Genomic DNA, 288,358 nt, shown 5'->3' with positions numbered 1-288,358 from the left:
CACAGGAGACAGTCCTCCACCAACTTCTCCAACATGAGTCCTTCCCAGGGGCTGCAGTTCTTCACCAACTGCTCCAGCATTGGTGCCTTGCACAGGGTCACAAGTCCTGCCAGCAAACCTGCTCCAGCATGGGCTCCTCTCTTCAGAGCCACAGGTCACAGTCTCATTTGGGCATCCACCTGCTCCAGCATGGGGTCCTACACAGGCTGCAGGTGGAATCTCTGCTCCACCATCATCCTCCATGGGCTGCAGGGGGACAGCCTGCCTCACCATGGTCTTCTCCATGGGTTGCAGGGAAATCTCTGCTCCAGAGCCTGGAGCACCTCCTCCTCCTCCTTCTTCACTGACCTTGGTGTCTGCAGAGTTGTTCTCTCACATATTCTCACTCCTCTCTCTGGCTGCTGTTGCTCCTAGTGTGTTCCATCCTGTTTCCCTCCCCGCCCCAATCTTAACTACATTATCCCAGAGGTGCTACCACCATCACTGATGGGCTTGGCCTTGGCCAGCGATGGGTCTGTCTTGGAGCCGGCTGTCATTGGCTTTATCGGACATGGGGGAAGCTTCTAGCAGCTTCTCACAGAAGCCACCCCTGCAGCCTCCCTGCTACCAAAACCTTCCCATGCAAACCCAATACAATAAGCAAACCTACAACTGTTAATAGTGCAGAAATACTGGTCCTCCTTTTCTATAGTTACATAAATTACAAATGACTCAATTTCTGATACATATCACGGCTGCCTTCCTTTAAGGATTAATTTAGTCAGCAGTTATATGGGCATTGGCTAGTTTTAGCTCAGATAGAGTATTCTGCCGTATTAAAGTCACATGGGTAATGAGCAAAGTGCTTGCCGTATAACACGTTCTGTGAAAATAAAATTAGTTGGCTTCAGTGAGGTGAAATTAAAACATTGGGATAGGGCATAGAGGTACTTGAACTTCAGCTTGCTTTATTAGCCAACTGTTCCTGCTATTTGGAGCTCAACACCTTAGACATTTCTATGGGGAAAATTATTCCAAATTGTTTTATCTCTTTTGGAACTGATAAATTGTACAAAGTGATTCTCCTCTAAGAGAAAAATAAATCACATAATTCTGTTAGGTGGACAATGTTTCATAGTTTTCATACAATAAGGTCTTCCTAAAATTAAAACGCATTTTAAATAAATGACAGGATGTGGACGAGTGAGTGGCATGTGTATATAAGTACCTAGCATACAAAAGACAGCATTAATCAGCAGGCATATGAAATTGAACACTGTGTTTAAGTGGCAAACATGCATTGTGATCCAAATAATGCTGAGAGCATAATGAGGGAAGAACTTTCAGCTCATTTGCCAGACTATGATTATTTTTATTTCTTATACAGTGTTTTCTGGCAGGGGAGGGGAAGTAAGCGATATTTAATTGCATCAGTAATTTCAAATGAATAATGGAAAGTAACAATGCCAGTTTACTCTTCGTGCCATATCTGCTGTTAAGCCAATTTATTCCTCTTCATAAATCAATTTATTTTTCAGTGTAGGTGGAATCATTACAGCATGGTCATCTTCATAGTATTTGTATTCACTGGCCATTAAGTTCACAGTCATACATTGCTGATTCACAGGGAGAGCTATTTGTCCGTAAGCAGAGACTGACATGAGAAGGTTGACTTTTATTAGATCTGAGTGAATAATCTGAAACTGATTATTGAATGCATATTTTGGGGGTTGTTTTCCTAATTGCTTAATCCAGTACTGCTGTAATCAGGGAGGGGGCTGGGGGGGACGAGACACAGACACGATATGGGATGGACAACATCTGCTGAAGGCCTTCAGCAATGACAAGATCATGACATTCTGCTGTCTTCAACATTTGAAAATTACCTGGGAGTTTCTTCACTGAACAATTCTCAGGCTGGAAACTATTCATGCACAAATTCATAGGAAAAAGTGCTTTTGTTATGTCTAGAGAGATTTACATCTCCATTATGGCTACTTTTTTCATTTTGCAGTTGCTTATGTTATTGCTGGTAACACAGTGGTAAAAATAAATTTTTCCTTTAAAATTTGGTCATGACAAATTTTTAAAAGTGAAAGCTGATTTCCCCCCTTCCCACAATGAAATGCACGCTAGAATCCATACAAATTGCAGCAGAATTAATATTCTGTGTTCTTCACTCCTACCCCCTCCCTTATTATCCACAGGTTAATTATGCTAGCTACCATGGTGCTTTGGGACCCACCAGCACCTGGGTGCAAAGCAAACACTGAGTTCCTGATTGTTCCCAGTCCCATGGAAAATTAAGTCTTTTCTCTCTGGTACCAGTTTGATAACTACCAGAAGTGGGCCCTTTCTGAACATCTCTGTGATCTTTGTCTCTGAGGTTTTGTCTCTTTACGTCAGTCTTTTATGAACGAAAGCACCTAAATAATAGGAGCTGAATACAGATCAGCAACATTGCTAACTACATAATCCATCCTGTAGCAACATCAAACCCAAAATTATTTAGAGCACTTCTAGGAAGGACTTCAATCACTAATTAAATGGAAGTTGCTGAATTGCACGGCTTCTTGCATGAAAGATGCATGCACGCATAAATAATAATCACTAACATTACATGTGGACTTATCTTAAAACAAATGCAGTCTGACTTTCCTGATATCAAGAAAATTATAACAGAGGCATTTATCTAAGACTATTTCACTTATTAAAAGACAGGGCAATATAACTTCTCCTTCATTAATTTTCTACAATAGAAAGTTTCTTTTTAGTGACCAGCCTTATACAGCTCCTTGCCAATTAATGAACTCCTAAGCTTAGCCCCTAAAATTAAAGCCAACTAATCTCTCAATAGAGACTTCAGTTGGCACCAAAACTAGAAGTTATGTTTCTACAAGGGCTGTAATTTTTTTTGTGCAGCAGATACCATGTGGATTCCAGCTCAGTCCATTATAGATATTCCATATGCGCATCACCCCTTAGATAACTCTGTAAGAATGAGAGAAACTGTACACAATCTAATAAATGCTATCACATGGAATATGGGTCTAACGTCTAAAGAAATCTCCTCTGATTCAGGCATCTATCAAGGAAAGCCATACTGCGAATCCACATGCCTATTCTTTGGGACAGAGACTGTAGGTTGATCTGCATATCAGCCAGTTCTAGTAAAGTTATATGTTTCCCTCAGAGGCTCTTAAACAGTTCAAATGGTTACTCTAAGCTCAGAAGGTGATCTCACACAAGGGCCATTTAGGTACTGTGAAACCTATGAAAACACCTACACATGCTATTTTGAAAGCAGCCATTCTAACTAGTCAAAAACATTCCAACGTTTGTCATTTACTGAGACCAATGTGCTTTATAATAAGGTTTAAGAATCAGAAGAAAAGAAAGGCTTGCCTAGCCTGCAGGTTAAAGGACTGGTCTGGCCTGCAAGAGACTCAAGATCCAGTGTCTATGAATAATTCAGAGGAACCTATATCAAACCCACTATTTTGGCTCAGTCAAGCAGGACTCAGATCTTTACTTTCTACATCCCAGGCCAGTGTCCTAATTATCTCTGAACATGTAGGAACTTGGGTTTTGATTCAAAACATCATGTATCAACTCCATGTCGACAAAATGATCTTGTTTTTTGTTAAAAACATTAACTCAAAACAAGATTGTCATTAAATGGAATTGACCGCTGTTAAACTCATATACTGATGGTTACTGATTTTCTCAAGTTAAAGAGCATCTGAACATCTATAGTAGAAAATTATTATAACTGTAATATAAGAAATAAAACTTACTTTGTGTCCTTTTTCATCTGGCTCATTGATGCGAGCCAAATTTCACGTTAATCAGCCCCAGCAGTTAGCATGCTATATGGAAATGTAAAATGTCTGCCGATTGAAGCTAAAAGAGGAGGAAAAAAAAAAGCCAACAAAAACCCAAAAAAACCCACCACCCACACCAACTATCTGTAGTAATTACTTAAGATACAAATATTGCACCAAAACATGCACTTCATACAAATTTTAGTGATGTCAAAAGAGATCACTATTTGTGACACTGAGAACTATTTCCCAGTAAATTTTTTGTAAAATTCACTAGAGACCCACAGCTGTTTTTTTCTGCTCTGACTCCTAGCTTTAGTCACTAAACGTTATACATGCAATAAAAATACACAAAATGCTAAGGAAAAAGAAAAATTTTAAAATGCTAAGGTAAACAAAGAAAAACATGTAAAGGACACAAACCCAATAAAACTCCAGGTGATAACAGAATTAATCAGAGGCTATCTGAAAAGTTCCACATGCCCGCTTGAGAAGCAATTTGCAAAATCCTCATTCTAGATACATTTTTCTTAAGTGTTTAGAGATAATCTTAGTAAAATATGATTAATATATGTGCATATAAAAATTGTCCTTAACTTCACTAGCAATACATATGTGTGTGTGTCTGCATGTATGCACCCACCCCACCCCTTATAAGAAATTACAGCACAATTTTGTTTTGTATGTGAAAAGGGAGAGAGGCATGTTTCTCTCTAGTTTTGCAGCATTTTCCTTTACAGAATTTGTTGCTTTTGTCAACTGTGTTTAAAGGAGCCCTGTTATCAAGTTAACACTTCGATGAACTCTGAATTAATAGGATCACTATTTGCATTGTGGTAAACTCTCCAGGCTAGGATACTGCTACAATTAGTCAGAGGAGCTGGGAATAGAGCTCAACAAAACTTTGCAGCCACTCCCAAGTTATGTGCATAATTAGACAATATTAACTAAATTCCTATAATCCTCCAGTGTCTTCTCCTTACTCCTATCACCTGACATTTAAGATGAGAGAAGTTATCTAAATCAGTCACTATCACTCCATTTCCTAACTTAAGTCACTCCAAATTGAAGAAGTCTGATTTATTGGTACTATTGAGGCTGTTCTAAAGTTCAAGCAGGAAGGTGAACAGCTGCAACACTAACAAGTATGTTACAGGCAAATAGAGTAATATTTGTATATGGTCTACATTATAACCTTTGCCTTTATTAGGGGAAGAAACTACAAAAAGAATCCTGGCAACATACATTTTAGAGGCACAGATCAGCAAACCAATTATCAATCCATCAATTGATCAGAGCTAGTCTTGGGAGTAGTTTGCTCTTGGAAATGAAGGCCTATGCAGATGGTATGCATGTTCATGACTTGCAGAGCACCTGCCCAGAATAGATAATTAGATAAGTAGAAGACAAGAACACTAACTAGGACGAAAACTAGAATAGATAAATGCATACAGAAATTAAATTATTTACTGTTTTACTGCTATATGAACTGAAATATTAAATGATGTATAGTCTGCATTTGTTTTACCTACATTTTGAGAAGATTGGGGGGGTAGAAACCATTGCATGACTCCATTCATCAAATAGACTCAACACTTAGAACAATTTTAAATTAGAACTGTAAATGAAGCACTGTATATTGAAGCTGATTTAAATAGCCATCAGCTGGGTTTGGCTCTGAATAGAAGATATCTCTTAAATTTACTAAAGAACAATGACACAATTGTTCAAGTCTTTTTCATGGGAAAAGCTCTATGAAATTCAAAACTTGGATAATACTAGAAGAAAATGCAAGTTAAGGTATAAAAATAGATAGCTGAGATGCTGAGCCACCTTTTCTTTATAGCAACTGCATTGTGGTGGGTTGACCCTGGCTGAGGGCCAGGTGCCCACCAGAGCCGCTCTATCACTCCCCTCTTTCATTAGACAGGGGAGAAAAGGTAAAACTTACGGGTCGAGATAAGGACAGGGAGAGATCATTCTCTAATTATCATCACGAGCAAACCAGACCGAACTTAGAGAGGGAATTCATCTTATTTATTACTAAGCAAAACAGAGCAGAGGAATGAGAAATAAAACCAAAATCTTAAAACACCTCCCCCCACCCCTCCCATCTTCCCGGGCTCAACTTCACTCCCGGCTTCAACCTCCGCCCCCCCCAGCGGCACAGGGGGACGGGGAGTGGGGGTTACGGTCAGTTCATCACGCGGTGTTTCTGCCGCTTCTTCATCCTCAGGGGGAGGACTCATTGTTCCCCCGCTCCAGCGTGGGGTCCCTCTCACGGGAGACAGTCCTTCACGGCCTTCTCCAACGTGAGTCTCCTCCACGGGGTGCAGACCTTCGGGAGCAAACTGCTCCAGCGTGGGTCCCCCACGGGGTCACAAGTCCTGCCAGCAAACCTGCTCTGGCGTGGGCTCCTCTCTCCACGGATCCACAGGTCCTGCCAGGAGCTTGCTCCAGCGCGGGCTTCCCACGGGGCCACAGCCTCCTTCAGGTGTCTCCACCTGCTCCGGCGTGGGGTCCTCCACGGGCTGCAGGTGGAATCGCTACACCCCCTCATCCTCCCTCCATGGGCTGCAGGGGGACAGCCTGCTTCACCATGGTCTTCACCACGGGCTGCAGGGGAATCTTGCTCCGGCGCCTGGAGCACCTCCTCCCCCTCCTTCTGCACTGACCTTGGTGTCTGCAGATGTTCTTACATCTTCTCACTCCTCTCTCTGGCTGCAAAAGCGCTCTCTAACTGTTTTTGTCTTTCTTAAATATGTTATCACAGAGGCGCTGATTGGCTTGGCCTTGGCCAGCGGCGGGTCCGTCTTGCAGCCGGCTGGCATTGGCTCTATCAGACACAGGGGTAGCTTCTAGCAGCTTCTCACAGAAGCCACCCCTGTAGCCCCCCCGCTACCAAAACCTTGCCACGCAAAACCAACACATTCCACCCCTCGCCTCTGTGAATCACATATTTAAGAATTACCATTAAAATATACATTCAACACAAAACTTCACAAACACTAATCACATCAACAAAGAAAAAGAAAAAAAAAGAATTCCCCACACCAAAATCAAAACAACACTATCACAACACCAGAGTGGACAATCTACACACAAAATCTACCTCTAGTCCCTTCACCACTATATCACTCTCAAGTTACGTTCAGTCAATGTTTTGCCCGTTACCTCTTCCAATTACTATCCTTATCTCGATTTTCTCGTGCCCCACGTTGGGCGCCACAAAAAAGACTGTGGTGGGTTGACCCTGGCTGAGGGCCAGGTGCCCACCAGAGCCGCTCTATCACTCCCCTCTTTCATTAGACAGGGGAGAAAAGGTAAAACTTACGGGTCGAGATAAGGACAGGGAGAGATCATTCTCTAATTATCATCACGAGCAAACCAGACCGAACTTAGAGAGGGAATTCATCTTATTTATTACTAAGCAAAACAGAGCAGAGGAATGAGAAATAAAACCAAAATCTTAAAACACCTCCCCCCACCCCTCCCATCTTCCCGGGCTCAACTTCACTCCCGGCTTCAACCTCCGCCCCCCCCCCAGCGGCACAGGGGGACGGGGAGTGGGGGTTACGGTCAGTTCATCACGCGGTGTTTCTGCCGCTTCTTCATCCTCAGGGGGAGGACTCATTGTTCCCCCGCTCCAGCGTGGGGTCCCTCTCACGGGAGACAGTCCTTCACGGCCTTCTCCAACGTGAGTCTCCTCCACGGGGTGCAGACCTTCGGGAGCAAACTGCTCCAGCGTGGGTCCCCCACGGGGTCACAAGTCCTGTCAGAAAACCTGCTCTGGCATGGGCTCCTCTCTCCACGGATCCACAGGTCCTGCCAGGAGCTTGCTCCAGCGCGGGCTTCCCACGGGGCCACAGCCTCCTTCAGGTGTCTCCACCTGCTCCGGCGTGGGGTCCTCCACGGGCTGCAGGTGGAATCGCTACACCCCCTCATCCTCCCTCCATGGGCTACAGGGGGACAGCCTGCTTCACCATGGTCTTCACCACGGGCTGCAGGGGAATCTTCCTCCGGCGCCTGAAGCACCTCCTCCCCCTCCTTCTGCACTGACCTTGGTGTCTGCAGATGTTCTTACATCTTCTCACTCCTCTCTCTGGCTGCAAAAGCTCTCTCTCTAACTGTTTTTGTCTTTCTTAAATATGTTATCACAGAGGCGCTGATGGGCTTGGCCTTGGCCAGCGGCGGGTCCGTCTTGCAGCCGGCTGGCATTGGCTCTATCAGACACAGGGGTAGCTTCTAGCAGCTTCTCACAGAAGCCACCCCTGTAGCCCCCCCGCTACCAAAACCTTGCCACGCAAAACCAACACATGCATGCTAGAAACAAACACAGCCTAGTGGTTTGAATGTTTATCAGCCTGCAATAGATTAATTTATATTTAAAATAATTTCTTCTTTTTTTTTTTTTTCCATATTGCCACAGTATCCTCTCTTCTACATATAAGAAATGTTCGAATGTTCCTAAAAAGTTACTTTATATTTCAGTTTAGTTGTAAGGATTGTCTGTGGCATAACTGTAACATCCTTGGTATTTAAATGCTAAAAATAACCCAATTTAAGCAGTTTTGGTCTTGCCATTTAATTAGCTGAGTAAAAGTTAAAAACATCTATGAACACTAAATAGGGCTCTCCCAGAAGGTGGTATTTCCAGACAGATGGTTTTGTTCTTGAGCAGGGTCAAGACGCTGCCCTCCCGGACTGGAAGGGAGACAACCTCATCCTTTGGTTTGGCAGCTTCACACAATGCTGAGCACACACGTAGAGCACTGACATTTCTGGCAGGGAACCCTCGTCCTGCTCCGTGGTGCAGGGAAGACTCGTCCTAGAGCAGGGAGAGCCCAGTGGTGGAGCCATGCCGTGCCACACCACCAGGACTGCCCACACAGCTGGTTCAGACCTCATCAGGCTGGACACCATCGCATCAGATGGAAAGAGCTTCCACCATCCAGGTGCATACACAAAGTCACCGTGTTTAAGGATCTCTATGCAGCCTGTCAGCAGTGCAGAAGACTCACTGGCTGACTCCTCCTCACCGTGCTAAACTGGGACAGTCCTCATCTGCCAACAGGTACCAACAAGTTAAGCAGGACCAGTGTTATTTTGATCTGCCCTTTGATTTGGAATATGCTTAAACGATAAGACATGATTTGTTTTGGGAGGGGTTTTTTTTTGGGGGGGGGGGTTGATTTTTTGGTTAGGTGTTTTGTTGTTAGTTTGTTTTTTCCTCTTTGAGTGGAGAGAGGAATATAGGACAAGAAAGCCTTCAGGAAGAGACTTGAAGATCCTGCCCACTTGCTCCCATAGCTAGCAGGACCATGACAGAAATGTTTTTCCCGTCCTTACTGCAAAGAAAGCACGCATCCATACACAGCGTAGGAAAGGACAGGCGGTGCAGTCTGCTGCTACAGGTCGCAGGCACAACGTTACATACTGTCTGCCTATAGACCCACTGCCACCGTTACGGCTGGTGCATATAAATTGTATGCGTAAATACAAACATGGCAGAGTAATAGCCATCACTTGAGTTATCCCTGAGGTCTCAAAGGCCCCACTTTGGAAAAAACAGAGGTATTGTTTTGACACTTCCCATAGCCTATATAAATCTTCCACAATTAATTACAATTGCTAATAAATTATCTTGATTAGCTATTAATAATTTCCATTGTAGTCTATTCACGATATTTTAATTTGAACCGCATAGGAAGTACAAAGTGTCTGTTAATCCATTAGGAAAATCATAGAGGACTGAGGAGAAACCGACACACATGCTAGATTTCTTTAAAGATTATAGTTTTAAATTAATTTCTACACAGACTAATTAACAGATTTACTTACAAATTGCCATAAAATTCATCATGCATTCAGTGTAAGTTTTGCAAGTACTTTATGACATTTTTCGTACACAAGTGTTCTATGCAAATATGCCTACAATTTATGAGCAATGGGTCCCTCCTTGATTTAAAACTCTAAAAACACTCTAAAAAAGCCCATTCACTAGCTAATTTCTTCCTAGATTCATATTTTCTTTTGTAATATGATATTGAAAGTGTTTTCTGATATATATACAACATTAAAAACAAGCTAATTAAGTCTGCAGCCATTCCCTAATCATGACTGTAATTTATTTTCTGCTAAATTTACCCCTTCTGGTATAGCAATTTGAAAAGACACTTAACTCTCTTGGACATTACTGCCATTTTTATGACTTCCTTACGCCCAGTTTCTAACAAAGATTATTACGCATGCTTGCTTACTTTTGAGCACTTCATTAGACAACTAAAGGGCCATTGGGACCCTCATTTTGCTAAAATTAAGCACATTCATAGGTCTTTTAAGGATCAGGGCCTAAATATTTAGAGGACAATGCAATTTTTTTTTTTTTTTTTTTAACATACCAGCCATAGATCATACATGCAGCTAAAGCAGAGACAAGATTAGGCAGACTAATTTATTCAGGACTCGATTTTAGTGATAGAATTTTAACACAAAATCTGCTGAATTGTGTCAGTTTTTACACCAATTGGTCAGACTAGATGATATAGCAGGCATTTTGTTTTTAGTAAAAGCCTGAAATTCTATTCAATTTGAACTCTAAGCAAGCTACTTGTACTGTGGTTCACTGTAGATTATCAGATAAGGATTGTACACAAATGTATACATTTCTCAAGATTTCAATGCAAAGATTTCTTTGCAGTTTTTTATGTTCAATAGCTTATTTTGAAGGCATATTATCTTACCCTCTTTAAGGGAGTAGTAAACACTTGAAAATTAAGTGTGCAGAAATAAAGCTGACCACTGACAACATTCCTATAATGCATTATTTACACATATCTTCCACCTCAGATGTAACTATAAATGCCATAATTTTTCCCATGCCTTGATTACACAAAACACTCCATGTCTATGTACAATAGATATTTAATATAATTTCAATATTTACCTTCTACCCACAGCTTGAGAAAGAAATAAACACACATTTGCCCTGTTAAGAACATCCAAATCATCGATATTTACTTATCAATGCAAGAAAGTATCATTGGTGGATTGAAGACACTGTAACATACACTAAGCATGACAATGAAAACATGCTCACATATCAAAAAAACTTCATAAATTATTTCTTTCCTTCTTGGGGAAAGGATGAAATCAAAGAGTCAGTACCATTCACTAGACACAATCTGAAAAGCCCAAGGTCAAGATGATAAAAAAATGGAACTGAATGTCAGAAGAGAAATCTTGTGATAGTTCCAGCTGCAAAGTGCTTCAGAGTTCAAGAATACTTTGTGCTTTATCAGTTCAACCTTACTAATAAAACTAGGCTCAGGTCATCCACTCCTGAACTCACACTAACTTCTGGGAAAACAAAACATTTTATAAACACGCTTACTTTTAGACGTAGTTTAGGGTATTATACTGAGTTAGAAAGAGGGAAAAAAAATGGATGATACTGTAATTTACAAATTATGTTATTCTTTATACATAGCCATCAATGGAATAAATTATGCCTGCTTATGCAATTTCAATGCTGATGTTTACAAAGTCCAAGATTTAATAGATCAGTGTAGCTTTGATAGGTAATTTAATATCTGTGCTCCCTTAAAAATACAGTTTTGATGTATCTTGTATTCTAGTGCACCTAAGCAAACATGTCTGAAATTGTCAATTTTCCTTGAAGCGGAAAGCATACTCATCCAGAGCCTATTTAAAAGGAAGTTTGAGAAACAGAAGTTAGCCTTTCCTTCATACTAGAAGTCCTTCTTCACACTTCATCAGCCGTTAAGTTAAATTCAAAGCTTGATGTTAACTGATTGTATATTCCAGGGCTACACTGGGATTATATTTTTTTAAGCAGACAAATGGTATTCTTTTCTTATGTATGAATTTCAGGCATCGTACAGACTGTTTGCTCCTATTTGTGTGTCTTTTCTACACCATGTTCTTGCCTTTCACAGTGGACCGAAGTCTAATGAACAGAACGCTAGAAACTCTCCCACAAAGAATTATGAAAGTGAACAAAATAGGTTTCACCAGATAAATTCTACAAAAAGACAAAAAGTAAAAAGTAACTTTGGGATATGCCAAAAGCACTGCTTGGTTCACAATGAGTTTTCTTAGCTTGTTTTGATTATGATGATTTACCAGCTTTAATAACTGTTTAAATAGTAGCAGATTTTTTTTTTTAAGTATTAACAGCAGACATAACATTTCTAGAAACCCCATGCTGAAGACAATGCATACCCTTTCTATTTGTTTTCTCCTTCCTCCTTCTCCTCTCACATCTCTCCCATGATTCAGCCTGAAAAAACATGTTTGTAGACAAGAGTGACCCACCAATTCCATTTGTGATCCTACTGCAGAAACTGTCGTAACTGTGAGCATATATTGGCAAAGTATACAACTCCAATTTAGTGAAAGAAAATATGAGTACACTTAGTGAACAACATTATTGCCTCAAACACTTTTTTTTTTTTTTAGCTTAACCCTCTTTGTTCAGTTCCACTAATTTACTAATTGTGCAGAGGATATCATTAATAAAACTATTCCAAAACCTGGGCACCCAAACAAGTTATGCTCATCCCTTGCCCTCTAGAGACTCTCTGTTAATAGTTTCACTCAAGAGAGATTTAGACTTTTTTAAAACAACGCAGGTCTTCCCTCTTCTTCCAGTGGAGGATGTGAAATTTTTCACAGTCTTATAAATAATGTGTTTTCCCTTTAATCCCACTAAGGCTTCTCAAAGATCAGTAGTGTATGTATATCAGATCAATGTATGAGCCATTTCCCAGTAAAATTATCAAATATATTTCTTTTACAGCAATTCATGCCTTTTCCAGGAAATGGGCTGTACATATCGCTAAAGCATATATTTCTTAATTAAGCATTCAAGAGTGGATACACAAATTACAAAGATCCTCCTTTGACACCAGAGCTATTACTAGAGCCAAATGATCAGTACCAAAAGAGAAAAAAACCCCATTACTTTTTTCTTCAATTTCTTAATGCACTTGTAGCTCAGCTGAGCTACATTTCAACCACATTTGAGTTTGCATGACTGAGTTTTACTGGTTTTCACCTGCGTTTATCGGTCAATTTGAACACTGCAGAAGCAGTTACAGTTTGACCAGGAGATTACATGCATCAATATTACTTGTGTGTTTGTTTAATCAGAGAACAGAAACAGCACGATATATTACAATGTATCCAACTCACTTTAAGTGGATAATTCTTAAGCCAAATATTTAGGAAGCAATTATCAACCAATGAGATTTTTTAAATTTTATGAAAAGCAGAAGAAATCATGCTACAACTGAACAACCTTGAAGACTACAATGATTACAAGGGTCACTGGGAATATGCTATATCAAAGGACAGAAGTCAACCTGTTAAATTACCAGTTCTGGGACTAAAAGAATTAGTCCCGCTGAAATGATTAAACTACCTAGACTAAAAATGAGATGTTTTTAAGTCACCTCCCTCCTACGGGCACAACCCCAGTACTATCTGCGACTGAAGTGAAGCATTTTAAATCACTGAAGTTTTTTCCTTATCAACCAGTATATGTTATTGGGTACAAGGCTTGCTGCTGAAACCAACAATGGCAGTGATTTCAGACAAGAACAAGACAGCTATCCCACAGTACAGTATTTTCTCATTACAGCATTACACTTTTATGCATACAAGTTGACTACTTTAATTAGGTAAGTACATGGAAATAATGGTGTGCAATTAAATAGAATGGCTAATTGCAGCTCTATAACTAATAACTGTGATTCTGAATAAATATGATGTTTGGCATAAATACATAGAAAGCATGAGATAAACAAAGTTCAGTCACTCGTCTTGCATATGGATTGAGCCTATAGTCATGTACTTCATTTTCAGAAGAATCTGACTATTAAACTTAGTTATTTGAAATACTTTTACATGTATAGCACTATACCATGTATATATACAGAGGCTCTACTGTTGAAAGTAGCATTTCCTAGGTAGTGAGCTTGATCTGATCAAGAATTTACCAAACCAGAAAAATACTACCTCTGTCCCTTTTCTGTCACAGAAAACATCCAATGCTGAGCTATTTTGTTCCCTTGTGCAGCAATTAGCACAATAGCATTTCTTTAAAAGTAGGGTGCAATCATGATCTTATCATGCTGGAATAAATTTTAGCTCGGCCCTTTGTTGCCAACTACTTTCTTGACCATTTTCAATTTGAGTTTACAGACTATTCAGTCCTAGAAAATAATTCTTAATTATCACCATTATAAAAACAGATTTAAAAAGGAATGGTGATTACACACCATCTGGAAATGTACTCAAGCTGTCAAAAGAATGTGTGGATAGCTCCAGTATACAGTGTTCAAATTTCAGCAGGAAATCAGACTTGGTCAAGGGGGAAGAATTCATTCAGATTCATGCATTTTTTAAAATGTGTTTGGCATGTCAAATGAAGTTCAAAGAAAAAGTGAAACAATTTCACTTTAAGGGATTTTAATAGGATGCATGTTAATTTGATACACTGCATACATTAACACACAAAAGAAATAAATGAATCCATCCTAAAATAGTATTCATAAACCACCAGAACAGTGACAAGTGCATCACAGATATGAAAGAATAAGGGAGAAAGGAGGGAAAAGGAACTTAAAAAAATTATAAAATTAAATAAAATTAAAAGCCACCCTTCTCCTTATCTCCTAAGGCATGGATGAAAAAGGAAGCACAGAGTATCACCAACTTCTCTGAGCAATTAAAGATCCAGAGAGTTCCCCTGCAAACATCCAGACCCTGCCAGAGCCCATTGAGGTACCCTGGGCTCAGCGTATCCAGGCAACGAGGTCTTCGGAGACCCCTGGTGGGGACAAAACTGGTATTAAGCAGCCTTCCATGTCTAACAACCTGGCATAGCTTCTATTAGCTCAGATAATTAAGCACATTCACTTGCCCACTAATGTACAGCAAGGAACGAGAAAATGAGGTTCATCCTTGCTGCTCGTATTTGGTGTCCGCAAGCTGTAAATAATGGGCAATCACATAATCACTGTCCTGGAGAGGGGGAAAAATAAAAAAAGGAAAAAAGTTCTACTCATGTGCATAATAAGAAGAGCAGATTGTGTACAAAAGTGTTTTAGTAACGGTAGGATTACACTGCCGTGAGACAGAACAACCAGCAAAATTTATGTTGGTCCTTCATTCTGAATGCAATTGAGTCTAGAGAAGCAGATATCTAAGACATTGTGCATTATGTCTTGTTTCAATAAAATTATATTTTTAAGGAAAGAAACCGATGAATAGTAGATGGACAGTCATAAAATATCACCAGCTTCCTCAAACACAGAGAGAAGTATAACTGTTACATGTTGCTACACTTATGTATTCATCTGAGCTTAATAAGCCATCCTAAAGAAACCCAGACAGGGATTTGTTATAGCTTTGCAGCACGTTCATAAAGTTGGATGAAAGTTGAAAAAAGTTACAGCAGAAGATATTCTGAATCTTCATACAATTGCCACACTGAGGTCTCTTATTGCAATGACGTGAACAAAGTACAGTAAAGTTTGTTTCATTAATACCTTGCATCTTTCCTTCCCCTTTCTCTCCTTCTCACAGACTTTTTTTTTTTTTTCATTGTCACCCTTCCCCATTTCTCCTGTCTACCTACCCTCAGGATATTCACTATATTTTTCTTCCCCAGTAAGACTTTTTCTTTTTGAACAAGATTTCCCAAGGCCTATCTAATTAAACAGACATCCAGAAAACCCACAGACTCATCAAGCTTTAAAAGTAAACCCCTCTGCAAGTAACAAAAACTGAGCCTCAGAGTATTTAAGGACAGCTCAGAAAGCATACACAGAAACCCCACTTCATACTGTCTCAGGAGGCCCCAACAGGAAATTGGAACAGATGGTTAAAAATATATATTTATTCTGCTTAGATTCTGTAAGGCGACTTGGAGAAGAGCGTGCTGTTGTAAATTCGGAGTACAGCTGTAGCCCACAAATGACTCTGTTGCTCAGCAGGGGGTTTAGTGGTGAAGCACCTGCAGGGTTCACACTGTGCTGTCTGCTCCAGCTTGGCTGGTACAATGCTGCAGACAAACCACTCCATGGAGTGCACACCATGCATCAGCTGAGAGGTGGCAAAAGACAAAGTCTGGCTCAAATAATTTTTACTGCTTAGGTTGAAAATATTCCTATAGTAAAAAAAAAAAAAAAAAAAAAAAAGCATTAGGAATTAAAATACAGTGCAAGTTATCAGCTCCCAGTATCCATTAAAATGCATGAGTTCAATGGACTTGGGATCCACTCTTGAAAGGTAATCAAGATTTTTTTTGTTTTCTGTTAACTGCAAGGCTTATTATAATTGAAGAAAATAGATACTCACATGTTAAGGCCAATACTACTACAAAAAAAAGTGGGTGGAGAATGAGAATTTTATTTAATCAATTAAACTTATCTCAAGATATTTCTTATGACATAGATTAGAGTCTTTCCATGGGCTGTCATCACAGTAGCAAATTCCTTCCCTCTCCCTCCAGAAAGGTTTCAGGCTGTACTTATGTTAGTATTAAATTTTCTCAGCTGCAGGTATTCTATTAAGTTATCTGCCACTTCATAATAGATTTCATCACTTATCAAAAAAATTTCAAAGAGAATGAGACTAGAAGATCTGAGAAAGAATGCATGTTCCATAATTAACAAACTAACACTTGTACAGATTCATCCAAGTATCCAAGCTTGGATATGAAGCTGTCTGTTCAGGTCTAGAGACAGTAGACATCAACCATGTCTCATCATACTCCCAAATAAAATAAATATTAGAGGTTTCATTATTTTGCCTGACACTGGAACCTGACCAGAAAATGTGAGTATAATCTTAAAAACAAAAAGTTAATAATAACCAGAATAAAGGGGTTTATTCAGTTTCCCACTATCCAGTTTTTGACCAGACAGGAAACAGTGTATAGTCACCCAAAGACAGTGACTTAGTCCTAAATATTTAAAGGTGTTCATGTAGGTGATTTACACTTTTTAAAAGTACTCATATTTCTGTGTGTTAGAAAAATATGGATTTAACATGAATGTTATTTACAAAATTCCACTATAATGCAAACATCCTTTTCTACAGTATGTCCGCCACAATTCTTAACGTGGCTCAGGTCGAAAAGCAAGCAATTTAACTCCAAAAGAAAAAGTCATTAACCTCACTAATGGACAGTTATCACATCCTTTCTGGTAGACAATACTTATAGTCAGTTCTCCTGACGTTTGTCTGCTCAGCCCAGGAACAACAACCTTGTGTCGATCTTTGAGGTGGGGTGTGTGTTTGCTGGGTTTTTTGTTTGTTTGTTTTGGGGTTTTTGTTGTTGTTTTTGTCTGATTTTGAAATTCTTTATCAATGTAACCAAAAGCAACATGAAATGCCAGAACAATACTCTTTCAGACCTCAGCATCCACAGTGCCAGATTTACCAATGACCAGTTAAATACTTGTTCATTTACCTATATACCTATTAAAACATTTTGCAAAATAAGTTGCCCAGCATGCATGAAATAAAAAAATGTTTATTATTTATAATGCCTAGAAAATTTGATTTCAGATAACTACAGCAAATCAAAAGTTTATGATAGTCTCCTCTGAATAAATACATGCTGTAAAATAATGCAAACCTATTAGCTTTATAAGCATTGCTTCTCGTTTTAGAGGTGAAACAAGCTAGCTCTTTTCATAGTAAAAGCTTTCCAAATCTAATTATTTATAATGGAATTTGCACTGAAATTTTAAAACTAAGTAGACATGGACAAATATACACTTCTTAGAGAAACTCATGAAAAAATCTGCCAAGAGCTATCACAGCCATAACTCCATCTCTAAATTCATGTCTAACCACCTCTACAGAATTGCTGGAATCGGGGAGGGTGTGCTGGGAGACCATCACTCTCTACCTTCCTTGGTCTTATATTCACTTGGCAGATGCCGGTGTACAGTCAGAAAAAGGACAGAGGACAACATGTGCCTGTGGTGTGACCATATAATATGGCAGTTGTTATGGATTTCATTTGTTCTTGGTTTATCACCATTACTTCATAAGGAGGAAGCAAATGTTTTCTCAGGGGCATCTTTTCTTGTAGTAGGTACTTTCAGCACAAAATTTTTCCCTGCATTAGTAACGCACTCTTTGCAGACACTTAAAATCAATTCAGATTTGTCAAAGCCACAAAGACACTACAGAACACTTTACAGCTGGGCAGTTATGCTATGACAGCCTTTGTCTTTAGCAGGCACGTAACTGGACATAAGCAAGAACTAGTTTCACAGCTATCTTTAACAGAAGCATCTTTTCTTATGGGGCCATAGGCAGGAAGTCTGCCTTATCATTTCTCCTTGTTATTGCTGTACGTGAGGAAGCTATGAGTTTCTGGAATGCAATGTGATAAATGCAGAAGGAAAAAAAAAAAATAGAGGCAGAGTCCAGGGTGGAAAGAAAGGACACTAGAGGCTAAGGTGGCACATGAGAAGAACAGAGAAGAGAAAAGCTATGAAGTGAGGAGCTAGACGTCTTTGGAGACAACCCTCCCCTGATACCCACCAAACACCTCTGAGGCCACTTACAAATGAGTTCTGGCAGTTGATGCCCACAGTCATAAAACCTTGTGTACTCTACTATGTCAGATGGTACAAATTGTGCTGTCGATCTAGAGAAATAAGTCTTACTGATTACCTGAATAAGGAAGTGGTTAATAGGTATTCATATGTTAAAACCAAGGAAATTTTACTTTAAGTTGATTACAGAAAGTATGGTTCAACAGAAGTGTTCAGAAATTAGGAAATATCAACATCTGGGGAAGGTCATGCTGTTGAAATTCAACCCCTTTATAAATACATATCATAACACAGCCTTTAATTACCTAATTACATCCTAATTTTAGCACAGACTCTGTTTCATTTGAAGCTCAAGATGGATGGTGTTCAGAGAGTGCTATGTAGCACAACACACCTTTTCTCTCCGGTGCCTGTCTTATTCATTATAGAAATAAGGAAAGGTATGAAATGATACCTTAAAAAGGAAATTACAGGCACCTCAAATTACAACACAAAATAACAGCTGTCTTATTTGGGCCATAACCTCTCCGTGCCTAAGCTCACTTTTGCAAGGTGAAGGCAAAGTGGTTACTTTACCTAAAAAAAATTGTTAAGCTAATTTCGTAAAATATTGTGAATCTTTCACATTGTGGTGATAAATGCCAAAGAAAGCCCATAAGGGAAACTAATAATTCTGTATAAAGTGCAGCATTTTGATGGTGTGTAAAAAGTACAGCAAATAGCCACTACTTAATGATGAACATAATGAAGAATCATCTAGCAGTTCCCCATTTAGCAAATGCTTTCTTCCCTGTGCGGTGATGAATGCTAAGGTTTCATAGAAAGGTTTACAGTAAGTGATTATGTAATTAATGACCACAGCAATGCATACACAAAAAAAGACACCACAAGAAAATTGAATGGCTACTTTAATTGTGACCTTTTTCTAACTTTAGTGTTTGACTTTGAAACTTGAAGGTTCTTGTTCTAGGACTTTACATGTAAATGCTATATCAATTATTTGAAGTATTTCGCCTAGCACTAAGAACAAGCCCAGACAGCATATACATATTTTGGATTAATATACATATTTGTAGCATACTTGTACTGTATTCTGTGTTACACAGCAGAGAGAAAATTGCTTAGAACTCAACTGATCCTAAGAGGAAAAATTATGCATTAAGGATTGTACTTACCATCACACACTTTTCAGTCAGTAAATGACCTTTAAGTGGTTTTTTTTCCTTGAGAGACAAATTTAAGCTGGCATAATCGTGTCTTGAATAAAAACATTTAATAGCTGTATTTTCTTCTTCTTGTAGGTATCCCCACTGGGCCCAGAAATAAAGTTTGTATAAAGATCATACACCAGTCCTTCTACTGTAATTTATGGACTATAAATGGGTTTCAGTTTGATGGGAAAACCCACTGGTGAAAACAAACTAAGGGCATGGGCTTTTACCACATAAGAGTGCAGACGGACTGTGAGAAAACCCTTATATTTCCAAACCATTCTATGATTCTATATTTGAGGTATATGCAATCAGAAACCTAGGTGAGTACCTACTACTTTTGTGTGCCATAAAATACACAATTTTTAGGATCACAGGTTTTTTGTTTGATTGGGTTTGGTTGTTTTTCCCCCCCATAATAAAACTCCCTGTCCATGTGTGGATCAGAAAAGTAGATGGTCCATAAATTGTACTGACTGAGTTACTGCTTTTTACAATGCTACCATAAGCTTTATTTCAGGGTCCTGTGGGAACATACACATAAGAAATGCAGTTATCAAAAGGTTTCCACTGAGAGCACGTCAGTGTGTCTTATATACAAAACCACAACACTTAGAGGTCACTTTCTGAATGAAATGTCTATGATAATGAGTTATATACATTAATATAAAATTCATTGTTTTACATTAATTCCCACTTTGGTCATTGTCCTTTGGTTTAACAGCAAAGACAAGGAAAACGAGTTAAAAATTAAACTTCATTTCATGCTTTTTCCTACTTAAATTGAATTTTGACAAGTTTTTCCTCTCATTCTCTTATTTTTCTTTCCAATTTATAGAACTACCTCATAAAATTGAAGTTTTTTTCCTTTTTCAGGGTTTATTTTTCAATGCTGAAATTCCTCTTAAAATCCAGAATTTCCAGTTCATTACACAGAGTGTAGTGAATAGACCGACAATTTCCCAAACGTTTTAAGAAATAATAAGCTGCTTTACTTCTATCCCACTATTTCTTTGTATAAGAAAACTGCCCCCAACCCCCAAAAAGCAATGTAATTTGGGAATCAGATTTCTTAATCCCCCTTTTCTGTCTCTTATTTATCGTAGAACAAGTTGGAAGGGACCCAGAAAGATCATCTGTTCCAACCCTTTGCGAGAAAGGTAACGTAGATGAGATTATCTAGCACCCTGTCCATCTGCAGCTTGAAAACCTCCAGCAGTGGGGACTCTACTACATCCCCAAGGAGGTTGTTCCAGTGAATGCCTGTTCTTACTGTAAAAAAAAAAATCTTTATTATTTTAAGATAAAACCTCTCCTAGTGCAACTTGTACCCATTGTCCCTTGTCTTCTCCACATAACTCCTTATGAAGGGAGAACCTCAATCATCCTTGATTCTGCCTTGTAAGTACTGGAAAACTGTTATGAGGTCCTCCCAAGCCTTCTCCTCTCCAGGGACAAAAAACCCCAACTCCTTCAGTCTTTCCTCATCGCACAGGTTCATTCATTTCTATGTTTTTATATTTCAAAATTTAAATACCTAGTTTGCTTTGAGTCATCTGACTTGATACATTTATCTGAAAACTTAAACTACGTGTTGCTATGAAAGAATAATAGCCATAGGCTACTTGTTCCCATGTTATATAAGGACACAGTTTCCTTTCCCATCGTAGACTACATATCCCTGCTAGCTGAGCTGCTGTTAGCATCATGAGAAACCATAACTTCACTCAGTATTTATGGAGGATATAAGACAATAAAACACCAATAAATTATGAAATGCAAGTTTTGAGTGTCCACTGAGACAAAACAAAAAAAAAAACTAGCAAGAGAAAAACCTATTTCTTATTAAAAAAGTCTTTCATCAAGTAACAGTCTCAAATGCAAAATCTTAAGCTCGCACTTGTCACTAATGAAGTGTCTATCAAGAACATCATTCTTTAACCCCATTAAAAGATACACTGTCTTCATTAAGCAGATGAATTCATCCTATTTCACTTACTTTTTCCCATCAAATAATACATTTGCTCTAAAATGGATAATTTTCCCAAAAGATAGCATTACTAATCAGTTTAGAGTAGATCACAAACCTTTTTTTTTTTGAGTAGTTGTAAATTTTATTGAACTGAAAATATAGGAAAGGGGAGTACATCAATGTGGTGAATTGGAATCAGCTGTATAGATTCAGTTGTAACAAATTCTTAAACACTGACAGTTACATATGTTGGCACAAACTGACCTGAGGTTAGCAACAATTCAGATCAGACAGATCAGTGATAGACCACCCAAACCATGAGTGAAAACTGGAAAAAAAGAAGTCCAGGACCAGTGGCAACAGTGGAGATAAATATCAAAGCAAGGCCTTCCTTCTCCAGATATATCTGCTAATAGAAGAACCATACAGAAGACAACTGAATGAAGATGATTGACCAAGAACTCTGCAGGAAATTATAACTCTTTATGGCATGTATACTAACCTAAAGTACCACACAGAATGACAAAAAGTAGGTTTTAGACACATAAGACTAATTTTACTCCTAAAATAGTGATGTGATCTTTCAGGTTATTCTTTTTGAGATTATTCAAACTGTTGGAGAAGTGAACACTACTTTCATACAGCTATGGGTATGGGCATTCAAGAAGTTCGTGCTTTGTGTTTATCAAGTGGGGTTCTCCCTCATCTGTTTTTCTGAACCCTCCAAGAGAAGCAAAATTTTCAGGACTGTTTCATGTAATCAGTGCTTAGCTTATGGAGTTCTTCCATTATAAGCCAGCCAAACACTTAAATACTATAATTCACTTTCAAGTTCCAATGGTCCTCAGATTTTCTATTTTGCTATACTCACATACCCCAGAAAAAGGTTTGTGATGCAGAGGAGTTTTGTCTATCTTGCCTCAACTACATATTTTCCCCCCCATGAAACAATATCTAATTTTTCCCCATGAATTAGCACCCACAGTACTGACCTGTCACTATGGAGACACTTGATTAATGCTTAACAACTTTAAGCTGCTCTGGTTTGGCTGAGTTTTCTGGGTCTAAATTTAGCATTCAAATCCCTTGCCAATTTTTAACATCCCTGCAGAGTGCTAAATACTGCATGCTGTTACATACCTGTACTGAATATCAGGTGCACTGACCTGTGTGTTGTGCACACAAATGTCACTCTCTTAAAAACCTTTGATTAACAGGCTTCAATTTTTTTATTTTTTTTTAAATTAATTTTAGTAAGAGTTTTATTTTGTATCAGCACTAAGAACTTCATTTTTAACATTGGAAAGGTGAATTAAATGCAAGCATAGAAGATAAAATAAAACATATATAAAGAACAGAAAGAAACACCTAAGGATAGTATTTCTTTTGGAATAACAACTTTAATGTGAATTAATATTCTTATCATGTATATTTCATGACACATATTAGGAAAAATTTTGGCATTTTAATACTGTGGTGATGAAGCACTTAGAAATACCTTAAATGGATACATTTAGTGTGGAGAAGCAGGAAATACTATACAGAGCTTACCCATTCTTATTAATAACAGTGGATTTTTTTTTTAATTTTTTATTTTGTGATGCACAATCCCCTTAGAATTTGTTCCTAATAAGATTTCACATGTCTGCAACATGTAATATTAATTCATATGTTTATACATACATATTAAAAGTCCATTAAAACATTCCATTTAAGAAAAAAAAAATCCAGCATTAAGGAGTCACTAGGGCTTACAAACTTAAACTAGGAAAGATTTATTGTCAGGATTTATTGAGATATTTACTGTCCTTTACAAGCAAGGCTGTGATATGTTTTAAGGATGAAAATATGAATCAAAACACTAGACAAAGTACTCCAGCAGAAGAATGCAAAATTCTGTCTTGGATGCCTATGTACCTAAAAATTACTCAGATTTGGATGCTGCTGTAAGAATAAATAAATAAATAAATAAATCAAACCACACATCCCCAACTCCAAACAAATCATCAGATTAAGCTTTATTAAGAAATGTTCTTATTAAAGTCACTTTCTTGACAATATCTTCCCTGGTTTGTGGTAATATAGAAGGGAGAGGAGAAGAGAGGAATCCTAGTGGTTTTTTTAACTCACATATGAGTTGCTAAGAAAACTGCTTTAGGTTAAGTGCACCTTGCATAACACCATCCCTGTTTGCCCACCCCTCTTCCACTTGGTGGAATATATCAAAATTAATAGCATATAGCTTCAAAGGTGTCCAGTGTGTGCTCTACCAATATTTGCCACCTTCTGCTTCCCTTCTGTATTTAATATTAAAACTGTTTTGAAATCATCATGCCATTTTTTCCAGATTCTGAGTGCATTTCTATTTTCCAGACCATTAAAAAAAAATAATTAAATTACACTTTGATTTAAGTTTTTCTACTTTATTTTCTACCAAGAAAAATATACTTTTTTGTTTTAAATAATCCTTGTCTTCAGTAAAATAAATCTTATTAAGAATCATGGAATGGGTTGGATTGGAAGAGACCTTTAAAGGTCATCTAATCCAACCCCTCTACAACATCTTCAAATAGATTAGGTTGCTCAGAGCCTAGAGGTATTACTTAGGACAGAAATTTCACGCTAGACCCTGAACACATTCAGAATGTATGTCAATGACCTGACTTTCCATGAAAAAAATAATCAAAAAGAGATGGAGGAAAAATATTGAACTATGTTGGTAAATCTTAGCTTCTCATGGGGCAGGGACCTTGACAGGCTGGAGAAATGGGCTGACAGGAACCTCAGGAACTGCAATAAGCAGAAATGCCAAGTCCTGCATCTGGGGAGGAACAACCCCACACACCAGTATGTACTGGGAGCCGCTCAACTGGAAAGCGGCTTGGCAGAAAACGACCTGCAGGTCCTGGTGGAAACGAGGTTGAATGTGAGCCAGCAATGTGCTCTTGGTGCAAAGAAGGCCAATGGCATCCTGGGCTGCACTAGGAGAAGTGTTGCAGCAGGTGGAGGGAGGTCATCCTTCTCCTCTGCTCAGCACTGGTGAGACACACCTGGAGTGCTGAGTCCACTGGGCTCTTTGGTACAAGAGAGATGGACATGCTACAGAGAGTCCAGTGAAATAAGATGACTGGAGCATCCCTCCTATGAGGAAAGGCTGAGATAGCTGGGACTGCTAAGCCTAGAGAAGAGAAGGTGCAAAGAGGATCTTATTAATGTATATAAATACCTGAAAGGAGGCTACAAAGAAGAAAGAGCCAGGCTCTTTTCAGGGGTGCCCAGTGACAGGACAAGAGGCAATGGGCACAAACTGAAATAAAGGGTGCTCCTTCTGAACATCAGGAAACACAGTTTTACTGTGAAGGTCACTGAGCACTGGAATAGGTTGCCCAGAGAGATTGGACATCGTCCTGGGCAACACCTGCTCTAGGAGACTCTCCTTGAGCAGGGAGAGTTGGACAAGATGCCCTCTCCAGAGGTCACCTCCAACCACAACCATTCTTTGAAAGAGGTCACACGTGTGGGTTGCATGTCTAAATGGGTATGTATTTTATCAACTTCAACAGACAAAAAAGGATTTATATTCAATTACTGGTTTACTGAATAGAACATAGAATGAGGAAGCTGGTAGTTTTTTGTTTGTTTGGGGTTTTTGGGGGGTTTTTTTGTTTGGGTTTTTTTTTTTTTTTTTTCTAACTGATGGTAAACAAATATCTGGGCTGATTCTGAAATGAATATCTGGGCTCAACTCAGAATGGACTAGGCAAGCGCCTCACCTATTTAAAATTTCATTTTTCACTAAAACTGCTGTGAGAAATCTGAAGGAACAATTGTTTGAGCACAAAGACAAATTCTCTCACATTACAAGGTGAGAGAAGAAAAACTCATTAGTGTAGGCAAAATAGGTGCTTTTTATGTGGAGCCATTAAGCATTGACAAAACTTGACACTTCCCAGAAAGGGAAAGAAAAACTGAAAATAAACCCATCCCCTTCTAGCCAAACATACCTATTCCTGAACTAGCCTTGGCTGGAGCCATGAACAGCTGAGCGTGTTTATTAATACAATCTTTATATTGCAAATAAGGTCAACTGCTTATGCTATCGAAATACCTTACATTAGCTAAAGTGGTAAGGACATGCAATAAGCAGATACAAGCATTTGTCTCCAGGTGTTTAAGATTTTTATACCTTTCCTGGTTAGTGGCTAGCATTTGTGTTCACCTCACAGAGCTCATGAGATGACATTTATAAAATATCCTGAATTTCCATATGAAACCTACTAAATTGTACAGCAGTTTATTATTGCTACAGCTGAAATAATTGCTGTAGATATCTGCCTCACCTCTTTTGTGCTGCACAGTGGTTGCTCTACAGCAACTGAAACTGTAGTGCCCCATTATCAAACTGCTAACACGTGGGGTTTTTTAAGATTTTTTTTAAAAAGCAACATCAATCCGATGATCTGCAGCAAGCATCTATGTAGGTCTTACAATATTCATACTGTGAAAAATATTCACACAACAAAAGGTAGATGGACGAGAAGATAAGTAATTGGTTACATGCTTGGAACTGCCCACAGGGTTTGGTTTGGTTTTGTTTAAAAAGAAAAGCCTCTTTTTCTAGTCCCTTGAATATCATTACTGGCAGTCATGGTTTTAAATTGCAGTTTGCTCTTTCAATCCCCCTCTTGGAGAAAGGGCATACAGATATCAAGATCTGAAAACTTCTTTAACAGATTACTGATGTGTAACTAACTCCGAAGCAGCTCTCTTCTCCACAGAAGTAATGGCAGTGGAACTGGCATGGTACATTGACATTATGATAAAGGTTTTGTATGAACACTTTTGTTGCAATGTCTAATCAGATCACATAAAAGTTTCTGCTTGGTGGGCAATTAGCAAAAAAGCAAAAGGAAATTAAGAGGAGCCCCACTGGCTCAGGCTATAGGACCACATAGGCTACTAACTCACCTCCAACAGAGACTGGTGGCAGATGATTAGGAAACTTATAAAAACAAAAGGCATATTTAGAGATCCTTTCAACCAATCAAGAACATATTCACCTCAGTTTCGCAGTGAGCAATTAAAAGAAACAAAATTGAAAATAAACAGAAATTAAGTAAAATGCAAGGATGATGATGGAGTTTCTCTGCTTACGTGGCTGAGCTGACCCGTTTTGACCAGTAATCTTCACATCACTGACACAAGATGATTTGCAGTTTTGGCAAAGAGCAAAACCACAAAGAACCCCAAATCCCAAACTTTTCCTTTGCAGAGAAGAAAATAAGTCAGTTAAGAGATATTTGCATGCAGGTATTTTGGTAGCAGGTTCTCATCAGTAACAAGTAGTGGATTCAATGCTCTGAGGGATCCCCTTAGAAATGATCTCTCTGGGTAGGGTTACACTCAAAGCTCCTTCCCACTCCCACCCCAAGGAATGAACACTGTATTAATTTGGAAAGCTCAAAATCAACTCAAATATTTGTGTTATGAATAATTGGAATAGTTTGCTTTTCCTTTCCTCACCTTTCTAACATCTTCAGCCTCGCCCTCAAAAAAAAAAAAAAAAATCAATCCCCCTAGCTATCTCAAACAGATAATTTTTTATTATTATTATTACTGTTCATATGACTACCTAAGTGGACCTCAGTTGCCCTGAGATGATGTCCTCAGTAACTGGGCAGGTTCTACAGTTCCACAGCTGGTTTCTCAATGTACTCTACCATTTGACCCAAGAGACCATTCAGAGTACTAAAATCACAGGTTTTTCCCTTTTATTGTCTTGCTTCTCGATCCCCAGCTCCACTGCAAGCATACACTGTAGTTACCGGACTCATCTGATACACACAAAGTCCAGTTCTGATGTTCTCTGGCAACACTATAAGGATGACTATTCAGTGACATTGGTCCAACTTTGACCAGAATGATTCTCTTTGCACTTTGGTAAATCTATGCAAAACAAAGCCTTTCCAAGCTGCTGTTGCTCACTGATGAGCTTGAAGCAGCAGTAGAGACATACACCACCTCATGAAAAAATTCACTAATGAAAACTGCAGTGGTATTCCAAACATCATTTAGGAAGAATAGTCCAGACATATCTGTATCACAAATCTGTATTCAAGAACAAATCCTTCGAACAAGCTAGGTAAAGTGAAACTCAAGACCTTCCATTTTTTAAACACTGAGGAACAGATCTGCTGGTTGGAATAAATCCAACAGAAAGTGAGACCATCAGAACTAGATTATTTAAGAGGCAGAACCTCACTCTACCATTTATAACCACCATTCCCACTAGGAATATGCTTTCAGGTACACATGTATTGCACACAGCACCTTTTAAAGATTATACTGTGCTTAAAGCTTTGTTACCACAAAACACAGCAAGTTTGTATCCCTGGAAAATGCATACTGTTTCACTGTGTCCATTCTAATTATCCTGCTTCTCAAGTCCAGATATCTCACCCCTCAGCCACATGCTGCACTGTTCATGTAGTGATAAACTTGGACAAGGAAATTCCGGTCTATTCTGAGTCAATAGCAAAGCTGACACTGATTTCAATTGTTAAATCAATGTTCCTGTTTCTCAAGAAAAAATATTTTAAAATATGTCTGAAAACCAGAAGCATTATTGCAGGCAAATTAATAAATATCAATTACAAATAATCAGAACCTCACATGTAACATTTGTTTTCCTCTTCTTTTGGGGTTCTTCAAATGTAAAGTGATGTCATTAATCCATATCTTTCATTTATATGTATAATACACCAGCTTTTTATGGATGCTTGACACTTTTTCTTTTTAACTGATAGGCTCATCTACCTTCTAAATTAATAAGGAAAACAGGAAATATACTCTAAATTGTACAGACATTCTTTTTAAAAAGGGTTTGTGTTTTTGGGTTTTAGTTGTTGGGATTTTTTTAGTTGAAATTGTTTTTCAATAGGAAAAGAAAATTAGGAAAAAATACTCAATTCAGAACTAACTCATTTCTTCAAGGTAGACAACATCTTTACACAGGCTATCATGTGCACCCCATTATGTTTTGGGCTAGTTCCCTACCCTCCTCCTTCCCCCCCCCCCCTTTTTTTTTTCTTTTTTTAGCACACAGGCCTACAAGAAAGAAATCACTTTCATCTCCTCCATACATATGAAGTTCAGAAAGCATGCTCTTTCATCTCAGAGCTCAAAGTAGATTTCTCCAAAGTTATCACTCCCTTCAAGGCCGAAGAATTTTATTCTTCCTTTGCCCACATAACTAAATCCCAGGTATCATCAGCCCTTCATAATACCCAAGATGGCAAGAAGAGGTAAAGAATGGAAAACCGCACTGAAATTTTGAATTTATATCAGAACAATGCATTGACCAAAAGATGTTCCATTTCATTTTCTGTGGTGTGATTCATTTCTCCTCTTTTGGAGAAAAAACAAACAAACAAACAAAAATAAACCACCAAACTAACAACAACAAAAAAAAAACACAGAAGAAAAAAAAAGGCAAAACCCTCCTCGTTGATATCAATTCATTCAAATCAAGAAATAGAATTATAGCAACCTCTTTGCCAATTTAAAACACAGTTTTTAAAATATATGTAGACTTAAATCTATATAACCATTTAACAGCTTTGAATCTCTTTTGGGAGTCTTTCGGGAGTTTTTGTTTCATAGAACTGGAAGCTGGTGGTGTCTTCAAAGTGAAGCTGGTTTTTCCTTTAACATAAGCAAATACTATTTAGATAAGCTAATTATAAAGTCTGACCTTTGTACTTTTAATTTCCTGCAGTATTCGCTATATAACACTATCTGTACATAAAAGTGGAGCAGAAGATACAGCAACATTATACATGTCCTTGCTAATGCATAACTACTTAGGAATACTGAGAGAGGCTGGAAATTTTACCAGAGTTAAACAGAGCTAAGGGAAAGGGTATAATTCTTTTAGGCAATCTTGCATTATCAGTCTAATTCCTTATTGGCTTGAAAAGTAGTACTATACATTTATTGCAAAACTGCAAATAAAAACCCCAGTAGTTCTGGTACAACAGTCTGACCAACATGGGCATCAATAATGCACAACCCTTCCAGAGTCCACGGGGCTTTGGATGAGCAGAGGGCTTGACTGAACCCCTTGCAGAGGAAGGCTGTATGTGTATGTTATACACCCAGTTTGAGGTTAAGGATGTCTTGCCTTCTAATGCTCCCTTCCTAACGAGTCTGTAATATATACAATAGCTGACATGCCCTGTAGCACAGTAAAGCTAACTCAGTGGCAAAAGCAGGACAGAACATTACAACATGACTTAGTGTACTTTAGTATTAGCTACTTTTTTTTTTTTAATGGTGTAATTTATTATGATAAAATAAAATATTGAAACACAGTATTAAAGAACCACAGAGAAAACAAAACAAAAAACCAAAACAAACCCCACACCACTAAACCCTTTCTTATAAGAACTTGATCAAAACTCGGAAGCGAATACTATCCCTAAAGCTTCTCTACCTGCCCTTTCCCTGTCCTGCTGACTGATAGTGCTCCAGCAGCACATTAGCATAACATGGAGTTAATCAATGCTGCTTCAGAAGGAAAATGCCACCTAATGAATCCCTGGTGGCACTTTGCTTTGCACCAGGTACTTTTGCTGCGGGTGTGCCAGCCTGGAACAGATCACAACTACCTGTTTAAGTTGTGTAGTCCGACATGCCCCAAGCTGTGTAACGTTGGGAATGATGAATTCAGATGCAGCAATGATCCATGTACTCTCCTTCTTTGAAGACTCTCTGATGCCAAGTTAGACTCTAAGACTAGTAGTGTGTGAACGACACTGCAAGTAGTTTCACTTTTAAATATGTTCCTAAAGAAATCAAATAAACTTGAGCAGCTACTTTTATGATAATTATTATGCTTATAAAACTCTAATTAACACAGATCTGCCTCCTTGTGTAGGATTATGGTATGGACATTCACGTAGCTGGCAGACTTATTTCTGAACCGGTATTCTTGCCTGATTTTATGGAGCAAGATTTACAAGTATAACTCAGTTAAAACACAACAGATTTGTAGAAGAGATCAGTTTCAATTACAGCAGGAAAAAAAAAAAAAACCCAAACCTTGTAAATCTCTAAGGAACTTCATATTTTTTTCTTGTATTTTTGCTGACTTTAATGTCAATCTTTGTCTAAACTTTTAAGCCTTCCTCAAATCCAGGCACTTAAAGTTATCATTATGTCTCTTGCTAGAACAATAGCTACAAATAGCTAATAGAACATATGGTTACTTATGTGTGATGCTGGGCACACCTGGAGGATGGAGCAAGCTGCGTTATACACCAACAATGGCACACGACTTGCATCTTCAATGGTGCTGACCAAATTCTTCACTGATGCAAAGTGAATTAGCTGAAGTCTGCAGCAAATTTATGTCACTGATTAGAATTTTTTTTTTTTTTTAATAAATACATTTAAAGTCAGTGTAGCAGGAGCTGCTTGTAGGTTGCAATTTCCAAGCGATGTCTGTATCTCCCTCATATTTCATTGCAAGGTGAAGAGCAAACTGCTGAGCTCCTTTACCCCATAAAGGGAGAGTTGCAATTAAAAGGAAGGAGCCTTCAGAAAGGGTCCTTTAATTGACTTTTTTTAGAAGTGGAAAATGATCATTTCTAGGAATTTCTTTCTCTCTCCGCCTAGAGATAGCAGCACTGTAAAAAAGGGTAGGCTGCCTGCTCTGAACCTGAGCCATCCTGGGAAAGCGCTGCACAGCAACAAAGGTGTACTTTACATTCACTTCATGGGCACCTTCATCAGCCAATAAAGATATCACCTTGTCAAAACAGCCGCCTTAATTTCTAAAATCTCTCTCGCATCCACCTTGTACTATGGTACTTTAGACCTATGCTTACTTGCTAAGAGCACAGAGTACACAAGGAGGGAAAATGGAAGAGTCTCTATGCATTTACACCATAAAAATGATTAAGTTATTTCCAGCCACAAACAAAAAAGCATGACTGACTGATATTTTGAAGACTTAATCTGTCTTATGACTTCTTTGGAGAGATGACAGTTTATAATAGATGAAGATCTGCACCTTAACCTTTTAGGTTTTTATTTAAAAGGCTTAGTTTATGGCTTTGAAAGCTTAAAACATAATCTTTTAAAACAAAAATGTTAAGGTCAGAAGCAGCTGTTTTTCACAATATTAAACTACAGGATCAGCACTACTTCACTAAAACTTGGGAGGAACAGAGTGACAAGACATATTTTAGCATTCTTTTAACAAGCAATTCTCTTCTACTTTCACTGACACTCAAACATAGCATCTCTAGTGAATTAGGAGGCAGAACAACATCTCTATAGCAGTACAGTTATAACTAATACATGATAATATTATAACACTAACTTGTGTTATTGCTTATCTCAAGCAGTTTAAGGAACAAATCCATTATTAAACTACCTTTATTGTGATCATTATGTTTCCTCAGCATAAATAAGTTCTGCTTAAAATTCAAGGTAACATTTCAATTCCCTATTTGGGAGGCTTCAGAAATCTATTTTAAATGTCATTGAGACAATCATACTGTTTGTAGGTTCTTAGTATTTTGTTCCTTTTAGCCTTTCTCATTTTCTATTCCTTCTGTAGGAGGCTACATACTGATTTGTTTCTTTTACCTTATTGTGAAGCTTTCCCTCTTCCCTTCTGGGATCTCTCTCAATAGAGAAACCTGCATGTTTTAGAACTTTCTGCTGAAGTTTCTTCCCTTCTCATTTTCAATTTAACATAATAAAGCATTGTTTTGGCAGAAAACAAGTAACTGAGCCCCGAAATTAAGAGTTAGTACTGCAATAGTTCATGAATCAAATACATCTATTGTTACAAATGAAATATATTTTGGTACTTGAGAGAGGACTTTCTCTCTGAAGTAAATGTTACTATGGCCTGAATCAAACTGGAAAAACAATTTTCACAAAAACCATCTTAATACTAGTCAGCAAATATGTAAGAAAACCTTATGAAGGAGTTTGAGGCACCTCACATTCTTCTGAATGAGAGAAGGCTAGACTGGGTAAAATACAAAGAAAAAAAAAGCTATAAAGATAGATGATGTCAGGAGGAAAGCTGATATTAGGTATATTAGAAAATTTTTACTTAAATCAGGAGAGCTTAATGATACCAATAGCAAAAAGAACACCACAGCGAGTTACAGGAAGGAAACAGTAGAACCATTTGAATGAAATTTAGATTTTAATTACTATTCCTGTCTCACATGGGTAAAAAAAAAAGTACAAAACAGTTACCATGACTAACTAGGGAAAAGTTAAGTTCAAGAAATTTCAAATCCCTGGACCCAGCCAACAAAAAACAAGCTACTGTTCAATTAGTGCTTTAATGGTAAGCAGGGTGATTCAGATAACTGGAAAACTTGACAGCCTGACATAAACCACAGACAAATTCAACACAGGATGAATACAGGTATAAAAAAATAACAAATTATTAAAGAGTGATGTTATAATTAATGCCAATCAGCATGAATAAGCAGAATACAGGTCTTAGGAAAATGTGATAATTTTTGATGAGATTACAAGATTTTGTTGTTGTTGTTGTTGTTTATGGAAAATTGATGCAATGCAGTTAGACTCCAAGGCATTTAACTTGTCATTTCATATCTTAAATGGTACAACAGGATACTGGAACTCTATTTCACAAGTTAAGTAGATGAAAAGCAGGCAAACATACAGGTTTCATACATAATTAAGAAAGAGGGCGTTTATTAATCTAGTCATGTTTCTAGAGAGGTTGCTGCATGGATTTGTTCTAGCCCTTCTCTAAACATTTTTGCAAATAACTTGAGGGGGATGTCTACGCCAAAACACATCTCAATTGACTGAGACAGAGGGATCAAGGGAGTTATACTGCAATTACTGAAAACTAGCATTCTTACGTCCTTATAAGGCCCTTCAAGCTCTGAAACCAGATCATTGCCACCTTAAAAGAGAGGTTTATTTAACAGGACATGCACCAGCTGTGAGCGCCTAAATAGCCAATACATCAGTTTCCCTCAATGAGATGGCTCCTCTGTCTCTGGGTTAACTGAAGAGATGGGGGAGCTTCTTGCAGTTCAAGCAATTCAAGAGTGTGTAGCTTGTGTATCTATTCATAATTTTTATTACATGCATGGATTTCTTCTGACCTCCTTTAGGTGTTACTAATTTTGCTGAAGCAAAAATCATACATTTTAAAAGATATGTTGTACTAGATCTGGCTGGCAAAAAGGTATGAAGTTAACTTTATTCATAGCAGCCGGTATAGTGCTGTGCTTTGCATTTGTGGCTAAAACAGCATCCCTCTCATGCCTGCAGTCCTTCAGGAAACACCTTTTCCACCATGGTCCTCTCCAGGTGCTGCAGGGGAACCCCTGCTCAGGTGCCTGGAGCACCTCCTCCTGCTCTCACCTCAGGGCTCGCAGGGCTGTTTCTCACACTTTTTGCCCTCATTCCTCTCTCTGACTGTCCAGCGCTTTGCCCTTTCTTACCCAGGCTTTCCCCGAGGCGTCGCCATGGTGGCTGTGGGGCCCAGCCGTGCCCTGCGGTAGGTGGGTTGGAGCCGGCTGGAACCAGCTGTGCCCGGCACCGGGCAGCCCCAGCCACTCCTCACAGAGGCCCCTGCAGCCCCCCACTACCACAGACAACCAATACATCTATAAAAATCATATATAGTCAAAAATTGTAACAGCACGAGCTGTGTAAACCAGCAACAGAAGAAAAAATTGTTATCTTATTTCACACTAACAAGTACGAACATCATTTAGGCCATACACATTTCAGTAGCTGACACAAACTTTCGCACCATTGAGAGCAAGTTTTGGCCCTACGAATTCACAACCAGCTAAAAATCAAGAAACTACACCTAGAGGTGTTTCTTTTTTGAAGTGCTTCCTTTCAGTTGGATTTAATTATAGCTAAATTTTTAATCTGAATACAGTGAACAATTGTACCCACTTTGTGTTCTCCGTATCAGTTACAATTTTAAACATTGCTATATTTGCTTTCAGGTCTCCCAGCTAAAGAGTCCTTGTGTATTTAATCATACCTCAAGTGTATGTCATCCCTTCTATTTCTTTGGTCATCCTTCCTGCCTTGTCTGAATTTTAATTCTACCGCAACCTTTTTTATTTGTTAAAGTTTCTACACAGGCATAGAAGTTAGCTTTCATAGAGATGCCTGAGAAATGTACAAAACCAATTTGTTAGAAGTCAAAATTAAAAAAAAAAAAAAGAGAGAGAAAAAAAATAATTCTCATATATATTAACATCAACTAAAAAAATAATGGTTGTTTATTATAGAGATTTTAAAAAGTGGAATGTAGGTTTCTTTTAAATATGCACATTACTTCCCAAGTTCTCAATTAGACATATGCACTGGAACACCTCTGCTGTTTCTTATACGAGTGACCATATGAAAACCTCAAAGATTGAGTTCTTGAAAAGCAAATAAGATGGGAAAAAAAAAAAAAAAAAGAAGGCATTTATTATGAAGGAAGTGGAAAGGGGAGAGAAGAGAGCTATTCAAGATTCAGAGTTGCGACGGGCTGACTGCTAGGATGGGGAGCAGCTCTGCAGAAAAGTACATTGGGGGCTTCACAGGTAGCAAGCTGAGCTTGTGGCCTGCCCTGACAGCAAAGACAACCAACTACATCCCTGGCTGCATGAACAGGAGCACAACAGGTAGACTCAGAGGATTATTTCCCCCATATTCACACTCTTTAGACCACATCTAGACATGGCATCCAATTTTGTGTCCCCTGGTACGAGACAGACATCAAACCGAAGCAAGATCAAGGGAGACCCACCAGGACAGTTGAGGCTAGAGGACTTGCTCTGTGAGGGGAGGCTGAGGGACCAGGGCTTGTTCAGTCAGGAAAGAGGCGGCTACAGGGGACCTAACAGCAACCTCCCAGTGCCTGTGGGGTAGTTATTGGTGCATGGCGGGACCGTGAGACACAAGGGGCAGATGCTGGAACAAGAGAGGTTCCAACTAGGTAAGGAGAAACTTTTTCCCCCATAAGGACAGGTGGGCAGTGGCACAGGTTGGTCAGAGGGGCTGTGTAAACTCAGTCCTAGGAGGTTTAAGACTCAGCAAGAAAAAAAAGTCCCAAACGACCTTGTTTGATCTCATAGCTGTCCCTGTTTTGAGCGAGTTTCATCTAAAGACCTCCCAGGGTGCCTTCCAACCTGAGAACAGTAACTATGTAACAGTACAGTAACAGTGAGTCAACATATATATGGTAAGCAACTTAGAAACAAGCCCCTGATGCTCTGTATGTGAGTTTTCACTAAAAAGTGAAAATACCATCAGAAAGAATGTGCATTTTTACATTTAGCCACTGGTGAAAATGATCAAGTTAGTGAGCAGAATGTTTAGCTTGCATAATCTAGCAGACTTAAAATTGCCACAGTTCAGCGATAATCAAGAAATGGATTTTTAGTTCTGCGGGAACAGACGAACATTGAGAACAGTCTGTTTCAAAAGCAGCGCAACAAAACAGCCCTTCCCCTGACATTCCAAAGTGAATTTTAAAGAAAAGAGAGAATACCAGATGATCAAAAAATGTTATTCACATAAACTTTTCATTTTGACATACATGCATATTTAATATAATACAGAAATCTGACTGTGATGCTTGATTTTTAAAATGTCATTGAAGCTGACATGAGGCTTATTTTGTCCTCTTTTCCACAGAGAAATTCTTGATATGATGAAAAGATTCTCACTGAACAAATGTGGACCATGCCCCAGAGAGCTTTGCAAGCTCTGCAGCAGCTGCAGTGGGAGGTAGGCACTCAAAGGTAGGTGCCCCATGTAAGCAAGTGGAGCAGAAAACAGCACACACTCAGCAACCCAGTATCAGAAAGAGTAAAGAAACAGTAATGAAAAACACAATTCCCTTTTCCCTCAAGTTTCAGTGGAGCGTCTGAGATGAACATTAGTGTAAATAGTGGGCTAGAAGACTATGTGATTTCAAGCCCCTTTATGTTACTGATACAACCTATAATACACACAATATTCATGCTGTTCCAAGTATGACAACAGTGATGAGCCGAAGGGCTACACAGCCATCAGTACATAAGGGATATGTCACTGCTATTTATAGATAGATGTCCGAATACAACTTGTATCACTGGGATGACAATAGTGTAACATATTGATTTAACACAGACTCCTCTAGAATTGAGAGGCTTGAACATTGTTGTTTTTCTAGGCTTTTCTTTTTTTTAGTAGTATTTTAGTTCCTGTTCTAAGGCCCACCTCCGTTGTTCTGAGAACTTTGAAATTCTATCCCTGACCCTACTTCCATTCAAATTAAATTCAGTGCCGATATATTCCTAAATTGTTCCAGTAAGCCATTTATAAACGACAATTTAGATGGAATTTTTCTCTACCTTGACACTCTATTACCATCTTTCCTTCCTATCTTACCTACATATATGCCAAAGGAGATTCTCTTAAGGAAACTAATATCAGCATAAGGGTGATTATTTGCTTTTAAAGTTGTGAAGAGGAAAAGATAAGTTACTAAGTTGGTATTTATCAGCAAGAAAAACAACCAATTTATCACCGGTCCAAGTAACCCATACTCTGACAATCTAACAGTGGAACAAATGGAGCAACCAGATAAGTAAACTGGAATCCTGGTGCTAGTACCTTGCAGGAACTAAAAACAAAACTTAAAATGAGGACTGTCTAGACAATAATTTCGAAAGTAACAAATAAGAGCTGCTAAGCAGAATTATGTCCCAAGTGAGGACAAGAAGAGACCCTGTTATAAACTTCATTGTCACGCATTGTCCAATCCAGTGTCTTTCTAGGTTTTGTATGCCTAAAAAATACCAAATCGAAGAAACATCTCTTTAAAAAAAGTTTCCTCCATTTTCAGATCAATGGCAGAAATTTATGAATATGTATAATTCTCAAAGTTCCTATTTTCAACCAGAAAGTGTTCTCAATTCAATCAAAATAAAATGAAATGAATAAAACAACAATAAAAAAAGACCAGACTCTGCTAGAAACTATAACAGTTTTAAAAATCAGTTTTGAATTGCTCTAGGTATAAAGATTATCTTATAACAATCTAAGCATGGAATAAAAGACTTTAACTTGCAGCAAGAAACAGAAAACACACAACCTAGAAGTCATCAATTGTCTGATTCCACCTTTAAACTCATAGTTTCTTTATCACTTAAGATCAGATTGCTTTTATCACCTTAATTTTTATCACTAACCTGAGTGGAAGCAGAAGTTCAAACACCACTTTTGAAAGTCTTGTTCTTAGTTGAAGAAAACTTGGGATACAAAATTTGCCAAAGTTTCCACTGCAAGGAGATTTCAATAATAACAGAATAAGGTTTTACTAATAATGGACAAAAATGTCAGATTGTTGGAAACCTAATAAGCTTACTTTTTTTCAGGTGGGTTTTAGGGATTTTGAGGGGTTTTTGCTTGTTTTCTTTTGTTTGGTGGGTTGGGGTTTTTTGTTTGTTTTTGTTAAGCCTAAAGGTAGAAGTCACTCATCAAGAAGACTTATCAAGGAGAATGTTTCAGCCACAAGTGAAATTAATTAAGCAGCACTGCTGGTAGAGCAAGGCTGCATTTAAAGTAATTATCACCCCAATTAGAAATCAAAGAGAATTAATATCAGGACATTATTTGCAAGGTAAAGTTTGTAAAGCTGTCCAGATCCTGTTAAAAGCTTTAGTTTATAAGGCAACATTTTAGCCCGTTTGTACAACATTTACGTGTCAGGAAAAAAACACCCAAACAACAAAACTCAAATCCAACCAGCATCCTTATTTACCTTGAACTGCCAGATATTGCTTAAACTCATGTTGTTACTTAAAATTTCTCTGTCTACAATAAAGTTTTTTTCAGAGAGAGAGAGAGCAGGGAACTCAGGTAAGGGATGGGCCTTTAATTGGTAAGATTAGTTGTTTATAAAACCACACAATCTGCTTTCAAACTATCTCCTTCCAGTATTTATGATAGAAAGAATAATGGAGTAGAAGATAATGCCTCTCAGTGTTAACAGAGGTAATTGTTAGCCGCTTTTTGGTTGTCTGCCTGAGTTTTTTCAGTTCCGCTCAAAGATGCGAAGGGATATTTGCTGCTGTTCATTTGATGAAGTTGCTTCCTCGGTAATGCTTTTGTAATTATGTTTTGTTCTTTTCTCACATTATTTTTCCAGAAATAAGTATTAGACATTCTCTCTCCAAAACCCTGTTTTAATCTGGCTCAGTCCACAGTCCAAATCAAAATGTTTTTGTAATGCTATAGTCAGAATAAACAATTCTGGTTTAACATTGCCCATCTCCATATATCTAATGGCATGCCAATGTAAATATAAAAGATAGATCCATTAAGTATGGCTACAATTAAATTTTAGCTAGCCCTTCTCACCCTAGTTTTAAGCTGTTTATAATTTTGCCAAAGAAACTACCTAAAAATAAAATTATAGTTTGATGGATGCATTAGCATTTCCTTTACTGGAGAAGTTAAATATGGAGGTTAAATATACAAATCTGTTCCCTCCCATATCCTTCACAATTTTCAGTTTGGCGTTGTAACCAATTTGGAATAAGAACTTTACTTCTTTCCCAATCACAACAAAAATAAGTTAATCAGAATTTGTACATGTTGAAGAGGGTTTCTTTATGCTTCTACAAGGATTAACTCAACTTCAAGACCTTCAAATAGCAAGCATAACATATAGCAGTAACATACAGTACTAGGAAAACCTCATTTTAAAATGAAATTAATATGAAAAGTGCTGTGTTTTATAATATTTTTCAATTAAATTGCTTCAACTGACAGTTGCTCCAATACAGTTTAAGCATTGTTGCCATCAAAGTTGCATTTAGAATTATTTTTACTACTCATGAATTATTTCTATCAGGTAACTTGTGTATTTCAACATGTATTGCACTTTAACATCCTCAAAGTAACTCCACTGACAGTATCCATTCCATGTGAAAGAAATCTAAGAGGTGATCTAGAAGAGGAAGTGAAACTATTCCAGGTACTACAAGGATCTCAAAAGTGAAAGAAAAAAAAGCAACTAAAACGTGCTGTAGAGGGGAGATATGTTAGAACCTCAGTATCTTCAGCAGATACTTCAAAGGATACTGTCTCAGAGCGTTACAGAGCTGATTTTCTCATGATGCAGGAATAGAGAAAGAATTTATTCTGAAAATTTGATGTCTTTTTTTCAGTCTGAGGAACAAGAGTAAGAAGACCCTGACATTTCTATTTTAACATTTTTAAACAAATCTTATTCATACTTAATATTGTATTCACCAATTTGTACAACAATTTGGCATTGTTTTAAATAACATGCCCTCTTCCTTGTCTTGAATCTGTTGTCTGTATCCTTCACAGATTTTTCTTACTCCAATACAATATGTTTATTTCCTCTTCAGGAACAAATATATTAGAAAACATGATGTAAAAATTACACTGAATGGCAGCAGGCTGTAAAAATATTCAACATTTACAATCACATAAAGTTCCTTTAAGATAGGGATGGGGTGTTTTGGTTTGGATTTTTTTGTTGTTTTTGTTTTCATTTTTTTAAGAAACAGAGCTATTTTTCACAGATGAAAAACACTACGTGTATTTGTTTTGAGAAGGATTCTTAAATTGGAAAAGAAAAGCTATAATTTCACATGGACAACACAATTTCAATATTGTATTGAATGACTCTTTTCACAGTATCTTTCAAAAAGAATGGAACATGTTGCATTACCCTTTGCCCCACTTATTGTTTTCCATAGTTAGTAAGCAACCAACCTATAGTAAATTTTAGCGCTATATATGGTGCTAAAGACTGACAGAATAATGCCTTATACTAAAAAGCTCACAGAAAAGACAGCCTTAGAATTGTATTAAGAGGAGGATTATAGTAAAGCCGCGTTCATAAATGTAAAACTCCAGGTCGTATTCTAGGTCTTCTAATAATTATCTAGAATATTGAAAGTGACTGCCCTGGTTTCAGCTGAGATAGAGTTAATTTTTCTTTCTAGTAGCCAGTATAGCGCTGTGTTTTGGATTTAGTATGAGAATAATGTTGATAACACAATGATGTTTTCAGTTGTTGCTGGGTAGTTGTAGTGCCTACACTTAGTCAAGGACTTTTCAGCTTCTCACCATGCCCTGCCAGGTGCACCAGAAGCTGGGAGAGCACAGCCAGGACGGCTGGCCCAGGCTGGCCAGAGGGACACTCCCTGCCATGGAATGGCATGCTCCGGGTGTAACTGGGGAAGCGAGACAGGAGGTGGAATCACTGCTCAGAAACAGACTGGGCATTGGGTTTTTTTCCTTTTCCATGTGGCGAGCGATTGCATTTGTGCATCACATTAATAATGTTGTTGTTATTACTATTCTTCTTCTCTTCCTTTGTTATGCTATTAAACTGTCTTCATCTCAACCCATGAGGTGTTTTTCCATTCTCTTCCCCATCCCCTTGTGTGTGGGTGGAGGGGGGTGAGCGAGTGGCTGCGTGGTGCTCAGTTGCTGGCTGGGGTTAAACCACGACAGTGACTGTGCTCATTTTCCTTGTCATCACACTAATGTCAATCATATATCCTGGAATATAAAATGCCATTCTGCTGAACATGTTCATAATCTATATAAACAGTATAAAATTGTAATAATTGGAATATGAAATTAAAATTATTTATTAGAATTCTGTTTGAAATTCAAGTTACTTTACTGCTGTGCTCTGGGATAGCTGCCACTACCTTAAAGCTGATAACCCTAACCACCATTTTTTCAGATTATAGGAAATACAAGGAAACGTTTAAATTTCAGTATGAACTTGATTAAAATATCAGAATTCCTTGCTTCCTGTCACTTTTCAGAGATACTTTCTGCATCAGACCTCGATGATACAGTTCATACTTAATTCCCTGAGTGTTGGAGGGGTGCCAGAATGGTCAGGAGCCATTGTGAATGTTTTGTTCAGGGGTTTAGGTTTTGGGTTTTTAGATTTTAGAACATATAGCAGGATCCAGAAATGAAAGCTAATAGTCCAGTTAACCCAGCAGTATGGCCTCAGGAGTGGCAAGACAAACACCCCAATGCCAGTGGTAGCACAAACTTTCTCCTTTTGGCTACAAAAGGACTGTCCTGAGACAGGAAATAAGTGACAATCATTTGAAAAACAACTCAAACTCCGCAAAAGCCCATGATATGCAAAGGTAAACCAGGGTTCAAAGTGACTGGCTATTATTATATACTGCAGTGGAAAATCACCTAGTAACCTGACGTGGTTTAGGCCCAGCCGGCAGCTGAGCGCCACGCGGCCGCTCGCTCACCCCTCCCCCAGCACGATGGGGAGGAGAAGTTAACAGAACGCTCGGGTCGAGATAAGGACAGGGAAAGCTAATTATCATCACGAGCAAAACAAACTTAACTTAGAAAAAGGGATTCATCTAATTTATTACTAAACAGAATAGAGCAATGAAAAAAAAAATAACATCAAGCCTTAAAACACCTGCCCCCACCCCTCCCCCCTTCCCGGGCTCAACTTCACTCCCGGCTTCAACCTCCGCCCCCCTCAGCGGCACGGGGGGGGGGGGGGGAGGGGCATGGGGGTTATGGTCAGTGCAGCGCACGTTGTTTCTGCCGCTTCATTGCCCTCGGGGGGAGGACTCCTCTCATCGCCCCCTGCTCCCAAATGGAGTCTCTCCCACGGGCTACAGTCCTTCCCGAACTGCTCCGGTGTGGTCTCTTCCATGGGGTGCAGACCTTTAGGAGAAAACTGTTCCAGCGTGGGTCCCCCACGGGGTCACAAGTCCTGCCAGCAAAACCTGCCCTGGCGTGGGCTCCCCTCTCCACGGGTCTACCGGTCCGGCCAGGGACTTGCTTCAGCCCGGGCTTCCCACAGGCCACAGCCTCCCTCGGGTGCCTCCACCTGCTCCAGAATGGGGTCCTCCACGGGCTGCAGGTGGAATCTCTACACCCCCTCATCCTTCCTCCATGGGCTGCAGGGGGACAGCCTGCTTCACCATGGTCTTCACCACGGGCTGCAAGGGGATCTCTCCTCCGGTGTCTGGAGCACCTCCTCCTCCTCCTCCTCCCCCCCCCCCCCCCCACTAACTTTGATGTTACATCTCCGCACTTCCCCCACCAGCCCAAAAAAAAAACTTCCCCCCTTCTTAAATATGTTATCACAGAGGCGCTGATTGGCTTGGCCTTGGCCAGGGGCGGGCCCATCTTGTAGCTGGCTGGCATTGGCTCTATCAGACACTGTGGAAGCTTCTAGAAGCTCCTCACAGGAGCCACCCCTATAGCCCATGCCCCCACCCGCTACCAAAACCTTGCCACACAAACCCAACATATAACCTTTAGCCATCCTTTAAAAATGTGTTCTGCTCAGCTTTACTGCATTTACATTTTTCCCTATCATTGTACTTAAGTTTCCCCTTTATTATTTGCTTTTTTTTGATATCAGCTTCTCAGGTGTTCCAGAGCTTTATTTATTCTGCTAGTAAGATAGAAGACAAATAAGTCTTAGTTCCTTCCAGACCATTTTATTTTGGCAAAATTCAGAGAGAGCGCCCTTTCAATAACTTTGAGGGTTATCAGAGAGTAATATAGGTGATGTGCTCAATTGCTCTAAATACTGATCTATGACTCCATTCTTTTAAACTGGTTTTAATACTGATGCTCTGCAGCTTTATGGTTGTGATGCTTCAACTTGTTCAGTTTGCTTTTTGAGCAACCTAGCACTTTCTAGATATGAAAAAAGATACATTCTTGAGGCAAATATTTAAATACCCTACTACCAAAAAATTTTAAAAAAATCCATTCCTGTCTAAAACAGAACTGTTGGCACTCTTACAGAAGAAGTAGACATTGAACAGAAGATAGGAGTGAATTGGGTCTCTTAACTTTCCAGACTTAGTAGTTATCTGTTAAGTCGTTACTTGCGTGCATTGTCATTTTCTACCATATGTGCCAGAAAACATGATGTTCAGGTGGGGGGGTAAATTAAATACATGTTTTCTGCTTTTTTATTGGAAAAACATTTTGGATCAGTTTTGAGGAGTGGTTTGGGGTTTTTTGTGGTGTTTTTTTCCCCAATGTTCATCAACTCAATCAGGAAAATAAATTATTTACACAGCCCTAGAAAGATACACCAAATCAGTTACACACACACAAAAAAAAAATATATAAAATGTCAGTGTTAGAAGGTTTAAATTAAAATAAACCCTTAAACCAAGACATGTGTACTCTTCAGGAATAGTATAGGTGAGCACACCTGTGTCCCACAGCTTCTCAGTACTCACCATAGGGTCACACTGAAATATCTAGGAAGATTAGAAATAGGAAACTGCTTTTAAGAGTGTAAGATTTAACATGGAAATACATATTTAAAACCTGATATTTTAGAATTTTGAAATAAGTCTCAGCTACTCTTGTTTATGTCAATTGACAATTTAGATAATTATACCCATGAGAGTCTGAGAAGGTAGATTTGATATTTCTGGGAGTACTACATCTAGCCATATCAAATAAGAAAATAAGAGCATGAAAAGCATATGATAAACTAATTCCATTTGAAGTTAATTTGCACTTTAAGAGATCTCACTTTATAGATGCATAGCAAGATGCTGAAACATTCTGGAAAAGATGTTATGTGTTTAAGTCCTAGCTTCTCTATGCATTTTCAGCACCTAATTGGAGATAAGTGATGTTTGGGAGCAGTCACTAGGAATCAGCAAGATGCTGCTTTTATGGAGTTATTTCAGGTTTTCAAAGATGTAGCAGTAGATATTGAGCGCTAAGAAATTTTCTTGATTTAAATGAATGGATGTCTAGACATACTGATAGAAACTACTTTTTTTTTTTTTTTTTTAGCAGGTTTGTGGAGTGAAACAGCTGGTGCTAACACTCACAGTATACAAGTTTTAGGGGGGCTTATTTCAAACTACCTCTTGCCTGGTCCCATTGCCTGAACACTCATCAGTATTTAGAGCTGCATTAGGTGGATGCTTGGAGCTCATCACCTGCTGCACTTTAATCTGAAAGGAGTCACATCAAAAGAAGTTAGAATAAGGAAGTGATTTGCTTTAAAAGCGCGTGGCTGATCTGTATGAACAGACACACTAGAGAGAAGTGGATAAGATATGCAGTGACTTACATACAAGGACTGACTCCCTAGGTCTAGGAGGCCTCTACTGAAATTAGTAGTTGCAGGTTCAAGAAAAAAGTAAACAGTAGTAGTACTTCACGTCAAAGTGCGTTTAGGCTCTAGAACTCTTTACTGCAGATACCACAAATCCTGTAAATTTATGTGTATTCAAGGAGAGACTGGACAAGTTCATGAGAAATCCACCATATTTCTAAATCCAGAGAAACGTTCAGATCAAGAAGTACTCTGTGAGCTAGAAACAGCAGGGCTGGAGAGACAGAACAGACCAATCTTTGTCTGGACCCAGTAAGGCCACTCATATTCAGTGTTCCCTTTTTCATTATAGATTCTTTCCAGTGAATAAGGATGAATCAGGCTAAAAATATAGCAATAACGATAGAAAAAATTATTGCAACAAGTCTAATGAAAGTGGTTTGTGCAGCCAATATGGATTAATACTTTCAGACATGAACATGCTTAACAGATGCTTCTGAAACAAGTGTGTGATATAGACTACAACAGAAAATACCAGAAGTGGATGAGAGTCTGGTGCTTTTCCTAAAGCAAACAGTCCTCTTTCTTCAATTTGGATGGAAAGAAGTAGATGTCTCTGTTTTCCTTAACAAGAACAAACACTGATTCTATTTCATTTCGTACTCCGGCAAACCTGTTTGACTTTCTCTCATTTCTACGGTGTGACCGCCCAAGAGGTCTGCACAGCAGAACAGGTAACTAATCTCAGTCTACTCTGGTAGTCAACAAGAAGCAAGTTCAGAAGTGAAAGAGTTATAGCTGTGAAGGTCTACATATATAAAACAGATAAGATTTTTTAATGAGGCTGATCAATAGATATGGAAGAAAACAGGCGAGCTTTCCGATATGGGAGCCCTTTTTTGGGGTAAAAGGAAATCTCTTTACCTGAAGACAGTCTTGGGTACTGACAAGTACAGTGTTTTTGCAACTCAAACATATTAGTCTAATAAGTAGTACTGGAGTTCGGCTTTTTTCCCCCAAAGATGTATGTGTTGGTCTAACAGTGGCATTTCTGACAAACTCTCTTTCTCTACAGTTATATTTGGATAAATGTAGGCAATTTAAAATTAAACTTGTCAAATATTGGATAAGTAAGAAAATAATTTATGTTAGTTATGGTTACAAGTAAGGATGTGCCAGTTTTATGTCAGGTATGAAAGACTAGATAGAGAAGTCTGCAGATATTTAATAACTAAACAGCAACCCCCAAGCACTGGAAGTAATAGAAAAGTGACACTGAGTACAGACTCATTGCAAACATTGAAGACAGACTTCACCACTCCAACTTACCAAATTCAGTGCTGCAAGTCATTAGTGCTCCAAGTCACAATCAAGTTTTAAAGTAAAACTAGCTATTTAAAATTTCACTCGGTATACAAATTATTTTCCCATATGGCAATTAGCATGAAAATAGCAAGTATTTTTTCTTGTTACTTTCTAGTTAAGCCACCAAGAAAAAAATCATGTACAACTACTAGAAAAGTAGTTTTCTGAGTGATAAGGTCAACCCCCCCCCCAAAAAACCACAATAACCACCAAAAAAGAGTAAAGTACTAAATGGTTTTGTTCCAACAAGCTTGGCTTAGAAAGGAGACCTAAATCACATAATTATTCAGGGTTTAAAATTCAGTATATCAGCAGCTTCCTTTTTAATCCAGGCAAAATGGCAATTCTGTAGACCTATTCACATGACCAGTCTCAAAATATTCACTGATACTACTTACCCAGCTAAGGTTTTGACCCTGTGGGGGTTAAGTAGCAGAATATCATTAAGGGGAGATAGTAAAACAGTTACCTAGAAGTAGCACAAAGACATCTATAATAGGAAGGACTTGACTTGTTTACCACAAAGATAAAAATTACCAAGATTAATGAAGGAAGGAGCAAGGATCAGTCATAGGAGACACTGAAAGAGGGACATATCACTGAGACTGAAACACAACAGCTAAAACTTTTCTTTACACAACAACGTTACCTGCTTTTGGTACAAGAAGCTTAAAAGTAGTAGTGATTCATCTAAAAGAAATACACGTATAGCAAATCTCTACTTGTATATCCATAAAAATAATACAAGGTATATAACTAAACTGCTTTCCTCAAATATGATTACAGTGATGATTTCACCCTTACATGGGACTCATTCTCATTATATTTCCTTAGTATCATCTTTTCTTGGCCATTCATTCTGTATTTGTTCCAGAAGGTAGTTTAATTTCAGTCATTCCATATTTAACAACATACAGCTGTGAGTTTAGTTATAATGTCACTAGTTATTTCTGCTTTGAAGCATTTTTTTGTCTAGATTACTCCTTTTTTTACGCAGATAATTTGCAGGACAGAATAATAGCAGAAATTAAATAGCACCTCATATTGTTTGCGACACTCCTCATGGGCCATATTTTTTATTAGAACAAATTGGTATTTCCTTGAATTTTAATATCAGTGTACAGGAAGACCTGGTGCATATTCCATTTAGGTGTTTACATAGACTTCTTCTGACATAAGTGTTCCTACAACTACCTGAAGGTGAAAAACTCTGTAAATTTCTGCATAAATAATTGCAGGTGCAAAAAGAAGTCCTGTTTAAGCACAGGTGTTAAATAAAACTGTAAATTACTGATATTAAAGAGCTAAGAAGAAGGATTAATCATGTGTTTAGGAGCACCATCAAAATTAAAATCAAATCTTTCCTTTGAACTCTTGATTTTACCTTAAGGTGATTGCAGCAAGGTTGGATCTGACTAATTCAAGCTTATTTTATGTATAAAAATCTACATATTGTCTCTACTCCTTGATAAACACATAACAGCAAGCAATTTTTTATCCCTTATTCATAAAGCTTAAATATACTTGTAGCTGTACAGAGAAACACAAAAGATTAAAAGTGGGATTTTTAAAATACATGGAATTTAGCAGTAGAAATCTGCTGGAATTTTTTGATTTTTTAAAATTTTGATTTGGAATGAATATTCCCTCCAAAATTCAAAGGCCTCAGAAAAGGAACACAGGCCTGATTATGGGGCAATATACTCAAGAAGACTTTGTGTCCAAAGCTAGAAATACAGAAAGTTCAGCCATACTCTTACATTCTGAAGCACTTTCTAAAACCCTCCCTTCAGCATATATGGAAAAAATGAACTACTAAATCAAAGTGACTTTATTACACATACTATGATACACAGGACTTTGCCCTGCACTCCCCTTTCTGTGGCTTTCTAGGTCTTCAGTAACATATATAACATCAGGATTCCTGGTCACTATCAAAAACCTGTCATTTACTGCACATTTTCTAGCTTTTCAAAGATTAGCTACAAGGCTGCAAACTGCAGGAAACTGTTAATAACACCATGAAAGCAATGTACACAGGACCTGAGCAGCTGTGCCTTCCACAGAACTGAAAACCTTGCTATGGAAGTGTTTAAAATGCATCTTGACATAGGGAGAAAAGGTATACATGATTTTGTTAAGGCATATCATTGTGTCTATAAGTACATGGGTATATACATATAGTGCCTTGTAGAAAAAGCAATAGAACTGTTCTTTTGATAAACTGCTCCCAACTAGTCATTAAGGCAAAAACCTCATCCAAGTAACAGACACACCCCCAAACTCAAACCCCAGCAAAAAAAATAACCGTTACTGAACTCATCACAGAAGAAACGGGGATGTGCATATAGTTCATATGACAGATGAAACTGTAGGAAAGAAGCTTTAATGACTGGCACCACAGAGACTGAATCTAGAAATTGTGAATGAGCGCTGGCAATTATGCACTTGAGATTCCTCCAATTTCTCTCAAAATAAAAGATAAAAAGGTAACCAAAGTATTAATCATGAGGCAGCAAGGTGCTTATTAAGATTACAAGATGACCACATATGCTTTAGCTCTCAATGCTGATTTCATCAGGGGAGCTCAGTCTTCTACTGTATTTCCATCTTCTGAAATCACTGTATCTAGCTCTTCTCCCCTGCCTCTGCCCCACAGGATACCCCCATCAAATCTACATCAAGGTTTCCTGCTTCAGTCATTTTGTAATCCAGTTCAGCATGGTGGCTTACTTCCATTTCTTTTCACAAAATTTTATAGCCTCCTTCTTGTCATCATATTAAACTAATTCTTTCCATCCATTACACACCAACTGCTTGACTTCTGCTTCTATTGTTCAAATTTGGTATCTTTGGTCTTTTTATTACCATTCACCTAATGCTTTATTACCTTATTTTACCTTCCCTACATAAGGCTTTATTTCAACTGCTTCACTTGTAACATCTCCCTCCTGCCAATAAATGTCAGTTTTCTCAATTTCAGAATGACTTTTAACCATTTTGGTAAGTTTATTTTCCACCTTCAAAGTAAATATGTAAAAATATAAAGGCACGGAGGCAAACAGATAATTAGAATAGATAAAAATAAATAGCGGTTAGAATTGCCCCCCATTTCCTTCGGTAAGCCCAAACAAAATCATAGAATCATAGGTTTGGGTTGGAAGGGACCTCAAAGACCATCTAGTTCCAACCCCCCCTACCATGGGCAGGGACACCCTCCACTACACCAAGTTGCCCAAAGCCCCATCCAACCTGGCCTTGAACACTTCCAGGGATGGGACATTCACAGCTTCACTAAGCAACCTGTTCCAGTGTTTCAACCACCCTCACAGTGAAGACTTTTTTCCTAATATCTAATCTAAATCTACCCTCTTTTAGTTTAAAATCATTACCCCTTGTCCTGTCACTACATGCCCTTGTAAACAGTCCCTCTCCAGCTTTCCTGTAGGCCCCTTCAGGTACTGGAAGGCTGCTCTAAGGTGTCCCCAGAGCCTTCTTTTCTCCAGGCTGAACAACCCCAACTCTCTCAGCCTGTCCTCACAGGAGAGGTGCTCCAGCCCTCTGATCAGCTTCGTGGCCCTCCTCTGGACTCGCTCCAACAGCTGCATGTCCTTCTTATGTTGGGGATCCCACAGCTGGACGCAGTACTCCAGGTGGGGTCTCATGAGAATGGAGTAGAGGGGCAGAATCACCTCTCTCGATCTGCTGGTCACACCTCTTTTGATGCAGCCCAGCAAAAGTCTTAAGACATATAAAAAAAATTTTTGGGTTGACCCAAAACCCCTGGCAAGTGTGAGACCCAAGGAGGATAGCAGTCCAAAGGGAATGGATGAAGACTACCAATGATGATCAGAGGACGCTCAGGTGAGTGCTCTATATTTACAAGCAGCAAACACTTTAGCCCTTACAGAGTCTGCAGTACTCCTCAACATATGAAATAATCTGCTGTTTTTCCTCAAATATGTCCTTTGCCTCATACACCTTTCTTGGCCAGGGAACCCTGTAACAGTTCACAGATTTATGTTCTCCTTTACCTTTGAGCTCCGTTGCTACTTGCTTGAGACCAGAAACCCTGATACTAGCCATCAGGTTGCATTCACTCATGTGCCTACTGAGAAGGACATAAGATTTCCTCCTCTTATATTTCTTTGCTGTATAAGGACTTTATGATCACTCAGGCACTCACCGTCTGCATCCCATACTCACCATCTATGGGTCAGCCTTCACTATTAGTGTATCCACAGCTATATAGCACCTAAAGTCCTCATTTACTATTCCTACCAGAACAGCACGACTTTCAACAAAGCAGTCAAAGCTAGGGCACTTTTCAAAAGGTAAAGTGATCTTACAAACAAAATTCTTCCATGATAAAAGGTGTGGAAGAGGGGATAGAAGTTGCTCCCATGGCTGCTAGATAAACTTTTTTCCTTAAGAGAATATTTGGTTAAAGGTTGATACTGGAAACAGTCAACTACCTACCAATTTCTGAGGAACACACCCAAACAGACCATTACTACAGTCACTGTTAGAAAGAATACTTATGTATTTTTTCTGCTAGCCTCAAGCACAGCACAGAGTTTTGTGAAGCTGCACATTGCTGTCCTGCAAATATGAAGAAAATACCAACTTCAGGATTTTTTTTTTTTTTACTTGAGAGCACAGCTTAGGGTTATACAAAAAGCATATACCACACCACAATAAACCACATCTTATTAAATACCATTTGTCCCAGATGAGTGCACGTGCACTCTGTTTCCTGAGTTTGCGAGCTTGAAGAAGTATTCTCAGATTTAGTTTTTCCTAGACAGTAAAGTTATTCTACAATGGTTCCAGGCCCTGGTCAGGTGATCCCATCAAAACCCGCAACATAAAAACTGAAATCTAGTTAGAGGCCATGATTTTGCTCTCACCATTCTTCCAAAATTTGCCAAATAATGAAAGTCACAGTAGCTATTTAAGGGATTATTCAAAACCCTAACTATGTAATTCAGTAGTATAACTTCATTTACTTAAGAAGTTTCCTTTCATTTTAATAACTACAATATAAAACAAAAATAAAAAAGCTATTTTTAAATGCTTTAGAATTTGATTCATTGATGTGCTAATTTAAATGAATGATCTCTCTCCTATCCAAAAGGTAAGCATTGGACTAAAATATAGGGGAAAAAATTGTTTTTGTTAACAGGTCCCCATAAATCACTTAAAATATAATTCAACTGCCTTACCACAGAAAAAGTTTTAAAATAGCTTCATAATTATTTTTTGCTGTAATCATTTCAAGAAGGATAACACAATTACAAAAGAAGAAAGTAAATATCAAGTTAATGTATTAAAAAGTAAATGAGACTTCTATCATCAACTAGTCATAGTTATCTGTCAGAATTCTTACACAGTTCTCATTTCCAAATTCATTTGGAAGAATACATTAGAGAAGGTTTGGAAACTGAAAGTAAATAACTTTCAGTTATTCAGTTAGCTTAGTCTACCTCCTTTACCTACTTTGCTTTCAACTACTCCTTCAATGGGGAGAGGCAGGGTTTTTGTGGAGGTTTGAAAGAACCTTTTTTTATTTATGGAGTTTTGAAGGAAAGGGACATGTATTGAGGATGAGAAATCTATTAACTGGGAAGCTTGTTAGGGCACATCTCAGAGCAGAGTTTAGCACAATGCATTTAGCAGCTTTTGAGATTCCAATGGAAAGCTATTTGCACAACATGGTGCAACACAAGATTTGATCTAAGAAAAACTGCAAGCCCAGCAAGACTTTCTGACTACTGAGATAGGTTATTATGGCGTGTAAGCAATAGGTAAAAAAAATAAAAAAATTATGGATATTTGTGGTCCAATTTGCAAATAGGCTGTTTACAAAACTCCTGTATTTGCTTGTTTAAAGACACAGGAAAGTTCCAGATCTGAAAAGTGTACACAGAAAAAAACCTGTTTAAAATCATTATTTGCTTTCAGACCTTCTTGAGTTCTGTTCTGTAATAATAAGCTAAATATGTATGATGAGATAGTTCCTAATCTTCAGGTCTGTGCTTAGAAAATACCACAGAGCTTGCTCTGTGGATCGACTCAACAACCATTTATTAAGTAAAGGAACTGCAGTCTTTCCAGCTCATTTACCTTTGTATGACACACTTGCCATGAAGAAAACATACAGGGAAAAAAAAGTTACTCTCAGCAGTCTTTCAACATAATTTAGCTTCTAGGAGGAGGACAAGGCAATGCCATGCAACTAAGTCTTTGTAATACACCAGTCATTTCCACACAGAACAGAATTACCCACATAAGTCAATTTTTCAAGAATATTACAGCAGATTAGGTGCATTGATGCAAATGGCATTAGATGTCAGTTTATATCAATATTCTTCAAACCACCTGCTAAGTCCTGAAGTATCTCTAAATCATTTCAAAAGAACAATCCAGAACAAGGAAGATCTGCCTATTTCGGCTGTGATGTTCGTTTGTCATGATATCCTTATTACCTAAAGAATTGCTTCACAAAAAGAATGAAAATAACAGGAAAAACAATTTACCAACATTAGTGGTGATACTCTAGATATCATTATATAAAATTCTATCCTAGAAGTAATTAATATTGTGAAAGTCAACTTTCAAGTCTAAGAAATAGCAAAGACTATTCTAAGTGGGGGCAGGGGGAGGGAAGTAGTTCTTAAACATATTAACTTTCCTTCCACTAGGGGAAGAAAACGCAAGCTTATCTATGAGCTTCATCATTATTTTTATTCAATCCCTTTCAAAAGTGAGTGGAGTTTTATGGGACTTTTCATTGCAGCTTAAAAAAAAAAAGCTATAACCTTTTTTCCAGGTTTTAACCATAATGTTAAAACTATGCTTTGTCTGAACTAAGTAAGGCTTTGCAGAGCCTACATCTTCAGCATAATTACAGAAATGTTGAGTGGCTTAAAATACACTAGTCATAAACCATTGCCCGAGTTACATTTGTTATTGTGATGATATTGTAATGTTTGCAGTTTTGTATTTCAAGAGTGATAATTAATATTGAAAATTATAATTAATATTGCTATTTACATGAAAGCTGAGCTACTCCTAATAGCATCCTAAGGTAAGATGTAAAAACACCGTTTTCTTTTCATTCTCTCTTACTAAGGTGACCTGTCAAAAAGCAATAGTTTCTTAAAAAAATGGAAATAAAAACCTGAACTCACTCTTTCCCCAATATTCTTCATTTCTGGTACTTCTATTCTGTTTTCAAGTATTAAAATCTTGCAGGAGACATGCATCCCTTCCCATTCACCAGTAATGGAGGAACGCTGACACAGGAGCATGATCAGATATATTATTGAGGTTGCTCATGCTCCAGCATGCACTAACAATTTGTCCTAAATCAGTTTGACAAAATCATGCATCAAAATTCATCTCCCTGAGAAACCCTTTTAGTTTGAAGCATATCCAACTAGTTGTAATATGATTATTCCACTCTGAGTTTATCTCTAGGTCTCCAGCTGGAAGACTAGACCTGCAGTTGCCACAGCCAATATCAGGCTGCAGAAAGCCCATTGAGCATCCTCCCCTCTTTTTGTGTAAAAGGAAAGCGTGCTTCTATATTTGGGTGCTTTAGACAATACCTCTTATTTAGACTGATGTAAACTATCACAGACCAGAACTATCCTGAGACTGTATGTAAATGTATAAAGCACTTTAATTTTAAATTAAAATTTTATCCAGTTAACAGTTTATGATGCTTCCTAACCTGCTTAAGTGGACAAAAATTTTCTGTTAGGTTCTCAGAGGACAAGTCATCCTTATCCAAGAGATCATCTTTGTAACAGTTTAACAGAGACAGGCTGTAACAGATTAAAGAAACATCTTTCAATTTTATGAAAGTTGTCACTAACTTGGCTTTCAACCTCTATTTAATAAAGAAAAATCAAAAATCTAGCAGTTATTATGACAACCGGTTTAATTCTAAGGTGTTTCCATTTCTTGTTAAAGCCTGGAAGCTGTTTTGTCTTGAATACTGTTAAGGAGCCTTTAGAAACAAGGTAATATCTATATGGCACAACATACTGAGGTGCCAAGAGGCCTGTCCCGCTTGATTACTCAGTAGCAATACATCTGCCTTAGCATGGCACCTTGCCAGGAGCAATTGCCCAGTTATATTTTACATAGCCCAAGTTTCCATGTACTGCCGACCAGACTTTCTACTGGCACTTGTAAGTGGGCAACTCTGAAAATGAATGATGATGTTCAATTAGGTGGAATCCTTCATTGCCACACAGTAATTGAGGTTGTCCCAAGGGATCCACCCTAAAACTCTTCCCCTGCTCCAGCATGGGGTCCCTCCCACAGAAGACAGTCCTCCACCACCTTTTCCAACACGAGTCCTTCCCACAGGCTGCAGTTCTTCATGAACTGCTCCAGTGTGGGTCCCTTCCACAGGGTGCAGACTTTCAGGACCAGACTTGTTCCAGCATGGGGCCCTTCCACAGGGACACAAGTCCTGCCAGCAAACCTGCTCCAGCATGGGGTCTGCTCTCCACAGGTCCTGTGGGTCCATCCACCTACTCCAGCACAGGTCCTCCACAGGCTGCAGGTGGATATGTGCTCCACCATTGACCTCCATGGGCTGCAGGAGGACAGCCTGCCTCACCATGGTTTTCTCCATGGGCTGCAGGGGAATCTCTGCTCCGGTGCCTGGAGCACCTCCTCCTCCTCCTTCTTCACTGACCTTGGTGTTTGCAGAGTTGTGCTTCTCACTTTCTCACTCATGTCTCTGGCTGAAATTGTTGTGTTTGGTTGTGTTTTGGGGTTTTTTTCCTCCTTAACTACGTTATCACAGAGGCACTACCACCATGGCTGATGGGCTCAGCCTTGGCCAGCGTTGGGTCCATCTTGAAACCAGTTGGCATTGGCTCTGTTGCACATAGGGGAAGCTTCTATCAGCTTTTCACAGAAGCCCCTCCTACCCCCCCACTCCCCGCAAAACCTTGCCACACAAACCCAATACAAGACCAAAAAAAAGAGAAAAACCTCTAGGACCAAATACTACAATTCTCTTTATTATTGTATAGCTCATTTTCCTTTAACTTGCTGCTTGATTAAAATTTCTAGGCAGTATATTTTATTGCAGAGCATTACCTCATGCAAACAGTCTGAGAAAAATGTGGTGTCGGCTACATGCATTGACCTCTTTCCTACAAATTTCTCCTCCCCCAGAAAATTCAACTCTTTGCAAAAGCCAGTGCAATCAGAAATTGACATCTGTGCTTCTCACTCATAGTCCTAACATGATTAGAAAAAAATAATTGAAAATTGTTTAATATATCTGAGCAATGAATAGTAAAAACTGTTCTCCATCTAGGTCATTTTACATTGAAGATGACTACAGAAGAACTGAGACTACATCACTCAACTGTTATTTTGTGTACATTACAAAAAAAATCATACAGTGGAACTAATTTCCCCTCCTTATGATCGGAAGCAAGGATGAGAGAAATGCCCTGTAAAACTTCTAATCATTTTCAACTCCTCAAAGAACAAGAGTATCAATGCTCTTGTATATGTTCTAGTAGTATATACAGAAAGTATTTCAAGCAATCTATACTTCTGTTTTGTTTCTATTTGTTTCCAACTCCAAAGCTTTATTTGCACTTCACTTCTGGAATTTAACCTCAGAGCTCCTTAGAAGGAAAAATTTGCATCTCCCTTTCAGGTCTCATGTTTCTGTCCCAACTGGGAGACCCAACAGATGTAGAATTTTACTTTTTAATGCATTCTCTAATGACTCATTTTTAAAGTGACTGAAATACTATCTCTAATTATAGCCGCAATATGTTCCTCAGTGAATTTCACATCCTGTCTAAGCATCACATTATGTTCTTCCAATAATTATAGCCTTTCTTCCATCCTTTTTGCTTTTATTTCAAGCCAGTCAAAACTTAAATTCAGTCTTTAACTTCATTACATAAAGCTTCTCTCCCACACTAGATGTTCTTTGGATGTTCAAAAGTAGTTGCTCTTTAAGACCACCTTATAAACATTTCAACACATTCTTTCCCTGGTGGATACATGATGTACTTCAGTCTGAACTTCCAAAACCAAAGTTCAAACTTGATTCTCAAAGCTGTCCTCACAACAAATTTAATTTATATGCATCTCTGAAAAGATGTATTTTAAAAACAAATAGGTATAAACAGATCCACTGTATTCCTTTGTCATAAATACCCTTTTGTCTCCTAGAGGAATGAGTCAAGACAGATAACGGTTGATAATTAAAGGTGTTCTAATAAGCAAGCTGTTATAATTAGCAAATAACTGTTCACACAGTGCATTCATTTGCTTGGTCCACCATACATGCATACACACATATTCTCAGTTACCCTGCTGGAGCACTTTTGGGAAGCCAACCCCCACTATTTATTCTATTTATTCAGAAGTGGCCCATCATAACTGACTTTTTGAAGCCAACCCCCCACTGACTTTTAGGTCAGAAAGTCCCTCAAGTGATTTTTTTTTTTTTTTTTTTTTTTTTGCTTCAACAGATTTGCAACTAATCCTATTGACTTTGTATGTGTATAGCAGCCACTGTCTTCTTGGATGCAGTCTGAATTATACATCCTGTCATTGATGCTAATATGTGCTGGTGGCCTTGCACATTTTCAGCTGACTGCGTCCTAAGTTTATCAGTTCTTGTGGATCCAACAGGACCACTAGTTTCCAGAACTGATGGATTCTTGGGAGCCTCTCACATTTTATCTCTCAGCACATAACTTTCTTCTCTTTGGCCTTCTGTTTCCTGGCAAATGTTCTCTTTTCAGTTACATAGGTACTAATAAAAAGTACTGACACAAACGGGCACAGAGGGGACTTTCATCACATTTTCTTAAGAGGATCTCAAATCTATTAGCTTGCTACGCGCTGTTTTAATCTATTACTTCACTGTGATAGGAGCGCATCTAAAGACTCATTTTAAATGAACTCGCATTGAAAGAGTGCAAATATTTAAGTGGGCATATTTAGTTTGCAGACAATATATTGATTCTCTCCAAAGCATTATGTTCCTTCCATGATACTTCAAAGGATCAAAATTTTATCTTCAATTTTTTCCAATTTCTTATTTTCTTTTTCTTTTTTTTTTTTTTTTTTAAGTAGGGGAGTTGAGTGAATACAGAAAGCCCTAATTACTACATTGCTGGAATATCTCTCACTTCCTAGCCACAGGAAAACAGTCAGAGAAGATGAGAAGCATCCTGAAGTTTAGACTAGATCACCTTTAAAGGTCCCTTCCAACCCAAACTATTCCATCTTCCCTGATTGCATACTTAGGCGTTCACTAAATCAGAAAAATAAATTGCAGGAGAATAAAATCATTTTCTGTCTTCTTCAGAGAATGAAAACATACTTGGCTGCGGTATGGCCAGAGTTGTTTTAAGTTGTTCTGTAACAATCGGAGTTTTCACGAGCTGCACTTGTTGGTCACTAACACAGAAGTTGCCTATTTGCCACACACTCTTCCAGCCAATGCTACAGAAGACTATCTATAACTCTGCAACAAGAGTAAGGAATTGAACAAGCTTGGCCCAACAAAATAGGACAGAGCAAAATGTTCAGTAACACAGTCTGTCAGCTCTGGACTGACATTTGCCCTAATGCATATCACTCAGCACACACACTCCTCCCTCCCAATTTTTCAAGCAAGGTAGAACAAAGACTCACTGCACTCTGGAGGTACCTGGTTATCACCTTGTATGTACTCCGATTATCCTGGATACTGTATTTAAGATTATAAATATTGATGTAATTCAGTAGACTGAACCTAAAAATAACAATTTAACTATCAATCTCAGATATCCTAAGTTTCTTCCAATCAAATTTTCATTCTATTTCATTTTAGTTCAGATGTTTTCAGGGAATAGAAAAATATGTTGCTGCACTTCTGAAGTCAGTTATATACATTTTAAAACCACTACTTCAGGACAAGAGCAATACAGTTGTGACTAGATTTCAGCCTGCACTCAACTAATTCAGCCAGAAAATAAGTGCATCTTTCCTGTAAGTACTGAAAAAAGACCCGCTAGTCTCAGATATATGCACTTGTCCATGTCTTGGATTACTGAGCTGCCGATCTTCCAGTTCTTTGGTAGCTATTTATCCAGGATGTTATGTCTATCTTTGTTTGTCCTTGTGACAACATATCAGATGCAAGTTTCTGGAAGGATGTCATGCTGATTTAGTGCAACCATAATGCACCCTCTCGCTAGGCATCCTTTAATAAGAGCTAGTTAAAAGCTGTCCAATAAATGTGAAAATTTATTCTTGAGTTGTAAAGTCACAATGAAAGAAATAAGAGTGGAATCAATTAAGAGAGCTAACAGTTTAAATGAACTTACCCAGTTCATCAGAAGCAGCTTTACAGTGCTCATAAAGATGGCATAAAAATATTTTAATCTGGCATGAAAATATTTTCATTGACAAGAGAAGCATGCAGCAACTAGGTCTCGTGACAGCTGCCATCCCCCATTAGTAACAGTAAGGGAGGTGGAAGGGAAGAGATTTTTGAAAAGAGAAGTTAGTATGGTAAAATAAAGCTTCAGCTGCAGAACTTAGGAAATTTTGAACATACAGGAAAGTGCACCACATCCTCAAATTGCAGTCAAGCAGGCCCCATAGAGAACCCATCCTGGCACAGCCATACTTACTGTAAGCCCCAGGTTGCCACCTCTGTGCTGTGATGGTCTATACCAGAGATGTACTTAGAATTAGGTCAGGAATCTCTTCCCATGAATCTGATTTGTTTATTTTAAAGTCAGGATAAAGGCTGGCTTTCTGAATAACAGGGATTTGAGCCTTGTATCTCCGTTCTACACTATCAGTACATTTTGGCTCAGAATTTGGATTAGGAAAATACTCAGTTAAGAAAATACCTATTTTTGATATTAAGTTCTAAAGAGGCATTTTAGAAAGGGCCAGAAATATTCAAATTTTTTTATTGTATGCAGAATTTAAAGAAAGAAAATTGTTTCCAGTTATAGACTGAATTTAAATGTTGGCGCTCCACAGATACATAGCCAGTTCAGCTTTTATGCTCTTTCTCTAATAATCTGTATAATACTAAACAAAATGTGTGACCAATTAAAGGAGACTGGATGGCTTGGATAATGGCAATATATATGAAATGTAGATTGCCATATCAGATGGTAGTAATAAAAAAATAAGTCAATGGTAATTGAGATACACTAGCATCTGTGAGAAATGGTATTGACTTAAATACACATAAGAAGGTTGCAGCTGGTTAAGTCCCAGACTGGCAGAACGGACAAGATTTTAACAGCGAGGAGACTTGCCACACTTTCAAACCTTTGCAATCCCCAGTGCTGGAAGGGCAAATTGAAAACCTGCAACCAATACATGGCTATCATTTCTCAGTGGGTCTTTTCACTCCAGAGTAGATAAACGTGTCTATACTGCTGCTTCCTGCAGAGCCTGTGACACAGGCACAGTGTACAGGGCTAAAGCATCCATGCAGATATATTTTTATATATAAAAATATGCATAAAATATATTTAAAAAGAGCTACAGTTCTTTATAGTCATCCTAAGCATGTACATAGTGAGATGTATTACTGACAATTTAAAAAAAGGGCTTTTAAAAAACCCTGGTTTGCCTATTCATACAATCAATTATGTTTCTTCATTGCTCTGTTTTTTTCTTGCTGTTTTTTCCTTTAAACAGAATGGATCATTCAAATTCAAAATAGGGCACAAAAAAATAACATCTTCACTAGAACACAGATTTGCATCAGGTAAATACCTTGAGTAAGCTTGAAAATAGAAATGTAGAAGCCAAATAGAAATTATCTTTGAATAGCTACAAGTTATTATTTATCTCCACAAGATGAAAAGAACAGTGACATGGAGGAAACCAGACTTCCAATAATCTAGCCAGGAAGGAAAGAAGCAGCATCACAGAAATCAAGATATGTGATTGCAGTCTCTTACAGCAACTATAAAGAAATAATGGACATGAGTTTTAAACCCATACAAAAATATTTTTAGTACAGTAATAAAAGCATTGGAATTAGAGTAATAATCCTGCTTAATTCAATCCATTTGGATTAGCTGTTGGAGCAAGTCCAGAGGAGGGCCATGAAGCTGATCAGAGGGCTGGAGCACCTCTCCTGTGAGGACAGGCTGAGACAGTTGGGATTGTTCAGCCTGGAGAAGAGAAGGCTCCAGGGAGATCTAACTGCGGCCTTCCAGTACCTGAAGGGGCCTACAGGAAAGCTGGAGAGGGACTGTTTATCAGGGAGTGTAGTGACAGGACAAGGGGTGATGGGTTTCAGCTGAAGGAGGGTCAATTTAGATTAGATGTTAGAAAGAAATTCTTTACTGGTAGAGCAGTGAGGCACTGGAACAGGTTGCCCAGAGAGGTTGTGGATGCCCCATCCCTGGAAGTGTTCAAGGCCAGGCTGGATGGGTCTTTGGGCAACGTGGTCTAGTGGAGGGTGTCCCTGCCCATGGCAGGGGGGTTGGAACTAGATGGTCTTTGAGGTCCCTTCCAACCCAAGTCATTCTATGATTCTATGACAGATACTCCTAAACTAGCAATCCAATGTTTTGATTCCAACCCCAACCTACCATTTCTTGAAGAAATACACACAGCTGAAGAAAACCAACTAGGCAGAATTGCCCAGAAAGTGTTTTAGAGGAGGCCATACTACACAAAAAGAAATAAAGTTATATGTATAGTCGTGTATATCATTCTAAACCATTCTCAGGCATTAAATAGGGCCCTATTGTGAGAAGTGTTTTCTTTTATATTTAATTTGGCTTTTTTGAAATCATAACCCCTAAACTCCTATCAGGTCCATTCAACAGTCTGGTACCTTCTGTTATGCTTCCATCTTGTGGTGGGTTGACCCTGGCTGGAGGCCAGGTGCCCACCAAGGCAGCTCTATCACTACCCTCCTCAGCTGCACAGGGGAGAGAAAAATATAACAGAAGGCTCCTGGGTCAGAATAAGGACAGGGAGAGATCCCTCACCAGTTACCATCATGAGCAAAACAGACTTGAGTTGGGGGAAATTAGTTTATTACCAGAGTAGGGTAATGAGAAGTAAAATCAAATCTTAAAAACAGCTTCCCCCACCCCTCCCTTCTTCCTGGGCATAATTTCACCTCCAGATTTCTCTACCTGCTCCTCTCCAGCAGCACAGGGGGATGGAGAATGGGGGTTGTGGTCAGTTCATCACATGTCGTCTCTGCCTCTCCTTCCTCCTCAGGGGGAGGACTCCTCATACTCTTCCCCTGCTCCAGCATGGGGTCCCTTCCACAGGAGACAGTCCTCCACCAACTTCTCCAACATGAATCCTTCCCAGGGGCTGCGGTTCTTCACCAACTGCTCCAGCATTGGTGCCTTGCACAGGGTCACAAGTCCTGCCAGCAAACCTGCTCCAGCATGGGCTCCTCTCTTCAGAGCCACAGGTCCTGCCAGGAGTCTACTCCAGCACAAGCTTCCTACAGGGTCAAAGCCTCCTTCAGGTGCATCCACCTGCTCCAGCATTGGGTCCTCCACAGGCTGCAGGTGGAATCTCTGCTCCACCATCATCCTCCATGGGCTGCAGGGGGACAGCCTGCCTCACCATGGTCTTCTCCATGGACTGCAGGGAAATCTCTGCTCCGGTGCCTGGAGCACCTCCTCCTCCTTCACTAACCATGGTGTCTGCAGAGTTGTTCCTCTCACATCTTCTCACTCCTCCCTCTGACTGCAATTGCTCCTGTGTTTGTTTTTTTTTTTTTTTTTTCTTAACTACACTACCCCAGAGGTACTACCACCATCACTGATGAGCTCGGCCTTGGCCAGCGATGGGTCTGTCTTGGAGCCGGCTGTCATTGGCTTTATCGGACATGGGGAAGCTTCTAGCAGCTTCTCACAGAAGCCACCCCTGTAGCCACCGCCCCCACCCCCCAAAATCTTGCCATGCAAACCCAATATACTATTTTAACTACTTTACCTCCAAGTATTTCAGGACCATGCAAATCACTAAGCACTTATACATGGATTTTCAGTGGAATTAAACCATCTGTTAAATGCCCAGCAACTTTACCATATCATGGCCATAAAAATACCATCAGAAAAGGGGACTTAGATGCTACTTGATACTTCAAAAATATCAGTAATTAAACCTATGAAATAAAAAAAAGTCAGAGGTCAGTAATACTGCTATGAGATATTAGGAAGGAGAATAAGTAAGCAGCAGCAAATAAGGCAGAAAAATGTAAATATTTTTTTCATTACTACTCATCTTTAGGAATCTTTCCAAAGACTTAGATTATAATCTATAATTGCATATCACACCTCATTTCCCTTGCAGGGATCTTGTTGCCATTATGAGTGGGAGCTTTTGCATGTATGTGCACACACATACACATGTGGCTGTGCACGAGCAAGCAGAGGATGCATAAGAGGGCACAATAGATACTGTAGCAGTAGAAATAATGTAACTCATTAAATAAAAATCAGATTCTTTTCAACCTCAAGTTATTCCAATTGCAAATGTCTACAAGCAACATATTAAAACGTGATACTTGTAATGAAAGGGCAGAAGCTCTTTCAAGTTGATTACGATAGACAAAATATCAAATACAAAGACGTGGTTTTGACTTCTAAATACCCACTCTGGACTATGATTGCAAGTTAAAAAATACATTATTTCATGTATGCACCCTAGTAGATGTTGGAGATGTTCAGCGCATAGGAGATTTTTGCAGAAAGCTAACTTTTTCAATAGGTAATTCATTTTAACATAAAAGAAATCTTATTGTATAGGACCAAACTGAAGAAAAAGTGGAAGACAAAAACCCCACGTGTCAAAATGATGCAACAGCAGGATCTCAGAAGGGAAATTGCAGTACTTAAGTCTCTTCATACCAACCAATTTGACAGAATTGCAGAAGACATACAGATGTGATCAAGCAATGATTGTGCCATTAAAGACTGGAAAATATTAAGAATGAGTCAGAAGGAGCTCAGATTGAGATGGCAATGTTGAAAGAGGAAAACGAGACACTTAAAATAAGAACAGAAGATAAACAGGGCAGAAAATGGAATAACCTATCAAAATGATTATTCAATAATGGCAATTATACTCTCAGTGAGATGAGACCATGCCACTAAATTAGGATCAAAGCAGCAGCTAATAAATTCCAAACTGTGTGCTGCCTGAGTAGCTGAGTTATTTGATACATTTCTCTGCAATGGCAATTAGAGTTATTGTTGCTTACAGCATAATTAAAAAGAGCTTGAGATCCCAAGCTCATATAGGACCAGGTCACAAACCTTAAGTTTCAGTACGTAGAAGCTGCACATCCTAGATGTCGTAAGGCCAGACCTTCAGCTGGTCTGAGGGAAATGTAGTGCCGTGCAAGTTAATGAAAGTATACTGGTTCACAGCCAGTTGACTGACTACTGTCCAAGGGAGGACAAAGCTCACACCTAGAAGGAACCATGGGCTGTGCACCTCTCTGCCACCAACTCGTCAAATGAACTGGTATACCTATGGCATAACGGGAAAGTACTGCCTCTTTCTAGCCCATCTGTAAATCTGACCTTGTTGCCAACTATTGTTTTGAGACAGACCTCTTAACACACAGACATTTCAATGTCTGGGGAACCAGACAACTAGATGGTTTTGTATATCAGGCATTTCCTTCTTTTAGGGATTTTATCTCAGAGTAATGACTTCTGCCATTTTACTTAGAGCTATAGAGTATCTTTCAGTTGATTTACTTCATTCCCATTCTTGTTAACTTAGAAATATGTTTAGGTTGTGTTTGATCAGATACAGTTCACAGGTTAAAAAAAAAAGGGGGGGAGGGGAGGAATACCATTAATAGCTTTAGAAGCATAATGTCTCTAAAACCACTGGAACTGAATGAAAATTGCACAATCACAGCAAAATTCAATGTATAGGCTTTCAAATCCGAAAGCCAAATACAACAGTTAATTTAATAAGAGTATTTTATTGTAACAGATATTTTTTGTTATAACAAATTTAGTCAGAAGTTTTCTGACAGTTTTTTTAATCAGGAAAAATTAAGTTTTGGAAAAGTAATAAAAAAACCAATCCTTCCTGTATGAACATGTTGATTTTAGGACAGAGGCCATCTGGAAAGGATCTGCAGCACCAGAGAGGAATTTTCAAGGAGAGTATATACAGAGATGTATATACTCAGAGGCAAATAGTCTAATGGCTGTCATAACTGCTTTCATAGCAAGAAACACCATCCACCAGAAATCACACCCCACATATCTTCCAACTACCCAGGCAAATTTTCTGAATATTTTTAGTAGGTATCGCTCTCCTGCAGCAGATTTTTTTCATTTAGCCAGTCTTGTTCTTTTTTCCTGCCCCACCCCACTTAAAGTGAAAAATAACTGAATTATGATTTGTGCTGATCAGGAATTAGAAAATACCTACATTTTTATCACAGTTCTCAGTTTCTTCTCTCCTTTTAAGTTATTTATAGCTTCCTGTCTTCTGAGAGTTTTTGAGATAATAAATCAGAGAGATGTTGAACAGCAAGACCTACACATAGTTGCATCTGAATCACAAAAATATCCACCTGGCTCTGTCTTTGGTTACAAGAGTAATTTCAGGTCATTTTCTGTCTTGCTCAATGACTAAGTTACATGAATGGACCAATACTATTGGTTAGCTATTTATATTGGTAGATGAGCTATGAAAACAGGACACAATTTTATTGCCGCTAACGATGCATGATAACAAAAACGTATTCTTGTAAGTAGCATTAATACTTCTTTGAATGTATTGGCTTTGTATCTGCATGTAAAACATACTTCATGGAGATAGAGACAAACCCATATGCTTTTATGTATTTTATTAGAAACTGTACAGCACTATCCAACAATCATTAGAATCTACTATTGAAAAAGCTCTCGGTAAACAGAGAAAATTACAAACTCAATATGTGTATGCTGATGTCCTATTTTTACAGCTACTCTGCTGACTACTTTTACACCTCAAATGAAGAGCTATCCACTTAATTTGATGTTTAAAAATTCACTAACATGAGGTCAGCTTTCTAAATAGTATTTGTCTTGTGTTATATGCTTTGAAAAACAAAAAAGCTTACACAGCTGTTAAAAGTCAAAGAACAATGCTTTAACAATATTGTGAAGAAACTTTAATTAACTTATTTCATAAAGGTAACCATCTTAAACTAGTTGCTTTAAGATAGAAGGAAAAAAAAGGCTTAAACAGTCTTGGGCCTTCATTCTCCCCACAGATTTTTCCTTTAATTGTTTTGAATTGTCTGTGTACCAAAATTGAGAAGCAACACTGGCATTCACTGGCAATTTCCTTCCTTTCTTTTAGGAAACAGAAGAGACTTATTTGCAGAAAATAAAAAAAGCAACAAACGCTTCCTCTTTTGTAACTCCTATTGCACAAACAGGTCAGTGCCAGATCAGCTACTCCTAATTAGAATAAATATTTGTGACACTGGAAAATGATTCTGAAGTACCTTGACTCTGTTCCTAACCCTAGGTACCAAGTTCAAAATGCTTGGGCAGAGTGCATCACTTTGTTTAGCACTTTACACTTCAGCTGTGTCTCAAAAGGAGTGTGCAAGGTGCTTTCAGATGTTGTACAGTACCCATGAAATCCAGGCACATGCATGTGAACCTTGATTACTTGAGTTTTTAACTTTGACAGGTTAAAATACCTTGGTATCTGCTTCAGTTCCCAATTCCATTTTATACCTCTCTGCTTTCTGAAGAGGTACTTAAATACCTGGAATAACATTGAAGAGAGAGATCATGTATAGAAGTCTTATAACCAAGAGTGAACAACATTTTCCCATGCCATAAAATCTTAGTTATCTGACAGACACTGACGCTTGCCATACAAACCACTGCAGATAATATCTTTAGCTTTGACAGTCCGCAGCCTTGAGAGAGTGCATTGTTGTTTCTGAAGTAAAACAAATGACTGGATTAGGCTGGGTGACACTGAGCAGCATTGATAAGAAGTGGTGTTCTACATGCTGTTAACACAAGTTTTGTTGATTTTGTTTCCCTGCTGTTTCTCTCTATTCAAATATGAATCCTCATCCCACTGTAGTCAGATGCTCTAACTAGACACCTCTACTTCCTGGAAGTTGAGGGATTTTAAACTGCAGATTTATGAGAAGTCACTCGGAACTAACTCACTAATAACACTTATTTTGATTCTAGGTATCTCACATCATAGGGGCTGGTAGGATATCTCCCACTTTCTTGTTATGCCACTGTTTAGTCCAGAAAGGAGAGAATAATTTTATCTCCAACTCTTATTGTATTAAAGTGTTTTTGTAAATTTGTTTGCTATTTATTAAACTCTGCAATGAACCTTGAGAATTAGAAGTAATTTTCCCATTTAGAAAGTGAAGGGTGTAGAGTGTAAGCTTTGTTCCCATTATTGAATGGAAATCAGTAACATTTTATGACTAAAAGTTAACCTATCTGAGAAAGGTTCATGTGGCATTTTAACAATTTGAAATCTGGAAACAATAGCAGTGCTGGTGAAATAAAATACAGATTTTTTTAAATTTTTTTTTTTAATACAGTCCCTTTAAGCCTGTCCCATCCCACTCAGGGGGTGAGGTTAACTTTTTAATTCTCTGCATGGTAATCAGAAGTAATGATAATTACTTTAGAGGTTCAAACCAATCGTAAATTTACTTAAAACTCAGCAGAACTACAAAATATAGAGGCTTGGCAAACAATGCTCAAAATTTAGCAGAGCTATGAAAGGTAACATTTTAGCAAAACATGTGACGATATTACCCTTATGTGCTGAAAATTAAGTTAGAGACAAAGACAGTGATAGAGAGGAAAAGAGAGAAAGAAGAGAAAGAGAAAAAGAGAGAAAGAGAGAGAGAAAAGATATCACCACCCTTGGATCCAGTGATGTTCTCTGCTTGTAGTTGTAGTCTTTAGGTGGTGGGCGTGTGCCAAAAACTTGTTTCCACTTTTTATAACCCAATGTGCCTGCCCCATAGGCATGGTCTGTCGTCACTGAGCAGGCGCAGTATGTGCTCAGGAATGTTCAGAAATGTTCTAGAAATGAGTCGGTGGGTTGTGGGGGTCCTGGGCGTCTCACTGCCCCCTCCTTCAGGGCTGACCAAGCGAGTGGTGATCTGTCATGGGCACATGGTGCACAGAGCACAGATGGTCATTGTTTACGTGTTTCAGGAATAGAGGAACCGCAGGCTCTGTCCTTGTTCAACACTCCCTGGTCATCATCAGCCCATCCCTGTCCATGTTAAGACAGGTGTTTGCAACTTTCACTTGTTATCAGGGCCTTACAAAGCCATTCTATTTAAACCAGTTTCTCCTGTTGTTGTGACTAGACAAGTAATGTCCATGTAGCTCATCTTCTCTGTGGATGGATAACATTCATCACAATATATATTCATCCTATCTGGCAGAATTTTTTTTCCTCCAACTGCATTCGAATAGACTGAATTAGGGCAAGTTCAATGCTATCCTCATCAAGCTCTAAAAACCCAAATCAGATCAAAAAAGGCCACACACAGGCACTACATTTCCAAACTATGTTTTGTATCTCTGTTGTGGGATATATATTGCAAGACTAAACTTGAATGAACATCTCTTTCTCTCTTGCAGTATCACATTTGGGATCTACATCTGGAAAGAGTAATCACCCTGGACTTCCATTTTTGGTGAAAATACCTGACCTCCAATAACCTGCAGCAATTTACAATTTTCAATCAAAACTATAAAGCAGCAGTCATGATCTCACCCTGCTCCTCCTGTTACCACTACCCCTTTCTCCTACCCCCATGATATTTTTCTAAATGCTTGCTGCTTGTGACAGCTCTGCTAGAGCATTAATTACTTTCCTCATAGGAAATCCCTAGGGCAATGTCACATTACACTACCATTAGCCTGATATCAGATTATCAGCTTCAAACCTCCTTCCAATTCCTTGCTCTTAGCAGACCAGTTTCTTTCCTTTCCATAAGATGTAGCACAAGTAACTTCCCTGCTTTTTGGGAAAGGTGCCACTTACAAAGCTGACAGACCAAAAAAAATGAAGCTAAAGGTGACTCCAAACATTGCTGACCCCTATACCTCTCTCTGGAGAAATAAAAAGATACAAGTATTACAGTAAGCATACTAGTTCTTGGAATAGAGATATTCAAGTACTTATTTTAAAGTTTTATTCTCATCTGGTTTTAACTTCAATCTAGAAATCATAGTCTCATTTGACTAAAGCTTACACCAGATGAGAACGCTTCAGCTATGCTAGTAATATTATCCCAGATTAGAAAAATCCTTTAACTACCATGTTGTTTAGATGGATGAAATCATAACCACCACACTTGAGCAGTGTAAGCGCAACGATGTTTCCTGCAGTTGTTCTTCCCGACCAAAACATTTAATAGGAAATTCTTTATTGTGATAGACATTTTTAATTAACAGATATCTATAAATAAAAAGAATTAAATCTTGCTTATAAGGAAAGTATATTAAGGTTACAGTTTAACATTATGAAGTTATGAAATTTCAAACTTGGGCATCTTACAGCTCCTTCAGGTGATCAAATACTTAGATGTCTAATTCTTGTAGCCTCGCTAAAGGATGCATAAAGGACATGCACAGAACTGCCCTGAAGTTCTTGTAGTGCTACATAGACTCTGCCTTCAGTACATTCACTAAAAGTCCATTTCCTCAACTTGGATCCTCAGTCGACCTCAACAGGTCTTAAGTGTCGGAAGCTTAGTAAACATCTTCCTTATTTTCATCTCCACACTTTCACCTTTTCTCTCCCACTTCTTCTTTAAAACAACTGCTTATTCTCTATACTCCCACAAAGAAAAGAACAACACACCACACAAAAACCCCACAAACCCACCACTATAACAAATATAGCTATTTTAAGAGATCTCTCTCAGTTGTGAAAGTTGCCTCCTTTTCATTTCCTCCTGTATTCAACCATGGTGTTTCCCATTTCATATACCAATTTTATGAGCTCGTTCTTTATGACAAAATTTAATGACTAGTAAATGAGATGCTCCTGGGAAATAGATCCAGTATCCCAAAGTTTTTTCAACCCATGCATAAACAAAGAGCTTTGCCAGTTCAACAGTTGTTTCTATGAAACACACTTGTTTACCTGTAATTCCATGTTCAGAAATAATGGTTCAGGCTATTAGATATGTTCTTTGTTTCATTTGGACATTAAATAAAACCAGTATTTTTAAATGGTCTTTTAGAGTGAGCAACTTTCATAATAGCTCACAAATAAATCAACCTCCTGATCAAGAATTGGAGATACTTTCTCACATAATGGTTACTGTGGATACAGTGAACTGCATATCTTACATACTACATGCTGGAGACAGAGTGGAAGACTGCATAGTTTAGGTAGTACATCCACTAACGTACGAGGAAACTCATCAGCACTTTCTGTAAACTAATACTACTTCTGATTTTGCAGATAAACTGCTGCAGACAGTGCAACCAGGGTCCCAAGCTGCAGAAGCATCATACTGAAACAATAAAGCATATTCTGAGCTCACCACATGGAAAGATACACATGCATAGATTTCCATGCACCCCAGTGCTTACTAAATGGGAAAGGACAAAAATCAATAGCAAGAGAAATTGCATTTTCAGGTTTCAAAGTGCTGCACGTAATGCAGAAGAAAAAAACTATTGAAATTAAAGCAACCAGCAGTGTCCTTCCCACACAGAACTTACTTTTGTTTAGCATTTGCATTGGTGATTTATATTGATGTAGCTATGGCTCAGAGTAATGGACTAATCTTGAATACTGATGAAAACTACCAACTAATAACAAGAGCTAAATGTATTATCATAATCTCCCTGTCTGCAAAAAACCTAATAGATAATTATGAATATTTGAGTGGGATAAGTATTTTAACAAGTAGTAATGACCTCATAATTCAGTGCTGGAGAAAAGCCACCGATTTTTTAATTAGTGTTTTTCCTCACAACCTGTTCCTATTAGATTCAGGGAACAATGGGGAAACTCTTATGAAGCTACTTTAACATCCAAGTTCTGATATATTGCATTTGCAATCATGACTGTGATTTGTAATGAATGGAAACATTATTGACAACTTATATTATTTTTCAGATTTCTGTTTTTCTCTTACAGGTTGCTCAGTACTTTTACTGTCAGTATCACATAGGCATCTACAGTTTTTGATGAAAGACTATTTAGAAAGCATTTAATAGAAGTATTTAAACTCCAAAAATTTCACAAAGAAATGAAGCAATTTATCACCCTAAGACAGATGTACCTTTCATTTCATGTGGGCCTAGATGATGTGCTTTGTTTTTACTACCAGCTTATTTGATTTTTCTATTAGCTTTATATGCTGTAACATGTAGTTCTCAAAAAAAACCCCAAACCAGGCACTAAAGCTTTTTTTAAAGCTAGTATACTGCTATAAACACTAGTGAATGTTGGTGGGAAAACATCAGTGTAGTCCAGTGCAAACATTCTTTGGATTATCCCTCACAATGCTGGCCTTCAACATGTTGGTTTTTTTTTTTTTTTTTTTAATTGTTTGCCTCTTAAATGCGAGTCATCTTTGAGGAAGGTCGTAGATATTATTCTGGCTCTGGCAGGAGGACAGTTAAACATCCACAAGCTTTTGCTGCCTCCTCCCTCCCTCCATGTTTGATGGAAAGATTTCTTCACAAACCTTGTTTTTTATTCTGTAATTAATGCTTCCACTCTAAGTGGAAAATGAAAAAAACTGGCTGCAGATCAACTTAAGGCAATAACTATGTCACTCCGTTCCAATTTATTAAAAAAAACGGAAGTTGAGTTTTGAGGATTAGTTCTTATTTCTTACAATATGCATCTACAGCCTAATGGCATCTTCCCACTGTACCAGTGTTTCTCACATCAGTTTAACACACACACCCCCCACCCCAAAACACACCCTCAACACATCCTTCTTTCCCATACATTCATTGCTCTCTTGATCCTCTGCATAGCAAAAGGAAAAAACAAATCATTCTTTAAAGGAAGGGCAACATATTGCTACAATATTATCTAAAAATCAGACTCCGTAGTCCTTTACTAAAAATCATACAACATCCTCAGATTTTCCATGAAGCCCTTGCTCAAAGCTTCTTTTGACTTAAGCAACAATTCTGAATCTCAACATTGACTCCCCACAGCTCTGATTCCACCCTTGCTGGAACAACCAAGGCTCAACTTTCTTCTTTTATTCCCCTTACTTCTGACTTCCAAAAGCTGTAAGCCCCAGGCTGCAAGGGGCATGGAATGCCAAAAGCAGATAAGTGCTCCTATACAACATGTGTTCACAGAAAATGTAATCTGCTATAACAGCATTCTAATTTTAGCTAGGAGTTGATTTCCTCAGTGTACTGTAAGTAAATTGGGAATACCTTTAAATTGATCAAAATAAGGATCTCTGTACCTGTACTGATCTATGTTTTGGAAAATAATAGTTTTATTTAAAACCAGAAATAGTGAGACCAATGAGATCCTTGATCCCCCACAATACTGGCAGTTCTATTGTCATACACACAGTTGTATAAGAATGGCAAAAATTTATATCAAGTAGATTGTAGCAGCACTTTCTAGGGGAAATGAAAGTATAGTGTATCAGTTTAACTGTACTAGTAAAATTACTGTGAGTGTGGTTCAGGATCAAATGAGTTAAGATACTGCAAGCAAATAAAAGAAGCCCTTAGCTAAATATGAGTTTTCAAGATATGTTGATTGCCAAGAAAAAAGGTTGTCTGTAGAACTACAGTTCGGTTTTCTTTCCAATTTTAGCCTAACCAAGGAGATCACCTTCTCTGAAAGAGTCATGGAAAACAAGCTTAAAGGAAAGATTGCTTTTTGAAAAGAGTCTAACAGCACTTCTGCTGAAAGCTAGTTCTTTTGTCTTAATAATAATTTGCCTAAAACAGTATGGAAATAGTTGCATGTACATGAGGAAATATGCTTTAGATGGAAGGATGTATTACTGGTAGAGTGATAGTCTTATAATACAAAGTAACTGAGATTGTCACCATGAAGTTGATCAGATACTTTGATAACAGATCATCTCTATTTACAAGCTGAAGAATTTGAACATCAGAATGAGAATCACCAGGAGAAAAATATTTACCAAGTGTGAAGAAAAACCTGCTTAAGCAGTCTTGCAACTTCTTCCTTATAGCAATGTTACTATGATGCAGCAGTTGCAAGCTGAATTTTTGGATTTAAACCAATATGTATATATGGCCAGGTTCCATTTTACACAGGGAAGATGTTTTAGGCCAGTAAGACAACATGCACTTAAAACCATATGGCAAACAGTGTCAAGTAATTGTAGTAGGACAAGAGCATCCATACATAATGTAGTGCAACTGTCACAATACCACTGAATCACATTATATAATAGTTTCATTTATTAAGAGGTTTTAAATTAAAAAAAACAGGCAGAACAAGACCAACAATGTCTCTATTTCTGATAGAGCCTCAAACTTTACAAAGCAGCCAAATCACCCATGTGATAACCAAAACAGTAATTACTGCTTTGAGACTTAATGTTGGCTTTACTATAAACTTTCTGTTCAAGTATTTGTATACTACAGATACTGTACTATTACTTCTCCCAGTCAGATTTTTCAGGTCAATAAGTAATAAGAGTAATCTTCTGGGACAAAATACAGCTTTTTTTTCCTTCAGTGTTTCAATTCAGAGTGAGAAAGCTCAATCCCACATTTTCTTCAGTAGGTTTATGAGCATACTTTTGCAAAGTGTGAAGGTAAATGTCTCAAAACTTCTTGTTTGCAATCATACTTACGTATTCTATAAATTAGTCTGGTACAATATACAAGTGAAACATGTAGAAAGTCCTTCATTCACTCTCAGTGGGGAATTTCAAATATGCCTTCTTGCTTCTGTGACTTACAAATAAAATACAACCAAGAAGTCCCTGGTGGTGGATATAATTTGTCACTCAGTGACAAATAGGTTTGGGCTGTCATCACCCAGTACAGTGACAAATAGGGTCCTGAAAATCTTTGAGACAACTGAAGTGCCAGAGAGCAGTGCTGAAATTTTTCCAGTCAAGAAAAAACCATGCGCTTGCCCCTGTTAAAGGTAGCTTTTTTTTTAAAAAAAAAAAGTCTATAGTGGAGTCCTTCCCTCAGAAGTATGGTTTTACAATTCAAAGATACTGCTAACTTTGCCTCTTCTTTGTTTTCCCAGAACAGGTTTTTGACATCTTGTTTTGTTGCAGACAGATATGTCACATACATACATTCATCTTCAAAACTTTTTAGGGCAGCTCCCTCCCTTTGGGATATGTTACAGAATGAAAGCTTTCAGAATAGAAACAAAAGCAAATTGAAATTTCAGTTAGAACAATGAAATGTCTACAAAGCATCACAATGACACTTGTAAGGAAGAGATTTTCCACAAAAATGGAGATGTGGATCTTCTTGGGAAAAGAAGAGAGACACATTAATGGATACACCCTAGTCAGAAAAATATTTTTTAAATATGAGCTACCAGCAGCAGCTCCCCAGAAAAGTTTCAGAAACATCACTACTCCAGGAGAAATTGTTTTTTCAGAGACAAGAGATTTGGTTATTTCTACTTCAAAAGACAAACTGAGCTTTCTGCATAGAATTCCATTTCAAGAAAAACTATCAGATTCTAACTACTTCATATCCAAATATAATGCAAAATAAGGCTCCTGTAAATATCTTTATTCTGTCAATAAAAAGTTAAAAAAGACAGTCACTTATCTAATACTTTCCAGTACATTTTTCTAATGAGTAAGAAGTATTCAGATATTAAAAAATACAAGACTTCTTAGTTATTTATGAAGTGATTGAAATAATGGATAATTGTTTTGCTTTAAAGGATAAAGTTGCAGAATCATGTGGTTTGCTTTGAATAATCTCCACAGGTCAACCCCCAGGTATGATAGAAACTCTTCTTTCTATCAAAGAAGATAGAAACAGAGTTGAACATACATGCAAGGTTGCGTACACCTAGAAGTTGCACCAGCTAATCTACCTTTACTTGTAATTTTAAATTTTTACATTTTGTACTAGTTTTATTCTAAATTATAACAGTTTGCCTCAGCACTTTGGTTTTAACCAGGAAAGTTTGTTTCTGGTCCTTGTTTAAAAGTCCACTCAGTTGTGCAATGAAGTTACTACAGCACAGGAAAATAGACGGGTTCAACAAGAAGGGAATAACTCAAACAAGACTATCCTGGAGACACTAAAAGGGAAGTCTAAAAAGTTTTGCTGGAATTTTTTTTTGTTTAATTGTTAATTTGCATTAGACTTGCTGGCTTTTCACCCCAATTTAGAACCTCATTATCTCTAGGACACCATTTTGCCTCTGCCTGAAGAACTGAAGCATGCCCATGCCAAGCAGGACATGGAATTGAGAATAAGTTCTGCCACAGAGGTATCCTGAAGTAATTAGAAAAAACTTCTCCATCACCTCCCCAATACCAAGGGCAGTATCTCAATTCCCAGCTTTGCCAGCACAGCAGACTCCATAAAAGAAAAAGCTAACGGTGTCACAAGCAGGTAACGCTGAAACAAGAGAAGCGGGTTTACTTTCCAGCCTCGCACATGTAACACAGTAAGTAGCAGAGGCTGCTAAATAGGAGAAGCAATACTGAGAAGAGAGTCCCCATCAACAGGAATTATCATCCAGTTATGAGCCAACCATTGTTATCTAGTACCACGAGACTCAATGTATAAGAATAAGTCATTATTTGCCTAAGCTTAGCCTCATTCATAATTACTTTACTTTCATTAGATATTAATCTTTCATTAGACATCAAACTTGCCACAAAAAGGTAAGAGCAAACTGAAGTGTAAGAGGATTTTGCTAATGCAATATAGTGTCTCCAGGACTCCCCCCCCCCCCCCCCCCCTTTTTTTTTTTTTTGAATATTTTTGTTAATCTGTTCATCAGCATTCATCAATCCATTTATCATTTTTGTCACCACAGTGGGTTCCTCCCCCATTTTTTTTTTCTTCTAATGTTCAATAACAGGACTGGGTAATACAACTACTCTCTTTTAACCTCCAGTTTTTGATAATTAGAACAGACATATTCAACAGGTGGGAACTTCCATGCACATTTTTTTATGTGGCTGCTGCTGCAGAGGTGGTGTTACTGTACTGAATTTGTATATATATACGGTTATTCTGGTTAACTGTTTGCAGTTGTGTAGTTTAAGCATTTGGACTTTAAAAATGTTCTCTGTTGCCCACCTTTAAAATGTATTGCTTCAAAAGTCACATAGTCTACCTCACAGATTTTATTTACATTTTTAAAGTGCAATAGAGAGATGTTCCTGTTTTGTTTTGCCTCCTTTCCCTGATTAGTTCTTAAGTATATTACCACATTTCATTTATTAAAATTTTACTGAAACATAGAACCTTGACTCATTTTTAAATTAACTTAGAGAAAACATAGCAGAAAAGTGATTACCACAATGCAATTGAGAAACAGTCTATCAAGTTCCCTCCAAAAGATACAGGGGTTTTGCCACAACAGAACATCCTAACTAAACATTTACTTAAAGCCTGATTCTCATACTGGCTACCTGCCTAGGCTTGGGAAAATTGTTTACGTGACATACTCAGTTCACCCTTCTGGGAAGAAAATCCTTGTAATGACCACAGAGACAGAAACAGTGAATATATTTTCAAAGATTACCTTAAAGCCAAATATCTCATATTTGTCAGTTTTATCAAGTTTTGAATTCTTCCCAACTTTGACTTTAAACCTTTGTGTATCCCATTATTCTGACCTGATTGTGATGGTCCCACCTCACACTCCTCCCCGCCCCCAACACCTTTTTTTCTTGCACTGCTGATGACTGTGACAAGTATGTCCTTGTGTATTATTTTTATTTATGGTTATTAAGGAAGCAAGTCTAAATAAGGCCAAGAATCTATTTATATTACTGACATCATCCCAGACACGCTTCTGCTGGAATCATAGTTAATTTTATTCTTTAAAACCTCCATGGAGTGATGGCACCAGGATATTTTTTTCTAAGAATATCATAAAACAGATTAATGAAAAACACTAAACAAACTCTACTTTAACAGTGCCTCTTTTGACATCATGTTTAGTGGGGTTGGTTTTTTTAAGCCAGTTAAAGGGCCTTGAGGGATCCTTACAGAGCTCATAAGCACCACATTCATGCTTTAACCTCTGTCCTCTACGCTCACAGTGTTCCAATGTATTTCAGCACTGTCAAACCCTACACAATGCATGAACAAGTATTGCAATTTTGGTCATGGTCGCAGGCTTATTAGCCAGTCCCTTTCTCCTCTCTGTTAGCAGCAGCCTAGAGCAGCCTTCCTTCCTGTGAGAGCACCTAGAATATCTGTTGAAAAAAAAGAAGTCAAGGACTGCAAATAAGGAGCCATATGGCAGAAAGGTTTAACAGGAAGGATATGAACGCTGGAAGTGGGACAGAAAGCAAACAGCAGAGCCCATATCTGAACACATACATACATCTTGAACGCAATTTAAGGTTGCATTTTCAACCCATATCATCCCCTACCAAACACAGCACTAGAAAAGGCTGCATTTTGAAAGCAACTCATAGATCCATGATTTTACCTCATAACAGAGACGTGAAGTAAGAGGCAAACTTAAGCCAGAGTTAGAACTCTGGGCTGATATCCTCTACTCTTTGAATAAAATAATCTATTATTACAAAGAGACAAATAAAACCCTTCTTTCTAATTTAGAATAAGCCTGCATGGAAATAAGGAAAATTATTTTCTTAATGCATGATACACAAATACAGAGAAGTTATTCCTGTAAGATATGCTGCAGTAATAAAAAATAGCTCGACAGCTATATAATACTTTTATTTTTCTTAACACAGAGTCAGTAGGACTCCAGACAACAAATTACAATTTTAAATTTATAAGGGAAAAGCTGTTTAAGATGCTTTTAATATACCTACATTTTATTTATTAGAAATGGAAAATCCTTAAGACTTCACAATTATGTAAACACTAAATAACTATTTGAAGTAACATGCCTTGCAAGTTCCATGAAGTTTGTTTGGGTTTTTTAAAATGCTGTAAAATTAACTACTTAGTATAGCAGTGTGCTTTCTTTTTGAGCAGTTTATAACAGTATAATTTGTTAAAGAGAACACTAAAGGGTTTTGGGGGTTTTTTTTTGTTTTTTTTTTTTTTTTTTTTTTAATAACACACACACACAAGAGCAGTGGGATTTTGATAACAACTTTATTTTGGTTTTTTACTTTCAAGAACATGAGTAGCCCTTTCTTCCTTACTGAGAGATGACGGATCTTCTGTGCTACCCTAATGGTAGACCTTATCATATTGCTGTACCTCATAATCAACTATTTTAGTCTAAGTTACACTCGAGCTAATGAAAGTACAATCAGTTCAACCGAAATTCTCAGTTACATTACTTATGTATTACATCCCATGTCTATTAAAGACATTTAAGTCTGCTGTTGGTCACATGAGAGCCAGAGCTGCCCTCAACATGAATGAGAAATAAGCAGTGCCGTATGCCATTGAAATTGACATGCACAACATGGCCAATATCTTGTACCACTGCCATTTGCAAAATAAGATTGCAGGCATCATCCCTCCTTTCTCTCAAATGTTAATATAATAGAATACCATGCAAGACACAGGTTAGTCACATAAGACATCAGAGAAGAAAAGAAGGAATTGGTCACCACGGTACCTTCCACATACCTCTGCAAGGGCTCCCTAATGGACTATTCCTCCTCCAACATCTGACTTGGCATCCTAGTTTTATTCTTCCATAGATTTTCATGTTAGACTATGAATTTAATTAATCCAGTGGGTCATTAATGATACCCATTTATTATGGGAAGGACCCTCAGGTAGTGGGGAGTTCGCAGGTGATTACAGAAGTAGTAACACGCTTTGTTCATTTCTTCCTTCTAAGGACTGAATGTACATATAATTGTACACTTTGTTTGGACCAGACCTCATGGCATTTACTAGTATTAGTTATCGATCATACTGCCAGATGGTTTGAACCCACAAGTCATCCTACCTACAGTGACAGAAGTCCAAGTTCTCTGAAAAAGCCTTTTCTAAGGAACTTTATTACTCTGTTTCCTTTCTTGCAGAAAGGCTTATTTTATAAGCTGACTAGGTCTTCTAAAGACAGTGATGCATGTATGCAGGTAGTCCTAAGCTAACAGGATTGTAAAATTAGCTATTAATGTTACATCTCACACACCTCATATGGAATAAGAAAAAAGTAATTTCATAGCAATGTTTTCACTGGCAACTGATTTGAAATCTACATCATGTACCTGCAATATAAGGTGGCAACTGGTAGTCACCCAGCTTTTCAAATGGTTTGAATTATGCTGGCCCAAACCACAAGGAAACAAAGATAATTTAGCAGCACATCTATGCTGACTGTTCAGCAGGATTAAAATTCAGCTACTTCCTTCACAAACACTTTCATGCAGTTCTGTTGATCCAGAAGGATGGAGAAAATAAAGTTTAGGCTTATTCAGGCCTCTTTTTGACATGTAAAGGGGAACTTGAGACAAAGTCATAGTTCAGTGTCATAGTCTTTTCCTGATATAGAAATCCTCTCTCAAAGTTCATGGTAACTTTAATTGGCCTTCTAACTTGTGCACGTTCAATGCAGTTGATTAGCAGAAGCTATTTTTGTTTAACATAGTACCTCTTCCAAATAGTGGTATTTATCATTAGGGGCACATGAAGTTATTTTTGGCAATAATACAGAGGACCAATATTGGATATATAATTTACATAAAGCTGATGAGCCAAAATATAAACTGTTGGTTGCCTTTACTTAAAATAATTTTGTTTTTATGACTGCGCAAGCACACCTTCGTGTTGTTATAGTAGGCTTTATTTCTCAGTTTCATTTCATGCAGTTCTCTAACTTTACATCACTGTAAGCCATGTTTTCATGGAAACGCCATAAGTAGTCAGAGTCAAGATAAATTGTTGAGAATTTAGTACAATTGCATACTGGCACATACAAGCATCAAAGTATTATTTAGGAGGTACAGTTACAACTATACCTTACAACACTTTCAAACTCTACCTAATCCCTATTCAGTTCCTTTTTTAATATTTCCACAGCAGATAGAAATAAGAGATAGCATTGCTGTCTGATGATGAATAGTAAAGTTAGACTCAAGGCTTCCATTGACTTGAAAAAGGAGTAAATATTGAATCCCACATAGTCCAAGTGACATCAAGTCCCATCCTCCAGCCTGGGAACGTACCATCCCTACAAAAGCAGTCTTTCCCTTTTCCTTGTAACAAGGACCTTCACTTGGGATGTTTCATTCATCTAATAGGCATAAATGAAGTAAGAGCCAAAAAGAGTAATATTTTCATAGTTCCATTCTATTCCTCTCAGGAGTAGACTCAGGGCTCCCTGAGACAATTAAAATTAAACAAGGTTGTTTGAGCTAGCTTTGCTTTCATTTGCCCTCATTTGTAAGACTCTTCAAGATGTCTGCAGGAGGGGTGCTATATAAATGCTAATGACTGGCTGATTGAGAAGATGCCGTGGTCTATGACAAAGCATGCAGTCAGGTTGGACAAGTACATAAAGAGTTCTAATTTTACATATAGTGCAGATTCTCACCTGACAGAAAAAAAAATCATGATTCTACTAATTTAAAGGGAGCCCTGAAAACTGTCATCAGTTATAGATCCATTCCAAAAAAACCAAAAAAATAGAAAGACTTTAGTAGATCAGACAAAGGGGACTTAAAATCTCCATGGTAGTAATAAATGTAAATTAGCTACTTGTCTACTTTACGAAAAAAGCAGGTGAATCTATATACCAGCAGGCATGTATTTAACTTGGCCTACTTTTTCTCCTCTCAAGAATCCTCATTTAGCCAGACACTCATTTACATTTGAATTTTTCCTCTCCTGAAAGCACACATTTCATTTCATAAAGAAAATCCAAAGTAACAGAAAAGTTGAAGTGCCTAGACACTTAAAATATAAAGCTTGTACACAAACTAGTAACAAAGCTTTTACTAACAGGTTATTGGTATAATGTCATATGTAATACAGGAGAGACATTCTGGGTAATCAGTAGTGCAATGATGGAGGCACTACAATGACCAAGGTGGCTTTTTAACATCATTGAACAGAAACTGAATTAACATCGGTTCCCTTAAGAACAGTTAGAGAGACTAAGCTGAGACAGCCATAATAAGCAAGAGGTGGGGTTATTGGGATGCTTCAGTAGCATTTAAAAGAATAATTAGCAAGAACAAACCCCCTAAAGCTTCTAATAGGACACAGTTGAACAACTGGTGAGTGAGGTACACTTAGATTTTCTGAGTTGTCTCTAAGACCGTAGAATCACCCACAGAGATACACCACATAGAACTCTCATGTATTTGCTTTGAAGATAATCATGTCAAAATGAGGAATTTTAGAAGAAACAATCCAGGAAAACTAAAGATCACACACTAGATTTTATTAGTATCTCATCTAATACCTCTTTTTCTATGAACTTTGGATCAGAAGACAGATTCCTAGCTGAACTCAGATACACAACACCCTTTCTTCCTCATCATATAGGCATATAATTTTTAAATAGATATTATATGCTAATAAACTGTGAATAGCTACAATGCACAAGAAAACTGACAATCTGAAATTCTTTGTTGAATTGTTAATGACTGCAGTTAAATACTGTCTTTTCTTAACCACTTTATTTTCACCATTACCAATATTGTGTTAAATCTAATCCGTGGTGAAGTTACATGGTTGAACTAACACTGCTTCAAAATCTGCTGTTAAGCACAATACTGAAGAATATCCCATCCCTCTTTTGCTAGAACAGTAAAACCCATGCAGTTTAGACAAGCCCTGGGGGAAGGAGGGGAATCCCATACCAAAATAGGCAGATTCCCTATTTTATTAGTCAGCTTCCCACATAGCCACATATACTTAAAGGTTTCCCTGCTTAGAAATGCCACAATCCTTCACAGGCTCATTGTATTCAAATATGAGCTCCATTTTAACATGAAAGCAAAACAGAAAAAAATCATCTTTTCAGGTGACATTCCTATTTAGGTGCAGCACCACAGTATTCCACATTTTCTGTGGTTCACAACACTGTCATATGTCCAATATCATTGCCAGTAAAGAAAGTGGACAGGCTTTTTTCTGTTTTTAAACATGAGTCCTTTTTAATAATTTTATTTAATATACTTCATTGAAAAAAAGCTATATAGCTGACTTAAACACAGTAATTCTTTTTGGAGGAGTTTTATATAATAATAGAACTCTGAAAAAATAGTCATGACTTGAGTAGCTCTTTCATATAATTTATGTAAGTTTTCACTAATTGACAGAATGAAGAATTGGTAATTAGTTTTTTAAAGCTTGAACAGAGAGTGAAGAAAGTGTAATGAAATAATTTAGGACTCACAATGGTCATGTATCTCTCAACTAGGAAGCAGAAATAGTGTACATGATTTCAAGGGTTTGCCTGATGGGATGTGTTTTATTAGGCATCGTTTGTTTCACTACCAGGTGGCCACATTTCTGGTTTTGTTGAGAGTCCTTAAAGTTCCTGTTCATTTAAAAAGCAGGAAATAAAATATAGGCTAGACCAGGTTGCATGAAGGAACTGCTTATTCACTGATATTCAAAACAAATTTAGTGGAGCCCAAGAATGCCATGACTGGACACGTGTAACACAAATGGTACCACCATAGGACCATGAAGACAGCAGCTGTCTGCTGTAGAGATAAATTATTTTCATTGCATAGATTTGGCTAGGTTGCAATTAGTTACTCTGAGTGGAGAAAAAAATAATTCTGACTAATGTTTCATCTTTGCCACTCTCCTTTCATCTCTCAAGCTTCACAACTTTTAAGTTTTATCCTCGCATCCAAGCTGTCAGTGATATATTTTAAAATGAGTAGCTTGAAGTGTTTGGCTACCTGGGGCTATAAACCCAGCAAGTCAGCAACAGACACTGTTGGGAGACTTTGCGTGGCTTCTGCTGGAATTAAAACAAAACAATCAGGAGGAAAGTGTCATGGGTACAGCAATAACTTATTAGTTCTAACACACATATCCCTGCAGATCACAGCAACCTCAATCTGCTTAAAAAATGGCTTCCTTGGGCTAGCCAATCTTCCTATTAAATAGGTCGGCCTTCCCTGGAGCCAAGACCTGACTCCTTCTGCATGGATTATTATAACAGCATAGGCAGCATTTTGTACTCTGACGATTTCCAAATAAAAATCAGTCCTACAAAGGCTGAGATTGTTTATTTTTCCTTAGGGCATTCAGTTGTTCTGATTAGGGACAGAGCAGAAGAAAAGTTGGATATTAAAACAGCAAAGCTGTTGTGAACCTGAGGTGTTATTTTTATTTTAAGCAACAATAGAAGAAGACACTTAAATGAAAATAAATCATACAGCACTTAAGACATGCAGACAAGGATATATTATGTGACCTGCCAGGAAAGATCACTGTGATAAAACCACAGAGGTAGTAAGAAAGATATCATACACTGCTCTAGAGTAGCAAAATGGGAAAAGAAAAGGAGTCTATTATAATTTATGACACTGCTATCCAACTTATTAAGCATGTACTTTTATACAAAAATCACATTTTAAGATATATCAAGCTTATAAGGTACTAGCAAACCCAAAGATACTCAGTACACAACCCATAAAACTCCTCATCCTCCCTAATTACAGAAACACCAAAATGAGCAAATGCATCAAACAGAATACATACACACCCACTACATTTCACACATACCTTTTTCCTTAGAGCCTCTGGGCAGTAGCAGGAAGACCTCAGACATTCCAAATTGTTGGGAATCAACAGGAAGAAAAATTTTCTTCCCAGCCCATCATGGGTACAAGCCAGCAGGTTTATACCACTGGTCACAGTTTATGAAAGGTTTATACCAAAGGTCACAGTTAAAACTTTGGGTGGCCATTGCAACCATTAAATAGAAACCCCTAAGTTTCTTCCCCAAATATAGGCCATCACATAACTGTCCTCACACAATCTCCACCTCAAAAAAAAAAAAAAACAAAACTCCATTTCTGCCACAACAATCTTCAGTTCCTTTTTATAACCTCACTGGGGTCAACAGCAGCACCTGTTTCTATGACTCAGTGACAAGTACCTTGCATCTGCATGCAGAGTTGAAGCACCTGATATCTGAATGACTCAGGAGAGGAGTCCTGTGTCCCTGGGCAGCATCTTCCAGTCTGCCCTGTTACAAACAGCTAATGCATGTTATCAAGTTTCCTATTAGATCCTAATCTTTTAGGCTAGATTAGGTAAATGTCAGAATGTTATTCTTATGCTTATGAATTATTCAGAATATTTTACATTAAAGCTATTACTGGTACCACTGCAACCTGAAAGTAGTTTAATTTTTGAAAGACTGTAAGTGAATTTATCTCTATCTGGCTGAATATTTCTGTGATTTTCATAAATATCACCATTCACATTTCGAGAAAATATTAAATACTACAGACAGCAAACAAGCCTGTTTTGTACTGGAGGTGTACTTAAAACTACACATGAATTACTAAAGACTGATTTTTAGAACTGAATAGCCAAAGATCATCCAAAAAGACATGTAGAACCAGAAGTAATATTTAATCTTAGCCAGATTCTAATTCTGGTCTTTTGGTTTTTTGCTTTTACCCTTTCAATTTTGGTTAAAATATTTATTTGCATAAAACTTTGGTTTTGTGATCTTTTTGTTACTTTCTGGGAAATTATGATTTATTTTATAGATATGTTTGCCATTAAGAATAGTTTTATGCAAGGCTTCAATCTGTGTACAGGAACAGATTGAATGCTTTCAAATACTTCATCTCTGCTAATCCCTAGCACTGTTTGTAATTGCCGTGACTAATCCTAGCTAGTCACCTGGGATTATTTCTGCTTCCTAACCGAGTGGATCCTGAGCATTCAAAGAATACTCTCAACTCATTGGATATTAATATTAGCAAAATTGTCTAGCACCATAATTGACCCAGGCTCACAAACTCAGAGAAACTTTCTGTTGTTTGACTTGAGAAACCAAGCTTTGGAGCATATGAATAGCTGTGCTTAAAAGCATTATTTGGGGCAGGGGGAGGGAAGGGGCAGAGGGGAAAACAACACAGAAAGAACAGTGGCTGCATCTGTTATGAGCCCACTCCACATGACCCCAAGACAACCCAAAACAGCAGAGACTAAACACTTTTTCGATATTATTACAGAAAACTTCAGGCAGGGAAGAAGGATGAGTGAAGAAGTTTTTAGCAGAAATGAACAAAAAGGGACCATTAGCACATAGTTAAAGGCTGCTCTCTTCCCAGCAGAAAAACAGTAAAACCAGCCTGCAACTCAGTAACAAACCGCTTAAGAACATCAAATTTAAATTGCGCCTTATTAGTAAAGGAACAACAGCTAGAACATTTCCAGCCATCTGTATGTAATGGTAAAGAAAAGAGCTATAAAATGAACTGGCAGCTGTCACCTTAGCTGTTGTCAAGTACTACCCAATAGTCCACCACAAAGCACTGTAGGGTTTTTGTGTTTTTAATAGACTTTCTTTTCCATTATTAGTTGCAACTAACTGACTGAAACACTAAAACAGTCTATCAGGTTAAGCAACAAAATAAAGATTAATAGACCAGCCTGTCCCTCTTCTCTTTTGCCTTAGTCATTTCTCCTAACATTTCAGAAATATTTATCTCTGGAAGGTTAAATCAATTCTATTTTTTCCTAGAAATAAAGGAATTATTTCTTATCCATACCATATCATGAAACTTCTCATAATGCTTTCGCATCCCTAAAAAAAAAAGTAAAACAAGTAAACTGGCAAATAAAACCTGCACAAATCACTAGCAATTCTACAAGAATAATTTAAAGCCACAGCTATAACAGCAAAACCCATTGCAGATGCTGCATATTCATGATCAGTTTGCATCTGTAATTCCAGAGACACTACTACTACTACTACTGCTACTGCTACTGCTGCTGGAACTCTTTCTGGATCAAGAGTTTTATTGCCAAACTCTGCTATTTCAAGCACAGATACGATTAAGAAGTTTGTTGGTTTTTTTTTAGTTAAGGATTTTTCTGAAACTCTGGTCCAGTAATGTCTTTTTATATATGTATATGAATTTCTTCAGATTTAATAAAGTTGAGAAAAATAGTTTTACACTTTTGGAAACTAAAAAAAAAAAACACCAAACCCTCACTAATTGTAAATAAAGAACAATAGCTTGAAAATTTTGAAGAGAAACCCTAAAAGCTTCAATTTGGTCCCAAGTACTTGCTATTATTTGGGCAGGAAACAAGGGAAAAGAGAAATAGAGAGTGACTACTATGAGTCATCTTTATTATGTTTTAGAGACTGCCGTGCATCTGGTAAGCAAAGAAGAAAGGAGTTTTATGAGGGTTGCAGAAAAATACAAAGCAATATGAAGGCAATAGACAGATCATTTAATAAACTCATACTGTTAACTAACTGAAAACCACTTTGAACTTAGGAGTCTCCTTCAGTTTACTGCTAATACACCACAATTCCACTGCGGAGGAGGAGCTGAGGGACAGCTGCGTACACGACAGTAATGCCTTAATTCCTCTTGGGTTACCACAGCACTTTGTATTTTCAGTATAGACTATTTGTATACACACAATGAGAATGGTGACAGATTGGGGTGGATAGAGCCACAGCCCTTACTGAACCGAATCAGGGAGGAGGACCCCTCTTGACCTCCAGACCAGCGAAGCAAAGAAGCAAGGAGAGTGGGAGATGGAGCTGTCATGCTCATACAGATCTTCAGCAGAAATGAGGGTGGTGGAAGTGAGACAAATTAAGGCATGGGTAACAACCTGCCTCCATCATTAGATGGTGCCAGGTGCTTCGGAGGAAGAAAACACAATTCTTAAAGACAAATATGTATTTGAAATAACCTGCACAAATGAGAAGCTCCTGAGGATTGCTCCATACCCCAGAAAAAGGTTCAGTTCTGTGTCTGTAGGTGGGAACAAGTACATAGTAATTTTTTAAATACACAGTCGTGAATCTGAAGGAAGATAGGACTGACCTACCAGACCTTTTTTCGATGAGAAATGAAACAGGAAGACATTGCTATATTTCTTTAAGGAGACTGAATGATTTTACACCTCTTACATCTCAGGTTTAGTGTTGGTTGGCTTAGTTATTACAGTTACAGTGAACAGCACGTGCAGACAGCAGTTTTTAATACGTGGCAGGAAATGTGTACAGTAAATCAAGCACTCCAACTTGATAAAAGAACAAAACAAAGCATAGAAAAGTTGGGCACTTATGGTCTTTTTACAGAAATACACAAGAAAAAGAAATTTATGAACAAAAGATAAATATTTAGCATTGGAAGAGTGCAAATGAATAAACCCACTCAGTATGAACCTGCTGAAAATTCTGTATTTAGGTTCAGCCTAAACATCTCTAAAGCTTAGATGAGTTTTGGTAAATGAAGACTACTTAGCAGTAGGTGGCTGCCTAAGCAATGCTAACCCACTCTATCCTAGGACACATGGTAAAATCTACTTGGCTACAAGAGGAACCCGTCTCTGTCTCAGTCCGTACCCCACTTTGCTTACCCCACTTTGCTTACCTGACTCAACTGTCCGCTAACCCAGACACTGCCAAACGTTAGTGTGAACCAGCATGACATTTCTGAGCTGCTTTTCCACCAGTTTCTTAATGGTTTTGGCTATAAGTATCTTCAGTTGTGAAAGGACAGGAAAGGATACTGGAAGATGTCTGAAACAAGATTTAAAAAACACCTGAAAAAATTAATGTGTACTGTAAAAGGCTGAGGTCTTCCCAGTTAGATAAAAAATATAAGCCATGGTAGGAATAGCAACCACAACCAGCACCAGAAAGGTAGATAGACTGTTCACCAGCAAGTGTTTGAGGTAAGTCTATACATCTAGAAACTGATGAGAAGAGATTATCTGTGTTCTGAAGACGACTGACATACAAAGCATGTGTGTCCTATTATTATGCAAACATCAAAAACAGCAGACACAACTATTTTCAAAGCAAAATGATTTAGCCACACAGTTGCCATGTACAACGTCTGGCTCATTCTCCTGCTTACGCCCCAAAATTGAACTGCACAAATAACACGTGCTTTAAAATGCACCAAGGAATTCAGATGAAATAAGAAATACTTAGGGCCTTACTGCCTAGGCTTTAAAGGCAGCTTGAGTTCCTTCTGACTGAGTGTCAGAGGGCTCTCCTGCCACCTCCCAGAGCAGAGGAGGAGCACCTTCCCCTTGGTGTGGAGCCCCGAGGCAGGTGCTGATGGATGCGGCGGGAAGGCTGAGCCCTGCCTTCCCGCTGCCCCACCTGGGGTCACTGGCCAGGCCCACGGCTCCAGTTTTGGATGGGGACAACCAAGTGATTTCTTATTAGTGCTCAGGTCCTGAAGTTAGACCCGAGGTGGAGAGAAGCTGCAGCGTTGTCGGAGACTGCGTGTGATGCCCATAGACAGCTGGGGAGCAGGAGATGGATGCTGTTAGAAGTGGCAAAAGCTCTCTTAACCTCTTTCTACCACCTGGAGAGTTTTACAGAATAAAGAAACACCGCATGCTTTAGGTGGGAAGCTTTTCAGTGTTACAAGCATTAAAAGGCATCTACATTTGCCTCAGGGTTTCCACAGTGCTCAGTTTTCCCTGGACCTGGCAAAATAGTCCGGTGAACTGTCCCATCAAACTATGTCAGCTAAAAGTGCTGAAAATTAATCTCCTGGCTAAGTACTTCACTAGGTTCAAATTTAGTGTAAGCATTGCAAGTGATTAAAAAACAAAGACCATGAAAGAAAAACAAGTATATGATGATCTGTAGAGAGGTCGGTTTCATGAAAACGTAAATGTTCAATGCACAGATAAGATGATTAAAAATTGAAAAGACAGCTTGAGCATAAATATATATGGTAACTACACAGCAGTGACTGACAATAGTGGATCTATTTTATAGAACATTTAAATCAGCAAAAAGCCAAGGTACAATATTTAAATGAGTCTTTATCACAAAACGTATCTTGAAAGTTCTGTGGAAGAATAATATCAGCTAGGGTATACTTTCAAGATTGTAATTGGACTTTATCCTAGAAAAGGCTAAATAAATTGAAATATGTTTTATATCATTATGCATATTCTTTTGTGATAAAAATAGATTTATTTTTCATAGCAGTTCAAAAAACTGTGCAACAAGGGAATAATAATAAAGGAAAAGAAGCAATCAAAATAAGAAAGGGGGGAGATTTCTTGTATCCCTCTGCAAAAGAAGTAATAAATGACTTCTGTGAATAATTTCAAAGACTCGAATAAGCTGCGTGCATCTCCCAGATGACTCTTGGAAAAAATTAAAGAATTGTCTCAAACACTTGTAGAAAGTGTATAAGACAATTTTTTTTTTTAATCTCAAACATAAAAAAGTGTGAACTACAATATTTACTGAACGCAGTTTTATCAGATAGCCCTCTAAAAGAACCCTACAATAGCATAATATCAAAAGTCTACAGTCCATGAAATTTCTTCAGTAAATGGAAGATCCTCCCCAACATGTACATTCTTTCATACAATGTTCAACAAGAAAAATTCCTTAACAGGTTTTCAATGATTTTGAACAGAACAAGATTCAATACCTATAAAACAGATGTAATCCACCTTCCTCATTCCAAAATCACCTACAAAAAGGACCAGTTTCACTACTCTATGACAGTGGTACTCTGTCTCCCCAGACAGCAAATTTTTTTTTTTTTCAGATATTGAACATACACAAGCAAATGAAGAACATAATCTCAGAAGTGTTTAAAATCATGTTAACTATGAGTTTAACTTGAGCATTTATAACTCAGAAGGAAGATAAAAAAAGATATATATATATGATATTTTACAGTCATATATTTAGATGTTTTATAAACATTTAGAAGTGTTTCGTAAAGCACTTGGAAGTATGTTTTATATGCAGACACACAGACACACACTAAGCGTCTTCCACATATTCTTTGTGTGTTGTCTCTGGTGGAGAGAGGTAAAAGCTTTTTAATCTTCCTGTGTTATTTTATATTAAAGAGTTATTTCAGCACAGGAAACAGTCGTCTCAAAGGCCACTGGAGCAGGATTTCCATCTTCAATTTGGAGTGAAAATCACTTCTAAAACTGTTTCTGAGCAGATGATCACTTCAAGCAGAAGGCAGGCTGCTATAAATTGTATTAGGATGAGACCAGAGCCGACATTTAAGGTTTTCAAATGTTTATTAGGCACAGAGGTTGATTTTTTTAATGTGGTCCAAAGGATCTGGGTCACCTGCAGGCAGGAGAGGGCAGGAAGGCACACAGGTCCAGGCACGGCGAGTGGTACCAGGCAGGCTGGCAGAGCTACCAGGTTTTGAGTTGTGGTAGATTTTGATAGCAGCACTGTCCCTCTTCTTGTCCTGCTGCCAGTCTACAAAACTGGCCTTTTGTATTTGCTGATATAGAGTCTTAAGAATGTAAAATCAAGTATCTGTATCGCAAGCGTTTCTAAAACTACGGGTATAGCAGCATAACTCTACTTTCCCATGTTCCTTTCCTCTCTTTTCTCCCCTTTCCTTTCTTTCTTTTCCTCAAAACATAAACACAACAAAACAAAGCACTCATATAAATAGCACGCACAAATGCACTTGGGTATTCATTCATTACTCACACTGCCTCGCATTTTCTCACCTCAATAGGCGATAGGATAGTAATCTAAACGGCAGCTTGTACTGTCTCCTCTTTTTGTCCCCCTCCAATATGTGTGCACCCATACACAAAGGAATGGCATAGCTGCTGAATATTTGCTTTTCCACTGTGTATCACTATAAATAAAAAGTTGTGCTAAATAACTTGCTGAGTGCTATTCCCACAAGGACACATTTTTTACAGTTTTCACGAGCTTGAACCTTTCCATGCCAGCACGGTAGTGAAACACAGTGTTTCTCATGGGAAAGCCACAACTTTTTCTTTTTTAAAATGTCCATTTTTACAGGACATGCTATATGCCATTAGGTTACTCGAGGGGTTAATAAACCTCAGAATCACTTGTCTTGTCTGTATTGAAGTGGCATAATGACTTGGCTGCTGAGTTTTTTTCCTGTAAAGGGGGACATTAGAAAACACACAGGAGAGAAATGAATGCATGCCCCAAGCCCCTAACCAGCGTTTTCAATGCCTTTATAGTGTACCTGAGACCGTATTAGGAAAATAAAGAATCTTCAATTTACTGACTTAAAATGATTTTTCCCTTTTCTCTATTGACTTTAAGACTGAATCTTGAGAACTTTAAATTATATTTTACATGCAAGGCTTAAAAACTAATTTACCGTATTCCTATCAGCCGAAAGATAAAGTCTGTAGCACAGTGGTAGATAACAGTTTCCAAGGGCAATACCTATACCCAAGGCTTTCCAAAGGTATAACATGGAGGATACAATAGAGGAGGTGATATACATCAGGCTAGTTGTCCCCGGACCCTTTCCTTTCAGCTTCGGGCCAGCTATGTATCTGATGAATCTGAAATCCTGTCTTCCCCTTAGGAATGTCATAGGCACTAAAGTATATGGATTGCTGCAGCCGCCTTTCTGTGCCAGTGCCACAGTTATCTCAGTCCAGGGACTCTGAAAGAATCACAGAGGAGACAGATAACTATATTTAAGCCTTAGGAATTGCCATCTTTGTGAGGGGTAGTCTCACTTTCCCATCAGAGATAAAAGGGACATGGCAGCCTGTTCTGAGACAAGCAAAACTGTAAGGACCAGAAGGTAAAAGCTCGAATAGCATGAAAAATCTACAGAGATGTCTTATAAAAGCACAAAAGTATTGAAAGCATTGATAAATCCCTAAAGCTGGCAACTCTAGTTCAATGGAGCCATGCCAGCCTACTCCAGCTGAGCATCAGGCCTGTGCTCTTTGCAAACAGAAATAAACATTTTATTAAATCAAACCTCCTTGCTGTGCTGTTACGTCTGAGAACTTTTCTCAGTAGGCAACACCCTGCTAATGCTGAATGTTCTAGAGATATATTACCTAGGTATTTTTTGCCTGAAAGCAGAATCTTCTCGCCCCGGTCTCTTGTCACTCTCAGCACCTGCTGCCGCTGCAGCAAGCACCGAATGCTCCCATGCCTCTGCTCCCTGAAGTACCGTTTTCGTCCCCTCCATCAATAGCCTATGCCTCAACTGTCCGCACAACAGTAAACAATCAAGGGACTTGGGCTTTTTTTTTTTTTTAATAGCAATAAAATGAATGCTGTTAAAATTAAACTAATTCCCATTTCCACCTTTTGAAGAGCAGCGTGCCAGCAAATGACTCAGCTTACGCATTTCAGCTTTCAGGGTGGCCAACCTCTTTCTGAAGTTTATTTTCTAGCCCGTAGACAATCTGTCATGCTTTGATCCATCATGAAGAGTATGACAGCACGGCGAGGTGTCCCTCTGCATCTCAGCTGTAATTGCTTAGAATTTTGCTTAATTAGGAAATCCTCGGTACCTGTCAGGCCAGAGTCAGGGCAGGATGCTGTACCAGGTGACAAGGGTCATCTGTTTCTCTCTGACTGCTCGATGTTAACACAGGAGACAGACTCATATTACTAGACGTGCTGCATTGGCAGAGAGATAATAAAGCTTGCTATAGACTCTGGAATTCCCTTTGGGTTTCAAGTAACAGGCTTTGCCAAAAGTGGTTCACCTCATTTTTAAATATTTTATAGCTGCATAAAAAGTGCCAGATGCTGTTTAGAAACTGGACTTAGAGCTAACCACTCAATCAGAAAAAAAAAGAAAAAAGAAAAAGAAAAGGAAATTGAAACAGCTTTTATTTAGCAGCTGCCAATATAAAGGAAAAACCCTAAACAAAACAGCTATGCACATGATATAATTTGGCTATAAAGCCACTGTTAAAGTGACATACTCAGAACATTTTCCATTCAATTTGAGATGGCAGGTATTGTATTTTACATACAACAGACTTATTTTCTAGTCAAGATAGCTTTTTCCTTGTGTCAGTGGAATAGATGCTTGACCACCTGTTCTCAAAATTGAAATGTTTCATTAAAGACACATGCTCATTATCTATCGTGCAGAAGATATGCTGTATTAAATGCAAACTTGGAAGAGAAAAAGAGTGTGAAGGGAGACAGTAAAATAATTAGTGACAAAGTAAAGACGGTAAATGTAATATTTCTGGATTTTTCTAAACATTTGATATAGTGCCTCACAAAAATTTATTTAAAAAAAAAAAAAAGAATTCAAAATTAGCCCAGAAAGAAGTATTGTCAAATTAATGGAAATCTAGCTAAATTTTCCTAGAATGTGTAATGATAAATGACAACATATTGATTGAGCTGGAGGGCAGACACTTTTGGTGTACTACAGGCTTTAGTCATTGCTTTCATGCATTGATAGATATTAGATATACTAAATAATTTAATCTTTGGTTCAGAAAGATATTACAATGCAATATCAACATCAGTGGCAAAACATGACAAGAGGGTGACTCTAAACATATGGTTGAAAGCAAGCTAAAATTTAATTTCAAAAACATGCATGTGGATTAAATGAACAATAATCTTAAATGCAGCTTTTTACATGATAGCATGGAGAGAATGTTACATAAACTAGAGAGGGTAGAATAGGTATGGTATACTTATAGAACAGGCATTCTGTCAGTCAGATGTGGCAAAAAAAATGCATATGGCACCTTGTTTCCAAACTAAAAAAAAAGCTGAGTCACTAATTTCTGAATAAGGTTTAATGTACAAAAGCCCAAATAACACTGGAGGAGATGGAGGAAGGGAAGGAGTGGGTAGCCATCTGCAGGAGCTTAGTCATCATAAAGCTCATAGAGAAAAATTCTTAAGACTAGTTAAAATTATTCAAAAAATATCGCCAGGGTAATATATATAAGGAAAAGCAGAAATTATATCATTTACAATGAGATGCACTCCCTTGTCAAAAACAAAGGCAATCAAAGCTTTTCACTAAGAACGTCATATTCGGTGTGAACAGATTTGTACAGTGAAACCGCAGAAGCCAGTGGAGTTATTATAGTTATGCTGGGACTTGATCCAAAAGGTGAGGAATATCGCAATATTGGTTTGGTAGCTACAGCTCAACTAGGGAGAACCAGGGGGAAACTCAGAGCATTTAAGAATTCACAGAAAATATCAAGAACAAACTGCAATAACTTCTGTAGTTTATTTCAAACTCCCAAAGAGCATATAACTGTTGAATAGCAATCTAAAATACTTTTACAGTGCCGACTATCTGAAATGGAGAAGTCTCTTAAAAATATCGAAGACTATCTAGGTGAACAGAAATTTACTTTGACTGAGTCATAAAATCTGGATCAAGCAGTGACCTACTCCCCCATATGTTGAAGATGATGATAGGTTCTTGATATGTTCTTAGCTTTACTTTCTGTCTTTCAGTGAGGCAAGCAGCATCTGAAATAGATATTAAAAATGCAATCATAACCTTAACTATGCTTAGTTAAAGCTATAGCAATCACTTTGACTCGTAGAGCAGCCCAACTGTACTGATGTCCAAACTGATTAAATACCAGTATCTGTGTGTATATATAAACATTTATATATATACATAAAGGACATATACTACAATATATCCTGTGGCAAGGCCAGAACAGAAGTACTAAACCTGTGTTTAAAAAAAATCACAAGCACAAATGGCTTCTTATAGCAATGTCATGGTTTGTATGTATAGACTAGGTTTTAATCACTGCCTAAAAGTCAACACGACTAAAGAATATCTCTACCAAAAGTAAGGTCAGAGTGGGGCAAAAATCAAGATTGTATTCCATGAATGTCCAGCTATAAAGTTATTTGCCTATTTGTTAATATTGACAAAAATGGCTGGAATTTATTCCCACTTTCTGATTTTTACACTCAGCCAGGAAGAACGGGCTTGTTTCATTCATATCATGATCCACCTCTCAAAAAGGAGTCTTAAGGACAACACCTGTCTGTAGATGAGGGATATATATGCAGCAACAGACCAGGCCTCATTCCCTAGCCTTGCAAAGTACTATCAATAGTGTAATCAATGGTTAACATCGTACAAAGTTCATAGACCTTGGAAGTTCCCAAAAATAGCTGAAGACAGTATGGTAGTCCCCAGAAACTATACATTCATACCAGGCATGACTGAGACATAAAAGCATTTAGAAGGAGTTATCTTTCAAAGAAATAATGACTTTCATGAAATTCCCATCTTTTATTATCATTCATGTGACTGTCTAAACCTGAGCCTAAACCTGAGCTAAGCCATTTCATCTTCTTTGAACATCTTGTACTGCCAGCCATACAAGTGCAAAGATAAAATGCAAGTCTCAAAAGGATTTAAAAAAATTACTAAAGAAGGAAAATTATGATTATTTTTTTTAACTGTTCCTTCCTTTCGTGTTCTTTCCCACTTGGCCACTGGACTCATTTGTTCCTTCACACATACACACATGTACACTAGTGCCTGTAGTGGGATGTTCACATGAATATCTGAAGCCTTAATTTTGAACAAATTTTATTTATTTCATTTTGGTGAATGAACAAATGAGCTTTCTGTCATCTTTCCTCTCAAGAAGATAACCCAGTAGAGATCTAATGCCAGTATGCTAGTGATATTATTTAAGAAAAGAGATCAAAAGCTAATAACCTCTCTAGCTTGGCAAGAGCTTCCAAATGATTGCCTTCTAGACAATTTATCTGGAGAACTGCTGATACATTGTCCTGGTGGAGAAGAAACCAGCAGTTGGTCTTTGCAGCAAAGAAAGCCTTTTAAGCTCCTACTAGCAATCTTGTACAGAAGGAATGATTAAGGAAAAGCCACCTCCAGGCATGAACAAAAATCCTCACAATAAACCAGATGGGATAAAATTAGAATCTGTTATCAAGTGTGAAAAGCTCAATGCTAATGCTGTAATTGCAGCACAGAGGACCACCACAGAAAAAATTAATAGAACTGCTTTGAATTAAAAATGGTCAAGGAGAATTCCATTTGGAAATGGAAGGGTTTAATAAAATTAGTTCCTCCATAAGGGGAAATGAACTCTAGCATTGTACCTGATCTAACATGCAACTCATCTAATATATATCAGTATTAAACTAAAAAGATGAAGTGAATTCAGAGAAGATTGAAATAGTGGCTCCCTCACGGCTTTAACTTCTGCCTTGTCGCACTTTCAGGACCAAATCTTACCTTTCAAACTACACATCTCAAAGGCAAATCCAGTACTATGGCACGATCGTTTCCAGAGTTTAAAGTGTTAAACAATAGATTACACACACGTTACACAGACAGTGGGATGCAGCAGTCAAGTTTGCATGGACGTTTGCAAAAAGGATTGCAAATACGATGACTAAAGGTGCCTCCTGCACGTGCCTGGACAGGAGTTGCACTCCCAGACCCTTCTGATAGAGAGCTTGACGGCTGACTTTTGAGTTTGCAGTGCTCAGTGTTTCGCTCTGCAGGGCTTAATGCAACCATTCTCAGGACCTAGAATTTCAATCTGTGCACAGTGAATGTGGTCCACTCAAAAAGCAACTCAGGTGAAAAGAGAGATCACCTCTGGATGTCTCACTAAAGCCAGACTTTTTCAAGTATTGCAGTGTTTCATGAGCAACTATCTTAAATTGACCTAAAATTGTTCTGAGATCTTGTGAGCTTGAGCTACCTTTGTATGAATCTAATGCAAACTTAAATTGTAATGCAATCTGCAACTAAGCCAATTTCCAGATGACCACATTGCACATCAGGGGGTTTTGTTGGGTTTTTTTTCTTTCTTTTTTTTTTTTTTTTCTTCTAACATGCCTTGTATGGTTTGGTGCGTTTTTTTACATATAGTTTATTCAGACTTGAAAACTGTAATTTGACAGAAAGATATTTTGGCTGACATTATTCCAAGTTGTACTCTGCTTCCATCTATGGAATTTAACAGGCCATGACCTGGCCCTATGGTTCTAGTCCATCAAAACAGAAATTACATACTTTATTTAAAAAGAAAAGGTCAGTTGTTTTATGGTAGATTTTGAAGCTGAAGAAAAATAATCTTGCAGAGATCAATAAAATATGAAAAATCTCTATAGAAAAGGTATTGTTCTCTTCAATTTGATGCAAGTATAGTCATTATCCATCTATATTCCCCTGAGATTATTTATTTTTTCATGTATCTATCTAGCTTAAGAGTTAAATATTTACTTCAAAGTTAGTAGAAAAGGTAAAATTCAGCGGTCTCAGAGACACTACTCTTGACTGACATTACAAATAAAAAAAACCCACAACAAACCAAACCAAACAAAAAAATAAAATCACACATGCTACTTACAGGATGGAGGTGACCTGAGTCTCATGCCTAAAGATACCTGCTTAATCTTTTGGAACATCCCATGGAAAAGATCAATTTTCAATTGACAGGAACATTCACTGTTGCAAACCTCCCTGCTGGGATACAAAACTGAGGTCATTTATTAAAAGGAATATAATAAATGGCAGGGCTGATCCCTTTAGTTTTATAGATACATACTAAAAAAATCTATCTAATCAAAGACAGCAAATTAACAGTATGTTAAAGCCGGCTGGTTTTGTGGCTGTGGTTAGTGACAAGTCACCAGATGCTCAAGATCAATAGATGTTTTGCATATTTTAATTATTCTTCTGGGTTTAGAACTTAATTACTCTTATGAACTTCAGGTAGTTTTGACAGCCACAGTTTACCTTGAAGCTGTGAGTTTTACTGTCGTTTCATCAGCTAAAACAAGGTGCCAGCATGCTGATGTAGAGTCATGCTTTTATTTCCAGTGCCTCATCTGAGTGCTGGAAGCTGATTCCACAGATTCCAGCGTGTCTCCCACACCACAAAACTACGTTTCATTTGCTGGCAAACAGGAGAAATCTGTTTGTTAAACAGAGAACATTATTTTATGATCCTACATTCATTTTCAGGAACAATACTCCCAGTCTTCTGGATACTGACAAGGCCTATAAAGGAAAGTTAGAGAAAACATTAAATGTCAGATAGATTAAACAAGTGGGGAGAAGAAAACACAACTGGCATCAACCGTTCTTGAATTCAGGGAAGGATTAGATTGTGCGGATGATGACAGACAAAAGGAACCTGCCTTCCAGTTAAAGAAAGCATTTAATTAATGGGTGCCATATCAGTCTGTCAAATTACAGGTCTCTCCTTGTAGCCCGCTCGCTGGATGCGAATCGTTCCTCAGGAGCTTGTCCTCCCAGGCAATGCCCCCCTCCCCGGCTGCTGAGGCTGCCTGCTCCCTTTGCTTCTGAAAGAAGCCAGCAAACAGCAAGCATGCCTCTGTGCAAAGCCTCGCCGTGAGTTGCAGGCCAGCAGCCTTGCTCTGCTCCATCTCCCCGGCCCTGGGTTCCTCGTCCCGCTCAAGCAACCCTGGTTCTGCCCCTTCTGCTCGCGCTCTGCTACCTGTTCCCAAAAACACCGGTTTCACCCTGCTCCAGTTCTGCCTTCTCCGAATATTTTGTTGTCAAAGGAGTGAAATATTAGTTACCTCAGTAACGAGTTAATAAAGGAAATCTTTCAGCTGTTTTGTTCTTTTAGCTTTTGATACTGGATTAAGTCATATGGCGGCACACATGAAATACAGGTTACTAGCAGCTAACAAGAAGCAGAAAATTTACTCCTTACAAAACCATGTACACTATAGTAAATCCAAATAGAGCAGGCTGATTTGTTAAACAGCACAACCGCTAATACACAACATCAATCTTAAATTTTTTTTTCATAATTATATTGCACTATAAATTCCTGGAAATAAGGATTTAGAATTGGGAGAAAAGGTGCTAGAGGAAATAAATCAGATCAAAGATCATAAGAAAGAAAAGCTTGCATAAAAGTCACAGCAGCTCAGGGTTAACATACATTTCTATATATCTGTGCGCTTCCCAATAAACCCTTTGAAATGATTGATGGGGATGGACATTCTATCAACACCTAAAATACTTAAATTTTATAATAAATCATTCAATCCAGAATGTGAGCGTGACTCATGTGACATCTGCATACCTGGTTGTTTTTTTTTTCCTATTCTCCTTCATTTCTCCTCCTATTTATGCATTTTTGCATACTATGAACATTCATTTTACATTTCACGTTATTAGTTGTGCCTAATTCCTGCTGTGGCCAGCAGTCTCCTTCAGCTGGAACACGACATTAGGCTCTGTCTAGGTGGATTAATATTTCAGAGCATGTTTGTCAGGAATTTTTGCTGTTAATAAATGATACAGCCTTTTGTATGTCCTATTTTTTCTAAACAATTTTTTTGAAACATTCTCTTTAGGATTTGCTGTCGTCATCATGCTGATAATGAACTAAAAATCAGATGCAGTTTATATTTTGGTTAGTTTTGTTTTAATACCCAATGCTAAAGACTCCCAATATTTCAAACAAAAAGATTATGCCTTCACCTCTCCTTTTTCCACCCCCCTGCATCGGGTCAGTAATCAACCTTACCTGTAGTTGGCCAAAACACGACTTTCACCTTGACTCCTTAGAATTCAAGGTCCAGAAGAAGAAACAAGCCTCCCGGCCGCTGAATCTGTTGTCCGTCCTGCGACCCAGCTTGCCAGGCACACCCGGCCAGTCACCTTCGCGTCACACACGCGTCCCCGAGCCCTGGCACTGCCCCACGACACGGGAGCAGCAAAACGCAGGATGGGCGGTAGGACACGTGCAAAGCTGGCTCAGCTCTCCAAGTACTTTTTCAACCACTGTCTGTGCTGGCGATCACGTCCGGCGCGCAGAGCCGCGCGTGCGCTGCCAGGGGTTGCTTGCAGCTGCCCGCAGCACAGCCAGCCACTCACGGCTACGGCACTGTGTTGGAAGCTGCATCCAGAGCATCCAGCGCTCAGGGCCGAGCAACCCAGCCTGCAGTTACGGGCTGCCAAAGGTTCCAGCTGTTCTGCCCCACAGCATTGCATAAATGAAGAAAACTTTGAGAACCCTTATTTAAGAGGCAGGACGATTCAGGTTGCTATTGGGAAGAGGGGATGTCAGCAGTCTGATTGAATAGGACACAGAGACTCCTCTTCTTCTTCACTCTCTGCTTCCCCCCTCACCTTTATAACAACTTTCCCTCTGGTTAAAAAAGATTCATTTCAAGTTCAAAGTTCATTTCAAAGGTCTCCTCACCGTCATCACCTGTTGAGGGGCCTCGTGACAATGAACCCCGTGGGGCTGGGGACAGTGTTGGAGGACCTCCCAAACAGCTACAGAGGACATGCTAATGGCCTCAGAGTCGGTGGCTCAGGATGGGTGGGCCAGATTTGCAAATGCACTGAGACATCTGAAGATGCAGCTAAGCGTGCCACAGGATTTACACAAATGTCTAGCCAGGCACTGGCTAGCTGCCACTGTCTTTAAAAATTAGTTAAATGTCTTGCCTTCTCATGTGCTTTCGTTAATCCTGCTATGTGCTTTTCTGCCTTTTTGGGCAGGTCAATCTTTTTTTCATTGTGGTCCCAGTTTATTATGTTACAAAACTGTACTTTGATATATATCACAAAGTAATTTACATTAAGTATATAGAGCTTTAGAGAGCAGGGCCATTCCTGTAATTCTTGTTTTTAGTGGGGATTGCTAATAGCTTTAGCATTCCTATAGCTGTGCCATCTGATGACTGCAAAAAAACCCTCAAAATATTAATTAACTGAGCCACACAATGCACCTGTGAACTAGATTTTTATCATTCATTGGCAGATGGGGAAACAAAGACACAGAAAGGTTGAATGCCTTATCAAAGAGCCCAGAGGAGGCCTCTTGAAGAGCTGGAAACCAAACAATTAGAACCCAGATACACCAACATTTGGTGCTGCACATTATTCCTCTGCATTACATTTTAGGTCTTCCTTTCAAGTCTCAGACCACAATCACTTAGTAACTCGAAACTCTTCTACTGCTGCTCGCCTTTTTTCTCAAAGCCCTTCCGTTTTCTTCTTTCTGTGGACAACACCCTGCCTGTCACTCAGCCATGGGTGATACTTTTGACTGTAGATTCTCATGTTCTGTTGGAGACTTGCAGATAGTTCTTTACCGGGTGGGTAAGACACAGCTTTCCTGTCTTGCCTTCGCAGATAAAGTGCTTGTCTAAAGTTTCATTATATATCAGTAGCTGCAACCCTTTCCTTTTGGCCTTGACAAATGCAATCTCACACAATCAATATTCCTCCAGAAAACATTGCTGAAGAGATCATTTCTGTAAGCCTTTTGCTTTGTCTTTGTCATCTCTTCACTGGTTCCCCTTCGTTTTATTTTACAAACATAAGCTCTTGTCTTCATTTTTTAAGTCCCTCATAGCCTGCTCCTGCATTATCTATATCAGTCATTCAGTATAAAAAGGTTAAGTCCTGCCCCTGACGAGCCCCTCTAAAGATGGCAGGATAGCGAAAAGACAGAGAGAAAAGATCGGGCTGGTCCTTCGAACAGAAGACTCGCTCGTTGTGGGATTAGAAAAGTAGAATGTTAACAAATAACTGGCAGGACAACTGGTATCAGCAAGAAATGACGGAATAGATTAGTATGAAGATTTCCAACTAATGTCTAACAAGCTAACTGTTAGCTAGCAACATTGTTCTCCAAATATAAATGGTATTTGATTTTAAAGCTCCTGTAGGCAAAGCAGATTTCAAGGCCTCATAACTCTCTTGCTTGCATGCTTGCTATCTGTCTGTGTAGCTAAATATCTACTGCAAAGGAAAAGTAACAATTTATCATCAAGGAAAGGGAAAATAGGAGAAAAGAACTCCTCTGTGTGTTTACAACAAATCATGCGTGGATTTAATGAGAAATATTTCTGCTGAAAAGAAAAGCTGCTCTACTGAATCCAGGAGAATACTGGTACCTAACCCAATTTGAGGCTCTGGACATTCAAATCACAGGCATCTATAAATTACAAAAAAAATCAACTTATCTTGAAAGGCAAGTGAGACTATACCAAAGGTGATCATCAAAAAACAAGCCAAGAAACAAGTTCTCCTTTTATTGACTGTGAAATGACTGGGGCAAACAAGTCAAGACACATGCATTAAACTATTCCTTAAAAATAACTGTAAAATACAACTGTGTAGATGACTGCCATAGTATCTTCCAGGGATCTTTGGTGGTATGTATCTACATCAAGATGGCAGACAAAAGAAAAACTACCATGACACACATGACTATAGCAGGAAGCGTTGTTCTATGAAACAAGTTTCAGGCTATGAAATAATTCCATTAAGCAGTAATTTCGTAAGGAAATACAGTTAGAATCATTTAAAATTTTTAGAAATGCCTTTTATACAAGCACTGAATGGAAAGTACTTAGATTTCAAACTGTTCTACTGGTTAAAACAGAGGAAAATGCTTTGGGTTGGCACTATTCAGTTGAATTTAGATAACTTAATGCAATTCAAAAGGCTGTCCCAGACAGCAGTTACCAGAGACTACACAGAGAGGTCCTTCCAAAGTTGGGGGTTCACCACACAAACAGAATAAGAAATAGGATACCCAAGACAACATTCTTCCCTCCCTTCTTCGTGCAAGTGAGATTCACCAATCTCAATATACTTGTCAATTTAGGATGTTGTGAACCTGGTGGTGGTGTAACAAAAACTGACATTTCAGATGAGTTAAGAATGGAGAATGGGTAAAGAGATGAAAATGTATCCACATCAAAGATGACAACCAGCAGCAGAGACATTCTGACATGCTAGGTTCTACTTAAAACAAGCACAAAATGATAGAAGGATTTAGCTGGCAAACAAATGAATTAGAGCCATCACTTTCCATGAGGTGAGAAGGAATGTTGGGCAAAAAGATATATTTTTAAAAGTTCGACCTGGGAAAAATAATTTTAAAAAGCTGCATTCAATCAACAATTTGCTATAGATGATAATATACATCTAGACACTTCTTCCCACACATAATGGGAAAAGGTATGAAAAAGATACAACCTCCCAGCATGGCCAATGTAACTATGAATGATTTGCAATCAAGAATCAGTGCAATCAAGAATCAGTTGCACAATGTCTACAACAATCATCAGCTTGCTCCAGTACTACCTCTAGTAGGCAGTGGTCTGCTTGCACTCCTAAAATGTGGTTGAGATCAGGGAGAAAATAGTGAGTCAGCGCTCTTGAAGGTATGTGCGGTAGGTTTCCCCTGTGGGACAACCTTCACAGACAGTTGTTATTCCAAGGTTATTACAATATTTTTTTTCTCTGTATTCTTAAAATGGTATTTATACCAGGAACTGGGACTGGCTTTATTAGGTATTCCTATCAGATTTATAATGCTAGATTACGGACTATAAGGCAGAGCTTTTGTTTATTGTTAATTATTCTTTTCTGTGAATTGTTCTTTTAAGGCGTAGTAACTTAATATCTGTGTTTATATTAACTGCAATTGAAAAGCCATTTAAACAGTCATTATAACGGCAGAGAAACTCTCTTCTTTTGTTACCTCCCAAATTCTCTATGAAGAGCAAAACAAAATAGGGATGGTAATCTGTAATGCACCTAGGAAATATGTCCTACTCATGTGAGAGGATTTGGGCAGGGGACTGAGTCTTTTTGTTTTTAAGCCTTTTTTAGAACAGAAGCCTTGCAGGTGTGGAAGTAGACATGGCCAGCAAAGAAGCAAGCCATTACACTGGAGTACATGTGGCAGCAGCATCCTCTGTGAGGAGCAGAGATAAAAGAGGGAGAAATCAGCCACAAGCAGGAAAAAGGGCCAAGGAGCTATACAGACCAGAGAAGCTTTGGATTGGAGGGAAGGTCCAAGGTGCGTGAGGTGATCAGGCTGGAAGAAGTTAAGGATGGAGCATGGAAGGTAAGTGGGGATTGCAGGATAAGGATATTTGAGTCAATGGGATGATGGGGAGAGTAGAACAGATGGGAGGGGTCTGAACAGGCTGGAAAGAGGCAGTGAATGAGGATGTGGTCACCTCTGGGGAGAAGGAGAAGACAACTCCCAAGGTGGGAGAGCAGAGACTATGGAGTAGATTCAGAAGAACTGAGGGGCCTTGGGTATTAGGAGTTGGTGTGAAGGAGATGTAAGTGATTCAAAGCTGGAAGAACTGGGGCATTAGATTGCGTTTTGCTGATGCACTTCAAACTGGTATGGTTAGAGGAATACAGAAACATGAACAAAATTCTTTCAGGAATAGAGACGATATAGACAGTCTTGATATAAAAATGGTAAATAGGTACAATGCTTACTTGAAGACAACATAATACAAGGGAAGAGTGATGGACAGAGATAATCCATGGAACAATAACTTAATACTGGCATTTTACCATCTCCTGAGACAGCAGAATCTAATTGAAGAAGTTAAATAAGAATGACTTGCAATAATCAAAGTCCTAAAAGCATGTGACATCAGGCAGTGTTAAAAATTTTAATATCCTCGCAGTATTTCTTATTTGGCAATTTAAAGGGTGAGCATTATTACTAACAGAGGCTTTTTATCACAAAACTAGGTCTATTAAGACCCTCAGCATTCTTGGTCATATTGGATCAGATTGCTGCCAAAAAGACAGCTTTAAAGTTGGGGCAGATTTTAATAAATCCCAGCCAATTTTTAACATTTTTATATTAAAAGGCATTAATTATTAACAACTTCTGTGACATCCACATTTGCACTTTTGCTGAACCATCGAGCTAAATGTTATGAACATTTCACAGCAATAATTCACATTTTTAAAGACTTAGTATTTGATGCCAGAAAAAACGTGAAACTATCAGAGGTGACAACTCTTGAACCAAGTACTTTATGCAGCCTAATACTTATTTTGATCAGGAACAAATGATTTTGTTTTTAAAGACCCTGCCATTAGTAGAGCAAACAAGATCCAAAGCAAAAAAAAAAAAAAAAAAAAAAAAAAAAAATCACATGCCAGTTATCTATCTGAGATGTGTTGAAAAGACCTTGTGATCTGAAGTCTCACAAGCTAATGACAGGTGTAATAGAAAACAATGCTAAAAGCAATCTATTTCAGACCATTTGGCAGACCTCCCTCATGTGGAAGGTTACTAATGGGATTGAAGTCAAAGAGACATTTCCTATCCTACTGTGCTCATTGTAAGATGACTGCCACAGACTTACTGCTGGAGCTGTTCCAACTTGAACCTCATGTTAAAATAAAGTATTTTAATAATGTCACAGCAAGCTTTCCAGATCCTTTTAAGAACAGAATCTCTCTTTTCATGAGGTGATTCTTTCTGAAGAACATCAACAAGAGGGCTCAGTTGTGAGACACTGTGTTCATTAATAGGTTCCACCTTGACTTCTGTGGAATAAGAATCACTGACCTGTTCACAGGCAAGGAATTTTCTTTAAGTCAGATGGACAATTATTTTGCTTCATCAAATAAAAAGGCTCTACCTTACACTGAAGCAACTAGAATAATGAAATATCCCTTCCCAGTAGTTCATAAGGAGATCTTGTATTGTTAAAATTAAATACATGGAGACAGAGCCATATAATTTGCGGGCAGAAGCCGAAGAAAACTAAAGTATGATTTATGCTACTTTGGGATTGGAAGTGGAAAGAGTTTTTTAGGTAAAATAGACTGAGTCAGAGTTCCTTGCTAAAGAAGCTGAAGAAAAGAAGCTCCTCCTCTGTTAATAACAAAATATGAATACATTAAAGAACCTTTTTAAACATAAATCATTAAGCATTATCATTTGGCCTAGGAAATATCTAAAAAAGCCATCATGAAAGAGATACCAGGAAAAATTTTGTCATTACAACACCACATGAGATGTATATTGGAAAACAGAGTAGGTCTCAAATCTCCCTAGCAGCTACTCTATTATCTCTGGAGAATAACATGGGTAAAAAAGTGAGGGGAGAGGCTGATACCTTCGACACCCAGGAAATGCTTGTGACATATTTTGAATATTTTTATTAGAGTTGATCAAAGGACAAAAAGTCTTTCAAGACTTTAAAATCTATTTTAATTTCATACTGGAACAAATATATATTTAAACAGAATTGGGACAAATTTCTATTTTTAATCACAGTGTGATAGAGACGTATTTCTCACTTTCTTGGTAGCCAGGTGATTGCCGAGTATGTGAGAAATCTCCACTAATCAGTCACCAGACCTTTAATACAGGCTCATCTGTTTCTTGAAACAGTAATTACAAACCACAACCACTGCTGGTTGCTGCAAACATTCTCTGCTTTTGGGATACATATTAATTACATATTATATGATACATGTTAATTTATGCAGTTAACTGCTATAATTTAGTCTTGCAGTTTATAGCTCTTCTTCCACTTTTTCTTCACCCTAAAATGAAATATATGTCATTATATTATTTTGTGTTTCTGGAGTTAAGGGAACTGGTTACAGGAATGTAATTGAAAATAAGGAGTTCTAAAGGAAAGAGATTATGTATGAATTTTTCCTTTTTGATTTTTCACTACATCCTCTACTAGCCACCCTGTACTAATGGATACACTTGAAAACCGTTTCTCTACCTGTTGTGTCCTTGTTCTATTTCTGTTTGTATATAATGCAGTGGAAACATAATTTTTCTTTTCTTTCTTTTCTCCTTTTCTTTTCTTTTCTTTTCTTTTCTTTTCTTTTCTTTTCTTTTCTTTTCTTTTCTTTTCTTTTCTTTTCTTTTCTAGCAGCAGTAACTCAGTGGAACTCAGAGATTAGTATTAGGAGCAGAAAATGATCAGTAAAGTACTTTAAAACTATTTGTAGGAAGAGGAAAGTTCTAGTTACAGTGCATAGTCTCTTAGACAACAAATTACTAAATTATGATAAGATTGAATGAGGTTTGAGATCAGAGACAGTCTGCATTAGCTGATTCTGCAGCCAAAGCAGAAACAAACAATGACCTACATGCAACATACATAATGTTTTGGTTCCTTTACAGAGAAAATGAATTAGCCAATTTGAGTATAGTTAATTGAGATTTATGTCTAATTAATTTCAAGTGATATTATACAGGATGCAGTAATCTGCCTGTACATCAAGATTTGTTGTATTTAAAGAGATGAAATAAAGAAAATTACAGAAAGGAAAACACTGTTTAATGTACAAGATGTAATCAGGAAGGAAAAGGTTAACCAGTAAATCAGTACTTCAGGGGCTGATCTAAATTGGTCAAGAACCTTGGATATCTTTTGCTCTAATGTCAGTTGTGTGTATGCTATATCTCAAGATAGATGCTCATAGCTGATAGTAACAGGTCAAAGTATGTAAAAACAATGTGTTAAAATTGTGCAAAGACTAGAACGTCTGATTCTTGTTCAGTGTGGTACTATTTATGTGTGAAAAATAAATTTCTCCTTTTGAAACAGGGATTTAAACTATTTCTTCAAGTTTCTTCAGAACTTTCAGATGGTCTAACTTTTATGAGGATATGCCCCTCCAGTAAAATCATTGTCGAGTTTGCTGCCTCTGTTCACACTCTACCCTCCTTGGGTTTACAGTACTGAAAAATTGTAAGATACTCAGGAAATGCCTAATTAAAGCACATCAAATCCATGGAGATCTACGCTTTGGCTTCATTATGTAGAGACTCTCACTGCATATGCAAACACTATTAAAATTGGGACTTTTGTTTCTGTTTATTAGAAATAACATTAAAATGCAGTAAAATGTCTCAGAGTTCTATATCCATGATGGAAGTGAATGAGGATCTTAAACTTCCCATTTTCACTGCCCATGTAGCCACATTTGCACAAATATAATGGCTTTGCAGCACAACAGAGAGATGGAAGATCATACACTCAAACACTCTCTGAGCCTAACTCGTCGATATTAAAAAATAAACTTAAGCTATAAGTCCTCCTTCTGTGATGTCTGTACTTTCATAGTATGCTGTTCCTGTGGGAAAAACACAAGCAGGACATGTTATAAATGAATTTTGATGAAGTTTGAGCATGGACAGAATTGGATGAAAGGAACTGTCTTAACAAAGACTACACAGTTCGTGGGAAATTAAAAACAGTTCTTCAGTGAGTCCCTGGATTCCCCTTAGCTTGAAGTTTACATCCTTTCCTCTCTTACTCCCAGGAGACCTCTGAAGATTTACTAATTAAAACTGAATTTGCAGATGACTATTTTACTTCCAAATATATTTTATGTAAATGAAGTGGATCAAAGACTACAACTTACCTATTTCTGTTGCATCTTCATGGATGGAAAAAGGCTCTGTCTCTATTCTGATCAGGTAACTAGCCTCCCAGCACTATATAGAATCTATACTATATGGAAACTATACAAACATTTTCATTGATTTACTGAGGACCTCCCCTGTTCTGTCTTCTTGGTGTTCCTCCAGATGATTCCATTATCCCTTTGAACCTCCAGGTCTGGAGAACACTATCAAGGATCTATGTGAAGACAGAACAACAGCATGATCTGTTTTAGCAACTTCCTCCTTTTTCTCCCACACCCACAAAAAATTAAGTTGAAATAAAACAAGTCAACAGGATTTCTCTCCAGCAGAGTCTGGGCTCTGTTTCCTTCCTAGTTTTGCATCAAACTTAGAGGACCTGCAGGGAAGAAGGTAAACAGAGAAGGTAAAGCAAACAGCAGCAGTGGCTACGTCAGTCTAACAGTGCAAAGACACGAACCAAACCTGTGTAGCAGCAAAGACAGTTGGCACTTTCCCACTTGTTACCCTAGTGTTGAAGTAATAACATACTGCAGCTTGGCCCTGCGACTGGCAGCTGCGAAAACAAGCTTCCCAGCTGCATGAGACACTGCTAAGGGGCTCTGCTACACCACGGTACAGAGAGACTTCAGCCCTCTGGAAGTCTTTGAATGCCATTTCAGATGAAAGAGTGATTTTGCTTGTGAAAGATTCCGTTGGGTTCCCTTTCTTTTATTTTTTTTTTCTTTTTGTATAAATGTAGAGTTTTATTGAGCAAATTTGGCACACCTTGAAATGGAGGGTATTAACAAGATAGCTCCCCTAAAGGAAATACTATTTTCACATAGAAGCAGCAGGTATCTCTAATAACCTATTCTCTCCATGTATTTATATCAGTGCAAGAGAAGTAAAGCAAGTTATAACTACTTTCGAAGTTGAATCATGTCATGTGTGTCTAAAAGCATTTTAAAAGCAATGAAATAATTGCAAAGAAAACTTCAGTTTTAAAACAAATAGGGAAAAATTTTATGCCAGTATAAAGTTGGTATAATGTTTGAGATCAATTTCCTCATGTTTACCTGAATTCTGCTTTTGTTTACCCTGTTGACTGTCCTTGTGTAGTTCACAATGAGCCTTTGAGCTTGCCTGGCTACCTACAGCTTTCTCTTCCCTGACAGGGTGAATGTAGTTTTTGCACCTGATACTGGAACCTGTTGGGCACCCCAGCTCTTAGTGACAGGATTCAGGACAGAGGGGATAAGAGAAAACTAAGAATTTCTCTGAGCCAAGATATTTACAAAGTACAAAACATGCAGATGTGATGCCAGTGGTGGTGGCAGCCACTAGGACTTTGTTGAACAGCTCTGCAGGTGGCTCCTCATTTTCAGAAAGTTATTTTTTTCCAGTGAGCTAGAGTAAATGACAGATTTCTCTTTGTGTGGCTACTCATAGCAATATTTGGATGCAAGAAAAGGAATGGATGCTTGGAAGAATAAGTATTTGCCTCTACAGTAAGTCACAAAGTCAACAACAAAGCTGAGAGGCATGTCTTGGCATTGAACCAAACAACTTGATATAATGCTGGGAAAACAGATTTTACTACTAATGATTTTACAGTGTCCTCATCATTGTAGATAGTTTGGTCCTATGCCCAAGACAATAAAATAATCAAAGTAGTCCCTTCACAGAAAGTTGGACTCTAGTTCCTGTGAGATAAACGTACTGAGCCAGTACACTCAAAGAAGCACATAACTTGAGAATACTCAGTAACGTGTATTTCCTAGCCAATAAACTCACCTAGCTCTCATCTTTGTTATCATTTCAGCACACTGATCATGAACAATTACTGATCTGAACACAGTTTTTATACTGAAACAAGCCAATCTGCTGAACCGCAGATTGTAGAAAAGTCATGACGTCCCCTTATCCAGGAAATCAGAGAAATTAACTGGGTATATCTCATGATAGCTTTCTATTTAGTATCAACCAGTAACATTGAATGGGAATTCATGTAAGTTGGGGTCCAGTCAGTCTTTACTTTTGAAAAAGCAGAACAAGTTTCTCACCTTTTCCTCTTCTTGGCTTAGTGTTAGATCTTCTATACCTCTAGCTATTCTCATCCTTCAGTTATTGGAGAATTAAGAACATAGCTGACAGTGGCAACAGCCTTGGGAACAGTAAAAGGAGAAACATACTTACTTGATGAATATATAAAATTATAAGCTGGGCTTGATTTGCCTGTTTCTGCTGTCTACTGGAAAACAGAACAAGTCTGTCAATACTCCTCTCTTGCCTCTTTCCAGAGCAGAATGTGCATGTACGAGGCTAGCTGGGTGAAAAGAAGGTATCTGGGAACAGAGATTTGTTTGTAAACACTTAGCAGCTTAGACTGAGATGAGATAGATACAGATCATAACTTTTGACTGTAAGAGTCCAGAATTCAAACACCAATAATATTAACCTTTAAGAGTTACAGGCTTGTCACTGACCATACAAAAATGGCCTAGATCTTGTTCTCAGCTTGATCAATAACAGATATGGATAAATAGTTCAAATAACTGTTTCAGAACATGAAAAATAGCTGGCATGGTCAACATTTTCAAATACTACAAGTTAAAGTTAGGCAACTACAGTTAACTGATATACTTACTATACCATCTTGAGGCTTAGGAAATTTTTTTTTTTTTTTTTTTTTTCTTGAAACGAGGTATTGAGTACTTCAAAACTGTTCAGGACTGTGGTGGGTTGACCCTGGCTGGAGGCCAGGTGCCCACCAAAGCCGCTCTATCACTGCCCTCCTCAGCTGGACAGGGGAGAGAAAATATAACAAAAGGCTCCTGGGTCAAGAGAAGGACAGGGAGAGATCATTCAACAATTACTATCATGGGCAAACCAGACTCGACTTAGAAAAAAATAATCTAATTTATTACCAAGCAAATCAGAATAGGATAAAGAGAAATAAAACCAAATCTTAAAACATCTCCTCCCACCTCACCCTTCTTCCTGAGCTCATCTTCTCTCCCTCCTCCCCACCCAGCGGCACAGCGGGACAGGGAATGGGGGTTGCGGTCAGTTCATCCCACGTTGTCTCTGCCTCTCCTTCCTCCTGAGGAGGAGGACTCCTCACACTCTTCCCCTGCTCCAGCATGGGGTCCATCCCACAGGAGACAGTCCTCCACCAACTTCTCCAATGTGAGTCCTTCCCCTGGGCTGCAGTTGTTCACGAACTGCTCCAGCGTGGTCTCTTCCATGGGGTGCAGACCTTCAGGAACAGACTGCTCCAGCGTGGGTCCCTCACGGGGTCACAAGTCCTGTCAGCAAACCTGCTCTGGCGTGGGCTCCTCTCTCCACGGGTCCACAGGTCCTGCCAGGAGCTTGCTCCAGCGTGGACTTCCCATGGGTCCACAGCCTCCTTCAGGTGCCTCCACCTGCTCCGGCGTGGGGTCCTCCACAGGCTGCAGGTGGAATCTCTACACCCCCTCATCCTCCCTCCATGGGCTGCAGGGGGACAGCCTGCCTCACCATGGTCTTCACCACGGGCTACAAGGGAATCTCTGCTCCGGTGCCTGGAGCACCTCCTCCCCCTCCTTCTTCGCTGACCTTGCTGTCTGCAGAGCTTCTCACATCTCACTCCTCTCTCTGGCTGCAAAAACTATTACCCCTTTTTTTTTTTTTTTTTTTTTCCTTCTTAACTCTGTTATCACAGATGTTCTCCCACCATCACTAATGGGCTCAGCCTTGGCCAACATCAGGTCCGTCTTGGAGCCGGCTGGCATTGGCTCTGTCAGACACAGGGGAAGCTTCTGGCAGCTTCTCACAGAAGCCACCCTTGCAGACCTTCCCACTACCAAAACCTTGCCACGCAAACCCAAAACAAGGAGACAAATTGAAAAAAGGTTGTTTAGCTGCCTTCAAGAAAGGAACACCCTGTTATCACCCAAGAGTGATATGAAGACTCTGCTGTGTAAGATGCACAGGAGAGCTTCATTAAATACCTTGCCATTTTCTATACTATGAGGAGTTGCAGAGTATTAATGACAGTAAGTGTCCTGTCTCTGCATAGTTCAGTTATGTCTTACAGTGCCTATCATTAGATATTTAGATAGTTTTCCTGAACATCAAAAATTTCACAAGAAATCAGAAAATCTGTCCTCTTGGCCTTCATAACACTAGAAATAAAATCTCAGCTCTGCATTCATCTTTTAACATTCCTGTTTATCTGTTCTGTTACTCCCATGCTCACCGCAGAAGTTTTATTTTTAGATGTATAGCTTACACTCCTCATCATGGTGTGCTCTCAGTTCAATTTCTTCTGCCAGCTTGCTACATACCTTGGTGTCCTGAAGCAAGAGCACACTGTCCTAGTGGCCAGTAGCCTGCCTTGATCCTTTCTATCTACATTTTTTTCCAAGACGACCTTTAACTTAGATTAAAATTTCCTAGGAAAGATCTTAATAGTTAAGGATCACATCTTAGGAACTAAATCAAAGTTTTACAAAACCAGGAGAAATCAAATGTCTAAGCTGATTTGTAGAGGGGGTACCTGAGGGTATAGAAAAAGACATGGATCAAGTTTACCAGTAGCTTTCCCTTGTTCATCCAATACTTTTGAAATGGTTCCTGAAGTGAATGTGCTAAGTCATGGGTAGAAATTCACAGACTTTGCAAAATTAGGTGCAAAAAATACACAATAAATTATGAGAAAAATAGATCTGGAAATCTAAATCTAATCTGGAAATACCTAAAATTAATCTAAAGCTTAAGAAATTGTTAATTTAATACATGTAGTGTAACAGGTTTCTTAGCAGTTGCCTAGTAACCCTACCATATTAGAATCTAGGGACTATTATGTCATACTTCAGCTTTACAGGTTTTAATGCATCTAATAAGATAGCCCAGTAATTCATCACTGTGGATAAGGTATACACTATGAAATTCTGCCTTGGCGGTACATTTTTGTGCAAAAATGTGCCATATTCTTTACAATGCATGTAACTGATTTAAAGTGATTAAATCCTTTCAAATATACTATATATGTCCACTAGGAAATTATTTCTCTAATATTTCTTAAATTCAGAAGGCATTTATGAATGTGTCTTCAAACTCTGGTTCCTATGAAAGCACCCTCATAATTCTGCTATTCCATTTAAAAAGCCTGAGAAGACAGGGAAAACGCTGACAGTCAAAGAGTTAAAAACTGAAAATGTTGTGGGGAGAGAGTGACAGGGAACAGAGCAAAGAAGATTTCACATCTACCATGAAATTACCACAGAATTTAGAGTTTAAAAATGTTCAACCATATACTGGGGGAAATTATTTTGTACTTGAGGTTTTTCCTGCAGTTTTATTGAAGGTGAAAAGCAATTGTTAGTGAAATACATGAAGCTGCTGTAGCAGTGATTGAGGAAATAATTTCCATCATACAGTCTATACACTGGGGAAAACATGAAAAAGTACTTCAAAAATAGTTCATTGATTTATTTCCTATTTAGATATGGATGCAAAGGAAATATAAGATATCACTATTATAACATGCTCTGCAAAACTTTATCAGTCTAATACATTCCCATTTAGTTTACAAACACCAAGGTAGGCAAGAAATAGTTTAATCTAATTTTAATTTCCTTTTAAATATAGATGTAAGGTATATTAAACATTTCAACTTCATACTTGTATTCATTTCTGATGAAGACATAGCACGTCAAACCTTAAACTTCCCTTCTGTAGGTACAAAAAGAAAAATATCCATACAACATAAAAAAATGTGAATCAATCTATAATTTAAGTTCAATAAGATCAAGTTTATGATAACAGCACATTTACTTACTTTAAAAAAATCTGGTAAGCAAGTTCCATTATAGAACCCCAAAAGCTTATGCTTTTGTCTGCATGGACTGGTGCAGACAGTTGTGCATTTATTTTGCTGCACTCCAAGCAAGCTAGATGTGAGCTACACGCTATAGATTTATACTGCAAGACTCAAAAACTCTTCTCCAGTGTCTCTCAGTGCAATAGATGATATATTCCTTACCTTGGTGTATACAAAAATATGCATTTACCCGTATGAAGCAAGTCTATAATTGTTACCTCCATCCCACTATTTGTTTAATATATTAGAAGAGAGGCACAGTATTTTAGGCACTCAGTTGAACCTCACACTGATCCTAACAGATCAGAAATACAAATACTTAGCCTGAGTCCATTGCCTGGCAGACATGACACGAAAGAAAAACCTCATAAGGTGACGGACTGGACAGAGAGAGGTAATCCACAGACACCATGGGGAGAGCAGGGCAATCCGAAGGTGAAGAGGAGGAAAGCATTTTTCCATAGCTTTTAACTATGTGTCTAATATGAATATAGTCGAGATTTGCTGCTTTCTGTGATTCTCAAATAGCTATGTTGCCTTAAATGTGTGCTCAAGTATTTAGCTGCTTGGGACCCTGGAATGACTCGTGCTGCTTTGTGCAGAAAAAGGAAGGCACCAGCGAGCCAGATCCAGTCCATAACTTACACTGATAGCAATCATCACTTGAGCAGGAAAAAGAAGTATCAGTAAGAACACAAAGAAAAGCCTTACTTGAGAATCTGCTTCGTTTTTAAGGAGTTCACTGTCTTTTGATCAAAAAAGCATCGGCAATGCAATCTGCTGTTTACACAGGGAAAAAAAGTATTAGGAAATGAAAGGTGTATATATATACACAGGAACATCTGTGCTAAGAAGCCACTTGAAAAATAACCGTGCGATAATGTTAGAAAGAAACATCTGTTTGGTGCCTAGCAGATTCTTAGTAATACAAAAGGATGTAGTGTTAGAAAACAGATGTAAGGATTTAATATTTTGGCATGGTGTGTTTCTATGTTTTGCTAGACTTCTACTAACCTTTCTCATTTAAAACTAACTAACTAACTAAGCAATTTACATATAAATATTTTGAGAGAACCTGAGAGTAGTGATTAACTTTTCCTATGCTACCATAGTTGTAGCCATTAGAATAGTAACATATTGTAACAATACTAAATAAAAAAATCAATGTATTGTACTAAATGCATTTTAAATATTTTAAATGGTGTAATACTTCATTAAAATATAGTTATTCACTAGTGAGGAAATAATAAAAATTAATTGTGTTTTCTTCCTTTTAATAGTCAAAATCATTTAATCTATAGTAAATGTTCAGTACATTCTGATAATTATTTTAAAACTACATTCACTTCCCAGAGTACTTTTAAATCACAAGCCTATTAAAAAAAAAAATGCCAGTTAATATGCAAATAAATAATAAAGGTAGAGTAAAACATGCTTATTTTATTGTGATTCACATTTAACTAATACATTACTAACAGATTAGTATGTTTAGAAAATAGTGTCATAGCTGGTTAATGAAAAATCAGCATTAACTGTAATTAATTTGGAGTGGTAATAGATTAAAATGAAATATTAAAATAGAGTAAAAAAAGACATCAGGTGAACAAGATGCAGGAATCTGGACTTTGAAAGTTGACACATCAACATATGCACTTAACTTCAGACAATACAGTTCTTCTCTTGACCACACAGCATCTCTGTCTATGCCAAGTCTCATTTGGACACTCTTATTCCAGTCTGTTATAAAGACAGTGAAACCTTCTGTCACTGAGCAAATTTGGAGAAGCCATTCGAAAGGCAACACATCTAATTGAAAGCTATACCCCATTCCTAGGAAAGTCCAGTCTAGTCTTACTTAGTTTTCAAGGCAGAACTGTTGAAAACCAAACTGGGGACAGTTTGGTTCCCCATCACCAGCGGAGGGAGGGGAAGAGTCACTCTCAGCACTCCACAATTCTGTGAAAGGCTCAGCACAGCACTTGGGAAGGAGAGAGAAACAGCCATCCCTATTGAGAAAAGTGGCAGATGTGCTGCGGAACTGTGGTGGGTTGACCCTGGCTGGGGGCCAGGTGCCCACCAGAGCCGCTCTATCACTGCCCTCCTTCATTAGACAGGGGAGAAAAGGTACAACGAAAAAAAAAACTTATGGGTCGAGATAAGGACAGGGAGAGATCATTCTCTAATTATCGTCACAAGCAAAACAGACTGAACTGAGAGAGGGAATTCATCTGATTTATTACCAAGCAAAACAGAGTAGAGGAATGAGAAATAAACCCAAATCTTAAAAACACCTCCCCCCACCCCTCCCATCTTCCTGGGCTCAACTTCACTCCCGGCTTCAACCTCCGCCCCCCCTCAGCAGCACAGGGGGACGGGGAGTGGGGGTTACGGTCAGTTCATCACACGGTGTTTCTGCCGCTTCTTCATCCTCAGGGGGAGGACTCCTCTCATCGTTCCCCTGCTCCAGCATGGAGTCCCTCTCACAGGAGACAGTCCTTCACGACTTTCTCCAACGTGAGTCTCCTCCACGGGGTGCAGACCTTCGGGAGCAAACTGCTCCAGCGTGGGTCCCCCACGGGGTCACAAGTCCTGCCAGCAAACCTGCTCTGGCGTGGGCTCCTCTCTCCACGGATCCACAGGTCTTGCCAGGAGCTTGCTCCAGCGTGGGCTTCCCAGGGGGCCACAGCCTCCTTCAGGTGCCTCCACCTGCTCCGGCGTGGGGTCCTCCATGGGCTGCAGGTGGAATCTCTACACCCCCTCATCCTCCCTCCATGGGCTGCAGGGGGACAGCCTGCTTCACCATGGTCTTCACCACGGGCTGCAGGGGGATCTCTGCTCCGGCGCCTGGAGCACCTCCTGCCCCTCCTTCTGCACTGACCTTGGTGTCTGCAGAGTTTCTTACATCTTCTCACTCCTCTCTCTGGCTGCAAAAGCGCTCGCTAACTGGTTTTTTCTCTTTCTTAACTATGTTATCACAGAGGCGCTGATGGGCTTGGCCTTGGCCAGCGGCGGGTCCGTCTTGGAGCCGGCTGGCATTGGCTCTGTCAGACACAGAGGAAGCTTCTGGCAGCTTCTCACAGAAGCCACCCCTGTAGCCCCCCCGCTACCAAAACTTTGCCATGCAAAACCAACACAGGAACATACTAACCCTATTTAAGTCCTCCTCAGATTCTTCCTAAAGACTAACAATTAGGGGAAACTGCCCTTCTAGCACAAGAAAGCTTCAGCTGTGGGGTCTACAACAGGAAATAAACTTGTAGGTCCTGTTCAGTGTTCAGATTGTATGTATGTAAACTGAGAAGATGTGGTATAGCACCAGCACAGTGCAGGTGGTTTCCGGAGAAGCTGCTTAGGAAGATCACTTAATGGACAAGGAATAACTACTTGAAGGTGAGCTGCTGCAAGCTGGAGGCTATGTTGGTGTGGAAATGGAGGTGTTCAAATTGTAGACAAAAGGTGGATGATTTGGCATCATACTGCAACCAAATTTCATTTAGCAAAAATTCTGAAGTGCTTCTCCTTCATAATTTGGACTACTGTAAGCATATCATACTTTTCGTGTTGTCTGCTATGAAAGAATAGATGGAAGCCTAAGGTTGCCGTTCTTCTATTTATTATGTTAATCATAGCCTGATGTCAGCATATATAAACACCAAGTTAAAGGTTTTAATGTAGCCATTCATTTTGTGGAACATAAAACTTATTGCATCCCCATCAGGCAGAAAGTGCAGGTCCTTAGTCTTTCCTGACATAAACATAATGCAAGGATGAAACAAGAAACAGAGTCGTAACAGCAAGCCCTGTTCAAAAATCCCTAGAAAGAAAGAAACACTGAACTATGCTTACAGGGACTAATCATCTCTTTGCTGAAAGGGGCTCAGATATCATTCCTCCCATAGCCAGCAGCCCCTGTGACCAGCAGGACTCCATCAGTCTCTTAGGTATAGATTGGACAGTCACATAAACCCAGAAAATGAGTAACGGCATCTGGCCCAGAGGGGTGATATCACTCCTACTGAAGTTGCCCAGATTCAGTGGAAGAAGAAAATGCACTAGAAATGCATAGATGAAATAACCAAGAATTTAAAGTAAGAGAGCTTTCCCAATTGTTAAAGAGGGCAGTGAAAGAAAAGCTTCTCTGGGTTACAACCTCAAGTTTTACACTTTTGATCAAGTAATTTTTATCTTCAGAACTTTGACTGATTACTTTATTACGCGTTTTTGCATTCAGGTATTGAGAGGATGTCTATTATTTCTTGGCGCATAATGAAGTGGGATTTTTTTCTGAACAATGCACAAATAAAATTATTATTGTAAAATGCCTGAGAAAACTTAACTGATAGTCTGCCTGGAATACCAAAACTCACTTCACCAAAGTTAAATAAATACTGTTCTTATCATTCCTCGAATTTACCCAAAGTAAAGTATAATTATTAATTCAGTATTCTAAAGTATCTTAAACCACTATCTATGTTATATGTGTACTTATACTCATTAAAATATTTTTTTCTCACTTGACAGGAATGTGAATATCAATAGATAAGTAAAAGTTTTAACTAGCATTTTACATTAGTTGCAAGCCATTCAAGCTAAATGCTTTCAAACTGTATTCTTTATAATTAAACACATTTAAAAAAAAAAAAAAGTCTTAATATCTGTGAGAAGATGAGACTGACAGGAACAGGGTCCTGCAGCAGCTTAAAGGCTATAAACAAGACCTACCTATTGTGGGAACTCATCTCCTGGGAGATACCATTCATTACAGAGCACTGATGAAACAGCCAAAACAAATATGTATGCATGGGTGGTTGAGAACTCTTTTTTAGAGACAGGACCAGCAAAAGCACTGACACATCTGGGAGGAAATAGATTCATAATTCCCACAGAAAGACACTCCATGCTTCACCACCATCTTTCTGTCTGTTTATTTTCATATAAACTTCACGAAATTCTGGGCCTTGAGATCAGTTGCCTGAAAAGTGCACACAGGCCAGCCAAAAAGTCACGCTACTCAGCCTGCAAATCAGCAGGCACAGTGGCTTGCATATACATCAGTGAAAAAGTGCTCCCTTCTTTGCACAAGTGACCTCAAAATCTGAAGGAGAAACCCTCAAGTGGTACAGCAAAGTCATCTCTTCTGATCTTGCATCTTTAAAGCCATACTGTTTTACCACTAAAAATCTTTTGTGATTTTCTAAATGACATAGAGATCTTTATTTTGTGCATGAGCAACATTTTGTGCTAATAAAAGCATTAATTTTTTTCTCTTTTCTTTCATTCTCCCACAGGAATACCAAGCTCTTCAATAACCAGTTTTAAACCCTGAATTTCATGTAACAACAAAATCACAGCTCAATGCAAGGTCACTGAGTCTAATCATTCCTAACCAAGAATAAAGATTTGTTCTTTTCTTTTGGTTTTGATAGGTCAGAGCTAATTAATCACTGTAACTCAAGCACATAACTATTTCACAGGTATGTTAGGGGCAACAACAAAAGAATGAAAATTTCTTTATTTTGGAGTCTTTGTGGAATTTGTTTTATCCTTGCCAAAAATTAATCAAGCAGCTTGATTTGTTTTTCAAGTCTGTCAATACCATTACTACTCTTAATAAAAAAACAAACAAACAGACAAACAAACAAACAAAAACCCCCTCTTGTTTCTTTGCTCTCTAGCAAAATGCATAAATGCATTTGTCTTGGGTTTCCACCAGTACCACAGGAAACGATACCTTCCCATCAAGTAAGCTCCCCCACTCAGTGAACTTTGCTTACATCATTTGGGCTGCTGTTCTCAGCCTCACCCCTTTACAGCCCCTGTGGGTTATTTTGGGTCACCCCACTTGACAGCTCTGGTAGACGGAGCTGTGCCAGCCCACCCCAAGACTGGCTCAGACTAAAAGTGTGCGTGCCTGACTCCAGCTAAAGCAAAAAGCCTGGTCGGCTGGCACTGGAAAGGGAATAAAAAGAGGGTATTGGAGGGCAGAGTGGAATCACGGATAATTTCCAGGGCAGATGAAAAACCAGAGCAAACTATTCACATGGCACACTTGGGAAGGGTGGTCAAGAAAAACCCAAACCACAGACCAGAGTTCATATAAACAAAGGGATTAAGGCTTGCCACAGTTAAGGCTTCCCACTAAATGAAATAAAAAAGTTTTTAATTAAAAACTCTTTCTGTTAGTCACCCACAATGAAGCGGGACAAGAAAGGAAAAGATGTACTTTGAGACGGGGTAATTCCCTTCAGGTGGCCACAGCCACGTAACCTCAAAGAACTGTGGCAAGGCTGGGCACCACCGTTCACAGCGTTGTGGGGTGACGCCTTTACCCTTCCCCGTCAAACACTCGCTGAGCTGTACCCTTTAAACAAAATGAAGGAAATAGTACAAAAAGCAGTCAGACTTCCTGTTGCAGTGTAATTCAAACAGCTCAAGAAATTGCCCTCTGACTCTGCCAGGGTACCAGCTCCTTGGCTGAAACTGAATAAACAAATGGACGAAGGAATGAGTGAATACCTGCATACTCTTGATCTGGGGTGGGGGAATGCAGTAAAATAGCTTAAACCACTTTCCAGAGAAGTTTAAAATCATTAGTTCTCTCAGCTGAAATGGACCAGGAGTCATCAGTTACAGCAACAACATCCAAGGGTGGTAACCAAATCCAAGAAGTGGTAAAGTCTTAAACCTCTCAGATGTAGCCGCAGGAGGTTTTGTGATTACGTCTGCAATGCTACATTGCAAATGTCTTGAGTTTTCAAAACTTCGTTCTGTTTAGGATCCTGTACTCCAATTGGCGTCAAACACATTAATAGCAATGCTTTGCTTTTACTTAAATCTTCATGCTTTTAACAAATTAATCCTCTTAACATCCCTGTTGGGTAGATAGGCCAAAACCTTTCTTGTGTGTAAAACTGAGATAAGAAGTGCCTTGCCTAAGGACATGCAGTTAGGACTGGGCAAAACAGGGTTAAAATTCAATAAACAGTGGTTCTCATTTGTGCTCCAACAACTAGACTACACCGTTTAGATTGTGCCAACTATTAATATGAAATATGAACACAAGATTTGGAGGAAAAAAAAACAACAGACTGATAAAGCTTTCTTCATTAATGTTCACTCATACTAGGGATCAAACACCTTACAAAGTATGTATTTTCCTGTCTATTCCTTGCATTGTCTGGAAAACGATTTTGAGGAAAAACCACAAGATTTTGAATAAATCCAGAGACCTTTTTTAAACAATGCAGACACTCAGTAGAAATGTAAAAAAAACGAATGCAAAAACAGATAATGAAACTAATTATGAATGGTTTTGTTAATTTTATGTCTGCTGTGATTCCTAATAAGAACATTTGATACCCGTCACTTTTATAAATCATCATTACATGACATGTAATCATTGTCAAATATGTTTGGTTTAACCATATTTAAAATATATTTTCAAAATAGACATGGAACGAGTGCCTTGTACCATTTGGTATATAGCATGACTATTTTTTTAAAGCCATTTGATTTCTGAGCATTCTGAAATATCTTAAAATGTCGTATGGGTTGAATATTATTCTCATGATAATTGTAGTAAAATTCCTTTCCTGATGACAGGACCGAATTTATTATTCCTATCTTAGCCTGTCAAATCTATAATAAAGGAAACAAGAGAAGACATACTCAAGCCTTTGTGAATAAAAAAGTGTCTTATCAAACATGCATTGATACAATTTCCATTCTCGTATAATCCCTAAGGACACTAAAAAAAAAGAAGAAAAAAAATGTAGAAAATACCCAATGTAGCTTTTTCATACCATACTATACCATGCTACAAGATTCTCCATTTGTGCAAGCTTGCAGTGGAAGTGAACATCTTTCACAGGCTGCAGACTATTTGCAGACTCCTTTCCACAAAAAGTCTTGTTTTCAGTGTAGCAGAAACATATGACACTTCATATCCATGGTCTTTCTACTTAAAGAATATCTCTACGTAGCCAGAAACTTTAACTTTTCCAGATATAATTTCAGGACAAGGCCCCATTTTTGGACAGAGAGCAAGCAATGACTCTCTAACCAGATTACTTGAATAAAACAAAGAAATCTCATTTATTTAAAGATATATGTCCTGAGATTCGGACTACCAAGGAACTTTGCTAAGTTATGACTTGATAGGTAGAGCAGGTTTTAAGACCTAATGGGACGCTCATATTTCTACCAAATATTTTCTGGATAGTAAAGGCAAAAGTCACCTGCTACAACTATGCATGAGCAGACCAAGCCCCTGGGCATGCACAGCAAGCGAGATGTTTCTAGGACATGCCAGAAGTACCACACGCGTGCTGCGCAGGCCGCCTGCGGATGCAGACACGCGTGAATCCTGGTTTCAGACTCACTGCTTTTGTTTCTGATTGCGGGACGCCCAACCGCTCATTCAGGGCCGCTCTTCCAGCCAGTCAGCCGAGCATCTGAGAGTCGCAGCAGGTGGCCAAGGTAGGCTTTTTCCGTCTACAGAAAAACTTTCTGGGAAATAAAAACAAGAACATGCGTGGGGAAACCCAAGCATATGGTAGCCCTAATAACTATTTATGGTTGTAAATGGTTATGGTGCTTATCACATGGCTATCACTTCTATAAAAGTGTGTGTCTAAGTATGTATAGTGTTAGATTCCTGAATGGTGCAGTACACTGAAAATAAATAACTTAAATAGCTACTGAAGTTACTGCACTTGTTAAACAGGCAGTCTAGCAGCATGTTCAGTGTTCTCTCTAAGCAGCTGAGCAGCAATTTCCAGAGATTAAATCACATTTGTTTATAATTGCTTTACATTGACTGTTTCTTCAAATAACTTTTAAATATTAAATAAGACTCTCTTTTTCTACCTAATTTCCTAAATGTCAGTTAATTCTCTACAAATGTCTTTGAAATATTGTTTTAATACCTTTATTAAGCTTATTATTGTATTCTCAGTTTTCCACTTTATTTTTAGGACTACCTTGGCATGCATTATTGTTGTAAAATGCAATAACACCTAGTATAAAACCTTGGAAACAACCTTCTTCTCATGCATCTTAGAGAATCCACATTTGTACTTCCAGGAGAAATCCACAAAAATTTCAATGTGGTCTTGCAACAGACTCATTTAGTGCTGTTCTTATATACTATCAAAATGCATCATCACACTACTTCTTAGGAAGAGATGCAAAAGGGAGAGAGAATCCTCGAAAGGAATTAAAACACATGGTAGTTTTCAAATGTCCTTTACGGATCAATGTTTAATTATAAAATTGATATGGCTGCAAAATAACCTGCTCAGTCTACCCCCGCTTTGAAACCAAAGGTAAAAGAAGATAGCTTACCCTTAGAAGTTTCCTGGATCGAGAAAAGAAATTGAGATGAGATATACTGTTTTGGACAGAGTTATCTCTTGTTATGCTGAGGCTTGCTTTTCAAAAAGATTCACCCATAATTCTAATAGCTGGCGTGTGAAAATTTCTGTAAACGAATTTTCGTATTGTAACACTCAGAATTGAAATGTCAAATTTTCAGTGTCTGAATCTTGGTGTGAACACTTGCGTCCCAGGCAGGTGTCAGAAGGAGGTTCACAGGCACCAAAGGGAAGGTCGTCACTGCTGGAAGAGCCTGTGCTCTACTGAGCTCTTTTTGGAGCAAGTGACCCAGATGAACACCCTAACCACTAGGCTACAAAGTCAGTAACAGTCTTTCCCCCTTTCTGGTCTGGATTTCTTGAATTATTTTCTGTAAAATTACAGATGTATTGAGAACATTCTGCTCCCCCCCCCCCGCCCCCCGGCCCCCAGCCAATAACTATGTGATTAGACATAATTAGGCTACCCCATTCAGATAGAAGAAGGGGAAGGGAAATCAAATGGTAGATCAAATCCACAAACCTATTCTGAGAATTACAGGTTGGAGAAATGGGCTGACAGGAACCTCATGAACTGCAACAAGTAGAAGTGCAAAGACCTGCACCTGAGGAGGGAACACCTCATGCACCAGTATATGCTGGGGGCTGACCAGCTGGAAAGCAGCTTGGCAGAAAATGTCCTCGTGGACACCGAGTTGGACGTGAGCCAGCAATGTGCAGCAGAGAAGGCCAATGGTGTCCTGGGCTGCATTAGGAGGAGTGTTGAAGCAGGTGGAGGGAGGTCATCCTTCGCCTCTGCTCAGCACTGGTGAGACACGCCTGGAGTGCTGGGCACAGTTCTGGGCTCCCCAGTACAAGAGTGATGGACATACTGGAGTCCAGTGAAGTGACACTAAGATGACTGGAGCATCTCTCCTATGAGGAAAGTCTGAGAGAGCCAGGAATGTTCAGCCTGGAGAAGAGAAGGTGCAAGGGGGATACCATCAATGTATATAAATCTCTGAAGAGAGGGTGCAAAGAAGCAGGATCCAGGCTTTGTCCAGTGGTGCCCAGTGACAGGACAAGAGGCAATGGACACATTCAAATGTCCATTCAAACATAAGGAAAAACTTCATTTCACTCCTCACCCCCTTAAAGTTTTGCTGGAGGATGAGGTGGGTTTGAACCCTCTAAAAGAAAGATGGGAATTCAACATGGGATGAATCTTTGACTAGAGTCCCAACTATGAAAAATAAAAGGATGGAGTCTTTCAGTGTACCTTGCGGAGTGGAAGGGGCTCTGCTTACCTTAAATCCCAGTCTGGTAGATGCGTGGTGGACTTACTCTGAATATTGCTGCCAGATCTCGTCTCCCGGGGGAGAGATGCAGTTGAACACATGCTCTAAGGACCTAGCTGGGTCTAGCGATGAAAGAGGTGGTCTGCTCTTGGGCCCTGCAGTGATAATTTTTCTGAGCACACTGAAATATTTCTGGGAACAAACAGTAGTAAGTACTAAAGCAAATTTCCTAGGAACCCTACTGAGACATTCTTCATTCTTCGAAGCAAACGTACCACTGTAGGTGCCTAAAAATCCTCTGATTCTCAGTCTTATTCCACCTTGAGAAACATGCATGCATTGCAGAATAAGGGATCTATTTTTACTGCTTTTGCATCTCTTCACTTAATGTGGACAAATGCCCTATCATGATATAAACCAGCAAAAATAAAAAACTCATTCATGGATTGTTGTTTTAGTTTTTGGTGTTTGGTCTGGTGTGGTAGGGTTTTTTAATTTGTCTTGGTCAACTTGTGCGTTCAGAGGCAGAAGGTTCTCTAAACAGGTTTGTAAGAAGTACTTGCTTCTTCAAGCACTTAGCTGTGAAATCACTTAATATCTGAGAAAGATGTGCTTGTAATATGATGCAGCAAATGAAAAAGCAACTGCAGATGTAAAGGAGATTAGAAGAGCAGATTAATTACACAATTTCATAGAGTCAGTTTCCAGCAGACAAGTTAAAAAACTCTTCTTCTCAATTATTGGTATCAGCTGATAAAGAAAACACATGAAAATAGAGGATGCATTACATTGCTATATATAATATCTTGTAAATACAAAGGTGTCCACTTCATAAATCTACAATACATCTGTATGCAATGTTAGCAAAGCAATTAAATTTCACCCTTTCTAATTAAAAGGTATTTTAGAAAGGTTCATATAAAAGTGGGAAAGAAAAGACAAATAGCACTGCAGACAAAATTTAGGAATGTAATATGGGGTCTCATTTTACTCCCTTTCCCCTACTGTTTTGCTTAATTGAAAGCTATTTTCTATTTTAAAAGAAAAAGAAAAAAAAACCTACACCAAAAAAATCCAACAAAAAACCCAACCAACACTGTGGAGGTGGGGAGGAAAAAGATTTTTAACAGTCTTTTCTGTTCAGTAAAAAAAAAACTGAGTAAAATTTGAACGCTCATATGGAAAATATAGCCTGAACAGATATTGAAGCTTGCAAAAAGAAAGAAAAAGAAATATCCTTCTTTGCATTTCTGTTCCATACAATGTGACTCCACACAAATGTAAAAATACAATTAACCTCAGGCATCTACAAACAGCATTGGAGTTACAGAAAGGACCTGTTTTACTTGTCAGTATTCTATATAAAAATGTGTATTTTTTTCAACAATATATTGCCACATACTTTCCTGTGAAGTGCTGAGATTAGGAATTTCCTTGAAATACTCTGTACGTCCTAACACTTCATCAGTGAAAATTTTCTTCTGACTAAACAGTTTTCTTTAAGGCAGACCCGACATCTCCCAAGCTAGGAAGCCTTAGAAGGTCACAGATTCTGTCTCCATAGGAGACCAAGCTGTTTAGCAGAAAGTATGACCTACTGTGGAAACCAATGACCTAGTAAAAAAATAAACAGTACTGTGCTGTAAAGTGGTGGAGCCAGCTGAGAAATACAGAGCTCAGTAATGAACTGTCTTCCTCCTACAGAGATCAAATCATGTTAAGTGATGCTATTAAAATAAATCACATTTTAAAAGTCTTTACCTGAGACATTAACAACTTAAATGAGTAAATAACAAAAATACCTATTTTGTTTTTCAGCATATATGAACACAATTATTTGTTCTTTGCAGTAGACTGAAGTCCAAACACTCAGATCAACACTCACTCAGGAAAATATTTAAAATATGTATATAAGTGAAATGAGCTTAAGAATTAATTTTAATGTTTTTCCACATAAATAAAAAACTCAGAGAATTATCCACGATTTCAACATACTCTGAATCATGACCTCAACTTGCTAATTTCAGTTTTTATTAATATTGTCCAATAGTACTCAGTTTAAAAAGCTGAAAACAAAATGACAATGGAAAACATACACTTTATTATATCATTCTGTTGGATTGTAAGTTTTAGAAAGTTCTCATTAGAACGAAGTTTAAAAAAAAAAAAAGCAATGATTTAACACTACTTTAAAAGGTCATATTTTGCATATGATTTCACAAAATCCTCTGCCTAAGTTTATCAAATAAATTGGACATATAAACCAAGAGTATTTAATTATCTAAATTTAGGGTCTGATTACAATCATGGAACTTGGAGGCTACTCTTTTGCATATAATACAAATAAGCGAGGTCAATCCTCAGAGTAAATCCTTACAGCACCCTCAGTATCAGTGGGATTATGACCATTTGCACCACTAACAGTCCCTTAAACTAGGTAAACCATAAACACCTTGTTTAAATTTCTGAGAGGTGGACAGTATTTTATGTCATTATCTTGAAGATAAACTCATTGTTCTCCAAAAGAAACCAGAAAGCTATAGGAAATAAAAGTCATTAAGTGACATTGACTACATTTCAGCAGTGCTACGTTCTTTAATAAAAGCAGGTTCATCTGGCTGTGGGTTTAAAAGAGGAACGAAAATAACACACCAACAAGGTACAGCAGTGATCACTCATCAAGACATTGGGATACTCATGCAACTGTTACATTCACATCTCATTACTGAGAAAGGTAGAAATAGCAGTCAACATAGCAGGTGCCACACCATGGGGTGCTGCAGGGAGCAGTGATGAGCTGCTGTGATAGAGTCAGACATGATGGATTAAAAGAAAGGCCCTGGAAGGGCATTCAGCCCATAGAGCCAAATATAATTTAATCAAATTATTTTCAGAAGAATGAATCTTCTGCTATAGACTAAGATTAGAACTCCCTTTAAAAATACAGTTCCAGACCTGAAGTTGAGGTGTTTCCCAGGAAAAATTAGAACTACACTGTTTATTCAGTAACTGATCCTTCCTGTGTTGGTAGACTGGCAATAAAATTAAATAGAACGGCATCTGCAAGGCTATCATACCGTTGCAAAATACAAGAAAAAGCCATCTTTGGAAAGCTTCTTATAAGGCTGGAAGTGAAGTACAAAGGAAACATTTCTTGCTACAAAGACAATTCTGTATTTGTGTTTCATATTGATTTTTGGCTTCTAGGAAAATATGTATATGAGTTAAAAGAGCAGATGTCCCAAAGCTCAGCAAGAGGAGGAAGATTTTGTCACACAGCTTTTTAACACATTCTAATAAACCTTTTCACAGATCATATTTCACAATCATTTCTAACCACATATACCTCCAAAAAAACTAGGCAGGCAGTGTTCTCCTACAAGGCTAACCATCTGAGAGAAAAAGTGTTCTGATTATTTTATTATGTTTTATTTCAAAGCAATGCCATAAATCTGGAGTTCAAACTGTTTGTGACATCCTATGTCTTCCAAGCAGAGAAACTACTGTATTTTGTTACTGTTACTGATGTTACAAGAGAAATTTTTATAAGAGTTTGTGCCTGAAATAGGCACTTTCTGCCCAGTTATTTGATTTGTAGCTACACAATCTAATCCTCCTCTGACTTAAGCTAACATAAATTTCCCAGCCAAAATCAAGAGTTACACTCACGTGAAAGAGTAGGACCTGCTAATGAATTAAACCTCAGAGCAACCCAGTCGGGCAGCTAACTATTATTACCACCAAACTCATCAGATCTAATAGTTCCTTCAGAAAAACCCACTCAATCAGGTTTGCTGCCTGCTCCCTCCAGCCTCCCGTTCAGTGCAGCGCCTCTGCACGGCTGCTGCGGGCGCGCAGCAAGTCATCCGCTGACCAGCCTCGCACGGCGAGTGGGAACCTGAAGGAGTACTGACGTGTCCTCGTGATGAAAAGAGACCCATTAGAAGTCACAGTCCCCAGCTACAAATTCACCTGGCGGGCTACAAATACTCTTGATCATGTAAATCATCTGTCTGCCAAACAAATGACCTATACGCAGGCATGAAGCAACATGATCCAAGCTGAGCTCAGCATCTCTGTTTAATGGCGGTGATGCATAATAAATACAGATGACTTTCCAGAGGATACAAAGAATGAAATCCTCAATCGCTGACTCTCAGTCTTTGGCCTAAGCGTAGGACTATCGCTCCTAATTTACACAAATTCTACGATAAGATGGAAAATAAAGTGTGAGATGGTATAAAAAATACTCAAATGTTCCTTGGCTCATTGCTAGCTGGGGATTAGATCATTTAATGACAAATTTACTGTGCTTCCCTGTTACAAGAAAACTACTTGTTAGGCCATGTATCACAAACTGAGAAAGGCAATAAGGAAAAGTAAAGAAATCAATTTCTAGTCCCTGTGGTGACATATTCTACGTGTGAACTGTGTTATGCCTGGGGAGCACAGATTTTATCCTTAAATAGAAAATTTCTGGCTTGTCTTAGCTTTTTGAAATGTCTTTTTAGTTCAGACTTTCTTCTGAGAATATGCCTTACTGTGAGAATACCATGTTTCCATTTGTATTACCAAATATGAAATCCATCTCTTGCACAGAAAATTATTATCATTAGTTCTTAGAGAAGCAGATAGAAGTACAAAAAAAGTTTAAAGGGATGGAAAAACTCCCTTACCTTTTTCTTCAATAACTTATTCAAAGTTTAAAAAGTAGCAAGGCCTGTAAACTATCCATTTTTTATTATAACTAAAGAAAAAAAATCCAAGTACACTATTTTAAGTGTTCAATAACTTGAGATACTACTGTTCTACCTTAGACTTTTGGAAATCAATGAAAGAATGAATTAGGACTAGATGAGAGACACCTGCTATCAGCTTCTCTCCAAATATTGTACAATATAAAGAAAAAGGAAGCGAGTAGACAAACTTGTGCTGTTGTATTTCTGTGTCCAAGTGCCATACACTATTGATTTACTTCTTTGAGGACCAGCAGGAAAACAAACCAAGTATGTGTGTACATATATAAAAATAGACTTTGCTTCTTCATACTTGTGTTCATGTATATATATATATATTTGTGTGTATATATAGCTTAGCCACAGCCTTCATAGTTATAGACCAATATTCCACCTAAATATTAAGTAGCCATGGTGAAAACCTGTTTGAAGATGACAGCTGACAGTCACAGCTGCCATAAAAGAGAAGGACTTTTGCCAGAGCTGTCAGAGTAGCTCAGAGCTGACAGTCAGCTCCAAGCGAGTCAGCCTGCCCTCGCCACCCTAGTGGAAGAGATACCGCGGGAAATGTTTGACGAGCCCCCACTTAGCCACACAGGAAGCACAAACAGCTGTCATAAATTAGAGACTACACAGAACCTATAATTTATCCCACAGATTAAGCAATTTTGAGTTGGGAACTATATATAGGGAACTACAGTCAGCCCATAACATTTCTAACATTCAGGTTGATCTTAGAGCTTAAAAAAGCCACAACCAAACCACCACCAGCAACAGGAGCAAAACCCCATCAATATTTACTCTCATTACTCAGATCCCTCTAACTCATCTCTTTTCCCTAAAAAAACCCCAAGTAACACAGTTAATAAAGAGCAGATTATTTTAAGATTTGAGATTTTTGTACTGAGAAATGTCATTATTGCAAGATGAACAAGGGAGCCCCAGGTTGATGATAAGCTCACAGAAACTCTAGTCTTTCTGCTTCCAGTTTCTGAAGCTGGGAAACAAGCAGAACATCTGAGGAAAACATCTTCAGTTGTTTCCAACTAGCAGAAACAGTCCAGGCAGGTTGAGATATGAAGGAAATCAATAGATTCAATTTCAACAAGTTGGTAAAGTTAAGAAGTCATGACTTCATCTTAACAAACAAACAAAAGAGAAAGTTTCAAAGTCTTTACAGCTTTCAGAGGTGGTTTTATTTTCAAATTTGAGCTCATGGTATGCTACTGTTACCATTTTTTGTGGCTTTCTGTATAATTTTGAGCTTTGAAAAGCATTCTGTTTAACGAAAGCTGATATTCCTATAATCTCATATAACTTAAGGATCTACCAGGAAAAAACCCACATTTATCATGAGATGAGGAAAAAAATAATCTTAAGATCTTTTAATAAAAAAATCATGTAAAATGTATATTTAGGACATAAGATTAGCGATCGTACTCATCATGTCTAAAACCGCCTTACGTCTCTGAGGTCTTGAACCTCTCTCCAATCTGCTACCAAAAAATGTAAATGTCTGTGTGACCTGTAACATTAATATGACTAATTAGCTGCAATCCTCCTGCAGACCAGATAGACATAATGCTAATGAAAAGGTCAAGGAGAGTGGCTGAAGAATTGGTATAACTTATGTTGACTTCACATAGGCTTGGCCATTAGAGACTTCGATGCTGATATGCTGCTCTAAACCAATAAATATACCAGAGTCATTGAGAGGAAACAAGATTTCTGTCATTTTGACTCTTTTCCATTCCCAGAGTATTAGACTTCTGACTTGTGGAGAAGCTGTAAAGCTTATAATTTCCTACTAGGGCCGTAAAATCAAAGTCGAAAGAGTTCAGCAGATATTTATACAGAAATCACCTACATTTATGTAAGTTCCCTGGTTTTAAATTTATAGGACAGGTGCCTAGGTTTGGTGCAGTAAAGTTCCAGGACACTCATTAATGAACAAATTAAAGGGAAAACAGTTATGGTGTGTGGCTGTTCCAAATCACAACAATCACTCAGAAGATCTAGATTTCATTTCTCACAGTTAGAGATGCCCAACGTCACTATACATCCCACTTATACCCTCTTCTGTGCCTCACAGTCCCATTTGTAACATGGAGCTTATACAGTCACCTAAATCCCAAAGGAATTTCTGGCTTAGTTTACTATATGCCTGGGGATCCTCAAAAAGATGATGTTGTGACTCAGAAGTGTTATTATAAAAAAGGAAACAAAAGAATTGCAAAATACTCCATACAAAGCTAAGTAATAATGAAGTTCTTATGCGTGAAATAATCACAGCACATACTAACATCCTGCCCTACTTAAATTATTAGAAATACTTTATGGTTTAACAGTTAAGAACCTATTTAGATAAACGGTTAATTGAGATTAAAAACACATTTCAAAGTTATTCCCAAATCCTCAGCCTCATATGGTGTTCATTATATATAGTCGAGTTGACAGTCTTTTCAGAGGTACTTTATCCAAAGGACTGTTATCAATTATATTCATCACAAAGAGACTTAAGCCTGCTTAGCTAGGAATATCAGCTTAGTTTATACTGGAAAATAACAAACTGTAAGCACGGTTTCCAAATAAACCTTATAAGGATTATTGATGAGAACTAGAAAAGGGTGTTGTCACTAGTTGTGCTGCAGAGACAAGGAGAAAGGCAGCAATTACAACATTCAACAGAAACTGGAATTCATCATGGCACCGTCAATAAAGTACAGGCTAAAATAGACATCACATGGGCAGGAGGCTGTGGTACATCTACAACAAAACCACAAAAATGTGAGACCAATTTGGTTTCTTAAAGCTGAAAGAGCCTCACAGCTGAGAAAGGACCTCTATACCTGGCAGAATTCTTCATACACAAAAACCAGCTGCTGCAGCTATTTCTAATTGTCATGTTCCACGGTTTCAAGAAAACTAATTAAAAAAAAAAAACCAAACCAATAAAAAAAAAAACCCAAAAACCCCAAAAAAGCAGAAAACAAAACAATAAACTGTAATTATGCTCAGTCAGAAATTCTTATCTTAAAAAGTTAGACTGTCTTTCATTATTCCAAAATGGCAATTATTGTGAAAGTGTGTCTAGAGATAAATTTTATGATCATCTGTTGAAAGTAAGAAGTTGAAATTATTGAAAGAACAAGATTGATTTTTTAATTTTTTTCCTGAAAAATGCTGGGATGAGATTTTTGTTTTCTGGTTTTGGCTTGGTTTGGGGTTTTTAAAGCTTCTTATTCTTTTTTCTTACTATTATTCATTAGGTCAAAATTGAGAACTTTCACAGTTTCTTGTTTGCTTTGTTTTGTTTTTTAACAGGAGAGCATTCACAAAACAAAAAGTAGCCACTAACCTCATGGTTATGAGAACTTCATGGGATACTCCGGTTGAAGTCACTGCTGTGAGTCACACCAACCACTAAAAATGTGGCATTTCCATTGCTGTGACAGACTCAGCTGCTGGCTGTATTGTCATGCAATCCCTCCCCATACAATTAGGACAGGGGTTTTTGACACAGGAATAACCAAGCATTCCTCAAAGCAACACCATGAATCTAGGCCCTGACAGATAAATGCTTCAACCTCTAGTAAAAATCATGCTGGACCTGAGAAATACTCTGAAAATATTTTTCACAAGAGTTTTCTCCAACAAATCTTCTGTAAAATAAATCTCTTCAAACTGAAAAAAAAAATCTCAAGTCAATCCTTAACATTACTGAATAAGAGGAAAGAGGTATATGTAAATCAGTCATTAGAATAATCATATCGTAGACAATATACTAAAGCAGCATATCATTTCCTTTATGACAGTTTGATGGTTACCTATTACTCTTTATACAGTGCTAAATGCAACATCCTCCAATTTGATTATTTATAAATATCTAGAAAGCTAATTATCTTTTGATCAGTAACGTGGCTTCTCTGTATGCTTATTCATTTTCAGAGACAATTATCCACATTAGAACAAACACCTGAGAATGGTATGGGATAGTATTTTTCAGATTTTTGCAGTGTTATGGCTATTTCCTGCTGACGTATATGACATATCTGTAGCACTTTATCCTATGATACATTAAATATCCAGCTAGAAGCTTTCCACACAATGCTGTTTTTGAAGTCAAAGAAGTCATAAAGATGTTCACAATTACATTAAGTCCTAAAAATATTTTGATTGCTCTTTAACTCCAATGTTTAAATTTAAATTTATTTAGCATTTGCATTTTTTAACTACTTCACTGAACTGGAACACATTCAAGGCTTTCCTTTGTATGAGTGTGTGAGGGATAGTGAGAGAACGGAAGAAAGATAATTCTTAGAATTTGTAGGATTTAATATTGTTTTCCTCCATAACATCCTTAAAAATTCATACTTAGAAAATAAGAAAACATGATGAAAGTAGGAAAAGTAGCTTCACTGAGTTCTACAATGTAGAAGATGTGTTAGGGTCAGGTTGTCACTGGATAGATAAGATAACTCAACATAGCTTCAAATAAGTAGTAAGTACTACAGAATCTTTTTTCATATCTAATAGGTAAGAAATTAAAGGATTTTTTTTTTCTGTGAGATTTCTGATACAAATATATCTAAAGACATATCTCATTTGAACCCAGCCATTTTGCTTGCAATCTTGATGAATTATAAGACTTCTAGCAACTGAGTAAAACAAAGCATTGTGTATTCATTTCTAATGACTATTTTAAAACATCCTCCTTATGCTTAGGCTATCACAGATGTTGCATCTGAAATGACTCTTTGAAAACAAACAAAATATTGAATAATGTTAATACCAGAGCATGGAAGAACGTTAGTGGAATGCTTTTCAGCAAAGGAGTGACTGATAACTACCAGCTACAGCCAAAAAGCCTTGATTTCTGTCCTTTCTGAAAAAATGCTGTAGGAATCTTAAGTACCTTGCCATCTGAACAGTGATCAGTGAACATGAAGCCAGGTGAAACAAACTGCACAGCAATAGATCCCTCACAGATAATCTCCTGTCCCATCTTTCCATACACCACTGATATTTACCTTGACCATACAGCCTATGTGAAACATTTCAAACTGGGATCTCTATTAACATTGACTCAAAATTAAAGAGCGATCAATGGCGCTAAACAGTGACATAAAAGACGTAACTCATAAAATCCAGTCGTATATGAGTGGGACACCACTTTTCACATAATTTATATGATGATGACTAGAGTCTGTAGGCCATAAGCAAAATAAAAAGCCAGTGCTATCTCCTTTTATACAGTCTTCTTTGTGCACAAACAATTTTACGGATGGAAGATTTATTTGAGTGCACCTACAGTATGTTCTCCAAACTACAAAAGGAGCACTTATCTGAACAAGTCTTTTTAAATAGCACAAATATCTCACACTAGCTGTGGTATTTTTCAGAGGAGCTTCTTAAAGCACATTGTGTATTTTGTATTCAACTATTCCATATGTTCACCTCCCATCTGCGGCTAATTTTAAAACTCTGGTTTTCTTAGCATCTTCTCCTCTGTTATGATCCTCTTAGAAAATGAGTGAAGGAAAAAATCATGGAGTCCAGGAATCTGCACTTGTTAAAGATCCAGATTTTATGAAGTGCAAGGCAGTCTCACAGGGTGAATCAGCACCTCTTTCTCTTCTGTCCTCCCTAGCAGCAACGGCAACATGAGACCATCGGGTCCAACAGAATGCTTCTATCACCACCCTACAGCCTTCTGCATGTATCTATTTACAAAGACTCTCCTGAAACACCACTAAACTTGAAAATATTGTTTCTAATAAAGTATAGTTTCATAAAGTTTTTTTTTAACATTTCTTTTAAAAAGTATGTGCTTTGTATTTCTTTTCAATGTATTCCATAAATATTTTCAAGTATTAATCTCAGATAAGCTTTTAGGTTTTTAGTTTATATTGTCTTGAGAGTGTTTACATACATTCAGGAATACACTAATAGTGTTAGCATTTAAGAATGCTCTGTATCAAACCATCATTAAAGGCTAGATAACGTTCTATTACTACTGACGTATCACAATAACTGATAAAGTCAATTAATGATGTCACTTTATTTTTTAAAATCCTTAGGAATGGAATTTCCTTCTATTGATTGATTGGTTTTAGTTCCAAATATCTTTTTTGGTTGTAGTAAAAGTTTGAAATTCTGATGGTTTGAATAAAAAAATAAGCAGAAGAGATAAATAGTACTCTGTTCCAACTCCAATTTCTCAAAAAAAATATAAAAACATATTTCTAGATTTTTGAAAGAATAATGCAACACATTTTAGAAAATGCTACTTTACAATTCAGAACAAAGTAAAATTGTGAAATATTCCTGCAATATAGGAATTGCATGTTTCAGCAGGATCCATGACTTCTCTGGCGGAATTATGGAGCACACAGCAGGAGCTAAATACAGCATTAGCTGTGATCGTTGTAATGGGAAGTGCTGATAGAAATTTGCAATGATTCATTCTACTCCATCCCTCTCCTACCCTTGTTAAAAAGTGTGACAAATGAGAAGCCGAGACTTTACGCTGAAGAGGTAATGATGGCTACATGCAGATGAAAATTTATTATCCTATGCTCAGTTTTCCCTTAAACAGACATCTTTAATGGATTTTTCTTCCTGGGCATCCCACTGTCATCCTAATCTGTAGTTTTAACAGTCTAAATAAGCAACTACTTTATTAATATTAACAAGACATTTCAATATTTGTAATACATTGCAAGATGACTAAGGGTAAGTGAAATGATGAGTAGCTCAGCATCTAAATGCTAAATCTAAGTAACTCAGAAAATGCATTATAAATGAGTACGGAGAGGTGTTAAAGCTTAAAGAAATCCAGAAGTGAGACACAGAATGATCGTCTTTTGGCTACGCTACAGAGTATCCTGCTTTCTGGATGCACCCAGGGCAACCCTAGCATTCAGTGAGAAGTGTATTGCAATTGTGCTTTTGCCACACATACTCACATCATTTTAATTTGATATTAACACCTTGGCATGCAGGAGTTTGTAACATTTTACAGCTATTATATTAATAAATGTTCCTAGTCTGGAACTACACTTTCCCATTCAGGTATGCTTATGCTTAATTGAGAACTGAGAATCAAAACAGATCAAAACCCAGTGCTAACTTTCTTTACATAAATACAAATAAGCAATCAGCAGCATTGTCACCTAATCATCCCAAAGTGTCTTCCATTAAGAAACTGATTTTTCAAGTTTCATCAGAAAAGTTCAGCTTTCCAAGATCACCCCAATAACATTGAACAAAGTCTCACAGGACATGATAATTATTGGTAACCTCAAAGTAGATTACTAAAGATAAAATATGTATTTTGATTGTTCATGCTGAATTTATACTCATTTATATTGTTACCAGTTTCATATCAGAGTAAATCACTAAAATACTCAAAATCTCACATCTGTGTCCAAATATAATGTCAGAGAAACCATCATTAAAAATGATAAACATATTATAAATTACACATTAAAATTACATTTCATTGAAATTATTTTTATGTAATTAAGTAATCATTTAGATAGCTGTATAGCTAAGTCTTTTTTTAAAGCCTCTAAAGATATAAAAATACAAATCATGTTATAGTTAAATGCACATTGCAGTGTTTAAACCTTAAAAGAAAGTACCAAGGCAGACACATATTTGCAACAAATGTCATTGTCTTTAACTTGTCTAATTAGTATGAAATGGTCAGAATCTTTTTTCCCATTTTTCCTGTAATGTTTAAGTTAAAACTGAGCACGTTCAACTGTCCCAGCCATCTTTAAGAAAGCCAAGTTTGCGTTCTGTCTTGAGTGCTCTGAAATACGCAAATAGTTGTCATTCACAGATGTTACAGGTGCAGCTAGGTAGAAGTAAAGAATGAACATTTCTTGAACTCAAGGCCTGGAGTTCATGGAATAAATGTTGTTGAGTTTTACGGTCTCATAGCGCCACTATTTCATTTCCCTTAACGCCATTTGCCATACAGAGACTAAACTTGCTTTCCATTTTCCAGTGACTGCATCAAAATAAAAATAATGGCATTATCACTCTGTCATTCTTTTTTTTTTTTTTTTTTTTTTTTTCCTGTTCTTCTCAAAGCAGATGCAGTATTCATCTCAAATAAATGAGCAATAATGGCATAGAGTCGTGGCAGGGGGTTTATACCACTATTTCATTTACCAGGCATATGTTGAAATTCACTCATAATGATAACAAGCACCCAACGTGATTCCTGTGTTCCACAGTGAAAATATTCACGTTCCCTTGCTTGCCATGAGCGTGCAGTTCAGTTTGCTTCATCCGGAAGTCTCTGCTCATTCTGACCACAGCCCGAAGTCCACGCGTTGCATCCTGCGAGTCAGTTGCTCACAAATGGCTTTAAGCCCAGGAGCCTGGCACCAGCTCTCCTACCTCCGAAGGCTAGCCTTCAGCTGCCCAAAGCCACAGTGCCTCCTTCTCCTTTCACCTTCCCAGATGACACGGCAGCCTCCCGTTTGAGGAGTTATGAGAAATGAAACAGCCGTTCTTAGTGCCGTGTCCTTTTTACACCATGAAGAAGGTGAACAAGTGGACGTGGCATAAGCCAAGCAGCCCTCCTTCCCAGCTGCTTGGAAATAAATTCTTTGGGATATATATTCACTAGTTATGTCAAAATTTGTTCTTAAACTTGCAAAGAAAGTGCTTGTTTCTTCCCTTAATATTCTACATTGCTTTGAAGACCCTGTGTTTAAGTTAGCCCCGCCATCAGGGAAACCACTGTTTCCATCTCATTGTTTCACCTGTAGTAATGTTACCTATCATCTAATGCAGGAAGAAAGTTGCTGCCCTGATTTTTTTTCTGTTTTCTGCAAGCAATTGGCACTTTATCAATAAAGGAAAATACAAAGCAAAGCTTTTCATAGATTCCTGTTTGTTTTTTGTTATCTTTGGGGAGGATGTAAACATATCCCTTTTTCAAATAAATCAATTGATTCTTCTGCTATAAAGAAATGGATAGCATTCTCTCAGGTTTCATGTGTGCAGTTTCTTTGTTCAAGACCTAGCACAACCCTGGAACCATATCTTTCTCTATCTTGTGAAAGATTTTAATATTGTGGAAAAAGAAAAATAATTGTGTTCAGTTTAGCATGATTTCCAGTCTTTAGCACAAAATCAATCATTGCATGAACAAAATGAGAAATACATTGAATGTGCAATGAATGAAAGTTGAATTTAATCTTCAGGGAGTATCTGCAGGTACACAGCCAAATCACTGTGCCTAAGCCCACTATTTTACTAGGACAACTTTTATTCTTTTAATACAGTTTAGGAAAATGCTCCAAGCTGAGACATTCATATACCGCTTAAGCAACTCTAATTGTAGCATGTTTCTGAACCTCCTGCTTTTACACAGATCAAGGAAGACAAGTGGATACCGAGAAAAGCTCCTCTGCTCAAACCTGTTCTGCTTCAGAGGATACATAGCCCTGCTACAGTGATGCTGAACTTGAGCTATCAAGATCAGCTTTTCAGTCAGTATGAACTGTGCTACACAGATGCTGAACCAAAGCTTCCTCACACCCTTGCAGTCAGACACTAGGTAAAGGAGCTTACTCTGCTGTGCAGGCACGCCTCTTGTCTCACTGAATTTTTTTCTTTTTTTTTTTTTTTCTGTCCTTCAGCTGTTTTTCCCAAGACTTTCATCACCAAACCCACTTGTACATTTCTACTTCTTACTATCATTTCCTTCCTTGCTACTGTGCTATACAAAGGGCTAATTATGTACCAATTTCTGCTATTGTAATGTAGGCAATACAACCACTTGCAATATCTTGATGACTGTACTAAGCTAATTTTGGGGATGCATCCAGTAATTATTATCACACAATGATGTCAACTGTATAAAAAAAATGAACCTGAAGAGAAAGTGGATAGCTCAGAAAACGCAATGGGCTACAGAACTATGCATATCTAATTAACTGGGCTAAATCTAGCAAAATACAGCACTGAGCGAAGCTAACAACCATGTAAGGACTATTATAATGGTCTCCAAGAAACGCTAGTTGTCTCAACTTGATTTCTGGTGGACACAGGCATAAATCGTCAAACGATAATCAATGTTACTATTTTGCAGATTTCTTCCTTAATAAAACTGGCCGGGGCCGTTCCATGGTCCTGAGGGCAAGCAAGGCTCAGAAGCCCACCTCTTGCACTCACGCACTCAGCAGCCTTCCTCCCCAAAACCAGCTGCCTCATCCCAGCAGCGGCTGGGACCCGTCACCTCCACATGCTGGGTGCTGGCGCTGGCCACAGCAGTGCTTGGGGCTCTGCTAACAGCTGCAGGCAGTCATGTATTGGTGAACAGTCCCAGCTCTTTAGCCAGCTAGGCCAAACATCTCCATGGAGGTCAATGATGGAAGGGGTTTTGGCACACCTTGTGCAGCTAGTGGGAGTGATCACTCAATAAAACCTTTTCCCTCTACTCAAAGTTGTCTGCCCACATCCAACTACTTCTCTTCACTCATACTTGTCCCCTGTACACATCCTCATGACCAGCTTCCATCCTGCACTACTTATTTCAGTCTGTTGCAGGCAGTGGATAGGTCATCTTTTGGAAGGCTGAAAGAGGCTTGTTTGTCGGATTGCTGGACACACTTTCCATTTTCTGTTTGCTCTACAACAGTTTAGAGGGTGCTAGCAGGAGGTGGAAAAGTATATGCACGATGCCCAATGTGGAAGGTGTTTCTACAGATATCAATAGTTTAGCATTTTTCAGCCCAAGGCTCACAGAAAACCTACTGCCCCAGTGTCACCCCATATTAAAATGTCAGACTGGGCTTGACAAGAAGAGCAAGTTGCTCACAGTAAATTAGTAAGTACTGATGACGGTGCGGTAGTAACGACTGAGAAACTTCGCCACAGCAGGGCAACACACTGGAGTAGGCTTAGGGTCAACTATCCTGTAACTATGCTGGAAAAGTCCCTTTTCTGAGTTGTAAAAGCATGAATGACCAAAATTTGCCTTTAGGCCTACAGTTTCTGAAGAAGAGAAACATTTATCAATCTTCGCTAAAATAAGACAGGAACAAGAATTTGATAATTACAATGGATACTTCCTTTATGAATTATGCTTATATAAATCTATCCTTTGCCTTTTGTTTTCTTTTACTGCCCGTTCACAAAATGGACTTGAGCAGTACTGTACGATGAAGCATGAATTTTTGCACTACATCTATCTTTATTGCAGCTTTATCGTAGATGAACAGACATCTTCAGTTTTCAAAACTATCATTTCAGCTTCTTTCACAAAGAGCAGATCAAATAAAATTGCTTCTAACAATGCTTATTTGTATTGTGAAATGAGGCATTTATTACTTCCAGTAAACCAAACTGAATCAGCCATTCTGCAACATTTTCTATAACACATTTATTTTTTGAAAAGAGAGGGATATTCAAATCTCATTTTAGAAAACCCAGCCGTGTACTGTAAACCTAAATTTGTTAAAGGGAAAAGTTGAAGGTCAGCTCTTGGTAATTGTTTAGGGAAGGATTAGTGTCATGTTAAAAAGCCTGGTTTGCTGTTTTCCTGCAAATGCTGATTGCAGCTCCAGGCATCATTTTGAATGAACTGTCTTGTCTTTGGCACAGAAGATAATTATCTCAGTCCCACCCAAAGAACTGAGCTTGAGCCAGCAGGCACAGCTGAGCTAAAAATGAAACAAATGCCATGTTGAAACTGAAGATATTGTACCATGTTTCCAGTAAGATCTTATTGAGTTTTCTGCCATATTAAAATGTTATAGGGGGTGTCATGTGCCAATGACCTACAGGCAGTGTGTGAGAAGGGTAATACTAGACACTATTAGCCAGTTAACAGTATAAACAAGACCATGACAGAAGTCTCATTCAAAGAGGCCAAATTCAATGTACTACATTGTGTACCTGTAATCAAAATCCTTCATGCCTACAGAACTTGTCATGTCTGTGGGTTATCTAGATAATGGCTTTTTAAGAAAGCTCATGATTAACAGTAAAAAGTAAATTCCAGTAAAAACACAATAATAAACAAAAATAACAAACAGTTTAAAAGTAACTGCATGACTGTGTAACTTGCTTCTTGTAGAAAACTTTGTCGTAGCCTGATGTAGTGTCATTTTAGAGGTGAGTGTGTGCAGAGAGCAGCGGAAACCAGTATGTCAAGCTCTAATGACTGCTTAGACCAATCCCATTTTTAAAAGAAGTGATGTGTTGGGGATTTTGGGTTTTTCGCTAACTCATTGTCAAGATAACAACCTTTATTAAAGAATCATTTAAAATGGAATCGATGTGAAGTTTAATTTAGAAACTCATCAAAAGCCAAGCCTGAACATGAAAACTAGATTCACACATCCAACACTTAACATTTGCAGAGATAACCTCATTTCTTTTCCAATAAAGTTATTTATTTGTATGCAAGGAGTCTTTTCAAAATTCAAATAAATTATTAAACCCAGTAATCAACATGTCCTTAAAATTTCTCTGTTAGTCAACTGTAGACAATCGCCATATGCTTATGTCATACAAATTCAAAGAGGGTCTGTAAACTCCCGACACACTGAAGATACTGGAAGATAAGGGCATCTCTTCCATTGAGCTGGGCCTGTCAATTCCTCAGGTCTACATTTCCTAGAAGATAACATTGAATTTAAAGTATACTGTTGCCCAATCAGCACAGTGAAAGTAAATGCTAAATATTTATAGGAAGGTCATTTGACATGCTCAGGGAAGCTGCAAGAGCGATAACTGCAATAGATATGGAAGACCAGCTGCACCTTGGGTTCAGCAAATATCACATTAGAACATAAGATCGAGTTCAAATTTTTAGGCATGTTAAATGACTGCTGTATGGAGGCCCTGGTCTGGAAGTAAAAGAAGAAATTTCTAACCAGGTCCTGAGTAGTAAGTAAGGTGTGGCTTACAGATTATGGTTGAAGAGCTGATCTGCATAAAAGTAAGTCAAGCAGACAAAAAGGTGCCTAAGTTGGACACTTATATAGGAACAGATTCACAAAGTCTACTACTGTTTCGTACTACAAATTGTGAAATGAAGAATTACAAAGAATAAGGAAGTTGTTAAAAATTGTGAAGGGCAGTCAAAAGACTAAATTACTGCAGTAGGCTCAAAACTGTTTAAAAACCACAATATTAGAGGCCCAGGCCATACACGTACCACTTCTAAAAAATTTTTAGAAAGTTGAGAAAAAGCTTGATAAATATGAAGGTAGGAGAAGGTATTAAAATCGGGAGGTCAGCTTTCAAATAGTGAAGACGTGTGCAAATGAGCAAGATAGAAGGGATCATAATCTTTGTCAGGTTTTAGCAGGCCAAACACAAGTTCAAAGAACAACTCTCAAAAGTTGTTCTAAGCAAGACAATAAATAGTCAAATATTTTCAAATTTTCAAACATATAAAAAGTAAGAAGCCTGTCAAAAAGATCACAGAAAAAGTACAACATTGAAGTGCAGCAGGAGTATGCAGAGTAGATAAGGCCAAAGAGATTTTTGGTCTTAATCTATGGATTTACCATGCAGATCCATTTCAGTAGCTATTCTGAAAAATTTTTCTTTGCAAGGAAAATATCAATGATCCATCTCAACCTGAAATACTGGTAGAAGAAGTTATAGAGTACGTTGACAAAATAATGATTTTACAGTAACAGATGATACTCACCATAGAGTTCAAAGGGAAATCAAGGATTAAACAGCTGATCTGTTCATAATAAAAAATAGAATTAGTGAACATCAGAATAAAATACATTGGGAAGATTCAACACTGGTCTTGTAAATAGAAATATTATCTTCCAAATTATAGGGGTCTTCTGAAGGAATGAACAAGTATAGCGATAAATCAGATTTGCATATCAGCCACTGGAAATGCCAAAAGATGTCTCAGAGATCATTCTTAACAAACCTAAGCATAGGATGATGGTGAAGGTCTTCACATGGTTGGAAAACAGAAACATGAAGAAAAGTGACCTGTTTACACAGAGCCAGAGATGTCGCAAGCAACTGTGATAGTGTCATATCAGTTTATAACTGATATGGAAAAGTGGATGAACAATGAAGTGCCATAGTGTGTTGATGATACTAACTTATTCATGGTGGCAAAAAGGATGGCTGCTTTCATTGAACAGAGGAACTCCAAGAGATTCTTTACTGTGAGAGTGGTGAGGCACTGGAACAGGTTTCCCAGAGAGGTTGTGGAGGCCCCATCCCTGGAAGTGTTCAAGGCCAGGTTGGATGGGGCTTTGGGCAACGTGGTCTAGTGGAGGGTGTCCCTGCCCATGGCAGGAGGGTTGGAACTAGATGATCTTTGAGGTCCCTTCCAACCCAAACCATTCTATGATTCTATGATTCAGTGATGGGCAGATTAAATTCATCATAGATAAATGTAAAGTAAATCGCTTATGGAAAAAACAATTCCAACTCTACATATACACTGAGAGGCTCTGGCCCGTCAGGAACATCAATATAATGATCAACAGAAATAAAAAAAAATACACGACTGGGAATAATTAAGAAAGAAACAGGAAATAAATCAGAAATTATCATCATGAGTAAGTAGAAAATTATGCTGCACCTTCTTGTCAAATACCATAAGTTAAGGTGTTCCCACCTCAAAAAGGGTACAGTGAAAATTGCGAAGTTTGAGAGGAGAATGACAGTGATTATCAAGGTAAGAAATGTTTTCTGCACAAGAAGTGACAAAACAGACTAGGACCCTTCAGCCTGGAAAAGACATGGCAGGGTGAGGGTGACATGGCACAAATGCACACAGTAATGACCTTGCTCTCTCCCCATAAAGAGCGTACAGTGTATAAGAATTGGTATACATTTAAAGGACAAGTCCTAGCCCTTTGAAGGTGATAAAATGCAAAGCATTACTTCTGTCTAGGAAAGCCCCTGACCAAAGGCCATGGGATGTTGGGATAGTAGTCCTGGAAATGTCATTACATTTTTGCCATGTTCTGGACATCCATTGCTGGCCTCTGTCAGACATAATATTTTGTCAGAAATGGTCTGAATTGATTTGGTCTCTCTCATGTTCCTCATGTAACACTGAAACAATTCACTACTGCCAGACTGAATGCAATCCTCTGACTGTAGTCTCGATGAGGTTTTTTTTGTTCATATATTTAATGTATTCAGAAAAATGACAGCGCTAGATATGGTAGTGGTATATTTGACTAAATACATATGAAATGACTGGAAGAACATTTCATGTCAGTTTGCACAAAGAGCACAATGTATTTAATAAAAATCTCTTTCTGTAGATTTTTCTTTCTAATCATGCAGGTATTGCCCAATCACTTCAAAAGAACTGATAGTATCAGACAGATTTCCAGCTGTGCCTTATCTAAACCCAGGAAATAATGTGTAAGCTTGCTCGTGGAATAATGAGCAAGCAATTAACAAAATCAGGATACTTTCCAAGTAGACCCCCTCTCTCCCTGTACAAAGCTTCCCACATGTCAATGCTGCACTTCAAAAAACTTGTAGATATTTTCATCTACACTCCAGTCTCTCCAAGGCTGGCTTTAGTGCACCTCACATTATGTCACTGTTATACCTTTGAACAGATGAGCATCATTTTACCTAATAGCTATACAGCCACAGGATGAAGCAGGCAGATCTGTGCATCCTTCACCTGACCTGTAGGTGTTCTGGAGTTTTTTGAGCTTAGGAAGTCATTCCAGAGTCCCAGATGAAACATGGTTAGCCTGGTTTGCTGGAGTAAATACTCCACCATACCTTAGGTTCAAAGATGCCCAGGGAACCACATATTGGTTCAGAATCGAGACCTCCCTGCTGGGGCGTTAAGTAGCTAGGAGCACAGCTCCTAACTTTGTCTCCTCCAAAACAGACTTAGTTCATGTACACCAAAACTATGGGAGTCAAACAAATTCACAGTAAATTCAGGTGGTCCTCTCTGTAACGACAAGATGCTATGAGTAAAAACTCTAAATCAGATACTTCTATATATATGAATGCTTCTGCAGAGGCAGGCTATATGTAAGTGTTATTACTGCTTAGAAGGGGTATCGTAATGCACTAGCTATAAGGGAAAATGGAAAATAAAATTTTAATAGAAGGTACTCAAGATACTCTTCAGTGTATCAGGTCAAAAAAATCCTCCTTTCTAACAAACTGTTTTTTTTTTTCTCTTTAAAAAGTTCAGTAATTTTCATGAAATATTGCTGAAAACAACTGAAGCAATTAACTAAAAAGTAATTATTTTAAATATTATACCAATATATTTCTACAGCTAGAAAAGATATATTACAAATAATGAACAAAACATACAGCCTTGGGAGCTCAGCTGCCAGTAATTTAGAAGTTAACTCCACCATTTCTGACTTCCCCTCTTCCTCTCAATCAAACAGCTTCTACCCTATAAATCTCCCAGAATAAAGAAACAGACCAAAAAAAGAGATATTTAAAACTCTAGTACTTTCTTAGAAACTTCAACTTTAAACTTCTTTTTTGGTACAAAATACTGGAATGGTAACGAACAAAATAACTAATTTAGCTAGGAGATTGTATCACTTACCTTGGGGTAACTGTTGATTCTGGTTGTTTCCATGTGATTTAGTAGGTGTGCTGGAGGTCTCACAGAAGGAAAAAAAAACCAGGATCGTTGTATGAAATAATTCCTAAAACACCACTTTTTCTACTTCTTCTTAGCTTGTTTTCTAGTCCCGCTGTATATTATGTTTTCACAACATTGTGGTTGATTTGACCCTTTTGATACCATACCATATTATAATAAAGAAAGATGCATTTCTTGGCAAGGAAATGACAAAATTGTGGCAGCTTCATATACCAGTTGTTAAAACATAGTTGATGAAACATTCTGTTTGTTGTTTGGTAGCTTAGCTACTTCATCAAGCATTCTGCTTATTTCCCCTCATTACTGGAATTATGCCTTTCAGCTACGGAGACCAAAAACATTAATATATGATTTAGGCAACAAGAATATTAAAAGTGTGTGTGAGTGAAATACTGACTAGGCTAAAAAAAAATATGGGATATTAGACTTTTAATGCTGAGCATTCTCATATCCCTGGATTGTCATACAGATCTTACACAAGATTTTAAGGGTACATGTTCAAAACAAAGAATTAGGCCCATTCTTCTTTTATATTAGTAGAAGCTATACATAGTCTTTCCATCTAGAAAATTAAAAAAAATAAAATCTGAATTTTTCAGTCTCTTGAATGATACAAAGAATAAAACTTTATTTTAGAATGTCCTTGGTCTTTAGTTTGCGTTAGACACTTTTTTTTTTTTTTTCTGACTTGCTGACTGCAGACAACCCTGAATCTAAAACAGAACAAAAACCGCAAGCACCACCCCAAAGCCATGACCACTTACATTTCAAAGCATCTGGGAGTATCGTTCCATGATGAACTCAAAGACCATATGTCTGAATATATAGGTGCAGCACTTGAAAATTAATATATGACTTGAACTGCAAGAACAAGAAAACTGAAGAAATACTTCAAATTACTCAAATGCCCCCTTCATTCCAAGTAATGTATGAAAAGGTGGCTGAGTTTCAATTTTAAAAGTCAAAGCATTTATTTAAAAAGGATAATTTTACCTTTGCTGATTAATTTTTTTTTTTTTTCTCTAAAAGATAAATAGGAAATTAAGTGATTTCTGTCTCATTGATCTTTGCATTTTATGTTAGCCATCTCTACTCAGGACAACAAACCAATTTTAGAAGTGTCAAGCAATGACTTAAAAGAAATTCCTAAGCTTTAAAATTTTCAAAGCTTGGATTAGTAAAATGATTCAGAATGAGCAATGACTGCTCCTGCTAAATGTAATCGTAAACAAAACTCCCATGATCCTTAATGAGATAAAATTATGTCAAAGCTGAGAGCTTCTACTCCCAGGAAGCAAAAAAAGCAAGACACTACCAATATCTTTGTCATAGATCCAAAGTAGATAAAAGAAACCTGCTACATTTTTCCTGGTATGTTCAGGCATAAAAGAGCAAACAAGTTGGGACCAGTAAAAATACCACCTTTTTTCCAAGCAGCATGGAGTGACTGTGGAATGACGGTGCTCCAAGGATCTGAGGAAAGTGCAGATCCTCCAATCCTTTCAGACTTTGATGAAAAAAATATACAAGTCTGGCAAAGTGACAAAATATATGACACATACATTTTTAAGGATTTTTTTTCTCCTATTCTTTCTATGTAGTTATGATTAAATATATGGATGGAGAACATAGTTTTAAAACATGATGAATGAAGATGAGCTTTAATTGGGGCTAGAAAATAGAGATTGTCTGGCAAGCAGACAATGGAATATTATTACAAGAGCATTGATTTAATAACTTATTAGATTGTTATTGCACCCAGAAGGCTGTTCTTGACCTAAATAGCACTCTCAAACAAATATATGCAGGAGTATGTATATATATACATGTGCATGTATGTGTTAATGTGCAAATTACTTCCTTTTTCCTTCTAAATAATAACAGTATGCTCCCCATTACCTCTAGCTACTGTTAACTCTGAATTTCTTACCTCATGGTAGAAACATGCCTGGGAAGCAGACTCAGAAAAAAGAAATTCTGAAGTTTAACATCTGTTTTGTAAACAGGACGAAGATAGATGTGACAGAGATGGACAGACAGATAGCAAATGGTGTTTCACTGTGGAAAAGAGGAAACTGTGGAGGAGGTAATAGAGAGAGGACAAGCCAGATAGGCAGGGAGTATCTTAACAGTGGAGGACCTTAAAAAAAAGGAAAAGCAATCTGAATTTGAATTGATACGAAATCAAGAGCAAGAGGATGGATTCAAGGAATGCAAATGATATTATTGAAGAAGCAGCGAAAGTAAATGAGATTAGTACTGAATCACTGTGGGTGCTAAAGAAAAGAAAAAATAAAATAAAAGGAATGAATGGTGAGGACCAAGGAAGTTGTGGTACTATGCTATTTTTGATTGACAGGTAAGGATGGTGCTATCCCCATCACTGCAAGAAAAAATATCAGAAGTTGGAAGTCTAAAGGAGAAAATTAAATTCTGGATGGATAGACAGACTTTAGGAAATGAGATGCTATAAAGGCTACAGGGAAAAAAAGACCGAAAGTGTGAGGATAAATTGGTTCTGGAAGTATAATTTTCAAATTACTACATAGCTTGCAAATGTATCCAGGAATTAGTGTTATGTAGATAGATACATTGCTCAAATAAGGCTTGCTGTATTGTCCAATCTTACTTGATTTGCTGGGGAACAGTAGCAAGTCTAAAATTTATCCCAGAATAAATATCCTTCTTTCAAATTGCACCCGGATATCATAAGAAACAAAGCTCACACAGGCATGCTGCCTACCTTCCCTCTTAAAAACTTTTCAATAAATCATCTAATTCCAGCCATGTTTGTTATAAGTCTACTTGCATCAGAAACTTTAAGCCTGAGAAGATCAGCTGCTGAGTAGAAAAAAGAGATCAAATTTGTATCCCCACAGAATGAGCAACAATTTGAGTTCTCATTCATCAGCTGGTCAACCACACGGCATACATATTGTTTGCAATAAATTAGTTCAGTAGTAGCTTGAAAGCAGTCGCAGAGTACACTTTTTTATCCAGCCAGGAATTTGGAGGCCTGAGATGGTCAAGGTACTATGGAAGAACATAGGGAGCAGAGTGTGGAAGTATAAGTAATTGCTACTGGGGGAAAAAAGAAAAGGGGGAAAAAAAAAAAAAAAAGCCTATTAGACCTAAAACCTTATAAACAGAGCATCATGAATTCCAGTGTTCACAAAACAACTTCTTCCATTAGAAGATTCTCCCTTTGAGGTATATATAAAAGAGAAAACAAAGAAAAATATCTGCTACATTCTTTATGAGCCATTTTTCATTTTCCAGTGAAGACTACTTAGATCAATTACAGACACATCAGAGAGAGTTCAGGTGAGCTCACTCTATATCCAGCACACTTGTATTGTGCACTTCTACTACTTAAAGTTTCCCTTTGCCCTGAATGTTTCATGTACTACATGAGACAAGATTCCCATCTAGATATTTCATATAGGTGTAGCCTAAAAATTCTGGTTCCCTCATGCTCACTCTGAGAACCTGTGAAGAAGACTGGTCCATGCCCACCGTCCTTATCCCACCTTGTTGCTCTTTTGTTACCTATTAAAATAACCTATTACCAGTTAGGCACAAATTAAGACAAATCTTAGAAGCTAAGAAAGGTGTTACTCTATGAGTGGCACTGACAAAATACCCAGAAGTGCTGTTCCAGCTCTTCCGTAAGAGACCTCTGTAAAGTTCAGTAAACTGACTAGTTAAAGCAAACTTTGACAAACATTACTTTAAATTGCACAGAGGCCAAAGCAGCTTCAAGTTCCTGTTCCAGGAAAAGGAACAGCAAAATCCATAGATCTCTAATTTTTTTTTTTTTTTTTTTTTTTAAGAGCAATCTTTTTGGTTTGTGGTTTTGGGTTTTTTGGTGGTTTTGCTTTTTTTTTTTTAATTTATCAAATACAGTCTTTACAAAGAATTGAATTTTAATTTACTTGCAGCATTCATTGGTGTTACATGGTAACAGTGTGAACACAAAATATCTACAGTATTGTACATTTATGTACATAATCCTCCACATATGTATAATTCAGTGACTGGGAGCAAAATCCACTGCAGAGTAATGAATCAGCGATCCAAAGATTAGGAATCAATGCAGTTAAAATGACTGAACATATACTTAATGACATTCTCATGATCCAGATCCAGTATTTGGAGAAAGCAGAAAATTCTGTAAAGTCTCTGATAAAGTTTAAGATATTTACAGATCAATAAATGATAAGCCCACTTCCACTCCAGATAAACAGATACTTGTTTCCAGTTAGAAATAAAGATTAGTATTGTGGAATGAACTTTGTTTCAGTCCAACAGCTGCATATTTACACTAAAACAAGCATTCTGCATCCTCACTGATTTTATTGAGACTTGGCAAAGTAAGCTTTGATTTATATTTAGATTCTAATGAAGTTAATCAGATATTGTCATGTGCGCTTTACTGTGGCAGGAAAGCACAAAGGCATTCTGTCATGTTCCCTAAATCCCCTCCCACATCATGCACTGATACAGCATTCAACCTGCTATATCGGAGGTCATCGTGGTGGTGGGGAAAGTATTTGTAGATGAACGAAGGACAAGGAAGATAAGGTTGGAACTCTTTTAGCCCTTGTGTGTCACACATTTTTAGAGGTGTTATGGAGGGGATAGGATTAACGTTAATCAGACAACATCTTTAAAAGTTTTCTGACCTCTTTTGGAGCTCCCAGCTGTCATGTGAAATTTCTACGCAATGTGTCCTGCATCAGTCTTGAAGAAATAAAGTAAATTTACTTCCTATTCCAGGTAAAAGATCTGGATCAACAATTTTTTCCCAATCTTCCAGCAGTTTGCGTGTTCAATATTTATATTACACCTGTTCTACTCTATTAACTGAATTCTGCTGTGCTGTAGAACAAGTCTGTTTCCTATAAGCAATCGCTTTTCAATAATACTAAACAATTTATAATTTTGGTGTTCATTTCTTAAAATAAATCCCAGTGGCTGAAGCCTGCAGTTTCCATCCTAAACTAACTCAGACTCTGCAGTCATTCTTAAATCCACCTAATTCTGAAATATATTCCCTGTCATAAAGCTGAAGCTGAGAAAAAATAATCCTGTATAGTCAGATCATGCTATAGACAAGGCTGAGGGTTGGGATTTCAGAAAGCTTTTAGTAGCTTCTAAACCACAGAAAACACAAATCAGTTTCCACACATTACATCTTTTTGTGTCTGACTTTTATGAGATGATAATGTGATGATGCCCAGTGATATGGTTTCATAGTTTCTGGCTGACACCTAGATTTGCAAGGACAAGAGCTAAGTAAGATTTAGTTAGTGTCAGATATAGCTGATAATAGTGGTAATATACTTGCTAGCACTTCTGGGCAAGATATGGTGCCTTGCCATAAAACCTGCTGCCTTAGTATACATTTAAAATTATTTAGAACCATCACCAAACTAACAGTGCTCCTCTCCCTTCTCTGCCACACTGTTCTCCTTCGCCATGCTGCCTTCCTGTGCTAACAAGAACACTGAGTAAACGAGGGTAAAGATTTTGATGCCTGATACCCAAATTCTCAGGGGTCTGGTGCAATCAAATCCTTGCTCCAGGAGAACAGCTCACATCGGATAGAGCTTCATCTTGCCCAGAGGGTGTGCGAGACAGCAAAAGAAGAACTTTCCTTCGTCATAAAACAGTTTAATTATTCTTAAATATTTGTTGTTAAATATTTCATTATTGTAGCAGAATTGAAATGATGATATGGAAGTTTTAATGGCTTCCTCATTTTGTATACTCTGGCCAGCAATTCACATTTACTTAAACCTGTGATGCATCACATACAAATGATCATTAACATTCTTACCCAAAGTGCGGAATTTTGCCACTAACAAAACCAATATTTTCTCTATTTTCTACCCTGTGTTACAATAACATATTCTGGTGTTATGAAGACTGAAGGACTCCTTGAGTACTATAGCCAGGCTAATGTATAGTGTTATACAAATACCTAATTCACTGAATTAGTCCCCAGTTATCCAGCATTTCAATTTCAAGATTCCACTTATGGTACATAAAGCATTACAGCTTGGACCCTTCTTGTATAGTTGGTACTTCAGATTGGTACTCCTCCTCATATGCTGCATAAATTTAATGCAAGATTTCTCCGTTATGATCAACAGTCTAAACATAAGTCTTTTGGGGTAAAGAATCTACAATACATTTTTCATTCTGATAAGAAAAATTAACTGCAAGGATTCATTGATGTTACAGAATGACACCAAGAGCAGAATTTGGCCTTTTGTCTAAGAACTTTTAAAACCTGGAACTCTTTGTGATTTTAGCTAAAAGTATTAAAATATTAAAGTATTTAGCAAAAGTATTAACCAAGATCTTACCTGTTTTATTTTTGTAAGGAACTTGGACTTTGAATCTTAAGTGTCTGAAACTACAAAAGCTCCATGGAAATTAAACTACTGTGAAAAAACGTTGGAAAAAGAGCCTTTTTTTATTATTATTTCTTTCCCATCCCCCAAAAAAGTACTCACTGATTAAAACAGCTTTCTAAACATTTATCACCTTAATCTTGGCCTATAAGGGGAAAAATTAGTAATAGACTCCAAGGGTCAGTTTCCACATTCGGTTTATCAGTTCACCCCAATTTAAGTCAATGACTGTTCATAACTCATCTGAACCGAAAAAGAAGTTAGACTCATACAAGGAGGTTCAAAGAATGGATAGAATACACAAAGGGTGTAGAACAGAATTTCGGAGACAGTAAAAGAATTAATGTATTACAGAAAGAAACCAATTAAATATACTGATTGCTGATATCCTTCTAATAGGTCTTGACCACAAGATAGATGTAGGCGTGGAAGTTTATTTTCAGTTTGCTTCTATTCTACATGTACCATTTTGTACATATTTTAAACAAGAAAAAAAAAATCCGTTCACAAGTAAAATTATATCTTACAGTAAAAGTTTCACATATGTGTAGTGGTACTCACAGCACAGAAAAAGTAAACTTGGAGATACATGAAGTTTTTTCTGACAGAAAAACTTACAGGGACAAAGAATTACTGATTAGGTGAGGTCGGATACAGTTCTAAGAAGAGCAAATTCCAGTAATCAAACAGTCACTGTTTTCTAAACTAAACCAATGATAAACTAAATGGACTTATCCATTAAGTGAGAAAAACTCTGTACTGGGAGATACAAATGTGAATGCTGATGTCATGCAACAACATCGTCCTCTCTTTTTGCTCTCTTTTGCAAAACCAGGAAATACTCAGAAGCTCCTATCCATTCCTTTTTAAAGAACTGCATTGTTATAATAATAACAAAATAAAACCACACACTTAAATCTATGAGGAAATATAAGTAATAATAATTTTTACACTGCATGACCAACTGCGCTGTTTTGGGAAAGGAAGGCAACGGAAGAAAAAGAGAAATGGTCTTTGTTTGTCACAAAGCTTTTCATACATTTCTGCCCGCTGCATTATTTCTCTTCCCAAAAGGCCTTGTAAGACTTTTTAACTGGAATTATAGACACAGATATGTTGACACTTTTCACAGTTATTAATATTCAAGGCTTCCAAATTTCCTTTGTCTACAAATTTTCACTTTTTATTAAGACAAATTGACACGGGAACTTCATGTTTAGTCATTCCATAAAGCCGAGGGTTTAGACATCAGATAGAAGCCTTGCTTTAGTTGTAACTGATGAAAATTGTATTGCTGCCTGGGGGGTTTTGTAAAGAATTCCTATCTGCCACATTTTAAAAAAGTGTAAAATCTAAGTGCATCATCTCTTTTTCTCAGTAAAATGGCAGTGGGCAATTGAAAAGTTCTGATGGAGTAGCACCTGCATATTTTTTAACATTCATGTTAAATACATTGTAGTGAAAACCATATCCATACCCCAAAAAACAGCTTCAGGGCCACATAAACAGACCACCACACCTATTGCCATAACCATTAACAAACAGTCTGGGGGGATGACTGTGAAAGGAAAAAGTAATACTAGCAAGGACTAATGTGTTCCCCAGTAGGAAGAAAAGACATAGAGGGTAAAATTCAGCTCTTTAAGAATCATTATAAAGTCACCCTTATTTTTCACCTGGTGTTCCCAATGACAACTAAGCACCATGCTGGCCTATTCTGGATAAACTCCACCCTGTGAAACTGGGCCCTCACAAGGGACTGATGTGGTTCTAATAACTGACTAAATGTTTTCATGTAAAACACAAGTGTTTCAACATTAGTAGCCAAATATGTTTGTAAATACTTTTAGTAGTTAATTTTAAAAATACCAGTGATAAACAACCTATCTTATGCCCCTTGGTTCAAAAGTAACCAGAATCACTGAAGCAAACACTTGCTTCTTTTTTTCTCTCATCCTTTCCTTTTTGTGTTCACTAAGGTAATGACAGATACACATAGGGAAGATTTGTAATTAAATTAAATTCAGCTACAAAAGGCGTGTAAAATGCATTTACTCCAAAACAATAAACAAGTACATGATTAATTGCTTGCAATATGCCTACCTTTGATGTGTGAAAATAAAGATGATGCAGCAGCTGAGTACCTTTGAATCAATTCAGCATCCACCTGGTAGAAAAGCTCATCGTTTACTGCAGACTTCAACAGGTTCCATGAAAGAATTTCCAAGATCTCGGGTGGAAATTCACCAAAACAGAAAAAAATTATATCCATTTAATTCTTCCTCTCTACCATCATGAATTAGACCAATTTCCAGAGCAAAAAAAGTCTACCCAAATGTCTATAAATCAAAATATGTAGTAGAGGGAAAACTAGAAAACATAACTACATGTTTTTAGGCACCCTTATAACAGAGAAATATAATCAGCAGTTGCACATTGTTTATCTTTTGACATAATTTGTCCTAATTTCCTATGTATTCAGAAATTATATTCCCAGAAACTGCAAAGAAATAAAATATTGAAGATGAGTCCTTTAGTAGTAGCATCTAATCTCATTCATAGTCATTGTCTTTTGAATCCCTGAGCACTATGCCATACTACACTGTAGTACAGAAACACTTATTAAATACACCAATACAGTATACAATTATATACACAATGAAAATAAAGAGGAAGAACTGTGGTAATAACAAAGACCATTCCTCCTGTGTGCAAAATTCTATTACTCTGCCTGTAAATTCCAATGTGTAAGAAAGTTCACCCTATTTACTGTTTTTCAGTATCTATAATATTTCTGGAGGAATCTTGAATTGCTGCTGGTTTCCTTTGTTTTATTGGAGAAGCAGTTCCATTTCAGTGGTGAGTAATGATAATACAGATTACCTGAAGGCTTGTTTAGGGTTAATTCTTTACGGTACTCATCTAAAATGTGTTGCTGTCAAAGCAATAGTTTATGCTGGATTTCAGCAGAGATGCAAGTCAAAATCTATACTGGATGGTTTTGGGAAAATACTGTTTTCCAAAATAATCTTTTTTATATTTTTTTATATATATATATAATGCCAGAAAGTTGAGAAACTGAATGTGAAGAAATGTAGCAGTTCAATTCACTGTAAATTGAATAAACAAGGTTTTGTAGCAGTGCTAAAATATTTACACCCACATCCCCACACACATCTGTACTCTCTCACTACATCTCACACTCAGAGATATTACACCCTTTTTTAACTGGATGTAGAGAATAATGAAGAAAGGGGAAGTTGAGTCAATAACTTCTAATTTTGTTTTCTTCTAGTAGTTGTAGCCTCCTAACAGTTTAATAGCAAAAAGATAAAACTGTGAATGGTCATATAATAGGATGGCACCTTCAATCCTGCCTAATGTCACATGATTCAGGAACTACCTGTATTTGTAGTTTTTAATTATGATTTCACAAATTCAGGAAAAAGCACGTTTATATAAATAGACTTAATATTAAAAAAACCCAAACAACCCAACAACCAAAAAACAAAAAAACACCACCAAAATTTACTAGATATGGAAATACTAGAGAGATAAAGACTAACAAAAGTAGCAATCCTTTTATTCCTAAGCAGACCATGAGAATCTCTGTCAAATGCAGGAATAAATAACACTATGACTACAAGTAACTGGTTTTGCTAATATCTGCTTAGCTCCTTGGAGATTGGTTGCATTCATTTCCTATCAGATGACCACTCAAATTTCACAGCCTGCTCTACAGCTCTTTTTACAATAGGGAGCGTTCTGCCCAAGGCCTGGCAAGTTGTCATTGATTGTTTCAAATGTTCTGTATTCAGCTATTCACAGAATGATTCCCTGGCTTTTCAAATTGTAAGCTAGCCTAGTGTGTCAAATATGCTTCTGAAGATAAAGGCATTTGTAAATGTAAAGGCATCTGTAAACGCGAAAGGTGCTTAACTATGTATGCAGCCTTTACAAAGCACAGGCAGCAAGCGTGAGACTGTTCCCGGTGAGAAAGAAAATAATTCAGCATCATTTTTCCTCTTTCTGAATTCAGATTTGAAAATAAAGATTTAGCAGAGTCACACATAACGAAGTTAGGAATTTTAACAATACATCAGCCCTGGCCTACCACTACTTCTCCATTTTCTGCACCACAGAAATGTTAGCACTGTGTCTCCCAAGGAGCTATGATCCCTTTACAGTGTGCAAAGTATATAAATACAGGGGCTGGGAGGCCTCAGTGGGCAAACCTACTGGCACCAAAACAATAAACACTCTGGCATATATTTACAGACACAAAACCCTGGCATGCATTTGCATACATTTACTCAGAAAAAAGAAAAGAACCAAAGGCCCAAGTGGAGGAAAAAGGCAGTGAGACCCTAACATTTCAATACTCAATTACTCCCTAAACCTTCACTCAAACCATAATTCTGTTGTCTTCTCACTTTTTCCTCATATTTCCAGCTGTCCTTCCCACAACTCTCTTCCTTTTAGAAATGGAGAAGGAAAATGGAAGATTTTTCAACTTGTTTGGGGCTTGGAGATTTAGGGTTGAGATCAGCAACCAAAGATTTTAATCTTTTCCCAATCCTGATGAGTAGAAATGTTTCCGCAATAGCCTGGCTGTAGATTAATTCTGCTTTACACAAGCAGAAACAACATGGCCTGGCTACTTGTTCTTTGCTTGGTTTGGGTTTTGGGGGTAGGGAGGGGGTTGTAGGGTTGCAATGAATGGGGTGAGAGTTAAAAATGAACCAGCTATTTCATGTATTGAGGGAGAAAACTGTCTGCGCTAGTGTAGGCCAGCTCATGTGGTTCACCCTGCTTGTGAGAGCGGGAGGATACAGAAAACCAGACAATCGAACAAGAGTGCTGGCCAGCCAGGAAGGTCTGAATTTTGTACTTAGCTGAGAACCAGGTTTAGATAAGTCACTTCAGCTCTGTGTGTCTTGGATTTCCTGACTGTGAAATGAGCATCGTTAGGTTACTGAGCTCTTCAGTTAGGACTGGAAGAACTGCTATGATAATTTCCCCAAATAAAAACTCACACAGCAGACTCCTAAAAGGACTCGGACCATGCTGGTTGCTAAAGGTCCACAGAAGGCTTGTCCCACCAGTACTGAGGCTCAGCTGTTGGTATCCGAGAGTGGCCTGACCTCTTCCCAGCCCTCAGCTCCATTGGAACTTCATTCATGGGACAGCATACTGCACATGGCTTGCTTGAATGGGACTCTTACCTCTGGAGCTTGATTCTGTAGGGCACCTAATATATTCTGCATCTTCATCTTTTCTGAGCCATAGCTAGAGGAAGGTCGTATTTCATCTGTTGTTCTCTAATCAACTTCTGAACTGACTGTGTTCAGACTTGCCAACCCTACTGATATGGGCAACAGATTATGCCTTCTCTTGGTAATTTGCCACCCTGCCACTCTGAGCAAGCGATGTACCAGATATCCAGATTCCCAGGCTGCTGGGAATCAAGAGATGTACCACTGTCTTGAAATGTGTGCCTTGGACTTGTTCACATTCATACCCACGAAGTTCAGGACACAACTCAATGGACAAATCACTTTTAGATCTCCATATGCCATGCAGAAAAACTTCTGAATGACTGAAAGAAGAAAGGAAACTAAGGATATGGAGAAATGAGGGTATACATATTCCTGCATGGATTTAAAAAATGGAAGGAATCTATTTTTTTAGAATTTTCTCTTTAAATTTGTTTCTCTGAAAGGAGTTAAAGCCTTTCCTTCTTTAACTTGTCTAAAGCAAATTAATCTTTCTTTTCATTGATTATGAAACAGTATGAATCCAAAGTTTTAATGAAAATTAAATGAAATATGTTTTATGAAATTTCTCTATTTTTTAAGGTGTTGTACGTAAGGGATGATGACCTTATTACATGAGAAGCTGAAACAGATTAGTTTGATTGCGGTATTCTGTCCACCAAGATGCCTTCCAAGCAGCTGCCATGTAAAACTGAGTATGCATGCTTCTGCAAAAGAGATGGGAGACATGTCAGCCATACTAACTTTGGTAGTATATCTCTTAAATCTGTTCCTTTCTCTCCCCCTATGAAGTCTGGCACTGCTGTAGGGATCTGCATCAACTCCCTTTCAAAAAATATCCCAAAACTTTATTAAAGTCTGTGCTTCTGACAATATCTATTCAGTCTATACAGGTCTGAACACATGAAAGAGCAAAATATATGCAAACGTCAAGCAACCAAGCGGGGGAAGAATTCCTTTCTTGTATTGCTAAATACACGCAACAACCAGCCTCCCTCCATTATTAATTTTTTTCTCCTGCAAAGCTGTCTCAGGCCAGTTGGCTGTAAATACAAAACAAAAGTAGCTGAAGGACATTTTGTTAACTGGGGAAAAAACCCAACAAAACCCACAAAAAACCCCAAACTGGACAAGTGACTCAAAATTTCAATCACTCGAATAGCCATTTCAGAAATACCTACAGAATAAGCAAGCTTGGAAGGTCAATACCTTTTCACTTATGGGGAGCCGGAGAGGTCTCTGCACAGAAATGGTTGCAGACCTGCAAGTCCAGACTTACCATCTAGCTGGACACTGGGTTTCTGGTATGCCACTTTCCTCACGGCGGCTGGATTCTCCTGCCACCTACTGCAATGCAAATCAGAATGGCAGGTGCTGCTTCCTCCCCACTATTTGAAGGAGGTTACAGATTGCCCTAAACCAGGAGCTGGCAAGCAATCAAAGGTGGTATGCCAGCCTGTGTGTTTTTTTCCCAAATCAGAGTCTCAGCATACTGGCAGAGATATAAAACATTCAGCCTCTCAAAGAGACAAATTGTTACCTATTTCTTGATTTTTAACCCAATGTGAATTCAGAGACATTCCTTTTCTGAAAGGCACATGATTAAACCATATTAATGACCATATCTCGCTTGCTCCAAATTCCCAAAGACTTGGGAGCAAATGCCTACATTTAAAGTGATCTAGCAATACTTTTGCGCTCCCAGTGCTGTATCCCAACTCAATAATTGAGGTGGGACCTACAACACCACTTCTCCACTCTTCCCCATCCTTTGATGAACAACAGCCTACATGGAAAAATAACACTCCTGGTAGCATCCTTGGAGACACAGCAGTCCAAGAAATCCCTAGTCCAGACAAATGTGGGACTTTCATATATCTGGAGGTCAATTTGCATGTGGCCAATATCAGTCACAAGGTAGGAGGCACTGCAGTGTTCAAACATCTCTCTCAAGAAAACATAACTTTCAGCTGCCTGGGCAAACCTTGCCATATATCTTTCAAATTCTGTTCACCTTCAGCATCCTTGCTCTCAGCTGTTCATCCCCATTCTATCTAACTTTAGCAGTCTAAAAGTTTGGCATTTAACGTAGGTAGTCATTTACACTCCTACAGTGGGGACAGTCAAGCAGCTACAGAGGGAAACTTTTTCCACTTTTTTTAGTCATCTGCTACAGGAGATAATGCAAAACATCTTTCATTATAAAGAGAGCCTAGAATAAATGCTCAAAATAGAAAAGCTAAATTCAAGTTACCATATTTAGGAAAAAAGGAGATGATAATATTCCCCCCCCCCTGCCCCCACCCCCCCAGGTAGTTTAACTAAAATATTGGTTCATCTTCCTTGAGGATTAATGAAGATAAAGTGAGTGTGCACTGTGGGAGGCCTCCTAGTGAAGAAGGAGCACAAATATGCCCAAAGCAGCTCTGAGTTTAAATAAAATGTGGTGTTAGCACGTTATCTGTTTTTCTCAGTGACTTGTGAAGTTGTGTGGTGTACTGTAATTCAGAAAACTCCACAGTGATCTTTCACAGCTTTATGAGTCTCCCTGAATCTGAAAAGTGATGTGTGAAATAGCTGATCATCTGGAGATGAGAAAAATGAGTGCAACAGGGAAGGTAGCAAAAGGTATACAATGCATATTTTAAGTTTGGTGGTACCTCTTGTAGAAAAAAAATAAGATTTGTGATGCTGGGAGGACATATAAAGCGTATGTAAGTATAGGCACTTACAACATGTCTAAGTGCACCCAAAATAGAATTCTCACAGAGTAAAAGAACAACTTGTAGAGTTTCTGAAGAAAAGACAGAAACCCCATTATATAGGAAATCATTAAACTGAAAGATCAAGAAATAGCACAAGCACAAAACACTCCATAGAGAGAATTCGAGGCGAGTAATAGTCGATGTGTACAAATGATGTGGCACAATGGATTTTGCCTACAGTGAGGAACTTTGTTATACCCACACCTACTTTCTAACTTCACTAGAAAAATCACTGCATTCCAGCAGTATGCAGTTGGATTATGTAGAGATCGCAATTACTTGCTGAGCCAAATGGGTAATGCCAATGAGACTCCAGTTTATTTTGACACACCACCCAATTACACCATTGAAGAAATAGGCACAAAAGTTGTCATCATAAAAAACTTTGGGGAATGAAAAAATGCACATAACAGTCATGTTGGCAGTGTTAGCAGATGGTATGAAATTGCCACCATATGTGATTCTGAAGCGTAAAACAATGCCGAAGGAACAGCTGCCTCCTGGAATAATTGTTAGGTGTCAAAACCAGGATGGATGTCTAAAGACCTAATGAAGGATTGGCTGAACACTGTTCAGAATAGGCGACCAGGTGTGCTATTAACAAAAAGGAGGAATGCTTGTCCTAGATGCATTCAAAGGGCACCTACCACTAGCAAAAAATATTATCAGAGAAGTTAATCCTGTTCTCTGGTCATAATGGAAGAAGGGCACTCACAGCTGCAGGTGGCTCAATATGTTAGTGAACAAGCCCTTTGAAGACCATTTGAATTCTGTATATTTAAAATGGCTTTAGAGAGGTGGATATGCTCTAAGCCCTACAGAAAAAACAATGGAGACAGGCACAACAATGGATTTAGACAACATGGTACCAGCAGTTTAGACAACATAATCCAGGAGTTGCAGTTCAAAGTTTCTTAAAACTTCATATTTCATATTCCATAGGTGGAACCAAAGATGATTTGAATTCAAAGAAGTTGAGAACATGGAAGACACTGAAAATTACCAAGAAATTGTACATAAGCAGGAGAGGGACAGTGATGGAAATGAAGAGGGATATGTACTAAACATTTTTTGTCTATAACCTTTTATTTTGTGTGGGAGGGAGAGGTCATCTCATATTCAGAGGCATCATCTTTCCTGATTAATACGGTAGATGACTCCAATGCTCAGTCTCCACATCACAACTGCAACTGCTCTAAGGAGGAGGTCAGAGCTGCCTTGCAGAAGCACTGTGTATCATGAACTAGGACAAGCAACATGTCTGTGGAATGTAATTGAGTGGACAACAGTGTGTCTTCTCTACTAATTCAAATTTTCTATGAACTGGTGAAATTCAGTTGAAAAGAACTGTGTTACCAGAGCACATCTGTCTCACAGATTGAAGACAATAGCACAGATCACTCAAGAGGCAATTAACCTACAGCTCATACAACGTCTCACATTTTAACAACATGGCCTCACCTTTTTCTCTTGTTCCTAAAACCAAAAGAAACACAAACCAATTCCACTCATATAAAGTACCTCTGTACCCAGGGAGAGATACAAAATCTATCACAAAATATTTTGATGCATTTGTCATGTGTCCTCTGGGATTTTGGCTTATCACTCGTCCATTTTTTTTCTCCTTGAATATAGAATTGCATTAGTGACTAGATGACTTTGAAATGTCTTGGGTTTTAAGTTAATAACTGAATGCAGCATAAGAATATAATTTAGTGCTACTTCTGTATAAATATAACTATAAATATAGATATATTTATAAATGCACAAGAGCCTTTACAAAACTTCAAAGTCTACTCACACTACCGAGTTGCTTTTTCTTATTGCAAAATTCAGAGGCATATCAGTTTAAACATTCTGTTATGATAGCAGGCATTTCTGCATTAAAAAGCTTCAGCATCAAGAAGAACTGTCTAACAAGAATATAATCAAGTCCGTATAAAGATATCATCTGCTCCCTGCCATGCTTAATGTAGTCCACCTTTTGTTAATGACAGTTTCTCCCAGAAATATCCAAAATTTCTGAATTTAAACACAATTGCATTGGAAATTTTAAGACCTGAGGAGATTGACACAGTTCTTGCCCATTTCTGTTGAAGTAGCACTGGGAGCTGGTTCCTCATTGCTGCTTGTAGAGCACATTCTTAAGAGTGTGATTTAAAAGACTCTGGAGCTGGAAGTTTTAAATAGATTAACTTGATATTTCTGCGTTTCCTACTTCCTAGTAGCTATACTAATTTAGGACTAAATCTTTCTTGAACCATTGTACTTCATCCTCAGCTGCATCCTCCATCCTCCTTCGGTGGCACCAAGGCTTCTCTTGGTAATGAAGGGAGCAGAGTTGGTACCCAGACAGCTGTCTGAGTAGAGGAATACAAAGGTACCTTCAAGTCACCTTTGTTCACACATGCTTTTGGTGTGGGTCTTGTTCCTTGACATTGCATCCCAAACTCGTTCTGCATTATTTTAAAAGTAGTTTTTATATCTAAAATTTAAAATTAAATTAAGTGGAACAATCTTTTAGTCTGTGCTGAGTAACTTCAGCTTTTGCACAATCCTGAAAAATATGAAGTTTCTATATTGAAATTAATTTTAATCTATCTTCAATATGGCTGATATTTATCACTTTTTATGACATATCTCTGTGAAGGAATGGTACCTTGGCTTCTTAAAGTCAAGATGTTTAAATTTTCCCACAGAAGCTTTAACTCTATTCCCCTGCGTGTGTACTTTTTAACAAGACCTTTCAGTAAATGATCACGTGCAGTACTTATGGGGAAAACAGACTGCTAGCTCCTGTACATTGTTAGATTTATTGGGCATGGGTTGGGAATAAGTGTTGCTTAGAAGTGGTACTTACCAGTTGTTTAAACAGGTAAAGAAACACTCCATTCCTTGCTTCCTGAGAAATGATCTCCCATTTAGGATCAATTTTCTATTAAAATAAACAATTCTTCTGAAATCAAACTTCAGGCAAGATAAACAGGTTCTTGGTTTGCCTTCTATATCTGTGGAATATATGGAGGATATAAAATTAACTTTTCAAAACAAGAGGTGTTTTAGCACGCTAGCACGATAAAAAGCAGTGCTGCCCAGCATCTGAACATTACTTTATTGGCCCTAGCCCTAACTCTGTAGCTTTCTTGGCCAAAAAGATTTAAATACCCTGTTCATTATAAAATGAGATTAATTTTTCTCCGATGGAATTGATAGGAAAAATACCTAATAGAAAGCCTCCTTGAGAGCAATGTGAGATCACTATGAGATAGAGAGCGATACATGTGTCTGACAAAAGAATGAAAGTGGTAACTACTGATAGTGGGATATGAAATGTATTTCTAATTTATTTTTTCGCGCTTTTATGTTCAGCTACTGTTCTCGGACCAAAGTTTCATTTTTCCTGTATTAAAATACTTCTAAGTGAGAAAAACATTCGCCCCTCCAAATATGTATTCACCATTAGACCTCCATCTGCCTTATAGTGGTTTATGCAAAATGAAATGTGGGTCTCAGTCTGGTTTCTAGTCTATGTAAAATCCATTACAAGAATTTTAGCCAAGAAGTGAATTAGCATAGAGACAAAGGATGGCTGTGAGTATTAAGTTAATAACAGATTTCTTGCAGAATAAGTAAGTATATGGTAGATCAGAATAACAGAGGCTTCAGTGCTGTATCACAGTAGGCCCATGCAACTTAAGGAGATTCCTAACAGACTTAGCAATGAATGAAGACTTATCCTCAGAGAAAATAAAATAGTCAAGATCTCAGCATTCTTTCAGAAAGAAATCATTAATGCCAATTAAAAACATGAATCAGAAGATACATGTCTTTGTTGTTTCAAAACTAAACATCAAAATATTTCATCTGAGAATGATGAAACAAAATGCTCCACTTCCTAGGGAAAAAAAAAAAATCAGTTTTTTCAGCTTGAACTATTCAAAAGATTCAGGACAAATGATTTTCCTTAACCTTTCTTCAGCAATTACTTGTCCCCAAACCCTGCTTAATTTTCGCCATAAGCATTACAGACACTGCTAGTCACTCCAGCTAGGTTGGTGAGGAGTATCGAAAAGAGGAGCTGTAGCTACAGGAGTTTGTTCAGACACAGTTTATTCCAAACCACAAGCCAGCTACAAAGCCAGAGTAAAACTGTTCAGACGGAGTCTCCTGTTCTGCCACCACAGGAGCTGAGACCTACAGGCTTCACAATTTCCTCCATAACCCAGCTGGTCCCTGAACATGCCGGTCTGGTCGTCCCTGAGCTCCTGCTCTGGTGCAGGAACAAGCCCCATTGTTGTGAAACAGAAAGTGTGGAGACATGGAGGTGAAGTTTGTGTTGGAAGGCACAGTGTTGCAGCCCAGATTTCCAGGAGTAGGTATGTGGGCAAGGAAACCAGTGAAAATAAATGCTTTATGATCCCAACTTGTGATGGTGCGGTAGAAGAGAAGAAAAGCTAGAAGGTAAGCTGCAGAAGACCGTACGTGTGGAGATGCTGTAGCAGCACTGGGAAGGTAGCAGATCCCAACTGAGGCTGTAGCCTGCGCGGATGAGGTGTGCAGCAGTCTGAGCTTTCTGGAGCGAGCGATTGTGTTTGGGGAAGGGAGAGACAGGGGTTAAACCATACCATCTCCTCTGTGAGACAGGCATGGTGCACACCTGGAGGCTGCTATCAGCAGCAGCAGCCACCATGCCAACTAAGTTTGGAAAGCCTTGTTGAAATTGGACAGTAGCTTGAGTTTTACACTAAGCTCTGGAAGTAACTTCTGTATTTGCTGCAACAGAACTTGGACTTTGTGACCTTGAGATCGAGCTGTAAGACTCCCAGAAATATCAGAAGTAGAGAAATACATTACTCCTCAGTATTGCAGATGTTGTTTCTCTGTCAATTGTCACTGAGCTATTGCTTCAGAAAAGAACAGTGAAGTGTCAGCGCTGTCTGCAAGCCTCAGTGAAAACATCAGTCACTCTAATTAAAGACCAACCAGAAATTGTTTTCCCTTATACACTGTTCACAATCAAAGAGTACATTGGTAAAAGACTACGGCCTGTTGTTGGGATGGTGCTGTTAAAAAAACTGAAACCTGGCGGATATTGACATCTTATGCTTTTGGCAGAATTTATTGTTCCAAGTTCATCCAAATATTAAATATTTATCCATACAAATAAAGAAGAAACAAGAATCTCAGGACAGTATCAACAAGACAACGTGTAAGTAAGACCCCAGTTAAAGAGAAGCTGCTCTTAAAGAGAAGATCCTGCTAGAATTTCTCTCAGAGAACATATTCCAAGACATCCATAGTAGAAAGTTCCAATATTCAGGATACAGCTAAATACTTACCACTCTGTGCATTGCCCTCCATTCCCAGATTTTTAATAACTGGTGACAGTGGCACTTGGGTTTTGTCTCTTCCTCACTTAACACTACTGGAGCAAAGGCATGTTAAGTCTTTCCCACCATCTCCTGCACGTGTTATCTAACAAAAGCATGGTGAATACCTGGGGATGACAGCATTGAAATTACATTTATAAGAAAAAGAAAATCTCCAACTCTAGCAACAAGACAATATAATAATAACAATGACCTTAAACGGCTAATGGTCCAAGCTAAAGGAGCAGGATTTTGGGGAAAAAAATGCATATAATATTATCCCATTTGACTAAAAATCTGCTAGTGTCAAAATAAAAGGCAATGCTGTTACTGTTATAGCAAATCTAAATCCAACTCAACAAGCTAAGTGGCTCTCAAACCCCCAGATCAGTGGAACTTATGAATGGGATAATTATATGCTGCTAGCTTTTCTTGATCCACTTGTTTGAAGGACGATTTTTCTAAAATGCTTGCAGCAGCCATCTACCTTCCCTTCTTTCTCTGCATTTTTTCCCAGACTAGGTAAATTATATGATGTACAACACACCAAAAAAAAAAGCATGAAAGAAGGCAAAAGGCCTTGTTCTCCAGAAGTACACAAGCAAATTACCAGTGACAGATTCAACGCTGGCAGCATAAGTCATGGCTTACATCTATCTATAAATCATTACACATGTTTGTTGCTTTATTCAGGGTGAAGAGGGAGGATGATGAAGAGAGAGATAAAAAGGTGAAAAGACAAAGTAATATTTTAAGTTTTCCTAACCTAGGAAAACTTATAACTAGTTTATATACTAGTTAGCACTAGTACTTCTGGATCATAAACCCAAATACTTTAGATATTAATTTCAAACAATTTTGTCTGCTTACCCAGGATTTCAAGGAATAATATATAGGTACCTCTATATGTCAGTTATTTTCATAGCTAATAGATTTTTTACATTCATTCTGTTTAAAAATTCAGTCTCAGGAATGAATTATAGCCCTCTATTGGAGAATAAAACAGCAATGCCTGTAACAGCTAATGATGCCCAATAGTTTCTTCATTATACTTTGTTCTTAAGTCATACAGAATCTTGGGCTAAATTCTCCCAGTAGGACTCCTCCAAAATTTTTCTGGTTATATTTGCTTTTCTTTGTTTGCTAGAAATTTTCAGGTAGGAAAGGGTATTCATGCTACCTTTTAAGCTAAAAACAGAGACCAAAAGATAAAAATAACTTCTTTGGTACCTGTTCTTTCAATTACTTGACGCTCCATAGGCTTTTGCTCCTCAAGCCTTGATTTTATACATAAAAAGTCTCCCTTGGGCTTCTCTTTACCATTTAAGTAATCTAAAGTGTTCAGAGAAGAGACACCAAGCAGGACTACTGTTGCAACTTACCACCACTACTACCCAGTAAAGAGGGGGACTGACTTTGAATGTCATCACCACTCTTTATAGGATGACCATGCTTTCTAATTAAATTCCTTGCTTCTACTAATATTGGAGTTAATCCTACTGGATCATACCGTGTTGTTTCCATTGATTACAATGGACTTTGGTTGCAGCTGACTGAGAAAAAGAAGTAATGGGCTTAGGCCAGCATGCTGAATTAGTAGATATTCTATGGGGAAAAAAAAAAATCCCCCAAAAAAGCATTGTCACTGTTGCAACCCCACAGAACAGGGAAGCAGAGAAACCAAAGACAGAGACTGAAAGCAAGAACAAGAGGGGACAGTAACAGTGTGTGAGAGAAGATAAACAAGGGAACAGAAGAATTTAAACTCTGCAGCATTTGAAAGGGACACGTCAGGAAGGTGAATTTGTCTCATGATCTTTTCAAACAGTTGCCAACTGATGTCCATGGTGGGAAAGGGGAGCCATTTCTTACTAAACGTAGTGAGGAAAGATATAATGCAAAAGTGAACTATAATTACACCACTTCCTGAACTTATATAGTCAGTGAAGATGATGTTGACGAAGAACTAAAAGAACGGCCAATTTTTCTTAACATATACACATGTGTATATGTATTGGCAAAAGTTAGACCAAGTTTAACCCAAAGGAATTGTGTCCATGAAACAAACACTCTTTGTAATACTAAACTGCTTCAGCAAAAGCAATATTAAGAAAACATTAACGTTATCAAGAGATGCAAAATGAATATTAAAATTAGTCTGACCTTCCTACTTGAGAAAATACAGTATTTTGGAGCTGTATTTCTCAGCTTTGTATTTTTACGATAATCTTAGAACCCATACAGCAGTGAGCTGCATATTCTCCTTCTTCTCCTGTGCTTAATATGCATCAGAAATATTATAGCAAGGTTAAGAAACTGTAAGAAGTATTAAGTGAGATTACCTTGTATGTACAAAACAGTGGATACAACTGTTGTATCTCAAAATGCCTATGGAACTTGAAACAGCCACAGCTTTCTCTTTCTATAAATCTAATGGAGATGAGTCTGCTCCCATCTTACTGATAAAAGTAAAATGGGGAGTTTGCCATAGGGATGAAGAAGGGCAAAGGATACTAATAAAGAAAAAATGTATAATAATACCACTACTAAAATACTCTACCACTGCTGAGGACATTGTGGCATCTATAACAAGGTACAAAAAGTCATGGGATCTCCCATTAATGAGATAAGTTGGCCCCAGACTTGGATCCACTTGGGAATTTTCAGTGCTAGGCAGGAGGGCTGGAAGAAAATGAATTTTCCATCGCAGTGCAAGTGGGTGACCTGCCTTGTAACCCTGATCACCGCATTGCTGATTTGTATGCCTAATGGCCAACTCTCTCCAACATCAGGTCTGAAAGAACATTGCAAGCTTCCAGTTAATTAGATAGAGCATAAAGGCTGGGTTGACTTGTTGCAGAAGCAGCTCCTTTTGAAGGTTAACACCTTGATTTCTAAGGCTTTGACCTATAACCAGTATTTTCCTTTACTGCTCACAAAGAATGCTTATATTATGCGCTTGCAAAAGAATTCCTCTAGAGCACAGCTATCCAGTCCTACACACCATACAGGAGTATAGAGTCTAAAAATAATCTTGTGGTACCCAAACTTGACAGCTATCTGCTGAATATTATGTTAGATCTGTCTACCCAAACTTATCAGGTCACAGGTAGGTATATTTTTAATGTTTCTTCCTTGTCACATAAAGTTATCTTTTCTTTTTGGTGATGTAAGAAAACTCTGACATTCTTTTTCAAAATCAATTTCATATAACACAACACGATGAGGTAGCCTAGTCACAGACATAAACTGGTCTGCCTATATATATATATACACGATACACATACAAACATTCTGAGTTCAGTATATAGTTTAATCTGGCTGTTCTAGGCCAGGAGATAGGTAGGATTTCAAACACTCTCCTTACCTCAGCATTGCTTCTTGACAGGTGTGAGTGTGAGTGTGATGGCTATTGTGACTCTCAGCCAAAGGCATCTAACTTTCCTTACTCACTGCATATGCATACGAGCTGCCTTGTCTGGCTTGGTAAATTTATAGGTCGGGGTCCTTGCGTTGCTGTGCTTACTCTAACAGTGCCCAAGTTTCTTGTTAATCTGGGTGTAAATAATTTCTTTCCTGACACATAAATTAGAATACATTTAGAAGCCATCTACCGTAAATAATGATTTAGCTAGGTAGAAAAGAAAATATCACTCTGTAATAGAGTTGGTGAGGTGAATGAAGGTCCCTCTACATGAGCAGAGAATAATGAAACTGGATCCAAAATGAAGTAGAGTGAAGACTTCTGTTCATACACAGCAGTACCAATGCATGAGAAATTGAATGTTGAAAATTCTTGTAATAATTCATAAAAGGATTCTCTGCAATAGTAAGTAGATTTCCCAAAACGATACCTGCTCATGTGTAATTTCAAGCACATGAGTCTGAAGTGCTGGACCTTGAACCAAACCCAGTACACCTAGGCCCCCACCCTACCCCCAGGTGTCTAATGATGGATGCCTCAGGAAGAATATGAGAGCATGTAAGGGAAAAACACAGTAACGTGTGGACACATGGACAAGCACGTAACAGCATTTCCTCAGAAAACTTGTTCAGTCTCCAATGATCCATAAGTCTGATACTTAAAGACCAGTTGGTCAAATCACTGTACCAACCAAATCAGCAAAAACTACAGCTAAGAATAGTTCTAGCAAAAAGAGAGAGAGATATCGGTAAAGAGTCTTACTTCTTACTAACATTTTGGAGAGGTACCTAGGAGTCACTGTGGATACTTCTCTGACAGCACCACCTCAACATTCATCTGTGGTCAGGCAGAATGTTAGGAATTACTAGGAACAGACAAAAACAGTAGATATAACAATAATGTTTTATAAACACAGTGCGCACTCATCATTTTGAGTATCATATACTAGTCTAGTCAGCCCATCTCCAAAAGGATACAGTAAAATAAAATAAATAAATAGGTATAAATCTGAACAGATTATCAGAGGTGCTTAATGGTTTCTTAATAACGACTTTAAATATAAGTGGACTTCAGCTCTTAAAGGAGACAACAGACAGAAAAAATGCAGAGTTAAAACAGTCAAGAGACAATGTGCATACCAAAAAGTGATCACTCTGTTCTTCTATTGTTTCTTATATTCAGGTACAACTTATCTTCATTCCTAAGCATCCAGGACTGGTCACTGTCAGGAAGTAGATATAATATTTAGGTGGGGTTTAGGTATAAATGGCATGGCTTTATGTAAAAAAAGGGGGAAAAAAGGAAAAAAAAAAAAAAAGATGGAGTTCTGTTTTTCTTCAAAGTAACAGTGCACATCATTCTTGTAAACTAGATGTGACAATGTTGATATGGTTGTGGACTTTTTTTCCTAGTATGTTTGTTCCCTTCATGTGGCAACTTCGAGAAACAAAAAGTAACCTGGGATTTCCCGTTGAACCCCAACCTTCCCTATCCAGTCTTGAAAAAAATCTGTAACACTTTTCAATCAGTCTGAAGCCCAGGAATGAGGAGATCTTAGATAGATGAAGTAGAGAACTCCTGCAGAAATGTGCTTTTGGTCCATTTTAGCATAAAAGGTGAAATGCAGACAAAAAAGTACTCTTTAACATTTTGTGTTTCACAGTTGTTGCAGAAATTTCATCTTCTGAGTGATCTATATTGCTGGGGGATTCAATCAAAGGAAGTTTAATGGCTGGGTATACAAGCAACAGAGTCCTGGTGGAAAGGTAGTTGCGCAGGTGGTATTTGGCATAGCCATTATGAGGCATGTGATGGTCCAGAATATTTGTCTTGCTTAAAATCACAAAAGTAAAGGTATTAAACTGGAACACCTCTTTTATGAAGAAAGGCTGAGAGAGTTGGCATTGGTCAGCCTGGAGAAGTCTCCAGGGAGACCTCATTGCAGCTTTTCGATACACAAAGGGGGTTTATTAGAAAGACAGAGGGAGATTTTTTTTACCAAGGCCTGTAGTGACAGGACAAGGGGCAAAAATTTTAGACTGAAAGAGGGTAGGTATAGATTGGACATAAGGATGATATTTTTTTATGATGAGTGGTAAGACACTGGACTAGGTTGCACAGAGAAGCTGTGGATGCCCCATCCCTGGAAGCGTTCAAGGCCAGGCTGGATGGGGCTTTGGGCAACCTGGTCTAGTGGAGGGTGTCCCTGCCCATGGCAGGGGGGTTGGAACTAGATGATCTTTGAGGTCCCTTCCAACCCAAACCATTCTGTGGTTCTGATTCTAAACTAATATCAGCATGCACAAATATTCAGTAATTCACAATTGCCTGGGCACTTGTACAATAACATCACTAAACCGAAAAAAAACCCCAAACCTGCAAGACAATCATTACTTTCACTAGTAGTTATGTACTAGGAGACCTTGTTTCCTTAGCAGTGTGTGTGGGGACACACACACACACGTCTAATGACTCCTTGTTTTAAAATAACTACTCAGCAAAATACCAGCTTTGTAGAGCTTTGTGAATCAGGATGGGAATGCTGAAGCTCTTAATTTAAATATTGTTTCTCTTTTTCATTACAGAGAAACAATGATGAAATTAAAAAGTAATGGGGGGGGGGTTTCCTGTCTGATGACAAACAAGGGGGAAAAATAACATCTTTGTTTTCAACATTATCTAGTGTGGGGAAGTAAAATGGAAATTGAACAGATGCCTTCATTCTACTGTAGGTTCTTTTTCAAACAGCTATTTCTATAATTCTGTGGGAAGAACATGACAATCCAGCTTTCTGAATTGGAAAAAAAGTGGGTTTACTTGAGAGAATGGTCACTATACACTTTTCACTTGTGATACCTGCTTTAAGGTGCTGCATTACGAACAATACACTAGTAGCACACAGCAGTTACTTTGAATCCCTTTGGATTTTCAATGAAATCTGACAAAATCCACAGTAAATGCATTTTATCCAAAGGAACAAAGTGGGGTTATCAAAAGATATTGTGATGATACTTCAGAGAGAGAGCGGCATACGATTCTTCTCAGTAACAATTTTAGTTACGCGCATAACCAGCTCCTTAAGGCAGACCACCATCACGGTCTCAGGGAACAGCAAGAGACGGACTTAGGAGGCCAATGTTAGGTGTGCGCGGCCTCGGATTGCTGTTCAGACTTCAGATGTTTGAAACCAAGAAGCCAAGCTTTCAGTAGCTTCATTTTAGCCAAACAGCCAATGCTTAGGAAAGAAAATGCGATTTGGGCACGTAGGCCCACCTGGTTTTAGGCTCTAAAACACACATTTGAGTTCCTCACTCCCTGTACAATCAGTGGAGAAAACTCCAGAAGCTAATTCAGTACTTGAGTGGTTGAATGTGCCTGTTTCTCTCTCCATTCAATACAGAAGTAACAGTAGTAAGTATAAAGGATCACAAAAGCTCACTGAGCTCAGCCTCTCATGACTGAGGACAGCTATGCAATGGGATATCCATTTTAAAGACTCTGCAAAGCATCTGCTCCGGCATACCCAATTCAGTGAGAATAACTTAACAGCTTATAATACCTTGACACGCGCTTTAAAATTTTAATCAAGGTCACAAGTCCACAACTATAATTTGACACAGAAGGGTAGCAAAAGTCAAGTGCACTGCCAGGAAAGATGCTTCTTTCACTAATTGGGTTTTTTTTACATAAAACTTCCAGAAGACCCTAAGCACCCATGCTACCAAAGAGGACAGCCTTGCCTTGCCTGAGTCCCCACCAACCTGATTCAAGAGGAAAACCCACACTCCTGAATTAGGCAACTCTGCTCAGGCAACATGAATTTGACCTGTGTTCTAGATGCGTCATAGCATTTGCAGACAGACCAGTCTTTAAAAAAAATTATTGCAGTACAGTAAAATGCCTTTTGGAATAAAGCAGCATCCAGAGTAGAGTCTCATAAAATTTTCTAATAGTTATCTAAAGATAACAGAAAATTACCCTGTCACAATCTACTCCCTCTGTGCCAGTCTGACAGCAGGAAGACCTGGATACCTAACAGAAATGTTTCTGGCATGGAAAGACCAGCACCAGCTGACAGAAAGGCCATACACATACATAAACTTACCAACATACAAGCTTTGCCAAGGGACAAACAGGGCCTAATCAGAGCACGCCGCTCTCCAATAATTCTTGGCTGCAGAGCGTCCCCCCGGTTCCACCGCAGTTAAGCACAATTTAGAGATGTGATTGAGCTGTTCTAACTTATCCAGGAACCTTCATCCAGGGATTACCACAGACATCAAAACTGTCCTAAAGTCACCCTTCCCATATGTACCTCTTCCTGGAAAAGAGATAATGCAGGGGGAATGCAAAAATCACTGATTTGAAACACAGCCAGGTCCAGGAATCGGTAAGTAAAAGGATTTTGGTTTTAAGAAATTTCTGGACCTTCTGAGGACACACAATGAGAATGGATTGGTTATGCTGAAAAGGTTCAAAAAAACCATGTGCAGAAACCATGAGATGAGTCACATACTGGAATTTAATTGATCCACCTTTAATTAGAACTACAATTATTTATTAAAAAAGAATGTTTCACTCACACATCCCAGTACATGGGAATGTACATGTTTAACTCTTCTTAGTATTCTAAAGTTACGCATGCAAATTGCCACATCTCACAGTGATAGTGTTCCCCATAAATTCAAATAGATGATTATCCTCAGCTGATGCATCAGGGTAAGCATTTCAAACCGTATCAGACAAGTGTAAAAATTCACAGAGATTAATGAATTTAAGCTTCAAAACTAGCAGTGCACTTTTGAATAAAATGCATTTGCAGTTTTCTCTACAAAGATGGGTTAATCTGTTAGGCATATGTATGAACTGATACCTTTCCTGAAAAATGTATTGCCATTTCTAACTGGCTGAACCTTTCCTTTCTAATCAGTTCTTCCCCACTCATACTGAATCAAGATTGGAAAGAAAACTGCTCCTTAACAAGGGTGTGACACCTAATGTCACAGCATACTAGTCCACGAATGTACTTTGCTCTGGTTAGGCTTGCTGGATAAATAATTCAAGTTTTTTTCTAATTCTATAGCAGGAGGTGATTACTTTAGAGTAACATAATACTCTGTTTCTCTGAAGCTTGCTACCAGAGCTTGGCAATAAATAAACAGAAGCCAGCAGTAGGCATTTCCATGCCCAAACTTTATTGCAACTTTTTGGTTTTGACACAATGCTGTATCCTAATAGGCTTTTTATCCCCTGGATATGTTTTAATTAAACAATAAATAACCATCAGCTGAACATGGATAATTACTGTAGGTACGTTAGAAATGAAAATCCCATGCTATAACTGTCTCCAAGTCAATGAAAACATTCGTTGTAAAAGTGTACCTTATTGGAGATTTCAATTGCTTACACTTATACCTTTAATCCATGGCAATGCAACAGTTACTAATAGAGAGAATCTCTGGATGTAAGAAACTTAATTCACAAAGACAGTTTAAAGACTTTTGGGTACATGAAAATTTACCCTTCTTTTTAATATAAAGACTTATCTGGGTTTCTTCATTTCTTACAGTCCTTTTAGAGGGAACGTTGCTGTTTCAAATCCATTTACTACTGCTGAAGGAAACATAAAACCATCCACTATCCTTGTTACCATACAGCAGAAGCATAGAAGCAAAACATACCCCAGCCTCTCCAGAGTGAGAAGTGTATTGATTTTGCGATTTGTTGATCATTGTAACTTTTACCCAACAATACAAAAAGAAGACAAGTATTTTGGGGTCTGTCTGGGGTTTTTTTGATCTTCACAGTTCAACACAATATTCTTTGGCACTACTACAGTTGTTTATGGAGCCTTTCCCCTGATAATAAAAAGATGAGCCACACCTATTCATCTCTTAGCTCTTCCACTCAGAATTGCCTAAAGCTAAAAACCTATTTTCTTCCCTTCTGGCCCTCCTTTTCCTGGCTAGGGAGTATGCAGCTGATATTAACCTATGGTTTCTTCCCTCTCCAAATATTTGTGGCATTTTGACACTGCCAGCCCAGCTCTCCCTGGACCCTAGCAGAAAATGTTCTAGGGCAAGTTTTTAGTACATCGCTCATCTTTCGGACGGCAGCACCTTGCCATACTGTCTGAGAACACATTTTTTGATGCCATGAAAATGTGGGTCAGAGTTCCTCACTGCTTAGGAAATGTTTCCAATCTAGTTCACTCAATACACAGGGAAAAAATGCTTATGAGAGATAGGGGTGACAAGAAAATTCTACAGACTGTGTAAGCTATACCATTGGGAGCAGATCTGGTCTTTGAAAAAATAATGGAGTTGAACATCATGATTGATGTCAAATACTCTTAAATTTGTCTTTGTGTAAAGATCCCAAGATCCCAACTAATACTCCTCTAGTAACAACTGACAGGATCCTTCCTTGTCAGCGTTCTTTGAGCATTTTCAGCCTGGGTGTGTAACACAGATATGTCCAACTCTGCCTTAAAGCCTCCCTGTGTTTGGAAAGGCTTTTATTTTGAGAAATTGATTCTCAGTATGGATATAGAATATCATTCAACTACCATCTGGCACCAGTAGAATTTAATTTCAAAGGAAAGACAACTATATAAGAGTTCTAGGAAGCATTCGACACTTCAGGGAAAAAAAATTACATAGTCAAAAATCCAAATTTCCTCTGAAAAATAGACTCAATGGAAAATTTTCAACCAAATTAAGACATAGGATGGCCAGTTTTCTAGAGTACATCTGACATTCTTCTCTGCACAATCTGTTTCCCTTCAGTGTGATATCTTAACCATAAATAGAAATTCATCTTAGGTCACCTTCAGCTGTTAAATTCAGCTTTTATAGTCCTTAGCATCTATCCATCCTGTTGAAAGCACCACTCAAGTCTTAAGTTAAAACACCTAAAAACTAATTCTTTAAATATTTCTTTTGGCTCTTTTCCTTTCAATAACCTCAACCAGGCAGAGAATAGAAATAGTGACACTATATTTCACGTAGTGGAAATTAGTCAATGCATTGAGAGCATTTCTCTGAACAGTTGATAATGGATTCCCATCATAGCTCTCAAAATTAGTCATCAAGTCACAATCTGAGATCAAATAAAGAGCTTTTCAAAGAAAATGAGTATGAACTGGCAATTAATACAATTAGACTGGAAATTTCAGGGTTTCCAATTATAAGAATTCTGAAGCAATCTCCTGAGTAATAATAATAATGAAGGCAACAATCTACGTATTGCTGAGGTGAAACTTGATGACTTTTGTAATCAGATTGGCTATAATAGCAAGAATGCACTTCCTGGATTCAGTGAGCCAGAGTATCGCCCTCAATGCTTACCTTTTAAAAACTGATTTATTTATTATGATTCTATGTATCTTCCAAAATATCCTGGGAAGAATGATGAGATGGGAAGGGAGGGAGATGAATCCCACTTTACAACATTTGGAAAAGAAATGATTACGAGGTCATTGTAAAACTATTTTAGATTACATTTTCAACTACTGCAATGAGCTTTACATAAACAGATAATTCATACTTTTCAAAAAACAGAAAAAACTGTTCAATTTTTTTGGTAAGAAATAGTAGGTTTGCAAATTCCTATACAGAATTAATTACACTCCCCCTTCTTATTTATAGAATATAATTTTCTAAAACCAACATGACTCTGAGGATGAACACCAAATGGCATTTTTGTGAAGTAGTCCGACTACGTTGCCAGTAACCAGTTGCATGTCTTTTAATTAGTTCTCATAATAAATTTTAATTAAAATGAATAATTCAAATATTATGCATTACAATCTCAAACATTAATCTTCCCAAGAAAGGTGAAGAAACTTAAAAGGCTATGATCTAAAACATAGTCTCCAAATTTGAGTTTATAAGCTTGTGGGTATAAGACAAAGGATCCGCAATTTGGATTGCCCTCTTATAAGACCTTTGCCTGTGCAGAAGCTGCATGGACAAGCAAAAGTCCCAGTAAAGAAACTGGAGACATCTGAGTGCTCAGAAATACAGCCTCAGGTTTCTATTCTTTGACATACAATAATCAAAGTTTAGACAAAAGCCACTTTGAAAACTTGATTTAAGCAAATATTTTATATTGTTGTAAACTCTGGGAGTCCTGGAGCTGCTGCCCATTACAGAAAAAAAGTTCAAATAAGATTTCAATTAACAAGAATTAGATGACTGTACTTAATTAAAAAAAACCAAACCCACAAACAAAAAAACCCACCCAACTCCCCCCCCCCCCCAGAAAAAAAGAAAAAAAGAAAAAAGCAAACCCGCAAAAATCCTAACAGGAAAAAAATAAGCCAAAAAAACCCCAAATCCACTTCATCCTGGAAACTAAAATACTTCTGTGGAACTTCGATTCCAAAAATCTATAGCAAAAGATAGGAGAAAGAAAGCAGTTCAGCTAGAAATAACACAGGTCCAGTGTGAAGTTTTAGTCATAATACATAAAATTCCTGCATATTAGAAGATTTTCATATTTAATTGCTGATACTAAAATATAGGAAGTGACAGAACATTTTTCTTTTTATTTTTTCAGTGAAGATGTCAGATTTTGGACATAAATTATACAGTGACTGCATTCAACAATTTAAAAATAGTCCAAAATATATTTTATCCATAGCTTTTCTTCTATTTTCTGTTTCAAAGAGTAGTACTCAGGATGTTTATACAGTATACAAGAGGTGCAAGGGTAAACATAGATAAACTTAGGAAAACAAATATATCAGATTGATCTTCAACTTCTCTAAACTGGTGAACTTGTATTGACTCAGTAAGATAACTATCAACTCTACTCTATAGAAGCTGCTCGCAGCGATCTTTCCCAGACTCAGAGATGAAGATGCAGTATTTCAGAGACTTAAGTAGCCATATTCCCTTTGACCCCAAATACATCCACCTCATGGCATGCTCTCCAACCTGATGCAATAGCTACAGAAGTTTCTGCAAGCAGAAATGTACATTATTGACATACTAGTTTTGCCTCAAGTTATGAAGCAAGTCCTTTTTGCGCTAGCCTTGCACAAGCTGAAAAGTTAAAAACTTGTTTTACAAAAGGAGAGTAAAAGGGCTTGAAGTATTTACCTAAACAAAATGAAGAGCCAGAAGGCATACAGTTGTTCTCCCTAAATACGAAGGAGGAACATGAGCTATTTCATCCCAGCAACAGTATCAGTAACACTGGCATTGGAACAAATATGTGTGAACTGGCCGAGAATAAATTCAGGCTGGATACTGAAAGAAGGCTTCAAACCATCGGGGAAGCAAGACTCTAAGACTACTTTCTATTAGAAACAGTAGAAACAAGGGGAAAAAAAGATCATTTTCAAGATTTGGCAAACTTATGATTAAAATATGACATGATAGATCTGTGACTGACAGCCCAAGAGGTCCTTGGCTGTCTTATATCATGTAGTCCTATGAGGAAAGAAATTATATTAATCACTCCTCCTTTCCAACTGGAATCAGTTCTACTTTGTGCAAAAAATTACAAATACCACTTTAAGTCTGAGCAATGCTTCGTTCATGCTACTCCAGCTGTTTACCCCATAGGAAAACCTTATCTGCAAGTCAGTAGAAATTTCCACTGTTTATTTTTATTTCAGTGTTAATGAAAGTGATGTTTGCACAAACTCGAGTTTTAGATCATTGCAAATTGAGTCGAGAACGGTTGCGTGTATGCATGTGCATGTGTGGGTATGCATGCACCAGTCGGCTAAAGGACAGACGGATGCAGTGCAAAACTAGATGGAGGAAATTATCGAACTGTTCTCTGCCGGATCCATAGTGCTGCTGGCAGAGCAGACGATGGGAGCGCTCCTCATCCATTTCAGCTGCAGCATCCACCGCTTCATCTCAAACTCAACCACCTCGGCTTACCAGGCTCAAGGCTGTTTCAAGCTGTCTTTGCACTGAGTTGATAGATCACTGTGGCACATACTTCACTAGTCCTCTGACTCTGACAGGAGGTTAATAGCCCCCTAGGAGATGGGTGACAACTATGAAAGCCTAGGGAGGGGAAAAGGCATTCATCATATGCAATTTACACCTAAACAGAAAGCGTACGGGAAATATCTGCCTAGGTTCTTGAATGAATAAACGTGGGGAAAGAGGTCCAAAAGCAAGTCCTAGCTCTTGGAGTGCCGTACAATGTGCTGCGATGGTATCTTTGGGGATACCGATATACTACAAATGACATTGTTTTCATGATGCAGCAAAACAGATGGAAAATGTGCTAGCTGATAAAGTCTTGGTCAGAGGCTCAGCAAAACTCAAAAAAAAAAAAAAAAGTTTCAGCTGCTGACTTTGCTGCCTTCTGCCCTCCTTCCCTCTGACCACACTCAGCTTTATCTGTGTAACCCTCAATCCCCAGTCTGCAAAACATGGATGACAAAATTTCCCTAACTCATCATTTTAAGAAGATTAGGAATTGTAATATCTAGACAGAGTGAGTGTGAAAGCAATTTATCATTTAAAGTTTATAAACGTAAGACTGTTACCACAGCAACGATTTTTGTATGCTAGGGGGACATACTATTGTTAATAAGAAAAAAATGAGTCAAATGTATAGCAAATATTAATTAATTGAACACCAAACAATGAGCATTCTTTTCTGGCAGATGAATACTGTTGTTTGCCCAAGAAAATGAATATTTGCATGAGCACCAATGTTCCTTCAAATTCAGAAAAAGATTGTTCATATGCTCATAGAGAAAAATTAAAAGACATAATTATGCATAATTCTAATGAGTAATTAAATTTTGAAATTGTGTTCACAAGTATTTGCCAATTATCCGAACAAGCTGCAAACTAAATACAGTGCTTCATTAAAAAGAGCATTAAGTCAGCAAATTCAAGAACTAAAATATGACAAAATCATGACACTTAGGTTGCTTATGCAATCTCATCTCTAACCCCTCGTCCACAGTAAAGTTTGGCAATGTGATAGCATATTCTAACATTTACTAGAACTTTTTGTCGCATTTAATAAAAAGAATGAGTGATATTCAGAGAATTGTATTTTTGTTCAGTTTATTTTCTTCTATTTCTTTAACTTCTTCTCTTTTTTTTTTTTTTTTTTTTTTTTTTAATTTCTTAGTTAGGCATTGTGTGGCCTAATACCTTATATACTCCATTTTGTTGAACCATGGTTTCAACAGTATTTTTTATCTCTATATAGAATATTTTATCACCTTAAAGGGCTTCTGTTACTATTTTCTAAAAACCTTCAGCATGTCTTTGAAGTGAGGAAGCTCTCTGTGAATATTTCACAGATGGGAAACTGAGTCATATATAAATATAACATTTAGGATATCTAATTTTGGGTGTCAGCTTTATGCCAAGATATATATTTTCCATATCAGAGAAGCTCCCATGTTTGAACAAAATTCTAAGTTGTCAGCATTTCTAAGAATTAGGATTCAGGATGGGTTTCATTCCACTTAAATACATCTGAGCTAGAGGGGAATACATGGAGAGGAAATAGGCACTTAGAAGGCAAATATCTCATCCAAAGGTAAAGAACCAACGCAGCCATAACTCATGTCTGAAAAGTACCTAGTTCTCTCCATTGCCAGCAAAGGGAGTCAAACTACCAAACTCACATGTAAACATCCAGAGTTAGGCGAGATGAACCCAGGTCAGAATTCTTCGGGGTTTTGACCCTTGACATTAAGCATCCAAGAGTTTCTATTAAATAGCAAAGAGCGTCTTACAGAGGGAGTTGTTCTCGTAAGTATTTGCTCTCTGTCTTAGCTTAGACAGCCTCAGTGGCACCAGCCCTTAGAAAGGATTGGTAAATTTAAAAAATATACTAATGTCCCTTGTCATTCAGCAACTTACTCTTCTTCAGTGGGAAATGGAAGAAAAGTTAAACACTTCTCCAAAAGCCTAAACTTGCCCAGTGAGATGCCAAGCCCTCCTATCTTCATGTTGCAGCTGTTGGGACAGCCAGTTCAATGAGAGAAAGCTTGCTCTTACATCTCCTAAAAGCTCTGAAATGTGTTGTTGTCTTTTTTTTTTTTTTTTTTTTTTTTTGCCTTCCTGAAGACAAAATCCTGTGAACACTGACTGCCAAATCTGTTAGAAGACAAACAGAACACCCCTCTGGACTGCAGTTTATTTCCAGTGAAAACCTTGTGGGGACAAGGAGGGGAAGTAAAGGGAAATAAAAGCCTTTTCTAGTTACAAAGTGGAAAAGCAATGTTCCATAAAAATCTCCAGCAACATCCACCTGCCACCGGGAATTTTACAAGCCAAGTAGATGATTGTTGCATTGGCTGCAAATGAAGCCCAGACCTCCCATATGGCAGTGCTAATTCAGCCACCAAATGACCAGTGATACGGGGAGAGGTCCTCTACCCCCAGAAGCACTACCAGAGAAAGCCTGTCTTTTCACCCCAGGTATTCCGCTTGTAGGACTGGCAGTCCTATGATTTTTGAGTTTTTGTTCCAAATGTGCTCAAACACCAGAAAAATGTTTGAAGCTCTATGACATAGGGACCCATACACGTAGAAAACAGTCTTTTTCCTCCAGAGCTTACAAACAAGAAAATCAAACACACAACAGTGGAAAATCCAACAAGAACAGATTTTTTAGGTAGGTATCTTCAGTACTTTGCTATTACTGCTGTTTTGCCACTTGTTTATACAAAGCAGATCTTTGATTCTTTGATTTTTAGACAATTATAAAGCCAATGACTGTGCTAAGTACCACTCTGGCAGTACAACCATAATGAAAAATAAAGCTCCTTTTTCTGCAAGATAGCAGGAATCGACAGAAGAACCTCAGCCCATATAGCACCAGGCAAGGCCACATCAAAAGTGTGAGGTGGGAAGGGCTCAATAGCTGCAGAGAGACTAAAGGATTTTTGGGAGGGATCTGAATGTTTCAGCCATGTACTCAGTCAGAACTCATCACGTTCCTCTCTTCTTCTCACAGCTGATTTTGTATTTTATAGCCTTTCCTGACATACAGTTTAGCAGCAGTGCATTCTGCTTTCCACAGTGCTTAATGTGTCACTCTTCCCTGCATCTACATCCTAATTTAATTTCCGTGAATAACCTCCTTCTTCCCCCCCTTCCCCCGCTGCCTTTCTCACATCTTCACCAATCATTGCTTTTAAGGATGCTCAGCTATTTTTCAAGGGAAAATTAAAAAAATGAGCAGGAGCTCTCTGTACAACTGAGCTGCTCTTCATCTTTCCTTCCCCCTCTGTTTCCTCAGGGGTACAGTAACATTACGGACCTTCTCTTGACAGAGGAAGCTGGTGGCCTCTTGTTCTCACACTGAGGTGGAGAGAGCTCAATCTCTTGTTATGGGTATAAATGTTTAATACTCATGCAAGCAGAACTGTCTCATGATGGCTTGCTAATTATCCACTGTAACAGACTCTGGATCTGATGCCCTTAGATTATTCTCCTTATTGGCTATGCTTTAAAAAATAATTACTCATCATATTTTCAGAAAAATCAAACAGTGTGTTTTCACAGCAAAGGCTCTACTAGCAATGGGGAGGATACTAAAAATAGAATAAAAGAAGCCAGTGGTTTCTTTGATTCATCGGCACTGCTTCTAGCTCTGCAATCTGCAGTGTGTGATCGGACTTTGTAGGGAGAGCAGAACTCCACTGAAGATGAGATCTTCCTCATATGCAAAGCTGCGTGCATTGCTACTGTTGAATGAGCAATTAGGTGCAATTTGCAGAAAATTAGCAGATATTTTTTATGAGAAAAGTAATTTGTTTCTAGGATTGCCATTTCACATACTGCAGCTTTGGTGGTATAGAACTCCAAAATGTAACTCAGCATTACAATTACACTATTCACTGAGCATTGACATGTGTCCCTAAAACACAGATATTGAAATAAGAATGACTCTGTAATTCAATATCAGACAAGTTGAAACAGACAATTATCCAAAAGAATAACAGTTGGATTTTTTCAAATCTCAAGATTTTGCTTTACCAAACCTAACTAAACATTTCTCATTTCAGATATTTTACTTTATTGCAAAGGACACAGACAACCAGTGAAAAGAGACTAAATGTAGAAGTTTTGACCAATCAGTGTTTAGAATAAGTGAAATTTAAAGCTACAATAAAGCATACCTAGAATATGAGAAAATTCAGTAAGAGTGCAAGAAGAGCGGCAGAACAGAAGGGGACTTGCACACCAAATTTACTGTCAATGTATTTGTGTAAGAGGCAATACAGAGGCTGAAAAGCAGAATCTGCCAGTATGGAAGAGGCTGTCAAACTTGCTTACAGTTTGGAACCTCAAAAAAACCAAATTGAAAACAGCAGCAAAATGGAAAGAAGAGAATGCTAATGAGTTCATATATACAACGGCATTAACATGTGACATATGGTTTGAAAATAGACATTACAGAACGACTAACAAACGGACATTAGTATAGGGAAGATTTTCCTTAAGAAATACTTTTCAGAACCATATAGGTATGACTGCAGCAGCTTTGCATCAAGTGGATGCAAAAATGTAGGTTCATTCATATTCCTACAAAAACATTACACATTACACAAACAAAAATGCTTGCCATTTCTAAGTCTAAAAATAAACATTCAACTACTCTAATAATTGTAATTATGCATTAAACAAAGCAACTTCTGAAGGTAAAACTCATCCTATTAACAGGTTTTACTGATTTTACTATAAAACTGCAGCAAACCATTATTTTCAAGTTTAGCCTTCTTCAAAATCCTGTAAACTAGACATTTTAAAAGAATATTCAGTGTTAACATTTTCAATTTATCTTAAAGAAAGAAAATTGAAACTTAAATTCTTTTTGCTTTCAAACCATGATCAGCCCAAAACAAGATTAAAAAAACAGTTGATGCCCCCTCTTTCTTGCAGCCAGGTGGAATGCAGGAAGAAAAAGGGATTCTTGGCACTCTATGCTTAAGCAAGTGAAAACAAACCACCTTTCTCTTTGTGCCTTATACTCCAGAAACAGACAGAAATACAAACATGAGCTGATGCATTCAGGAGAGTGAAATCAATGACACAGTGACATACCACAAAAGACTACAGTCAACACATCTAGGGTAAATTCAGAACCAAGTAAATCTACATCTTGACAAAATTCTTCTAGAATCGGCTAGATTTTTTCTATGACACTGTAGGATTGGTTATGTTACATCATGAAGCATGCAAAGACTAAGTATTATTCTAGAGAGGTTATAACACATTTTTCATTTGCATTAAAGAATCTAAGTCCTTGTTTTAAATACAAAACTTAGGTGGCAATTGAATATGCAGCTAAATTCAGGTTATTTACTACTGATAGAACATTGGCTCAAGTACAATACCTGTTTTCAAGGATCTTGTCCTGAATAAATTTATGAACTGGTATAACTGGTATATGGTTTAATCATGAAATCATGACTGATTCATACAAGCTAAGGCACTGCAGTTACCACGTAGGCATCACATCCACAGATAGAAGAAATACGAAGAACTGTATCCGAATATATATATATATGCGCATGTATACATACATATACTTTCTGTGAAAAAAACGAGACATGACAGAATCCCTTTGGACTGCAGTAAAGCTGGTTTTTGCCCCAAAGATGTGGGGTACTTGTGGTATTTATTCCTGGCTCTTCGATCACTAAGCCTGTAGACCTCCCAATGACGGGGATCAGCTGATATTTAACTCCATTCTACACTATTAAGTTGAATTGTTGTTTGAACATGCCCATTAGATGAAGCCTCCCATTGGCATAAACAGCTTGAGAGAAACTGCAACCATGGTAGCCATGCCTGAAACCACTCAATGCCCCAAACAGTCAGGGAAAATTGTTCAACAGTTCTGATTTTTGTTCTTAGTAAATTACCTTTCTATCCTAGCAAAAAAGTGTCATCACCTCTCCGAACTTCTCCCCCACTGCAGATTTTCTTTGCATTTTCCTCATGCAGGAGTCATTTCTGTGCTGTTCTATCACAAGTCAAGTACCTTATGACAAGTCATTTATAAACTTTCTTAATACTTTCAAACTCATTCCCTATTATTTTTTCTACAGCTTGAACAATCTCTACAGAATAGCAAATGAATGTAGGGTATAACTGCCGTACATGTGACCTGAATTTCTATGGGTAATTATTAGTCTAGGTTATCTATGGGAGGCAAATATACTTACACATCCATGGGCAGTTTAGATCAGGTAATTTCAACTGTTTCTCCAAAAGGTCTGCATTTGGACCATATCTTGATTTTGCAGACCAGTTTATATAGTGGTAAATGCAAGCTTTTGATAAGCTAGAGTACTATTATAAACAAACATTGCCTGCATTTTAAATTACTACTGTTGCTTATGCAATGTATAATGAAGGATAATGCACGTAGCTTTAGAGCTCATTTTGAGTTTCAAAACAAGTTACAATGCAATCACCTGTTAACCTTTTCATCCCAAGGGTTTTTCTACAAAAAGCTAATATCCCTGACAGCTCCTTGTTTATTTTCAGATCCATGCACTGTTTGCCATTAGTGACCTTGCAAGCAGATTCACACTTTGCAAAGTCCCTGACCTTGTAGTCATTAAAATCCAATCACACACTGGGCAGGCTTCCATATTCATTAGGACAGCAAGAAGATAGATTTGAACATGCCTCTGAAGTGACCAATACATTCATCAGCCAATTTCCATCTTCTTCAACAATTTCAGCTTGCTTAGGGATATTACTAGATTACTTGATACAGAAAATCTTTTGCAACAAAACAGTAGCAGTGCTGAACAGATGCAATATGTTTCTCATTAAAAAGACTGTGATCAAACATAAGTCATAAATTATAGGTTGTCCTATGAACACTCATATGAAGTCCCTAGGACAGTTCTTTCTGCTTATGCTTTTGATGTAGGGGTCAGAAGATTTTTTCAAAACACATTACAGTGAAACTAACATCTAAAAATAAGAAAAGCCATGTCTACAACTAAAGAAAACTTCATACAGGATATTTTGGGGGAAAATGAAACCTTCTGCTGGAACATGCTAAATAACCCCATTAAGTAGCTATATATCTATTTCGTAAACACATTTGGAAGGTAAAATTTTACCTCATAAATAAGGACAGGATTAATGACAACCACAAAAAAACCCCAACAAAACCTGAAAGAAACAAACTAAGGCCTAGGAGCAACATTTTCTCCATCCTATTTTGACAGAAACTTGCCTTTGTCTACACAGATTGTTCTCATGGAAAAGTGAAATTTATGTGAATATACTTTGAGGAAAAAAAGATTTTTCACATTGGGAATATTTAGGCATGACCTCTTTTGAATTTAAAGTGAGTAGGATTTGAAAGAGGGTGGGATAAAGGAAGAAGTTGCAAATACACAAATAGCAAACCTCAAATGAATCACTACCTGCCAAACAGGTTGGTCAAAGATCTGTGTTTGCACTTATCAAAAAACACATTTACAGCAATACAGTTCAAAAAAACATTTATGTTTACCTGGCAAAGGCCATAGTTATATCAAAATATTTTCTAGAGGATTGAGTTTCAACACTTTGGTCAAAGGTGTCTGCACAAAAGGCAGATGAGGGCAGGTTGTAAGCTCCTCTTGAATTTTTAGGTTTGTTGTTATACTGTGCGTGGGGTATCCATCCACTTGAGTTTTCATCAAAGCACAGACAAGAAGCTTTAAACACCCACGTTTCTTGTTCCTTGTCTTAAAGTTGTAAATAACATTGCTAATTAGCCTTGAAATTTCATTCCAGCAGCCATTTTAGCTTATTTTTTTATGGAGATCTTTCTGAGGCACATCAGTGACAAGTCGTCAAACCAAGGACCCGTTGGAGAGAACTTTTGATTCAGAATGCTTTTGCCTGATTAACAGCCTTTGAGTAATATTTGAAACAAATCATCTCTTTTTACAGATTCCTCCAGCTGTCTGACAGCAGAAGCCGAAAATGGCACATGTGCTGCAGGGGGCTGATCTGCAAAATTACTATTTTTCTGTGTTCATAGGCCAGTATATCACTTACACATAACTTCAATGAATGCAAGTTTGTTTATTAAAAAAAAAAAAAAAAGAGAGACTAAACACATTCATGTCTTAAAAGACAAACAATTTTAAGGGCCAAAGATAATTCTAAAACTGGGTTCTTAAGGAGAGAGGAGAGGAGAGAAGAATGATAGAAAAATCAATATTGCTTTGAAAATGAAATCCTCTAGATAGGGAAAGGGCTGTTGTCTTGAGAATCTAGTGTATAATAAGCAACTGTTTATTTCCCCATGTTTGTTCAAGACCACGTGATGAATGTCCTGAAACAGCATCTGTAACTATAAGACTAGTATAATAGACTTTCCATACTACTGCACAGTAAACAACTGGATACAGAGCAACACTGTCTGTATCCTTTGTGCAATGGTCAAGTATTTTTCATTTATACTGCCCTTTCATAACCTGTATTGTGCTCACATTGAGCCCAAACTCAAAGGCTTTGGCATCCAGTTACACTGTAAATTGAAATAATGTGAATGATTTTATATAGTTCTGCAAAACATGTCTAGGGAGTTCTGTGGGTAATGTGAACAATTTTGCAGCCAAGACTTTTTCTATGGAGAAAACTAAGACCCTGAGCTTTCCTCTGCTTCTGGAGAAAGCAGGGATGTTTATGGCAATAAATACACTGTTTTGAAAGCAACTAATTTTAACAGGGCCATTAGTCTTTATTGAATTAATATAAAGAATTTTCTTTCAAGAAAATTAGGTTCATGAGCATAAATGCAATTATCTGGCATTACCTTTGCACACAAGAGAGACATTTCAAGTCATTACATTGTACGTCCTACATTTTCAGCAAATTAAACACACCCCTGCTACTTCAGGAACACAGCAGCTAAGATGGTGTCTAAAGCAGTATATAATAATTTATTTATAATTTAAAGTAAATATAGGATTTTAAAACAATAATACTGTTGGAATGCAAACCATATATACTATAGCTTCTTGAATACTTATTTTCAGGAATAAAATTATGGAAAACTTTGGCACTCTCTTTCTCATTGTTTATGGGGGAAATTTCTCTTATTAATGTATAGAATTTTATTTTGTAAACTATTACCAAAGCATTGTAATGTAGTTATCAATAGTTATTACTTGAATGATGAAAAACAAAGTTTAAAGACATAAATTAATAAAAAAATAAAGTGCCATATATTCTGATTTAAAAAGAAAAAAACACTATACAAATGTATATTGAAAATTAGGAACTGTTCTTTCTTAAAATTGACACTTTGTGTTTATATAGCCTGCATTTTTTTCTGTTGGTATTAGCAGTCTAACTCCATTTTTAAACACAGTTAAGTTCACAAATGAGTTGAGGATCATTAAGATTTTGATTTTGTGAGGGGCTGAGAGTCTGTTGCCTTCAAATGACTCCGTGACCTCCTCTGCATCTTTGAAAAACTAAAACTTCATCTCATGCATAACTAGTCCTACAGCCATGCAGTTTGTATATATGAATGTGAAAACATCAGGTGAATGTGAGGCCATCAAAAAAGAGAAAAAAAAATAATCAAAAAAATCAATAAGCATGCATGCAAATAGCCTAAACGAGCACAGGAGAGTATGAGCCCACACCATTTACCTGCAAAGCAACAGGTACAAGAGCGTTACACTACAGTAGACCAGAACAGAGTGGTATTTCGTTTGAGTAGTGACAACACTGATCAGTCTCTGGGTTGTACTATCCATATTTGGACTGTGTGTAATATTTTTTAATGTCACTGTTATACCTCTAATTATTTTAATGAATCTTCCCTTATTCACTTCAATGATATAATTATTTGACTATTTGATTTAAAACAAGTAGTTTTCTATGTCACAATTAGTCTCACCCTCACTTTTGCCTTGTTTTAGAATAATTTTGCTAATCAACTTTCAGACTACTTCAGCGGTTTCAGATGGCTTTCATCCCAAAGCCTACTTGTTTAAGATACCACTGATCTTGTGTTTTCAGTGTGTATTAAGTGGACATAACCATTACCTGAAAATATTTCACCAAATAACATACTTTCATGTTAAAATATTATGTTAATAACAAATTCCCTAAAACTAATTTTCTTTAAACAAGGATGAGAATGTAATTGGGCATGGATTTTCTGTCTGTGGCTCCAGCTGTAATTCCAGATTTAATACAATTATTATTTCTGTGTTTACTAAGCCTCCAAAGTGCTTAGTACGGAGCCGGTAAGTGCTTAGAAAACTTGATAATAAAGCACAACTTAGGACAGTAATAATGTTTCTGCTTAAAAGGCAGAATTCAAAAAAGGTTCATTGTCTTCCAAGTCATAGAAGGATGCTTAAAATAACTATGACCATAGGAAGAAAATAATCACAACACTGCCCTGACACAAAAAAAAAAAAAAAAAAAAAAGTAAAGTAGTAAACCATGCATCCCAGGAAACAGAAGATCAACTCAAGGGAAAAATAAATCACATCAACATTAATTCTTTGTCGTTGATACTTGATAATTTACTTGGTTGTATCCCTGCATTCTCAAGGGTGACAGAAGATGCAGGACTTCACAGTGCTTGTATCTGTATGCGGCCTCCAAGAGAGAAGAATCAAAGATCCCACACAAAGTATAAGTAATGGGGAAAAACAAAAAGTGGGAGAGAGACAATTTTTGTTTGGTTGTTTTTTTGCTTTGTTAGGGATTGTTGTTGTTGGGGTTTTTTTCTTTATTTGCTTTAGGAGGAGGAGTGCTAAGCATTCTTTTCTCCAATATTAAGTAGAATAGAAAAGACTGTTGGTTATAGGGGTTGCACACTGCAACCCCCTTTCTTTAGCATTCACAGGCATAGGTATTTAAGTCTTCATGGACAATATTTTCCTTCTTCAGACTAAGGTCTAGAATTAAATCTTTATTCTAGGGAAAGGGGCATATTCCCCGGCTGCTTCAATATTATTGAGGCATAGAATTTACCACCCATTGACCAGCAGCCACAAAGTCTGCTGTTCTCCTAGACTGCAATGAAAATTGTTTATAGAATCATTTTGGTTGGAAAAACCTTTAAGATCATCAAGTCCAACCATTAACCTAGCACTGCAAAATACACCACTAAACCATGTCCCTAAGTGCCACATCTACACGTCTTTTAAATACCTCCAGGGATGGTGACTCAACCACTTCCCTGGGCAGCCTGTTCCAGTGCTTGACAACCCTTTCAGTGAAGCAGCTTTTCCTGATATCCAATCTAAACCTCCCCTGGTGCAACTGGAGGCCATTTGCTCTTGTCCTATCGTTTGTTACACGGGAAAAGAGACCAACACCCACCTCGCTACAACCTCCTTTTGGGAAGAGAAACAATCACAACCAAGTAAGAAAAGACTCTGCAGTAGAAAAAGTATAAAGAAGTTTAGCAATTTCTAAGTTAAATTTAACATAAAATGATCTCAGCAGTTCACAAAAGCAGCAGCTAAAATGTAGGTGGTGGTTTTTTGGTGCAGCAGTGGGTGGTGAATTTTAGGGCACTTTATATTTAATTAGCTCAAAGTATACAACTGAATTGCCTTTGAAGAAGCCAAGGCAATTTTAAGCTGCTATTCAGAAATAAAAAATAATAATCTAATAACAATATAATAAAAACACACTTGCATTTTTACAGTTTTCTCCCTCTTCAAAATGTATGCATTTTCTGGAGGAAAACTCCCCCCCCTCCCCGGATATCACAGTGTTATCACAGTGTTGCTGAATTCAGGAATCAAAATCATGGACTTTCACCCAGCTGTGAAGATGAAGAATAATTATCCTATCTAAAAAACAGGGAGGTATTGATGAAGAAAAATCAGAATAAAAATTGTTACTAGATGTGAATCATGAAACTGCTTTTCCAAATACAAGACACTGCTTTCTTTAAATAATATTTGAATTTTGAAGATAAAATTTACTTTGAATCAAAACAAAATCCAGTAATTCCAAAATTATGTACCTAGGAGAATTGTGAAGCATTTTCACTTCAATAAGACCACACATTCAGTGAACTATAGTTTCATCAAAAGGTACCTAACCATCTCAATTAATTACAAAAAGATATGTGATCTTCCATCTGATTAATGATTCCAAAACGGTTTGTCTAGAGGGAAGCTGGCATGACATTGAGTAGGGGACAAACCACAAAAATGAGAACAACCAGAAAGTTACTTTTGCTTCAGTCATAAATAATGTGAAGAATTTGATGCAGCTGTTCCAGAGGGACTCTAATGCCAAGACTGAGAATTTTGATATTACTTTCCCCTACCTCATGCCTCAACAAATGCTTACCAAAATACGTCAACTCAGTATTGTCATTTAGTGATATGCAATATATCATGGAAGTAATAACATATGCAAAATATTTAGAAGTTTAAAATATCAAGTAGTGGGGGGTGGGGAGAGAGAGAAATTACAGTGAACAAGATGCCAAAAATAATGATAAGGCAGAGTACAGTATTGTTTGGAACTAAAAATATGTTGCCACAGCTAGCACCTGATAAATTTTCTACAAGATGGTAACCAGATCTTTGGATTTAAGGGTGCAGTGTTCCAGTGGAATAGGAAATGAAGACCATCAATCCTGTATCTCAAGTTTATAGGCCAGGAAAACACTTCAACCGAAAGAAAATGTGATCTGCACAACAAGTGTTTTAGACTAGAATCATCGATATCTCACACAGGATATTCAGTGGTTACAGAAACATAGTTTAGATAGCAAAGGAGAGGGAATAACAAAATGCTGGTTTTACAGAGAGGTATCCAAATATATTGTAACTGATCCTGCAAAGGATCTACATCACTGGAATTGCAACTGTGCTTCAAGTCCAACAAGTGCTTCAGTGTTTTACTGAACCACAGCATTAATGCCAGCTGGGACAGGCATCTTCTGAGTTCCTGAGGAAACTGGATGCATTTCTTACTATTCAAAATGTTCACTGGACACCTCAGTCTGATACTTAAGCATCAATTGAAATCTGCAGATGACAAAACTTGAAGTTGCAATTATGTAATTTTTGTTATTTCCCAGGCTAAATTTACTGAGATTTAACACACACAGCTCTCAGGACAGAGAGGTAAAGCCAAGACAAGGACAGATTCTACCTCTTCTCCTTTCTTCTCCCATAGGTTTAGTTCTACTTTTCCTTTCTTTTATGAAATGAGGCCACTTTCACCTTTTCACTGCGTTTTCCCTGAAGCAAACATTGCAGCCTTCCCCCACTGCTAGCAGGCTTTAGCTGTCATCTAGTTTGACTGCATCATTTGAGCTACCACTGGCTTCTCCTGCCCATTTGTTCCTGGTGTCTCACTTGGTCTTACTCTGATCACTGGAGGCTTTTCTTCCTTGTCATGACCAAACAGAAGAATGAGGATCAGCCATGGAAGGGGGTATATGACCACAAGACAGAGCCAAGCTGAATATTACACAAAGAAAAAATTAGCTGGCATTCAATGAAGACATTTTTAATATGGTCTGGTGGCCAGAAACTTTTTTAAAAAACAAAAAAACAAAAAAACAAAACAAAACATAAAACCACCATAAAGTAGTCCTACAGCAAATCCACAATGTTGGAGCTAAGATAAAAGGAATGAACAGTAATAAAAGCTGGCTCACAAAACATACGTAAAGAAGGATGTATTTTTAGAAAAGAACCATGCAAAGAGATATTAGGATAAAACTATATAAATGTAAGTTCATGACAAAATTACATTGGTCGAGAAACTTTTTTTAGTGGTATATTTACAGTACTCTATTTAGACTGTACTAGTGAATTTCTGGAATACTGTAAAGGCAGAAAAAGGCAAAGAAAGTTGAAACAGCAAAGTAGTAGCGGCTCTTGAACATATGGCTCACAAAATAAAATTAAAAATATTTGTATTCTCCCTCAGGAAATCAAATTTAAAAGTGAGCACAGCTCTGTATAAATACATGGGATCAATGAGTAGGCAAGTGTTTAATTGAATACTAGCAACAAAGTGCAACAAGCTAACAAATACGGTACAGTGAATTTGGCTCAAACTTTTTTAGATGTATGCAGTTTAAGCTTTAATCTGAAATATACATTTGTCATGGTTTAACCTGGCCAGCAGCTAAAACCACCACATAGCCGTTCACTCACTCCCCTGCTCCCAGAGGGATGGGGAAGAGAATCGAAAGGAAAAAAAAGTAAAACTCAATGAAGTGATGCACAGAACAAACGCTCACCACCTGCAGCTGATACTCAGCTAGTTCCCGAGCCACACCACCTCCCAGCCCACCCCCCAGTTATATACTGAGCATGACATCATAGGGTATGGAATATCTCTTTGGCCAGTTTGGGTCAGCTGTCCTGGCTGTGTCCCCTCCCAGATTCTTGGGCACCCCCCACCTTCTCGTTGGCAGGGCAGTGTGAGAAGCTGAAAAGTCCTTGACTGCTTGGCAACAACTAAAAATATCAGTGTGTTATCAACGTTATTCTCATCCTAAATCCAAACCACAGCACTACACCAGCTGCTAGGAAGAAAATTAACTCTATCCCAGCTGAAACCAAGACAATATTCCAAAAGCCTCTTTGCATTCACAGACAATAGTATAATAATGGCAGATATATATACATGTATATATAGCATGCATATGTGTGTATATATAAGTAAACTCATGTACACACACAAGTATCCCAACTGACAGATTTAATACCTTTCATACAAGTAATTTGGACCACAGATTGCAACAGTGGTGAAATACTAGGGAAAGAAAAATCCATATTCATTCAGATTTTCAATAGCCATTAACAAGATCTTAGAAGAACTAACATGCCAAAAAAAAAAAAAAAAGTGAATAGCACGCTATCTACACTGATGTTGAAATAGTTTACCTGAACTATCAGATAGTTTTTAGTACTTCTGAAGTAGTCAATAATAGCTTTATGAATGATTCACAAATTGAGAAGTCCACGTTTATCAGAAATAAATTATGCAATAATACAATGTCCTGTAAAAATGTATTAGTAGTGACACAAAATTGTAAACAATTGGCTCAACTCTATCAAATCAAAGAAAGTTGCACCCTGCTGCAGGAAAAGAGTCACTTGAAAAGCAGCGGAAGCTTTAGCTCCCTGGAGATCTACTTTGTGTATGCTTAAGGGGCTCTTGCAACAAGAGAAAGTACTTTATAACTCCTAATTAGTTGGAAAACACAAGATTGGAAAATTCAGTCCTAATTCAGTGCTACTGCCTGCATCTACTTCAAAGAAGTTTTAAATTTCCTAGCAGGATTTGTTTAAAACAAGTTTCATATAATAGGTTTCAGATACTTTGCCAAGGTACTTCATGTGACTGGTCCCTATTCCTTACTGGTCTTTCCAATTTTACCTGCAGAACTTTGAAAGTCTCCTGAAACTTTCCTCCCTCTTCTGGTGGCAATCCTGACCTTAGATATCCAGTGAGGCAGTACACAGGCCACAGCTGAAGAAGAAGAGGTGTTCAATACCAATTCTGGCTAGGAGTGCCCACCTCCTGCCCCTCGTCGCTGCTGGCTCCTTCCTGCCCCTGCTCTGCACGGTGATGTGCTAACACAGCTGTCGGCACAGCTGTCAGCCCAGGCCAGGGAATGAAACGGGATAAAAAAATAAAGGTGAGGAGAAGGAGGCTTTATTTTTAATCTAAATCAATTTCCTGATCTGATTTGATGCACTTCACACCCTCACATGCAATTTTCAGGGATTTGGCAACAGAAGATACGGTCAGGGAAAGAACCTACTTAAACTGTCTTTGCAGTATCAGGGAACTATATTCTCGTTTTGTGCTTTAACCAGCCGGCAGCTCAGCAACAGAGTAAGTGTGACAGGAGATACGGATGGACAACTTATTCCATCCCAGTATATTGCCAGCTTGGTTAAATTCCCCTATAAATACCTATTTTGTTTTCTCACCTCTGACCATCCTGAGCCATCCTAGGCTTTCTAAGTTATCAGAGTGTCAGACAGATTTAAAATGAGATTACAATATTCAGTGCATTCTTAACCACTCATTTAGGTAACACAGCTAGCAAACATCCAGTACACACTTTATTGAGTAAAATAAAGGCTACGTTAAAATAACATTAATCTCCGACACCATCAATTAATTCATCTTAAATACACAAAGCAAAAGTATTTGCCAAAATCTGATCAATTTGCTATTACTCTAACGATCTCAAAGCATGTCTCTATCCCGATACAATAATTGATGGGAAAGACACACTCGCTCACACGCACAGTCTGAAAGGTCCATTCTCCTGGGCCTAACATATTTGGCTGCCTTTCTGTAAATGCTGGCACTAGTGTTTTGGTAGTGCTCAAAGCAAGGCGAATTGTAACTCCATGGATTAGCTTTAATTAACTTTCAAAGTTGCAGCAATGTGGCCTGGCATGAGGCAATGAAATTACTTGGGCGTGCAGGCTGAACACCTGCAAGAAGGAGTTTCTTGGGCAAGGCATTAGTATTTTCGGAGTAGATGGAAAAGGAAGGCTTTGAGCACAACCGACCACCTGAGCTCTCCCTGTGACTTAAAATGATTACCATCACTAACACTCTGTTTCAGAAACAGCATGATTTTTAGGTCATTCCTAAAACGGGGATTTTAGGTCACCTCTAACCTTCTGAACATATATTGGTAATAATAATATCTATATAAGTAATAACCCTTTATATTCCAATCTATTTTTACCCATAGATACAATGGAGTAGAATATACTCACTTTATACTTTCAGTTAACCTACATCACTATCAACTGTAATACATTTCATTCACAGTAAAGCTCCAGAAAATCTTTTTAATCCATAAAATCTTTGCTCGATGGCACCTGTGTGAGTGCGAATTCATCAACACTGTACTCTGTTATCACGTTTCTTGCTGTTGTGTGTGTTAATGGAATATAAATGGAAACTGAAGAAATCTTTCTGCTTTATTTTGACTTAGCAATGCCAAATGCAGTTCATAAAGCCTCTGTTGTAACTTCGCTATAAGTACTTCTCCAATCCCCCACTTACATATTGTTTTCTAGTAAGAGAAATTACACAATCTTAACAGTAAGTCCACTAGGCAATCTGACCTATGCAGCTATCATAGTGCAGGCAACAGGGAGCCATAGGGAGCCAGAGGTTCCTGGCTGCTTACATGTCAGTGTTTGAGTTCTGGCCAATCAAAATTTAGCCATCAGTGTATTTAAAAACAGTGTTCAAATGGCCATCATTAAAATTAGAAATTTTAATATGGGCATTCCAAACAAACATAATCACTCTCCATTTTGAAAGTCACATCTTACTTCCACAGGACCTTGAGGAATACCTTCTAAAAGTAAGAAAAAGAAATACCATATAAATTTTATACTACTCATCCACCTGCACTTTTGTTTTCTATCAGAAAAAATAGAGAAAAGAAATTCCTGTGCCAAAGTTTGGTGCAGCAGACATTTAGCCTTTAGCGTGATTAGGTTATTCTATTTGAGTAATGGTCCTTGAAAACAGAATATTGTGTACTACTGAGGGCCAAATCTTCAGATGGCATAACCTGGCATAACTCCATTGATTCAGTAATACGGATCATAAACCCTCTGAGCAAAAGATGTATCATTTTGTGCTTGGAATGTACCACTCACATTGTGGGTGTTATTGTAATTCAGCTGGATAAAACCTGCTAATAGCTGAAAACTGAGTCCATCCAGGAAAACATGAAACCAGCTTCTAAGTGAAGAAGAGTCCAAATAGTAACTCATTGGAAAAATTAAACATCTTATAGACTATTACAACAATGATTTCTAGCCAGTTCAGCACTGAGATATTCCTATGACATTTTTTCACTCCATAATAGTATTCATTGGTAATAGAGCACTGTAAATCCCTTTTCATTAAGAGGTAGAGTTTGATGTTAAGCCATGTTTTCTAAGGTCAGCTATCTGTTAGTGTAGGTATTTTCATACGACAGAAGATACTCATGAGGAATCATGCACTGGGTCACCAAAAAGGGGAGGAGGTGGAGCTGGAGTACAACAATGGGAACTTTATTAACAGTACATACAATGCAACAAGGCTAGATTTTTGACCTTCACAAAGTTAAAAAAAGGGGGCAAAAAAGGAAAAATATTAATACAAGAAAATAGCACTGCAAGAAGACATTCCAGAAGCTCAAACCTCTTAAGAAAAACTAAACACTTGCTCATATAATTCAAAACTGAACAAGTTGTAAGTTGATCCTGCGATAGGAAACTGATCAAGTGGTAAAAAAAAAAAGGTAGGAGGGGGAAATGTTTCACAATTGTGACTGGATGCTTTCTCATTTTTTCTTTTGCAGAAAACCAAGACAATTTGAAACTGAACCACTAAGAATAAAAGCCACCATTTGCTCTCTAAGAGTATTCAGTTCTGATTGCCTGCTGTTATTGACCAGCTTGTCACCAGAAAATGTTCCTTATTAAATTGTCCAAATAATAAATTATTATTATAATAATGCCTATAAAATTAATGTATCCAGACTGGCATTGTATTTGCTACACTTTACACTTTAAATGTAAATATTATCAGTTATTTTCATTATGAAACCATTGCACTGGTGTTTTTGTTGTTAATTCAATTTTCCTACCACCAGCTTTACTCTTTTTCAGCGAACATTCAACACCCTCTTCATGAACCCAGATGATTACTGTCTACAAGGCAAAACAATTTCTGCTATCAGACTGTGGTCATGTCGGAGTTAATATAAGCTTCATGCAGGAAAGTTAAAGGGAGATGCAACAGGATAGCATTTGGTAGCCACAGAATTCAGAGTTTACTACTACAGTTTTAGAACGTATGGGGGAAATGGTCTATCTTGCTAAAGCTAGCAATGTTTATTGTACAAGAACTTTGAGATTAGTCATATTAATGATCTGTAACACATTTTCAACTCTCTACAGGGAAGTCTGGCAAATGAAAAGGCAATGGAGACAAGGGAAAGTCTCACCCAAAGCCAGAACAGAGCTGACGGAATTAAAGAAAGAAATTGAATCAAATTTAGCAATGAAGCTATATGATATGAAACTGAGACAAGAGTATAAATGTATTTGTTATGGCTTCGGGCTTTACTCTGAAATACTAAGGCTGACAAATTTGAAAGAGTACTTCAGTGTCTATTTCAAAACAATATTCCCATTCATTGTATTACTTTTTCTTCTGTTTACATCGGAAACTCAGTTACACCTTTTAATGGCTACTGACCTGTGTACTTCCAAGGTACTTCCATACTAGATGAAATGTTTTAGGATTAAGAGAGGGAACGCTGACAGAAAAGCAATTTCAGGAGGCATTACATCCTCTAACAGACAATGTGATTCTTAAGGGAGAGGAGGATGAAGGAAACATGAAGAACATTTTGTTGCAATTTCAGGAACCAGCATTCTCCTTGGAAAATAGCCACTTTGGCATGCTTAGAGATAATCCGTTCTGTGATCTGTCCAGAAGTACCTGTTCTCTTTCCCAGTGACTTCTTTAAAGACTGTTCCTACTTAATAAATTGATAGCACCTAAACAACTTTAACTTTCCCTTAAACAACATCTACACAATAAAAAGTCTGTATGATACAGATATGGAAATGCATGGAAATGCATGAAATTATTTTTTCTTTCAGTTTGTTTTTAAATTTTTTAAAATCTTTTCTATCTTTCCTAACCCTCATCATACAACTACAGAGTAAGATAAAGAATGTTTAAACATCTTAACAGATCACTTTCAGATCTGTTTTCTGAATGTTCAAGTTCAGGAGTGTTTGGGTTTGGGGTGGTTCCAATATTCCTGAAATGATTTACATCATTGACATAACCACGTACCTGTAAATAAAGCTAGAAAATTGCCTTTTAAAGCAACATGGCAATAGTCAACAAAAAATTCCCAAAAGCATATTACTACACATTATTTCTCATGATTTGAAGATGTATAATATCAGGAAAATATATTTTTAAAAGGGTGAGATTCACAGATATTGGGCTATTTCACCGTGCTTTGGGAAAGCACATATTACAAACAGTTCTTTACGGAAATCTCAAACCAGACAATTCCTTATCGGATCCTGACAGAAAGCAGGAATAATAATCAAGAGCTTCAGAAAATCTCATTCTATTAGTTACAAAGAACAATGGGTAAAAAATCAAAACATTCTTTGGATCAGAAATGTATACCATGTTAGTAAGTTTGATTTTACAGAATATTCAAAAAATTTTTCAAATCAATTGCACAAACAGTAATCCTTTTAAACTAGTAGATTTCTCAAAGAATAACTGAAATGCCTTTAATTCCTCACTAATTAGTAAGCTTATAAATTATCAATACTCATTCTATCACATCTTACTATTTTCAGAAGACTAAAGTACATTTTTCTGATTCCTCTAAAATAATAAGCAGCAGAATGACAATTTAAAAGTAGGGTCTCTATGCCCATTTCATATTGTGTAATGTTTGACTTCTACTTTGTACAATGCTGTACAGAACTGAGGCCAGACGAAAGATCCTAATCCAAGGAACTCAAAATGCTTTACTAATGTAGGGAAGTAAAACATCACCATTCACATTCCACAGAAGGAAAGCCACTGTCAGAGAGAGATTTAAAATCAATAGCCTGAGGTCACAAGTCAAGTCACTTGCAGCAGTGCTTTTTTTAAAATTATGACCAAATCTCCCATTATTGTCATTTGAATGACCAAACACGCTTAGCACACTTTAGGGGCAAAATATGTCATAAAATGTTAGAGACATTATTTGCGACACACCTAAAAAATGACTGTAGGTCTTGAAAGTACTGAATAAATTTTACTTCGAGGAGTGTCACACTAAGATACAATCTGGACCGATGCTTTTCTTGTGGATTTAAACACGAAGACACACATTTGTACCAGTGCTCTAATGATTACACACTGCAGAACAAGCAGTTCACTATTTCACAATCTGCCTCCTGTAACACTTCTGCTCACATTTTTAAGAGTTCCCAGCAAAATATCTCTGTCATAGACTTACACAGGTGCAGGGGACTCACAGTCCTCGTGAAAACAAACATCGTTTGCTCCTGCTGCCTTTGCCTTTCAGACCTTCCAGCACTGCATATTTCTTAGGCACCACCTTTAGAAGTTCTAAGGGGCATCTGTTGATTCTGCGTTGGTCTTAAAAAAAAAAAAAAAAAAAAAAAAAAAAAAAAAAAGTGGACTTCTAAACAAACATGGCAACTTGGAGCCAACACATCTGTCTCTGTCAAAAAAAAAAAACCAAAACCAACATATATACTATCCTTCTCTGTGAAGGTTTAGTCTGCATGAAAGTAGCCAAGAAACCAGTCATTTTTCATGCATTGCAACAGATCTTCTTAACACTGTTATTTACATACTATTGATTTGTTATGTTTGGCCATCTGTTTGTGGGTGAAATACTGTAGGCATATTTCATTTTCTTTTGACTTTGCTTAAAAAGCTTACCAAAATCTCTTTTTTCCCTTATAAATACTCTACGTTCTTTTCATCCTGTTGGAAAAATGCTACATAATGATAATCCAAAACACTAACATTACCCTCAGTGAAGTATCATCTGCGGGTTTCTTTAGGATCTCAAGCACTGAATGGATGCTTCTAAGTACTTCTTTCACTCTGGAGACTTTATTTTTTCTCTTTTAGAATTAAATGGAAAGCACGGTTTCACATAGTTTGACTCTATGTTCCTCTATTTAAAATCCTCTAAGCAATGCCAATAATTTTGAACCAGTTAATACCTTTAAACAGCAGATCAAGATTGCTCAAAAAAAAAAAAAAAACCCCACATTAGACAAGGACAATATAAAATCTACATTCCACTTCAAATTCAGCTAGAAGACGACCTGCTATACTAATACCCTGGAAGCAATATCATGCATAAATCCTTTAACAGCAGCTGCTTTGAACACAGTAGCTGATCTGAAATGCCCTGTGATTTAAATCCAAGTCATACACAAAGTAATCCTCAAACAACTGAATACTATTTAACTTCTCAAAACATCTGAATTTGAATGTAAGAAAAGCAAGCGTTTCTAAAACCCCATTTTTAAATACATATTTAACCTTAATCTCTTTTTCTGACTCTTTCTTCAAGTATACCACCTGTACATCCATCTCAATTATATGTTCATGTATATACATATATTTAAACGTATAATGTATGCAGCTTACTAAGAACAGATTGGAGTAAGAATTGTCCTCAGTTCTAAGATACCACAACAATTATCAATCCCTGTTCACAGTTTGGACAACAATATACTCTTTCTATGCTCTATGCTTTTTTGAGTTTGGCAAGGAGGAAATATTTATTTGGTATTCTTTTTTTTTCCTTTTCCAATACAAGAAAATTACCAAAAAAAGCAAACAAAACCAAGTAAATCCCATTCCCCACCAGGCCCAAACCAAAGTATTTCAAAATTCATAATGAGCCAAAGGCGGATAGCCACACAAGAATGAATCATTTATGGAAAGGCTTATACCAGTGTTATATCAACAATTAGGCCTACTATTATGGTACTCATTTTCAAACAAGTGCTGGGTTGGTGCAGAAAATCTGTGTGTGAAAGACAAAAGTCCTGATTCAGATTACTTTTCTCTGGACTGAGATGAGGAGAAGTTTAATCTCTGTATTAATCCATCACCACTCCAAATCTAAGATGGTACAACTCCACTATGTGCATTTCTTGAGCTTCAGCATCAAGAATGCAGCTCAAGCTTACTTTTAGTTACTGGCTTTCTGTCAGTGGCTATTTTTTCCCCCATCAACCTAAAGCCATGACTGGGTGAGATGCCCACTCCTCCTTAGCCTACCTCACATCATGTCAGGAGAGGACCCGGTGAAGCTGCCAACTATAAATCAGAGAATTTTTTAATTTTATAGTTTACGACACTCAGAGGCATTGACTCTTGTCTCTGGAGCCCACAATCACAAGGATTCAAACACTTGCATTTCTCCAGCACTTAATTCTCACCCCTTTGCTTGCAGCTACTACCCATGGCAGAGTTGGTAAAACAGGACCATTTCTGTGCCTCAGCCATTCCAGGTCAAAGCCTAGTGTCCCTACTGAGCCACACAAAAAAGCAGCAAAAATAGAGGAAAACATCCACTTCTGTCAGCTTTACTACAGCTTTACTTCACTGAAGGTGACTTAGGTAACTTCCACAAAGGATGAGAATGAAAGGTTGGAAATGGCATCATCTAAGAGGCTGCAGCAAGATTCACCAGCACCTATCTGTCAGAGATCTCAGTGCCTCTGGAAGCTAGCATCTACGCTCAGTATCTCCATATTTTTTACAGAGCACTTACAACCAAAAAAAGTGGAAAAAGTTTATAAAATGTGCAGTACTTGGTGTAATGGTAACAAATCCACTGTTTGTTTTTCAAAGACTGCAACACTTAAGTTCCTTTTAAGTTGATATTGCTCATTTTGCAGTGTGATGACACACTGCTGTTGTATCATATGGATGTCTATTCAAGCCCTAAGAAAAACCTGTTGTGCACCTTGAAAGGTTATTTCTATGGAACAACGTTTTAAATAAAATCAATAAATAATGTGACCTGAAGGTACAGTGAGCTGCTCACACCACCTATGAATTGCTATTACAAGTCTCCCCTAGGCTCACAAACTTTCTGTCGCCTGTCTGGTAGGATTCAACACAAATTTGAATGATTCAGCTGGACACATTGGGACAAGCGAACCTAAAAGAAAATAGCAAAAAATCAGTTCTCCAACATGATAGGAATTCTCAATTTTTTCAAGTATATAAGCTATCAAAACAGCCAAAATGAAAGTGACATTCAAAACCAGAGCACAGTGTATTTCTACATGTGATTTTAAAATGTTTCAGAAGATACCTTCCTTTCTGACAGCTCCTATTTTTAATTCAGTCATACTCCATTTTCATGAGATAGAAACTTTGTTCCTCTTTCTTCTGTATGCCAGGCTATTAAACTATCCCATAGCATGTGGGAGGGCGTGGGCTGGCAATAAGCCCGCTCAGTGGGGCAAAACTTCTCAAGAAGACAGAAAGGAAGACCTGGAATTCAGCTAATACAAGAAGTAAAATATTGATACATTCCGATGAGTGCACTGACCCACACAACACTGTGTAATTTTTTGCCAATTAAAATTGTACGCAGAATACAACTATTCTCTAAAATAACTACACTAGCACAACTGCTAATGTGAATTTAGTTAAGATTTGCAAAGGTAGCCTGTAACAATATGGCTTATACATCTTCCTGTATGGGATACAACAGTGCAAATTTCTTAAATGAATAAATCCCAGCTGGGCAGGATGCAGACGTGCAGACCCCTTAAACTCTACCAGTTACACCTAAAGTGGTAATGTTTGTGGCCCTTAGGCTAGGGCCACAAAAACATTTTGGATACTATCGCTGTAGATTAGGGTGATGTTTCTATACTGATAATGGTTACAATGTACCTGATACCATACCACTAACAACTATATTAACAATAAAAAGTTGTTTACTGGATCGGCATAAGTAATACTGATGTAACATTTCTCTTTTTCTCCCCGCTTCTCTTGGTATTAGCTTTATCAGCTAAATAGTGGCCTCTTGCCCTAATACAGCCTAGGTATTACAAACACATAAGGACTAGTTATTTTAATGCAATACATACAAAAATAAAACCCATTTATCTGAAAAAATTACAGAGAATCAGGACAGCATGACTTTTGCTTTTTCTTGCTCTCTGTTTCCTTGCTTTTCATCCGCTATGAAGCAAATTGCATTTGAAATTGATAGGGGGCAGGGGAGGAGAGAAAACCAAAACAACTCCTCACTGAAATGGCTACTGGATGAGGATTCCCATTCTCTCGTTTGCCTTTAGTGCTATCTTACGCCTGGACAAGAACTTCACTATATACACTTTTATATATATATATACACCTATATATATATATGTGACAGTTTTAGTCATGTGTATCACATAGCTATGAGAAAGTAGTAAAAGGAGAGAGAGAGGAATGAAACGTTATTAACTAAGTTTAGGACCTTCTAATTAATATAGTGGTGGCCCAGCCCCATCACTCAGCTGATCAATATCACAATCAATATTCTCATTTGCAACTTTATGGGTACTTAAGGGGAACAAGGTGTCACATCTTTAAAAAGCCACATACTTCCATACATAAATCATGCTTAGCACTGAAGGCAAATAATAAATGCTTATCTGACAAACTTTTCTAATGTTTACTTAAAGGAAACTAGCTTCCATCAGTTAGAGTAATTCAACACCACAAACAAAACCTACCTTCCAGTCCTGCAGAATAAGTAAAACAAAAAGGAAGCTTGCAACTTCAAGAGCTGTACTTTCCTAACCTGAATAACTGTTTCCTCCAATTTTTATTTGAAAGCTCCCTCAAATTCTTAACATCCTACATCCAAGGACAAAATAATTTGAGAGTTTTTTCCGGATGACCATTTAGCAAACTCCACAGACTGACAAGTAAAACAGTGAAGCAGTATCCAAACTTTAATCCCCATGTGCCAATGAGCCAACAGATGCCAAAGCAGCAGTAGTAGATACCAAAGTAGTGTCATTTTCCTCTTTCTCCCTGAAGACTGCCAGTTATTTCATTAACAGTTGTTATCATCATCCCCATAATCTTATATTTCTACATGCAAAAGTGTTTCACTTTTCTAGGAAAAAATGTGAAGAAAACACTGACAAACTTTACCAAAATGATCTTGTATTTTACATTTTTGCATTCATAAAGAAACTGATTTTGATGGAAGTCTGCTTTACAAACAACAGAAAAATTTCTGGAATAAACCTGGTCATTTGCATGCTTTAACGTTCACTGTTATCATGACATACACTTGGAAAAAGAACAGTTAGAACTTAACCTTCTGCCTGTGGAAATCCAGCTTCCTACCACGTGAAGCAAAACAGCCTTCAGCTATTTTAGTACAAGGCATACGTTGCACAACTCTGATTCAATTCCAGGACAGTGCCATTGTTGTATGCTGGTCAATTTACTACAATACTTCATTGCTCTCCTCCTTGACCCATAGATATCTAGACTCATAAAAACGAAACTGCATGTGAAAGAAGAAAGCCGTTCCTTGAAAGGTCAAGAGTGTATTACATAGAGCACAGATCATAAAGCAACATAACACCATGCTTGTTCTTTCGACTGTACTCAAAACCATTCATTTGTTTTCTTGTTATAAAGAAAATATTGCAGACATATCGGAACAATTTTTACAGCATACAACATTTGCCATATGAGTGTGACGTAGCAAGAAGATATGCAATTATCTCCCTTATATATCTATATGGATATTTGACTTATTTTATCATGAAATAATGATAATATGTTGAACTTGTGTCAAACTTCTGACAAGTTCCCAGCTTGTTTTTAAGCATATTTATATAGGAATACACACATATAAAAAAATTAGGTACTTTACATTAATCTAGAATAGACTGATAAAACATACTTTGGTTAATAACTTTTGCTGAAGAATGAGTTGCCAATTATGCCAAATCTAAATATTTTCAGCTGAAATAAACATTGGGAAGGGTTAGGACACTTGATTTAATTTTGTTTCAACAAAAATTTCAAATTTTACAGCAAATACTGAGACAACATTCAGGTGACAGCCTTCTCTAACTTGAATGTCCTTCCCATTCCCTTTTTTGCCCCTCACTTTATGTGAAACCTGTGGCTAGAACACTCATGTGAGTTCTAGTCTTGCTCTTCTTTGACCTTCTTCATAATTAGGGTATAGAAGGTAATCTTTTACTTGTCCAAAGAGTATCCTACCTCTTCAAGATAGCAGGCCTTCCCTTGAAGAAATTCCATTTTGTAAAAAATGCTTAAAAATATACTAGAGTAAAAACTGGAAGAAACAGGTATGCCACCATGTAATTAGATGGCAGATGACAACAATCGGCCCTAGGACTTGGTGGACTTTGTGAGTCATCTTCCTCACCTCATTAATCTAATTTTACACTTGTATTAAAATGCTCAGAAGAAATTTGTAGATTTCTTCAAAAATTCTGAAAATTATGGGCTTCAGACTAACGCAAAACAATTTGTCTTCAGGTGGGCTTCTGAACTGAGAAAAGATCAGCTGTTATACTCCTAATGTAAAACCATGTGTTAGTCCCTAAGAGAGAAGTATCAAGCTGCCCAACTCAACAGTGAAAAGCTTTAAGAGTACTTACAAGGAGGTGTGAAGAAAACTTGAAGCACAAGGAGGTGAGAGAGGTAAGAGGAATATGAAAAGGCATGAAAACTTCTCCCTCAAATATACTGAGATGCACTGCATCCCTTTCAAGAAAAAGATGTGAAAGCATAATGAAAACAAGCATTAATACTGACTAGAACAACCTGAGAAGATGGGAAGTTTCTGTTCTCCCTCATTTACAATTACTGATCAAATGAACACCAATTTAAAACTTGTAATCTGAGCATCTTTTTTTTTCCCCAGATAGAATGTATTGCTGAAGGATAGTATTAAAAAAGAAGAATTGTGCACATTCAGAAACACTGTATATTGAACAGCAGCAATTAATGACAACAGATCATTCTAGAAGTCTTACAAAATCAAACTGAGAGCTTAAAACATTAGATCCAAAATTCTGCTATTTGTTCACTGATTTATATTTCTAGTTCCAAGTGGAAACACAAGGGAAGAAAGGACCATAACAACCAAGCTTGCAAGCTACAGCCTAAACCAAACATTATTAAATTTAATGATAATTGAAGTTAGATAAAGATTATGGTGAGAAACGAAGTACTGCATTTTATAAACTTTCTGGTCGTTCTCTGAAGCTTCTGAAGATGGTTATATCCAGAGACAGATTATTAAACCAGACAGATCAAGGTATGAACCAGTATGACTTTGCAATAAGTTAAGAGATTAATCATTCAACCACCTGCCTATCTCACTCCATATTCTGTACTGGCTCTGCAAGTGCACAGCTAGACAATCTATACACACAGATAACTGTAGCTTTGGATCATGGACACAGAAGAGTAGCTTTCAATAGCTCTTTTGATGGCTTGTAAAAAACAGGTATTATAAAGGGTGACAGGAGAGAAGTAGTTTCCATAAGAAATATTACAGAATATTAACCATGAGGCACAGAATGAAAAAAATACTAAGGATGCTCTTCCAGCTCTGCTGACTTTGAATGCCAAACTGCAGCTCTAATCAGTAGAATTTACATATATGTATGTTAAAAGTAGTATCATTGGCATGTTCTCACAGACTTGACTTAATATACTGGAATGTTGCCTTTTTTGTTTGTGTTTCCCTGCGTTTGTTGGAACAGAATGCCAAGCTTCATCCTACTGAGAATCTTGGGCCTTGTTTCTCCCTAAATAAAGGAGAAAATCAGTAGTCTTTCTTCTCTAATTGCCAAATCTTCTGTCATCTCCTGTCTGACAACAAAGAAGTTACTCCCTGCAGATATACTCCCTTTGTATTGTAATCAGCTGTCTTTTTGCTTCTAGCTGTTGCTGAGTTAGAAGCAAACAGTGATGTACATTTTTAGGCGTCATCATTTGGTAGCTAGATGAATGCAGCATGGAAATGAATGGGTTATTAAAAGATACAAAGGTTGTAGTTTTCAGGCTTTACTGCTGAAGCCTAACAAAGTACATCACTCACCATCCGGTTCATGCTTTCAAGATATTCTTTGCATTCTTAGCAACCAGAAAGTTACTTTCCCATTGAATGCTGAGATTCTGGTGCACAATTTGTCTGACTTAAAGAAACATTTTTTTTCTTCCTACTGCATATTCCCTCCTGTTCACGCCCTGCTGGCATTTTTCAAGAACGCTTTCTTTCACTGTTTTGTCAATGTTGCTTTCATATTGCTTATATAACACTACTTTTCTGCATTTGTTTGCAAAGCCAGGTAATTTTCCGTACCGGTCTCAGTTCTATCATGTAAGCCCTGATTCAACAGAGACTGCAACCATATGCTTTTAAACTGAAGAATACAGATAGTGTGTTTATGATGTGCTCAGACTCTTTGCTGACTCAGAGTCAGTGCTCAGAACACACAGTGAGATAAAGTAGTTAGAAGGGAGATACCACTGCACTATCCACTGCACTGTCAGCGTAATCTGAGGTCTTTTCTGTGCTGGAAAGTCATCTCACTTTAACTAGGTTGGTGCAGTCAATATAGCATAACCCGCATTGTTTGCTAATCTCGCATACCTAGGAGTCTCATAGAAGTCTGCCTCACTCAGTATCTCTGTTGTACCTGAAGATCACTGCGCCGAACATGAGCTTCTGCACAGCAACTGACTCTCCCACTGTAGATGAAAACAGAATCATCTTTATATGGACAAAGTTATTCCTACAAAAGATGAGGAATAAATTATTCCGGTACCTTTATGCAGAGGTTCCCCCATGTTCCCACAAGTGGGTCATGCCAGTATAATGGGCATTGATTCATAAAGGACAATATCTCCTATTCTGTCACCTATTCTGTCACCTATTCTGTCCAACAAAGACACTGTGAAGGAACAATCAAAGTTGCACTCTCTCTCGCTTATGAAAATGCACACTTGCTGCTACTTTTTAATTCAATTGCCTCATTGAGATCATTCATTCACTACCAAATCTAAATCACACTTGTTTTTGTCTTGAAAAATAGCTCTGGGATTTAATTTATACTTTACTTGTTGCCACCTGCCAATTGCCCCCAGAATAGGTTTTGCTCTGACCTTATTGAAAATCTTTAAAGCCACTTATTATGTTATGTATTACACTATTTATAAAACATCTGTCCTACATTTGACTGAAAGACCTAGCAAATTACTTGAAGTTTTGTTCATTCAAAACTAATCTTCTAACTCAAAGCCTGTCAGTACGGTACATCCCCTGATAGTTTTGTTTGTATGCTATTTGGCAAAATGATCGTAATACTTTTTGATGCCAAACAAGGGAAACTTTTTGAATATCATGTCTTCAAGTGTCTAGTAAAACAAAAACCATCCTTTCAGTCTCCGTAGAATATTACTAAATATTCATCTGTGCTATAACTAAATGCCATCTATGTTGGACTGGATATATTTTTGATAGCTCAGAATCAGCCTAGAGAACTAATGTTATTTATTTTTTATCTTCCTGACAGAACATCTTATTTGATTTTCCTGCACAGCATACAGTATCCAAATCTTGCCTTTGCAATAAAAAAAATAAACTCTACTTATTCACCTTTTCTCTGTAATATTACGTAGACATTCATGCGTAGAAAATTAAATATTTTCATCTTCACTCAGTCTGAGAATATGTTCCCTTATGAATTAGAATATTTATTGCATTTTCACCCAAAATACATAGGGTAGCATTTTATTCACTACACCAGTTTTCAATGTTTAACATGACAGCAGTCAATCTTCTTATGCGTATCACTTTCATCAGGCATTTTAGCTACACTGAACAGCAGCAGAGTATTTATCTACATTTCAGATGCTTCGTTAGTTTCATAAAATGTAGTAAAATCAACTAACTTTTAATTTAGTTTAGTACTTCAGGAAACTAATCCATATGCTCCTGTTTCCCTCTACTTGGTCCGTTCCATCGGATGAATATCAGCACATTTACAGATTTCTGCAGAGGTGAAGGCAGGTGGTAACTGCTGCAGAGAAAGAGAAGAGAAAAAATTGGAGGCTGCTACCCAGATCTGCTTGTTTTTTAGCACTGAGTGCTTCTGCTGCCTGATTGCTATAGAGACTAGTCATCAGCCTAAGAAGGAGCTGTTATTAGCATCTGTGGGCAGGCAGAAGCAGAAGGGAGAAAAGCATCTCTAGCTAAAATGAAGATTTCTGTTCCAAAGGGAGGAAGGATGAAAGGACTTGGTGGTGGTAGCAACAAAATCAAGAAAAAAAAAAAGAGGACGGAAAACTGAGGAAAAAGAGTGAATTTGACAAAAGTGGTGCACATGGAGAGCCAGATGGCAAATCCTGACACTCCTTCAGGCTTAATGGGATGGGGGAATGTCATAGTCTGTCTATTAGCATTTTCTAATGCAGTACATGCTCTCTGCCACACGAAGAGGCCTCACAGACACACAGGCTCTGATCAACACCGTACCCTTATTTTCCCATGTTCCCACAAGAACCGCTTTCTATGTAAGCCACTGATCAGTTAATATTTATGGGTTGTTTTGCAAAAAAATAACAAGGGTTCAAAATTCAAAATTAGTAAAACTAAATTTGCAATAATTAAGGACTACATTTTCTAAAAAATCTGCACAATTGTTGGTACTGTAAGCCGCCTGGTATTTGAACCAGCTTTAATCATTGCTATTTTACACTGCCTATATATTAGGGTCAACGGAACATAGTGATAACCTGATTCATGGCTGGATCTCCTAAGTGATATCATATGCCAGCTAAAACATTAAATATTATTTCATTATTTCTTTTAGTGAATAAAAACCAAACCAAACCAAAACAACCAGCCCCAATTGCTTACTAAATCTTCTGACCTTCTCACATATAATTCACAGTCACTTTTCCTATGTCCTTGTGTTGCATATACAGTGGTAGGCGCTTCATTGGTACACACAAAATACAAACACTTGGGGAATAATAAATAAATATGTATTCCACCAAAACCTCAAAGACAGCAGTACATAAAAGTATGGTTGCTATAAGTCAAAGCCCAAATGTTCATAGATTCTCATACAGTAATACAAAGGGGGGGAGAAGGGAGGAGTTGCAGGTTTTTTGTCTCTTTCTGTAGGTTTCATCTGAAATCAAATGAATGAAGTTTTGAGGATGACCTTTTTTGCATGTGTTTGTACTTTCCCAGACACCCTGGAAGAATTTCCATGCTACAGAAAATAATAAGATTTCTGTGGCTACCAAAAGCTGTGCCATTGCTTATAACATGAGGCATTCAGGTAAAGAAAACAGAATACAAATCTGGTTATGCTTCATTGCTTTGTGGTACAATCTAGAGTAACAAGCAAGTTGTTTTGCAGACCATTTCATATTTTGAGATTTCTCTTGATTTAAATTTAGAACATCAATAGTACTTTTATGATTTGAAGTTTTGTACCTTGTGTGAAACATTTTCCAAGATATTCACCCTAAAGATTTTTCTTCTATGTTTTCAATTCAGCAGTGGTCAGGAGCATCCATCAGGCCAGGAATTCGCATACACACGGTTCTGTAAAGAGATAAAGAAAAAAATTTTTTAACCACCTCTCCAAGGCTTTCAAAGAGTCAGCAAAAAATGAAATCAAAACATGCATGTCTGTACTGAATTTACAGATAATGATAACAGAACATGATAGAGGTGCATGTTTACAGCCTAGTTTTGAATAAGAATAGCTCTGAATGAGTGATTATGTCCACTCATATTTCTCTTAAATGGTACAACCAAGCCCTAATAATAAAGATGTCCAATACATTACAGGAAATACCTAGGAATAGGGTTTTTCTATTACCTGAACTAAACTCAGTAACATTTTCATTTTTAATTTGTATTTCGTGTCATCTAGATTTAAGTGCATTTAAAAATAATACTTTTCTGATAAATTAACCAGTAAATCTTCAGCTAGTAATGGGAATTTCATTTTACACAGAGATTTTGTAAAGTGCACTCTTTCGTAGTCATAATAGTGAATGTTCCATTTGAATACAGATTTTTTTTTCCCTTGTAAAGAGGGTAGCATTGTTAGGTAAAACTTTTTTTTTCCTGAAATATTTGGTCTAGTTCTAAAAACTTTGGTCTAGTTCTAAAAACCTAATGGCAAGAACATGTCTGATTCCATTCAAATCAAGTTTGAAAATCATTAGAAAATTCAATTCACTTTGAACTGCCCTGTAATAAGAAACAATTCAATCTGCTCAATTTTGTATTGTTTCCTTTCTTAATGGTGAGAAATTTCAAATGACTTGGGTTTTGTCCTTCTGAGAAAACATGCTGCTTTATAAATTTACTCTCACTGATATTACAGAATTTCAAGATTTCCAGGGGCATCAATAAGTTTGAATGACACCTAGGCACAGCTAATAAGTTCTGTATTCATAGCAACTCAGGTCATTATAGGATACACTGCATTAGATTATAGAGTAAAAGTAAGATCAGATACAATGTATGACATTCTGGATTTTTATTTATATATACACACACATACATATATATATACACACACTTTCCTATTTTTTGACTTGCCTCGTAGTAGCCATCAGAAGTAAGACTACAAGAGCTGTCAGATGTAGCTGAAATTTTGTGCTTAAACCAATTTGAAGTATTAATACCTGAGGCTTCTTCAATGACAGAGACTCAGCCCCACCCTTTATATCTAATAGTATTTGATTTGTGCAATGCACCAAGTTTTCTATTTAATGGTATCTGAAAGTGTGAAACTGTGAAAGCTAATGATACTCTAGAGCTTATTACTTGCATTTTCAAATTTTATAAAGCAGCAATCTTAGATTTTGCCAATACATATGCCATACATGTGGCATACCCATCTTTCTGCAGCCTATATTTCAACATTTGTGGATGTATTTATTTTTTTAAGATAGAGGGCTCTATCATCTCACCCACATATTACAGGCCAGAGAATTTTACTTGGAAAACTTAATGAAAACACAGTCCTCCTGCCTGAGCTCACGCAAATATTTTAGAAAGATATCCATGGTGGAAATGTCAAAAGTACTTAAAGTTTACATTTCCATGGATTAATGACTTATTCACAGTATATACATCAACAGACCTTTAAAAATGTATGAAGAGAAAATTTCAGAAAAGAAGCCACATAACCCAGCAGACAAAAAGAAAACCTCCTCAACTAGACAGTAGAAAGTACTGCAAACAGGTCAAAAGAATTTAGGTGCTTTTTCTTTCTAGGTGTCTGGGAAGCTGGAGCACCTCTCCTGTGAGGACAGGCTGAGAGAGTTGGGGTTGTTCAGCCTGGAGAAGAGAAGGCTCCGGGGAGATCTAATTGCGGCCTTCCAGTACCTGAAGGGGCCTACAGGAAAGCTGGAGAGGGACTGTTTATCAGGGAGTGTAGTGACAGGACAAGGGGTGATGGGTTTCAGCTGAAGGAGGGTCGATTTAGGTTAGATGTTAGGAAGAAATTCTTTACTGTTCGAGTGGTGAGGCACTGGAACAGGTTGCCCAGAGAGGTTGTGGATGCCCCATCCCTGGAAGTGTTTAAGACCAGGTTGGATGGGGCTTTGGGCAACCTGGTCCAGTGGAGGGTGTCACTGGCCGCAGCAGGAGGGTTGGAACTAGATGGTCTTTGAGGTCCCTTCCAACCCAAACCATTCTGTGATTCTATGATTCTGTAAGAACCAGCCAGGACTCATTGCTCCTTACCCAGGTCATGGAGGGAGCAGGTCCTTTTCAAAGCCTGAGCTGGGCTGAAGGCTGGCCAGGCCAAAGGAGAGCTCCGTGTTCTGATTTGAGAGTGGGGAGGAGTGTTTCTCACACTCCTGGGTAAGTGCTCCTACCATAAGGTAACACTAAGTCTGTTGCTCTTCCTCTAGCACAATAAATATTTATTATTTCATGCTTAGAGAGGCTCTAAGTTTCTATTTTTTGCATTTAGATTCTCAGAAACCAGCTATGCTATTTTAGTCCTTTTCTCTTCTCCATTCCCTTTACCTATTTTGTTTGAAAACTGCAGAGTGATGACAGATCTGATCTGTTACTTGGTAAACAGTTCTAATAATTTATTTCCTAAAGTATTAAGAATTTGAACTTCCTCTGTAGCTTGAGTTTGCCTTGCTTCCATATGCTGGCTTTGCTTTTGAGAAGGACATGTAAACTAGAATTTCTTCTTGTAGGAAATGATAATGCAACCTTTGTTTTAGAAATGAAGGGCAAGAAATTTTAACTGATACAACACAAAGAAACAAAAATTTTTTAGTCAGTTTGACATTAAATCTGCATCTGCTAAAAACAGTGCTCCCACATCAGCCCACAGAAGATGCCGCATGGTGTCACAATAAAGCATTGAAATTTTGTTGTACGAATTCTGTTACCACATAGAAATTTTCTGTTGTATGGCAACAGGGAAGAATTAAAATAGTTTGCATTTCAGCAGAAAAAAAACTCCAATATTTCTCACAACTATTCTCTTTACTTATATGATTGTTTTATTCTAGATGAGGTACCTTATTTTAATATACACATAATTTAATTCAGAAATAACTAGCAATGAAGTAACAGATAAATAAAATATAATTAGACTGTATCTAACACAAAGTTCTCCCAACTGATTACCATTATATAGATTATGTCCTAAAATCTCTGAACTGATTCTTCTGCAATCACTGCATTCAGCCGTTCCTTCTGTTCAAACAGGACTTTAAAACAAGACAAATTTTGGAAATTCTAGAAAAAAACAATAAAAAGAGGCAGATCCTCACAGCTATACAACAGCGATTACACTCCAGAAAGAGAGGCCAGCTCAGATAGCATGAAGCAGGAAGGCACAATGGTGTGGACACTGCCAGGTGACAACAGGCTTTCTGCCACTCTGAGCAACATGCTACCCAACAAAAATTTGTCCTGTACTGTGCCATACAAAGAGAAGCCCTTTCCTTCTTCGCTTCTTCATTAAATGCATAAGTTAATATATTGGAGATGTCACAGAATACAAGTACCAAAAGTATGATTTTCTTATATCTTATGCATTTCTTCATACCTGCATAAAATGCTGCTAACTTTATTCAGAGCACTTCCTGCTAGTTTCAGTGGTGTAGACACAAGATAAAAAGTAGTCAAAGAACAGGCCTGTAATACCCAACGCTGCAAAGTTAATGATGTTATTGGAACTTTATTCTTTCATATTTCCTAATTTTGAGGGATAACTAAGCTACTTGAATATTGCAACACAGGATTCTATTGCTAAATTTTATTTAAGCCAGTTTTTCTATCCCAATTATAATTAGGAGTAACAACTAGACACAGTACCTCAGATGAATTCCAGTGGCATTATTGTTCTTTGTTTTCTACTAATTTATTGCATGAATTTGATGAATTTTAGCAGTCAGGGAAGTGAAAAACTACCCCCATTGGCTAAAGCCAAGAACAGTTCAGACGTGCTAAATCAAGTTCTCCAAACAGCTGTGCCAGTGTTCTTCTGTCCAAAACTGCTAGTCGAGTCTTGGGTCTTTACTGAGCCGGCTGCCAGCTGCATGAAGTAATGCCAGATTGTATGGAATATAAACAAACATCTACTTGGATTTATATTTAGACCAGCAAACATGATGCATTTGTGTCCCAGGGTCAGATTTAAGCCTAGACCTCCAAAAATGTATCCTACTGTATTGACCAACTGTGCCATCTAGCTCTCTTCTAAGGTAATCCTATTATGTAATGAATTATGATAAGAGATTTTAGCACTACTCAATTTGAGTTAAATAATCCCTCCAAGCAGTTGGATACAAAATGAAAATATTTCTGCTGTACCTGGGCCAAGTCTGAAAACATCGCACTATTTTTCTAGTTTTTTATTTCCACACAGATTAATTCAACATCATTACCTAATTTTTACTAGGCAAATACTCATGCAAGAGGCTAAATCTTATACACTTTCAATAAAATCCTCCAAATAAATTCACTCAGGTCTCAAAAACATTAATAAAACTGAAAAGTACACTTGTGTTAATCGTGGATGTTAAGGAGAAATAGGCTTATCTCAAATTTTATAAACTGGAAAGTCCTTCCTTTAGATTCTTATCACTTAATGGTCATTTAAACACCAGGCTTCCACTAGCATCCCATTGGGCATGACACTGGAACAAAGATTTATCACCAAAACTACTGGTTCAGCTGTCACCTGATATTAGCACCTGAAGGAAAAAAAACCAAACCCAAACCAAATTACCAACAAAAAAACCTCCCAGCTTATCTAACTGGAAACACTTCACAGGGCCTGGAAACCAATTCAGCAAACCAACCAAAAAAGAAAGGAGAAAATTATGGCATTAGCATGAAAATACTGCAACTGCAAGACACACAATTATGGTAATTTAAGAAACAAAAGAACCTGAGGTTCCTTCTGAGAGAAGGACTTAGAGGTGAATCCTTTACACAGCCAGGAGACTTGCACTTGAAAAGCAGTCACTACTGGAGGCTCTAGATTAGGTGTCCTCTCAAGAACTGTCTATTGATTGACAAAGGAAAAAATATTAATGACAAAACATAGTTTATTAAATGAAGTAAAGAATGACTCAGCAGCGAATGACCAGTTTCTGAGATGGATTCTGTGCAAGATTACTGTCTTAGTACAAATGGTGAGACAATGCACTCTTCAGAACAAGGAAGACAAATACACAGCTGGATGACAGCTGCTAGGAGGTGGGAATGCCTGACCCACCAGGAGGTTGTCCCTCAACATGCATAGACAGGTGCTGGAGGCAGCACACCTTCTCCTGGCCTAACCCTAGCCAGCGCTACAGATAGACATACGCACACACACGTGCTCAAAGGTGCAATGGATCATCAGGTTCTCCCACTAAAACTAAGGATAATGGGTTAATGGGTTTGCGAGCCCAAGCTGGTAGGTTTTCTTGCACGAGAATACAGAAATACTGATGCATGCTTGGGCACACCCGTGCACTTGTGTGTGCAAACACACACATAAAAAATAGAATGTGGAATTATATAAACCCAAAATTACACATAAACCACACTATATATGTCTGATTTTTTCTATTCTATTTCTGTCTTTAAGGCTTTCAGATGGATAAGAGACAAATTAAGCACTGATCCTGTAGTTTGAGAAGTGTTGTTTCCCAGACAGCAAATCCTGGTCTGTAGTCAGACAACTGGCTGTAACTACCAGTGACATCAAGAGAAATTATGGCTCAGGGTTGTAGGACTTTAAAACTTTAAATAGGTGTCTCATTAATAAATCCAAGCCAAAAAAAGGGGGGGCTTAGAAGTGAATGCATAGTTCTGGGAGGCTAAGGAGGAAAAAATAAGCTACAGTGAGCTTCTGACCACTCACCAACCCTGTCTAGTTGACGCACTACACTCTCAGGAGCTGCCAGCAAGCCATGGTGCTCTTGCCACGCACTTTTCATCTATCTTAAATAAGCTGAGAAAAGCTTCACCGGTTTTCACATCACTAAGGGGCTTCCCTTGCACCAGTGCATATCTCAGCTGGAAAGCTAGGATAAGTATTTCAGCTGCCCTTGAAGCAGCACAAACCCTGAGCATGCCCCTGTATCTAAGGCATTCAGAAGAATACCAGCCCAGTCTCTAAAATAAAATAGTCTAAGAGGAGGAGCCAGAACATTAAGGAGCGGCTAAAGCTTTAGGGTATTATTGGAAATGTAAGTTAGAAATGCAAGTCGAATGCTGGTCATCTTCTGCACTAACTTTTCCATTAGATAACCCCAAGGGACAAAGTGGAATTCTCTAACGTAACCAGAAGATATCCACATCAAAGGCTTGACTAAATTTTGAGCTCACAGAGGAATCAGAGAGGTATCCCCTCTGTAGTTTGGCAACATGTACGCCAAATTAAATGTAAACTGTGATAAAAATATTAAGCGAGCTAAGTTCAGGCCACATGGCCAAATAAGAGAAATACAGGGAGACAACACGAATGTAACTGTATGTTTTAAGTAATATTTCAATATTATTTTTTTATTATAGGCCTCAGGCAAATTGTCCTACTGCAGTGTTATTTCAATGTGAATCACTTCCATTTTGCAAGGAAAGAGGAGGGGAAGGTGATACTTGTCTATGAACATTCTGCACCAGCCCAGGTCGACTGCCATACATCATCAGTGATGCTGTCTCAGCAGAGAAAAAAAGACATTAGTTTCCTTACACTGATGTGTGAAATGAGAATAACTCACATTTAAAGGTAGCTACAGAGGAGGATCTTCATGCCACTCTTCCCTGCCATGATGCATCCTATTGAGTATTTGGTTTGTGTGCTAAATAACTGAACAAGAAATATTTTTCTCATATGGAAATACCTACCAAAAGCATAGCAGGTATGTGTCTGAGAAAAACCATCCAGAGGTTTTGAGAAGGAAATTATGTAATAAACAGAGGGCAGCACCTAATTCTTTTTAATTATTTCACATTATAGGTTCCCTACAACTTTTGTCAGGAAGCTAAAACTGACAATTGAAGTTAAGAGAAAGTTATGAATGTTTTGACTTATGGGAAGCAGAAAAATTAATTTTTGATTTCAGATCATTACAATATCAAAAATCAGAACTTGCTTAACATGTATTTTTTTCTAAGTCAAAACCAGCTCAAATTTTAATTTTAGGTACCTTTTTGTGCCTAATATCCCTTGACTCTATATGGAATGGGAATAAATATCTTCTTCCTGCAGCTACCAAAAACTGATCATAAAAAAAAAAAAAGTGATCATAAACTATTATGTTTTTTTCAAGGGAAAAATGTACAGAAAAATAATTCTAAAATGTGTTTTAGAAGCAGAGTCATAAAAATAATTTAAATATACACACAAGTATAACAAAGGGAATCTGCCTCATGGGACCATTATTTTATATCTTGAGGAGAAAAAAATGCAATGTAAAGCACTGAAAACAGTGATCTGTTTACCAAAATATGACAAAAGTTGTCTAGGTACATTTGCAAAAATTTGCTTGCAGACAGTTTGCTATGGGCTTGACTCAAAGTGCAAAGAAGACAACAGCCTTTATTACACTGCACTTGGTCCAGTAACTCAATAATCTCTTACATGAAAAAGACAGAAAATCTGTTATAGATTGTGGTTATCTAAACATGTCGTGGTTTAGCCCCAGCGGGGGCACACCACATGACTGCTCGCTCACTCCTCCACCCCCCTCCCCCAGTGGGATGGGGAGGAGAATCAGAAGAAAAAGTTAAAAGATAAGGGCAGTTTACTGGGACAGCAAAGGGAGAGGGAAATAACAACAACAGTACTTAGAATATACAAAGCGGGTGATACACAATACAATTTGCTCACCCAACCTGATGCCCAGCCCATCCTGAGCAGTGGCTCCTCCTCCCTGGTCAGCCCCCTTTATATGCTGAGCATGACATCATATAGTATGGAATATCCCTTTGGCTAGTTTAGGTCACCTGTCCTGGCTGTGTCCCCTCCCAGCTTCTTGTGAAAATTAACTCTGTCCTAGCCAAAAACCAGGATGAAACATAAATAGAATCTAGAGGTAGAATATTCAGAGTGAATAGTAAATGTTTTAGAGAAAAATACACTCGATGAGATTTTTAAACAGCACCAATTGCCTAGTCAATATTAGCTTCCTCCAAAACCAGAGCAATGGAAGCTACACTGATGTGGAATTCCAGCTTTCAAATATCTACTATTCTACTAGTTGGAAAAACCCTCCTCCCTCCCCCACCCTAAAATCTCTGTAAATATGTGTGCAAACTGTGATTTTTTTTATTCTCTAATTATAAGATATTAGGGTTGAAATTCAGATATTCAGGTATTTTGATAAAAATAATCTAGACAGTAATGAAATAAAATTTCATTTTTCTGTTTCAAAAATTATGCATAACTGGAGGAAGAGAGTGGTAAACTGTCCTGGATGTCCCCCATCTATCTAATAAAACATAACAAAAGCACATAATACATATGCATGCACATACACACAAAAAGTATTTCTTTAATTATTTTGATTTAATCATTTAAATTATTTGATGAAGTCAAATTTGGCAAAAAATATCATCATCTAGTAAAAAAGCTAAATACACATGGGAGACAGAGTGCATTTGAGTAATACAAGTAGTAGAAGAAGAAGAGAAAACATTAGTATCCTCTGTCTTCCTTTAGGTAAAGCAGAGAGGAAATAAACGCAAGTTTTTTAAGGACAATTGGCACAGGTGAGACAATGCAGGAAATAAACTAAAAAAATAATAATTTGGTTTTGCTGTTCAATCAGTTCAGTGCATACAGATATTAATTCATGAACTATGTGTTCCTGGTACCAATGATTTATAAATCACTGCTAAGGGATAAACTGAATATTACATACACTTTTCTACTTTACCTGAAGTCTTCCAGAATTTCCTCCACCACTAACAGGCATGTGAATAACTTAAACAGCAAAAAATTAATAAAATTAGAGAATAAACAAAAAGAACCACCACAGCATCCAGGCTGCCTGAAAAACATTCACTTTTCCCTTTACTTTGAAATTTACACTGGCCTGAAGCCCAGAAATGGCAATATGCAATCCAGCACCTGTGACAAGTCTAAGACTGATATCTTTTGACCTGTCAGGATAGAAACAGAGGATACAAAAGGAAGATCAAGAGCTTTCTAATAGAAATTGACCTAATTTTATCTGTTCAAAGTAGTAGCTTTTAAGGGTACTATAGTACTCAGCGCGAAAACAGGATTTTGCAGTTTTAAAGGGGGCTTTTTGGGTACCATTAATAAACTTTATTTCTCCAAGGCTTGCACATCAAGATTAAGAATATGCCTGCAAACAACAGAGGGATTAAAAAAATAAAACCTAGAATATCTTAAAAAATTCTTAGGACCCAGGCCTGGGCCTTTTAAACTTAATGGCATAAACTCCACTCACTGTGCCAAATCAGATCCTACAGTGGTTCTGCACTAACTGGAGACTGATTTATTTATTTATTTGCATTTCATAAATGTGACATAGTAAGATATGTGAAAGGGTTTGTTGGCTCCTGCTTGTAATGACACACACAACTCCCTTCTAGCTGAGCACTCTGAGGATTTAGCTCTTTGCTTAGTGTCTAACTTGACGAACACAACGCTAAATCCCAAGCAGTACACAGTACGGCAAATCATATGTTACCAGTGTGCATGCAAAGGACCAAAAGCAGGGCTTAGAAACACTGAATGGCAGAAAATCCATGGGGTGGACCAGTGTTTGCATCTAGCTTCATACCTTGTCTCTGACCAGGAGCCATGCAGTACAAAGAAGATAAGTGGTGTTCCTGCTTTTACATTAGAAGCAGAAGTTAACATCCAGGATAAAGAACAGTGGTTTTGATTGAAATGCAAATAAAACATTTTAAGAGCGCTGCTTAGCACTACTTTCACAATAGGAAAGTCTCAGAGCAAAGTAACAAAGATGGTGCCTAAATTATGATGATCTTCAATTTGAGACAAAGCCAGGACCTAATGTATTAATCACTGAATAGGCAGAGTTCATCCTACTGGTTTGTTTTCAAGAGTCCTCTTTCAAGGACTCATGCAATAACTTCAATGAGAAAAAATCCAACTGTTTTAGATAAGGCCCTCCAATATAAATGCAAAAACCTCACTAAGGTCTGTTATTTGCTCACAAATGAGAACAGAAATTTCTCATAGCCTATGAATGATTATTATATGCTTAATAAAATCACAGAACTATCCGTAAGTATTTCAATTATTTTTATAATTAAACAGCAATCAGTGATGCCTCATAGTATTAAAAAAAAAAAAGGACAGAAATGGTCAACTTGTTTTAAAACTCTTTAACATGCAAACATAAGTTTTCTTCCAGTCCATGAAACACTTGAAAGAAAAGTTCTGAGATTTAATTTTTTCAAAATCAATCAGAACAACTGTTTGCACCCAGATCATCTGTTGCAATTTCAGCGCTCTCTTCAGAAAAGTAAGATTTGAAACATAAAAATAATAAAGAAAATGTTTGCTCACTCTCAAACGCATACCTGATGCTCACAGATCAATCCATTCACACATAGGTTTTAGTAACTAATAAGCAAAATGAGCATGACAGACAAGCACAGCATTTAAGAATTTTAATGAATGCTCAAATATTCATTTACTTTTCCAGGTAAATTTACAGATAAAAATATGGATTGGGATGTGAATGTGTACATAGCAAATGTTATTGGTAAGGGGTTATTTTTGGTGAGGAGGAGTTAATGCTACTTATTTGATGGCTAAAAGATAGCTAAAGAATGTTAGTTGTCATGTGGTTATGGTTCCACTCCTAATTTTTCTTTTTTTCTTTTTTTCTGCCTCTTTGAAAAGTAGCTACAGTGTTCATTCTCTTTATATTTCCCTTTACTCCCTGGCAAATTGGCTGCAATACTGTCTATACAAGATAGAATTTTTTGCAAGGCTTAATTCATTATTTATAAGGTACTTTGAGGTGTTCAGAAGAACAGCATACAACAAATGAAAAGGAAGTGGCAAGCATCCAAGGATACAATTCCTTTGAAGGACTACAGCCTTTTAAAGGGTTGCAAAGAACTCTTAATAGATGGCAACATTTCATTTCCAAGGATTCTGAAAATATAGTCCATATTTTGATCTAGAAATGTTTGTGATCTAGAGGTAGTCATGTTTCCTATGTTTCCTAATTTCTTGGCATCTGTTTAACTCCAGTTTACTAAATGTTTAAGACCAGGTGTTCCAGACCAGAATCTTAAAAAGAAAGCGTTCATAATACAATATTTGTATGCTCAATGTCAATTCTTTACCATTGCAGTAGAAAGTCATGTCACAACTTTTTTTTCCCCATTTTCTCTCTGTGAAAACAGCTATTTAAAATTCCTAACATTTTTCCAGTTTCTTTTGCATTGTTTACTTACTGTGATTTAGTGACATTTCTGAAGTTGTAAACCATTTTTATATCATTATGTAAAGCAGACAGAACTGAGATACTAAGTAATACATAAAAACAAAAGGACTCCATTTTCATCAATCCATTCCAAAAATTGTCAACTGTAACAAGAAATTGTAAGAAGGAACTAGGAGGTGAATAGAGCTGAATTAGAGATGATCACCAAGATGGAAACATTTTAACTCCTTTTATTAATATCTAAAATTAAGATGTACAAAGTTTCATGAATATTACTTGCAAGTTGTTTTCGAAAATGGAACCTAGACAAACTTGACATTTCTGTTATAAATATTTTCAGTCTCTCCCTCCTTCTCTGGTAGTACCTTCAAGTGATACTTGGTACATGTTACCTAAAAAAAACAACCAACATAGGAAAGGTATTTCACACTAGTACACTTCCAATCTTCTAAACTAATTTAGGCTGTCACTAACTTGATAGGCAAGGAGTGCAGATTGGATCATAGCTTCTTGATCTGTGCAGTTAATTTCCACTTCCAGTCCACAAGTCCACAAAATATTTTTTTTTTGAGATGGTAACAGTTTGCAGCAATCAGTTACCAATACCTTGATTGTGTCCCATTCTTTTGCAAGTAAAAGACATTTTTAATAAAGTTTGAGAAAGGAAAGAAAAAGTGATTTTATACCAATTAGTTGTCAAGCACTCGACTTTTTTTTTTCCTCATATACATATAAAATAAACTTGAATGTTATTAAGACATAAAGCAAAAGTGATTTCTTATAGCAATCATCTGTCTGCATTTTCACTATTTCTAGCACTACAAGGTTTCCGTATTTTCCTTATTTTGCAGCTCAACGTTTAAAAGAAAACCTTTCAGCTCAGAGCTGGCTAGTGCCTGAACATTACATGGCTTCACATAGGAAGCAACAGTCCTTTACCCTTGTTCGCCAGCAGCGAGCCTGGGCACCACCATCATTCGCCCAACCTGAGGGGCTGCTTGCAACTTTCTTCCCACAAGTGAGCCTTCGGTTTTGTTTGTTCCCAGCTACGCTACTTCGTTGTTCAGATAAAAATGAGAGGCTGAAAGCAAGGAGGTAAATTATTCCAAGAAGGTAAAAGCCCTTGGAGGAAGGAGGACTTTGTCTCCTTGCCTAGGAGCAACTGATCAAGCAGGGCTGCGACAAGCTTCTGGAGGGCCCAAGAAAGTGTGCAAAGCAGGGAGTTAGTGGTAGAGATGGAGAGTAGGGGTCTACAGAGCAGTGCTGGGAACAGACTCATGAGCCAGACCACAGAGCTAAGGGAAGGAACAACACGTTTCTTAAGGGCCTGGAGAGGGATGCCACAGCTCCAAGCTACTAAAAATTACTGCTGGTCTGAGAGCAAAACATCTCAGTCCTACAGGGACAGTGGGCAGGCACAGATAAAAATAAAGTGGATTCCAAACAGGTCTGTCTCACTCGAAATTTTCTCTGTGTAAAACATTACCAAGTCACTGTTTATTTTCTACTAAAAGCGTTAGAGATTCAAACCCCTCATTGTGTTCTGGGGATTCTCACCGTAAGGAGAAAGGGTAGGCAGACCCACCTGAAAGCTCTGGTTATTGAATAATTCCTCCAAAAGGGAGTGCAAAAGAGTCAGGGATGGTTATCCACATCCTCGCTAGCTCCAGCAATGCCACCTCCAGTCCGCTGGGTTTTGCAATTTGAAAGTCTGAAGAGCAAACTGATACTCTGAAACACTTTGAAAGAGAAGTCATTGGAAGATGCAAAAGCTGAAACCAGTACATCTTTTTCAAAAATACAAACTGTATTTCCAAGCTTTGGTGCTGCCATGTCTGTTGAAAGAGAAAAAGGGCAAAGGCCCTTGGAAAATTTGAAAGACATGAAGGTAATTTTTTGTAGGTGTTTTGTTTTGGTTTTGGTTTTAAACAAACTTGCTACCTTAAGGTCAGGTCACATTTTATTTCACTTATTCTCATTTGCCTTTCATACTGCATAGGTGTGTTGGTTTTGTGTGGCAAGGTTTTGGTACCGGGGGGGCTACAGGGGTGGCTTCTGTGAGAAGCTGCCAGAAGCTTCCCCTGTGTCTGACAGAGCCAATGCCAGCCGGCTCCAAGACGGACCCGCCGCTGGCCAAGGCCAAGCCAATCAGCGCCTCTGTGATAACATAGTTAAGAAAGACAAAAACAGCTACAGAGAGCGCTTTTGCAGCCAGAGAGAGGAGTGAGAAGATGTAAGAACATCTGCAGACACCAAGGTCAGTGAAGAAGGAGGGGGAGGAGGTGCTCCAGGCGCCGGAGCAAGATCCCCCTGCAGCCCGTGGTGAAGACCATGGTGAAGCAGGCTGTCCCCCTGCAGCCCATGGAGGAAGGATGAGGGGGTGTAGAGATTCCACCTGCAGCCCGTGGAGGACCCCATTCTGGAGCAGGTGGAGACACCTGAAGGAGGCTGTGACCCCGTGGGAAGCCCGCGCTGGAGCAAGCTCCTGGCAGGACCTGTGGAGCCGTGGAGAGAGGAGCCCACGCCAGAGCAGGTTTGCTGACAGGACTTGTGACCCCGTGGGGGACCCACGCTGGAGCAGTTTGCTCCTGAAGGTCTGCACCCCGTGGAGGAGACTCACGTTGGAGAAGGCCGTGAAGGACTGTCTCCCGTGAGAGGGACCCCATGCTGGAGCGGGGGAACGATGAGAGGAGTCCTCCCCCTGAGGATGAAGAAGCGGCAGAAACACCGCATGATGAACTGACCGTAACCCCCACTCCCCGTCCCCCTGTGCCGCTGAGGGGGGCGGAGGTTGAAGCCGGGAGTGAAGTTGAGCCCGGGAAGATGGGAGGGGTGGGGGGAGGTGTTTTTAAGATTTGGTTTTATTTCTCATTCCTCTACTCTGTTTTGCTTAGTAATAAATAAGATGAATTCCCTCTCTAAGTTCGGTCTGTTTTGCTCATGATGATAATTAGAGAATGATCTCTCCCTGTCCTTATCTCGACCCGTAAGTTTTTTTTTCATTGTACCTTTTCTCCCCTGTCTAATGAAAGAGGGAAGTGATACAGCGGCTCTGGTGGGCACCTGGCCCTCAGCCAGGGTCAACCCACCACAACAGGAAAAAAAGCTATGTACAGTCACTAACTTCAGGATGCTGTAGAAGTAATGGCCTAAAACAAAAAAAAGATCAGCTCTAGTTTAATGCTTTTGCAAACCATCAAACACCTCATTATAAAAAACCCGAAAACAACCCCTCCCCCAAAACCCAAAACTAAAAACATCTCACCAGTTCTAGCAGTGTTTTCTATGTATGAATGTATTAACAGCAAGAATCTCAGCCCAAATTCCTAATTGAAAAAGGAGCAGCAGTCATTGCATCCACTAGCAGTCTTCAGTAGGTGGCTTAGAAATATGATACTATAGAAAGATCCATTTCTTTAAATGTCTGTATCAATGTCTCATTTTGTGTGCTCCAGAACAGTTAATTTTCAGTGAGTTATTTTTGCATTTTGCAGCTTTACTATATCTTTGGAGAAGCACAACTGTAACAGAGGGTGTCCAAAAACATATAGACTTGCACCCTCTGACAAATAATAGAACCAATGGGCCACACAATACTGTGTACAGAAATGTTTTATGTGATATTAATTTGCAAATGACTACATTTTCTACTTTCCCCATCAACCCCACGACAGAATTTTGGCCAATATTTTAAATGTATCCAAAAGTAACATGTCTATTGTTGTGATCAGAATTTTAAATAAGACTTGACAGCTGCTTTTTTCTATTTGTTGGAAATTGACTAACCCTTCCTAAATTTTTCAGTTGCTGTCTACTTATCCCAGTACCGTACTAACTAGTTTATTACTGCTTACCACACAGACCTACTTTCAGACATTAGTTTGAAACATTTCCACTGATCGCCATTAAAACTAATATAAAAGTCATATAAATCATATAGTCTTGGCCTCTAATGGTAATCTTCACTGACTGTTTTTCCTCCCTCCCTCATTTGAGCCCAAGGTGATACTGTCCTAACAACTTCTCTTTTACTTTATGGAGTCTCTCAAAAATCTCTGCATTTCTATCAGGTACTTTCAGTAGCTGTTCACACTGCCCCAAAGTTATCAAAATGCCAGTTCATTACATCAGAGCTTCTGTTTTCCTTGTGTAGTTTTCTAGGAGCAGCAGTCATTGCATCCACCTGAAATTCCAGTTGGTGATTAATATGAACAATTTTAATAAACGTAAGGCAGAAGACAGACATGGGATTATGGACCACATTACTCCAAGGTCATGCATAGTAGACCAGGTATCGCGCACTTGCCTCACTGTGGTGAATACAAAATGAATATGGGTAGTTCAGTCGGTAGAGCATCAGGCTGTTAACGTCAGTGTTGTGGGTTCGAGCCCCACGTTGGGCACCAAAAAAGGACTGTGGTGGGTTGACCCTGGCTGGAGGCCAGGTGCCCACCAAGGCCGCTCAATCACTCCCCTCCTCAGCTGCACAGGGGAGAGAAAATACAACAAAAGACTCCTGGGTCAAGTTAAGGACAGGGAGAGATCACTCACCAGCTGCCATCACAGGCAAAAGAGACTCAACTCAGGAAAATTAATTTAGCTTATTACCAATCAAATCAGAGCAAAGTAATGAGAAGTAAACCCAAATCTTAAAAATACCTTCCTTCCTCCTCTCCCTTCTTCCCAGGCCTAACTTCACTCCCAGACCCTCTACCTTCTCCTCCCAAGCAGCACAGGAGGATGGGGAATGGGGATCGCAGTCAGTTCATCACACGTTGTCTCTGCCGCTTCTTCCTCCTGAGGAGGAGGACTCCTCACACTCTTCCCCTGCTCCAGCATGGGGTCCATCCCACAGAAGACAGTCCTCCATCAACTTCTCCAACATGAGTCCTTCCCAGGGGCTGCAGTTCTTCATGAACTGCTCCAACGTGAGTCTCCTCCACGGGGTGCAGACCTTCAGGAGCAAACTGCTCCAGCGTGGGTCCCCCCCAAGGTCACAAGTCCTGCCCGCAAACCTGCTCCGGCGTGGGATCCTCCCTCCATGGGGCCACAGGTCCTGCCAGGAACCTGCTCCAGCGTGGGCTTCCCATGGGGTCTCAGCCTCCTCCAGGTGCATCCACCTGCTCCAGCATTGGGTCCTCCACAGGCTGAAGGTTGAATCTCTGCTCCCCATCATCCTCCATGGGCTGCAGGGGGACAGCCTGCCTCACTATGATCTTCACCACAGGCTGCAGGGGAATCTCTGCTCCGGTGCCTGGAGCACCTCCTCCTCCTCCTCCTTCTTTACTGACCTTGGTGTCTGCAGAGTTGTTCCTCTCACATATTCTCACTCCTCTCTCTGGCTACAATTGCTCCTAGTGTTTTTCTCCTTAACTATGTTATCACAGAGGAACTACCACTGTCGCTGATGGGCTCAGCCTTGGCCAGCAGCGGGCCCATCTTGGAGCTGGCTGGCATTGGCTTTATCTATGGGGGAAGCTTCTGGCACCTTCTCGCAGAAGCCACCCTTGTAGACCCCCTGCTACCAAAACCTTGCCATGCAAATCCAATACATTGGGAAACAGAAAATGAAAAACGCTCTCACTGACTATATTCAGGATGCATCAATTTACTATTCTAACACTGGACACTATTGCAATGACTAAAATTTCCCCTGCAATTTTCTACCACATCACTCTCACATGTGTAAGAATATACTTTCACTGCAGGATTCTGAAAGAGAAATGTCATTTAGCACATTACCTGTGTCATATCATACCCTTAAAAGAAAAAAAACTGGCCCCGAATGATAAGTAACATGGGTTACAGTCAGCTGTTCACCATAAGGGCCAGTGCAGACTACTGTGATCATGAAGATGTTTCTTGGATAACAGAGGTTGCATGATTTTCTGGAAGAAGTGTCTCTTTGAATTAACTGTATTGTTTAGTCATCCCTCCCCCCTCCCCAAATCCCAGATATTTACCACAACCAGCTCACCAGTGATGGTAACCAGAAGTCACACCAAAGTCTTCAACGCTTAATTGCCATTACTTTGTAAAACTGAAGGACTGTGAGGCGTGATTTACTTCACATTAAGCAAAATGACATTCTAAATATCTCTACAGAGATGAACAGTAACTTACACCATTGAATGAACATTTTTTTTAGCTTGATTTTCTACAAAAACAAGCTTGGTTTGATGAAGATGTTTGTATTTATTTTTCTCACCTTTGGGACCTACAAGGGTCTGTTCATCCTTTGATCTCTCACTCTTAATTTTGAGCTTTTTGGCTGACTTTAACCAGATTTGAGAGAGCAGAACAGATCTCCCAGATCTGCTGTTTTCACTAAAACAGTGAAGGAAAATTAGTGCCTCCTGAAAAGCAAAAGACTGCAGAATATACTCATTTCTGACTTGGTATAAAGAACCAAGATCTGAATGAAACATTAAGAATGCCTTTGCCCACACAAAAAAAAAACCCTAGTTGGAATTCTCACTTTTCCAGGCAGAAGAGAATCCTACTACAAGACAAAATACCTAGGAAATCAGACATCATTAGTGCTATGTGTTTTATATGTTGACTGCAGAAGATACTGTGAGATCACAAGTAGGGTTTCTGTAAAAAAAAATAAATTATTGCCAAAATGATAAGTGATGTAAATGAAAGAATATTTTTACCACTCTCTTTTTACACAGATGCTTTACATAAGCATCAAAAAAAAATCTGCTGTGAAATTTGAAAACAGTATTTGTATGCATATACATATTTGATTGCATTATTTTTTGCTTCTACAGCAATCATATGGAAGAATAGCTAGCAGACAGGTTAGAGAGGAAGCATAACCTGACACATTCTTACTCAAAGGGACAAAATACATGACAAGAGGACATGACCAGCTGGAAGAACTGTCACTGGAGTGTAATGCACGGGTCCCAAATTGTTAACTTGGAGTAGCAGAAGGCAGAGCTCCTATGACAGACCACAGGAGGTCTGTAACTGGGATGTAGGGTGCTATAGCAATCTATTTAAAGAGTACACGAGACTGACTGTATAGCCACTCTACAACATTCTTCTTTGTACAGATGCAGTTCCACTTAAAGCAAATAATAACAGTGATTTAAGCAATAATCTCATATCTTAATCTGCCGACAATTTTTGTAGAGAAGATACACATAGCAATCACTTAAAATTAAAGTCTTTGTCCAACTGCTGTCCATTCCACCTAGGTACGAATCTTGATTCCAAAACCAGAGACTTTATTACACTGACTTACTAAAAAAATGCTTAATAAGATTACATTTCACATTTTTGCATCTTTCCATTCATAGCTATGGAAGTTGTCAGCCCTATAGTTTTGTTATGAGTTTTGCTCTTCATTTCTGTATCATAATTAGACAGTTTCTGAGATTATTTTTTTTTTAATTGCTCTCAGTTCTTAAATATGACTGGCTTCACATCCAACCCATCTGCTCTTCTGGTTTGCATTCCTTAGTGTACAATTCTCACCCATTCAGTAATTTCAATCATTCCTATTTGCAAATTGCTGTATGACTGTTTACCATGGTGTACAGGTTTATTGTCATAACAACAAATGCTGAGAACTTTACAATAAATATCTCTTTATTTTTATCCCTATCTTCAAAATGTTTGCTGACATACACAACTCAGCGGCTACACAATCATTAATAAGTTTGTATACAAATGATCAATTTACACATAGAGGACACTGCTGTACTGCAGTTTCAGCACATTTCATATTTGAAACATATTTCCTAAAATGCTTGTAGATTCTGTTCATCATGGGTAAATACGTGTTTATCATTCATTGTGTAACTTTTTGAATTATGAAAAAAAATCTGATGTACAAATCCTGAAGTTCACTGTTGCAACTACAATTATAAAAAGCTGAACACAAGCCTTGAACTCTCAAAGAATGAAAATATATTTTCAAAGCTGAATTAAAATCTGTATGCCTTTAGGACTAATAACATCTTCAGAACTGCAATCACTTTTTCCATTGCATGTGTCACAGTACTGTAAAGTCCCAATCGTACATGCTGATTCTTCAGCCCACTCAGATTAACAGTTCACTTTGTAGAGGATTGGCAATCAAACAGAAAGAATTCTCTATTCTGTGTCTTATGAAGAAAACTATTAAAATAAATTTCATAAAGAATATATTAATTATGAAACCAACCAGTATTATTCACTGAAATATGAACACTTTTAAAAAGAATGTTCCAGATCACACACAAAAAGCAAGGTATACAAATTATATAGCTGTGTACTGGTTTATGATTGCTATATACCTTTCAGTGATGACTAAGATATTTTCTATTTACTTTGACAAAAACCAGTGTTGAAGTATAGACAATTTTAATTAATTATTATCATATGTACGGACACTTCATCTTGACAGTTCATGAAGCTGCGTGAGAACTATCCATTTTCTAGTTATTTAATATTTTTCCTGAAAATGTAATTTTACCTACCTTGTTAAATTTTCCTTTTAAAAATCTATTTCTCTGAAATCATAATACAAACTGTATCATCACAACAGAAGTACTCCTAATATGGGCAAGCATGCTTAGAAGTACTGTGAAACAACATTAATTTGAAGACTGTGTTTGGGATGCATTTCTCTCTATTTTAAAATGATTCCTCACTACAACTTAGTATTTCTTATAGAGCAAGTTGTGGAGGATTTGTACGTTCTTCTAAGTTATACAGCATGCTATTTAGTACCATGTCCACTGATTAGTTTTGAAAGAATGTTTTCTAAAACCATTTTGATTTGATTCAGTCCTTTGCTGACTGGCTTCAACCCGATTTTAAATTCTACTGGCCAGACCTCATCCCCATCTTGGACTCACTTAACCTTCTCACTTCCCTTTTTGTCCACTTCTTATTTTCATTTCCCCCTTTTCATTTCCCATTTCCTTACTTTTCCAATTTCTGCTCTCCGAATTATTACACTACATGTAGTGCACTGCACTATGTGTGCAGTACATCCTTCTCCCCTACATTACATATGCCAGGTCTATTTTCATTGTAAAATTGCCAGGGCAGATATTATCTATATCTTTATATGTGCAAGAACATTCCTCTTGTTGCTCAGTCCCCATGCCTGAATGTCATTAAACTTGATGAAAAAATTTCCCAAAAAACATGCTAAAATGTGGCCTATTGACAATTATGTCTCTTCAGTTGGTAACTAAGCAGCAAGCACAGATATATTTTTTCAATCTCTTTACCTCATCTCACAAAAATTTTATCATATTTGATGCATGAGTAAAAGCAAGACTTATTTGTTTCACTGAGGGAAAGCCATGAGGAAGACAGATGCTGAATCCACTAGTTTCTTTTATCCTAATTTATCTGGGTGTAGCTGATCATGGCTTGGGAGGGGGGAATGGATGACAGGATCTCTTGAGATGTCTACCAGGTATATTCTCTATTATTTGAGGCAGAGGGCTTTTCTCATTTAATTATATGCAATCTTCTTTTCTGTTCTGAAGCAAGGCCTTAGAAAGGGTAAGTTTTTATAGCATATAATAAATAATATTAAGGAAAAGTTATATATTAATATACTTTGAATATTGTTTTGATTATCCATCACAGCTTTGGAGTTTAGAAAAATAGGAAGGTGGTATTTTGTTTGTTAGTTTTTTAATCATCCAGACTTGAATAAGTTTGTATCTCCCAGACAACTTGGTCCCTTCATTCATTACCCCAGTGCAGGAAAAAAGTTATAGATCTAACCTAGTTCCAAATGCACTGTAAATCAACACTTATTTTAATACTACTAAAATGATAACAAATAGACATATTAAGTTGTACAGCATCTCACTTCTTTGCTTTTTAGTAGCTTGCTGATGCATGTCATAAACACTCCGTGAAAATCATGTGCCTTCCCTTTATAGGAAAAATATGCAGAATAGTCTAAAACCTTCAACAATGCATTACAAAATTGTGCTGCTTAAGTAAATTCGTATTATACTGTCTGGCTATAAGAAAAAAATGTTACGCATAATAAGTCATTTGAATGACTACAAATATCTACTGAAAAGAACAATGTTAACTCTGGCTGCTTTATAAGGGAAAGTTAGAACATTAACATACATCAAAGCTAGCTGTGAAGCAACAGCATTTTCATTTCTGATTTTAAGGGGTGCTGCTTTTTAAGAAAATTGACAATTCAAACAATTTCATCTGGAAAAATAATCACATTCTCACTAAAAACCAAAAGCAATGTTACAACACTGAAAATTGACATGGTGAAAACAAACATGCAAAACCTTTGGGCTGCTGCTAAGTCCTTCTGATACGTATGGACCAGCAATCACACCAATTTCTGGTTTTTGATTGCTGTGTGAAGGGTAAGTGAAGGCTAGGAGTCCACAGCTTCCTCTGCAATGGCAGCCTCCATGTTGCCAGCTACCTGTCTTTCCACTGCATATTCAACCTCCTCAAAACCAGTGCTACATGCCTTTTTTCTGTTGGATCCTTTCACTGCCCGGCACATAAACTCATCTCCTCATCCACGTGAAGCACACACTCTGTATGTTCAGTCTCTTCCCATGGTTTGTTCCCAATTTATTCTAAACCAGCAGGGAAGGTATGGTTTCAGGCTTCTGCCTGATGGTAGGCAGAACCTACTACCACCACCCCAACTCAGGAGAGCCATATAATTTTGTATCTGTTCATGTGTCAGTAGTGGATTCAGCAGTTTGGGAGCCTGACGTCTTGGTGAAGTCCAGACTGCCACTGATGGTTGATGGTGTGGGCAGAAAGTTAAATACCTACAGCACAGCATGGATTAACTGTAAAAAGCTAATTTGCAAGCAAAAGAGTAATACTCCATGAACTCTGAAAAAAGAAACTTCTGGAACAAGAAGCAGCTTTCAGTCAGAAAATAAACACTGGTCAGAGAAGGATTATTACCATCCAAATAACACTGCTCCACAAGGTGCTGGGTATGTGGAAGCACATCTGAAATGCTTCTATACTAATGCACGTAGCATGAGGAACAAGCAAGAAGAGCTAGAAGCTTTGGCTCAGTCCCAGTGCTATGACATCATTGGCATAAGTGAAACCTGGTGGGAAGAGTCCTGTGACTGGTGTGCTGTGATGGATGGTCACAGGCTCTTCAGCAGAGACAGGCAGGGCAGGAGAGGTGGGGGGGAAGCGCTCTATGTAACAGAGGGGCTGGACTGTACAGAGCTGTCAGTCAGTGACAACACAGTTGAGAGCCTCTGGGTAAGGATAATGGGACAAGCAAATAAGGGGGATGTCGTTGTGGGAGTCTACTATAGACCACCCAGCCAGGACGATGCCACCGATGAATTATTCTTTAAGGAACTAAGAGAGGCCTCTAAATCAACTGCCCTTGTCCTTATGGGGGACTTCAACTTGCCAGATGTCAACTGGGAACACCACACAGCTGATACCAGCAGGTCCAGGAGTTTCCTGAAACACCTCGATGACAACTTCCTGGTAAAGCTATTAAAGGAGCCGACACGGAAAGGTGCCCTCCTAGATCTGTTACTCGTGAACAGAGAAGGTCTCATGGGCAAAGTGGCGATTGGTGGCCGTCTTGGCCATAGTGACCATGAAGTGGTAGAATTTAATTTCTTTGGCAATAGGAGGAAAACTGACACCAAAACTTCAACCCTGGATATGAGGAGCGCAGACTTCAGGCTGCTCAGGGAACTAGTCAGTCAGGTCCCCTGGGAAACTGCTCTTGAAGGCTTCAGGGTCCATCAGCACTGGTCACTTTTTAAGGGCTGCCTCCTAAGAGCTCAGGAACAGGCAATTTCAAAATGCCGCAAGTCAAGCAGGCTGGACAGAAGGCCAGCTTGGCTGAACAGGAATCATCTTCTAGAACTTAGGCAGAAAAAGAAAGTGTATGCCCGCTGGAAGCAGGGTCAGGCAACAAGGGAGGACTACAGGGATGCTGCTTGCCTTTGTGGGGAGAAAATTTGTGCGGCCAAAGCTCAGTTAGAGTTGAAACTGGCCAGTACTGTGGGCAACAATAAAAAGGGGGCTTTTTAAGTACGTTAATAACAAAAGGAGGACCAGAGACAATATTGGCTTGTTACTCGACAAGAATGGTCACTTTAAAAACAGGGACATAGATAAAGCAGAGATTAGTTTAATGCCGCCTTCGCCTCTGTCTTCAACACTGATGATGGGCTCTGGGACCCCAGTTGCCCCGAGTTGGAGGGCTGTGACTTCAGTAACGATAAACTCCCAGCTGACCCCGAAATTGTGCGGGACTTGCTGCTCCACCTGGATGCATACAAGTCCATGGGGCCAGATGGGATTCATCCCAGGGTGCTCAGAGAGCTGGCTGATGTCATTGTGAGACCTCTCTCAATTATTTGTCAACAGTCTTGGGAATCTGGAGAGGTCCCAGTTGACTGGAAGCTGGCAAATGTTGTTCCAATCTTCAAGAAGGAAAAGAAAGACGACCCTGGTAATTACAGGCCTGTCAGTCTCACTTCAGTGCCTGGTAAAATTATGGAGAAAATTATGTTGGGAGTTATCAAAAAACACCTGAAGGACAACACAGTCATTGGTCACAGCGAACACGGGTTCGTGAGAGGAAGAGCCTGTTTAACAAACTTAGTTTCCTTTTACGACAAGGTCACCCATCTAGTTGACCAAGGCAAGCCAGTTGATGTCATATTTTTAGATTTCAGTAAAGCTTTCAATACAGTCTCTCACAGTATCCTTCTGGACAAAATGTCCAGCATACAGCTTGACAAAAACATAGTGCGATGGGTGAGCGACTGGCTGATGGGTCGAGCCCAAAGAGTTATGGTAAACGGGGTTACGTCAGGCTGGCGGCCAGTCACTAGTGGGGTTCCCTAGGGCTCAATTTTAGGGCCAGTTCTTTCTAATGTTTTCATAAATGACTTGAATGTAGGACTAGAAGGTGTTATAAGCAAGTTTGCAGATGACACCAAATTGGGAGGAGCTGTTGATTTCATTGAGGGTGGAGAGGCCTTGCAGAGAGATCTGGACAGATTGGAGAACTGGGCAATCACCAACCACATGAGGTTTACCAAGGGCAAGTGCTGGATTCTGCACCTGGGAAGGGGCAACCCTGGCTATACCTACAGACTGGGCGATGAGATGCTGGAGACCAGGCATGCTGAAAGGGACTTGGGGGTCTTGGTCGACAGCAAGTTTAACATGAGTCAACAGTGTGCCCAGGCTGCCAGGAAGGTCAACCATATCCTGGGGTGCATCAAGCACGGCATTGCTGGCCGGTCTAGGGAAGGGATTATCCCACTCTATGGCACGCTGGTGCGGTCTCACCTCGAGTACTGCGTGCAGTTTTGGGTGCTACAGTACAAAAAGGACATAAAACTGTTGGAGAGTGTCCAAAGGAGGGCAACAAAGATGGTGAAGGGTCGAGAGGGGAAGGCGTATGAAGAGAGGCTGAAGTCCCTTGGTTTGCTCACCCTAGAGAAGAGGGGACTGAGGGGAGACCTCATCGCAGCCTACAGCTTCCTCACGAGGGGGAGCAAAGGGGCAGGCGCTGATCTCCTCCCTCTGGTGACCAGTGACAGAACCCGAGGGAACGGCATGAAGCTGTGATGGGGGAGGTTTAGGTTGGATATTAGGAAAAGGCTCTTCACTGAGAGGGTGGCTGGGCACTGGAACAGGCTCCCCAGGGAAGTGGTCACAGCACCGAGCTTGACTGAGTTCAAGAAGCATCTGGATAATGCCTTCAGTCACATGCTCTGATTTGGCTGGTCCTGTTTGGAGCCGGGAGTTGGACTCAATGATCCTTATGGGTCCCTTCCAACTGAGGATATTTTATGATTCTATGAAAACCTAGTATATAACAGTAGCAAATTATAGCAGGATACTGCAACCATAAAGATGTAAATTTCCATTTATATGAGATTATAAATGAGGAAGCATATAGCAGCATGATCTGAGTTTAGAGTCCAGCCTTTACCAAGGATACGTGCCCCAGCACGCTTCAGCTGGGATAACGTATTCTTCTCCCTTCAGCTTTCTCTTTCCTTTTCTCGCTTTCTCTGGGATGCTAGATTTATTTTACAGGCTATTAATAGCATTTGGACTTAGCTGCTCTCCATACCTCTCTAGGGTGACTTGTAATTTCAAGCAAAACCAATGGTGAACAAGGCCACAGCAGAGCTCTCTTTCCCCACCCCTCTTCTTTCCCCACACACTGATGTCCTCCCATATCACAGCCAGGCCCAGTCTAACCAAAACACCTCAGATTCTCAGAGTGCATCAGAAGTGCCAGCCAGGTGTTAGCTGATATTTTTGCACCCCATTAAAGAGGAACCAAATCTCCCCCAAACTGAAGACCATAATTAATCAGAGAAAACTTCCACTTACCAATACAGAAAACAAAGTTATTTTCTCCCCCATCTCCATGAAAATTGAAAGAAATATTAGTTACATTCAAGTAATTAATGTTATTGCATGCAAAAATAACATTTAAATATAAAAGAGAAATATGGACACAGGAGCCAAGAGAGCCCCACAGCTGCATGACCCTGACAGCATCTCCAGATGCACCTCTGTTGCCTGCCAGTAGCGAACTGAAAAAGGAGCCAGCAGAGGTGACACCAAGGAGTTAGCAACAGACCCGCACGCTGCTGCTAGAACAAGCATTGCAGAGTTTGGCATCTGGTCCCTACTTTTGCCAAGTATGCCCTGTTTGTTTCCACAGCTGTTAAATGTGTTTGCTCAAAAAGGGAAAAGCAGAAAGAAGAAAGAGCAGCTAGTGATATACTAGTGACTGCAGGAAGAAGTATGAAGCCAACATGCAATTTACTCCCAGATAACAATTTGCTTTAGAAAATGTATTGCTAGTTATTAGGACAAGTCTGAGATATTCTTAGATGAAATTCATGCATAAATTCATATAGCATATTTATGTTTATATCTTCAAAACACTGTAGGCAATTATCACAGGGTTAACAAATACATTTCCTGTAAACAACTTTTCCCCACTTTCCACATATATATTAAATTACCTTGTAATAATCTGCTCCATCCAGCAGAGAAAATTATTTTAGGCAAACTGAAATCTGCACTAGTTGTACCAATTTACCTGAAGGTAAAAGGATACAAAATTAAACAATAATGTTAAGTTAGGTAACTTGTTACAAATCTTTGTGATGCATTGAGCATAACTGTATTTCATAAAACAAAGTAGCAATTAAAAATTGTAAAATTAGAATTAACACTCTTGAAAAAATTAAAAAATAATCTTATTTTGAAATAGCACCTTCTTTTTAAGTTTAGCTCAAAAAAAGGTTATATTTAAGAAAATAAAGAATTGCATTTAAGTGAATTAAGGAACTCTAAATATTCAGACTTCAAGAAGAACAGCTAAGATAAACACATCATTTCAGGTTGCAGCAAAAATGCCATATTCCATTTCTGGCTAAATCTTATCGATTTCTTTGCTTCTAGCAATATTTTGGTCTTCACAGGGGAGTAATTTCTGGTTTGATTAGCATAACTGACCTTGTTTTACACCTGTGAAAGCAAGCCTTGCTAATATGGTGAAACAGAATGCATATTCAGTTAAAAGGTGGCCTCTAGATATATGAGACACATTGATTTACTCAAATTCAGTTACTCTCTCCTAGGTAAGATATACAGGTCCTTTGAAAATACAGATATGAGCTAAAACCAAGTGTCTCTTATGCTGTGATACTAATTTAGAGCTTAAACAAAATCAACTACATACATTTTTTTTTTTAAATATAAAACAGTCTTTGCTAACCTGAAGTTTATTAAAAGAAAATAAGGAGGTTAGAAGTCATATTATTTTATCTCTGCTGGAGTTCCCCACACAGTTACATTCATTCTATATTTTTCATAATTCATATGAATTTTTTTTTTCCTTTCTTGCAACAGTAATGAAATTTATGCAGTTAGTTTCAGTGAATTTCACTAGTTGGTAAGAGGAAACTAGGAAAAAAAAGGGATTTTTTTATTTCACATTATTTTCAAGTTTAAAACTGGAAGTTGAATATTCTTTATTATTCAATTTTTCTCCTCCTACCCCTACCCTCCTCTTTTTTTACACCAGTTTTAAGTGTTACACCTAATGACAGTGCTTTCACTGAGAAAGCTCCGGCAAGATAGCTGGCAAGATATCTGTAGGTTACCTTGCCCTTGTGCCTACCTAGGTCTTAGCATGGATGCAGTAAGAAGATTGTATGGGGCAACTCAACTTCTCAGTTAATCTCAAGACAGTGGTTAGGGTTACCCATTATCCACCTTAAGTTTACACTAGAATGTGTTTTCCAATCAAGCACAGGCCTCCTATGATGCCAGTGTAAACTAAACAGTCAATGCTATTATCATTTATAATTAGTTTATTGTACAGACCATTTCTGACCAGCAGCAACCTAGCCCTGTCTTTATTAGTGCCCCTGAAATGCTCTCCCTGACAGAGCTGAATCAGTGGAGACAAATTTGAGAGCTCCCAGAAGGTGGTGGTTGAAAACCGACCCTTTGCACCAGGAGTACTGTCAGAAGTGATTACCAAAAGTACCATTATTATAAACTGCAATGGAGAAGTCCAGACCATTAGAAGTGTAATGTCAAATCACATGTCAGCAATGAACAAGAGACTAAACTTAATGTTTTCCACTCTTTCAACTCCAGTGGTGTCACCAGTAATTGAGTCCACCTGACCAGAACGTGCATAAGAAGACCCGATTGTCCACAATTCAGTTCATATAAAGCAGAGTTGATATTGTTAAATGGTAATTGTACATCAGGCAATATAACTTAACTGCTCCTGAGAGATGGTATATCTACTCATGAACTATGGCCCAGGTTCATATTCATTACTGGGAACTGAAGTAAGACCAGATTTCCATGATCAGAAATAGGCACTGGTATGCAAAACTTGAACTGTTAAGGCAAGTATTTTATGCCTGGTATATTACAAGGATGCTTTGCAATATTGCAGAACATTCTAGGTTAAATGGATGATTTAGGCACTGAAGATAGCACAAATGTGCCCAGTTCATGGATCTCTGTTCTCCCCATGTAACAATGATTTGGAACAATTAGAATGATTAAGTTCTTCTTGTTAAATGATGGATAAGAGAGTCTCAGTTGATCCTGCTTATGTCTGAAACCACTTCCATGGTTATTCAGAAATGGCTTGAAAGCACATTGGAAAACTAGTTAAAACAAACATTCATAGTCAGGGAAGGAAATCTCCTTCAGGACTGGAAACTGGTCCTGGTTGTTTGAGTTTTTTTAATATATATATATATTTTATTTTTTTTTTTTTAATTGGAGACCTTGATTCCAGTGCTGATTTTCTAGCAGAAAATGAGGGGTTACAATGTTCATTCTGTTCTAAAAAATAATTTCTGGACATGTCAAAGTCTTCCCTAAAGCTTGGTATTTTATAAGTCTCTAAATAAATACATGTTTTATGGCTATTTTGACATCTGTTTGCCCCTTTTATACAACTCTGTCCATGTGAAGTAGGAATTGACTTATAAATATTTCATGGAATGTCAGTGTCTATGGAAGCAAATCCTGACTCAGAGCCAGAGCGGAGGCACCTTATGCATGTCCATAAAGCTTTGCACCAACCTGTACACAGTAATATCTGAGTGCTGAACTGATGGTGGTCAATTTTTCTTTCATAAATCACATGTAGCTCATAAGCTATTAAAGCATGGTGCTCTCATGTTTGTGGAGTTGTTGATAATGTAGACTGTCAAGTAATCCGAAACCCTGGCTACTGGAAGAAGAGTGCTAGTAAGGTTTGCTAAAGATGAGCTATCTAAGATGATATGTGTTCTGTCACTATTTTCCATGTGAAGCTTCAAAGAAGCTTCTCAGAAATTGGGCACGCTGGTTGGATGGGGAACAGTAGGAGAGCAAGAACCTTTTGATTTCTCTGTCTCCATGCAGACAAGAAACGTGGCATGGCGACTATGATGCTGCTTCAGCATAGTTTCTGGTACGCACAGCTAAACACTGCCTTAGCTGGTTTTCTAGATCCTGACACAGAAAGAACAGGAATAGGGCTGTGACTGACTTGCCTAATCAGCCACTTGGGCTGCCTGGCCAGTCCTGGGCAGAAACCTTAAAGACTCAGGAAGGTTAGGCACCCGTGCTTTGAGGGCAGTAATCCTGGTCCGATGCTGTTAAAAGTTAGGTAGTGTAGACAATCTGATTTATTTTTTTAAATTATCCAGAACTGAAGTAAGACTGAAGTGTTTTGAAAAAAGTACAAAGGAGGAGTTAGCGAACTTTTATTGATATGTCCCTAGCTATTGCCTCTCACTTTGCTGCCTGTTGCAAAAAGTTTAAAGTACATCTTGCTTTTGTTTTCCCTTCAGCCGATGTTAAAAAAGACATCAAGTGTCATCAGATGTTCTATATCAGACAGATTTTTGGCCAATGGGGGACAGAGCATCAGCAACACCAGCAAAGCACATTTAGGGAAGTAAGACTGATTTTGATGTGAAATCTTCTAAGGGAGACCCCTGCCACCATTTGATATGCAGTCATGGTTATTTACATTATAAATCTGGGCATCTAATTTTAAAGACAGAGTAGAACTGTCTTTTTTGAAGCATATGAAGTCTTAACTGCCACAGATAATGTCAACTCAAATTATTATTTCCATTCCAACATAGATTATAGGACAAGAGAACATAACTGGAAATTAAAAAATAAATTCAGCACATATATCAGAAAGCACCTTTTCATGTAGAGAATAATAAATACTTAGAACAGCCTGCAGGCAAAATTGTCGAGGCAAAAAGTGCCAGTGTCATTCAAGAAACAATTAGATAGCATCCTTGGGGAAACAGACTACTAAAAAGAATACGTCTTGATGGACCAAATGACCTTTATTCATTCTCCGAAGTTCTCTCATGTTCTTATAATTCTGTTGAAGAATATTTCAGCATTTTGGCCTCAAGCAATGTCAATTCTTCCTTGAATTATCCTGTTCATCAGTTCATTGCTGAGATTGATCCTTTCTTATAGTATAACAAATAATGCACAATCACCATCCCTGTAGCATAACAATACTTTCAATATATAATCAAAACTCATTTTCAGTCCAATGACTGTACCCAGTCTTATACCCAGACTGACTACAGAAAGTTCTTCAGGCATTTGGAAAATAAATAAACAACAACAAAAACCCTCTCAGGGTTTTAAAATTAACCGTAAGAACTATAGCTATTCTCCACTCCTGGCACATAGCATGCACCTTTTAGATGAAACACGTCTAAGAAAACAACAAGGTAATTTTCCCTCAGAAAGCTAAGCAGATTCATGAAGGTCCTTATGGCTTTTCAGTGGTTGCTAAAATAAATCTTTCAATCTTTTAAGTTATTGCTGGCATTTTTCAGATGTTTACTTTGTTTTAATTCAATACAGATAAGAAATAATATAAAATTAAGCATCCACACTGATTGTATGTTGGAAAGGTGTAGACCACTTCAAACATTTTAAAGGGAAGAAGTAATCACTGCTATAAGCAAGGAAAGTATAGTTTATCTCTACAGACATACTGAGGTAAGTGGAAACAATATAATTGGATAAAGAAGTATTGACAACTCAGGCAACTGGGGAAAATGTAGTGTTACCTGTAAAGCTCTGTATTTTTCTTTTTTACTTTTGATATACTTGACTCATACACACAAGTCACAGAAGCTCTGGACTAGTCTGATGTTTTCTTCCCCCATCCATAGTCTTAGGAGGTATTTTTGAGTCTGCTAGCAGCCTGCAACACACTGTGAATACCTACTGAAATTAAGACACACACAGCATTTCATAGGACTAGCTCTATGTACGTAGAGCAATAGCAAAGGAAAAGGTGCATCTGGAAATCTATCCCCAAACAATATCTCTACAGTTCTCTCTACATGTCACAAACTGAAGCTCAAGGGGAACTGCCTGGCAGGAGTGCAATCTTAAAGAGCTGCAAAATTATTGAGAAAAGTGGGTGCTCACTAAACTATAGAAAACCAAGTTAGAGTAAATTACACAAACGTTTAAGATTATCAAAAGAGAAAGGTACTGATGTGTTAGAGTTTTGCTAAATGGTACAGAGTATCAAGCAAAAGCATTCATTTAATCTAGGTTAAAAAATTTATCAATACTGTTCTGTTATATAAAATTAATTGCTGAACCACAAAATATTAAAAATAACAAATTATATGAGTAATTTAAAATGCAAGAAAATTAATTACACCAAGTTCTCCACATTTCATTGAATTAGATTAAAGGGTCTAATACACCAATGCTGTTCAGCAATAAGGTATTTTTTTAATCATTGAAGCTTTTAAGTATCTGGAGAATTTTAGTATTTTATAATTTTGAAGAACTAAATTGAAGTTTAATAACATGGAAACATCAAACCATTACTTTCATTATGACATTGCTACATATTACTAATACATTGCAAAATTCAGATTTTCTCACAAACACTACTTATTTAGACAGGTAACATGTAAGTATTATTGGAAAAGACAGAAATGCCACATAAATTTTTAGAGAATTCCTTCTGAAGACAATTTTTTTTTTCCGCATGCAGGAATGTAATATTAATATCAGTTACCAGGAGTGTGAGAGTTCTGAAAACAAGAAAAATATCACTTGGCATATTATAGTTTGTACCTGCTAAATTTCCATGTGTCCACTATAGCATCATTTCTCTTGGTATGAGAATTTGCAACACAGACTCTTCTGCAATAAAGTGGTTCTGTGCCTTTTGAGTTCCACATTGGATTCTATTACACGTTATTTGTGCCACATTTCTTGTTCATTACACTCTGCTCATGTTGTTATCATTTTCATGAACTCTCCACAGATGGACACTTATCCATGTTGTTAAATTAATGAAGTAGTCCTATTAATTGACAGACTCAGTGACATGGATACGTGTTGGCAGGCTTTAGCCCTTGACAGAGCCCCTTCATGTCAGAACATTTATCTGCTGTCACTAGTTGCATACAGGGTCAACCCTAAGGGCCAAGGTTTGAAGTCAGATTCCTGAGAAAATACTGTTGTTCTCACCAATTTTAGCACTAGAATCATTATTCTGTAGTAGTCATCTACAGGCAACCTGTATTTGCATAATATTAGTTGAGATACTTACTGGTGGAAGTCATTATGCAACCAACTGCTTTGTTCAGCACTTTTTTTTTCTTCATTTCAGAACCTTCACCCAAATCATTTGTATAAATATTTAAAAAGCTCCAATTTAAACAGTGAATTTTGTAGTAATCTAGTAGTAAAACCCGTCCAGGGCAAAAAAAGGTGTCATTTATAGTTTTTAGTCATTGCTCCTCTCATTTTACAGTGTCAAACTAATTTCTACCTAATATATTAAAAACTAGTTTTTTCTCAAAAATATATTTTTCTGTTTAGTGAAACACAAATAATCTCCTCATTAAGTAAAAAAATTGTGCAGAACTGAGTATATTTCCCTTCTTATTTTTCGGAAGATCATTCCCATTTTTCTTCAGTATTTGTATCTTGAATTTGTATAACCCTGCCCTTTCTAAAAGGCTATCTAAAAGAAAAAGTTGAAGAAAGTTTTCTGAAAAGGCAGTCTTTTTAATTTGTTTGCCTACACTTCAGACATTTGAAAAATACCATCCATTTATATTCTTAAAAAACATAAATCTAAAATGCTGCAGCTAGTGTCGAAGAGACACTTCAAAGGAAATTTCAACCTTAACTGAATCCCAGCTACACCTTTATATCTATTAAAACTAGCTTTAAAAGCTACAGAATGTAACAGAGGGTCTTCTCAATGTAATACTGTATTACTCCCTTACACTTGCCAGGGCACTGTCCAATCCAAGGTATTTGGATACCTCAAGAGGAAAATAATAGTTAATAGGTTTTATAAATTAACCCTGTTGCTGCCTCTATGCATCCTGTCAAGTTGACTGGATGAAACAGAAGCCCAGTGGCCAGTTCTGTAGTGAAATTTCTAAGTGCACAATGCATATTTCCAACAGTGATTTGGATGTCGAAAACACCTGCTTCTGTGGATTTCCACCAAAATACCTATTGGCACATGCTGGAAAACAGTAATCTCTAGTGAGAAACAGAGGGGATGAAACCATTACTACTATTTCATTGACAATTCCCTTTTCTCACAAAGAATTTTAAGTCATTTAGAATTTTGGTTGGTAGGTTTTTGTGGGTTATCAATTTTGTGAAAACAAAAAATTATCTTCTTATTTAAGGATTGATGCCTTCAAAGGCTCAGGTACTCTCAGTCTAAATCATCCTCAAAAATATAGTTCCTAAAATCTCCAGACACGGGTGCAGGAGATGGAAGGACAGGTGAGTGAAAGAAGAACACCACCACATTTATTTTTTCTTGTGAAAGTCTGTGGGTTTCCACAATCTCCTCCACAATATTGCTCTTAATAACAGTTTAATTCTACTAAAGTTAACAGTTAGACCAGCAAAGGCTGCTAAACAGAGTGCAGTTTCCCTCTGCATGTCTAGAGGTGTGCTTACTGTCTTAAACAGAAACACTAGTGCAACCCTAGTACTTCACAGTAATGCAGGAAAGGGCTAGAAATTTCCAATTTTAAATCCATGTGCCTCATCTTCTGTAATTCAATGCTCAAGTTCAAAAGGTAGTAGGAATAAAACATGGGATTCAGCCAACATTGCAAAATTGGACAGGTCTTCCATTTCAACTGTTTTGAATAGCACACGAAAAAGTCTGTTTCACAGGTGTGGCCTCATGAACCCAGAAGAAAGGAAGCTATTTAACCTAGATGAATCTGTCTCGTCACAAGATATATGGCAAGATCTTCAGAGTGCAAAGAATATAAGAGCTGCCAGCAAAGACGAGATAAAACTCTCCAAACCTTTGGAGCTTGAAAACCAAACCCAACAGAATCTCACTTTCACATTGAATTAAGGAAGATCTTCCAGTTAGTCTAAGTAAAGAAGATGTCTAAATAAGTAGTCATAATTAATATCTCAAATGATTCCCCTGTATCTCATAAACAAGCACTTTTTATGTCTAATTTTGTATTATCCCCACCTTTTCTGTCAACAGCACTATCCAGCTGAGAACATCTGTGAGGTTCCTCCCCTGAAAGACTGACAAAACCCACAAAGATAAAGCCTTGGAGTACCGTCATCCTTCTGGCTGGGTATGCAAAGGAGAAGTCCCTGTAGGCATTGTGGTCCTCTGCTGAACTATCTTACTGTTTTCTCAAATGTATCCCAAAGCAGGATTTTTTTTTTCTTTTTATATCCCCACTATTTTGCCATTGGATTGCATCTGCTTGCTGCACTCAGACATCAGACATACCTGAAAGGAACCTATGAACTACAAAAATGCATTTGCCCAAAAGTTTCTATATCACATCATGTTATCCTGGAAGTTAGCCCCCAAAATATCAATGGATTGTTTATTTCACACAAGTTTATAAAAAATAAGGAAAGTAAAACTGCTGATGTGTTTTATAGGACCCTTGACCTACGAAAGGTTAGTCAATATTACAAGCATTAGGTCAGGTACTTTAGCTTGTCAAGAGGATTTTTGTACCATCACTCCAATGGATTAGAAACATTAACATCATGACTCGCATAAAAATGTAGCTGAAATAACTGACTTCATTCCTTTACCCTTATTTTATCGTTCTGAGAAACTATAAATTATAGGCTTCATTAAATAATGGTTGGTATATACTAATTTAGCTCTTCAACATTAAGCAGTTTTTCTAAAAAATACTGTTTCTAATTCTATCACTTCTTTAGTTATGAAAGTTTCCGATAATCTTGAAAGAAAAAATTACTATGTTTTGTTTTCTGTCAATGCCAAGAACTCACAGGCTTACATTTTCATTTGGAAAAGCTGATTAACATAGTTAAATCATATTCTCAAATTTGCCTATTTGAAAAAGGCTTAAGGAATGTAACAGGCATTTGAGCAGGGGATCTATAGATAAATTTCAAACACAACTAAATTTATGGAAAGGCTATAATTTTCCACTATTACAGCCACCTTTTCTTACATGGTAACAGTATCACTTTTCACTGCACTGTGTATCATGGTCAAAAACATTTTTCTTTTTCTGTTATTTAATTTACACAGTGTTTTTCTCTGAAAAGTAAAATTGCCACTTACAAGTAGATACATATGAGTCCCACAACATAAACTTCAACCAAAGGGTTCTGGGGACAAAGAGCAGCAGCATCCTCACTTTTTCTTCTGGAAAAATTATACCTTTTGATGCATATTGCTAACACAAGTTTAGAATTACATAATATAAATATGATTTTGTACTGAATATAAAATAGGACTAAATATTCTATTTCAGATCTAGTAGTCTACTAAATTTAGTGTTGTGAAGAATAGTTTATCATAATTTCTACTGTTTTAATCAACTTTAAATGTACAATTTTTCTTCAGAGTTATAGAATAATCATTTCTTGATTACTCTAGGGATGCTAGCACTGTATATGGAGATGCATTGTTGATTTTATTGCTCTATCTGGAAAATTCTTAAGTTCCTTGAAAATGATGGGTTTACTGAGTTATTCAGATCAAAAATCTACCCAAGAGATCGTGGTTACATTTTGCCAAAATTTCAGAAGTAATATCTCATTTCTCATAAATTGCCTTTATAATCCCAACCATGAATGCATATATTGGTCTTGCAGTCCAAATTCAGCTAGTTCAATTATTCTTTAAAAGTACAAGAAGGATCTTCTGGTGTTTACATTGTGTCCAGTATCTAAAGGATAAAACGCAGTACAAATTTGCCCAACTTGAGTGGTAGCAAAAGAAGGACATGAATAGAGAAAACTGCAAGTGTAATTTCTCTAACATCACTATATTCACAAAAAATATTTTTTCATGAAAAGTTATTTCAGATAGTCAAAAAAAACCCAATATTTTTTTACTGGGATGGTGAAGCCAGTATTGATGATTGGATTATCATCATAAATTAGGCAATGCAAAGAAATAAGTCCATTTCTTATTCACAGAACACCTATGTGTATTTTCCAAGGAAATAGCACCAAAACAAATGAGCCCAAAATAGTAAAATTCATATATACTAAGGTTTTCCCTGACAAATAACAAGATAACAATTAAATGAAGCTTTTACTGTATGCAAATGAGCATTCACTCTCAAAACTTTGATAATACAGAGGGTATTCAAAAGCTAACTTATGTCTTATATTTCAATGAAGTCAAGTGATGATAAAGAGGGAGGTAAGATTCAGGTAAGCAAAAGGGAATTGTTTTGTAAAATGTATTTAATGATGGATGACTTCAGTGTTTGCAGAAACCTGTACCATTGGCTCACAATTAAAAATTCATTAAGTCTCTCAAGGCCTGGGTAACAATTTGTAAATAAAAGCAGCATGTGAAAAATTTGAATGAATGCAAGGGCTTAATAGAATAATCAAGGCTTGAACTAGTGCTCCTCAAAACAACAATACATAAATACGTAAAGGACTAAATCGTGCTCACTCTACTTACACTAGCAGCCCCATTAACTTTGGTTATTCTGGAATCAACCAAACTACTTACAGTAATAAAACAACACCCTAATAATCTTGGCGTCCATTCCGCCACCCCTATTTCTACTGGTAATAACTTGTTATGTAAGCATAACCCATAAAATGCATGAGACCACTGAAGGAATCTTTCTTCTCAATAGTAGTTTGTTCCTGTTCCCACTCACATTAATTCCAATTTAATTCAGTCAGAGAAGGTTTAAGTCAATGTTAGTTTAACATTTAGTTAAGATAATGAAATATTTTTATGAAACTGTTTCCATTGGAGATTATTAGACTTCTGTCATTGATTTCAATAGATCCAGGATTTTACCCTATGGGTTACATAAAAATCCATCCTTTACACTTACTTTTTTGTCAACTCCTGGTAATTTATTAATCAATGATACTCATATTCCAAAAGCTCTAAAGGAAGTGAAAAAGCATGCATTGCCCTAGATAAAGCAAAAAATAGACTTTTAAAGAAAGCCAGCATCTAAAAACATTTTTGCCTAAAGTCAGAAGTCACCAATGTTTTACCATCACTGGCACAACGCAACTCTTACTTCCTCTGTTCCAAGTAACAGAGCAGCAAATGAATCTATCTATTAAAATCGCAGAACATGCAATCAACACACCAATCAGTGCTTTCAAACACTGATTTGAAATACTTTGGAATGATCTCAAATTACTTAAATAATTGTGGAAGGCCCTGCTTGACTTTGAACCCAAAAGGAAGCATTCATACACCTGATGCATTCATCTACTGGATTTAAGGAGACAGTAGCACGTTCTCTTTTAATCCATCCACATTATACACTTGCTTTTACAATCCTGCAGCAGCTATGGTGGACATCAAGAACCTAGGAACACAACAGCCTAGAAGAAGGAGATGAACAGTGTGAACTACAAGAAAGCTAGAGAATGAACCCGAGCTCAACACTTGGTGTAGATGTACTGTTTGCCAGATACGGCTGTTGTAGTTGGCCTGTTTGGCTGCCATGAGTCTTCAGCCTGTCACCATCTCCTCCTTCACAAAATTAAAGTTTTGACTTTTTTCCCTGGTAATAGCAAATATTTAAATAGTCTGGAATATTTTGTTTCAACATTCTTCCTATTTCTTTAGGATCAAAGCTTTGGATTTTTCTCTCCCCTGCTAATTTGCCACCTCTACACAAATGCATAATAGAGACCATAACATGCTGTTATATTATTGCATGTTTGAAAGTTTTCTTTACAGGACAGGTGAAAAAGAAGTGGCTGTCTGTTGTTCAAATCCTTTTACTCCTTCCACTAACGTGGAAATTTGAAGAGGTCAATCAGGATCCACATTTAAGACAGTGAAATGGTTTCAAGAGTTACAAAAACATCTCTCAAATCTGTATGCGGTTCAAACAAGAGAATCCTTCTCTACATGACCTTCTCATTTGAATTATGCAAATTTGCTATTCTGATCTCAACCCACCTGTCAAAAATATTAAAGGGGAAATAAAACACCCAAAAAACATCGAGAGGAGTGAGAGATTCATTGTCAGAGAAAGTTATTATTATCTTGTAATACCATGGCAAATGCTTTGTTAGAGGAAACAGTTGAGAAAAAATATGTAATATTTCATACTAGAAAAGGACGTACTAGATGAAAATAAATACAAATGAAATTCTTAAAAGATAAATTGTGTTGTTACAATTGATATAGATGCTACTGTACCTTACCATTTTCTCAGAAGCAATTCAAATACTTATTTTTCATTCATCCTCCTTTTTTTTTTTTTTTTCTTCAGTTCTACACATTTTTAATTTAGTGCCTTTGGCATAAATGCCCTTTCTACTCCTCTGCACACTACTTTGAACTCTACTTTTTCATTAAGCAAGGCTTCCTTTCATGCAGTTTCTTTCTATATCCAAGCTGCAGCTAGACATCTCATAGTGCCTGCAAACATAATTGAACCTAATCATTACATGACAATAATCACTTTAATGAGTCCTCACCTAGTCAAGCTAGTGACATAGTGTCAGCTCTCCAGCTACCAAACAAGAAACTCCGAATCAGGACTTCAGTTATACAGGTTTTTGATCACCATGTTTTTTTCAAGGAGGTGATCAGTTAGATCTCCAGCAAATGCACTGACAGTCCGGGTGGAAGATGTTGCCAGCCACTGCTCTGAGTTCAGCTGACACTAATTTCTGTGGAAGGCAAGAATCCAAATTTTTCAGCCTCAACAAAAGAGAGGCAGATAGTTTCCAGTTAAAGGTGATGGCCACAGAACATACAGCACTGATGCTTTTGCAGTTGATGTATTGCACTGCACTCATGCCAGTAATCAACTTTGCCACATATTTTCTTTCCAGTCTCGACTAAGTCATCTGTTCTCTTTGCAAATCAGTGCCACACCGGCACAGTGGGGAGGACAGTACGCTCTCCTGCTTGTCATTTGTCTGGCTTGCAAAATTGGTTTCAGCCTTTAATGGAGAAGCACACAGAGCAACTTTGTCAAACAAGCAGAACCCCACTGGTGTTGAGACCTTCCGCACAGCTGCAAGGCTCGGGCTATACAAGTTACACCTGCTTCGACAGTCCTAGGGGACCCCACCCACACATGCTCTCTAAGTGATATGATCATGTAAATATTAACCATAAAGGGAATGCTGAACCTGAGAATGAAAAAAATGTCATCAATAAACCAGTGGAGAGAGTTCATTATATCTATTAATTTATGCTAGAATTTTAAACACTTCTCAACCTGTCTTGGTCTTACCATTATTTAGAAGCAAACTCATGATGATACATATTAAACATTTGCTAACATTTAACTTAAAAACTTGCTGTTTTGGGATATTTGATTTACTATTTGAAGTTTTTAATTCAGAGTCAAACCAGGAAACTAAATATTTTAGCAATTCACACAGTCTTTTTCAAAGTTCAAATGCATTTTTTCATTTATCTATTAATTTATTCTCAGTATTTGAAATGTGGGACAGAGAAACCAAAACACCACCTGTGGTTCTATTTTATTCTTAACACATCCTTCACTTATCATTTTAAATACTTCATTAAAGGGAGCCTCTTAAGGTGATCATGTTCATTGTCATTCCAGAAAAATAATATAGTATTATCTCCTAGTGATGTGATTCACATCTATAATAAAGCTAAACCCTACTTTCTACTTTATTCTTCCCTCCCAAAGTCTTAATACCTGGAAGATAACTAGAGAAAGGAAGTCCTATCTGATCTCTGTACCCTCAGTTTTATCCAAGATATGTTGTTTTAATTAAAAGTAGCATATGCATTATTCAGAGTATGCACCCCATCATTCATACTTCATGGAATACTAGGAAGAAGTAGAGTGATTAATATTCCATATATGAAAAGGAAGAAATAATCAACACTGTCTGAAGGCTTGGAACACACATTCATGTTATGCAATGTTACAGCCATTAATCAGATGATTACTCTGTCCTCTGAGAATGGTAAGAAAATGCTTGACTGTAAAGTTAAAACATACACCTTCATATCCTTCATGTATGAAGCAACTACACTTATAAGCTAAATACAAAGCACCTACTGCAGCTTCATAGCTTCTAGTTCTTTAACATGCAGACAGTTCATTTTACAAACATGAAAGAAATCTAGGTCAACTTTAACATACTGGTTGAGATAAAATAATGCATTGGTCATAACAGGTAACGACTGAGAATTTTATCTACTGTTAACCCTCAAAACTTTCCCCGACAGGTTTGATGAGCAGAACAGCCTGACACCAAGTCACTGTAATATCTCTTTGGTGATCAATTCATTCCCTGGGACAGGCTGAGGAAGCCAATGTTTCAGTGGCCGTGTCTCAGCCTTATTAGATGACAAGGGTGCTGACTTGTTTGTAAGGTAGCTAGAATATCCTTACTCCTGCTTTGAGTGGTAAGGATTTCTTTTTTGCATTTTTCTGTAGAAATACACACAAAATATTTTTGCCTCTTAGTTCTAACTTCTTAGCTTTCCACCAAAATCACTACTCCAAGCTCGTGGTATGTGTCCTGGACTATATCCAATACCTCTTACAAAGACTTTTTGAGGGCTTGCAAAGGCCTGGAGTATATCCCTCTACTTCAGTATTTCTTTGAATTGAAGAAAAGTCTCTCACAAATAACAAGAACTACAAGGTTCTGTCACAGAAACCAAAAGCATTTCATTTAAAAAGGGCTGTCCGCATTTCATATCTTATGTCTAATCAAGTGTTATTATGAAGCACGGTATAGATAAAAATACGCATTTCTTTTCTAATACCAGTCTTATAACATCATTAATCCAATATGAAATGCAATAAGTCCCAGACATAGAATGAGGTGGAAAGCCTTTTTTAATGTAGACTTCCATCATCTAACCCACCATCCTTTAACTTTGGTTTCTTCCCTCCCTGCTTGACAACTCAGTATTGATACTGTCAGTATTATAAAACTTCTATATAGTCTTGGAAAATGGAAAGTAGGATGTAGCAAACTACAGTTCAAATAACCCTTAATTAATATTGGGTATATGCACGCTATTTGTCCATACAGTTGGTGTATTCAATAAATCTTTTAATGCATCTGCTACAAGCAAGTAACAACAAATTCTGAAATGCAGTGTGGATGTAAGCACCTCGACCATAGGCTTTGTCTGGTGTATGTGGAGACAGGAGAGATTGTTAGCATGTGGTTTTGTGATTAACCATGCTTTACATCTATTTTTCTACTCTCAGGTCTCTTAATATAATTCAAATCTACAGGCTTACCTACAAGATTTCCCATATATCCAGCTGGTCACTGGTCTACTTATTTTCTACATAGTATTTGGTACTGCAGTTATTTCTCATGGTCTGGGTATTTCTTTAATGGCTCATGTTTTTTAAGTATCCAACAGCAATCTCTCAGAGACCAGAATCCTGCCTTGGCACACTTTACAAGTGTTTCAACTTTCTCGAGGCTGCAACTAGAAAGCTGGGTGTATAGTTGGACAATATGAACTGTAATAAAGGTACAGAATTGACTAAGGGAAATCAGAGAAAAAGAGCAGGTAAACTTTAGAGGAAACCAGTCTTTTTCCTATCAGATCAAGGGAATCAAAAAGTCATCCTTTCTTGAAACTACGACCAACAGCACATCTTGCAGCTTTCTAGAGGATACTGATGCTCAAGACAGCTGCCAATATGTGTAAATCTTCAGCCCTCCATAATCAAGATATCATTTTAGCCCTTAGACTTAGACTTATATGTGGCTGAATTTGGCCATGAGGTTAAAGTTGACTAAGGAGGAACATGTAGGAAAATACATACATTTGTAACTTCACTATGAAACAAGACCAAGAAAAGCTTTCCACAGTTAGAAAGGTATCATGTTTTTTCCTCTCCTTCACTTAAAATTTTTTTAGATTCTCACATCTGGATTTTCACATTCTTCTTCCCAATGTGACATGATACCATTCTTCTAAGACAAAATATCTCTGTAAACTTTTCAAGTTTCCTGACATGTCAGGCTCTGATCATACAAGATGCTGAATGTAGCTGTGTTACACTGGAAACTGTTTGAAAAGTGTGAGAAAGGAAATTTTGTGAAGTTTATAGTTTCAACGTTATGAACAGTGACAGTGTATACAGAATAAAAGAGGGTATACATATGAAAGTGTCCAATGTACACTCTTTTAATTTTTCTTTCCTTCCTTTCATCAAGAAAGTAATAAGTGTCCTGATGAAGGAAAATATCAGTCTAAAGTCTCCAAAGCACAAGTACTAAAGCTACAGCTTTTGCTGTTTGTGTTTACGCTGCCTCTAGGATTATTTGGAGTAGCAACAGCTGGTTCAGCTGTGTGTGGAGCGAAAGTCTTTTCCGATATGGCCATGACATCTACACCTGAGTCTGCTTTAAAATTTACAGTCTTCCCACAAACATTCAGTTCCACTCTTCAGGCTGGCTCTGTATCATTTCTTGTGACTGAACCCAGAAAGAAAGTAAAGGAAAAAAATGAAAAAGCACACTTGACCCAGGTGCTTGCTTTCCATGCTGCCTTTGTGTGACATAAATCAACATTTTTGTATGTCGGTGGCATTTGGCTGCTGTAGCTGAGCAATTACCTTCAGACATTGGTGTCTCCACCTCAGCTATACTCTGGGGAAAAGGCGTGAATTTGGCCTGAAATATCCCACATAACCTGTTCAGGTCCACTGTAAAGCAGTCTGTAAGGGGAGACCTCATGCAGTTGCAACACAGGACATGGCCTAGGAGTCAGAGCTCCACTTTTACAAAAGTCAGGTCAAGCTATTCTACAATTTTTATGGCCATCTCAGTTTCCTTCATACATCATCTTCTTGTCTCTGACTGTGAGGCAGAAGTTAATTATAACTTGTAAGCTACACACATTAATATCAATCTTAAAGAGGAGCCTCAATAGTGAACTGTTAATATTTTGAACCTTTTGGAAACTAACAATAGACTGCTTTTTTCCTTGATACTCAATAGGATAGTTTAAGAATCCTATAATTAAGGATAAATTCATTAGTTTAAGAAATCATATTCTACCAGTTTCAAATTGTTTATTATGTCATAATCCACTACCCCTCCATCTCACCACTGATTTTGCCATGCTAAAGGAGTGCAATCCCAGCCTGACAACACAGAAAGTAAAGGATGAAACTTGGAAATAAATGTAAACCTCATCTCAGAAGATTTTTTGATACTATTTAGGTGATTTCTAAGTTGCACGGTTTACATTTGAACTATTTGTTTCCATATAAATTGCTTTTAGCTACACTAATAAAGAGAGGGAAAATAGGAGATATCTAGGCTTAGGTAGCTTAAGTGTTGTATTTGTGGTAACCATATATGTACAGAAAAATTGAACGGAGGAGAAAGAATATTTAAAGGCTTTTCTCTGGTTGGCGAGTTAGGGTTATCTTTTATTCACTTGGTCATTTTATTTGTGTTTTTTTTTTCTTTTTGTTTGCTGTTTGGGTGAAAGGAAGTATCTTCAGTAATTCTAACATATGCTCTTTGTATCCTGAGATAGAGAGTATCCGATAAAATATACTTGAAAGACTTCACCATTTGCAATGACCTGTCTATACTCAGCAGCTTTTTTGTACAGTACTGATAACGTTATACACAAAAAGAGGATCTATGCGCAATACAGTGATTTGCCTACTCTTATGGAACTGTTGCTTTCTGTTTTGCTGTTGCAGATTGTCTGTTGAATAGCAATGATGCTGACAATGAACATTGCAAAATGACAACTAGAAGTTTAGAGTTCCCATGAAGAGTGGCCACGCTTCAAGACAGGATTTCTGTTTACCTGACAAAGAAATTTGTATTCAAATATGTCTCTTTTAGATATCTGGGGAATCCAGAGGACAACATGACAGACTGTTCCACTTTCTGAAATCTTACACAAGAAGCCCACCAGGAAAGGGCTACTCTCCCTTTCTAGTGGTGACAGAAAAGAGACTGCCCTGCTGTACCGCCAATGTGCTCAGGACACAGGCACCATGGGTAAGGAGGAGGCCCCTCATGTCTCATTTACAAACTGAGACTCAAAAGTTTTCAGCGTCATTTCTTGCACATTGTCTTTCTATACTGAGTGAATTAAAAGATGTCACTTACTGTAGAAAGGGTAAGATTATAGAATATAAATGATTTATTTGTCCTTTATAGGATTCACATGTGATAAAAGGAACATCCAAAATTCACTGGGGGGTTAGGAGGGTTGAGTTCTCCACTCAAAGCAAGTGAGAGTCTAGTTTACAAAATCTCTGGTATTTTTAAGCTAATGGGAAGGCAGAGAGGGTAAGAATTGTTTGTGTCTATAGAATGTAAATAGATAAAGATCTGTCTCTTCCTATTTATCTAGATGCTCACAGGTTCCTCACAACAGTTTGAGAGCTACAAAATCATGAATGGATTTTATCCTTGCACTCTTCAAGAAGCCCAGGAAGTAGTCACCTTTTACTGAGTCATAAACGGAATAATTTTTCAAATCAGGAATTAAGCTGTATTTGAGAGCTCTTATCTGATAAGTGACTTTTCCCATCCTTGCTTAATTCACAGAATATTAATCTCTACTGGTGTAGTAATGTAACACAAAGTCATCCCAATGCATCGTCTACCTGTGGTCAATTTTACAAAAGCAATGGGTTCCTTTTAAGATAACACTATATTATGCACAGATGTATTAAGTTTATGGAATGCTCTCTGACTCACGGTATAAACTCGGCAGAGTACAGAAAGAGGATTAAACATGGAATTAATAGTTTTATACATTTTTGGCTACTCCTCAAAGGGCTGATATTCAGAAGTATGAGGGACTGTCCACTGGGAAGCACAGAAACATAAATACCACTTTCAGACAAAAGAGAAAGAAACATTTCCTAGATATGTTACTTTTTCCAAGAGGCAAAGATTTGATCATTTGAATGTGAAAGGCAACAGGTTTTCACATTTGAAATAGCAACAATTGTGATGGCTGATAGCAGCTTTTGTTCTTTCTTCATTGTTATCATGAGCTAAGTTTATTTGTGTCCAGTCTTGTAACTTGAGACTGCTTCTCTTGCAATTTTCATATTGATTTTCATTATCAAAATACTTTTTTTTTTTTTTTAATGGTTTCTAACTCTTTGCACTATCTGGCAAAAATCATGACACATTAATTAAATCTTTATGTTAATGGACTTAGAAGCCCACCTCAATAAATCAGGACCGTCAAAATCTGCACAGTTTATTCAACTTGCAATCAATGTTAATTTCCTTTTGGTTCAGCAACTTCATTTACTTCTGTATTGAAAGTCCAATTATTTCTGATTACAATTTTAACATATTAAAATTAATGTGATATACTATCTATATTGTAATTCATTGTAATTTAAGTTTTATTACACTGTGATGTTTGAACTTATTTTGAAGCTAACTACACAGAATAAATATTAGTGTTATTATCCAAAATTTTACTTTCTGATTTTCACACCATTCAGCTGCAATTTAGATATATTCTCTGAGCTGTCAACACTATGAAGTTTATTTTGGGTCATACAACATGTGACAAAAGAAAATTAGACATGCAAAGTTATGGTTGTTTCTGCAATTATAGAAGTTTGTCTGTCAGAGTATTTGGGCTTTTGTAAAATTAACGTAGTCACGTGTTCTCCATTTAATGAGTTGTTTCTCTGATTTTTCAGATCCCTTACAAAACTGTGAAGCTTTTAAGATGTTTCATCACTTGCGCCTCTTTCTTTACATTACTGCTTTATTAACAATTCTTCTGGTAGTCTTTCATGATATCTTGTCCTTCAGTTTAATATCACTCTGAAATAATGAGTAAGGAATTCCTAGTATTTCCTCTTAAGGCAGATTATATAATGAGGACAATTTTTTGAAGATTGTTTCACACGGGAACCTATTAAAACTGCTGTGGAAAGGAGATTCTATGAAGTTTTTTGAAACCTATTAGGGTTTTCCTCTGAATTTGCATGCATTTGCCATGATTCGGCATTCATTTTAATCTTTTATAGTAAATGCTAACTAACTGTAAATTCCCAGTCTTGCAACTGATTGCCTTATTTGTGTCTTATTCCCTCCTTTGCAAATTGTCTTTGCTACCTTTGTGACATCTTTTAACGGACAGAATCCATTTTTGGCCTCGTCTGTCAAAGCAATGCAATCTTCTTCCTCTAATTAGCAAATTAGACATTAGTATATGCATCAGGATAAGTAGCTGAAAAAATGATGAGAGATTTGAAGCACTCCTATGGTTAAATGATTAAGAGTTTTATGCAATAGTGTAAATCATTGGAGGCTTCTTTGACTAAATATGACAATTTCTTTAAATCATTTGGAGGGACCATTTAAGACATATTGACACTTCATTAGGCAAACAGACTAGAGCTCCTGGATGTATTGTATAGCACTTCATTAGATCAATCAGTTTAGCTAATTCACCTACATTATGCTAATATGGCCATGAAAGAGTAAGGCAGAGGTAGTATTTGCTACTTTCTAACTGCAAAAACAGAAAAAAATGTGTTCAGATTACTCTTGCACTTGCTCTGATAAAGTGTTGAAGGAAGATCCTGTTCACTTTCACTCTGATCTCTATGAATCAGACATAATCCTCTAAGGAATCCTGGTTCTAATGAGGTGAATATTTCCCCACTGATTCCAGTAGCTCCAAAATTTCTGAGATTGTATTTCTGGATATAATCCACCAATTGCTTAAGCAAAAGTACTGGGCAAACTTCAAGCACAAATTGACTTTTGCACAATATGTCAGTTCACCATCCAGAAACGAATAATGGTGGTATCAAATTAGGCTACTGCAAAACACTTGTAAGAGCTGGTCTGCAGCATAGACTGGCTAAGGATTAACTGTTTACTGTGCCTCCAATGAGAAGTTAAGAGTCAAAAGAGGAAAAGCTAGTAGAAGCCAGATTAAAATCCTAAATTCAGTAAGTAAATTCTGGGTGAGGGTGTTGGTTTTTCCCCCTGTGTAAAGTGTTCCAGAGCTGCCAAACCCCCATTTTTTTTTTCCCCCACCCCAATAGATATGTGGCTACTAAAGTTTGTATGGGTTCAAGGGCTGAAGAGACTCTTGGCAGAAAAAGCTACTGAGATTTGTTAAATACACAGAAGCATATCTGGCTTAAAAACACTTTCTGACATTAAAAAATAAATAAATTTAGAAAAAATACAAGAAGAATTCCCATATCTGAATGTCTAGCTCTTACTCTTGCCTTAGGTTTTTACTTAGGAACATTCCTGGAGGCAGGATACTGGGCTAGGTTGTCTTTTAGACTGATCTAGTATAAGATTTCTTGGGTAGTCAGGTTCATATAGCAAAAATGTGATATTTTTATGGAAATAACCTGTCTGAATGTCTCTGGGAACTGAAGAAAACATTCCCTGCCAAAAACACCTAACAAATGAACGTTTACTTGGTGCTCTTAGAATAGGTCACAGGAATAACCAAGTCATTCAGACAATTTTTATACAGGTTGTGCTTTTCAGCAAGGCACTTGAGGGCTAAGCTTTAGAATAATGACTCTCTAAATGATAGTTTTTCTGTTCATAATCATCTTCATCATTCCTCCTTCTTCGCCCTTGTTCTAAGTATAGCGTATAAAGGTATTTATCTTTACGACAAATGCAGAACAAAAGCTGGTACACAAACTATGTAAGTTATACTTGAGCTCTTATGGACATTAAAAATCTGTATCCCTTAGCCCTCAGGGAAGAAAAAGCATCAGGCAGGTAGCTATCTTCCTTCTTCTTTATATATCCTCTATTACTTCTTAAATAAAAAAGATACATTTACAACTATTAGAATTCAAATATTTTTATTCTTTCTTATTTAAAAATAACAATTTCATATATGAAAAATATTTTTTTCTGGGTTTTTTGCTTTGTTTTTATCACACAGTTCAGTCTTACAATGGAAATGCAAGTATTGAGAACAAGTTACAGTCAATCATTCTTCCTGGAATTTAAAGTATAATGCAAAACATAACATTTAAAAAAAAAATAAAAATCAACCTGAATTGTGAGACTATGATCCCAGTTCTAGACAGAGACTGCTCCGCACAGCCTCAGGACACTCAGTAGTCTGGGTTTCAGCATTAGGTATTCAGTTGCTAAAAAAAAAAAAAAAAAAAGCGAACAAAATTATTCAAGCAAACTTGCTGGTTATTTGAGTAGAGACTTAGCGAAGGCTGGCATTGTTGGTTAATGGTTAAAATTATGCAGTTCAGGCAAATACGTTGAAGTCTAGTCTTAGTGAAATCAGCTACTCCTGAGAAAACCTCCATTACAGTCATTGCAGTTAATGGCCATATAAAAATAGGATTTATAAAAAGTAAATCCTATATAGGTATCTACAGAAGTTAGGTTAACAATTGTTACTTAGCACAACAATCGATACTTTTCAAGTATAAACCGCTTACTTTCCTTTCTTCTAAGTACACTTATGTAATGAACTTTCAATATCTAGTTTTAACTCTTGCCTGCAAGTAAAACACTTAGTGCCAGAATATATTCCAAAACACATGCAATTTAAGGGTTTTAGAGAACATAACCAGTCCCTCTCTTGCACAGTCGTAGAAAAAACTGCCAGGAGCACACAGTAGAGATAACAACGCCATCCATGTTTTCAAGTCAGCTTTTTGGCTGAATGCTAATTTGCAAAACCTGTTATGCTTCAAATACAAGTAAAAGAAGAAACCAGCTAATTTCTTTGTGGCCAAACACAGAGAACACCGCTATTTAACCTGAGTAAATTCTACCTATATAACCACTGCATGCAGCTCTTTAAAAGCAACAGCCATATATGTTTTTTACTGTGGCGTATACTTAAAATTTTGAGTCCGTGCTTTCAGAACTGCCCTACCGCATACAAACAGAGGAATCATTTCCAGTGCAGCATCCCCTTCCCAAAGCTGTCAGCAGACAGGTGGAAAAGGTCTGTCTCTTCCTCTTCTGAGATCATTTACAGAGCAAGTGTGGAGAAATCCCTGCATGTGAATTGCAAAGGACTACAACCAGCCTTTTCTCTGTAAGATCAGGTATAGTTTGGTCTGAAGGAGGAGGAAAAGAAATGCGGCTCAGAGGTTTTGGTTCATCCAGAATCCGGTTTGACCACACATCCAGGGCAGCAGGGTGACATTAGGAGCAGTCACTCTCACACCTGATTTTAACATCCTTCCTGAGCTGTAAATCCTATGTTAGAATAGTTAAATACTACCCTATGGATATGTCGCTGTTACGGGAAGTAACAACGGCAACATAGTTGCTGCTTTTACATAGTACTCCCAACACTTTGCAGGCAGCATTAAATACATTAAAGATTAACGATACTGCAGATTAAGCCTGACAAGATAAAAATCACATTAATAATAAATGCTGAAGTAACATACCTTTTTTATCAACGATGAAAACCTCTTATTACTTTTGTCTTGATATTACTGATTTTGTAAGTGGACAATAAACTGCATCTCCGACACTCCTGAACCTCAGGGACAAAGCATTACAGACACAACACCTTCATCAGCCATCAGTAACCTGCTTTCTAGGAACCAAGACCCACTTCCACACTGGCTTGTATGAGCCACTCTGATTTCATCATCCAACAGAAATCAGGGATTGGGAGCCCTGGCCATGAGCACTGCCAGCACGGGATGATGGCCCCGGGCAGGTGGCAGCGGGGCAGCTGGGAGCAGTGAGGAGAGAGCAGGATCGGGTGAGAAAGCCGAAAGAGTCACCGGCACACCACACCAGAGGGGCAACATTCCGGCCTAACAGCGAAGAAGGGGCAGGTATTAGTAAGTTTTCCTGTAAACAGTTTTAAGGGTATTTTTAGTTAGGTTTTTCTGTACTGATTTAGACTATCTTTTACCTTCTTTTCTTTTTTTTTCTTTTTTTCTTTTTTTTCATAACTGCTAACATACTATATTACATGCGATTTTTTTTAATCCTTTTTTCAGTCATTGCAGGATTTTTGTCTCTCCATTTCCACAGAGATGAAACATGGGAAATGATAAGTGAGAATTTTAAATTTGTCAGCATGTGCCTCTTGGGAGGGGAAGTCTACTGACAATCTGATATTAATTTGTCTTGCTTTTAAAAATTAGCTCCCATTATTTAATAAAGTACATTACCTATACCCACTGCAGCCTATTGTGCACAAAGTCATAGACCTATGTATTGTACATTAAAAAAAAAATCAGACTGTTGTTTATTGCATTTTGCCAACAGAGATACTCTCAAGTTCATTATTTATACTTGCTCAAAATTTTTTTTTCACATATCTAGTTAGATGATCATTTAAGACAGATTCAGTAATTCAGCAATTTTTTTTAAAAAAGGCTGATTTCATCTCCTCATTTGTTATTAAAGGGCTACCTTCCCTCTAAAATTTCTTTTTATGTTGAATACTGAAAAAACTCAACAGGAGTTAAAACAGGGACTCCAGCAGCTATGACACAGGGAACTAGGAACTGGAAGACCTGACTTTAAACTCTGGCTTTACATTTTAAATGTTGATTTTCTGTTGGGTGACCTTACCTCTGTTCTACCTCTGTTTTCTCTCCCACTCTCTTTCTTTCTTCTCTATTTATACTATAACATATTTTCTGGTTTGGTATTATAGAATACATATCCCAAAGCAAAGGACTCTGTATCAGTAATAAACACCACCTCTACTAAGAATCACTAATTGCATTCTGCAAAAAGCCTGCCTAAACCTAGAAATTTTGAGCCAATATCTACTCCTCCCTTTCCTTCATCTCTCATGCATCTTTCTGCACAAACATCTTAAAATAATTTTCCCTTGGTGTTCAAGAGAGGAGTTTTTAATTGAAACTATCCCCTTTGCCTTTGTATGAATTATGACATTGCTACAGGACTATAAAAAGGGATGAATCAGGGAGAGGGGTCAGGCGAAGGGATCAATAAAACTGCACCGATTACACATCCCAGTAACACTTCCTGAAAATCAGTAATTCAATCCATAGATACTTTGTTTTCTCTTTCAGTCTGCAGAAGTGTAATTTAGGTGTCCACAGGTCATTATAAGTCTAGTCTGGTCTTGCGCAAGATAACGAAGCTGCAGCCCAGCTTTGTATGGGTCAGTAAATATCTAGTGATGGTCTGTCCATGTTAGTAATAATTTAAAGTTGGCACTTAATAGAGGTAGAGATATTCCACAGTGCTACTGTTTACATTTATGAGCCGTTTGTGGGCAGTGATATTTTAATTGCTTTTCCTCAAACAGTTCCCTTGGCCAGATGACAGAAAAAAATGGTAAGCTGTATGGTCACTGCTACATTATTAGCAAATATTTGCCAGGGTGAGTTAAGGAGATTTTTTCCAAAAGTAAAGACTCTGGAGACCAACTGAAGGCTCACATTAAACTGACTGCACTTTGGTCTAAGATATTTGCAAGTAAGCCACAGTAACATGAAGTCTAAAGATTGAACTAATAAGAAATTACAATAAGGAAGATTCATGATTAACAAAAATATGACTTACTCCATAGAAGTCCAATTAATAATATACTTTCTCCATGACTGACCAAAAGTAAACAAACATAGAAGTATAATGTACATTTAAAGACAATAAAGAACGTTCAAGAACATATTGAATATTGTGGTGACAGGGTTGTAGTATGGTTACTAAGATTTCGTTTTTCTTTAATATTAGTCCACATATGCAACAAAAGTACCTTTCTAGCATATAGGCTTCTACAGATCTCCAGTAAAATGAGTGTTTAGTTGTACGTGCGTTTGTTGGATCACAAGATCTTCACACTGTCACCATCTTATTTTCTTTTTTGAAGAGAGAAATCCTGCCATATACAGATTTGAGGTTTCTTTTTTTAATTATAATGAAATATGTTTAAGGCATTTTGATACACTAAGGATTCTAGATGCAGGACCTGTGAGGAACTCAACCCTCATTCCTTACAGATCCTATGTACAGAATTCAGCTTGTACTTGCTGAATCAAGTACACTTAATCATTGTAATCATTATAAGACTAAAAGAAATCTAAATGCTATGTTCAAAGTATAAATTTATCACGATTTTCAAATCCTGTGACAAACATTCTGCAGGATATATTTAAAGAAATGCTACTGTCCAGAGAGAGAAAAATATGACATGAAAAAAATTGTCATAGACCTCATGTGTTAGAACTTACCCTGTTCTAAAGCCTGGTGTGCTCTTCGTAGGCAAAAGCAGCAAAATTTTTCTTCAAAAAAATCTAGCTCATTTTCTTTGGCAATTAACAATTCCACTATAAAATCTCAGATAGAAATACTATAAAAGACTATCTAAAATACATACTTTGGTTACACTTACCAATGTAATATTTGTAAGAAACATAATTGGTAACATCAGCCATAGGAAATACTAGTTCATCATCCTCTCATCATCATTAAAGTATCCACAACGAACGGTCACAGAATCTCAGAAATGTTTCAGGATAGAACTACCAGAGAAAGTGCATACGTATGGAAGAAGCAAAGGGAAAAATGCATGGGGGTGAAGGATACGTTCATAAAAAAAGAGACACAAAAATTTTAGAAAGGGCAGGAGCCACTGGAAAAGAGCTTATAAAAATTCATTTAGCTTTGAGGTCTGCTGTTTAATTTAGCCTTCTTAAGTTGATCATCTACCAAAATCTACTGTGCCATGCTGCAACAACAATAACTTTCAGTTTAATTCTGCTGGAGGTTTCATTTACATGTAGATGTTCAGCATCAGATGCATAAACCCAATGAAGAGAGCCACTAAACATCTGCCACAGAAATTTAAACAGACAGTCAGGTCTGTTTAAGGTACAGCATGATCCAACTGTCTGCTCTTTCCATCAGAGATCATTTAATTTACTTTTTTCCCCCCCAATAAAAGTAAAAACAGAAAGAGGAAATACACCTCCTCCTCCTCCTCTTACGATGATTATATAACAGTTGTGAAGATAATAATAAAATATAAAAGATTCCTAGCTGAAAACAGAGCTGAGGGCACTACTTTGTAAACAAACTCCTGTGTTATTGATTTGGAACTAGAAACACAACACAATCTTATACCAAGGGAGTGATTCATGTACTTAAACACAAGTGTCAGGTGCCATTTTAAATGCCCAAGTGTACATAAGCCAGTTGCAACACAGCTGGATTCCTGCTCTTCTGCAGCAGCAGGTGTAGGTATGGGATATCCTTGGGCATCTAAACAGCCACTAGATTTGTAATTTTAGGCACCATTACCATTTCTGAAGTGACTTGCCTATAAAAAGTTGCTGCCTTGTATTAGTGGTAGCAGGATCATTCTCACTAACATATTGTCTGCATTCAGAGCTACATTGAAAAGATAGCTTTGATCAAGCTTTTATCTTATTTTAGCTTGAGTCACTTTAGGGAAGTATAGTTTTATTTGCATTTTCACATCCCTGCATCCACCAATATAGTATGGCTGTAGAAATACCATTTTTAAATGAAGAAGAGTTAGATCACCCATACAAATAAATATAATAGCTTTAACTAGCTCCACTAACGATGCTGAAAATTCCTAACTTTTCTATGAATAAACTGATTAAGTGGGTGTCAGAAAATACGTCTCCTATAGTCACAAAAATATGACTTTGATAATTTTTTGAATTACTTGGTATCAGCTTTTTTAGGCTTCCCCCCCCCCCCCCCCCCCCCCCCCCCAGTATAAAGCAACAGTGTTGTCCAGTTGCTGAGCCACTCACTGCTATGGAATCATTCCCTCCAGCAAGCCGTACGACGGGCAACAGACCTGCACCAGGATGAGGCTTTGGCAACGTGGTCTAGTGGAGGGTGTCCCTGCCCACAGCAGGGGGGTTGGAACTAGATGGTCTTCAAGGTCCCTTCCAACCCAAACCATTCTGTGATTCTATGATAACAGAGGTGACACAAGGCTCTGATGGGAGAGGAATACAGATTCCTTGGCACCTGTCAAATGCGGCTCTTCTACTCTGGATGTCAGTTGTGCCTGGCATGTGGAACTGAGAAGCAAGAGAGAAGCTGTGCACATAAAGTCATCATCTCTCCTCTCAGGCTACTTCTGCCACAGGTTGGCTTTCACAGCATTTCTGTTGCTTCTCAACAATTGCATACATTGTATCTATTCTACTGCATGCATGCAACCAGATCAGTATCTTTTGTATATGCTATAATGTCCTAAAAATTCAGGAAGATCCTGCTGGAGCCAGCGCTGATCTGTGTAGTTCCTTACTGATTATGTAGATGAGCAAGTGGATATGCCTTCCCAGAGAAGTTGTCTTGCTCCTTCACTGTTATTGCCTTATTTTTATCAGGTGGAAAAATGTTACTCTGTAATTGTAGCACTGTCCTCCTCCTTTCCTATATATTAGCACAAGTTTTTATTATTCTTAAACCACACAACTCAAGAACAAAATTATAGGATGTTGACAAGTAAGATGCAGCTAGCAAAGCCTAGATAAAGCAAAACTGATCATCATGAGAACAGTCAAAATTAATTAACTTAGTAGAGCTCAGTAACAAAAGATGGAAGTCAGTTGTGAAACAAAACAGACTCCAAGATTTTGTCCAGGAAAGCAAGAACACACCTTGAATGATAAAGAAAGAAGCTACCACAGTCCAGGGACAACATTTCATGCTCAGACTCATCCAACTTTCATGTGCCTTTTTTTTTTTTTTTTTTGACATTTGGCTATAAAGCTCCACAGTATGAGAGGCCAACCCAAAGTAACCTATTTTATTATGCTGGTTTTGAAAGAAGTTCTTTGGACAGCAACGTTGAACACTCAAACTTGAGTTGACAACCAAACTAGGGTTGCAAGATTATTCAATTTTACTTTACAGTTCATTTTGTTGTTAAAATACATGTCCCACATAACTGTTGTTGAAGATTAGCTTACTCTGAAAAAAAATGAGAAAAAGCTAAATAAAACACATACCTATATCTTTTGACAAATGTCTTACAAATTATTTGCTTCCTTTTTATTTATAAATACATTCTTTCCTTTCTTTCAATCAAATAAAAAAATCCTCTTATTTTAAGAGGGACTGCTTATAAGAACACAGAAAAATAAAATAGCATCTGTGAAATACAAAACATGATAAAATATGGTGCCAGAGTTACTGTCATACACTTACAGTCCTCAGGAGTCTCAAGCATCTTGAAATTCAGAGTTCAAAGCATTTCAAATGATAGCTTTTTAGAGACTCATGACTGCGCCCCGCTTACAGCTCGACTTTGTGGAAGTAGAGAACAAACAAATGTGGGCTATCTGTGCAACAGTGAATTTTACTTATTGCTGGTTTTGACCTCAGAAACTCCTATCCATCTACATTCATAAAATACATCATCTCACTTGTGATCACTCCTGTGAAGCACCTACCTCTATCGCCTTGCCCTAAGTATCTGTCCATACCTGTCTTCCCTACAGCCTCCTCAGAAAGTATCTCGCATACCAGTGATGCATGTATAACAAGATTAGATGAGATAGAGAAGGTTTAGTCATACTTCCCATTTTAAAGATCTATAATTCTTTTCAAAATTAAATCATATTTAAGCTTTAGACTTGGGTAGAGTGATAGAATGAGATCAGGGTTCAAAAACAGAGACACTGATATTAGATGGAGAGTTCAGATACCGAGCCTGGAGACAGCTGCCACTCAAAGGGGAAAAAAAGGAAAGAGATGCATAATCAATATGTGGTTATTCACAAATCCCTGCACACTGATGAAAGCCTATCATTAATTAATACATAGAGATTTCTGCAGTGTGACTTACGAGAAGCAGTCACCAAGTCTCAATACTACTCATCATAACATCTTTCACTGCTCCCCTTTCAGATAATCAGAATTCAGAGATTTCCAACACAAACATATGCATTGTATATATATAACATATACGTACTTTATAGGGTGAGCAGGTGTACAGCAGCCCTGCCTCCTGCTAGACTAAAGAGATTGGGGGATATTAAAAATGCTTTCTTTTACTGAAAGCAGTACAGCTATCATTCTTGTTCAACCTAGATTTTTTTTCCCCTCAGAAAATACACAACTTCCTTGAATCAATGGAGTTTAGTGCCTTGTGCAAGTTCTTACAACAGAAAAGACATCACGTATATTCTTAAGGCAGGTTAAATAGACCTTTTACTGAAAGACACAAGGCTGCGGTAACTCATTCAAAACCATTCAGCCATGAAGTGGCTTGGACTGTGCTGCTTTTTGTTTTCTTGAAGTTAGAAGTTCATGTTAATTTCCATGTCTGTTTACTCTGAACATGCTTCATGTTTGCAAAGTAGACAGTTCATTCCCTAACTCTTGTAGGGGAAATAACAGTTTATACTCTTACCTCTATGAAGACCTGGTAACCTTTTAAAGCAATTCATACGTTTCTGCTAATCCATAAAACAGAACTTATTTAAGAATTATAAAAGTCTTACTGAAATCCTTTCTTAAAGCCCACAAATTGTGTGTTTACTATCTGAACCTCATCCAGACCTTCATTTTTGCTTTGGCCCACCAACACAACTCATTTAAAGACTTTTATATTGCTATAACCGGCTGCGGGTGCCCAGGGTCTGTCAGGGGCTGCAGGGGCCTCTGTGAGGAGCGGCCGGGGCTGCCCGGTGCCGGGCACGCCGGTTCCAGCTGGCTCCAACCCCACCCACCGCAGGGCACGGCTGGGCCCCCAGCCACCATGGCGGCGCCTCGGGAGGAAGCCTGGGTAAGGGCAAAGTGCTGGACAGTCAGAGAGAGGAATGAGGGGGGAAAAAGTGTGAGAAACAGCCCTGCGAGCACCTAGGGGGGGAAGGAACGTGACCAGCAACCAAGCAGAGATTCCCCTGCAGCCTAATGGAGAGAGACCATGGTGATGCAGGCTGTCCCCCGGCAGCCCCATGGAGGACCACAGTGGAGCAGGTGACGTGCCCTGAAGGAAGCTGCAGCCTGTGGAAAGCCCATGCAGGAGCAGGTTTATCCTAAGGACAGCAGCCCGTAGGAAGGACCCACACTGAGCAGGGGAAAAGTGTGAGGAGAAAGGAGCAGCAGAGAGGAGCTGTTATGGGACTGACCACAGCCCCCACTCCCCATCCACCTGCGCTGCTCGGGAAGGAGGAAGATAGAGGAGCTGAGATGAGTGAAGTTCAGCTCGGGAAGAAGGGGTGGGGTGGTGGGAAGGTGCTTTAGTTTTTTGTCTTTGTTTCTCACCATTCAACTATATTTTAACTAGCAATAAATTAATCTAATTATCCCCAAGTTGAGTCTGTTTTGCCCATGATGACAATTGATAAGTGACCTCCCATCTCTATCTTGAACCTTGAGCTTTTCATCTTATTTCTCTTTCCATGCCACTGAGGAGGGCGAGTGATAGCAGCCAGGTGGGTGTCTGGCAGTTGGTCACAGCCAGCTCACTTGAATTGCTTTTTAAAATGGACAGAGAATAAACTATTTTGAGCTAAAATACAGGTTGACAGTTATCTAGAGTGAACCAAGAGGAGCCCAGACTGAGCATGTCCCCCACTGAATGACTGCCAGCAATTTGGCAAGAAGAAAAAGAGCAGGGAGAAGTGAGTTCCTTCTGGTGAGTACACGGGGTAAGAGGAAGATTTCTAGCTGTATAGAGAAGTCAGAGAGGAAGGCAGAGTTGGAAAAAACTATTACATTTAACATAAGATTCTGCTCCCAGTGAAGCATGCTCCCTTTGACCATCAGAGTTACAAACAGGACTGGTTTTGTGGGGTTGTAGATTTTTCTGTTCATGGTGGTTGGTTTTTTTTCATTGCTGTTGGGTTTTCATTGTGGTGGGTTTTTGGTTGGTTTTTTTTAGATACTAATGCTCCTCAAACATGAACAAAGGGAATGGATCTAGCCTTGAGAGAACACTTTAGAGTCTTTTTCAACCATAAAGAAACCTCTGAAGAAATTTTAATTAAATTCTTCCTAAGCTTGGGGGTATGTTTATATATTTATTTATTTAAGCTTGCTTACCAGATAGGTGTTTGCAAATGCTTAATACCATAATTCTAAAGACAGATCACTTCTCAGAACTAAGCAGTATCAGTGAAGTGCTACAAGCGGATACTGTATTATTTTAATTACAACATTAGTTGTAATGATTACAGTTTATTGGGATCTAAAGTATTCTACACCAGCTTCAAAGGGAGGTATCAAACTCCAGGCAAAACCAGTGGTTTCCATACAGCAGCGCTCATTGTACCTGCCTTCTGCTTATCCACTCCATTCTTCAGCACCACATCCCTCAACTGCTGTCCTCATTCCTTCTCCCTTGCTTTCTGATCTGCTTTCCACATTAATTTCTCAAGACATTAATCTATCCATCAGTCATACCCACATACACATACTCTCTCCTTTCTGTTTTTGTCCGTTCTGCAAAACTCCTTCATTGTCCATTCTAGGAGTCCAAAGATTTTGCACCTTAAGCTTAGGTTTAATGCATGCTGGACAGATTGTTTTTCAAATGAAATATTACGGAATATAACTCAGTATTCATGAGTTATGGGTGTATATTGTTAATTTGACGCCACTGATCACAAAAAAAAGGACAGAGATAGAACTGCTTGCAGATATTTAGAGAAACTGTGTAAAGACAGGAATAGCATCCAGAACTCTTCGCTAAAAATGGTTTAAGAGAGGACTCCTGGCAAATATTTTTTGCTGAAAATTAATTGTAAAAATTTTACATGCTCTATTTCTGACTACATATAGTCTCATGCTTTATTGACCAAATTAATGTTTATAAACCAACACACGAGTATTCTCAGTTTACATGACTGTAATTTGGCTATCTTCAATGAAATTAAAGTGTTCACATGAGAATTTAAAAAAATGTCCTGAATTTTAAAAGTCAATATAGTAAGTCCTTTCATGTTTTAATTGCTTACCCACATAGAATTACTAGAGGAAAAAAAGAAGGCAGGTGTTTTTTTTCCTTCTGTAATCTCTACCTCTCTTAAATTTTTCTGCTGATGGTAGATTTTGACATACAACATCTGCTTGCCTGAGTCATGTCACACTACCGCTATGTGGTAATTTTCTCATTTCAAAATACCACTCTTTTAGGGTCACTGGTAACCGCAAAATCCTATCGAGGTTATTTGCTAAGGAAAAGCTGACTTCCTAATAATGTTACTCCTTTCATCCCATACAAATTCCATAGGAGTGAGAGAGACATCCATTTCCTCACAGTATATAGCTTAAGTATAAATAGTATTTGTAAATATATGCAGAAAGAGGCCTGTATAAAAGCTCACTTTCACCAAAGAGCAGTTGTGAGGTACAGACTAAAATAGAATTTCTTTTTTTTTACATAGCCTATATGAAGAGGGAATAAAATGACAGACATATAGCCTGATTAAGGGCTTTGTTAGGTTTAAAGCTTCAACACCCAGTCTTTTGTTTATGAAATCCTACAACTGAGACTGTCTAAACCCAAGAAATGTGCAGTTTATATTTCTACTGAAAATTGAAGTGCAAAAAGAAACGAGAGCAAGGCAATAGCAGTTTCTGTGTGCCTGTTCCAGGCAGTACGTGCAGTCTACAGGCATAAGAATGTTCTTCATAAATATGTGGCACCTTTCATACCAAAGTGATTCAATAACTATGAGATAACAGCGTAAAGCAAATAATTCTGGACCAGATGTTAGAAGTAAAACAGAATAAAAGTAGCGCACAACAGTGAATGGAGGAGAAAATAGAGTCAGGAAGCTGGACATGTACTTTATCATCCTAAACATACTGATGAACAGCTAGGAGAATAGGGCTAACACAGCGTAAGATGTAAAGGGATGTGAGGAAGTTAGAAGGACAATGAAATTTATCTTTGTGCTCTTCTGTTTGTAGAACTTCTCTGTCTGTGAAGAAGTCCTTGTTCCAAAGGTCCCAAGACTGAAATTAGTTCAAAAGAGTGGCACTGTCTCAGTGGTATAAAATACATAGGGATCTACTTTAATATCAAAGCATCAGTTGCATCACTATATGAGGAATTTTCAATCTATAGCTCTTCCAGATCTTGTATGTATCTTGTGAGCATTTCAAGAGTGCTTCCTTCCCTGGGCTAGGTTAGATGACTGCTAACTATACTGTCCTTGGGTAGATGTTCAACAATAATCCAAATTCCTAGGTTTAGAAGGAAGAAAACAAAGGTGATTGACGCAGATATTGCTGGCAGTCCTGGGATCCTTCTGCATGTTCAGCTCCACACCACACAGCGATCACGAGTAGTGATAGAACAGTCAATGTTGGAAGGCATATCTGGAGACCACCTAGACCCACACCCTGCTCAGAGCAGGGTCAGCTGGAGGTGTTTGCCTAGGATTGTGTCCAGTCAGGCTGGATTGTGTCCCAGGATGGAGAACCACAAGGTACCTGGGCAATCTGTTCCAGTAGCCTATCATCCTCACACTAAAAATGTTTTTTTTCTTATATTTAAATAGAATTTCCTGTATTTCCATCTGTGCCCATTGCCTCTTGTCCATTCACTGGGTACCAACCCAATTCTTCAGGCTGTCTTCTTTACTCCCTTCTATCAGGTATTTATACATATTGATAAAATCCCCTTGAGCCTTCTCTGCTCCAAGATGGACAGTCCCAAGCTCTCTCAGCCTCTCCTCATATGAGAGGGTGCATTTTGTCCCCATCATCCGGGTCATTAACGGAGAGGTTAAACAGTACTGAACAGGACAGTATGCTCTCACAAGGTCAAGGGTTGTGATACTGCTTTTTGATCTGTTCCCTCCTCTAAAGATCCTGAACTCCACCATCTCATGCTCACCACAACAAAGGCTACCCCCAGCCTTCACATCTCCAACCAGTTCTTTTTGGTTTTAAATATAAAGTCCAGCATCAGCGTGAGGTCTAGCAGACCTGCTTCTCAGTACTCCAGGTTAGGTGGTACACACTCTCTAACTCTTGGCAAAGTAGGGTCTCAGTTTGTAGCTCACAGAATCCAGGCCTACACTCCACAACAGTCTGTCCTAGAGCTGTGAGGTCCTGGATACCCTTCCGTCAGAGGTAATCTTTCTATAGCCAAGTGTACCAGTTTATTACAGAAAACTAAAATAAAGACAGTGGTATCTCCTAGTATTTGGTCCATGGGACTTGCACTCTAAAACTCCACTCACATGAAGCAAACTGCACTTGCAGAGATACCCTCCCCAGCTGCTATTAAGTTGGAATTTGCTTGTTAAAGAATAGTCTGATTACTCATTTTCAGCTTCAGCTTTGACTTTGTCATCATGCCCTCATTATCATATTCAATTAATTAGTGTGTAAAGGTAATATTCCAGCATGCACATCTCCCTAAGAAACATTACTGACTTCAACTAAATAAGGTAGATTTGCAACAAAAGAGAGGGATTTAAAAAGATTTATGGGCTCATAAGCATACAACATTGCATAGCTCTTAGGAAAAGCGTATTATGGTAAAATTATACTAGTTTCCTGTAAGGGCACCTGAAAGAAAACAGTAGAAGAGGAGAAAAATTCAAGAACAAGTAAAACTAGGGAAAATTGCATGCTTACTTTTGCTTTACCTTAACCTCATTATCTTTACAAATATCAAGATACGGAGAATAGGAAATGAGCATATGTTAAAACCATATATTATATTTCCCTGTCTCAAAGAAACAAACAAGTGTTTTGTCACAATATTGGGAGAGAGTGGGGGGTTAATTTCTGTACTAATTTTCTTTTCATTAAAGCTCTCAAGTATATTCATAAATGGGAAAAAAGCAAAAAGAAAACCACTATGTTTGTTCTAAAAAGGAGGCCAAATCATATAGGGTGTACCTATAGTTTTTCTAGCTTGGTTCAAGGGTGTTTTTGAAGAAAATGGCATCATCTTTATTTTCTGTACTTTGGTTTTCTCTGTGGAATGGCTTCAAAGCACATGATTTAGACACCTTCCAGATGAAAAAGAGCTGGAAGATGCACTCTGGAAGCATTCAGTCCATGAAACCTTATTAGGGCTCATATAAAACTAAAACCAAACAAATGAGCAATCAAATAAATAAAAATTAAAGTGGTTGGTGTGGATATTGGCTCCCCAGCATAACTCACCAACTGTTTCTAAAGATCCTGTCCTATTAATGTATACTACTTGGCAATGTATTTAGAATAGAATAGTTTCAGCTGGAAAGAACCTACAAGGATCATCTAATCCAACTGCCTGACCAATTCAGGGCTGACCAAAAGTTAAAGCATGTTATTAAGGGCATTGTCCAAATGTCTCAAACACCGTCAGGCTTGCGGCATCAACCACTCTGTAGGAAGCCTGTTCCAGAGTTTGACCACCCTCTCAGTGAAGAAACGCTTCCCGATGTCCAGCCTGAACCTCCCCCGGTGCAGCTTTGAACCATTCCCACGCGCCCTGTTGCTGGATCCCAGGGAGAAGAGCTCAGCACCTCCCTCTCCACTGCCCCTCCTCAGGAAGCTGCAGAGAGCAGGCAGGTCGCCCCTCAGCCTCCCTCTCTCCAAACTAGATAAGCCCAAATATGTCTATTATGTAGACATACTAATAACTGAAGACGACTGGAGAAACAAAATGCTATTCATGCTACATGACTTGAAGGGAAGCACACATGCGTACATCTCTTAGATGCTCATATAAGCCAAATAGTTTTTGCAGGGTGATCTTCAGTACTGGGTCTTGTGAAAACCTGGCTTTCAAGAAGTCTTGAGATTTCTATGGTTTAGGTTTCCTCATGTTCATGATAGTTTACAGTGGTGTTTTGCATGATAGGTGACTGAATTATTGCTTTTCTCTCTGGGCTGGTGTCCTCATTCTGGAGGTAAAGAGGATGGTTTTGGTTTTAATCAGTAAACAGTCTTGTCCTTTTTTCTTACATATTTTTCAAATTAAGTAAAATATATATGATGCTGCATTTTTACATTAAGCACTTCCAAATCTCATTAACTGCAGCTTAATAAATGTAATCCTGCTATTGGTCCTACTTGATTTCAGGGAGGAAAAAAATTATATGTTTCTAATGCACACAAATTGCATTTGGATACAACATATGACCCCGCATACTCAGGACACAAAATAATCACTATAAAGCTTTTTGCTCTGCTTTTTCCTACAATCTTTTACCAGAATAGCAATGTCATACTGGAAGTAATATAAATACAACACAACACATTGATCTCATTTGGGTCGCTGCTGTAAAGAGGTTATACACATATTCCCTAAGGCCTCTTCTCCTAAAATCCTTTTTCTCACTCTTCTCCTGTCAGAAGATCCTGTTTTAACATTGCTACCAAAATTATCACTACATTAAGCTTTGGCTGCCATTAAAAATGCATTTCCAATTCCTCAGTTAGGAAAGCATTCAAAACTTCAGGGGCTCATATAACAAAGAGCTGAAGTGTTCAGAAGCAGAAAAAATACTGTACATGCTAATATAGGGCATTAGGAAAACTACAGATATTTCTCTTAACAGCACATTCCCTGGATTAAAGCACTAAATTCAATTTATACCTAAAGCCATTTATTGTATACTTCACTCAGTTGCAGGTGCATTCATCACATTAATATTAACGCTAATATTGATTTTACTGGAAGTCCCTCTCTTGGACAGATCCATCACTAAGGAAACTCTTGTTGCTTATATCCAGTAACTCCGACAACCTACCTGAAGCTATTGTATGCCAATTAATGCACACATCCCAAATGCATCAGAGTCGCCATGCACATCTAGAATAGCTACAAAGTATGTTTGTGGCAGATCAGCAGAGTACTGTATTAGACCAGATGGGTATCCACAGGTCTAATGATGCACGTGCACATTCATACCTACTACACCCAATCATGATACTTTGCAAGAGCAGCAGCTTCAGCAACAGATGTGACAAACCTGCAAAAAGCCCTGTGAGAACAAGAATTCCTGACTAGCCGGAAAAATTCACCAGTTGGCAACTGTGGCTTTAGAAAACAGCAGCTATCAATAGAAAATGACTAAGCGGCATCCTTTGGTCAGTTAAAGGCTGTAGGTTTATCTGATTTGTTGCTGAACTTTGCAGTTCATGGTATCACAAATATACATCTACTGATTTTACAAGAAGTTCTGGGTGGGATCAAAGTTTCTGGATTCAATAATCTATACATAGATATATATATTTAAATTTGACACAGATCACTTTCATTGGGATGAATAAATTTAGTCATGATCCTGCATTGTACACTTACTTCCTCTTCCAGCTAGGCCACCCATGCATGCTGTAGTTGGCTAGTACAGACATGTAGAACATCAGCCAAGTGAACTGGCAACTTTTGAGGTCTGTCAGCCACTTTCGTTATTATTTGCCTTGACATGGAACGCATCCTGTGAGTCAGGTCTCCAAATGCATAGGTTTTTAAAAAAAAAAAGTCTACAACAAATATGACCCACCTTTTTGAGCACTTAATCTATAGGTTAGCAAGGACACCAACACCTCCAATGTGGAAGCACAGGTTATATGTTTGCAGGTAACACTGAAGGGGTGTTTATTTAGAGGTGACTTTTCCTTTGCAACCTCTCATTTCTTACAATCCCTATGCTGTTCCTTGTATTATACTTCCTCCACCCTCTTCTCACTAACTTTGCCTTTTATTTTCACCTGAAGATTAAAGTTTTCTTAGGATTTACTTTCCAGTACTGATACTTCTAAAAGAGCAAGGATTATTTGATGCATTGGTTAGTCACAAAAAACTCCATGTTAGGGATTTGTTTATCCACCACTTGTTTGAGTACACAATGTTGCATTTCCAATCTTTTCTTCACCACAATGAAGCGCTTTTTTTTTTTTTTTTTACCCAGGAATAAAAATAAAATTATGGCCTTTCTAATAAACTCTGATTCATGTTCTTAAGGAAAATTTTAGTTATCATTCTTTAAGGCTTGCAAAGAAAAGTTCTCCTTTACATACTTAAGTTGGTTTATCAACATTAATACAAGCTGTACTCTCCTAAATGCCTACTACCAGGTAGTAGTAAATCAAGTTTTCATTTCACAACTGACATAAATGTTCAGCTTTTCTGAAATAAAATTTAAAGCTATACTTTCACTGACAAGCATGTAAGGTTTTCACATTATCTTCACCACGTGAAATTTGAAGTTATTTTAGATAACTTCATATGTCAAGGTAGCACAAGTTGGAGGTCAAAGTGAATTGTTTCACAGGCAATAATTGCACTACTAAGATAAACCAAACATCACACTATAGTGCAGTGTAGTCTTGCAACACATTTTTAAGCACTATGTTCAAGGTTTCTTTTAACTGTAGAGACTGTAGGACAAAAAGAGATTTCATGGTATTGTTAACTTTTGAACAAGTCAAAAGAACTGACAATCTTTAATAAGTTGTGATGGTAAGAATCAATACAGTATAATTGAACTTTCAGTAGCAGAAGGTATACTTCAGTATATGACAGGATCTAGAAGACAGTTTATTAAAACTATTAAATAGACAAAAATCCCCTCCCTAGATTTGTATTCCAATCTGCCAGCAAGTTTCCACATGTCGAAAGCAAGTAAAAAACAAAAATATCTCTTCAAGACTACTTCAGACACACCACTAGTTTAATAAAACTAATAAAGCAGAGCTCATACATTGAAATGAGTGGAATGCAACAAAATAATTTCAAAGTAGTTTGTAGACAAATTTCTGTGCCTCAGAGTACATTAATATTGTTCCCACCCAAAATGCAATTTTCTGAAGAAAAACTCAAAATGCTCAAAGGAAATACATATAGACATTATTAAAACAGACTGGAATTATGTATTTTAACATTTAGTTTTCCAGGGAGAAAAATTAAGGGATCAAACTAATATGGCCTTTACTCCAATAAAAAAAAGATAGTTCAAGAAAACTTAATTGCACAGATGATATTGTTCTATTACCTGTCAAAGAACAAGTGTTAATAATAATTGTGAAGCTAAAATGTAAAGTACTGAAAGACAGAATTAAGTTCTATCAGATTTTCACATCTATGTGGTTCAGTTCAAAGTAACACTGAACTGGCATTAGGCATAAAAATAAAAGTTGCTCTAAAACACCCTACAAAGAACCCATCAAATATCAATATCAGATACACTGAATAAGTACCTAAGGACATTTCAAATATCTGGTTTTAGCAAGCTATTAAAAATTAATTCAGCTGAAATGTAACCTATTGAATAATAGTGCCTGAAAATGGCAAGTGAAATGGATTCCTTTGTTATTATGAAATTAATAGCATAAATTCGGCCTATGTGCTACTTTCCGTTACTAGGAATCTTCAGCTTGGGGTGGGGTGGTGGAATCCTGCCCCAGTAAAGTTAAAAAACCAAGGCAGTGATTTCACTGTAGCCACAGTTCTCATTTCATCTCACATTAGTTTCACCTATATAAGAGCTGAACTGATTTCCCTACCTCAAATGCATTGGGTATCAACCACTGTCTTTACCAGCGAAGTGTCTGCCTATGCTGAAATTGGATTCAAAAAGGCAATGCCTTGCACGTACAAGAAAGTTTTCCTTCAACTAATTCTTGACTTAAGTTGTTGGGTTTGTTTTTTTTCTGTACAGGGCATGTTGTTCCTCTAGATAAGCAAAAGATCACAAAGTTGTCATCAGATATAAAAGGCCACTACCCCTCTGATTTTGGAAAAAACATCAACATCATATGCTGAAATGGCCACGCAAATCTAGCTTCATGTCTGTATGTTAGCTATCACAAGCTTTGCTACTTAGGAAGCTAAGTCTTAATAACTTCTCATAAAACTCAGCCCTTCTGCTAGGAAAACAACTTAAAAACAGAATATTCTTTTTAATATTCAGTTTAGGTACAGAAGTAGAAATACCAGTTAAAATGGTGGGAAATGATAATCCCATAAAGGAGAACTTGGTGCAAATCCCTGTTGAGAAAGTGCAGTTTGCTCAAAAAACAATGCTGACTTTTTAATTATGTATTTATTTTTTAAATAAAGTATTGAGCTGTCCCTCATAGCTGTCTCAGATCTGAATGCAGCTTTATAAGTAAAAGAATTCTTACCTACAGCAAAAAGAGAATTATATTTGGACTTGGTATTAATTGCACATATTAAACCACAGAAATACAGCAAGTTTGCACTGTTATGTTTGTGTGAGCTGAAGGATTAGATGGCTTGTACCTCCTCAAGGAAACTCATTTTCTACTTATTAGTGTCATTACTATTAATTAAAGTTTTGTCTGAGACAAAAAAATAAATGAAATTCTGTCTCCAGGCTGTCTGTCTATCTAGAAAATGAACTATATGCACACTGCTGCCAACTTTCATGATTTTATCAAAAGCTGCAGTGTACTTGGTAATTTCCTCAGCGGCTAGGGTCAGGGATTCACGTGTTACCCATATCCCGGGTAATAAGGTCCCATGGACTTGTGCACCTTCTCCAGGTAACCAGGTCTCTCGTTTCCTTCTGGAGAGGGCATACATTTTCCCTCATCTTCCTTTTATCACTGACGTATCTATAGAAGCTTTTCTTGTTGCCCTTGACATCCCTGGCCAGATTTAATTCTATCAGGGCTTTGGCTTTCCTAACCTGATCCCTGGCTGCTCAGACAGTTTCTCTGTATTCTTCCCAGGCTACCTGCCCTTGCTTCCACCCTCTGTAGGCTTCCTTTCAATGTTTGAGTTTGTCCAGGAGCAACTTGTTCATCCATGCAGGCCTCCTGGCATTTTTGCCTGATGACTTCTTTGTGGGGATGCATTGATCCCGAGCTTCAAGGTGATCCTTGAATATTAGCCAGCTGTCTTGGGCCCCTCTCCCCTCCAGGGCTTTGTCCCATGGTATTCTACCAAGCAGATCCCTGAAGAGGCCAAACTCTGCTCTCCTGAAGTCCAGGGTAGTGCACCCTCCTCACTGCCCTGAGGATCTTGAACTCCACCATTTTTCATGGTCACTGCAGCCAAGGCTGCCCTTCAGCTTCATATTCCCCACCAGCCCCTCCTTGTTGGTGAGAATAAGGTCCAGCATAGCACCTCTCCTCATTGGCTCCTCTATCACTTGGAGAAGGAAGTTATCATTGATGCACTCCAGGAACCTCCTGGATTGCTTATGGCCTGCTGTGTTGGCCCTCCAACAGATATTGGGGTGGCTGAGTTCCGTGAGGACCAGGGCTCATGAACATGAGGCTGTTCCTTGGTTTTTATTAAACTGGTTTTTAAACATTTTATTAAACATGATTTTTTATTGAACTATCTCTAATATCACTTTGCCTTCCTAGATGTCAAGCATTGTCACAGTCATCTTTCTGGTTTCTCTTTGCAAATACATTGTTTAAGCTGTGTCTGTAATACAAAATTAACCCAAGTAATTGGGACCAAGTTAACTCACTTCATTGTCTGCCTAACAAGCACCTCTGTCCTCACTCTCTGTGTATCTGATTTTATGGCTCAGTTTTGCCCCTTTATTATGCGTGCCATTTAATGGCACTTCCTCAGCCCAGAATCCTGGTGTGCAAACACAACCAATGGTTACTGCACTGACTCATCAGACATTCTTTAACTGACAAAAAGATCATTCAGACCTGTTTTGCACTTGAGAAGAGCTGCTTTTTGTTAATAATAATGGAAGAGGTTTCAAATGCCCAAGAGAAAGTTAGAGAGAAATATCAATGGAATCTGCATTCTCAGCACACCTCAATTTCTTGGAAAATTCTCCCCTAGTGTTATCTCTACTCAAATAACGATTTATATCTATATTTACAAAGTAATCTGGAGTACAAAAATTCACTACTCCTTATTTCCTTCTCAAAGATAGGGCATACAGTCCTGTAGTTAGAGTCCATATTAGATGTTTCTCATTAATACATCCTATAGAGGTTTCATAATCACCTATGCCAGCATGTATTTTAGAACTTTGTGCTCATTTTAAGCAGAGAGAGAGAGAGAGGTGTTCATTGCTATTTCAAATGAACGATTTTCAGTTCAGTTCTGTATGTACGGAACTACAGTTTCAGTGGTTTGGAGGTTTGCTAAGAATATTTCTCTCGGGTCTAACTGAAACCAAGATGCAGAAAGCTTTTGGGGATTTTTTGGTCCAGTCCTCACAAGGCATTTATTCAAAGCAGTTGGCTATTTCTTGCTTTACACTGATACGGCATATGTACAGTACAAAATATATAATACATATGTCTATAAGGCTTTGACTATCCTTCCTCAGGATGCCCCTGCTTGTTTCATGGGTAATGTGTTCAGTGGTATGCTTAAGTTTGATGTAATTCTTCTTAAATGTTTGTTTTATTTATCAAGATTCTTTAAATTTTAGCCTTATAATTATCTTTCAGTCATGAGCAAGATGTTTACTGTTTACTAAACTTGATGGATTTTTTTCCTGACTTCAGAGAGGTTTAAAGATGTCAGCTTTATTACTACTGTCAGAGCTTCCGGGTACCTCTAGCATAACAAAAAATTGTTTGCACTTCAAAAGTGTTGATGTAAATGCTTTTAATGGGATAATTTGCATTAGGTGTCAGAAATGACCATGTACTTACATCTAATACCTTTGCAAGGAAATGCCAGAAGTATAGAATCACTATGGTGTAGGTCTACCGGAATCAAATCTTCTCCACCTGTCAGAGCCATCAGTAGAACATACTCAAATTATCATTCCTCATTTTGTAGTGTATTTTGGAAAAAAAAAAATAATTAAAAAAATCAACTATCTTAAAAATCAGATCATGTTATTTCCATTCAGTTTCTTATTTGCTTTTAATGGAAGTCAACAGCATAGAAAATATCGATACCCAGTCGCACCAAAAAATGACTATATTGATAATTGCATGGCAGACATTGCTGTTGAGAGATTTGTGAAAGGGCAATTTAAAATTTCTTGAAAGTGCTACTAAAATAAGAATAACATAAACATGAAAAGAAATAATACTGATACCATAGACCCTGCCTCAAAATGCTAACACTCAAGTGACAGAACTGGGTTACAAATCTACGGTTTGCTCTAGCAAAAATAATCACACTTCAGTGGTCTCATATTTTAGACAAGAATTACTGTTTCTTAACTGACACACTGCTTATAAACAAAGTACAAAATATGCACGAACAACAATGAAAAATAAAGGAACATAATATTCTATATCACCACATTTTTTCCTCTCCTTCGCACATCACATTGAAATGATGTATTTATTAGAGAACTTTGGAACAGTTTCTAACTTGATTTTCAAGTCCTTTAAAGACTTTTGAAATGCCTAGTTCTAAATCACATGGATTTTATTCTGTTAGCTGATATGAATGCAAGTGGAAAATGTAGTATTTTTTGGTGGCTGGTTTCATCATGTTCTGCTGTATAGAAACTGTGGGAGTGTGTCATTTCCAGACATGTTTACAGTGTCTTCAAAACATGAAGATAATCTTAAACAGCATTGATAGATACATTTATTGAGCAAACCAGCCATATTTTAACTCTTCAGTAGCAACAGTGGTAAGTTATTAATAATTGTTCCTTAGATTAAAAGTCTCTGATTTGATCTTCTTGAATTTAAAGTATGACTGTGTTCAGTCTATTTCTTTGAAATATCCATTTTTCACTGATCCCAGAAAAAAACATTTTTCTAGCCACTGCTCCTTCTCCAGATGCCTTCCAATTTCTCTTTCCTCTGTACCTGAGCAGTTTTTTTATTTGCAGGAGTACCTAAGCACACATTAATTCCTGAACTTGCAATTTTTCTTCTCTGTTCTTACCCTCTCGTTTTATCTAGTTCATTTGACAGAGTGGAAAATTTCCCTCTCCAGCTTTTTATCTTCCTTGCACACCTTCCTGGGCATTTTTTTAGATGATTAAATTTCTTTTCTTTTACCCTCTAAGTGTTCTCATCCTTTCTTTTTAACATATGATCTCATTCACTTTGAAACCTGTATCAACATCAGAAAAGTCCTACTCACAAATACTATTTCATTGCTCACCTACCTTCTAAACCTGCTTCTATTTTTGCCCCTATTTTCTGGTTTTACTAATAGTAATAAGCCTAACACACTAAATCAAAATGTTCTTTCCTTCTTTCCAAACAAAACTTTCATAAATCAAAATGAGTTACCTTCTTTCATCCTTTTAAGCTATCAACTATAGATCTTCATATATATTATGTATATTTTAGTGAAAAACTCATGTATTTGCACTGAAGAGGCAGTGTTAACTGTAGTTTCTAAATCTCTGTACCCTTGTTTTCTTCTATGTTTTTACAGTGTCAAAACAATGCAAGTAATCAATAAGTACATGGCTGTTTCTTGTATCAGGCTTTGCTCATAGCTAACAGATTTATATTATGTTTCATCTTCTGCTCTTTGTGTAAATGTCTGTGGGTGGAAATGGAAGAAGACAGAGAAAGCTATGTGCCTATTAAATTTACAACATAATGCACTGTATAGCACAAGATAACCCTTATTTATGCCTAACAAGAGCCTAATCAACATACATTACTGAAATTAGTTCTTATTCTTTGCATGCTAAATATGTAACATATTTAAGGGAAAACCAAAGTAGTGTAACAAGTGTACACTAAATTATACTGATTCGGCATACAGTAGACACTTTAAATTGAGTATATAGCAACTTCCACTGATTTGATATTCTGTCAGGCTTTTAGGAATGGCAGAAGTATACATTAAGCAGGGAAGCACCTGATTTATGTTACTCTTTCCTGTTGTCTGCTTCTGCTGCTGTATCCATTTTGCAGACCTACTGAATGCTAAATGAATATAAGCCGTATTCCTAAATGCACCCATTTCTATGATCAGCTTAAGCCATCATTTACATAATGGCTGAATTTGACTTGGAGGCTTTCAAGGGAATTGCAACCTATTCCATGGGGTAACTGGATGAAATTACCGCTGCTTTGAACTGCAGAATTTCATGCTGTCATTAGTACTAATTCCAACTAGTTCCAACTACTTGTACTACAAATCCCTAATCTGTATATATAGCCTACTTGAAGGCCTATAATTTAATAAAGTAAATAAATATGGTAGCATTACAGAATTATGGTCAAATATTTATCCTGATATGCTTACAGTACTGTCCAAGAAGACATTCTGGAATGGAGATATTTATCACTACAGTGACGACAGTTTCATTAAGTCTTTAGTACTTTAGGCTATGTATAACCTTGTTGGTAGAACTTCCATATAATAAGCCAACAGTCACACAAATATTACTGTTTCCATTGCTGTCCCATCATATTCTAGAGGCACACCAGGAACTTTTTCACTTAAAATGAATACTAGATGAAGATCTTTCATTGCTGAAACTTTTAAGTCAGACATCTATCTTTGTTTTCCTTTTTCTATATTAGGTTTTGGGTTGTTTTTTTTAACATATTTGAACCCACATTTTTGCCAATACTAAAAACACTAGTGTATCTTCCACTGTCACAGCACTGCACAGTGATTTATTTTTGTTCAGTGTTTAAGACCTTCGTAAATTTTTTTTTTTTTTTTCATTGAATAGGAACAAGAACTTTAACCAAAGCATCCTGAATAAGAATTCAAGAACAGAGAACCAACATGATTGGTTCCAAACAAATATACCAGCACAGGAAAAAAAAGATTGACTGTTGCAGAATATTTCACGCTGTGCTACACCTGAGACATCATCTTTTCATGTCTTGTCCAAAAACTGAACAACTATGAGCAACCCACAGAATCACAGAAAGTAGTATTTTTAGATATGGGTTGCACAACACAGAAAAATAGAATCCATGCACTGGTCAGTCCTATTACTACAGCACAGACATAGCCCACTGAGTTTATTTACAAAAAAATAATTTCAAAGTAAGACTAATTACACCCCACAAATGATAGGAATTTTCTATCTAAGAATACCAGGTATTGCAAAATATATTTTCAGCAGAAGCCAACATAAAAAAAAAAGAAAGGGAAAGATCACAACTAGAATATTTTTAAATATTTTCAGTAATTTAAAGCAAAACCAAAAATTGCCACTATGTACAGAATTCCCTCACTTTTGTCCTTCATTTTAGACACTCACTATAGAAGTGAGGTTGCATTGCAGTTTGGAAGAGGTAGTTGAGCAGACAGGCACAGCCAAACCACAGCAAGTCATCTGAACAACATATGTCATATCGTTATCATTTCAGAAGTTTATTTTATGAAAGTCCAGACATCCGTGTTTATCCAGTTTATTGAGAGTATTCTAATTTAGATCAAGATGACACAACACAAATAGTGTGTGTATGGGGGAGAAATAGATTTTTCTTATAAGTAACTGAACAACTAGAAATCAAAGTTTCATGGGAAATCAATGCAATTTAAAGTCTTCAGTGAACGTCCACAGGGAGGCTGAAAAACTTACTTTTCAAAACGGTGTCTGTTATGGGCAATCTATATAGATTACTACAAAATAGGCCTGCAGTGTGGATCACTGTAGTGGATATAGCTTTTGTATAAGGTACCTACAGAGAACATCGCTGTTAAAAGAAATGAGAATTTTACAGGCAATGTAACTTGAAAAAACACTTGAAATTATTCCTTCCCTATATTCTGACTATGACACATATGCATTCACCAATTACATTTGTTCAAACTTTTACCTTGAAGACATATTGCCCTACATACCATGAAAGAATCACTCTAATTTTACTGGTTTTGAAAGCTTATGCAGTTCCATGAGGACAGGAAGTTTAAAAAAAAAAAAAAAAAAAAAAGGAAAAAAAAAGTTTTACAGTAGTGGAACTGGTACTGCATGAGTGTAAGAGGAATAGATGTACAACATCTGCTATGTTTTTTCATCACACATCATCATCATGCCTTCTCTCCCATCTTGTTTTGAAACAAGAGCATTGGACATCTCATGAGTGCTGAATGTAGCATCATCTAAACGATGGAGAGAAACATTTCTAGTATCATCCAAAAATAATATTTTTAATGTCTTTTTTTCCTCAATTTTACAAATCCCCCCACAGCAAGATGAATAAAGCATACAATACTATTTTCTTAGCTTCTTTGGCAAAGGTCAATGAAACATATACCTTGTTGCTAGATCTACAATAATACAAGTAACAAGCATCTCAATCTGCATTTTTAAACTAATCAGAGTGCCTACATATGTCATATTTCCAGATTCAATAGAAATGCTGTTTGTTGCTACATGTAAAACTCTGACAGATGATAAGATATTGTTTGATCTCTGATGTTTGTTATGCCAGGATGTAGGGATCTGACAAGCCCTATGTAGCAACCTAATATAAGCTATTTTAGAATAAGGATACAGTTGCAGCTCAGAAGACAAAAATTGTGAAGCCACAGAGTCAGTAAGAAGAAAGATGATTTTGACCACCTAAATAGAAGCCTACAGTGCTTAATGTAAAACTCCCTCAGATATCTGTTAGTTTCTTTAGAACTATCTAATACCAAAAAAGGATCATTTAGTGCTCTGTGCCACACAAGTCTGCAGATGTCTCCATCCTTACTTCTCAAGTAAGACTGGAGTGAGCAAAAGGGTATCCAGAGTGGATGTGTTTCATAAATTAAAGGAATATTTCTGAGGCTACTGAGTTACTACAAGCATATGAATTGCTTGGATTTTGTTCATAACTTGTAAATGAAAGCTTTTATGACTTTAACTAAACAGGTCCACTCTACACTATCTACTGCTTTCTTTCCAATGCACACACTTTGGCCTTCATCCCTAAAAATATGTTTATGGTACTACTCACAAAAATAAAATACTGTATTACTGTGGGCACAGAGTCCTGCCAAACAAAATACCTGCCAATTGAACCTACCCTACAAGATATTTTTTACTGTAATTTTAGTCTTTGAGAATATCTTTCATGACAGCAGTCCTGCCGTGGAAAGCAATTTTGTTAATATTTGCAGTTTGTAATCTAGGAAGAAATTCAGTCCATTTACATTCTGACTCTAGCTGATACTCTCTGAAAGACCTTTTTCTTTAAAAGCACTTTTCAAACAATGTCTGAGAAAACTTTTTTAAAAAAGTTAATCATTTCAAACTCTCTAATTTTTTTAAGAATTTGATTCAATCAAGCCTTAATAATTTTGTAAAACACAATAGGGGAAACTACTTTCACTTCTACCTTGCCTGTAAAGTGAAGACTTCAATGCCTCCAGTACTTCTGTTTCTGCTACAGGGACAACTTCTGTAATCCACTTTTTGTCATCTCTGAGAGCAGCAGAGGGCTGACAGCTTATTTCAAAAGAAACCTTTTTTGGGTTCTATTTTATTTTGCTTGGATAGCTTTTTTTTTAAAAAAAAAAAAAAAAAGTTATTCTTGCTCAGCTCTTCAGATTATATAACAGTTTCATATAAAGTAGCTTTTAATATTTAGCAAGTCATACATAATAGCTTCTAGTGTTTTTAAAAGAGAGATTAGATATTGGTCTTTTTTACTGTCCTGCCAGCAGCATTTGTGATTTCTTATGTATATCTGAATGCTGTTAACAGAACTAAGAGAGAGTATACACAATATGCTCTATTATATGAAGCTCAGTTGCCTTCAAAAGCTTTCTGCTTTTTAAAAATGCTGCAAGAATTTTTGCAGTATATTTTCTATCTTGTTGCTTTTTTCTTTCTTAAATGAGATGCTAGTATTTTATCAAATAAAATTTGAAAAGCCTTATATATTTTGTGTATCCATTTAGTTGAAATTAGATGAAATTTGTTTCAATTTCTGGAATCTATACAATTTGCAAACTGTCTAACAGTTTAGAATAACTGTAGTTATTCTATTTTATGACTGATGAGTATATTTTATGACTGAATAGTTTAATACAAATAGAACTAGATCCTCTCGTTTGAGTGCAGACCTGTGTATAGAACAAATCAGAAGTAATACAGAAAAATTACTTTAGCCATAGAAAAATCATATTCAGTTTTGACAAAATGCAGATGAACAAGCTATGGTTTGATAAGTTTGTCCTAAGTTCTTTCCTGTACACCAGATTTTTTATGATATTGGGCCTTCAGATTGCTCAAATGTGGTAAAATTATGTTTTAAGTACCTGAAACTGTTGTCAACTGTAGCTAAATATTTCTTCCCTTTTATTTCACATACATTGAGTCCTCAGGCTTTACCAGATTCTGTATGATAACTGATTAAACACTCAAAACTCTGACAGACTACAAAGAGCTCCACAGGGTCATTTAAATGCCTAAGTCTGAAATACATATGCTCTAATCTTCATTCACTAGCCGCACTTAACACAGGAAAGGTTTTATCAGGAAGATTTCTTACTAAGATACCACAAGCTCTCCTTGGTCGCACAACTCGAAGCAGCTATGTTTTGATGGTGCTGATCAAATCAATGCTGAACAGGGCACTGATGTTCGAGATGTTTTTGATTCTCCCTGATGAGCCTCTAAGTCACTCTGCAGGACCTGCCAGGAGGGCAGCCAGCATGGTGCACTCCCTGCAGAACACACCTGGAGAAGATGGCAAGTGATGACCATGTCTTTCCCCAAGAGACCCAGTGGTGAAACCATTCTTACGGCATACATATTCAACTCCCTCGCTTCTCATCAGTGTGTCCTAATCATCAGTGTACATGGGGGTTTTGTTCCTTGTTTTATGGGGATAGGACTAGAAAAGACACTCCTAGTCAAGTTTAGCTATTCCTCTTTAAATGGAATAAATAGAAGCTCATTAAGCGAAAGAGAAGAAAGAGCAATGGCTGGTCATGCAGCCTACTGGAAAAGACGCTTGCTTGGGAAGAGAGGAAGTTCCAATTTCTTCTATGATCTCTATTAAATACATCAAAATAACAACTCTAGAGAAGAATGAGATCTCAATCCTCCTCCTTCTGAGTGAGCAAGCAAAAACCATGTGTCTGTCACTCCTTTTGGATTTGCCATGATACTAGTTTCAAGTCATGCAGAGCTCTTTTATTAGGCTCCACTTCATCAACTACGAGCAATACTGCCTGCACTGATCTTGTTTCCTACATAAAAATCACAGAGCTAAGATCAGGATTTGATCTGTGTCACTGAAATTCATATCAATTCGCACTCCCAGGGTGTTCAGACACTCTCTGAACAACAAGAAGTCTGGAAAGCACATGCCTTATTACTGTGCCATAAAGCAATACTGATTAATTCCTCCCTTGCCTTAATGCCTGCGTGTCTCAAAGCCTTTACTGTTGATCCAGGGTTTGTAGTGAATAGAAG

Source organism: Balearica regulorum, chromosome 1, assembly GCF_011004875.1.
Source record: "Balearica regulorum gibbericeps isolate bBalReg1 chromosome 1, bBalReg1.pri, whole genome shotgun sequence".
NCBI classification, from domain to species: domain Eukaryota; kingdom Metazoa; phylum Chordata; class Aves; order Gruiformes; family Gruidae; genus Balearica; species Balearica regulorum.
Note: the sequence above shows the minus strand (reverse complement) of the source record.